Genomic DNA, 215,401 nt, shown 5'->3' on the forward strand with positions numbered 1-215,401 from the left:
GCTGTATCAGATCGTGGTTCATCCGAGACTATTACTCCCGGCAATACTCAGATTGCTGTATCAGACCATGGTTGATCCGAGACAATTACTCCCTGCAATACTCAGATTGCTGTACCAGACCATGATTGATGCGAGACTATTACTCTCTGCAATACTCAGATTGCTGTATCAGACCATGGTTGATCCGAGACTATTACTCCCTGCAATACTCAGATTGCTGTATCAGACCATGGTTGATCCGAGACTATTACTCTCTGCAATACTCAGATTGCTGTACCAGACCATGATTGATCCGAGACTATTATCCCTGCAATACTCAGATTGCTGTATCAGACCATGGTTGATCCGAGACTATTACTCCCTGCAATACTCAGATTGCTTTACCAGACCATGATTGATCCGAGACTATTACTCCCTGCAATGCTACATTTGCTGTATAAGACCATGATTGATCCGAGACTATTACTCCCTGCAATACTCAGATTGCTGTATCAGACCATTGTTGATCCGAGACTATTACTCCCTGCAATACTCAAATTGCTGTACCAGACCATGGTTGATCCGAGACTATTACTCCCTGCAATACTCAGATTGCTGTACCAGACCATGATTGATCCGAGACTATTATCCCTGCAATACTCAGATTGCTGTACAAGACCATGATTCATCCGAGACTATTATCCCTGCAATACTCAGATTATTACTCCCTACAATACTCAGATTGCTATATCAGACCATGATTGATCTGAGACTATTACTCCCTGCAATACTCAGATTGCTGTATCAGACCATTGTTGATCCGAGACTATTACTCCCTGCAATTCTCAGATTGCTGTATCAGACCATGGTTGATCCTAGACTATTACTCTCTGCAATACTCAGATTGCTGTATCAGACCATGGTTGATCCGAGACTATTATTCCCTGCAATACTCAGATTGCTGTATCAGACCATGGTTGATCCGAGACTATTACTCCCTGCAATACTCAGATTGCTGTACCAGACCATGATTGATCCGAGACTATTACTCCCTGCATGATTGATCCGAGACTATTACTCCCTGCAATACTCAGATGGCTGTACCAGACCATGATTGATCCAAGGCTATTATCCCTGCAATACTCGGATTGCTGTATCACACCATGTTTGATCCGAGACTATTATCCCAGCAATACTCAGATTATTACTCCCTGCTATACTCAGATTGCTGTATCAGACCATGATTGATCCGAGACTATTACTCCCTGCAATACTCAGATTGCTGTATCAGACCATAGATGATCCGAGACTATTACACCCTGCAATACTCAGATTGCTCTATCAGACCATGGTTGATCCGAGACTATTACTCCCTGCAATACTCAGATTGCTCTATCAGACCATGGTTGATCCGAGACTATTACTCCCTGCAATACTCAGATTGCTATACCAGACCATGATTGATCCGATACTATTACTCCCTGCAATACTCAGATTGCTGTATCAGACCATGATTGATCCGGGACTATTATCCCTGCAATACTCAGATTATTACTCCTTGCAATACTCAGATTGTTGTATCAGACCATGATTGATCCGAGACTATTACTCCCTGCAATACTCAGATTACTGTATCAGACCATGGTTGATCCGAGACTATTACTCCCTGCAATACTCAGATTGCTGTATCAGACCATGGTTGATCCGAGACTATTACTCCCTGCAATACTCAGATTGCTGTTCCGGACCATGTTTGATCCGAGACTAATACTCCCTGCAATACTAATTTTGCTGTATCAGACCATGATTGATCCAAGACTATTACTCCCTGCAATACTCAGATTGCTGTATCAGACCATGGTTGATCCGAGACTATTACTCCCTGCAATACTCAGATTGCTGTATCAGACCATGGTTGATCCGAGACTATTACTCCCTGCAATACTCAGATTGGTGTTCCGGACCATGTTTGATCCGAGACTAATACTCCCTGCAATACTCAGATTGCTGTACCAGACCATGATTGATCCGAGACTATTATCCCTGCAATACTCAGATTATTACTCCCTGCAATACTCAGATTGCTGTATCAGACCATGATTGATCCGAGACTATTCCTCCCTGCAATACTCAAATTGCTGTATCAGACCATGATTGATACGAGACTATTACTCCCTGCAATACTCAGATTGCTGTATCAGACCACGGTTGATCCGAGACTATTACTCCCTGCAATACTCAGATTGCTGTATCAGACCATGGTTGATCCGAGACTATTACTCCCTGCAATACTCAGATTATCACTCCCTGCTATACTCAGATTGCTGTATCAGACCATGATTGATCCGAGACTATTACTCCCTGTAATACTCAGATTGCTGTATCAGACCATGGTTGATCCGAGATTATTACACCCTGCAATACTCAGATTGCTGTATCAGACCATGGTTGATCCAAGACTATTACTCCCTGCAATACTCAGATTGCTGTATCAGACCATGGTTGATCCAAGACTATTACTCCCTGCAATACTCAGATTGCTATATCAGACTATGATTGATCCGAGACTATTACTCCCTGCAATACTCAGATTGCTGTATCAGACCATGGTTGATCCGAGACTATTACTCCCTGCAATACTCAGATTGCTGTATCAGACCATGGTTGATCCAAGACTATTACTCCGTGCAATACTCAGATTGCTGTACCAGACCATGATTGGTCCGAGACCATCACTCTGTGCAATACTCATATTGCTGTGCCAGGCCATAATTGATCCGAGACTATTACTCCCTGCAATACTCAGATTGCTGTACCAGACCATGATTGATCCAAGACTATTACTCCGTGCAATACTCAGATTGCTGTACCAGACCATGATTGATCCGAGACTATTATCCCTGCAATACTCAGATTGCTGTATCAGACCATGATTGATCCCAGACTATTATCCCTGCAATACTCAGATTATTACTCCCTGCAATACACAGATTGCTGTATCAGACCATGATTGATCCGAGACTATTACTCCCTGCAATACTCAAATTGCTGTATCAGACCATGGTCGATCCGAGACTATTACTCCCTGCAATACTCACATTTGCTGTATCAGATCGTGGTTCATCCGAGACTATTACACCCTGCAATACTCAGATTGCTGTACCAGACCATGATTGATCCGAGACTATTACTCCCTGCAATGCTACGTTTGCTGTATCAGACCATGATTGATCCAAGACTATTACTCCCTGCAATACTCAGATTGCTGTATCAGACCATTGTTGATCCGAGACTATTACTCCCTGCAATACTCAAATTGCTGTACCAGACCCTGGTTGATCCGAGACTATTACTCCCTGCAATACTCAGATTGCTGTACCAGACCATGATTGATCCGAGACTATTACTCCCTGCAATACTCAGATTGCTGCATCAGACCATGGTTGATCCAAGACTATTACTCCGTGCAATACTCAGATTGCTGTACCAGACCATGATTGGTCCCAGACCATCACTCTGTGCAATACTCATATTTCTGTGCCAGGCCATAATTGATCCGAGACTATTACTCCCTGCAATACTCAGATTGCTGTACCAGACCATGATTGATCCAAGACTATTACTCCGTGCAATACTCAAATTGCTGTACCAGACCATGATTGATCCGAGACTATTATCCCTGCAATACTCAGATTGCTGTATAAGTCCATGATTGATCCGAGACTATTATCCCTGCAATACTCAGATTATTACTCCCTGCAATACACAGATTGCTGTATCAGACCATGATTGATCCGAGACTATTACTCCCTGCAATACTCAAATTGCTGTATCAGACCATGGTCGATCCGAGACTATTACTCCCTGCAATACTCACATTTGCTGTATCAGATCGTGGTTCATCCGAGACTATTACTCCCGGCAATACTCAGATTGCTGTATCAGACCATGGTTGATCCGAGACAATTACTCCCTGCAATACTCAGATTGCTGTACCAGACCATGGTTGATCCGAGACTATTACTCTCTGCAATACTCAGATTGCTGTATCAGACCATGGTTGATCCGAGACTATTACTCCCTGCAATACTCAGATTGCTGTATCAGACCATGGTTGATCCGAGACTATTACTCTCTGCAATACTCAGATTGCTGTACCAGACCATGATTGATCCGAGACTATTATCCCTGCAATACTCAGATTGCTGTATCAGACCATGGTTGATCCGAGACTATTACTCCCTGCAATACTCAGATTGCTTTACCAGACCATGATTGATCCGAGACTATTACTCCCTGCAATGCTACGTTTGCTGTATAATACCATGATTGATCCGAGACTATTACTCCCTGCAATACTCAGATTGCTGTATCAGACCATTGTTGATCCGAGACTATTACTCCCTGCAATACTCAAATTGCTGTACCAGACCATGGTTGATCCGAGACTATTACTCCCTGCAATACTCAGATTGCTGTACCAGACCATGATTGATCCGAGACTATTATCCCTGCAATGCTCAGATTGCTGTACAAGACCATGATTCATCCGAGACTATTATCCCTGCAATACTCAGATTATTACTCCCTACAATACTCAGATTGCTATATCAGACCATGATTGATCTGAGACTATTACTCCCTGCAATACTCAGATTGCTGTATCAGACCATTGTTGATCCGAGACTATTACTCCCTGCAATTCTCAGATTGCTGTATCAGACCATGGTTGATCCTAGACTATTACTCTCTGCAATACTCAGATTGCTGTATCAGACCATGGTTGATCCGAGACTATTATTCCCTGCAATACTCAGATTGCTGTATCAGACCATGGTTGATCCGAGACTATTACTCCCTGCAATACTCAGATTGCTGTACCAGACCATGATTGATCCGAGACTATTACTCCCTGCATGATTGATCCGAGACTATTACTCCCTGCAATACTCAGATGGCTGTACCAGACCATGATTGATCCAAGGCTATTATCCCTGCAATACTCGGATTGCTGTATCACACCATGTTTGATCCGAGACTATTATCCCAGCAATACTCAGATTATTACTCCCTGCTATACTCAGATTGCTGTATCAGACCATGATTGATCCGAGACTATTACTCCCTGCAATACTCAGATTGCTGTATCAGACCATTGATGATCCGAGACTATTATTCCCTGCAATACTCAGATTGCTCTATCAGACCATGGTTGATCCGAGACTATTACTCCCTGCAATACTCAGATTGCTCTATCAGACCATGGTTGATCCGAGACTATTACTCCCTGCAATACTCAGATTGCTATACCAGACCATGATTGATCCGATACTATTACTCCCTGCAATACTCAGATTGCTGTATCAGACCATGATTGATCCGGGACTATTATCCCTGCAATACTCAGATTATTACTCCTTGCAATACTCAGATTGTTGTATCAGACCATGATTGATCCGAGACTATTACTCCCTGCAATACTCAGATTGCTGTATCAGACCATGGTTGATCCGAGACTATTACTCCCTGCAATACTCAGATTGCTGAATCAGACCATGGTTGATCCGAGACTATTACTCCCTGCAATACTCAGATTGCTGTTCCGGACCATGTTTGATCCGAGACTAATACTCCCTGCAATACTAATTTTGCTGTATCAGACCATGATTGATCCAAGACTATTACTCCCTGCAATACTCAGATTGCTGTATCAGACCATGGTTGATCCGAGACTATTACTCCCTGCAATACTCAGATTGCTGTACCAGACCATGATTGATCCGAGACTATTATCCCTGCAATACTCAGATTGCTGTATAAGTCCATGATTGATCCGAGACTATTATCCCTGCAATACTCAGATTATTACTCCCTGCAATACACAGATTGCTGTATCAGACCATGATTGATCCGAGACTATTACTCCCTGCAATACTCAAATTGCTGTATCAGACCATGGTCGATCCGAGACTATTACTCCCTGCAATACTCACATTTGCTGTATCAGATCGTGGTTCATCCGAGACTATTACTCCCGGCAATACTCAGATTGCTGTATCAGACCATGGTTGATCCGAGACAATTACTCCCTGCAATACTCAGATTGCTGTACCAGACCATGGTTGATCCGAGACTATTACTCTCTGCAATACTCAGATTGCTGTATCAGACCATGGTTGATCCGAGACTATTACTCCCTGCAATACTCAGATTGCTGTATCAGACCATGGTTGATCCGAGACTATTACTCTCTGCAATACTCAGATTGCTGTACCAGACCATGATTGATCCGAGACTATTATCCCTGCAATACTCAGATTGCTGTATCAGACCATGGTTGATCCGAGACTATTACTCCCTGCAATACTCAGATTGCTTTACCAGACCATGATTGATCCGAGACTATTACTCCCTGCAATGCTACGTTTGCTGTATAATACCATGATTGATCCGAGACTATTACTCCCTGCAATACTCAGATTGCTGTATCAGACCATTGTTGATCCGAGACTATTACTCCCTGCAATACTCAAATTGCTGTACCAGACCATGGTTGATCCGAGACTATTACTCCCTGCAATACTCAGATTGCTGTACCAGACCATGATTGATCCGAGACTATTATCCCTGCAATGCTCAGATTGCTGTACAAGACCATGATTCATCCGAGACTATTATCCCTGCAATACTCAGATTATTACTCCCTACAATACTCAGATTGCTATATCAGACCATGATTGATCTGAGACTATTACTCCCTGCAATACTCAGATTGCTGTATCAGACCATTGTTGATCCGAGACTATTACTCCCTGCAATTCTCAGATTGCTGTATCAGACCATGGTTGATCCTAGACTATTACTCTCTGCAATACTCAGATTGCTGTATCAGACCATGGTTGATCCGAGACTATTATTCCCTGCAATACTCAGATTGCTGTATCAGACCATGGTTGATCCGAGACTATTACTCCCTGCAATACTCAGATTGCTGTACCAGACCATGATTGATCCGAGACTATTACTCCCTGCATGATTGATCCGAGACTATTACTCCCTGCAATACTCAGATGGCTGTACCAGACCATGATTGATCCAAGGCTATTATCCCTGCAATACTCGGATTGCTGTATCACACCATGTTTGATCCGAGACTATTATCCCAGCAATACTCAGATTATTACTCCCTGCTATACTCAGATTGCTGTATCAGACCATGATTGATCCGAGACTATTACTCCCTGCAATACTCAGATTGCTGTATCAGACCATTGATGATCCGAGACTATTACTCCCTGCAATACTCAGATTGCTCTATCAGACCATGGTTGATCCGAGACTATTACTCCCTGCAATACTCAGATTGCTCTATCAGACCATGGTTGATCCGAGACTATTACTCCCTGCAATACTCAGATTGCTATACCAGACCATGATTGATCCGATACTATTACTCCCTGCAATACTCAGATTGCTGTATCAGACCATGATTGATCCGGGACTATTATCCCTGCAATACTCAGATTATTACTCCTTGCAATACTCAGATTGTTGTATCAGACCATGATTGATCCGAGACTATTACTCCCTGCAATACTCAGATTGCTGTATCAGACCATGGTTGATCCGAGACTATTACTCCCTGCAATACTCAGATTGCTGTATCAGACCATGGTTGATCCGAGACTATTACTCCCTGCAATACTCAGATTGCTGTTCCGGACCATGTTTGATCCGAGACTAATACTCCCTGCAATACTAATTTTGCTGTATCAGACCATGATTGATCCAAGACTATTACTCCCTGCAATACTCAGATTGCTGTATCAGACCATGGTTGATCCGAGACTATTACTCCCTGCAATACTCAGATTGCTGTATCAGACCATGGTTGATCCGAGACTATTACTCCCTGCAATACTCAGATTGCTGTTCCGGACCATGTTTCATCCGAGACTAATACTCCCTGCAATACTCAGATTGCTGTACCAGACCATGATTGATCCGAGACTATTATCCCTGCAATACTCAGATTATTACTCCCTGCAATACTCAGATTGCTGTATCAGACCATGATTGATCCGAGACTATTCCTCCCTGCAATACTCAAATTGCTGTACCAGACCATGATTGATACGAGACTATTACTCCCTGCAATACTCAGATTGCTGTATCAGACCATGGTTGATCCGAGACTATTACTCCCTGCAATACTCAGATTGCTGTATCAGACCATGGTTGATCCGAGACTATTACTCCCTGCAATACTCAGATTGCTGTATCAGACCATGGTTGATCCGAGACTATTACTCCCTGCAATGCTCAGATTGCTGTACCAGACCATGATTGATCCGAGACTATTATCCCTGCAATACTCAGATTATTACTCCCTGCAATACTCAGATTGCTGTATCAGACCATGATTGATCCGAGACTATTCCTCCCTGCAATACTCAAATTGCTGTATCAGACCATGATTGATCCGAGACTATTACTCCCTGCAATACTCAGATTGCTGTATCAGACCATGGTTGATCCGAGACTATTACTCCCTGCAATACTCAGATTGCTGTATCAGACCATGGTTGATCCGAGACTATTACTCCCTGCAATACTCAGATTGCTGTATCAGACCATGGTTGATCCGAGACTATTACTCCCTGCAATACTCAGATTGCTGTACCAGACCATGATTGATCCGAGACTATTACTCCCTGCAATACTCAGATTGCTGTATCAGACCATGATTGATCCAAGACTATTACTCCCTGCAATACTCAGATTGCTGTATCAGACCATGGTTGATCCAAGACTATTACTCCCTGCAATACTCAGATTGCTGTATCAGACCATGGTTGATCCAAGACTATTACTCACTGCAATACTCAGATTGCTGTACCAGACCATGATTGGTCCGAGACTATTACTCTGTGCAATACTCATATTGCTGTACCAGGCCATAATTGATCCGAGACTATTACTCCCTGCAATACTCAGATTGCTGTACCAGACCATGATTGATCCAAGACTATTACTCCCTGCAATGCTAAGTTTGCTGTATCAGACCATGATTGATCCAAGACTATTACTCCCTGCAATACTCAGATTGCTGTACCAGACCATGATTGATCCGAGACTATTACTCCCTGCAATACTCAGATTGCTGTATCAGACCATGGTTGATCCGAGACTATTACTCTCTGCAATACACAGATTGCTGTATCAGACCATCGTTGATCCAAGACTATTACTCCGTGCAATACTCAGATTGCTGTACCAGACCATGATTGGTCCGAGACCATCACTCTGTGCAATACTCATATTGCTGTTCCAGGCCATAATTGATCCGAGACTATTATTCTCTGCAATACTCAGATTGCTGTATCAGACCATGGTTGATCCGAGACTATTACTCCCTGCAATACTCAGATTGCTGTATCAGACCATGGTTGATCCGAGACTATTACTCTCTGCAATACTCAGATTGCTGTATCAGACCATGGTTGATCTGAGACTATTATTCCCTGCAATACTCAGATTATTACTCCTTGCAATACTCAGATTGCTGTATCAGACCATGATCGATCCGAGACTATTACTCCCTGCAATACTCAGATTGCTGTACCAGACCATGATTGATCCGAGACTATTACTCCCTGCAATGCTACGTTTGCAGTATCAGGCCATGATTGATCCAAGACTATTACTCCCTGCAATACTCAGATTGCTGTATCAGACCATTGTTGATCCGAGACTATTACTCCCTGCAATACTCAAATTGCTGTACCAGACCATGGTTGATCCGAGACTATTACTCCCTGCAATACTCAGATTGCTGTACCAGACCATGATTGATCCGAGACTATTATCCCTGCAATACTCAGATTGCTGTACCAGACCATGATTCATCCGAGACTATTATCCCTTCAATACTCAGATTATTACTCCCTGCAATACTCAGATTGCTGTGTCAGACCATGATTGATCTGAGACTATTACTCCCTGCAATACTCAGATTGCTGTATCAGACCATTGTTGATCCGAGACTATTACTCCCTGCAATTCTCAGATTGCTGTATCAGACCATGGTTGATCCGAGACTATTACTCTCTGCAATACTCAGATTGCTGTATCAGACCATGGTTGATCCGAGACTATTATTCCCTGCAATACTCAGATTGCTGTATCAGACCATGGTTGATCCGAGACTATTACTCCCTGCAATACTCAGATTGCTGTATCAGACCATGGTTGATCCAAGACTATTACTCCGTGCAATACTAGGATTGCTGTACCAGACCATGATTGGTCCGAGACCATCACTCTGTGCAATACTCATATTGCTGTGCCAGGCCATAATTGATCCGAGACTATTACTCTCTGCAATACTCAGATTGCTGTATCAGACCATGGTTGATCCGAGACTATTACTCCCTGCAATACTCAGATTGCTGTATCAGACCATGGTTGATCCGAGACTATTACTCTCTGCAATACTCAGATTGCTGTATCAGACCATGGTTGATCTGAGACTATTATTCCCTGCAATACTCAGATTATTACTCCTTGCAATACTCAGATTGCTGGATCAGACCATGATCGATCCGAGACTATTACTCCCTGCAATACTCAGATTGCTGTATCAGACCATGGTTGATCCGAGACTATTACTCCCTGCAATACTCAGATTGCTGTACCAGACCATGATTGATCCGAGACTATTACTCCCTGCAATGCTACGTTTGCAGTTTCAGACCATGATTGATCCAAGACTATTACTCCCTGCAATACTCAGATTGCTGTATCAGACCATTGTTGATCCGAGACTATTACTCCCTGCAATACTCAAATTGCTGTACCAGACCATGGTTGATCCGAGACTATTACTCCCTGCAATACTCAGATTGCTGTACCAGATCATGATTGATCCGAGACTATTATCCCTGCAATACTCAGATTGCTGTACCAGACCATGATTCATCCGAGACTATTATCCCTTCAATACTCAGATTATTACTCCCTGCAATACTCAGATTGCTGTATCAGACCATGATTGATCTGAGACTATTACTCCCTGCAATACTCAGATTGCTGTATCAGACCATTGTTGATCCGAGACTATTACTCCCTGCAATTCTCAGATTGCTGTATCAGACCATGGTTGATCCGAGACTATTACTCTCTGCAATACTCAGATTGCTGTATCAGACCATGGTTGATCCGAGACTATTATTCCCTGCAATACTCAGATTGCTGTATCAGACCATGGTTGATCCGAGACTATTACTCCCTGCAATACTCAGATTGCTGTACCAGACCATGATTGATCAGAGACTATTACTCCCTGCATGATTGATCCGAGACTATTACTCCCTGCAATGCTCAGATGGCTGTACCAGACCATGATTGATCCGAGGCTATTATCCCTGCAATACTCGGATTGCTGTATCAGCCCATGTTTGATCCGAGACTATTATCCCTGCAATACTCAGATTATTACTCCCTGCTATACTCAGATTGCTGTATCAGACCATGATTGATCCGAGACTATTACTCCCTGCAATACTCAGATTGCTGTATCAGACCATGGTTGATCCGAGACTATTACTCCCTGCAATACTCAGATTGCTGTATCAGACCATGATTGATCCGAGACTATTATTCCCTGCAATACTCAGATTGCTGTATCAGACCATGATTGATCCGAGACTATTACTCCCTGCAATACTCAGATTGCTGTATCAGACCATGGTTGATCCGAGACTATTACTCTCTGCAATACTCAGATTGCTATATCAGACCATGGTTGATCCGAGACTATTATTCCCTGCAATTCTCAGATTGCTGTATCAGACCATTGTTGATCCGAGACTATTACTCCCTGCAATACTCAGATTGCTGTCCCAGACCATGGTTGATCCGAGACTATTACTCTCTGCAATACTCAGATTGCTGTATCAGACCATGATTGATCCGAGACTATTCCTCCCTGCAATACTCAAATTGCTGTATCAGACCATGATTGATCCGAGACTATTACTCCCTGCAATACTCAGATTGCTGTATCAGACCATGGTTGATCCGAGACTATTACTCCCTGCAATACTCAGATTGCTGTATCAGACCATGATTGATCCGAGACTATTACTCTCTGCAATACTCAGTTTGCTGTATCAGACCATCGTTGATCCGAGACTATTATTCCCTGCAATACTCAGATTGCTGTATCAGACCATGGTTGATCCGAGACTATTACTCCCTGCAATACTCAGATTGCTGTACCAGACCATGATTGATCCGAGACTATTACTCCCTGCATGATTGATCCGAGACTATTACTCCCTGCAATACTCAGATGGCTGTACCAGACCATCATTGATCCGAGGCTATTATCCCTGCAATACTCGGATTGCTGTATCAGACCATGTTTGATCCGAGACTATTATCCCTGCAATACTCAGATTATTACTCCCTGCTATACTCAGATTGCTGTATCAGACCATGATTGATCCGAGACTATTACTCCCTGCAATACTCAGATTGCTGTATCAGACCATTGTTGATCCGAGACTATTACTCCCTGCAATACTCAGATTGCTGTATCAGACCATGTTTGATCCAAGACTATTACTCCCTGCAATACTCAGACTGCTGTATCAGACCATGGTTGATCCGAGGTTATTACTCCCTGCAATACTCAGATTGCTGTACCAGACCATGATTGATCCGAGACTTTTACTCCCTGCAATACTCAGATTGCTGTATCAGACCATGATTGATCCGGGACTATTATCCCTGCAATACTCAGATTATTACTCCTTGCAATACTCAGATTGTTGTATCAGACCATGATTGATCCGAGACTATTACTCCCTGCAATACTCAGATTGCTGTATCAGACCATGGTTGATCCGAGACTATTACTCCCTGCAATACTCAGATTGCTGTTCCGGACCATGTTTGATCCGAGACTATTACTCCCTGCAATACTAATTTTGCTGTATCAGACCATGATTGATCCAAAACTATTACTCCCAGCAATACTCAGATTGCTGTATCAGACCATTGTTGATCCGAGACTATTACTCCCTACAATACACAAATTGCTGTACCAGACCATGGTTAATCCGAGACTATTACTCCCTGCAATACTCAGATTGCTGTACCAGACCATGATTGATCCGAGACTATTATCCCTGCAATACTCAGATTGCTGTATCAGACCATGATTGATCCGAGACTATTATCCCTGCAATACTCAGATTATTACTCCCTGCAATACTCAGATTGCTGTATCAGACCATGATTGATCCGAGATTATTCCTCCCTGCAATACTCAAATTGCTGTATCAGACCATGATTGATCCGAGACTATTACTCCCTGCAATACTCAGATTGCTGAATCAGACCATGGTAGATCCGAGACTATTACTCCCTGCAATACTCAGATTGCTGTATCAGACCATGGTTGATCCGAGACTATTACTCCCTGCAATACTCAGCTTGCTGTATCAGACCATGGTTGATCCGAGATTATTACTCCCTGCAATACTCAGATTGCTGTACCAGACCATGATTGATCCGAGACTATTACTCCCTGCAATACTCAGATTGCTGTAACAGACCATGATTGATCCGACACTATTACTCCCTGCAATACTCAGATTGCTGTACCAGACCTTGATTGATCCGACACTATTACTCCCTGCAATACTCAGATGGCTGTATCAGACCATTATTGATCCGAGGCTATTATCCCTGCAATACTCGGATTGCTGTATCAGACCATGATTGATCCGAGACTATTATCCCTGCAATACTCAGATTATCACTCCCTGCTATACTCAGATTGCTGTATCAGACCATGATTGATCCGAGACTATTACTCCCTGCAATACTCAGATTGCTGTATCAGACCATGGTTGATCCGAGATTATTACTCCCTGCAATACTCAGATTGCTGTATCAGACAATGGTTGATCCAAGACTATTACTCCCTGCAATACTCAGATTGCTGTATCAGACCATGGTTGATCCAAGTCTATTACTCCCTGCAATACTCAGATTGCTGTATCAGACCATGATTGATCCAAGACTATTACTCACTGCAATACTCAGATGGCTGTACCAGACCATGATTGGTCCGAGACTATTACTCTGTGCAATACTCATATTGCTGTACCAGGCCATAATTGATCCGAGACTATTACTCCCTGCAATACTCAGATTGCTGTACCAGACCATGATTGATCCAAGACTATTACTCCCTGCAGTGCTAAGTTTGCTATATCAGACCATGATTGATCCAAGACTATTACTCCCTGCAATACTCAGATTGCTGTACCAGACCATGATTGATCCGAGACTATTACTCCCTGCAATACTCAGATTGCTGTATCAGACCATGGTTGATCTGAGACTATTATTCCCTGCAATACTCAGATTATTACTCCTTGCAATACTCAGATTGCTGTATCAGACCATAATTCATCCGAGACTATTACTCCCTGCAATACTCAGATTGCTGTACCAGACCATGATTGGTCCGAGACTATTACTCTGTGCAATACTCATATTGCTGTACCAGGCCATAATTGATCCGAGACTACTACTCCCTGCAATACTCAGATTGCTGTACCAGACCATGATTGATCCAAGACTATTACTCCCTGCAATGCTAAGTTTGCTGTATCAGACCATGATTGATCCAAAACTATTACTCCCTGCAATACTCAGATTGCTGTACAAGACAATGATTGATACGAGACTATTACTCTCTGCAATACTCAGATTGCTGTATCAGACCATGGTTGATCCGAGACTATTACTCCCTGCAATACTCAGTTTGCTGTATCAGACCATGGTTGATCCGAGACTATTACTCTCTGCAATACTCAGATTGCTGTATCAGACCATGGTTGATCTGAGACTATTATTCCCTGCAATACTCAGATTATTACTCCTTGCAATACTCAGATTGCTGTATCAGACCATGATTGATCCGAGACTATTACTCCCTGCAATACTCAGATTGCTGTATCAGACCTTGGTTGATCAGAGACTATTACTCCCTGCAATACTCAGATTGCTGTATCAGACCATGGTTGATCTGAGACTATTACTCCCTGCAATACTCAGATTGCTGTATCAGACCATGGTTGATCCGAGACTATTACTCCCTGCAATACTCAGATTGCTGTATCAGACCATGGTTGATCGGAGACTATTACTCCCTGCAATACTCAGATTGCTGTACCAGACCATGATTGATCCGAGACTATTACTCCCTGCAATACTCAGATTGCTGTATCAGACCATGATTGATCCGAGACTATTACTCCCTGCAATACTCAGATTGCTGTACCAGACCTTGATTGATCCGAGACTATTACTCCCTGCAATACTCAGATGGCTGTATCAGACCATGATTGATCCGAGGCTATTATCCCTGCAATACTCGGATTGCTGTATCAGACCATGTTTGATCCGAGACTATTATCCCTGCAATACTCAGATTATCACTCCCTGCTATACTCAGATTGCTGTATCAGACCATGATTGATCCGAGACTATTACTCCCTGCAATACTCAGATTGCTGTATCAGACCATGGTTGATCCGAGATTATTACTCCCTGCAATACTCAGATTGCTGTATCAGACCATGGTTGATCCAAGACTATTACTCCATGCAATACTCAGATTGCTGTATCAGACCATGGTTGATCCAAGACTATTACCCCCTGCAATACTCAGATTGCTGTATCAGACCATAATTGATCCAAGACTATTACTCCCTGCAATACTCAGATTGCTGTACCAGACCATGATTGGTCCGAGACTATTACTCTGTGCAATACTCATATTGCTGTACCAGGCCATAATTGATCCGAGACTATTACCCCCTGCAATACTCAGATTGCTGTACCAGACCATGTTTGATCCAAGACTATTACTCCCTGCAATGCTAAGTTTGCTATATCAGACCATGATTGATCCGAGACTATTACTCTCTGCAATACTCAGATTGCTGTATCAGACCATGGTTGATCTGAGACTATTATTCCCTGCAATACTCAGATTATTACTCCTTGCAATACTCAGATTGCTGTATCAGACCATAATTCATCCGAGACTATTACTCCCTGCAATACTCAGATTGCTGTACCAGACCATGATTGGTCCGAGACTATTACTCTGTTCAATACTCATATTGCTGTACCAGGCCATAATTGATCCGAGACTACTACTCCCTGCAATACTCAGATTGCTGTACCAGACCATGATTGATCCAAGACTATTACTCCCTGCAATGCTAAGTTTGCTGTATCAGACATTGATTGATCCAAAACTATTACTCCCTGCAATACTCAGATTGCTGTACCAGACAATGATTGATACGAGACTATTACTCTCTGCAATACTCAGTTTGCTGTATCAGACCATGGTTGATCCGAGACTATTACTCCCTGCAATACTCAGATTGCTGTATCAGACCATGGTTGATCCGAGACTATTACTCTCTGCAATACTCAGATTGCTGTATCAGACCATGGTTGATCTGAGACTATTATTCCCTGCAATACTCAGATTATTACTCCTTGCAATACTCAGATTGCTGTATCAGACCATGATTGATCCGAGACTATTACCCCCTGCAATACTCAGATTGCTGTATCAGACCTTGGTTGATCCGAGACTATTACTCCCTGCAATACTCAGATTGCTGTATCAGACCATGGTTGATCCGAGACTATTATTCCCTGCAATACTCAGATTGCTGTATCAGACCATGGTTGATCCGAGACTATTACTCCCTGCAATACTCAGATTGCTGTATCAGACCATGGTTGATCCAAGACTATTACTCCGTGCAATACTAGGATTGCTGTACCAGACCATGATTGGTCCGAGACCATCACTCTGTGCAATACTCATATTGCTGTGCCAGGCCATAATTGATCCGAGACTATTACTCTCTGCAATACTCAGATTGCTGTATCAGACCATGGTTGATCCGAGACTATTACTCCCTGCAATACTCAGATTGCTGTATCAGACCATGGTTGATCCGAGACTATTACTCTCTGCAATACTCAGATTGCTGTATCAGACCATGGTTGATCTGAGACTATTATTCCCTGCAATACTCAGATTATTACTCCTTGCAATACTCAGATTGCTGGATCAGACCATGATCGATCCGAGACTATTACTCCCTGCAATACTCAGATTGCTGTATCATACCATGGATGATCCGAGACTATTACTCCCTGCAATACTCAGATTGCTGTACCAGACCATGATTGATCCGAGACTATTACTCCCTGCAATGCTACGTTTGCAGTATCAGACCATGATTGATCCAAAACTATTACTCCCTGCAATACTCAGATTGCTGTATCAGACCATTGTTGATCCGAGACTATTACTCCCTGCAATACTCAAATTGCTGTACCAGACCATGGTTGATCCGAGACTATTACTCCCTGCAATACTCAGATAGCTGTACCAGATCATGATTGATCCGAGACTATTATCCCTGCAATACTCAGATTGCTGTACCAGACCATGATTCATCCGAGACTATTATCCCTTCAATACTCAGATTATTACTCCCTGCAATACTCAGATTGCTGTATCAGACCATGATTGATCTGAGACTATTACTCCCTGCAATACTCAGATTGCTGTATCAGACCATTGTTGATCCGAGACTATTACTCCCTGCAATTCTCAGATTGCTGTATCAGACCATTGTTGATCCGAGACTATTACTCTCTGCAATACTCAGATTGCTGTATCAGACCATGGTTGATCCGAGACTATTATTCCCTGCAATACTCAGATTGCTGTATCAGACCATGGTTGATCCGAGACTATTACTCCCTGCAATACTCAGATTGCTGTACCAGACCATGATTGATCAGAGACTATTACTCCCTGCATGATTGATCCGAGACTATTACTCCCTGCAATACTCAGATGGCTGTACCAGACCATGATTGATCCGAGGCTATTATCCCTGCAATACTCGGATTGCTGTATCAGCCCATGTTTGATCCGAGACTATTATCCCTGCAATACTCAGATTATTACTCCCTGCTATACTCAGATTGCTGTATCAGACCATGATTGATCCGAGACTATTACTCCCTGCAATACTCAGATTGCTGTATCAGACCATGGTTGATCCGAGACTATTACTCCCTGCAATACTCAGATTGCTGTATCAGACCATGATTGATCCGAGACTATTATTCCCTGCAATACTCAGATTGCTGTATCAGACCATGATTGATCCGAGACTATTACTCCCTGCAATACTCAGATTGCTGTATCAGACCATGGTTGATCCGAGACTATTACTCTCTGCAATACTCAGATTGCTATATCAGACCATGGTTGATCCGAGACTATTATTCCCTGCAATTCTCAGATTGCTGTATCAGACCATTGTTGATCCGAGACTATTACTCCCTGCAATACTCAGATTGCTGTACCAGACCATGGTTGATCCGAGACTATTACTCCCTGCAATACTCAGATTGCTGTATCAGACCATGATTGATCCTAGACTATTCCTCCCTGCAATACTCAAATTGCTGTATCAGACCATGATTGATCCGAGACTATTACTCCCTGCAATACTCAGATTGCTGTATCAGACCATGGTTGATCCAAGACTATTACTCCCTGCAATACTCAGATTGCTGTATCAGACCATGATTGATCCGAGGCTATTACTCCCTGCAATACTCAGATTGCTGTATCAGAGCATGGTTGATCCGAGACTATTACTCTCTGCAATACTCAGTTTGCTGTATCAGACCATCGTTGATCCGAGACTATTATTCCCTGCAATACTCAGATTGCTGTATCAGACCATGGTTGATCCGAGGCTATTACTCCCTGCAATACTCAGATTGCTGTATCAGAGCATGGTTGATCCGAGACTATTACTCTCTGCAATACTCAGTTTGCTGTATCAGACCATCGTTGATCCGAGACTATTATTCCCTGCAATACTCAGATTGCTGTATCAGACCATGGTTGATCCGAGAATATTACTCACTGCAATACTCAGATTGCTGTACCAGACCATGATTGATCCGAGACTATTACTCCCTGCATGATTGATCCGAGACTATTACTCCCTGCAATACTCAGATGGCTGTACCAGACCATGATTGATCCGAGGCTATTATCCCTGCAATACTCGGATTGCTGTATCAGACCATGTTTGATCCGAGACTATTATCCCTGCAATACTCAGATTATTACTCCCTGCTATACTCAGATTGCTGTATCAGACCATGATTGATCCGAGACTATTACTCCCTGCAATACTCAGATTGCTGTATCAGACCATTGTTGATCCGAGACTATTATTCCCTGCAATACTCAGATTGCTGTATCAGACCATGTTTGATCCAAGACTATTACTCCCTGCAATACTCAGATTGCTGTATCAGACCATGGTTGATCCGAGGTTATTACTCCCTGCAATACTCAGATTGCTGTACCACACCATGATTGATCCGAGACTTTTACTCCCTGCAATACTCAGATTGCTGTATCAGACCATGATTGATCCGGGACTATTATCCCTGCAATACTCAGATTATTACTCCTTGCAATACTCAGATTGTTGTATCAGACCATTGTTGATCCGAGACTATTACTCCCTGCAATACTCAGATTGCTGTACCAGACCATGGTTGATCCGAGACTATTACTCCCTGCAATACTCAGATTGCTGTATCAGACCATGATTGATCCTAGACTATTCCTCCCTGCAATACTCAAATTGCTGTATCAGACCATGATTGATCCGAGACTATTACTCCCTGCAATACTCAGATTGCTGTATCAGACCATGGTTGATCCAAGACTATTACTCCCTGCAATACTCAGATTGCTGTATCAGACCATGATTGATCCGAGGCTATTACTCCCTGCAATACTCAGATTGCTGTATCAGAGCATGGTTGATCCGAGACTATTACTCTCTGCAATACTCAGTTTGCTGTATCAGACCATCGTTGATCCGAGACTATTATTCCCTGCAATACTCAGATTGCTGTATCAGACCATGGTTGATCCGAGGCTATTACTCCCTGCAATACTCAGATTGCTGTATCAGAGCATGGTTGATCCGAGACTATTACTCTCTGCAATACTCAGTTTGCTGTATCAGACCATCGTTGATCCGAGACTATTATTCCCTGCAATACTCAGATTGCTGTATCAGACCATGGTTGATCCGAGACTATTACTCACTGCAATACTCAGATTGCTGTACCAGACCATGATTGATCCGAGACTATTACTCCCTGCATGATTGATCCGAGACTATTACTCCCTGCAATACTCAGATGGCTGTACCAGACCATGATTGATCCGAGGCTATTATCCCTGCAATACTCGGATTGCTGTATCAGACCATGTTTGATCCGAGACTATTATCCCTGCAATACTCAGATTATTACTCCCTGCTATACTCAGATTGCTGTATCAGACCATGATTGATCCGAGACTATTACTCCCTGCAATACTCAGATTGCTGTATCAGACCATTGTTGATCCGAGACTATTATTCCCTGCAATACTCAGATTGCTGTATCAGACCATGTTTGATCCAAGACTATTACTCCCTGCAATACTCAGATTGCTGTATCAGACCATGGTTGATCCGAGGTTATTACTCCCTGCAATACTCAGATTGCTGTACCACACCATGATTGATCCGAGACTTTTACTCCCTGCAATACTCAGATTGCTGTATCAGACCATGATTGATCCGGGACTATTATCCCTGCAATACTCAGATTATTACTCCTTGCAATACTCAGATTGTTGTATCAGACCATGATTGATCCGAGACTATTACTCCCTGCAATACTCAGATTGCTGTATCAGACCATGGTTGATCCGAGACTATTACTCCCTGCAATACTCAGATTGCTGTATCAGACCATGGTTGATCCGAGACTATTACTCCCTGCAATACTCAGATTGCTGTTCCGGACCATGTTTGATCCGAGACTATTACTCCCTGCAATACTAATTTTGCTGTATCAGACCATGATTGATCCAAAACTATTACTCCCAGCAATACTCAGATTGCTGTATCAGACCATTGTTGATCCGAGACTATTACTCAATGCAATACACAGATTGCTGTACCAGACCATGGTTAATCCGAGGCTATTACTCCCTGCAATACTCAGATTGCTGTACCAGACCATGATTGATCCGAGACTATTATCCCTGCAATACTCAGATTGCTGTACCAGACCATGATTGATCCGAGACTATTATCCCTGCAATACTCAGATTATTACTCCCTGCAATACTCAGATTGCTGTATCAGACCATGATTGATCCGAGACTATTCCTCCCTGCAATACTCAAATTGCTGTATCAGACCATGATTGATCCGAGACTATTACTCCCTGCAATACTCAGATTGCTGAATCAGACCATGGTTGATCCGAGACTATTACTCCCTGCAATACTCAGATTGCTGTATCAGACCATTGTTGATCCGAGACTATTACTCCCTGCAATACACAAATTGCTGTACCAGACCATGGTTGATCCGAGACTATTACTCCCTGCAATACACAGATTGCTGTACCAGACCATGATTGATCCGAGACTATTATCCCTGCAATACTCAGATTATTCCTCCCTGCAATACTCAGATTGCTGTATCAGACCATGATTGATCTGAGAATATTCCTCCCTGCAATACTCAAATTGCTGTATCAGACCATGATTGATCCGAGACTATTACTCCCTGCAATACTCAGATTGCTGTATCAGACCATGGTTGATCCGAGACTATTACTCCCTGCAATACTCAGCTTGCTGTATCAGACCATGGTTGATCCGAGACTATTACTCCCTGCAATACTCAGATTGCTGTACCAGACCATGATTGATCCGAGACTATTACTCCCTGCAATACTCAGATTGCTATATCAGACCATGATTGATCCGAGACTATTACTCCCTGCAATACTCAGATTGCTGTACCAGACCTTGTTTGTTCCGAGACTATTACTCCCTGCAATACTCAGATGGCTGTATCAGACCATTATTGATCCGAGGCTATTATCCCTGCAATACTCGGATTGCTGTATCAGACCATGATTGATCCGAGACTATTATCCCTGCAATACTCAGATTATCACTCCCTGCTATACTCAGATTGCTGTATCAGACCATGATTGATCCGAGACTATTACTCCCTGCAATACTCAGATTGCTGTATCAGACCATGGTTGATCCGAGATTATTACTCCCTGCAATACTCAGATTGCTGTATCAGACAATGGTTGATCCAAGACTATTACTCCCTGCAATACTCAGATTGCTGTATCAGACCATGGTTGATCCAAGTCTATTACTCCCTGCAATACTCAGATTGCTGTATCAGACCATGATTGATCCAACACTATTACTCACTGCAATACTCAGATTGCTGTACCAGACCATGATTGGTCCGAGACTATTACTCTGTGCAATACTCATATTGCTGTACCAGGCCATAATTGATCCGAGACTATTACTCCCTGCAATACTCAGATTGCTGTAACAGACCATGATTGATCCAAGACTATTACTCCCTGCAGTGCTAAGTTTGCTATATCAGACCATGATTGATCCAAGACTATTACTCCCTGCAATACTCAGATTGCTGTACCAGACCATGATTGATCCGAGACTATTACTCCCTGCAATACTCAGATTGCTGTATCAGACCATGGTTAATCCGAGACTATTACTCTCTGCAATACTCAGATTGCTGTATCAGACCATGGTTGATCTGAGACTATTATTCCCTGCAATACTCAGATTATTACTCCTTGCAATACTCAGATTGCTGTATCAGACCATAATTCATCCGAGACTATTACTCCCTGCAATACTCAGATTGCTGTACCAGACCATGATTGGTCCGAGACTATTACTCTGTGCAATACCCATATTGCTGTACCAGGCCATAATTGATCCGAGACTACTACTCCCTGCAATACTCAGATTGCTGTACCAGACCATGATTGATCCAAGACTATTACTCCCTGCAATGCTAAGTTTGCTGTATCAGACCATGATTGATCCAAAACTATTACTTCCTGCAATACTCAGATTGCTGTACCAGACAATGATTGATACGAGACTATTACTCTCTGCAATACTCAGATTGCTGTATCAGACCATGGTTGATCCGAGACTATTACTCCCTGCAATACTCAGATTGCTGTATCAGACCATGGTTGATCCGAGACTATTACTCTCTGCAATACTCAGATTGCTGTATCAGACCATGGTTGATCTGAGACTATTATTCCCTGCAATACTCAGATTATTACTCCTTGCAATACTCAGATTGCTGTATCAGACCATGGTTGATCCGAGACTATTACTCCCTGCAATACTCAGATTGCTGTATCAGACCATGGTTGATCCGAGACTATTACGCCCTGCAATACTCAGATTGCTGTACCAGACCATGATTGATCCGAGACTATTACTCCCTGCAATACTCAGATTGCTGTATCAGACCATGATTGATCCGAGACTATTACTCCCTGCAATACTCAGATTGCTGTACCAGACCTTGATTGATCCGAAACTATTACTCCCTGCAATACTCAGATGGCTGTATCAGACCATGATTGATCCGAGGCTATTATCCCTGCAATACTCGGATTGCTGTATCAGACCATGTTTGATCCGAGACTATTATCCCTGCAATACTCAGATTATCACTCCCTGCTATACTCAGATTGCTGTATCAGACCATGATTGATCCGAGACTATTACTCCCTGCAATACTCAGATTGCTGTATCAGACCATGGTTGATCCGAGATTATTACTCCCTGCAATACTCAGATTGCTGTATCAGACCATGGTTGATCCAAGACTATTACTCCATGCAATACTCAGATTGCTGTATCAGACCATGGTTGATCCAAGACTATTACTCCCTGCAATACTCAGATTGCTGTATCAGACCATAATTGATCCAAGACTATTACTCCCTGCAATACTCAGATTGCTGTACCAGACCATGATTGGTCCGAGACTATTACTCTGTGCAATACTCATATTGCTGTACCAGGCCATAATTGATCCGAGACTATTACTCGCTGCAATACTCAGATTGCTGTACCAGACCATGATTGATCCAAGACTATTACTCCCTGCAATGCTAAGTTTGCTATATCAGACCATGATTGATCCGAGACTATTACTCTCTGCAATACTCAGATTGCTGTATCAGACCATGGTTGATCTGAGACTATTATTCCCTGCAATACTCAGATTATTACTCCTTGCAATACTCAGATTGCTGTATCAGACCATAATTCATCCGAGACTATTACTCCCTGCAATACTCAGATTGCTGTATCAGACCATGGTTGATCCGAGACTATTACTCTCTGCAATACTCAGATTGCTGTATCAGACCATGGTTGATCTGAGACTATTATTCCCTGCAATACTCAGATTATTACTCCTTGCAATACTCAGATTGCTGTATCAGACCACGATTGATCCGAGACTATTACTCCCTGCAATACTCAGATTGCTGTATCAGACCTTGGTTGATCCGAGATTATTACTCCCTGCAATACTCAGATTGCTGTATCAGACCATGGTTGATCCAAGACTATTACTCCATGCAATACTCAGATTGCTGTATCAGACCATGGTTGATCCAAGACTATTACTCCCTGCAATACTCAGATTGCTGTATCAGACCATAATTGATCCAAGACTATTACTCCCTGCAATACTCAGATTGCTGTACCAGACCATGATTGGTCCGAGACTATTACTCTGTGCAATACTCATATTGCTGTACCAGGCCATAATTGATCCGAGACTATTACTCCCTGCAATACTCAGATTGCTGTACCAGACCATGATTGATCCAAGACTATTACTCCCTGCAATGCTAAGTTTGCTATATCAGACCATGATTGATCCAAGACTATTACTCCCTGCAATACTCAGATTGCTGTACCAGACCATGATTGATCCGAGACTATTACTCCCTGCAATACTCAGATTGCTGTATCAGACCATGGTTGATCCGAGACTATTACTCCCTGCAATACTCAGATTGCTGTATCAGACCATGGTTGATCTGAGACTATTATTCCCTGCAATACTCAGATTATTACTCCTTGCAATACTCAGATTGCTGTATCAGACCATGGTTGATCCGAGACTATTACTCCCTGCAATACTCACATTGCTGTACCAGACCATGATTGGTCCGAGACTATTACTCTGTGCAATACTCATATTGCTGTACCAGGCCATAATTGATCCGAGACTACTACTCCCTGCAATACTCAGATTGCTGTACCAGACCATGGTTGATCCGAGATTATTAATCCCTGCAATACTCAGATTGCTGTATCAGACCATGGTTGATCCAAGACTATTACTCCCTGCAATACTCAGATTGCTGTACCAGACAATGATTGATACGAGACTATTACTCTCTGCAATACTCAGTTTGCTGTATCAGACCATGGTTGATCCGAGACTATTACTCCCTGCAATACTCAGATTGCTGTATCAGACCATGGTTGATCCGAGACTATTACTCTCTGCAATACTCAGATTGCTGTATCAGACCATGGTTGATCTGAGACTATTATTCCCTGCAATACTCAGATTATTACTCCTTGCAATACTCATATTGCTGTACCAGGCCATAATTGATCCGAGACTATTACTCCCTGCAATACTCAGATTGCTGTACCAGACCATGATTGATCCAAGACTATTACTCCCTGCAATGCTAAGTTTGCTATATCAGACCATGATTGATCCAAGACTATTACTCCCTGCAATACTCAGATTGCTGTACCAGACCATGATTGATCCGAGACTATTACTCCCTGCAATACTCAGATTGCTGTATCAGACCATGGTTGATCCGAGACTATTACTCTCTGCAATACTCAGATTGCTGTATCAGACCATGGTTGATCTGAGACTATTATTCCCTGCAATACTCAGATTATTACTCCTTGCAATACTCAGATTGCTGTATCAGACCATGGTTGATCCGAGACTATTACTCCCTGCAATACGCACATTGCTGTACCAGACCATGATTGGTCCGAGACTATTACTCTGTGCAATACTCATATTGCTGTACCAGGCCATAATTGATCCGAGACTACTACTCCCTGCAATACTCAGATTGCTGTACCAGACCATGGTTGATCCGAGATTATTAATCCCTGCAATACTCAGATTGCTGTATCAGACCATGGTTGATCCAAGACTATTACTCCCTGCAATACTCAGATTGCTGTACCAGACAATGATTGATACGAGACTATTACTCTCTGCAATACTCAGTTTGCTGTATCAGACCATGGTTGATCCGAGACTATTACTCCCTGCAATACTCAGATTGCTGTATCAGACCATGGTTGATCCGAGACTATTACTCTCTGCAATACTCAGATTGCTGTATCAGACCATGGTTGATCTCAGACTATTATTCCCTGCAATACTCAGATTATTACTCCTTGCAATACTCAGATTGCTGTATCAGACCATGATTGATCCGAGACTATTACTCCCTGCAATACTCAGATTGCTGTATCAGACCTTGGTTGATCCGAGACTATTACTCCCTGCAATACTCAGATTGCTGTATCAGACCATGGTTGATCCAAGTCTATTACTCCCTGCAATACTCAGATTGCTGTATCAGACCATGATTGATCCAAGACTATTACTCACTGCAATACTCAGATTGCTGTACCAGACCATGATTGGTCCGAGACTATTACTCTGTGCAATACTCATATTGCTGTACCAGGCCATAATTGATCCGAGACTATTACTCCCTGCAATACTCAGATTGCTGTACCAGACCATGATTGATCCAAGACTATTACTCCCTGCAGTACTAAGTTTGCTATATCAGACCATGATTGATCCAAGACTATTACTCCCTGCAATACTCAGAATGCTGTACCAGACCATGATTGATCCGAGACTATTACTCCCTGCAATACTCAGATTGCTGTATCAGACCATGGTTGATCCGAGACTATTACTCTCTGCAATACTCAGATTGCTGTATCAGACCATGGTTGATCTGAGACTATTATTCCCTGCAATACTCAGATTATTACTCCTTGCAATACTCAGATTGCTGTATCAGACCATAATTCATCCGAGACTATTACTCCCTGCAATACTCAGATTGCTGTACCAGACCATGATTGGTCCGAGACTATTACTCTGTGCAATACTCATATTGCTGTACCAGGCCATAATTGATCCGAGACTACTACTCCCTGCAATACTCAGATTGCTGTACCAGACCATGATTGATCCAAGACTATTACTCCCTGCAATGCTAAGTTTGCTGTATCAGACCATGATTGATCCAAAACTATTACTCCCTGCAATACTCAGATTGCTGTACCAGACAATGATTGATACGAGACTATTACTCTCTGCAATACTCAGATTGCTGTATCAGACCATGGTTGATCCGAGACTATTACTCCCTGCAATACTCAGATTGCTGTATCAGACCATGGTTGATCCGAGACTATTACTCTCTGCAATACTCAGATTGCTCTATCAGACCATGGTTGATCTGAGACTATTATTCCCTGCAATACTCAGATTATTACTCCTTGCAATACTCAGATTGCTGTATCAGACCATGATTGATCCGAGACTATTACTCCCTGCAATACTCAGATTGCTGTATCAGACCTTGGTTGATCAGAGACTATTACTCCCTGCAATACTCAGATTGCTGTATCAGACCATGGTTGATCTGAGACTATTACTCAATGCAATACTCAGATTGCTGTATCAGACCATGGTTGATCCGAGACTATTACTCCCTGCAATACTCAGATTGCTGTACCAGACCATGATTGATCCAAGACTATTACTCCCTGCAGTGCTAAGTTTGCTATATCAGACCATGATTGATCCAAGACTATTACTCCCTGCAATACTCAGATTGCTGTACCAGACCATGATTGATCCGAGACTATTACTCCCTGCAATACTCAGATTGCTGTATCAGACCATGGTTGATCCGAGACTATTACTCTCTGCAATACTCAGATTGCTGTATCAGACCATGGTTGATCTGAGACTATTATTCCCTGCAATACTCAGATTATTACTCCTTGCAATACTCAGATTGCTGTATCAGACCATAATTCATCCGAGACTATTACTCCCTGCAATACTCAGATTGCTGTACCAGACCATGATTGGTCCGAGACTATTACTCTGTGCAATACTCAAATTGCTGTACCAGGCCATAATTGATCCGAGACTACTACTCCCTGCAATACTCAGATTGCTGTACCAGACCATGATTGATACAAGACTATTACTCCCTGCAATGCTAAGTTTGCTGTATCAGACCATGATTGATCCAAAACTATTACTCCCTGCAATACTCAGATTGCTGTACCAGACAATGATTGATACGAGACTATTACTCTCTGCAATACTCCGATTGCTGTATCAGACCATGGTTGATCCGAGACTATTACTCCCTGCAATACTCAGATTGCTGTATCAGACCATGGTTGATCCGAGACTATTACTCTCTGCAATACTCAGATTGCTGTATCAGACCATGGTTGATCTGAGACTATTATTCCCTGCAATACTCAGATTATTACTCCTTGCAATACTCAGATTGCTGTATCAGACCATGATTGATCCGAGACTATTACTCCCTGCAATACTCAGATTGCTGTATCAGATCTTGGTTGATCAGAGACTATTACTCCCTGCAATACTCAGATTGCTGTATCAGACCATGGTTGATCTGAGACTATTACTCCCTGCAATACTCAGATTGCTGTATCAGACCATGGTTGATCCGAGACTATTACTCCCTGCAATACTCAGATTGCTGTATCAGACCATGGTTGATCCGAGACTATTACTCCCTGCAATACTCAGATTGCTGTACCAGACCATGATTGATCCGAGACTATTACTCCCTGCAATACTCAGATTGCTGTATCAGACCATGATTGATCCGAGACTATTACTCCCTGCAATACTCAGATTGCTGTACCAGACCTTGATTGATCCGAGACTATTGCTCCCTGCAATACTCAGATGGCTGTATCAGACCATGGTTGATCTGAGACTATTACTCAATGCAATACTCAGATTGCTGTATCAGACCATGGTTGATCCGAGACTATTACTCCCTGCAATACTCAGATTGCTGTACCAGACCATGATTGATCCAAGACTATTACTCCCTGCAGTGCTAAGTTTGCTATATCAGACCATGATTGATCCAAGACTATTACTCCCTGCAATACTCAGATTGCTGTACCAGACCATGATTGATCCGAGACTATTACTCCCTGCAATACTCAGATTGCTGTATCAGACCATGGTTGATCCGAGACTATTACTCTCTGCAATACTCAGATTGCTGTATCAGACCTTGGTTGATCTGAGACTATTATTCCCTGCAATACTCAGATTATTACTCCTTGCAATACTCAGATTGCTGTATCAGACCATAATTCATCCGAGACTATTACTCCCTGCAATACTCAGATTGCTGTACCAGACCATGATTGGTCCGAGACTATTACTCTGTGCAATACTCAAATTGCTGTACCAGGCCATAATTGATCCGAGACTACTACTCCCTGCAATACTCAGATTGCTGTACCAGACCATGATTGATACAAGACTATTACTCCCTGCAATGCTAAGTTTGCTGTATCAGACCATGATTGATCCAAAACTATTACTCCCTGCAATACTCAGATTGCTGTACCAGACAATGATTGATACGAGACTATTACTCTCTGCAATACTCCGATTGCTGTATCAGACCATGGTTGATCCGAGACTATTACTCCCTGCAATACTCAGATTGCTGTATCAGACCATGGTTGATCCGAGACTATTACTCTCTGCAATACTCAGATTGCTGTATCAGACCATGGTTGATCTGAGACTATTATTCCCTGCAATACTCAGATTATTACTCCTTGCAATACTCAGATTGCTGTATCAGACCATGATTGATCCGAGACTATTACTCCCTGCAATACTCAGATTGCTGTATCAGATCTTGGTTGATCAGAGACTATTACTCCCTGCAATACTCAGATTGCTGTATCAGACCATGGTTGATCTGAGACTATTACTCCCTGCAATACTCAGATTGCTGTATCAGACCATGGTTGATCCGAGACTATTACTCCCTGCAATACTCAGATTGCTGTATCAGACCATGGTTGATCCGAGACTATTACTCCCTGCAATACTCAGATTGCTGTACCAGACCATGATTGATCCGAGACTATTACTCCCTGCAATACTCAGATTGCTGTATCAGACCATGATTGATCCGAGACTATTACTCCCTGCAATACTCAGATTGCTGTACCAGATCTTGATTGATCCGAGACTATTGCTCCCTGCAATACTCAGATGGCTGTATCAGACCATGATTGATCCGAGGCTATTATCCCTGCAATACTCATATTGCTGTATCAGACCATGTTTGATCCGAGACTATTATCCCTGCAATACTCAGATTATCACTCCCTGCTATACTCAGATTGCTGTATCAGACCATGATTGATCCGAGACTATTACTCCCTGCAATACTCAGATTGCTGTATCAGACCATGGTTGATCCGAGATTATTACTCCCTGCAATACTCAGATTGCTGTATCAGACCATGGTTGATCCAAGACTATTACTCCATGCAATACTCAGATTGCTGTATCAGACCATGGTTGATCCAAGACTATTACTCCCTGCAATACTCAGATTGCTGTATCAGACCATAATTGATCCAAGACTATTACTCCCTGCAATACTCAGATTGCTGTACCAGACCATGATTGGTCCGAGACTATTACTCTGTGCAATACTCATATTGCTGTACCAGGCCATAATTGATCCGAGACTATTACTCCCTGCAATACTCAGATTGCTGTACCAGACCATGATTGATCCAAGACTATTACTCCCTGCAATGCTAAGTTTGCTATATCAGACCATGATTGATCCGAGACTATTACTCTCTGCAATACTCAGATTGCTGTATCAGACCATGGTTGATCTGAGACTATTATTCCTGCAATACTCAGATTATTACTCCTTGCAAGACTCAGATTCCTGTATCAGACCATAATTCATCCGAGACTATTACTCCCTGCAATACTCAGATTGCTGTACCAGACCATGGTTGATCCGAGACTACTACTCCCTGCAATACTCAGATTGCTGTACCAGACCATGATTGATCCAAGACTATTACTCCCTGCAATGCTAAGTTTGCTGTATCAGACATTGATTGATCCAAAACTATTACTCCCTGCAATACTCAGATTGCTGTACCAGACAATGATTGATACGAGACTATTACTCTCTGCAATACTCAGTTTGCTGTATCAGACCATGGTTGATCCGAGACTATTACTCCCTGCAATACTCAGATTGCTGTATCAGACCATTGTTGATCTGAGACTATTATTCCCTGCAATACTCAGATTATTACTCCTTGCAATACTCAGATTGCTGTATCAGACCATGATTGATCCGAGACTATTACTCCCTGCAATACTCAGATTGCTGTATCAGACCTTGGTTGATCCGAGACTATTACTCCCTGCAATACTCAGATTGCTGTATCAGACCATGGTTGATCCGAGACTATTACTCCCTGCAATACTCAGATTGCTGTATCAGACCATGGTTGATCCGAGACTATTACTCCCTGCAATACTCAGATTGCTGTATCAGACCATGGTTGATCCGAGACTATTACTCCCTGCAATACTCAGATTGCTGTACCAGACCATGATTGATCCGAGACTATTACTCCCTGCAATACTCAGATTGCTGTATCAGACCATGATTGATCCGAGACTATTACTCCCTGCAATACTCAGATTGCTGTACCAGACCTTGATTGATCCGAGACTATTACTCCCTGCAATACTCAGATGGCTGTATCAGACCATGATTGATCCGAGGCTATTATCCCTGCAATACTCGGATTGCTGTATCAGACCATGTTTGATCCGAGACTATTATCCCTGCAATACTCAGATTATCACTCCCTGCTATACTCAGATTGCTGTATCAGACCATGATTGATCCGAGACTATTACTCCCTGCAATACTCAGATTGCTGTATCAGACCATGGTTGATCCGAGATTATTACTCCCTGCAATACTCAGATTGCTGTATCAGACCATGGTTGATCCAAGACTATTACTCCATGCAATACTCAGATTGCAGTATCAGACCATGGTTGATCCAAGACTATTACTCCCTGCAATACTCAGATTGCTGTATCAGACCATAATTGATCCAAGACTATTACTCCCTGCAATACTCAGATTGCTGTACCAGACCATGATTGGTCCGAGACTATTACTCTGTGCAATACTCATATTGCTGTACCAGGCCATAATTGATCCGAGACTATTACTCCCTGCAATACTCAGATTGCTGTACCAGACCATGATTGATCCAAGACTATTACTCCCTGCAATGCTAAGTTTGCTATATCAGACCATGATTGATCCAAGACTATTACTCCCTGCAATACTCAGATTGCTGTACCAGACCATGATTGATCCGAGACTATTACTCCCTGCAATACTCAGATTGCTGTATCAGACCATGGTTGATCCGAGACTATTACTCTCTGCAATACTCAGATTGCTGTATCAGACCATGGTTGATCTGAGACTATTATTCCCTGCAATACTCAGATTATTACTCCTTGCAATACTCAGATTGCTGTATCAGACCATGGTTGATCCGAGACTATTACTCCCTGCAATACTCAGATTGCTGTACCAGACCATGATTGGTCCGAGACTATTACTCTGTGCAATACTCATATTGCTGTACCAGGCCATAATTGATCCGAGACTACTACTCCCTGCAATACTCAGATTGCTGTACCAGACCATGATTGATCCAAGACTATTACTCCCTGAAATGCTAAGTTTGCTGTATCAGACCATGATTGATCCAAAACTATTACTCCCTGCAATACTCAGATTGCTGTACCAGACAATGATTGATACGAGACTATTACTCTCTGCAATACTCAGATTGCTGTATCAGACCATGGTTGATCCGAGACTATTACTCCCTGCAATACTCAGATTGCTGTATCAGACCATGGTTGATCCGAGACGATTACTCTCTGCAATACTCAGATTGCTCTATCAGACCATGGTTGATCTGAGACTATTATTCCCTGCAATACTCAGATTATTACTCCTTGCAATACTCAGATTGCTGTATCAGACCATGATTGATCCGAGACTATTACTCCCTGCAATACTCAGATTGCTGTATCAGACCTTGGTTGATCAGAGACTATTACTCCCTGCAATACTCAGATTGCTGTATCAGACCATGGTTGATCTGAGACTATTACTCAATGCAATACTCAGATTGCTGTATCAGACCATGGTTGATCCGAGACTATTACTCCCTGCAATACTCAGATTGCTGTACCAGACCATGATTGATCCAAGACTATTACTCCCTGCAGTGCTAAGTTTGCTATATCAGACCATGATTGATCCAAGACTATTACTCCCTGCAATACTCAGATTGCTGGACCAGACCATGATTGATCCGAGACTATTACTCCCTGCAATACTCAGATTGCTGTATCAGACCATGGTTGATCCGAGACTATTACTCTCTGCAATACTCAGATTGCTGTATCAGACCATGGTTGATCTGAGACTATTATTCCCTGCAATAATCAGATTATTACTCCTTGCAATACTCAGATTGCTGTATCAGACCATAATTCATCCGAGACTATTACTCCCTGCAATACTCAGATTGCTGTACCAGACCATGATTGGTCCGAGACTATTACTCTGTGCAATACTCAAATTGCTGTACCAGGCCATAATTGATCCGAGACTACTACTCCCTGCAATACTCAGATTGCTGTACCAGACCATGATTGATCCAAGACTATTACTCCCTGCAATGCTAAGTTTGCTGTATCAGACCATGATTGATCCAAAACTATTACTCCCTGCAATACTCAGATTGCTGTACCAGACAATGATTGATACGAGACTATTACTCTCTGCAATACTCAGATTGCTCTATCAGACCATGGTTGATCTGAGACTATTATTCCCTGCAGTACTCAGATTATTACTCCTTGCAATACTCAGATTGCTGTATCAGACCATGATTGATCCGAGACTATTACTCCCTGCAATACTCAGATTGCTGTATCAGACCTTGGTTGATCAGAGACTATTACTCCCTGCAATACTCAGATTGCTGTATCAGACCATGGTTGATCTGAGACTATTACTCAATGCAATACTCAGATTGCTGTATCAGACCATGGTTGATCCGAGACTATTACTCCCTGCAATACTCAGATTGCTGTACCAGACCATGATTGATCCAAGACTATTACTCCCTGCAGTGCTAAGTTTGCTATATCAGACCATGATTGATCCAAGACTATTACTCCCTGCAATACTCAGATTGCTGTACCAGACCATGATTGATCCGAGACTATTACTCCCTGCAATACTCAGATTGCTGTATCAGACCATGGTTGATCCGAGACTATTACTCTCTGCAATACTCAGATTGCTGTATCAGACCATGGTTGATCTGAGACTATTATTCCCTGCAATACTCAGATTATTACTCCTTGCAATACTCAGATTGCTGTATCAGACCATAATTCATCCGAGACTATTACTCCCTGCAATACTCAGATTGCTGTACCAGACCATGATTGGTCCGAGACTATTACTCTGTGCAATACTCAAATTGCTGTACCAGGCCATAATTGATCCGAGACTACTACTCCCTGCAATACTCAGATTGCTGTACCAGACCATGATTGATCCAAGACTATTACTCCCTGCAATGCTAAGTTTGCTGTATCAGACCATGATTGATCCAAAACTATTACTCCCTGCAATACTCAGATTGCTGTACCAGACAATGATTGATAAGAGACTATTACTCTCTGCAATACTCAGATTGCTGTATCAGACCATGGTTGATCCGAGACTATTACTCCCTGCAATACTCAGATTGCTGTATCAGACCATGGTTGATCCGAGACTATTACTCTCTGCAATACTCAGATTGCTGTATCAGACCAAAGTTGATCTGAGACTATTATTCCCTGCAATACTCAGATTATTACTCCTTGCAATACTCAGATTGCTGTATCAGACCATGATTGATCCGAGACTATTACTCCCTGCAATACTCAGATTGCTGTATCAGACCTTGGTTGATCAGAGACTATTACTCCCTGCAATACTCAGATTGCTGTATCAGACCATGGTTGATCCGAGACTATTACTCCCTGCAATACTCAGATTGCTGTATCAGACCATGGTTGATCCGAGACTATTACTCCCTGCAATACTCAGATTGCTGTATCAGACCATGGTTGATCCGAGACTATTACTCCCTGCAATACTCAGATTGCTTTACCAGACCATGATTGATCCGAGACTGTTACTCCCTGCAATACTCAGATTGCTGTATCAGACCATGATTGATCCGAGACTATTACTCCCTGCAATACTCAGATTGCTGTACCAGACCTTGATTGATCCGAGACTATTACTCCCTGCAATACTCAGATGGCTGTATCAGACCATGATTGATCCGAGGCTATTATCCCTGCAATACTCATATTGCTGTATCAGACCATGTTTGATCCGAGACTATTATCCCTGCAATACTCAGATTATCACTCCCTGCTATACTCAGATTGCTGTATCAGACCATGATTGATCCGAGACTATTACTCCCTGCAATACTCAGATTGCTGTATCAGACCATGGTTGATCCGAGATTATTACTCCCTGCAATACTCAGATTGCTGTATCAGACCATGGTTGATCCAAGACTATTACTCCATGCAATACTCAGATTGCTGTATCAGACCATGGTTGATCCAAGACTATTACTCCCTGCAATACTCAGATTGCTGTATCAGACCATAATTGATCCAAGACTATTACTCCCTGCAATACTCAGATTGCTGTACCAGACCATGATTGGTCCGAGACTATTACTCTGTGCAATACTCATATTGCTGTACCAGGCCATAATTGATCCGAGACTACTACTCCCTGCAATACTCAGATTGCTGTACCAGACCATGATTGAACCAAGACTATTACTCCCTGCAATGCTAAGTTTGCTATATCAGACCATGATTGATCCGAGACTATTACTCTCTGCAATACTCAGATTGCTGTATCAGACCATGGTTGATCTGAGACTATTATTCCCTGCAATACTCAGATTATTACTCCTTGCAAGACTCAGATTGCTGTATCAGACCATAATTCACCCGAGACTATTACTCCCTGCAATACTCAGATTGCTGTACCAGACCATGATTGGTCCGAGACTATTACTCTGTTCAATACTCATATTGCTGTACCAGGCCATAATTGATCCGAGACTACTACTCCCTGCAATGCTAAGTTTGCTGTATCAGACATTGATTGATCCAAAACTATTACTCCCTGCAATACTCAGATTGCTGTACCAGACAATGATTGATACGAGACTATTACTCTCTGCAATACTCAGTTTGCTGTATCAGACCATGGTTGATCCGAGACTATTACTCCCTGCAATACTCAGATTGCTGTATCAGACCATGGTTGATCTGAGACTATTATTCCCTGCAATACTCAGATTATTACTCCTTGCAATACTCAGATTGCTGTATCAGACCATGATTGATCCGAGACTATTACTCCCTGCAATACTCAGATTGCTGTATCAGACCATGGTTGATCCGAGACTATTACTCCCTGCAATACTCAGATTGCTGTATCAGACCATGGTTGATCCGAGACTATTACTCCCTGCAATACTCAGATTGCTGTATCAGACCATGGTTGATCCGAGACTATTACTCCCTGCAATACTCAGATTGCTGTACCAGACCATGATTGATCCGAGACTATTACTCCCTGCAATACTCAGATTGCTGTATCAGACCATGATTGATCCGAGACTATTACTCCCTGCAATACTCAGATTGCTGTACCAGACCTTGATTGATCCGAGACTATTACTCCCTGCAATACTCAGATGGCTGTATCAGACCATGATTGATCCGAGGCTATTATCCCTGCAATACTCGGATTGCTGTATCAGACCATGTTTGATCCGAGACTATTATCCCTGCAATACTCAGATTATCACTCCCTGCTATACTCAGATTGCTGTATCAGACCATGATTGATCCGAGACTATTACTCCCTGCAATACTCAGATTGCTGTATCAGACCATGGTTGATCCGAGATTATTACTCCCTGCAATACTCAGATTGCTGTATCAGACCATGGTTGATCCAAGACTATTACTCCATGCAATACTCAGATTGCAGTATCAGACCATGGTTGATCCAAGACTATTACTCCCTGCAATACTCAGATTGCTGTATCAGACCATAATTGATCCAAGACTATTACTCCCTGCAATACTCAGATTGCTGTACCAGACCATGATTGGTCCGAGACTATTACTCTGTGCAATACTCATATTGCTGTACCAGGCCATAATTGATCCGAGACTATTACTCCCTGCAATACTCAGATTGCTGTACCAGACCATGATTGATCCAAGACTATTACTCCCTGCAATGCTAAGTTTGCTATATCAGACCATGATTGATCCAAGACTATTACTCCCTGCAATACTCAGATTGCTGTACCAGACCATGATTGATCCGAGACTATTACTCCCTGCAATACTCAGATTGCTGTATCAGACCATGGTTGATCCGAGACTATTACTCTCTGCAATACTCAGATTGCTGTATCAGACCATGGTTGATCTGAGACTATTATTCCCTGCAATACTCAGATTATTACTCCTTGCAATACTCAGATTGCTGTATCAGACCATGGTTGATCCGAGACTATTACTCCCTGCAATACTCAGATTGCTGTACCAGACCATGATTGGTCCGAGACTATTACTCTGTGCAATACTCATATTGCTGTACCAGGCCATAATTGATCCGAGACTACTACTCCCTGCAATACTCAGATTACTGTACCAGACCATGGTTGATCCGAGATTATTAATCCCTGCAATACTCAGATTGCTGAATCAGACCATGGTTGATCCAAGACTATTACTCCATGCAATACTCAGATTGCTGTATCAGACCATGGTTGATCCATGACTATTACTCCCTGCAATACTCAGAATGCTGTATCAGACCATAATTGATCCAAGACTATTACTCCCTGCAATACTCAGATTGCTGTACCAGACCATGATTGGTCCGAGACTATTACTCTGTGCAATACTCATATTGCTGTACCAGGCCATAATTGATCCGAGACTATTACTCCCTGCAATACTCAGATTGCTGTACCAGACCATGATTGATCCAAGACTATTACTCCCTGCAATGCTAAGTTTGCTATATCAGACCATGATTGATCCAAGACTATTACTCCCTGCAATACTCAGATTGCTGTACCAGACCATGATTGATCCGAGACTATTACTCCCTGCAATACTCAGATTGCTGTATCAGACCATGGTTGATCCGAGACTATTACTCTCTGCAATACTCAGATTGCTGTTTCAGACCATGGTTGATCTGAGACTATTATTCCCTGCAATACTCAGATTATTACTCCTTGCAATACTCAGATTGCTGTATCAGACCATAATTCATCCGAGACTATTACTCCCTGCAATACTCAGATTGCTGTACCAGACCATGATTGGTCCGAGACTATTACTCTGTGCAATACTCATATTGCTGTACCAGGCCATAATTGATCCGAGACTACTACTCCCTGCAATACTCAGATTGCTGTACCAGACCATGATTGATCCAAGACTATTACTCCCTGCAATGCTAAGTTTGCTGTATCAGACCATGATTGATCCAAAACTATTACTCCCTGCAATACTCAGATTGCTGTACCAGACAATGATTGATACGAGATTATTACTCTCTGCAATACTCAGATTGCTGTATCAGACCATGGTTGATCCGAGACTATTACTCCCTGTAATACTCAGATTGCTGTATCAGACCATGGTTGATCCGAGACTATTACTCTCTGCAATACTCAGATTGCTGTATCAGACCATGGTTGATCTGAGACTATTATTCCCTGCAATACTCAGATTATTACTCCTTGCAATACTCAGATTGCTGTATCAGACCATGACTGATCCGAGACTATTACTCCCTGCAATACTCAGATTGCTGTATCAGACCTTGGTTGATCCGAGACTATTACTCCCTGCAATACACAGATTGCTGTATCAGACCATGGTTGATCCGAGACTATTACTCCCTGCAATACCCAGATTGCTGTATCAGACCATGGTTGATCCGAGACTATTACTCCCTGCAATACTCAGATTGCTGTATCAGACCATGGTTGATCCGAGACTATTACTCCCTGCAATACTCAGATTGCTGTACCAGACCATGATTGATCCGAGACTATTACTCCCTGCAATACTCAGATTGCTGTATCAGACCATGATTGATCCGAGACTATTACTCCCTGCAATACTCAGATTGCTGTACCAGACCTTGATTGATCCGAGACTATTACTCCCTGCAATACTCAGATTGCTGTATCAGACCATGATTGATCCGAGGCTATTATCCCTGCAATACTCGGATTGCTGTATCAGACCATGTTTGATCCGAGACTATTAACCCTGCAATACTCAGATTATCACTCCCTGCTATACTCAGATTGCTGTATCAGACCATGATTGATCCGAGACTATTACTCCCTGCAATACTCAGATTGCTGTATCAGACCATGGTTGATCCGAGATTATTACTCCCTGCAATACTCAGATTGCTGTATCAGACCATGGTTGATCCAAGACTATTACTCCATGCAATACTCAGATTGCTGTATCAGACCATGGTTGATCCAAGACTATTACTCCCTGCAATACTCAGATTGCTGTATCAGACCATAATTGATCCAAGACTATTACTCCCTGCAATACTCAGATTGCTGTACCAGACCATGATTGGTCCGAGACTATTACTCTGTGCAATACTCATATTGCTGTACCAGGCCATAATTGATCCGAGACTATTACTCCCTGCAATACTCAGATTGCTGTACCAGACCATGATTGATCCAAGACTATTACTCCCTGCAATGCTAAGTTTGCTATATCAGACCATGATTGATCCAAGACTATTACTCCCTGCAATACTCAGATTGCTGTACCAGACCATGATTGATCCGAGACTATTACTCCCTGCAATACTCAGATTGCTGTATCAGACCATGGTTGATCCGAGACTATTACTCTCTGCAATACTCAGATTGCTGTATCAGACCATGGTTGATCTGAGACTATTATTCCCTGCAATACTCAGATTATTACTCCTTGCAATACTCAGATTGCTGTATCAGACCATGATTGATCCGAGACTACTACTCCCTGCAATACTCAGATTGCTGTACCAGACCATGATTGATCCAAGACTATTACTCCCTGCAATGCTAAGTTTGCTGTATCAGACCATGATTGATCCAAGACTATTACTCCCTGCAATACTCAGATTGCTGTACCAGTCAATGATTGATCCGAGACTATTACTCTCTGCAAAACTCAGATTGCTGTATCAGACCATGGTTGATCCGAGACTTTTACTCCCTGCAATACTCAGATTGCTGTATCAGACCATGATTGATCCAAGACTATTACTCCCTGCAATACTCAGATTGCTGTACCAGACCATGATTGGTCCGAGACTATCACTCTGTGCAATACTCATATTGCTGTGCCAGGCCATAATTGATCCGAGACTATTACTCCCTGCAATACTCTGATTGCTGTACCAGACCATGATTGATCTAAGACTATTACTCCGTGCAATACACAGATTGCTGTACCAGACCATGATTGATCCGAGACTATTATCCCTGCAATACTCAGATTGCTGTATCAGACCATGATTGATCCGAGACTATTACTCCCTGCAATACTCACATTTGCTGTATCAGATCGTGGTTCATCCGAGACTATTACTCCCGGCAATACTCAGATTGCTGTATCAGACCATGGTTGATCCGAGACAATTACTCCCTGCAATACTCAGATTGCTGTACCAGACCGTGATTGATCCGAGACTATTACTCTCTGCAATACTCAGATTGCTGTATCAGACCATGGTTGATCCGAGACTATTACTCCCTGCAATACTCAGATTGCTGTATCAGACCATGGTTGATCCGAGACTATTACTCTCTGCAATACTCAGATTGCTGTATCAGACCATGGTTGATCTGAGACTATTATTCCCTGCAATACTCAGATTATTACTCCTTGCAATACTCAGATTGCTGTACCAGACCATGGTTGATCCGAGACTATTACTCCCTGCAATACTCAGATTGCTGTACCAGACCATGATTGATCCGAGACTATTATCCCTGCAATACTCAGATTGCTGTACCTGACCATGATTCATCCGAGACTATTATCCCTGCAATACTCAGATTATTACTCCCTGCAATACTCAGATTGCTGTATCAGACCATGATGGATCCGAGACTATTACTCCCTGCAATACTCAAATTGCTGTATCAGACCATGATTGATCCGAGACTATTACTCCCTGCAATACTCAGATTGCTGTATCAGACCATGGTTGATCCGAGACTATTACTCCCTGCAATACACAGATTGCTGTATCAGACCATGGTTGATCCGAGACTATTACTCCCTGCAATACTCAGATTGCTGTACCAGACCATGATTCATCCGAGACTATTACTCCCTGCAATACTCAGATTGCTGTATCAGACCATGATTGATCTGAGACTATTACTCCCTGCAATACTCAGATTGCTGTATCAGACCATTGTTGATCCGAGACTATTACTCCCTGCAATTCTCAGATTGCTGTATCAGACCATGGTTGATCCGAGACTATTACTCTCTGCAATACTCAGATTGCTGTATCAGACCATGGTTGATCCGAGACTATTATTCCCTGCAATACTCAGATTGCTGTATCAGACCATGGTTGATCCGAGACTATTACTCCCTGCAATACTCAGATTGCTGTACCAGACCATGATTGATCCGAGACTATTACTCCCTGCATGATTGATCCGAGTCTATTACTCCCTGCAATACTCAGATGGCTGTACCAGACCATGACTGATCCGAGGCTATTATCCCTGCAATACTCGGATTGCTGTATCAGACCATGTTTGATCCGAGACTATTATCCCTGCAATACTCAGATTATTACTCCCTGCTATACTCAGATTGCTGTATCAGACCATGATTGATCCGAGACTATTACTCCCTGCAATACTCAGATTGCTGTATCAGACCATTGTTGATCCGAGACTATTACTCCCTGCAATACTCAGATTGCTGTATCAGACCATGGTTGATCCAAGACTATTACCCCCTGCAATACTCAGATTGCTGTATCAGACCATGGTTGATCCGAGACTATTACTCCCTGCAATACTCAGATTGCTGTACCAGACCATGTTTGATCCGAGACTATTACTCCCTGCAATACTCAGATTGCTGTACCAGACCATGATTCATCCGAGACTATTATCCCTGCAATACTCAGATTATTACTCCCTGCAATACTCATATTGCTGTACCAAGCCATAATTGATCCGAGACTACTACTCCCTGCAATACTCAGATTGCTGTACCAGACCATGATTGATCCAAGACTATTACTCCCTGCAATGCTAAGTTTGCTGTATCAGACCATGATTGATCCAAAACTATTACTCCCTGCAATACTCAGATTGCTGTACCAGACAATGTTTGATACGAGACTATTACTCTCTGCAATACTCAGATTGCTGTATCAGACCATGGTTGATCCGAGACTATTACTCCCTGTAATACTCAGATTGCTGTATCAGACCATGGTTGATCCGAGACTATTACTCTCTGCAATACTCAGATTGCTGTATCAGACCATGGTTGATCTGAGACTATTATTCCCTGCAATACTCAGATTATTACTCCTTGCAATACTCAGATTGCTGTATCAGACCATGACTGATCCGAGACTATTACTCCCTGCAATACTCAGATTGCTGTATCAGACCTTGGTTGATCCGAGACTATTACTCCCTGCAATACACAGATTGCTGTATCAGACCATGGTTGATCCGAGACTATTACTCCCTGCAATACCCAGATTGCTGTATCAGACCATGGTTGATCCGAGACTATTACTCCCTGCAATACTCAGATTGCTGTATCAGACCATGGTTGATCCGAGACTATTACTCTCTGCAATACTCAGATTGCTGTATCAGACCATGGTTGATCTGAGACTATTATTCCCTGCAATACTCAGATTATTACTCCTTGCAATACTCAGATTGCTGTACCAGACCATGGTTGATCCGAGACTATTACTCCCTGCAATACTCAGATTGCTGTACCAGACCATGATTGATCCGAGACTATTATCCCTGCAATACTCAGATTGCTGTACCAGACCATGATTCATCCGAGACTATTATCCCTGCAATACTCAGATTATTACTCCCTGCAATACTCAGATTGCTGTATCAGACCATGATGGATCCGAGACTATTACTCCCTGCAATACTCAAATTGCTGTATCAGACCATGATTGATCCGAGACTATTACTCCCTGCAATACTCAGATTGCTGTATCAGACCATGGTTGATCCGAGACTATTACTCCCTGCAATACTCAGATTGCTGTATCAGACCATGGTTGATCCGAGACTATTACTCCCTGCAATACTCAGATTGCTGTACCAGACCATGATTCATCCGAGACTATTACTCCCTGCAATACTCAGATTGCTGTATCAGACCATGATTGATCTGAGACTATTACTCCCTGCAATACTCAGATTGCTGTATCAGACCATTGTTGATCCGAGACTATTACTCCCTGCAATTCTCAGATTGCTGTATCAGACCATGGTTGATCCGAGACTATTACTCTCTGCAATACTCAGATTGCTGTATCAGACCATGGTTGATCCGAGACTATTATTCCCTGCAATACTCAGATTGCTGTATCAGACCATGGTTGATCCGAGACTATTACTCCCTGCAATACTCAGATTGCTGTACCAGACCATGATTGATCCGAGACTATTACTCCCTGCATGATTGATCCGAGACTATTACTCCCTGCAATACTCAGATGGCTGTACCAGACCATGATTGATCCGAGGCTATTATCCCTGCAATACTCGGATTGCTGTATCAGACCATGTTTGATCCGAGACTATTATCCCTGCAATACTCAGATTATTACTCCCTGCTATACTCAGATTGCTGTATCAGACCATGATTGATCCGAGACTATTACTCCCTGCAATACTCAGATTGCTGTATCAGACCATTGTTGATCCGAGACTATTACTCCCTGCAATACTCAGATTGCTGTATCAGACCATGGTTGATCCAAGACTATTACCCCCTGCAATACTCAGATTGCTGTATCAGACCATGGTTGATCCGAGACTATTGCTCCCTGCAATACTCAGATTGCTGTACCAGACCATGTTTGATCCGAGACTATTACTCCCTGCAATACTCAGATTGCTGTACCAGACCATGATTCATCCGAGACTATTATCCCTGCAATACTCAGATTATTACTCCCTGCAATACTCATATTGCTGTACCAAGCCATAATTGATCCGAGACTACTACTCCCTGCAATACTCAGATTGCTGTACCAGACCATGATTGATCCAAGACTATTACTCCCTGCAATGCTAAGTTTGCTGTATCAGACCATGATTGATCCAAAACTATTACTCCCTGCAATACTCAGATTGCTGTACCAGACAATGTTTGATACGAGACTATTACTCTCTGCAATACTCAGATTGCTGTATCAGACCATGGTTGATCCGAGACTATTACTCCCTGTAATACTCAGATTGCTGTATCAGACCATGGTTGATCCGAGACTATTACTCTCTGCAATACTCAGATTGCTGTATCAGACCATGGTTGATCTGAGACTATTATTCCCTGCAATACTCAGATTATTACTCCTTGCAATACTCAGATTGCTGTATCAGACCATGACTGATCCGAGACTATTACTCCCTGCAATACTCAGATTGCTGTATCAGACCTTGGTTGATCCGAGACTATTACTCCCTGCAATACACAGATTGCTGTATCAGACCATGGTTGATCCGAGACTATTACTCCCTGCAATACCCAGATTGCTGTATCAGACCATGGTTGATCCGAGTCTATTACTCCCTGCAATACTCAGATTGCTGTATCAGACCATGGTTGATCCGAGACTATTACTCCCTGCAATACTCAGATTGCTGTACCAGACCATGATTGATCCGAGACTATTACTCCCTGCAATACTCAGATTGCTGTATCAGACCATGATTGATCCGAGACTATTACTCCCTGCAATACTCAGATTGCTGTACCAGACCTTGATTGATCCGAGACTATTACTCCCTGCAATACTCAGATTGCTGTATCAGACCATGATTGATCCGAGGCTATTATCCCTGCAATACTCGGATTGCTGTATCAGACCATGTTTGCTCCGAGACTATTATCCCTGCAATACTCAGATTATCACTCCCTGCTATACTCAGATTGCTGTATCAGACCATGATTGATCCGAGACTATTACTCCCTGCAATACTCAGATTGCTGTATCAGACCATGGTTGATCCGAGATTATTACTCCCTGCAATACTCAGATTGCTGTATCAGACCATGGTTGATCCAAGACTATTACTCCATGCAATACTCAGATTGCTGTATCAGACCATGGTTGATCCAAGACTATTACTCCCTGCAATACTCAGATTGCTGTATCAGACCATAATTGATCCAAGACTATTACTCCCTGCAATACTCAGATTGCTGTACTAGACCATGATTGGTCCGAGACTATTACTCTGTGCAATACTCATATTGCTGTACCAGGCCATAATTGATCCGAGACTATTACTCCCTGCAATACTCAGATTGCTGTACCAGACCATGATTGATCCAAGACTATTACTCCCTGCAATGCTAAGTTTGCTATATCAGACCATGATTGATCCAAGACTATTACTCCCTGCAATACTCAGATTGCTGTACCAGACCATGATTGATCCGAGACTATTACTCCCTGCAATACTCAGATTGCTGTATCAGACCATGGTTGATCCGAGACTATTACTCTCTGCAATACTCAGATTGCTGTATCAGACCATGGTTGATCTGAGACTATTATTCCCTGCAATACTCAGATTATTACTCCTTGCAATACTCAGATTGCTGTATCAGACCATGATTGATCCGAGACTATTACTCCCTGCAATACTCAGATTGCTGTACCAGACCATGATTGGTCCGAGACTATTACTCTGTGCAATACTCATATTGCTGTACCAGGCCATAATTGATCCGAGACTACTACTCCTTGCAATACTCAGATTGCTGTACCAGACCATGATTGATCCAAGAGTATTACTCCCTGCAATGCTAAGTTTGCTGTATCAGACCATGATTGATCCAAGACTATTACTCCCTGCAATACTCAGATTGCTGTACCAGACAATGATTGATCCGAGACTATTACTCTCTGCAAAACTCAGATTGCTGTATCAGACCATGGTTGATCCGAGACTTTTACTCCCTGCAATACTCAGATTGCTGTACCAGACCATGATTGGTCCGAGACTATCACTCTGTGCAATACTCATATTGCTGTGCCAGGCCATAATTGATCCGAGACTATTACTCCCTGCAATACTCTGATTGCTGTACCAGACCATGATTGATCTAAGACTATTACTCCGTGCAATACACAGATTGCTGTACCAGACCATGATTGATCCGAGACTATTATCCCTGCAATACTCAGATTGCTGTATCAGACCATGATTGATCCGAGACTATTACTCCCTGCAATACTCACATTTGCTGTATCAGATCGTGGTTCATCCGAGACTATTACTCCCGGCAATACTCAGATTGCTGTATCAGACCATGGTTGATCCGAGACAATTACTCCCTGCAATACTCAGATTGCTGTACCAGACCATGATTGATCCGAGACTATTACTCTCTGCAATACTCAGATTGCTGTATCAGACCATGGTTGATCCGAGACTATTACTCTCTGCAATACTCAGATTGCTGTATCAGACCATGGTTGATCTGAGACTATTATTCCCTGCAATACTCAGATTATTACTCCTTGCAATACTCAGATTGCTGTACCAGACCATGGTTGATCCGAGACTATTACTCCCTGCAATACTCAGATTGCTGTACCAGACCATGATTGATCCGAGACTATTATCCCTGCAATACTCAGATTGCTGTACCAGACCATGATTCATCCGAGACTATTATCCCTGCAATACTCAGATTATTACTCCCTGCAATACTCAGATTGCTGTATCAGACCATGATGGATCCGAGACTATTACTCCCTGCAATACTCAAATTGCTGTATCAGACCATGATTGATCCGAGACTATTACTCCCTGCAATACTCAGATTGCTGTATCAGACCATGGTTGATCCGAGACTATTACTCCCTGCAATACTCAGATTGCTGTATCAGACCATGGTTGATCCGAGACTATTACTCCCTGCAATACTCAGATTGCTGTACCAGACCATGATTCATCCGAGACTATTACTCCCTGCAATACTCAGATTGCTGTATCAGACCATGATTGATCTGAGACTATTACTCCCTGCAATACTCAGATTGCTGTATCAGACCATTGTTGATCCGAGACTATTACTCCCTGCAATTCTCAGATTGCTGTATCAGACCATGGTTGATCCGAGACTATTACTCTCTGCAATACTCAGATTGCTGTATCAGACCATGGTTGATCCGAGACTATTATTCCCTGCAATACTCAGATTGCTGTATCAGACCATGGTTGATCCGAGACTATTACTCCCTGCAATACTCAGATTGCTGTACCAGACCATGATTGATCCGAGACTATTACTCCCTGCATGATTGATCCGAGACTATTACTCCCTGCAATACTCAGATGGCTGTACCAGACCATGATTGATCCGAGGCTATTATCCCTGCAATACTCGGATTGCTGTATCAGACCATGTTTGATCCGAGACTATTATCCCTGCAATACTCAGATTATTACTCCCTGCTATACTCAGATTGCTGTATCAGACCATGATTCATCCGAGACTATTACTCCCTGCAATACTCAGATTGCTGTATCAGACCATGGTTGATCCAAGACTATTATCCCCTGCAATACTCAGATTGCTGTATCAGACCATGGTTGATCCGAGACTATTACTCCCTGCAATACTCAGATTGCTGTACCAGACCATGTTTGATCCGAGACTATTACTCCCTGCAATACTCAGATTGCTGTACCAGACCATGATTCATCCGAGACTATTATCCCTGCAATACTCAGATTATTACTCCCTGCAATACTCAGATTGCTGTATCAGACCATGATGGATCCGAGACTATTACTCCCTGCAATACTCAAATTGCTGTATCAGACCATGATTGATCCGAGACTATTACTCCCTGCAATACTCAGATTGCTGTATCAGACCATGGTTGATCCGAGACTATTACTCCCTGCAATACTCAGATTGCTGTATCAGACCATGGTTGATCCGAGACTATTACTCCCTGCAATACTCAGATTGCTGTACCAGACCATGATTCATCCGAGACTATTACTCCCTGCAATACTCAGATTGCTGTATCAGACCATGATTGATCTGAGACTATTACTCCCTGCAATACTCAGATTGCTGTATCAGACCATTGTTGATCCGAGACTATTACTCCCTGCAATTCTCAGATTGCTGTATCAGACCATGGTTGATCCGAGACTATTACTCTCTGCAATACTCAGATTGCTGTATCAGACCATGGTTGATCCGAGACTATTATTCCCTGCAATACTCAGATTGCTGTATCAGACCATGGTTGATCCGAGACTATTACTCCCTGCAATACTCAGATTGCTGTACCAGACCATGATTGATCCGAGACTATTACTCCCTGCATGATTGATCCGAGAATATTACTCCCTGCAATACTCAGATGGCTGTACCAGACCATGATTGATCCGAGGCTATTATCCCTGCAATACTCGGATTGCTGTATCAGACCATGTTTGATCCGAGACTATTATCCCTGCAATACTCAGATTATTACTCCCTGCTATACTCAGATTGCTGTATCAGACCATGATTGATCCGAGACTATTACTCCCTGCAATACTCAGATTGCTGTATCAGACCATTGTTGATCCGAGACTATTACTCCCTGCAATACTCAGATTGCTGTATCAGACCATGGTTGATCCAAGACTATTACCCCCTGCAATACTCAGATTGCTGTATCAGACCATGGTTGATCCGAGACTATTACTCCCTGCAATACTCAGATTGCTGTACCAGACCATGTTTGATCCGAGACTATTACTCCCTGCAATACTCAGATTGCTGTATCAGACCATGGTTGATCCGAGACTATTACTCCCTGCAATACTCAGATTGCTGTATCAGACCATGGTTGATCCGAGACTATTACTCCCTGCAATACTCAGATTGCTGTACCGGACCATGTTTGATCCGAGACTATTACTCCCTGCAATACTAATTTTGCTGTATCAGACCATGATTGATCCAAGACTATTACTCCCTGCAATACTCAGATTGCTGTACCGGACCATGTTTGATCCGAGACTATTACTCCCTGCAATACTAATTTTGCTGTATCAGACCATGATTGATCCAAGACTATTACTCCCTGCAATACTCAGATTGCTGTATCAGACCATTGTTGATCCGAGACTATTACTCCCTGCAATACTCAAATTGCTGTACCAGACCATGGTTGATCCGAGACTATTACTCCCTGCAATACTCAGATTGCTGTACCAGACCATGATTGATCCGAGACTATTATCCCTGCAATACTCAGATTGCTGTACCAGACTATGATTGATCCGAGACTATTATCCCTGCAATACTCAGATTATTACTCCCTGCAATACTCAGATTGCTGTATCAGACCATGATTGATCCGAGACTATTACTCCCTGCAATACTCAAATTGCTGTATCAGACCATGATTGATCCGAGACTATTACTCCCTGCAATACTCAGATTGCTGTATCAGACCATGGTTGATCCGAGACTATTACTCCCTGCAATACTCAGATTGCTGTATCAGACTATGGTTGATCCGAGACTATTACTCCCTGCAATACTCAGATTGCTGTATCAGACCATGGTTGATCCGAGACTATTACTCCCTGCAATACTCAGATTGCTGTACCAGACCATGATTGATCCGAAACTATTACTCCCTGCAATACTCAGATTGCTGTATCAGACCATGGTTGATCCGAGACTATTACTCCCTGCAATACTCAGATTGCTGTATCAGACCATGGTTGATCCGAGACTATTACTCCCTGCAATACTCAGATTGCTGTACCAGACCATGATTGATCCGAGACTATTACTCCCTGCAATACTCAGATTGCTGTATCAGACCATGGTTGATCCAAGACTAGTACTCCCTGCAATACTCAGATTGCTGTATCAGACCATGATTGATCCAAGACTATTACTCCCTGCAATACTCAGATTGCTGTACCAGACCATGATTGGTCCGAGACTATTACTCTGTGCAATACTCATATTGCTGTACCAGGCCATAATTGATCCGAGACTATTACTCCCTGCAATACTCAGATTGCTGTACCAGACCATGATTGATCCAAGACTATTGCTCCCTGCAATGCTAAGTTTGCTATATCAGACCATGGTTGATCCGAGACTATTACTCTCTGCAATACTCAGATTGCTGTATCAGACCATGGTTGATCTGAGACTATTATTCCCTGCAATACTCAGATTATTACTCCTTGCAATACTCAGATTGCTGTATCAGACCATGATTGATCCGAGACTATTACTCCCTGCAATACTCAGATTGCTGTACCAGACCATGATTGGTCCGAGACTATTACTCTGTGCAATACTCATATTGCTGTACCAGGCCATAATTGATCCGAGACTACTACTCCTTGCAATACTCAGATTGCTGTACCAGACCATGATTGATCCAAGAGTATTACTCCCTGCAATGCTAAGTTTGCTGTATCAGACCATGATTGATCCAAGACTATTACTCCCTGCAATACTCAGATTGCTGTACCAGACAATGATTGATCCGAGACTATTACTCTCTGCAAAACTCAGATTGCTGTATCAGACCATGGTTGATCCGAGACTTTTACTCCCTGCAATACTCAGATTGCTGTACCAGACCATGATTGGTCCGAGACTATCACTCTGTGCAATACTCATATTGCTGTGCCAGGCCATAATTGATCCGAGACTATTACTCCCTGCAATACTCTGATTGCTGTACCAGACCATGATTGATCTAAGACTATTACTCCGTGCAATACACAGATTGCTGTACCAGACCATGATTGATCCGAGACTATTATCCCTGCAATACTCAGATTGCTGTATCAGACCATGATTGATCCGAGACTATTACTCCCTGCAATACTCACATTTGCTGTATCAGATCGTGGTTCATCCGAGACTATTACTCCCGGCAATACTCAGATTGCTGTATCAGACCATGGTTGATCCGAGACAATTACTCCCTGCAATACTCAGATTGCTGTACCAGACCATGATTGATCCGAGACTATTACTCTCTGCAATACTCAGATTGCTGTATCAGACCATGGTTGATCCGAGACTATTACTCTCTGCAATACTCAGATTGCTGTATCAGACCATGGTTGATCTGAGACTATTATTCCCTGCAATACTCAGATTATTACTCCTTGCAATACTCAGATTGCTGTACCAGACCATGGTTGATCCGAGACTATTACTCCCTGCAATACTCAGATTGCTGTACCAGACCATGATTGATCCGAGACTATTATCCCTGCAATACTCAGATTGCTGTACCAGACCATGATTCATCCGAGACTATTATCCCTGCAATACTCAGATTATTACTCCCTGCAATACTCAGATTGCTGTATCAGACCATGATGGATCCGAGACTATTACTCCCTGCAATACTCAAATTGCTGTATCAGACCATGATTGATCCGAGACTATTACTCCCTGCAATACTCAGATTGCTGTATCAGACCATGGTTGATCCGAGACTATTACTCCCTGCAATACTCAGATTGCTGTATCAGACCATGGTTGATCCGAGACTATTACTCCCTGCAATACTCAGATTGCTGTACCAGACCATGATTCATCCGAGACTATTACTCCCTGCAATACTCAGATTGCTGTATCAGACCATGATTGATCTGAGACTATTACTCCCTGCAATACTCAGATTGCTGTATCAGACCATTGTTGATCCGAGACTATTACTCCCTGCAATTCTCAGATTGCTGTATCAGACCATGGTTGATCCGAGACTATTACTCTCTGCAATACTCAGATTGCTGTATCAGACCATGGTTGATCCGAGACTATTATTCCCTGCAATACTCAGATTGCTGTATCAGACCATGGTTGATCCGAGACTATTACTCCCTGCAATACTCAGATTGCTGTACCAGACCATGATTGATCCGAGACTATTACTCCCTGCATGATTGATCCGAGACTATTACTCCCTGCAATACTCAGATGGCTGTACCAGACCATGATTGATCCGAGGCTATTATCCCTGCAATACTCGGATTGCTGTATCAGACCATGTTTGATCCGAGACTATTATCCCTGCAATACTCAGATTATTACTCCCTGCTATACTCAGATTGCTGTATCAGACCATGATTGATCCGAGACTATTACTCCCTGCAATACTCAGATTGCTGTATCAGACCATGGTTGATCCAAGACTATTATCCCCTGCAATACTCAGATTGCTGTATCAGACCATGGTTGATCCGAGACTATTACTCCCTGCAATACTCAGATTGCTGTACCAGACCATGTTTGATCCGAGACTATTACTCCCTGCAATACTCAGATTGCTGTACCAGACCATGATTCATCCGAGACTATTATCCCTGCAATACTCAGATTATTACTCCCTGCAATACTCAGATTGCTGTATCAGACCATGATGGATCCGAGACTATTACTCCCTGCAATACTCAAATTGCTGTATCAGACCATGATTGATCCGAGACTATTACTCCCTGCAATACTCAGATTGCTGTATCAGACCATGGTTGATCCGAGACTATTACTCCCTGCAATACTCAGATTGCTGTATCAGACCATGGTTGATCCGAGACTATTACTCCCTGCAATACTCAGATTGCTGTACCAGACCATGATTCATCCGAGACTATTACTCCCTGCAATACTCAGATTGCTGTATCAGACCATGATTGATCTGAGACTATTACTCCCTGCAATACTCAGATTGCTGTATCAGACCATTGTTGATCCGAGACTATTACTCCCTGCAATTCTCAGATTGCTGTATCAGACCATGGTTGATCCGAGACTATTACTCTCTGCAATACTCAGATTGCTGTATCAGACCATGGTTGATCCGAGACTATTATTCCCTGCAATACTCAGATTGCTGTATCAGACCATGGTTGATCCGAGACTATTACTCCCTGCAATACTCAGATTGCTGTACCAGACCATGATTGATCCGAGACTATTACTCCCTGCATGATTGATCCGAGAATATTACTCCCTGCAATACTCAGATGGCTGTACCAGACCATGATTGATCCGAGGCTATTATCCCTGCAATACTCGGATTGCTGTATCAGACCATGTTTGATCCGAGACTATTATCCCTGCAATACTCAGATTATTACTCCCTGCTATACTCAGATTGCTGTATCAGACCATGATTGATCCGAGACTATTACTCCCTGCAATACTCAGATTGCTGTATCAGACCATTGTTGATCCGAGACTATTACTCCCTGCAATACTCAGATTGCTGTATCAGACCATGGTTGATCCAAGACTATTACCCCCTGCAATACTCAGATTGCTGTATCAGACCATGGTTGATCCGAGACTATTACTCCCTGCAATACTCAGATTGCTGTACCAGACCATGTTTGATCCGAGACTATTACTCCCTGCAATACTCAGATTGCTGTATCAGACCATGGTTGATCCGAGACTATTACTCCCTGCAATACTCAGATTGCTGTATCAGACCATGGTTGATCCGAGACTATTACTCCCTGCAATACTCAGATTGCTGTACCGGACCATGTTTGATCCGAGACTATTACTCCCTGCAATACTAATTTTGCTGTATCAGACCATGATTGATCCAAGACTATTACTCCCTGCAATACTCAGATTGCTGTACCGGACCATGTTTGATCCGAGACTATTACTCCCTGCAATACTAATTTTGCTGTATCAGACCATGATTGATCCAAGACTATTACTCCCTGCAATACTCAGATTGCTGTATCAGACCATTGGTGATCCGAGACTATTACTCCCTGCAATACTCAAATTGCTGTACCAGACCATGGTTGATCCGAGACTATTACTCCCTGCAATACTCAGATTGCTGTACCAGACCATGATTGATCCGAGACTATTATCCCTGCAATACTCAGATTGCTGTACCAGACTATGATTGATCCGAGACTATTATCCCTGCAATACTCAGATTATTACTCCCTGCAATACTCAGATTGCTGTATCAGACCATGATTGATCCGAGACTATTACTCCCTGCAATACTCAAATTGCTGTATCAGACCATGATTGATCCGAGACTATTACTCCCTGCAATACTCAGATTGCTGTATCAGACCATGGTTGATCCGAGACTATTACTCCCTGCAATACTCAGATTGCTGTATCAGACTATGGTTGATCCGAGACTATTACTCCCTGCAATACTCAGATTGCTGTATCAGACCATGGTTGATCCGAGACTATTACTCCCTGCAATACTCAGATTGCTGTACCAGACCATGATTGATCCGAAACTATTACTCCCTGCAATACTCAGATTGCTGTATCAGACCATGGTTGATCCGAGACTATTACTCCCTGCAATACTCAGATTGCTGTATCAGACCATGGTTGATCCGAGACTATTACTCCCTGCAATACTCAGATTGCTGTACCAGACCATGATTGATCCGAGACTATTACTCCCTGCAATACTCAGATTGCTGTATCAGACCATGGTTGATCCAAGACTAGTACTCCCTGCAATACTCAGATTGCTGTATCAGACCATGATTGATCCAAGACTATTACTCCCTGCAATACTCAGATTGCTGTACCAGACCATGATTGGTCCGAGACTATTACTCTGTGCAATACTCATATTGCTGTACCAGGCCATAATTGATCCGAGACTATTACTCCCTGCAATACTCAGATTGCTGTACCAGACCATGATTGATCCAAGACTATTGCTCCCTGCAATGCTAAGTTTGCTATATCAGACCATGATTGATCCAAGACTATTACTCCCTGCAATACTCAGATTGCTGTACCAGACCATGATTGATCCGAGACTATTATCCCTGCAATACTCAGATTGCTGTATCAGACCATGATTGATCCGAGACTATTTCTCCCTGCAATACTCAGATTATTACTCCCTGCAATACTCAGATTGCTGTATCAGACCATGATTGATCCGAAACTATTACTCCCTGCAATACTCAAATTGCTGTATCAGACCATGGTCGATCCGAGACTATTACTCCCTGCAATACTCAGATTGCTGTATCAGACCATGGTTTATCCGAGACTATTACTCCCTGCAATACTCAGATTGCTGTATCAGACCATGTTTGATCCGAGACTATTACTCCCTGCAATACTCAGATTGCTGTACCAGACCATGATTGATCCGAGACTATTACTCCCTGCAATACTCAGATTGCTGTACCAGACCATGATTGATCCGAGACTATTATCCCTGCAATACTCAGATTATTACTCCCTGCAATACTCAGATTGCTGTATCAGACCATGATTGATCCGAGACTAGCACTCCCTGCAATACTCAAGTTGCTGTATCAGACCATCATGCAGCCAGTCAGGATACTTTGAACAATACATCTGGGGAAGTTTGTTAATGTTCAGCAACAAATGGAACCTCTTTAACTTGCTAAGAGTGTAAAGATGCCTGCCATCTTTCCTTGTGATAGCATCTGTGTGCAGGACCAAGGAAAGGCTGCCTGATATGTTAACACAAAGGAATTTAAAGTTGCTGACTCTCCTCTGCCATTTCGGCATGAGCCCCCAAATCCTCAAGACCTTCTGCAGGGGCACCATTGAGAGCATCCTGACTGGCTGTATCACTGCCTGGTATGGGAACTGCACCGACCTTGATCGCTGGGCACTGCGGAGAATGGTACGGACAGCCCAACACATCTGTGGATGTGTACTTCTCTCCCTTGAGGACATTTACAGCAGCAGATGTATAAAGAAGTCCTGGAAGATCATTGGGACCACCAGTCACCGCAACCATAAAACTGTTTCAGCTGCGTCCATCTGGCAAATGGTACCACAGCATTAAAGCCAGGACTGATAGGCTATGGGACAGTTTCTTTCTACAAGCCATTAGACTTACAAATTCACATGTCTGTACATTGCAATAGAGTCCTAGCACAAAGATTTTTACTCCCTCACATTGTGGGACAAATGAAAGATTTAAATAAATTCAAATTCAAATTCCAAGCCATGCAGGTGCACACCAAGCAACTGTTTACATGCGGTGCCTTAGGCAGACCAGACTTTCAATCAATGAGGTCCAGTGCCCAACAGCCTCTGGTTGAAAATGCTTTTCCTTATCGATTTAATCCTTCTACCTGATGTTTTAACTTTATTTCTCCAGATTGTTGATCCATCAATTAACTTCAAATATGAACACAAAGTCAAACCAGAGAAACAGACCATTTGGTCCAACCAAATCCATGATGATTATCAAGCACTTCTCAACACCAAACCTACATTATGGGATGCAAGTCCTTCCTATTTACTCTGTCTGTATCTTTAATAAGTTTATGCATCTCATTGATGTCTCTGGTCATCTTTCTCTATTCCTCATCAATCCAGCTACAGCTGTCTGGTCTCTGTTATCTAATACAGTAATGGTCAGTGATAGTAAATATGATTCTCTATCGGACTGATCACCAAAACTGCACATGGCATTCAAACAGTGGCTTATCTCTTGATCGGTCCAGTTCTGGGATAACCATATCTAAAAATCAAGAAAAAGTGAAAATATTCTGCAGAACAGTTAGCATTTGTGGAGCGAGAAAGATGATTAGTGTCACAGTTCATTAGAACTGGCCAGTTCTGATGTAAATGGGAAAAGCTGATTATTTGGAATTGTTTAACCTGATGGCATGAACATCAACTTCTCTGGCTTCCGCTAGTGCCCCGCCACCCCATCTGTTACTTATTTTTATACACACATTCTTTCTCTCACTCTCCTTTTTCTCCTTCTGTCCCTCTGAATATACCCCTTGCCCATCCTCTGGGTCCCCCCCCCACCTTGTCTTTCTTCTCGGACTTCCTGTCCCATGATCCTCTCATATCCCTTTTGCCTATCACCTGTCCAGCTCTTGGCTCCATCCCTCCCCCTCCTGTCTTCTCCTATCATTTTGGCTCTCCTCCTCCCCCTCCAACTTTCAAATCCCTTACTCCCTCTTCCTTCAGTTAGTCCTGACGAAGGGTCTCGGCCTGAAACGTCGACTGCACCTCTTCCTAGAGATGCTGCCTGGCCTGCTGTGTTCACCAGCAACTTTTATGTGTGTTATTTGGAATTGTTGATTATTACATCCCAAGAGCTGTCACGTGCAGGTCGTAGACGAAATGCTTTTCCTTGATCTTACTTTAGGCTCTGCTGAGACCAAAGATAGCGAGTTCAGAGTGGGCTGGAGAAAGAAAGCCCTGATTTATCCGTTCTTATATTCTATGTCTCAACTAATGAAGGAAAACATCCCAGGTTTCATCTTCAACAAAATGTTGATCTTTCCACTACTTCTAATGATCAGTGGATGCACACTCCTAGTTCCCACTCTTGTCTCCCAAAATTCAATGTCTTAACTTTGTTTCACGCCACTTTTCCCAAAGGATGCAAACTTGCCGCCACCTGGTATTAGAGAAACGCATGCGCACGGAGTCTCGGTGACCTCAGGCAACGCCACACCTGAATCAGCGGACGCACATGCGCAGAGCGCGCTGGCGACACAGGTGAGGTGGAGCTGTCGCTGGAGAGAGCCACCGGCAGGCCGACTCTTCTTCAAAATTATATTTAATATGTGAAAGAATCCTGAAGCACTCAATTAAAGTACTTAGTGTGTGTCTGTGATCACCTGCCCGACCGGGAAAGGGGACCAGGAAGCCACTGCTTGCCGTTGTTTGTCACTGCGATGTTGCGGAAACTCGGTTTAGAACGGGCGGCAGTTGACAGCAGCTCCTTCCGCACTTTGCTCTGAACCTCCGACTGACTGAGCCGATTTAAAGGTTTGTTACTGCTCCCCGCTTTTTCATATATAAGTATTTATAACTTTATGTGCATTTTCGTTGATTTCCTGTAACTTTTATCCCGGTGTAGGAACCCAATAAGGAAGCACTATTACATAGATTCAACGTGACACAACACCCAAGCTTGTCGCAGGGATAAACGCCTACCGTTTCCTTTTAATGAAAACTACCATAACACAAAATCAGAGCTGACGGAACTGATACAGTTCTGTCCTATTAAGATTTCCAATTCTGCTATTGGTTAGCTTCCTATCCAGTAAGAATGGCCTTACCTAATCAATATCAGTCCCTGAAGGTGATCTGATCTTTCACAGTATTGGGACATCACAAAGCACTCTGCTGTCAAGCACACTGCGTGTAGGTGTAACGTGGCTTTAACTAAGTAGAATTGTTGTTCTATACAATGGACCGGGAAATTTAGTGTCCTGTGCTTGTTTATTGGAAATATATAAACCCACGACTTATCTGCTTCTGTCGAAGCATAACGATTCGGACAATACTGTGAGATCTAAATAGTTCTGTAATATCTGCTGAAAATTAGACATGAAGTTAATTAAAATAGATCCATTCATCATTGTTTATGAGTGCAATGCTGTGCTTGTATTGACTGTCACTGTACCTGCACTGCCACGTTACACCTACACGCAGTCTACCAGAAAAACTCTGTGGTTTTGCCCACCAGCCCTTTCATCGTGATCTTGCTCACCTGCTCCCACGTCTATAGGCCAGATAATGAATCATAAAATATAGGAGCAGAATTCACCCATCAACCCTGCTCTGCCATTCAACCGTGGCTGATTTTTAAAACTCCATTCTCCTGCCTTCTCCCTGTACCTCTTAATTCCTTTGCCCTTCAGGAGCATATCAAACTCTGCCTAAAATGACTTAGCGTCCCCATCCTATGGCTGAAGGAATTCCTCCTTGTCCCAGTTTTAAATAGATTAGCCCTTTATTCTGAGACAGTGCTTTTGGCTCCTAGACTTTTATACCAATGTGCAGGTACACTCTTGCCAGGCCTTAAAGTATCCAATAGGTTTTAATGAGATCCCCCCCTCCACCATCCTTCTGAAGCCCATCAAGTACAAGCCCAGAGACATCAGAAACACTTCTCAAGCCTTTCATTCCTGGGATCATTCTTGTGAACCTCCTCTAGAAGCTTTCCAGTGCCAGCAAGTCTCTCCTTGCACCCAAAATTGTTCACGACATTCCAAATGCAGTCTGGCCAATGCTTTATATGGCATCAGCAGTTCACTTTTGCTTTTATATTCTAGTTTTCTCAAAATGAATGCTAACTTTGCATTTACCTTCTTGACAGTTAACTCAACCTGCAACTTAATCTTAGGGGAATTCTGAACTGGGACCCCCCCCCTACACATACACCACCAGTCCCTTTGTATCTATGCTTGTGCAAAGAAAAATGTCTTTTCACGATACTTGTGATTCCCTTCCCCTTTATTTTGTATCCATGGCGACTTGATCAGAAGAAAGAGCTTCCTACTGTCCACTCTCAGACCTCTCATGATTTTATATATTTTCATTAAATTTTTTTTTGGCTCTCTGTTTAAAGTAAACAGTACTTGCCTTCCTAATTTATTCTTGTATCTGGAGTTTCTCATCTTTGTCACTGATTTTTTGGACATTCTGTAATGCCTCTGATATCCTTTTATATGGCACTCAGAACAGAACACTATTCCAGTTGGAGCCAGACATGTATTTTGTATAACTTCTCTTTATTTATGCTCAATGATTCAATTAATAAATCACAGAATTGTTTATGCCTTATTTATTCTTCCCACGGATTGCCTGCCACATACCACCTGGAACATCTTTCTGTATCCCTTTGACAACAGTATTGCTTGTTCTCTAATCCATCATTTCGTATTTCTGTTCATCAAATTTCATCTGTCATGTGTTTGGGGGCGCGGGTCAATCTGTCAGTTTCTTTATATCTTGCTGCAGTCTATCCCTATTCTCTTTGCAGTGACTTATCTACCTTCAGACCTTTCAGTTTCCCAAGCATCTTCTCCCTACCAATAGCAACTACACTCACTTCTGCCCCCTGACATTCTCAGACCTCTAGCATACTGCTAGTGTCTTCTACTGTGAAGACTGATGCAAAATATTTATTCGGTTCATTCGCCATTTCTTTGTCTCCCATTACTACCTTTCCAGTGTCATTTTCCAGCATTCTGATACCCTCTCTTGTCAGGCAAATAAACTTGTTTGCTTGCTTTATATATCTGAAAAATATTTTGGTATTCTTTTTATATTATTAGCTAGCTTACTTTCATATTAGTTGCCTTCTGTTGATTTTTAAAAGCTTCCCAATCCTCTAACTGCCCACTGTCCACTAATTTTTTGTCCTTTTGTGTCCTTTTGATATTTTGTGTCCTTTCTTTTTCTTTTATGCTGTCTTTGACTATTCTTGTCAGCCATGGTTACCTCATACTCCCTTTCAAATACTACTTTGGGATGTATCTATCCTGCACCTTCCAAATTTCCCCCCAAAATTCTAGCCATTGCTGTCTGCCATCATCTCTGCTAGTGTCTCCTTCCAATCCAGTTCATAGAAACATAGAAAATAGGTGCAGGAGTAGGCCATTCGGCCCTTCGAGCCTGCACCGCCATTCAGTATGATCATGGCTGATCATCCAACTCTACCCTGTACCAGCCTTCCCTCCATACCCCCTGATCCCTTTAGCCACAAGGGCCATATCTAACTCCCTTTTAAATATAGCCAATGAACTGGCCTCAACTGTTTCCTGTGGCAGAGAATTCCACAGATTCACCACTCTCTGTGTGAAGAAGTTTTTCCTAATCTCGGTCCTAAAAGGCTTCCCCTTTATTCTCAAACTGTGACCCCTTGTTCTGGACCTCCCCAACATCGAGAACAATCTTCCTGCATCTAGCCTGTCCAATCCCTTTAGGATTTTATACATTTCAATCAGATCCCCCCATCAATCTTCTAAATTCCAACGAGTACAAGCCCAGTTCATCCAGTCTTTCTTCATATGAAAGTCCTGCCATCCCAGGAATCAATCTGGTGAACCTTCTTTGTACTCCCTCTATGGCAAGGATGTCTTTCCTCAGATTAGGGGACCAAAACTGCACACAATACCTTTCACCAAGGCCTTGTACAACTGCAGTAGTACCTCCCTGCTCCTGTACTCAAATCCTCTCGCTATAAATGCCAGCATACCATTCGCCTTTTTCGCCGCCTGCTGTACCTGCATGCCCACTTTCAATGCCTGGTGTATAATAACACCCAGGTCTCGTTGCACCTCCCCTTTTCCTAATCGGCCACCATTCAGATAATAATCTGTTTTCCTGTTTTTGCCACCAAAGTGGATAACTTCACATTTGTCCACATTAAATTGCATCTGCCATGAATTTGCCCACTCACCTAACCTATCCAAGTCACTCTGCATCCTCTTAGCATCCTCCTCACAGCTAACACTGCCACCCAGCTTCGTGTCATCCGCAAACTTGGAGATGCTGCATTTAATTCCCTCATCCAAGTCATTAATATATATTGTAAACAACTGGGGTCCCAGCACTGAGCCTTGCGGTACCCCACTAGTCACCGCCTGCCATTCTGAAAAGGTCCCGTTTATCCCCACTCTGCTTCCTGTCTGCCAACCAATTCTCTATCCACATCAATACCTTACCCCCAATACCGTGTGCTTTAAGTTTGCACACTAATCTCCTGTGTGGGACCTTATCAAAAGCCTTTTGAAAATCCAAATATACCACATCCACTGGTTCTCCCCTATCCACTCTACTAGTTACATCCTCAAAAAATTCTATGAGATTCGTCAGACATGATTTTCCTTTCACAAATCCATGCTGACTTTGTCCGATCATTTCACCGCTTTCCAAGTGTGCTGTTATCACATCTTTGATAACTGACTCCAGCATTTTCCCCACAACCGATGTTAGGCTAACCGGTCTATAATTCCCTGGTTTCTCTCTCCCTCCTTTTTTAAAAAGTGGGGTTACATTAGCCACCCTCCAATCCTCAGGAACTAGTCCAGAATCTAAAGAGTTTTGAAAAATTATCACTAATGCATCCACTATTTCTTGGGCAACTTCCTTAAGTACTCTGGGATGCAGACCATCTGGCCCTGAGGATTTATCTGCCTTTTATCCCTTCAATTTACCTAACACCACTTCCCTACTAACATGTATTTCGCTCAGTTCCTCCATCTCACTGGACCCCCTGTCCCCTACTATTTCCGGAAGATTATTTATGTCCTCCTTAGTGAAGACAGAACCAAAGTAATTATTCAATTGGTCTGCCATGTCCTTGCATAATCAATTCACCTGTTTCTGTCTGTAGGGGACCTACATTTGTCTTAACCAATCGTTTTCTTTTCACATATCTATAAAAGCTTTTACAGTCAGTTTTTATGTTCCCTGCCAGTTTTCTCTCATAATCTTTTTTCCCCTTCCTAATTAAGCCCTTCGTCCTCCTCTGCTGAACTCTGAATTTCTCCCAGTCCTCAGGTGAGCCACTTTTTCTGGCTAATTTGTATGCTTCTTCTTTGGAATTGATACTATCCCTAATTTCCCTTGTCAGCCACGGGTGCACTACCTTCCTTGATTTATTCTTTTGCCAAACTGGGATGAACAATTATTGTAGTTCATCCATGCGATCTTTAAATGCTTGCCATTGCATATCCACCGTCAACCCTTTAAGTGTCATTTGCCAGTCTATCTTAGCTAATTCATGTCTCATAACTTCAAAGTTACCCTACTTTAAGTTCAGAACCTTCGTTTCTGAATTAACTATGTCACTCTCCATCTTAATGAAGAATTCCACCATACTATGGTCACTCTTACCCAAGGGGCCTCTCATGACAAGATGACTAATTAACCCTTCGTCATTGCTCAATACCCAGTCTAGAATAGCCTGCTCTCTAGTTAGTTCCTCGACATGTTGGTTCAAAAAACCATCCCGCATATATTCCAAGAAATCCTCTTCCTCAGCACCCTTACCAATTTGGTTCACCCAATCTACATGTAGATTGAAGTCACCCATTATAACTGCTGTTCCTTTATTGCACACATTTCTAATTTCCTGTTTAATACCATCCCCAACCTCACTACTACTGTTAGGTGGCCTGTACACAACTCCCACCAGCATTTTCTGCCCCTTAGTGTTATGCAGCTCTACCTATATCGATTCCACATCCTCCTGGCTTATGTTCTTCCTTTCTATTGCATTAATCTCCTCTCTAACCAGCGACGCCACCCCACCTCCTTTTCTTTCATGTCTATCCCTCCTGAATATTGAATATCCCTGAATGTTGAGCTCCCATCCTTGGTCACCCTGGAGCCATATCTCTGTGATCCCAACTATATCATATTCATTAATAGCAATCTGCACTTTTAATTCATCCACCTTGTTATGAATGCTCCTTGCATTGACACACAAAGCCTTCAGGCGCGCTTTTACAACTCTCTTAGCCCTTATACAATTATGTTGAAAAGTGGCCCTTTTTGATGCTTGCCCTGGATTTGTCGGCCTGCCACTTTTACTTTTCACCTTACTACTTTTTGCTTCTACCCTCATTTTACACCCCTCTGTCTCTCTGCACTGTTCCCATCCCCCTGTTGTGAACTAACCTCCTCTCTTGTGCCTCAGTAATTCTCTCTACCTTACAGTAATATTGATACACCTCACTTATCTTCTCACTTTCAAACTGCAGGGTGAATTCCATCAAATTATGATCATTCCTTCCAAGGGTTCATTTATCTTAAGCTCCCTAATCAAATCTGATTCATTACACAACACCCAATCCAGAATTGCCTTTTCCTTAGTGGACTCAACCACAAGCTGCTCTAAAAAGCCATCTCATTGGTATTCCACAAATTCCATCTCTTGGGATCCAGCACCTGCCTGATTTTCCCATCTACCTGCATATTGAAATCCCCCATGACTTTTGAAACATTGTCCTTTGACATGCCTTTTCCATCTCCCATTGTAATTTATATCCCACATTCTGCCTACTGTTCAAAGGCCTGTATTTAACTCCTTTCAGGGTCTTTATACCCTGCAGTTCCTTAACTCAACCCACAAGGTTTCTACACCTTCCTATCTGCTGTCACCTCTTTCTAAGAATTTGTTTTAATTTTTTACCAACAGCACCATCCCACCCCCTCTGCATACCAGCCTGTCCTTGGATATAGAACTCCAAACTATGATCTTCTTTCAGCCGCGACTCAGTGATACCCATAATGTCATACCTGCCAATTGCTAACTACACTACAAGTCCATCTACCTCCTACCTTTTTACTACAAATAAAGAAACAAATAATAAAAGTGCATTTACAACTCAAGTTTCAGAAATAAACAGTATAACACTGCATGATGAGACTTGGGTGGTGGAAGGAAGTTAAGTAGTCTTAAGGCCTGGGGGATAAAGCTGTCTCCCATGATTAAAAATTTTTGTTCTGATGCAATGGTACCTCCTGCCTGATGGTAGGGGACAAAGAGATTTTTGGAATTGTGTACCATCTGCTCCTATCATTCCAGTTCCCATCACCCTGCCAAATTAGCTTAAATTCTCTCTAATAACTCTAGCAAACCTGCCCACAAGGATATGTGTTCCCCTTGGGTTCAGTGTAACCCATCCCTTTCTGCAGGTCATACCTTCCCCAGGAGAGATCTCAATGACCCAGAAATCTGAAACCCTGCCTGCTGCACCAGTTCCTCAGCCACTCACTCATCTGTGCTATTATCCTATTCCTGCCCTGACTGGCATTTGAGTAATCCAGGGATTACTACCTTGGAGGCCCTGCTCTTCAGCCTCTTCCCTAACCCCCTATACTCACTGCACAGGACCTCTTCCTCCTTTCTACCGATGTCATTGGTGCCAATGCACACCACAACCTCTGGCTGCTCACCTATCACCTGAGGGGCAACGCTTTCATGGCCACAGAATCTCGTTAAGTATTGAGTCTTCTATCACCATCGCTCTACCTGACTTTACCCTTCCCAGTTGAATCACAGAGCTGGCCGCAGTGCCACTGGTCTGGCTGCTGCTGCTGTGCCCTGATAGGTAACACCCCCCCCCCACCCCCAGCAATATCCAAAGGGAATTGTTGCTGAAGGTAATGGCCACGGGGAGCCGTGCATTCACTGAAGGTAACGGCTACGGGGAACCCTGCACTAACTCCTTGCAGGTAACTCCTGGTGGTCACCCATGTATTGTCTGAAACCTGCACTCCTGGTGTGACCACCTGAATAAAAGTCTCATCAAAGAGGACTTTAGTCTCCCGGATAGTCCTGAGTACGTCCAGCTCCAGTTTCTTGGCCTTGCCAGTCAGGAGCCAAAGTTGGGCACACTTCCTGCAGATGTAGTCATCAGGGGACCCTGCAATCCCACATTTTACAGGAGGAACATTCCACTGCCTTAACTACTGCCCTGCTTATGCTTGTTCTAACTTTGGCTCTAACTTCTTAAGCTTAAGTCGTTCCAAACAGCTCTGCACCCTTAGCCTCTGCCTTTTCTTACTGAAGCCTTGGTGGCTGATTCTCACAATGACCACTTCTCTTGCTTTTATTGACCCTTACTAAGTTACTACTAACCCAAGCAATCTCCCGCTTAGCAGACAATTCCCAACAGTCCCTGGTCACTTTTTAAATGGAGCATGTAAAATCCACAAGGAACTGTCTTCAACTCTCTCCGAGATCTTCTACTTAGCAGACATTTCCCAACAGGTTCCATTTGGTTTTTAAACGTGGCCCATAAAATCCACAAAGAATTGTGGATTTCTAGTATTTGTCTTTTACTGTGGAATTTCTCTATATTCCAACCAGATCTGTACCCACCAATGTGAAAGCATTAACACCCACAAAATGGAGCCAAGTCTCCAGTTGCCCATTAAAAGAAACACCAGACAGATAGCTTCCTTTCCATGATACCATTCATGGGCATTTCCAAAACAATCAAACTTGACAGCAGCTCTAATCTCATAGTTTGGAAATATGGATACTTTGTTATCGATTTTGTGCTGATTGAGACAAGCAGAAGGTAATTAGTTTAAAGGGCAAAAGTTAGGCCTTCTTCTGGAGAGGCAACTGGAAAATGTTGGCTTATTGAAGTGAGCTTGATATCTCAGTGTGTTATCCCCTGCAGAATTAGTGAATGCTTTGTGGCTCTCTCTAACACAGAATCAGTATGCTACAGTCATCAGTGCACACATCCCAACTGTAGAAGCTCCAGATTGCTCAATTAATATGTAGTGATTACATCAATGATTCATCATGCGGCACAATTGCCTTTTGTATGTCAGCTGAACCGGGCAAACATGCTTGGTTAATGGAAAATATAGCAGCAGCAGTACACACTGTATGTTGCAATCTCATTTTTAATTTATGAAATGTTTTTAACCACTTATACTTTTGAATTCATGCATGCTTGGTTTTCAGTAAATGTCTGGTTTCAGATCAAGTAGGTCGATTGATAAGAAGCCAGGCAGAACCGGGTATTTCATGTAGAATCACAGAATGGGTACAGCATTCAGGCAACTGAGTCTGTACTGGCTTCATCTACAACTCTTGTTCCCCCTCCTCCCCATAGTCCTTTCTATTCACCTGGGAATTTGAATGCTACAACTGACTCTGCCTCTACTACACTGGCAGTGCTTTCTAGGTGCTAATCACTTGCCTTTTGAGAAAGGTTTTCCTTGTGTCACTTTTGTGCTTTATCCATTGAAGCCTTTCTGTCACAAACAAGTGAAGATCTGCAGACACTGGAAATCAGAGTAACACACACAAAATGCTGGAGGAACTCAGCAGGCCAGGCAGCATCTGTGGAAAGAAGTACAGCTGACGTTTTGAGCCGAACACCACCTCCTGCCCTGCTGAATGGTGTCAGCCTAAAACATCGACTGTTTACTTTTTTCCATAGATGCTACCCAGCCTGCTGAGTTCCTCCAGCATTTTGTGTGAGTTACAAGTCTTTCTGTATCCCCTGGTCATGACTGCTATGCTAACGGGAGCAGCTTTTTTCCACCAATCCTCACCATTATGACTTCAAGTATATCTATTAGATCTCCTTGCAATGTTATTTATCCTTAGAAGGACAATACTAACTTACCCAGTTTATCCATACTTTTAAGTCCCTCATCTCGGGAATAAATTTTTAAATCACTTTTGCACCTCAAAAAAAAACTTCCATATCTTTCCTGAAGTGTGACATCCAGACACAGATACAGTACTCCAGCAATGGCTGAACCAATATTCTATTGAAGTTCATCATGACTCCCTTACCCTTGTCCCCTACAACTTTGTTTCTACAACCTTGTATCATGAATGTCTTTTTAACACCTTCTCTGCCACTTTCCATGGATAACCACTCAATCTTTCTATGCCGGTTCCCATTTTGGATTTTACTTCCTCTCATTAGATTGAAAATTGCTCTGAACCTATGAACACAAGCTGACTGCGTACATTTGAAGGTAGTGACACCCTTTTGCACTGTTTATTTATTAATTTTACTGTACCTTGTAATTCAGATGTATTTCACTGTACTGCTGGTATGAAGCAACAAATTTCACAACATATGTCAGTAGTAACAAATGAAATGAATTGATAAGCAATTTCAATTGTGCTTCCTTAACTGGCTTGTACATTTAAAAAAAATCTCTTCTTGTAATACCTTTAGCTCCCAAGGCTTCCCAGGTTATTTACCAATGCAAGCCAATTTGATTGCTGGAAAATTCACACAAATCCAAAATCCAACCAAAGTAAAAACATGGTAAGCAGCATGACAATCAGCAAGCAAGTAGTGTTGCCGTGACAACAGATGACTAAAAACAAAACAATGCTGCTTAATATGGGAATATTAGCCACAAAAAAACTGACGTAACCTTACTGATGGTGTCTTGAGATTCGTGCCACTGTCAGAGGTAGCCAGTGCACTGGTGTTTTACCAAGGATGAGAAGGCTGCCAGAATTTCAGCTCCAGGTGATCTATTTGGATAATGGCTAGGATAAAGATTGATATAAAGCTGGTTCTAATTATCGTCAGGTCTGGACGGATGTTACTGAATGAGTTGGTAGTGGGATTTGCAGAAGGCCTTGTCTTAAAAAAAGCAAAAAAAAATGTGGAATGGTTCATTTAACACCTTTGAACAAGGAATGCAAGGGCTAGACATACAGCTGTGGGCCAAGCATTTTAATCCTAGCTTTCCAAAAACCTACAGAAATTATAATGTAGGGACTTGTTCAGGTTTCAGCAGCCAGGTGAACACCAGTATGGATGTATTCAATTAGACCTGACTGAACAAAGGAATGTAGTAGATGTTGTCTGTGTGAATTTGCAGAAATGCTTGGGAATAAAAATAGAATGCAAAAGGCTGGTTAGGTAAGAAATGAAGCCAATAGCATTAAGAGGTCAGTAGCATGTATTTAAAATAAAAAAGGCAGAAAGCAGAGACCAGAATCCAGTAACTGGTTATTTTTCATTTGAGAGAACAGTATACGAAGATATTCTTCCGGGCAATGTTAGGGTTACTGCTTGTTGTAATAAATAGTAATGACTTAATCATGAGGATGCAGGGTAATGTTTTCAAATTTGCATGTTCAAAGCTTGACAATGTGGTAAACAGTAAGGAAAGTTATAGAGAGAGTTTAGTGTGACAGGATAGACATGAATCATTATAGAAATTTAATGCAGAACCAAGCGACATGATAGACTTTGGTAAATGGGTACAGTACAGAATAAATGACACACACAAAATGCTGGAGAAATTCAGCAGGCCAGGCAGCATTTATGGAAGAGTACAGTCGAAGTTTTGGGCTGAGACCCTTCAGCAGGACAGCCCGAAATGTCGACTGTACTCTTTTCCATAGATGCTGCCTGGCCTGTCGAGTTCCTCCAGCATTTTGTGTGAGTTGCTCAGATTTCCAGCAGCTGCAGATTTTCTCTTGTTTGAGACAGAATAAATGATGCAGAGTGAAAAGACTCTGGAAGAATGTGTGCAGAAACTCTGCAAAATTCATGCCCTGAGGAAATTGGTGCATAATCCACATGAACGGAGCAGCAAGGTGAAGCCTGAACCGGATCTCTGGTACAGTGAGGTGGTGGCTGGCTCTACCCACATCAGCTCCGTAGTGGGTATTGCAGCCTCACAGTTTGAGTAGCTCTACTCCAAGCCTTAAATTCCCTCAACTATAATCTCACCACTCTTGCTTACTTAAGAGAAACCTTGCCTGTCTCCTTGATCAATTCCCTTATGTCTTTTTGTGTACTTAGCTTGAAAATGTCATGAAGAGATGCACTTTCTTAGAAAGAACAAATAACAGAGTGAGTGACACATTTCTAAAGGGCATACAGAAACAGTCACCTGGAAATTCAATATGTGCACAGAAATTCTGGAAAATTAGCACCTTTGGCGGTTTTAGTACATTAACTTGCATCTATATACCATCGGTATTGTCTGTTTAAAAAGAAGTTTAGTTTGTTTGGTGTAAAGCTGATTTTGCTTTCTTCCGTGTGCACAGATGAACAGCAATAGAAGCCCATCCCCTACTGGAGTGCCAACAGCTGCGTTACTCACCTTTGTTGCTTCCAATGCAACACATGCAAACAAATCTCGATCTGTAAGCACATTGCAGAAGATAGCTCCCAGCAATTTCACTGCACACCAACAAAGAATTTTCTTGGAGACTCCAAACGCACAAGCAATTTCTGGGATTTGTGTTTGGGCAGCATTACTTGTAACATTTCATCAGGTGAGTTTGGAGTTGCCTTTGCATAGAATTACACTGGATTATAGCACTACCACCCACCAATCAGCACAACTGGTCCATGTTGGTGTCTAAACGTTCACCCTTTTTCATCATTCACGACCTCATCTCACTCAATCTATGTGTCCTTCTAATCCTTATTTAATGGGTTTATTGACCCTTAAGTACAGTTGTTATCTGCTTCAAGTGCTCCCCATGAGAGTAACTATCACATTCTAACCACTCCCAGGTGAAAAAGGTTTCTTCTAGCTCTTTGTCTGATCTATTAGTGATCATTATACAGTGTATTTATGGGCCATGATCTTGCTTCTTCTGTCAAATGCAAACATCTTCATATTTACCTTTTTAAACTCTTCTGTGATCTTAGAGATTGTAGTAAGATCACTCTGTATTTTTCTATATCTGGAGAAATTTGCACCATTTTGCCTCATCTTTCTTCACAGGCCAGTTCCATTATCTTGTCTTAATCCTATTTTCATCCTCACCAGAAGCACATTAACTTTTTATAATCTGGAGACCTGAATGTTTTGTGAGTAATGGTGGAAGAATTATAGAATGATGTGGTTAAGAAAGTGGTTGTTGTGAAATCTTCTAAACCCTCTCAATGAAGTTTCTCTCAAATTATGAAAGCTCACCAAAGATGGAAAAAGACCCCATTTGTTTCCTCCTATATTCTTTTGATTTAATTCTCTGTCCACTGCATAATGCCCATTGGCAATTGGAAGCAGTTTTTTTGTACTTCATTGATCAAAGCTACTTTGAACACTTCCATAAAATGATCTCTTTTGCTGGGAATTATGGGCACTTTTAATGCTTCAGATCATTGTTTTTGCATATTTGTGGTTTTTGTTCTAACTGCAGAGTCCTGCATATAATGAATCAATAAGAGACCTTTAGAAATGCTAAAATTAGGCATTTTGTTCTCTTCCGCAAACTCCAGCACCACTGTACAGATACATATATTTACATACACTACACTGCTTTGAAAAGAATGATTCACATGTTCGCATTGTTTACAGATTTATTAACAACAGACTTTGAAGTCTCTTTGATCTTCTCAAAGGAACCTGTGTTATTGGTGGTATATCCTGTTTTTGACTTGAAGGTATCATTTCTTGAGCCAAAGCAATAGAATTTTGTGTAATTTCTTTCAGACTTTTGGATGTGCTCTTGCACATACTTTCTTCTAATACTGCTTATTTTTAAAATATACCACTACTCTAGTATCCCAATTCCAAAAGTCATACTTGTTTGAAATTCATACACAATTTCCAAGAAGTTACTTAAATTGCCTCTGTCTGTGACTATTTTACTTTCATTGTTGTTTTGACTGCCTCTCTTCAAATCTCTTTTAACATTTGGTTGAACTGAGCTTCTGCACCATTATTAATCCATCTGTATAACCTGCGGAATGTGACATTGTCCCGTAGTTTATCAACAGTTTGCTAATCATTGTTAAATTCCAGCAGCATTACAGTTTGTATATCATTGTAAATTCCAGCAGCATTATAATACCTGTTTCTTTAGTGTTCACTGACTTCACCACTGCGTCATTTGATGCTGGAAGATGTGGGGAAGCAAATGAGTGCTTCAAACAATTTGTTTTGTAAAATGTTCAGATAGAAATGAACATAATTGAGCACGGGTATCTGAGTCAAGTTATACTGCTGAATCATGACAAAAGAAAATTGATCTTAATTCATTGCCAGTACACTCTACGGTAGTGCAGAATTCAACATATTTCACTTCTGTCCAACTATCTATTAGAACTGAGAAGTCTATAGCCCCTCCTCACCAGAATCAATGGGTACTCTGACCAAGGATATTGTTGCCCATTTCCAACTCTGACAAGTTGTCTTTGGTGATTTAGCTCAGCAGTCTTGACAAACAATAAACTTGTCTTCGGCATAGAAATCTATTTCAAACCAATAAACAAAACTTTGTCAGTTGTCTGCACGGAGTCCTGTAAAGTTTTACCTTCTCAATACTGTTGGTATGGTATGTGTCCTGTTTAACACAACCTTGTTCTATTGATGACTACTCATTGTGCAGTCATGTCTTTATCTGGACATTTCTCATTTTTCTTCAGTAATTGATGAAAATTAATTGGCAACAACATCTCCTCTATGATCTCCGTCAGCACAGGTTCACCACAAGGCTGGGTGCTTAGTTTTACACTTATGGCTGTGTGGCTAAGCACAGCTCCAATGCCATGTTTAAGTTTGTTGATGATATTGTAGGCCAAATCAAAGCCGGTGACGAATCAGCATACATGAGGGAGATTGAAAATCTCACTGAGTGGTGCCCCTACAACAACTCACTCAATGTCAGCAAGACCACGGAGCTGATTATTGACTTTAGGAGGAGGAAACTGGAGGTCTATGAGCCAGTGAAGAGGGTTAGCAACTTTAAATTCCTCAGTGTTATCATTTCAAAGGACCTGTCTTGGGCAGGTAAGTACAATTATGAAGAACGCACAGCAACATTTCTATTTCCATAGGAGTTTGTGAAGATTCAGCATTACATCTAAAACTTTGGCTAACTTCTATAGATGTGGGGTGAAGAGAATATTGACTGGTTACATATGGAACCATCAATGCCCTTGAATGGAAAATTCTACATAAGTTAATCAATATGGCTCAATCCATCATGGTAAAGCTCTCCCCACCACTGAGCACATCTACACAGAGCGCTATCACAGGAAAGCAGCATCCATCATCAGGGACCCCCACCACCCAGGACATGCTCTCTTCTCACTGCTGCCATCAGGAAGTAGGTACTCAGGACTCAGGACTCACGACATTTAGTTCAGGAACAGTTATTACCCCTCAACCAAAAGGAATAACTTTACTTAGCTTCACTTGCCTCATCATTGATATGTTCCCTCAACCTCTGGACTCACTTTCAAGGACTTTTCATCTCATGGTCTCAACATTTGATGCTTGTTTGTTTATTTATTTATTTATTTTTATTTCTTTTGTATTTACACAGTTTGCTGTCTTTTGCACACTAGTTACTGCCCTGTTGGTGCAGTTTTTCATTGATTCTATTATGGCTATTGGATTTATCGAGTATGCCCACAAGAAAATGAATCTCAGGGTTGTATAGTGACATATACTCTGATAATACATGCACTTTGAACTTTGACAATTGGTGTCAATCCTCTTGCCAGATTTGACAAAAAACCCATTGTTGTGCTGCACTCTGCCTTAGAAGGACTTGGGCTTTCTTCCATTTTTCCTTTAACTTGTTACAGAACCATTGCATCTACATTTTACACAAGATAAACTGCTTTTGGTACAAGCATAAACTTGCTTCTTTTGAGCTTTGTTATTGAACACTTACTCTTACCTGAAGATTTTGTTTCGTATTTGTGACTTATAATACATCATTTTGATGGTGTCAGTTGTAAGTGTTGACAAAAATCTATTATTTCCCTTCTGAACTGTCATCCTCCATTGCAGTATCTGTTAAATTCACTGGAGGAAAGAGTTATTCCGAATGAAAAGAGCCACAGCAACCAAGCCCCCTAGTTAATATACCTTTCTCTTTGGTTGCGATCCAGGTCATTTGGTTTCCAATCATGACAATGGAATGTCTGGGGAATGTAAATTTAGCCATTTTATTTATGCAAGTTATGATAAATAGAAATAACTAATTTGTATGCTCTCTGGACATTCCAAGCCACTTCAGAAACAATTAAAGTTATCTTAAGTGCTGTCAGCAGTGTGTAGACAAACTTGTTGCTCAATTTGTGCGTAGCAAGGTAGTGCAAGCTATAAGAATTATGAACCTTGCAGAAATAAAATGACTAATCAACTGGGAAAAAGAAGCAAAATGAAAGGTCCCGACTTGAAATACTAGCTGCTTCCCTTCCCACATATGCTGCCTGACCTGCTGAGTATTTCTAGAATTTGCTGCTTTTATTTGAAAAGAAACGTTCTTCTGTTTTGTGACGATTGATAAAGTTTGTCCAGAAGACAATGTGATTAGTCAGGTGTTTGTCCTTGCCGTTGTTTCTGAGCAGTGTGTACAGCAGTCGGCTCAGCACACCTCCTGGAGGTCAGGCATGTGTGAGCAGTGTGTACGACAGTCGGCTCAGCACACAGGCCTGGAGGTCAGATGTGTGGTAACTTCTACTTTGAAAAAGGCACACTTGACAACTTCATGCCAAAGAAACAACTTTATCTCGAACTTCAAAACGTTACGTATATACAGAGGGTTTCACAACCCGTACGGTGTGACAGGAACACTATGTACACGAGGGCCACCAGAAGAACAACAAACGGAAGTAGACCCCACCCCCCCCGATATCCTAATTAGTATTAACTTACTTTTAATTACACTCACATTACAACACTTCTCCCCCTTTAAAATCCAACATCCCCAAATGTAAAATACTAGGAAATAAAAAAACAGTGGTGTTATTAACTTGCATACCCCTGAAAACTTATACTAGTACCTTAGCAACAGTTTACCAATACAAAACAGCCGGAAAACGTGACAGATTCAACATTCAATCTAACAACACAAAATAAACTGTCCCGTCAAAGGTTCAGTCTGTCAGAAGGTTTATGAGTGCGCTCTGATCTGTGCACTACCCCCAGTGACCCAGCAGGCACCGCTGGTGAGGGTGTTTTGGGTGGATCTGGTGTTGGGGGCATGAGAGGGGTCTGTGTGTCTGCGTGAGAATGTCCATCCTCTTCAGGGGACTCCTACCCCTCTGCCAGGGTCTCGCTCTCTGGCAAAGTCACTGGTGGACATGCTTCCACTGTAGTCTGTCTCACAAATGGAAATTCCATGGAACTGTCTGCCTCTGAGCCAGTATCATGACGCAGATGCACATGGTCCTGATGTCTGCGGAACACACGCCCACCAGTCAGCTTAACAACATAGGAGACGGGACCACTCTGCTTAAGAATAACCCCCGGCAGCCATTGCTGATTGTTTCTCACATAGACATTGTCATCCGGTTTTAACTGTCTCTCTCGTGAATGTTGATTATGTCCCTCCTTCTGCTTTTCCTGCTTTCTCTCCACTTTCATCTTCATGTCCGGGCGCAGCAGGTCCAATCTTGACTCGGGCCTACGCCCCATCAGCATCTCTGCTGGAGTGCAGGCAGTCGTAGTCTGTGGCGTGAGGCGATATTTAAACAGGAAACGCGAAAGCCGCATGCCAAGTGAGTCCCCTGTCATCTGCTTCAGGCCTGCCTTCACTGTCTGAACAGCCCGCTCAGCCAAACCATTTGAGGCTGGGTGGAAAGGGGCTGTCCGAATGTGATGAATGCCATTCTGCTGCATAAACTCACTGAACAGTTCGCTAGTGAACGTTGGGCCATTATCTGTCACCAGAGTATCAGGTAACCCGTGGACTGCAAACACTTGCCTGTGTTTGTCTATGGTTGAGGGGGCTGTGATGTTGCTCATGATGTGAGCTTTGATCCATTTAGAGTGCGCATCTACCATGACAAGAAACATCTGCCCCGTAAAAGGGCCAGCAGAGTCCAAATGTAGCCTAGACCAGGGATGGTCTGGCCACTCCCATGGGTGCAAAGGAGCTGCTGGTGGCATATTCTGATTAGTCTGACATTGCATGCATGATTTTACCTTGTTCTCCATATCCTGATCCATTCCTGGATCTCGCAAGGCTTTTCATTTGAGACACTCCTGGGTGAGCCTCATGAATTTCCTCCACAATCTGTGAACAGCCGGGGGAGGTACAATGACTCTGACCCCCCAGAAAATGCAGCCATCCTGCAGACTGAGTTCTGTCTTGCGTTTGGCATAAGGCCTCAGTTCCTCTCTTTCCATGACTCCAGGCCAACCTTGTAAAAGAAAAGTCTTGACTTGGGACAGGACAGGCTCCCTCTCTGTCCACTGCTTGATCTGGGTTGCCTTTACAGGTGTCTCTGACAAGGTCTCTAATGTAAACACAGTCTCTGGAGGCACATGTGTAGTAACAGGTGTCTCAGGTAAAGGTAGTCGACTCAGTGCATTTGCATTATTCCCACCCGCTCTGTACACTATAGTGTACTGGTAGGCTGACAAGGTAAGAGCCCAATGCTGTATCCTGGCTGAGGCTAGTGGTGGGATGCCTCTAGTCTCACTGAATAGGCTCATCAGTGGTTTGTGGTCTGTATAAATTGTAAATGCGCGTCCATAAAGGTACTGATGAAAGCGTTTGACTGCAAAAACAATGGCCAGACCTTCTTTGTCTAGCTGTGAATATCCCCTCTCTGCAGCTGTCAGGGTACATGAAGCCAAACCAATAGGCTTCTCTGAACAGTCCTCCATTACATGCGAGAGAACTGCCCCAACTCCATAGGGCGAGGCATCACATGCAAGGGTGATCTCCTTGTCTGGGTCATAGTGAACAAGCAGCTTCGCTGAGTGGAGAAATTCTTTCACTTCCTTGAAGGCTTTCTCCTGCTCTTCACCCCACTGCCACTTAGTGTCATTGTGAAGCAGCTTATACAGTGGGGTCAAAACCCTTGAGAGGTCAGGAAGAAACTTGCCATAATAATTCACTATGCCCAAAAATAATCTGAGATCCGTGACGGTCTTAGGGCTTGGGGCTGCCTTAATAGCTCTCACTTTGTCCTCCACAGGGCAAAGCCCCTCAGCTGTGATCTTGTGCCCCAGGTAAGTCACACTCAATGCTAGGAACACACATTTTCCATGTTTCAACCGTAGCCCTGCGTCTGAGAGCCTCTTCAACACCCGTTCTAAGTTAGCCAGATGCTCCGCCTCCATAGCCCCCGTGATCAAAATATCATCAAGGTATACTGCTACGTGCAGAATCCCCTGCAGCAAAGTGTCCATTGTCCTTTGGAAAATGGCAGGGCTGGATGCCACTCCAAACACCAGGCGATTGTACTTGAATAATCCCCTGTGCGTATTAATTGTGACGTACTCCTTGGAATCCTCATCGAGCAGCAGCTGTTGGTAGGCATGGCTCATGTCCAGCTTTGTGAACAGCTTACCCCCTGACAAGGTCGCAAACAGGTCATCCACCCGTGGCAATGGGTACTCCTCCAGCCTAGAGACCTGATTCACCGTCAGCTTATAATCCCCACATATCTTCACTGTTTTGTTGGCCTTCAAAACTGGAACAATGGGAGACACCCACCTTGAAAACTGGATGGGCTCAATAATGCCCAGCCTCTGTAAGCATTCCAGCTCCTCCTCGACGTTGTCTTTCATAGTAAAAGGCATCGACCTGGGCTTAAAAAAATATGGTGTAGCCTCAGGGTCGACATGGAGTTTTACTGTCACGCCCTTCAGTGTGCCCAGCTCGTCCCTGAAAACGTCACTGTACCGCTGCAGAATGTCCTCCGTCGTGCGTGCATACTTAATTTCATGCCAGTTTAGCTGGATTTTGCGAAGCCAATCGCAACCCAAAAGACTGGGCCCCCTGCCCTTAGCTATCACTAGCCTGGCTTCAGCCTTCTGACTCCCAGCTGAAATGTCCACATATAACACCCCTAAATGAGGTATGAGCTGCCCCGTATAGGTCCTAAGTTTGAGCTTTGATGGTCTAATGGGAGGCAGGTTGGACCCCCATGTCCTTCTGTAGGTCTGCTCACTAATGACCGATGCAGTAGCCCCTGAATCAATCTCAAACTTAATGTCCTTTCCCCTGACAGTGACTGTGGCATAATATGGTTCAGGTGGTTCCTCATCCGTTTCCACTCCAAACATGTTGTAAGCAGACGCTGCCTCTTCATCTGCATCTTCTAGATGGTGTGTGGCTGCCTGAGCCTGTTGAGCTTTCCCCTGCCCAGGCTTAACTTTACCCTCTGAACTTCTGCACTTTTTAGCTAAATGCCCCTTTTTGCTACAAGCATGGCAGACAGAGTCTTTGAATTTGCAATCATTTGCATAGTGTGTCCCTCCACACTGGAAACATTCCACCCGCTTTGCCTGCTTACCAGTCTCCCTCCTGACTTGGTGCACTGCCGCTGACTGTGACCCGATATCCTTAACATTGTTAGCAGCCATCTCCATGTCTTGGGCAATCTCTAAGGCTTTCTTGAAAGTCAACGGTGGGGTTTCCCCTAACAGGCAGCGTTGTATGTCAGCATTATTAATGCTGCATACCAATCTATCACGGAGCGTTTCTTCCAACACCGCTCCAAAATCACAATGCTCTGACAGCTGCCGAAGCTCGGCCACAAAATTGGCCACAGACTGACCTGGCATCCTGAAACGGCTGTGAAACTTGCATCATTGGACTATCACGGAAGGTTTTGGATTGAAATAGTTCCCCACAAGTTTCACTAGTTCATCAAATGGAACTTCCCCTAGTTTCCGCGGTGCGGCTAAATTCCTTATTAACTTCTAAGTCTTTGCCCCACACACACTCAGGAGAATATAGCACTTCTTAGCCTCCTCAGTAATTCCATTAGCACGGAAAATGTGTCCCAACCTTTCCTCATACTCCGACCAGTCCTCAACTTCTTCCAGGAATTCACAGAATATTCCAAACGTAGCCATATTGAACGCGAAAACTCCCGTTCGAAAAATGTGCCGATACATTCACAAAACCATCCCACCTTCGTCGCTAAAAATATGTAGTAACTTCTACTTTGAAAAAAGCACACTCGACAACTTCATGCCAAAGAAACAACTTTATCTCGAACTTCAAAACGTTACGTATATACAGAGGGTTTCACAACCCGTACGGCGTGACAGGAACACTATGTGCACGAGGGCCACCGGAAGAACAACAAACGGAAGTAGACCCCCCCCCCCCCCCCCCGGTATCCTAATTAGTATTACCTTACTTTTAATTACACTCACATTACAACAAGGCGTGTGTGAGCAGTGTGTACAGCAGTCGGCTCAGCACGCAGGCCTGGAGGGTTTTTTTTACAAAACTATAAATGTTAATTTACATCACAAATACACAAGGTACAAACGTTCAGTATTTACAAGACAGTGAGTAGACTCAAATTAAAATATAGTTACTACCGTCTATTAGACAATCAATAACCCGGGGGTGGAGGGCATGTCGCTCCCGGAAGTTCCCCAGTGTGCCTTGTTTGAGCAGAGTGTACAGCAGTTGGCTCAGCATTGAAGGGCAGCCATGTTGAGGACCTTGGAGAGGGAGGAGAGGTTCTGCATTCTGACTAACTGACTTCTGTTGGTTAGGAAGTCTAACAGTAGTATATTTAGATCAAGGAGTAGAGGTTTGTTCACCGAATGCTGAAATCCAGAAACAGGATTCTGACATAAGTGTCCTTGTTTTCTATGAGTGTCAGAGCCAGATGCATGACAGATGCTATGGCATCTTTTGTAGAATGGGTCTGTCAGTAAGCACATTGGTGAGGGTCCACTGTGGCAGAAATGGAGTTTTTGATGTGTGTCATTGCCAGCCGTTCAAAGGATTTCATGATGGTTGGTGCCTGTGCTGTGGGCAGTAGTTACTTAGCTCTGAAGGTATAGAGTTCTTGGGTACAGGGATGATGGTGGCTGATTTGAAGCATGTGGGATGGATGAGTGAATGGAATGATTAATTATACAAACTATGCAATGAAATTCTCCGAAAAGGTAGTGCTAAATGTGTCCTCCCCCCTCCCCCATTCTGCATTATTTAATTGCATCTATTCAATATATTCTTCTATAAACATACAAATCAGGAGTAGGCCACTCAACCCCTGTGTTTGCTCGATCACTCAGTACGATGATGGATGATCGATTGTAAGCTCAACTGTGCATTCCTGCTTACCAGCTCAAGCCATTCACCTTGTTTATCTAGAATAGGTGGCACCAGGAGCACCTGCATGGCCTCTGCTTTGCCTGCTTTTCATCAGTTTCATGGATCCTACACCGGTAATGCTCCCAGACTCTTTCTGCACTGACGACTACATTGGTGCTGCTTCCTGCACCCGTGCTGAGCTCATCAATTTCATTACCTTTGCATCCAACTTCTACCCTGTCCTTAAATTTACTTTGTCCATATTTAACACCTCTCTCCTCTTTCTTGATCTCCATCTCCAATTCTGGAGATAGGCTGTTTACTAATGTATTATAAACCTACTGACTCTCATAGCCATCTTGACTACAGCTCTCCCACCCTGTCACTTGTAAAAATGCTATTCACTTTTCTCATTTCCTCAGTCTCTGTCACGTCTGTTCTCAGGATGAAGCTTTCCGTTACAATACGTCTGGGATATCCTACTCCTTTAAAGAATGGGATTTCCCTTCCTCAAGATGCTACCCTCATCGCATTTCCTTCATTTCCCAAATATCCGTCATCATCCCATCTTCTCATTGCCATAAATGGGATGGAGTTCCTATTGTGCTTCCTTACGACCCCACAATCCTCCACATCCAGCACATCATTCGCCACATTTTCTGCCATCTTCAATAGGACCCTACCACTAAGCACATCTTTCCCTCCCCCACCCCACCCCTCACTCTTTGCCTTTCACTCTCTCAGTGATTCCCTTGTCCACTTGTCCCTCCTGCTACACCTGCCTCACCACTATTCATGGTCCTAAACATCGTCTCAGGTCATTCTCTCCCTTCTTTCTCTGTCATTTCTCCATTCTAACTCCCTTCTTACCCCTTCCATTCTCCTCACCTGTCCAGCACCACCTCCTGGTGCCCCCCTCCTACTCCTTCTCTTTCTCCCATGGTTCATTCTACACTCCAAATTCGGGCTTCAGCCTTTAAAATTTATCCACCTACCACCTCCCATCTTCTCTGTTCATTACCCCCCACCTATCCACCTTCCCACTCACCTGGCATTACCTATCACCTCCTTCACCTACCCCCACCTTCCCATTCTAGTTTCTTCCCTCTCCCTTTCCAGTTCTGATGAAGAATCTTGTTCTGAAACTCTTTATTCCCCTCCCTAGATGCTGCCTGAGTTGCAGAGTTCCTTCAACATTTTTTGTGGTGTTCATCTGGAATCTATTTCCTCTTCCTTAACTTTTTAAAAGACTATACTTCTTCTATTCTTTAAGGAAGTGAGTTCCAAAGACTCAAGATCCTCTAAGAGAAAAATGTTTCCCTCATCTCTCATAAACTCGTGGCCTCTTATTTTTAAGGTTACCCATCTATTACCAGGCTCACCACAAGACATTCAATGTTCATGCAGTCGGGAGTTCTCAGGATCTAAAACAAAAGCAGAAATGGATGGAAAATCACTAAGCAAACCAGGCAGCATCTGTGAACTAAAACAATGCTTTAGGTCAGAAATCTTCAGCAGAACCTCAGTATCCTGTATGTTACCATCACATCACTCCTCACTTATCTAAACATAGAACATAGAAATCTACAGCGCATTACAGGCCCTTCAGCCCACAATGTTGTGCTGACCATGTAACCTAGTCTAGAAACTGCCTAGAATTTCCCTAGTTCATAGCCCTCTATTTTTCTAAGCTCCATGTACCTATCTAAGAGTCTCTTAAAAGACCCTATTGTATCCGCCTCTACCACCCTCGCCGGCAGTGCATTCCACACACCCACCACTCTCTGTGTGAAAATGCGTTCCCCGCACCCACCATTCTATAAGTTACAATGAGAAATATATTAAAATAGTGCAAAAAAAGAACAAAATAGAGAATTGGTAGTGTACCAGCAGTTATGGTTGAAATGACAATAGAAGCGACTTGACTTGACTTGACTTGAAAGGAATTAATAAGATAGAGGTAAGGACATGGTTTCCACTGGTCGGTGAGACTGGAACTAGGGAAATGGCCTCAAGATTCTGGTGAATAAATTTAGGACTGAAATAAGCTGAAACTGCTTTTCCCAGAGAGTAGTGAATCTGTGGAGTTCTCTGTCCAGGGATGCAGTAGGGCTTATCTCAATGTCATTGTGTGTGTACATGATAAAGAACTTCAGTTCCTAGTGACTCATGGATACAGTCCAAGGTTTCCAACCTTTGTTCATAACACAACCCACCCATTTCAGATATCAGGTTAATAAACTTCCTTCAACTGTTTACAATGCAGTAACAGTTTTCTGAGAAAAGGAGACCAGTTTTGGATTCTGTTAGATTTCCTGATTGTGTTTGCAAAGTTTTTCCGCTAACCGTTAATTGCTCACCGTTTTAGCATTTGGGCAATACAGCATTGACATGTGGCCAGCATTGACTTGGCTTTGCACTTTGCTCCAGTCTAGTTACCTCCAACTTCAAATCAAACAAAAACTGCTGGGCAAGTTGTGAGTGATGCTAGTGGAACTGGATCCTGTCACAATCACAGGGACATTAGAGGAAATATTATTTCCAATATTTGTAATTATTTCAGGTTTCATTGAGCAATCTCATTATTACATCAATAAAAAGAAATCGAATTAGTCCAAAGTGCATTTGAATTCCTGGTTATCTCCAGCAGGACTGTTAATCATTAGCTCAGCACCAATGACCATCTGTCTATCAACACACCCTGGCAGATTCTCCTTTGGAAACAAAATGCCAAGCTAAACTAAAGCAGAAGATCAGCTTGTCACTTCTTGCTATAAATCTGACCTGCAATTCTCCCCTCCCATTAGTTTTAAAATGTACACAGTTGTGATAAAGTTTCAAAGCCCACAGAATCAGAATCAGATTTATTATCATTGACTTAGGTTATGTAAAAGTTGTTGTTTGTAGCAACAGTACATTGCAAAAGCATAAAGTTACTGTGACACAAACACAAACAACTAAGTAACACACAAAAAAAGGAATAATGAGTGGTGTTCTGGAACTGTTCAGAAATCTGGCAGAGAGGAAGAAGCTGTTCTTGGGGGAGCCATGAGGCTTTAGAGTGAACTGAATGATCTTGTTCTTGAGTTTTAAATAGCTGAAGTCTGTGAGGAGAATGAGCAATTATAGGAAGCTGTATTGCTTCCTAGAATGTTGCAACCAAGGGCTATGTTCCATGTCCCCTCTGGCATGTTAGCAGGTTGTTACTTCTAGCTATCTTGATAGAAAATTTTAGCTGATCTTTCCTGAGCAATACTGAGGAAGCGTTGCAATATGAGAGTCTTTGACATTTATTTATTTATTTTTATTTAGCAATACAGTACAGAGTCAGTTCTTCGAGCCCCACCACCCCAGAGACCCCGACAAACCTGTTTAACCCTAACCTAAGTCCGAAACAGTTTACAATCACCAATTAACCTATCCGGTATGCCTTTGGACTGTTGGTGGGGGAACCAGAGAAAGCCCAGGCATTCCACAAGGAGGATATACAGAGATTCCTTACAGAACAGCACCAGAATTGAACTCCAAATTCTGGAATGCCCTGAGCTGTAAGAGCATCATGCTAACCACTATGTTACTGTGGAGCCTTTTTGACCAAAGGCTCATCTCTCTTCTCAGATGGAGGTGTGAGAATCCATGGGCATTTTAAAAAAATGAGCAGAGTAGTTTTCCATTGGATTTCTATGTAATTTTTATCTCCCAACTAAAGCCACGATCTCTTGGTCATTTTTTACTAAGTTGTTTTATTTGTGGAGATACAGCACGGAATAGGGCCTTCCAGCCTTTGAGCCGCACTGCCCAGCAATCCCTGATTTATTTCTGGCCTAATCACAGGACATTTTACAATGACCAGTTAACTTAACAACTGGTATGTCTTTGGACTGTGGGAGGAAACCCATGTGGTCACGGGGAGAACGTACAAAATCCTTATAGGCAGCGGTGGGATTTGTACAACCCTCTGAATTTCCAAAATTCTGACTGTGACTATACTTCAAAAATACTTCATTTGGTGGTTTGCAATTTAATACATTCATAAATGCAAGCAACTTTTCTATTAAAAGTGCAGAAGTGCAGTCATGTTCTGAACCAAGACCATGAGCATGACTGAGTCTAAGGATGTGTCTCAGAGCTTGAATTTCAGTTCATGTCAGAGACTGAGCTGAGTTGACAGATTACTTTCCATCATGAAGAAATTTCTTTAAAAAAATCCCTTTATGTCAGAGGTTCCTAACTTTTTTTATGCTATGGACCCCCTACCATGAACTGAGAGATCCTTGGACCCATGTCGGGAACCCCGGTTTATGTTCCTTTCTGCCTGTGTTGTCTCCACTCCCAGCCTGAAACTACTCTAAGTGCTGCTCACTTACTTCTAGTTGTATCTTTTGGGGTATGGACATTTGCTTCAGAGGGAAGCATTATCAACAGCTTTTTGTCTTCATGAAATGTGAAAATGTAGGTTTATGGAGCATAAGGAAACGTAGAAAATTTAAATCTTTGTGCATATTGATGGTTTCAGCAGCAGCCCCAGATAGTTGAAAGGAGATCATAAGTTGACTTAATGTAAGGTTATCCAACAATGGGGCAAAACACAGCAATGCAGGTGCTGATTATCTCACATGAAAGCAGAAAATACAAAGTACTGAGCATTGATGCAGCTTCTGAAAAGAGGAAAACAGAACTGCTGTTACAGGTTCATCCAAATCCTCAGCTGACAGAAAATGACAATGTAGTTGTTCACATGTAAGGACGCAGCCAGGGTCAGGTGAGATGAACTAAGATAAAAAGAAGATAGTCTGGACAAAGTTAAAACTATAGAAATAGAAACTGAACTAGGCCATTTGACCTTTTGCAAGGGCTCCCCCATTTAACAAGATCATGCTTGATATTTTTATCCCAACATCACTTTGCAGTAATACCACATTCTTTAATTTTCTCTATCAATCTATTATTCTGCTACCTTACTGTCTGTCGGAAATAAACTGAATTGCGTCTAGCCTTGCCCTTATTGGAATTCCCATCAACTCACACCTTTTGCTTTCTTCCATTAATCCAGCCTCCCACTTTCCCATGGATCCCATGCCCATTTTTGAATTGCCACGAGGAACATTGTCAAACGTATTGCCAAAATTCACATATTTGTATCAAGAGCTATACCCCCACCTTATTACTTAAAAAAACCAATTTTCTCAGATATAAACTTCCATTAACATCCATGCTAAATATCCTTGATTTATGTCAATTTATGATTTATGGCATTTACCCATGCCAAGTGTCCTTGTGCCTCAAAACTTTCCAACTTTTTCCCATGACATGTCCACTTGATTTATTCCTCAATGAATACAGATTTTTTCCCAATATTTGTGAAAAAATTCCAGACAACCCCCATTGGTAAGGGGAAGCTGAGTAACTATCTGTGTTCACTCTTTCTTTTTACCCAACTTTAGTACTGAAATACTTTTGAATTTGTGATTAGTTCAGTGAGTGTTAATTGCGAATCTAACCTTGGACCACCCTAATCTGGATCACAAGGCCAATTATTTGACCAGCCAACCACCATGACGTTCCCTCATGGTAGGCTCATTCAGAAGATTAAGGTACATCAGCTGCACGGTGACTTGTCCGTTTGGTTGCAGCTTGCCCATAGAAGTCAGAGGTGAGTGGATAATGGGACATATTCTGGCTGGAGGTCTGTGTGATTAGTGAAACTCTGCAGGGATCTGTACTGGACGTTTGCTGTTTGTGATAGATAATTGAAAAGAGAATTTAGAGACCTAGGCGGAAAGATGAGGAGCAGGACCTCACAGGAAGTAATTTCTGGATTGCTGCCCGTGCCACGTGCCAGTTAGGGTAAGAAACAAGATGATATGGCAAACTAAAGCATGGCTGAGAATCTGGTGCAGGGGGCAGGGCTTTAGATTCTTGGATCATTGGGTTCTCTTCTGGAGGAGGCATGACCTGTTCAAAAATGATGGGTTGCACCTGAACCCAAAGGGAACCAATATTCTCGTGGGCAACTTTGTTAGAGCTGTTGGGGGTGGGGTGGGATTTAAACTAATTTGGCAGGGGTTGGGAACCAGAGTGAAGGGATTCAGGATAGGATAGATGGTAAACAAGCAAAGACAGTCTGCAGTCAGACTGTCAGGAAGGACAGGCAGATGACTAGACATAATTGCAACCAGCAGGATGAGTATCAATGTATTAGGGATGCAGAATCAAAAAGGGTAGCAAATGCAGTACTCAAAGTGTCATATCTCAAAGCATGGAGTATAAGAAATAAGGTGGATGATCATGTTGCACGATTACAGATTGTCAGGTATTACAGGTTACAGATTGTGGCCATCTTTGAATCATGTCTGAAGGATGGTTGTAGCTGGGAGCTGAATGTCCAACGTTATGCATTATATCGGAGGGATAGGAAGGTAGGCAGAGGGGTAGCATGGCTCTGCTGGTAAGGAATGGCATCAAATCAGTAGAAAGATGTGACATAGGACCAGAAGATGTTGGCTCCTTGTGGGTTGAGTTAAGAAACTGCAAGGGTAAAAGGACGTGCGAGTGAGGCGAGGAACAGAAGGATTATACAGATCAATACGTGGCTAAGAGGATGGTGCAGGAGGGAGGGCTTCAGGTTTTTAGATAATTGGGCTTTGTTCCAGGGAAGATGGGATCTGTTCCGACGGGACAGTTTACACCTGAACTGGAGGGATACTAACATCCTTGCAGGAAAGTTTGCTAGTGCTGCTTGGGGGGTGGAGGGGGGGTTAAACTAAATTTGCAGGGGGCAGGGATCCAGACTGTGAGAGAGGATAGCAAGATGAAGTATAAAGGACAGGTGGGGACTACACGGTTCCAGAATATTAAGTGTGAAGTAGAGAAAGGTGAGGCGGAACGAGTGATAAGGAGGATACATGTGCAGAGGGATGGTCTGACGGAGCATGGAGTTAAATGTGCAGAAAGAGTAAGTAAGTTTAAGAAGGACAACAAAATTCAAGGGGCGTATAGCCCGGTGAGAGTTTGGGGAGCTGGGTTATGCACAATAGGCAGCGATTTAAACAGAGAGAGGAGAAATGGGTTAAAAATTCTATATCTGAATGCACGAAGTGTCAGAAATAAGGCGGATGAGCTTGAAGCTCAGGTGCAAATGGGTAACTATGATGTTGTTGGGATAACGGAGACATGGCTGCAGGGAGATCAGACCTGGGAATTACGTACCACGGTATACGTGCTATCGAAGGGACAGAAAGGTGGGCAGGGGGGGTGGGGTGGCCCTGTTGGTGAGGAATGAGATTCAGTCCCTTGCAAGGGGGGACATAGAATCAGGAGAAGTAGAATCAGTGTGGATAGAACTGAGGAACAGTAAGGGCAAAAAGACCCTAATAGGTGTTATCTACAGGCCCCCAAACAGTAGCATGGATATTGGGTGCAAGTTGAATAGGGAGTTAACAATGGCATGTGGCAAAGGAAATGTCGCAGTAGTTATGGGGGATTTCAACATGCAGGTGAACTGAGAAAATCAGGTTGGTACTGGACCTCAGGATAGGGAGTTTGTAGAGTGCCTACGGGATGCATTTTTGGAGCAGCTTGTACGAGAGCCAACCAGGGATAAGGCTATTCTGGATTTAGTGTTGTGCAATGAACAGGATTTGATAAGTGATGTTGAAGTAAAGGAGCCATTAGGAGGTAGTGACCATAATATGATGTTTTTATCTGCAAGCTGAGAGGGATAAGGGCAGATCAGAAGTGTCAGTATTGCAGTTGAACAAAGGAGACTATGGAGCCATGAGGGAGGAGCTGGCCAAAGTTGACTGGTCGGATATTCTAGCAGAAAAGACAGTGGAACAGCAATGGCAGGTGTTCTTGGGAATAATGCACAAGGTGCAAAATCAGTTCATCCCCCGGAGAAGGAAGGATTCAAAGGGGGGAAAGTGGCCACAGTGGTTGACAAAGAAAGTCAGAGACAGCATAGCATTAAAAAAGAAGTATAACAGAGCTAAGGTGAGTGGGAAGACGGATGATTGGGAAATTTTTAAGGAGCAACAGAACTTAACTAAAAAGGCAATATGGGGAGAAAAAATGAGGTATGAACGCAAGCTAGCTAGGAATATAAAGGAGGATAGCAAAAGTTTTTTTAGGTATGTGAAGAGAAGGAAGATAGTTAAGAACAATGTTGGGCCCTTGAAGAATGAATTGGGAGAAATTGTTATGGGAAACAGAGAAATGGCAGACAAATTTAATAAGTACTTTGGATCTGTCTTCACTAGGGAAGACACAAGCAATCTCCCAAGGACATAGGGTAACAGAGGAACTGAAACAGATTGACATTAGGAAGGAAACAGTGATGAGTAGACTGATGGGACTGAAGGCTAACAAATCCCCAGGTTGAGATGGTCTGCATCCTAGGGTACTAAAGGAGGTGGCTCTGGAAATTGCGGATGCATTGGTGATCATTTTCCAATGTTCCTTAGATTCAGGATCAGTTCCTGAGGATTGGCGAATGGCTAATGTTATCCCACTTTTTAAGAAAGGAGGGAGGGAGAAAACAGAGAACTATCGCCCTGTTAGCCTAACATCAGTAGTGGGGAAGGTGCTAGAGTCCATTATTAAAGATGAAATAGCGGCATATCTTGATAGCAGTGATAAGATTGGGCCGAGCCAGCGTGGATTTACCAAGGGCAAATCATGCTTGACTAATCTATTGGAGTTTTTTGAGGATGTAACCAGGAAGACAGACGTGGGAGATCCAGTGGATGTGGTATACCTTGACTTTCAGAAGGCATTTGATAAGGTACCACATAGGAGATTGGTGGGTAAAATCAGAGCTCATGGCATTGGAGGGAGGATATTGACATGGATAGAAAACTGGTTGGCAGATAGAAAGCAAAGGGTAGCAGTGAATGGGTGTTTCTTGGAATGGCAGGTGGTGACTAGTGGGGTGCCACAGGGCTCGGTATTGGGACCACAGCTGTTTACAATTTACGTCAATGATTTAGAGGAAGGCATTGTGAATAACATCAGCAAGTTTGCTGCTGATACTAAGCTGGGTGGCAGTGTGACATGTGATGAGGATGTTAGGAGAATTCAAGGTGACTTGGATAGGCTGGGTGAGTGGGCAGAAACTTGGCAGGTGGCGTTTAACGCGAATAAGTGTGAGGTTATTCACTTTGGGTGCAAGAACAGGAAGGCAGATTATTATCTGAATGGTGTGGAGTTAGGTAAGGGAGAACCACAAAGAGATCTAGGAGTATTTGTTCATCAGTCTCTGAAGGTGAATGAGCAAGTGCAGCAGGTAGTGAAGAAGGCTAATGGAATGTTGGCCTTTATTACAAAGGGAATTGAGTACAAGAGTAAGGAAATCCTTTTGCATTTGTACGTGGCCCTGGTGAGACCACACCTGGAGTATTGTGTGCAGTTTTGGTCTCCAGGGTTAAGGAAGGACATCCTGGCTGTGGAGGAGGTGCAGCGTAGGTTCACTAGGTTAATTCCTGGGATGTCCGGAGTGTCTTACGCAGAGAGGTTAGAGACTGGGCTTGTACACGCTGGAATTAAGGAGATTGAGGGGGGATCTGATTGAGACATATAAGATTATTAAGGGATTGGACAAGATAGAGGCAGGAAATACGTTCCAGATGCTGGGAGAGTCCAGTACCAGAGGGCATGGTTTAAGAATAAGGGGTAGGTCATTTAGGACAGAGTTGAGGAGGAACTTCTTCTCCCAGAGGGTTGTGGAGGTGTGGATCGCACTGCCTCAGAAGGCAGTGGAGGTCAATTCTCTGGATGCTTTCAAGAAGGAGCTAGATAGGTATCTTATGGATAGGGGAATCAAGGGTTATGGGGACAAGGCAGGAACCGGGTATTGATAGTAGATGATCAGCCATGATCTCAGAATGGCGGTGCAGGCTCGAAGAGCCGAATGGTCTACTTCTACACCTATTGTCTACTGTCTATTGACCCTGATGGTAATTATATACAAGCCTCCCAACAGTAGGTAGGATGTGGACCACAGATTACAACAGGAAGTAGAAAATGTGTGTTAAAAGGGTAATGTTATGATAGTCATGGGAGATTTTAACATACAGGTCGATTGGGAAAATCAGGTTGGAAATGGATCTCGAGAGTAAGTTTATCGAATGCCCACAAGATGGCTTTTTGGAACAGTTTGTTGTTGCACCTACTTGGGATTAGCTGTACTGGAAATACTCAGATGGCAAAATAGTACAACCGTGGCTGACAAGGAAGTCAAAGCTAATGTGAAAGCAAAAGAGGGGACATACAACAAAGGAAAAATTAGTGGAAAGATAGAACATAGAAATTTGCAGCACTTCAGCCCACAATGTTGTGCTGGACTTGTAATCTAGTTTAGGGAAACTGCCTAGAATTTCACTACCGCATCTCCCTCTATTTTTCTAAGCTCCGTGTACCTATCTAAGAGCTTCTTAAAAGACCCTATTGTATCCACCTCTACCATCATCGCTGGCAGTTCACTCCATGCACCCACCACTCTGTGTGAAAAACTTACCTCTGACATCCCACCTGTACCTACTTTCAAGCACCTTAAAACTATTCCCCTCATGTTAGCCATTTCAGCCCTGGGAAAAAAGCCTCTGGCTATCCACACGATCAGTGCTTCTATCAGGCCACCTCTCATCCTCTGTCACTCCAAAGAGAAAAGGCCAAGTTCACTCAACCTATTTCCATAGGGTATGCTCTTCAATGCAGTCAACATCCTTGTAAATCTCCTCTATAGTCTCCATATCCTTCCTGTAGTGAGGTGACCAGAACTGAACACAGAACTCCAAGTGGGATCTAATTGAGGACAAACAACAGGAATTCTGCAGATGCTGGAAATTCAAGCAACACACATAAAAGTTGCTGGCGAACGCAGCAGGCCAGGCAGCATCTGTTAGGAAGAGGTGCAGTCGACGTTTCAGGCCGAGACCCTTCGTCAGGACTAACTGAAGGAAGAGTGAGTAAGGGATTTGAAAGTTGGAGGGAGAGGGGAAGATCCAAAATGATAGGAGAAGACAGGAGGGGGAGGGATAGAGCCAAGAGCTGGACAGGTGATTGGCAAAAGGGGATACGAGAGGATCATGGGACAGGAGGTCCGGGAAGAAAGACAAGGTGGGGGAGGACCCAGAGGATGGGCAAGAGGTATATTCAGAGGGACAGAGAGAGAAAAAGGAGAGTGAGAGAAAGAATGTGTGCATAAAAATAAGTAACAGATGGGGTACAAGGGGGAGGTGGGGCCTTAGCGGAAGTTAGAGAAGTCGATGTTCATGCCATCAGGTTGGAGGCTACCCAGACGGAATATAAGATGTTGTTCCTCCAACCTGAGTGTGGCTTCATCTTTACAGTAGAGGAGGCCGTGGATAGACATGTCAGAATGGGAATGGGATGTGGAATTAAAATGTGTGGCCACTGGGAGATCCTGCTTTCTCTGGCGGACAGAGCGTAGATGTTCAGCAAAGCGGTCTCCCAGTCTGCGTCGGGTCTCGCCAATATATAAAAGGCCACATCGGGAGCACCGGACGCAGTATATCACCCCAGTCGACTCACAGGTGAAGTGTTGCCTCACCTGGAAGGACTCTTTCCCTCCCCCCCCCCCCGCATTCCGCAGGGATCGCTTCCTACGCAACTCCCTTGTCCATTCGTCCCTCCCATCTCTCCCCACTGATCTCCCTCCTGGCACTTATCCGTGTAAGCGGAACAAGTGCTACACATGCCCTTACACTTCCTCCCTTATCACCATTCAGGGCCCCAAACAGTCCTTCCAGGTGAGGCAACACTTCACCTGTGAGTCGACTGTGGTGATATACTGCGTCCGGTGCTCCCGATGTGGCCTTTTATATATTGGCAAGACCCGACGCAGACTGGGAGACCGCTTTGCTGAACATCTACGCTCTGTCCGCCAGAGAAAGCAGGATCTCCCAGTGGCCACACATTTTAATTCCACATCCCATTCCCATTCTGACATGTCTATCCACGGCCTCCTCTACTGTAAAGCTGAAGCCACACTCAGGTTGGAGGAACAACACCTTATATTCCGTCTGGGTAGCCTCCAACCTGATGGCATGAACATCGACTTCTCTAACTTCCGCTAAGGCCCCACCTCCCCCTTGTACCCCATCTGTTACTTATTTTTATGCACACATTCTTTCTCTCACTCTCCTTTTTCTCCCTCTGTCCCTCTGAATATACCTCTTGCCCATCCTCTGGGTCCCCCCCCCCCTTGTCTTTCTTCCCGGACCTCCTGTCCCATGATCCTCTCGTATCCCTTTTGCCTATCACCTGTCCAGCTCTTGGCTCTATCCCTCCCCCTCCTGTCTTCTCCTATCATTTTGGATCTCCCCCTCCCTCTCCAACTTTCAAATCCCTTACTCACTCTTCCTTCAGTTAGTCCTGACGAAGGGTCTCGGCCTGAAACGTCGACTGCACCTCTTCCTACAGATGCTGCCTGGCCTGCTGCGTTCACCAGCAACTTTTATGTGTGTTGCTTGGATCTAATTGAGGCCTTGTTTTGCTTTAACATTACCTCATGGCTCTTGAACTCAATCCCACAGCTGATGAAGGCTAACACACCATTTGCTTTCTTAACAACACTGTCAACCTGCACAGCAGCTTTGAGTGTCCTATAGACATGGACCCCAAGATCTCTCTGATCCTTCACACTGCCAAGTGTCTTACCATTAATATTATATTCTGTCTTCAAATTTGACATACTGAGATGAACCACTTCTTAATTATCTGAATTGAACTCCATCTGCCCAGTTCTGCATCCTATCGATGATCCACTGTAACCTCTGACAACCCTCCAGACTGTCCACAACACTCCCAACTTCTGTGTCATCAGCAGACTTACTAATCCACCCTTCTACTTCTTCATCCAGGTCATTTATAAAAATCACAAAGAGGAGGGGTCCCAGAACAGATCCTTGCATAACACCGCTGGTCACAGCCCTCTATGTAGACTATGAACCATCTACAACCACCCTTTGTCTTCTCTGGGCAAGCCAATTCTGGATCCACAAAGCAAGGTTTCCTTGGATCCCATGCCTCCTTACATTCTGAATGGGCCTGGCATGGGAAACCTTATCAAATGGCTTACTGAAATCCAGATACACTACATCCACTGCTCTGCCTTCATCAATGTGTTTTGTTACATCCTCAAAGAATCCAATCAGGTTTGTAAGGCAGAATTCTGGGGACAGAAGTCTGGGAAGCTTTTAAAACTCTACACAGAGCAACTAAAAGAATCATTTGGAGGGAAAAGATGAAATATGAAGGCAAGCTAGCAAACAATAGCGGAGTGGATATTAAAGGCTTTTTCAAGGATGTAAAAAAATAAAAGAGATGACAGTGGATATAGGACCACTAGAAAATGGGGACAGAGAAATAATGATGGGTGCCAAGGAGATGGCAGATGAACTAAATGAGTATTTTGCATCAGTCTTCACTGTGGAAGACACTAGCAGTGTGTCTGATGTTGAAGGGTGTGAGGGAAGAGAAGTGGGTGCAGTTGCTCTTACAAGGGAGAAGGTGCTCAAAAAGCTGAAAGACCTAAGGGATTTATACAAGTCATTTGGACTAGATGAACTGTACCCTAGGGTACTGAAGGAGGTAGTGGTAGAGATTGTGGAGGCAATAATAATGATCTTTAAAAAATCAATGGACTCTGGCATGGTGCTGGAGGACTGGAAAATTGCAAATGTCACTCCACCCTTTAAGAAAGGAGGAAGGTAAGAGAAAGGAAATTATGGACCAATTAGCCTGACCTCAGTGGTTGGGAAGATGTTGGAGTCAATTGTTAAGGATGAGGTTAATGAGTATTTGGTGACACAGGACAAGATAGGACAAAGTCAGCATGGCTTCCCTCAGGGAAAATCTTGCCTGGCAAATCTGTTGGAATTCTTTGAGGAAATTACATGTAGGATAGATAAAGGGGATGCAGTAGATGTTGTATAATTGCATTTTCTGAAGGCCTTTGACAAGATGCCGCACATGAGGCTGTGAACCAAGTTAAGAACCCATGGTATTACAGGAAAGTTACTGGCACGCTTAGAGCATTGGCTGATTGGTAGGAGGCAGCAAGTGGGAATAAAAGGATGCTTTTCTGGTTGGCTGCCAGTGACTAGTGATGTTCCACAGGGGTCAGTGTTGGGACATTTCTTTTATGCTGTATATCAATGATTTAGATGATTAAATAGATGGCTTTATTGCCAAGTTTGCAGATGATATGAAGATGTATGGAGGGGCAGATAGTGTTGAGGAAACAGGAAGGCTGCAGAAGGACTTAGACAGATTCAGAGAATGGGCAAGAGAGTGGCAAGTGAAATACAATGTTCGAAAATACATGGTCATGCACTTTGAAGGTAGAAATAAATGAGCAAACTGTCTTCTAAATGGGGAGAAAAATCCAAAATTCTGAGATGCAAAGGGAGTTGGGAAAATTCTGCAGAACATCCAAAAAGTTAACTTGCAGGTAGAGTCGGTGGTGACGAAGACAAATGCAATGTTAGCATTCATTCCAAGAGGCCTAGAACACAAGTCCAGGAGTACAATGCTAAGGCTTTTTAAGGCACTGGTGAGGCCTCACTTGGAGTATTGTGAACAGTTTTGGGTTCCTTGTCTAACAAAGGATGTGCTGGCATTGGAGAGGGCTCAGAGGAGATTCATAAGGATTCTGAGAATGAAAGGGTTAACATATGAGGAATGTTTGATAGCTCTGGGTCTGTATTCACTGGAATTTAGAAGGATAAGGGGGGATCTCATTGAAACCTTTCGAATGTTGAGAGGCTTAGACAGAGTAGATATGGAAAGGATGTTTCCCATGGTGGGGGGAGTCTAGGACAAGGGAGCACCGCCTCAGGATAGAGGGGTGTCCATTTAAAACAGATGTGGAGGAATTTCTTTTGCCAGAGGTGGTGAATTTGTGGAATTTATTACCAGAGGCAGCTGTCGAGGCCAGGTCGTTGGATATGTTGAAGGCAGAGCTTGAGTTGAAGGTTTGGGAAGTTATGTTGTAGGTTTATAAAACTCAGGCTAGGCCACATCAGAAGTATTGCGTTCAGTTCTGGTTGCCCCATTATAAGTAAGATGTGGAGGCTTTGGTGAGTGTACAGAATTGGTTTACTGGGATGCTGACTGGACTGAAGGCCATGTACTATGAGTAAAGGTTAGACAAATTTGGATTTATTTTCTCTGGAGCAGCAGAGGCTGAGGGGAGATCTGATAGATGTTTATAAGATTATCAGAGGCAAAATAGCCATTTTTTGTCCCTGGGATTGAAGTGTCTAATACTAGAGGTCGTGCATTTAAAGTAAGAAGGGACACGTTCAAAGGAAGTGTACGGGAAAAGCTTTTTTACACAGTGGTGACTGCCTGGACTGCTCTGCTGGTGTGGTGATGTAGCAAATATGATAGAGGTGTTTTTGAGATCTTAGATATAACATAAATTTGTAGAGGATGGAGGGATATGGGGTTTATGTAAGTAAAAGGGATTAATTTAGATGTTTAATTGCTTCTGCAGAACGAAGAGCCTGTTCCTGTGCTCTACTGCTTTATATAAAATTTTCTTTTTTACATATCACTCCAAATACAGTACTGACATTTTGTCATTTCATGGAGTAATTATCAAACAGTGTTTGGCAATTGACCAAAAATTTGGTCAGATCAGTGGGTATGCCTGAAGTGGGATTAGGATGAGTGTTTGATGATAAACATGATCCTGGTGGACCATTAGGCCTAGTTCCCTGCTGAAGTGCAGGGTGCGGGGAGGTTGGGAGGTGCGGGGGGTGGGGGGTTGGGAGGGAGGTGGGGAGACAGTTAAATGGAAGCACAATCTCTAATGATAGGGCATGAACAGGGTTGGGAGAGCACTGGCATCTAAAAATGTTGATTATGGGAAGGATTTAAAACTGAGATAAGTTGACTAATTTTCATTTAATTACCTGCTCCTTTGTACTTATTCTGTAATCATTTGGAACAAAACAGTGCATCTATTTATATTAATGAAGTAGTAATTTCCAGCCGAAGCTCCAAAATGGCGTTAATGAGGTATTCTTGGGGCTTCATAGTTGCCTTTGATTTATTTTTTTAAATCAGTAACTTATGGGACTGTGCTCACTGGGGATTTGTTTTTTGCATCGATTGCCATGCTTCTGATGAGGTCTGCACTTCAGGTCAGATTGTGTCATCTGTGCCTGGTAGGAGGAGAATGTGGTTACTCCTTGTCCCAGGTACCAAATTGATTTCAACTTGGAAACCATTAGAAACATCAGCTTTATTAATTGAACTGCTGCTTCTAAACATGTTTCAGTGGCATATAATTTTGTAACATCATTAACTTAGATATGTAGGAAAACTTTAGTTAACAGAAAGAAGCTGTTCAGCTCATTGGATCAATGCTGGCTATCAAAACAGCTCATCACTCTCAGAAACAGAATCAGAATTATGTTTAATATCATTGGCATACGTCATGAAATATTTTATTTTTCATTCTCTCACCGATTTCCCTGCAACCTGTTCCCCGACACATGCCCACATCAAGAACTCATGATGTTAGCAATTGGTTAGCCAATTAACCTCAAAGTCGAGCATATTGTCATATGCTCGAGTATATGTGTGCACAGGTGCAATGGAAAAACTTAATTGCAACAGCATCACAGTAACATGGCATTAGAACGGCAACATTCACAAGAAAAACATAAATTTAATGTAAATTATGCAAGAAAGAAAACAATAGAACATGCCTATCGTAGTATAGTGTGGTCAGAATATATACTGAAGTAGTAACTAGGGTTGTGCAGGTTGGCTCAAGATGTGAATGGTTGAAGGGAAACAGCTGTTCTTGCACCTGGTGGTGAGGGTCTTCAGGATCCTGTACCTTCTGATTGATGGCTCATATGGTGGGGATCAGAAGACAGCATGGCTCATATGGTGGGCATCTTTGTGATAGATGTTTTTTCCTAGAGACAGCATATCATGTAGATACTTGCAATGGTGGGGTATCAAACAGTTCACATCTTGGAAGTGTTCCCTGGGGTAACCTATGTGGTCAAAAAGAGAAGGTGTATGCTCCAAACAGACAACACCCAAAGTTAAGATTGAACCCATAATCCCAGAATAGTGAGATAGCTGCATTAGCTCCACTCTGATTTAACTATACCACTCTGATTTAAACCATGTTGCAATCATGCACTTTGCTTAATAAGAATTTTCATGATCAGTCTGATGCAGAAGCTGGTAATTAATTAATATTGTCACATATACTGCAATACAATGGAAAACCTTGTTTTGCATGATATGTCTACAATATACAAATCTGTCCACATGAGTTTTTTTTAAAACTTACCAGTACATGTTCTTAACAAGTTGCCTTTTTGGAATTTCGACTGAATCTAATTCCATCACATTTCAATAACCTAATTTTACATCTCTGCATAAAACAAATACTCCTAAACCTCCCTCACTGAGGCTATGTCCACACTAGACCAGATAATTTTGAAAACGCCGGTTTCGCGGAAAAATGACAGGCGTCCACGCCAGGCATTTTTGAAAATACCTCTGTCCACATTAAAATGGATATTTGGGCAAATCTCCTCCTACTGGGCATGTGCAGGACTCATCTACATAAAACAAGCGAAGAGGAAACGGTATACTTGGTGCGCATTTGTCCAGTTACAGACTAGAAAAACTTAAAAGGAAATTGCCAAACGAAAGACTTGGTGCACGTTTGTCCAGAAACATTTCCTACAACCATAGACTCTTCACTGATGAAAGGGACGACAGCTACAACTAAATGCAATAAGGCTTGTTACTGGGCAAAAGTGAAATTTGCTGTTACCTCATTTGTTTGCCTTTACTTTTGCCATGTCTTTGTGTATTATTTTGCTGTATCTAACATGTGCAATAAAACGAGTTACTGGACAAAAGTGACAATTGCATCTATTGAATGTTTGCGCAAGCAATACATTAATAAAGCACCTTGTTAAATGTATAAAACATGTCTGCATCAGTTTTATCTTGTATTTCCATACAATGTTACATTAGGCTGTTACACATCTATTGTCAGATATTGTTGTGGTGTTGGAGGTTGCGTTCAAGAAAACAATGAAATGCCGCGCTGCCGCCACCATTTGTTCCAGCAAGTCATGACAGCGGTTTTAAAATTAGCCGGTTACCCGGTACACACTACACCAGATATTAGGCGTTTTCAGATTTATTCACTCTGGAGAGAGTTTCTGAAAAGCTCCGTTTTTGGGGGAGGAAAACGCCGTTTCAATGTGGACAGAGGGTCAAAACGAAGAGAAAAAGATTCGGTTACGGATTTATCCGGTCTAGTGTGGACGTAGCCTTAGTGTTTAATGTTTTGTATTCTGAAGAGGTGCAGAAAGTACTATTGATCAGAGAATAGAATAAAGAAATTTTATCCTTTGAACAATCATGTCCATAGTTGCTCAAAGTAGATGTTCAGCATAATCCCAGTTCATTTCTTGGCCTGGACCAATGTACTCATAACAAATAGGTTGGGAATGAGGCCATATGACCTTCGCACTTGTCAATCACTCATCAAGATCATGACTTATCTTCTACCTCTCCTGGTTCTGTCTGCCCATTTTCACTTGATTCCACCTATCACCTTTCATCTCCTTCACCCCTACCCATCACCTGTCTCTCCTCTGCTCTCAGTCCTGCTTCACCCCTACCCATCACCTGTCTCTCCTCTGCTCTCAGTCCTGCTTCACTTACCCATCACCTGTCTCTCCTCTGCTCTCAGTCCTGCTTCACCCCTACCCATCACCTGTCTCTCCTCTGCTCTCAGTCCTGCTTCACCCCTACCCATCACCTGTCTCTCCTCTGCTCTCAGTCCTGCTTCACCCCTACTCATCACCTGTCTCTCCTCTGCTCTCAGTCCTGCTTCACCCCTACCCATCACCTGTCTCTCCTCTGCTCTCAGTCCTGCTTCACCCCTACTCATCACCTGTCTCTCCTCTGCTCTCAGTCCTGCTTCACCCCTACTCATCACCTGTCTCTCCTCTATGGTCTCTTGACCCAAAATGTTGACAATACTTCTGCCTCCACTGAGTTCCTCAAACAGTTTGTGTTTGCTTTTCCTTTAAGACATTTGTAAGTTTAAATGAGATTTCCTCTCACTCTAGAGAATCCATTCCTAATCAACACAATACAACAAACACACCATCTTAGAGAGGATGATTCATAGTCTGGTGTATTGTCATTAAATTCCTTTTCTGGTAAATATATCTGTTTGTAAGTAATTCACCCTAAACTGTAAAGGTCCTGGTGCAGACATACCAAGGCCTCATATAGTTGCAGTAATGGCTAATTGAGCCTCATGCAAGTATGTTTTATGGGAATGAGTGTTTTTACATCTAGCACACATTTAGGTAATGAGTTTACTGATCCCTCTAAACTCTCTGGATGAAAGTTCTTAACCTGCCTTCTGATCTTTGCCCTCTGCAATGACCCACACAAAGCTAACATCTCGTATAACATTGTTTTAATTGCTTATGTAAAAACTACTTCACAAAATAACTGCTTGGCAATGAGTTTGCCTTTCAGTTTAATTACAAATTAGCCTTCAATCTTTGCAGGAACACAGGATCATCTTTGAGTGTCCATCATGGGTAAAGGGTTTGTCTATTTCCCTATCTTAAGCTGGTGGTAAAAATATCCATCTCAGACACTGGGTGGTCTGCAAACAGGAGTTGTAAGCTGTTGGTGACCGAAGAATATGATATTTCAGCTCGTCAAAATTAGCAGACAGAAGCACCAGAAAGCTTCAGTGCTTTGTTCTGTGAGAGGAGTTAACAGTACTGTTTTGGTAGAATAATTTTAATTTAAGGTGTGTCATATAATCTTTTGGCTTACATTGCTTCTTTAATTACTACCTTGACAGATTTATCTGCATCTCCGACACTACAACAGGCCCAATGAGCAGCGATATATTCTCCGAATCCTTTTCATTGTTCCTATCTACTCCTTCGACTCCTGGCTTAGTCTGCTGTTAATCAGCAATGATCAGTACTATGTTTACTTTGACTCCATACGAGATTGTTATGAAGGTGAGCAAATATCATTGTTCCAGGAATCTGTGCTTTTTGTTTCTTATCTCTTAGGCCATTTGAACATGTATTACAACTTGCAATATCTCTGCACCCCTCATACCTTGAAGTATGGTGCTGGCTCTTGTTTCCCCCCCTCCACCATGCATGCACCCCCTCATCCTCCAGACTCCCCAGAAGTGGTAAGAGGGGAGCCAGAGTGGAGAACTGAAGAAGAGGGAAGAGGAGGGGGATAATTACCAGAAATTGGTGAAATCGATGTTCATGCCATCAGGTTGGTGGCTACCCAGACAGAATATGAAATGGAACATCGATTTCTCTAACTTCTGGTAATTTTTCCCTCTCTTTCTACTTTTCAGCTCCCAGCCTTACTTTATACCCCACTCACAGCCAGCTGGCTTCTACTCCTTCCACTCCATCTCCTTCTTGTAGCTTCTTCCCCCTTCCTTTCCAGTCCTGAAGAAGGGTCTCATCCTGAAACGTCAACTGTTCGTTCATTTCCATAGATGGTGCCTGACCTCCAGTATTTTGTGTGTGTTTATTAGATGAAGGGGGTTGGAAGACAAAACAAGAAGGTTGGGCGAGGGGGTGAAGACACGCTAGAAGGTGAGAGGTGAAGCCAGGTGGGTGGAAGAGGGCAGATAAAGAAAGAAACTGGAAGGTGATTAGTGGAAAAAGCAAAGGTCTAGAGAAGAAGAAATCTGATTGAGAGGAGAGTGGACAATGGGGAAAAGGGAAGGAGAAATCTGACTGAGAGGAGAGTGGACCATGGGGGAAAAGGGAAGGAGAAATCTGATTGAGAGGAGAGTGGACCATGGGGAAAAGGGAAGGAGAAATCTGACTGAGAGGAGAGTGGACTGTGGGGAAAAGGGAAGGAGAAATCTGATTGAGAGGAGAGTGGACAATGGGGAAAAGGGAAGGAGAAATCTGATTGAGAGGAGAGTGGACCGTGGGGAAAAGGGAAGGAGAAATCTGATTGAGAGGAGAGTGGACCATGGGGGAAAAGGGAAGGAGAAATCTGACTGAGAGGAGAGTGGACCATGGGGGAAAAGGGAAGGAGAAATCTGATTGAGAGGAGAGTGGACAATGGGGAAAAGGGAAGGAGAAATCTGACTGAGAGGAGAGTGGACCGTGGGGAAACGGGAAGGAGAAATCTGACTGAGAGGAGAGTGGACCATGGGGGAAAAGGGAAGGAGAAATCTGACTGAGAGGAGAGTGGACCATGGGGGAAAAGGGAAGGAGAAATCTGATTGAGAGGAGAGTGGACCGTGGGGAAAAGGGAAGGAGAAATCTGATTGAGAGGAGAGTGGACCGTGGAGAAAAGGGAAGGAGAAGGGCACCGGGGGAAATGACAAGCAGGTGAGGAGAAGACGTAAGGGGCTCGAATGGGGAAATAAAGAAGACAGTAGGGGGAGGGGAAAATGACTGGTGTTTATACCAACATGTTGGAGACTACATAGATGGGAAAGGAGTTGTTGCTCCTTAAACATGAAAGTGGACTCATTGTGGCTGAAGACAAGGCCATGGACCGACATGTTGGGACGAGAATGAGGATAGGAATAGAAATTGTTGGTCACTGGGAAATTCTGTTTTCTGTGGATGCTGCTGAGGTGCTTGACAAAGCAGTCCCCCAATCTACGTCAGATCTCGCCAATGCAGAGGAGACCACATCATCGGGAGCATTGGATACAGTGGGTGACTCCAACACATTCATGGCTGGAGTGTTGCCTCACCTGTAAGGGCTATTTGGGGTCCTGAATGGAGGTGAGGAAGGTGGTGAATAGGCAAGTGTAGCACTTCTGCCGAATTGTGGATAAGTGCCAGGAGGGAGATTAGTGGGGAGGGATGAATTAGAAGGGAACCACGGAGAGTGGCAGGGGGAGGCGCAGATGTGCTTGGTGGTAGGATAGCATTGAAGGTGGTGGAAGTTGCAGACAATGATATGGTTGGATGCGGAGGCATATAGGGTGGTAAGTGAGGGCAAGAGGAACTCCCTGTTAGCTGGCGAGAAGATGGGGTGAGTGCAGATGTCCGTGATATGCAGGAAATGTGAGTGAGGGCAGCATCAATGATGAAGGAAAGGAAACCCTGTTCTTTGAAAGGAAGGACATCTCTGATGTCCTGGAAAGGAAAGCCTCATCCTAGGAACAGATGCAGTGGAGACGAAGGAACTGAGAAAAGGGAATAGTATTTTCACAGGATACCAGGTGGGAAGAGGTATAATCAAGATAGTTATGGGAATTAGTAGGTCTATAAACGATGTCGGTAGACTGTTTGTCTCCAGTGATGCAGACAGAGATCGAGAAAGTGGAGAGAGGTGTCATAAATAGACCAAGGGCAGGATGGAAATTGGAGGCAAAGTTGATGAAATTGACAAGCTCAGCATTGTGCAAGAAGCAGCACCTCTGCAGTTTTCAATGCAGCGCAGAAAGCATGACCAGGGAAGGCTCAGAATGTGGACTGGTCCACGTAGCCAACTGAAAGACAGACGTAACTAGGATCCTTGCAGGTGCCCATGGTTACACCTTGATTTTCAAGAAAATGGGAGGAGCTGAAGGAGAAATTGTTGAGGGTGAGGACCAGTTCTACCAGGTGGCGGAGGGGAGCTGGTTAAGTCTTTTGTTGAGAAAGAAGTGTAGAGCTTTAAGGCCTTCCTGATGGAAGACAGAAGTGTATAGGGTACATCCAAGTCATGATAGGGTGTTTTTATACCCCCTTCCATCCTAGATAATGGTGGTCATGAGTTTGGTGGATGCTGTTGAAGAAGCCTTTGCAAATTGTGACGGTGCTTTCTTTGGATGCCATACACTACAACCACAGGGCATTAATGGTGAAAGAAGGGTATGTTTAGGGAATGGCAAGGGTGCCAAGCAAGAGAGCTGCTTTTTCATGTTGAAGTATGTTGAAATTGAAAACATACCATCAAAGAATGTTTATATGCAACACATTCCAAATAGATGGACTTCTTGTTTGTCCTCCAATATTTCCACCGATAGTATGTAAACTTCGCATCCCATTGCCAAATTCATATACTTCAATGCATTGTGAAGTGTTAGGATGCTCTGAAGTGTGAAGACTATTTCCTGTTGTGTGCCTTTTCATGTTTTCCTCTTGTATGTATGTAATATGGAGTTAATGAAGTAAATCTGGCTAAACTAATACAGGACAGCATTGGGGGTCAATGAAAGAGAACTATCAACTTGAAACATTGACTGCCCTTTCATCAGAAATGGGGAAAATTAAATATAAAACAGGTTTTAAGATGTAGAAAATTGGGGATGGAGGAGGGAACAAAAGTTGATGCCTATGAGAATATGGGGACCAGGAGAGAATAAACAACAAATAGCGTGATAATTAAGGTGAAAGCGAGTGGTTCTGAGCGAAATAAAAAATGCAAGATGTCAGGCTGAAGGAGGTGTAACTGGGAAGCGGAATCTTTATTTGAAATTACCAAAGCCTAATGCTTTGAATGCTAAAAATCTGAAATTAAACTCCTGGAAAGACTAATTATCTGAAATTATTGAATGAAATTTCAAGTCAGGAAGATTATGATGTGACTGGTAGTAAGATATTTCAGACTTGGTTTCCATTCCTATTCTGGTACCGATAGTGATGTCACACTGTTAGCACTACTTGTTGGGAGTGGTGCAGCCGTGGGGATAGAACAAGGGCCACATGTTAGGTGCAGACTGGATCAGATAGGATCTGCCTAGTCTTGTTTTCTCTCTGCACAATCATTTACAGGACATTACATTTTCTATTTTTATTTCAAAGTTCCAGCATCTGCAGAATTTTGCTTGCAATCGGAGGTGTAGGTTGCGCACTTAAAATGAAGGCCTACAAAATGATCAAAACTCAAAATACATATACGTCTCTGTGTATGTGCCATTCCAAAGAAAGCATGTCAGTGCCTATATTTCCTTAGAAGTTTGTGAAGTTCAGTATGATATTTAAAACTTAGACAAACTTCTATTGATGTGCAGTGGAAAGTATACTGACTAGTTACATCATAACCTGGTATGGAATCACCATTGGAAAGTCCTACAAAAAGTAGTGGATACAGCCCAGTCCATCACAGGTAAAGCCCTCCCCACCATTGAATGCATCTGCAAGGACTACTGTTGCAGGAAAGCAGCGTCCATCATCAAGCACCCGCACTGTCCAGGCCATGCTCTCTTCTCACTGTTGCCATCAGGAAGGAGGTACAGGAGCCTCAAGACCCACACCGTCAGGTTCAGGAACAGTTATTACCCCTTGACCATCAGGCTCTCAAACCAAAGGGGATAACTTCACTCACCCGCCTCTGAACTGTTCCTACAACCTGTGGAATCACTTTCAAGGACACTTCATCTCATGTTCTCGATACTTATTGCTTTATTTATCTATTTAATTAATTTCTTATTTTGTAATTTATTTTTTATTGAAGTTCATCATCAAACAAACATTTCCATAAGATGTATTTCAGATATTGTGCATATATATCATATAGTCATATTTGCCACAAATCTCCACATAATATTTATCTGAGGAATACGCTTATAAGAAAAGAGAGGAAAGAAAGAACAAGCAAAAGGAGAAAACTATGTACAAGTAGGGAGTGATAAAACCCAATTACTTTCATATAACTATAGCCCACCAAGAGAAATTGAAAGCAGATATCCCTGGGCATGGCAAACAGAGTCTTTCAAATATTTGGTCATCATTATGCCAAAAGATTTGGCAAAATTATCAGAATGCAATTATCAGCCTATATATAAAAAAATTAAGGGAGATATAACAAGATGGAACCTAATTCCTTTTTTCAGTCTCAGTTCAAGGATTGAATCTATTAAAATGAATATACTGCCCAGATTATTATATCTCTTTCAGATCCTACCAATATAGATTAATCAAAATTAGATTATGAGGACACGCAGTCCTCTTTTATCATCATTTAATAATGCATGCATTAAGAAATGATACAATGTTTTTCCAGAATGATATCACAGAAACACATGACAAACCAACTGAAAAACTGACAAAAACCACATAATTATAACATATAGTTACAACAGTGCAAAGTAATACCGTAATTTGATAAGAACAGACCATGGGCACGGTAAAAAGTCTCAAAGTCTCTCGAAAGTCTCATCATCTCACGCAGACGGTGAACCTCCAGCGCCGCAAACTTGCTGATGCAGCATCCTGGAAGCATCCGACCACAGTCCGACTCCGAGTCTGTCGGAAAACTCCGAGCCTCCGACCAGCTCTCTGACACCGAGCACCGAGCACCATCTCTGCTGAACACTTCGACCCCGGCCCCGGTAATAGGCAAAGCCGAGGATTTGAGGCCTTCCCCTCCGGAGATTCTCAATCGCACAGTAGCAGTTCCAGCGAAGCAGGCATTTCAGAAGTTTCTCCAGGTGTTCCTCCGTGCTTCTCACGGCTGTCTGCATCAAATCAGGATTGTACACGGCCTCCTAGTTAACACATATCGATATCATGAATGGAACAAAATATTATCAAGATATATAAGGCAAGGTAAAAGGCCTAGAGTTCGTCTCAAAACTTTGCAATTAGCCAAGGAAAATGGGGAATGGGGCCTACCTTCTCCTAGAGATTATTATTTTGCAGCACAGTTGAGAGCTGTGATATGTTGGTGTAACCCATCATATGACGCTCAATGGAAAAACATTGAGGAGGGGATACTTCCCATCCTGATATAGGCAATTTTGGCTGATAACAACCTAAAAAGGTACATAAATACTATTGATAACCCATGGGTGAAATGGACTCTTAAAATATGGAAAACTATTATAAAAGAATATAAACTAGAGGGAGATATTTCAATTCTTAAATGGTGTGCATATGACTCGGATTTTACGCCCAATAAACTGGATGCTAGATTTAAGGACTGGACAGCTAAAGGAATAACAGTTCTTTGCAATATAATGAAAGAAGAAACACTGTTCAGTTTTGAAATGCTCAAAGAGAAACACTTATTAGACTTTTATCGGTATGTTAATAGGACGGTTAAAAATGTAACCAAGACGAGTACATGTTTGATAGAGCTGTTTAGAAAAGCATATAATTCAGATAACGGTAGTAGAATCATTTCAAGCGTGTATAAGGGTTTGTCAAATCTTAAAACACATTCAACTTCATACAATTAATTAATTTCTATTTTTATTTGCACAGCTTGTCTTTTGCACACCGATTATTTATCTTGTTTGCAGTTTTTCATTCATTCGATGGTGTTTCTTTGCATTTACTGTGAATGCCCACAGGAAAATGAATCTTAGGGTTGTATATGGTGACATATATGTACTTTGATAATAAATTTGCTTTCAACTTCGATATATTACCCTGAGATTCATTTTCTTGCGGGCATTCACAATAGATACATAGAAATACAATAGAGTCAATGAAATACCACACACATAGATAGAAAAACTACAATATACAACAGACAACAAATTGTGCAAATACTAACAGAAAAACAAAATTATCCTAATAATATGGGTAAGTTTTTTATGCAGAGAGTGGTGAGTGTGTGGAATGAGCTGCTGGCGATGGTGGTAGAGGCAGATAAAATAGGGTCTTTTAAGAGACTCATGGATAGGTACATTGTGCTTAGAAAAATAGAGGGCTATGGGTATCCCTAGGTAATTTCTAAAGTAAGTACATGTTCGGCACAGCATTGTGGGCCAAAGGGCCTGTATTGTGCTGTAGGTTTTCTATATTTCTGTTTCTATGTAATATATAAGTAAGCAATAAATAATGATGAGGAGTCATATAATCCTTGAAAGTGAGTACAAAGGCTATGGAATCAGTTGGGACCTCAGTGACAAGGTGAGTGAAGTTATCCACTCGGCTTCAAGAGCCTGATGGTAATAACTGTTCCTGAACCTGGTGGTGTGGGACCTAAGGCTCCTGCACTTCCTTCCCGATGGCAACAGCAAGAAGACAACATGGCCTGGATGGTGAGAGTCCTTGATGGATCCTGCTTTCCTGCAAGAGCGCTCCTTGTAGATAGTGGGGTGGGCTTTGCATGTGATGTACTGGGCTGTGTCCTCTACCTTTTGTAGGATTTTCTGTTTAAGGGCTTTGATGTTTCTATTCCAGGTCATGAAACAACCAGTCAGTATATTCCACTGTGCATCTGTAGAAGTTTGTCACAGTTTGAGGTGACATGCTGAATCTTCGTAAACTTCTAAGAAAATAGACTCACTTTATTTTATATATACTATTTTATATTATATAAGAAAATAGTACTTTCTTTGTAATGACAGTTATGTGCTAGACCCAGGACAGATCATTTGAAATGATAATGTTGGGGAATTTAAAGTTGCTGATCCTCTTTACCTCTGATCCCCTGATGAGGACTGACTCATGGAGCTCCAGTTGTCTTTTCCTGTAGTCAATCAGTTCTTCGGTTTTGCTGACATTGAGTGAGAGGTTGTTGTGGCACCATTCAGTCAGATTTTTAATCTCCCTTTTCTATGCAGGTACATCAGCTTTGACTCAACCAACAACAGTAGTGCCATCAGCACCGGATGTGGTATTGCAGCTTCGCCTAGCCTCACAGCCATAAGTATGAAGCAAGTAGAGCAGGGAGCTAAGCATACAGAATTGTGGTGCACCTGTGCCATTGGTCATTGTTGAGGTGTTAAACCTGAACTGACTAGGGTCTGCAAGGGAGGAATTTGTGGATCTAGTTGCACAAGGAGGTATTCGGGCCTTGGTCTTGGAGCTTACTGATGAGCTTTGAGGGGATGATGGTGTTAAATGCAAAGCTTTAGTCAATGAAGAATATCAATGTATGAATCTTCACTGTCCAGGTGTTCCAGGGCTGAGTGAAGAGCCAGTGAAATGGCATCTACTGTTGATCTGTTGTGACAGTAGGCAAATTAAAATGGATGCAAGTCACTCTTTAGGCAGGAGTTGATATGTTTCATCACCAGTTTGTCAAAGCACTTCATCACACTGGGTGTAAATGCTACTCTCTGCTGGTCATTAAGACATTAACCCAGTGAAGTTCCTCTCTAATTTTCCATGTCTTGTCTTGACACGCAGTGTAACGGGGTGGGGGGGGGGTCCTATAAACAGATTCCATTACTTGGAGTTGTCCATTCACAGCCTTATGAGCAACCCTGCTAGAAAGATAAGTAACACTTGATTCATGAGGTTCATGAGACCTTAAAGTACACAGATGTAAGTCCTTAAGAGAATGTGATAACTTGCTTTCTTTTTCAAGGAAGAACAAAATCATTTTGGTTGGCATAGTAATCTCTTAACTGATAAGATTTTCGTGAACAAGCGAGACTAGTTCAGTGGCAGCATAAAATCCTCCCTATACACCAATAATTACAAAAAATTAATAATTTTAGAATTGTAGCTGACTGGTATGCATAGATTAGAAAAGAAGCATGGGCTTTCTTGATTATATAAGTATGAACAGTCAGCTAAATCATTGGACTTCTGTTCTCAGATTAGAATCACAACTTTAGCAGAATACAAGTCAGAAGGAAAACTTTAGACTTGTTTTGTTAATCCTTTGCATCATTTAGTACAAGAGACTTGTTATTTTACCAATTATTTTACATAATGTTTTAAATATCTTTGTTTCTTTTTCCTTAGCACTTACTATACCCCAATTATATACATTATACCAACTTTGGAGTGTTTCTTCTCCCTTATTGATCTGCATCCTTGAAACTTGTTTATCATTCCTTATAGGCAGCTACACTTTGTGTTTGATATTTGTGTTTCCAGTGCATTTTGGATAAATTAATCCAAACTCTGTCATCCTTTAGAACGTTGCTAGGTCTTGAGGGCTTGAGTTATAGGGAGAGCTTGGGTTGCTAAGTCTTTATTCCTGGAGCGTAGGAGACAAATGTTGGGCGTGGCCAAGTGGTTAGGGCATTGGATCGTCGGTTCGAGTCTCGGCCAAGGCAGCATGTTGTGTCTTTGAGGAAGGCACTTATCCACACACTGCTCCAGCCCACCCAGCTGAAAATGGGTACTGGCAAATGCTGGGGGTTAATCTCGCGATAGACTGGCGTCCTATCCGGGGGGGAGGGGGTGGGGGAGTCTCGTACTCTCAGTCGCTTCTCGCCACAGAAAATGGCATAAGCACCAGCCTGATGGGGAACAAGGTTCGGGACAGACTTTAGGAGACAAAGGGGGTGACAATGTGGAGCTCTCTAAAATCATGGAGGTGAATGCACACAGTCCCCTTCTAGACTGTGGAAAAATTGGGAAAAAAATATGTTTAAGCTGAGAGGAAGAAGATTTAAAAGGGACCTGAGGGGTAATTTCTTAATGCAGAAGGTAGTGGGCATGTGAAATAAGGTGACAGAGAAAGAGGTAGAAATGTGCAAATTATTCCTCTCCCCCTAGGTGAGAAATTAATGTGTTCTTATAACTTGCTCTCTGCAGCTTTGCTTTTATGAGTTGTAAGTTCCAGGCGGAACAAGAGCTACACCTGCCCCTACACCTCATCCCTCACTACCAGCCAGGGCCCTAAACTGTCCTTCCAGGTGAGGCGACACTTCACCTGTGAGTCTGTTGGGGTCATTTACTGTGTTCGGTGCTCCTGGTGTGGCCTCCTGTACATCGGTGAGACCCGATGTAGATTGGGAGACCGCTTTGCTGAGCACCTACACTCCGTCCGCCAGAACAAGTGGGATCTCCCAGTGGCCACCCATTTCAATTCCACTTCCCATTACTATTCCGATATGTCCATCCACAGCCTCCTCACCTGTCATGATGAGGTCACACTCAGGTTGAAGAAACAACACCTTATATTCCGTTTTGGGTAGCCTCCAACTTGATGGAATGAACATTGATTTCTCAAACTTCCGGTAATACCCCCAAACCACCCCCCCCCCTTCATTACCCATTCCCTTGTCCCTCTGTCACTCATCTCGCCAATCAACTTCCCAGCTCTTTACTTCATCCCTCCCCCTCCAGGTTTCACCTCTCACCTGGTGTTTCTCTCTCCCCTCCCCCCACCTTTTAAATCTACTCCTCAGCTTTTTTTTTCCAGTCTTGCCGAAGGGTTTCAGCCCGAAACCTGGACTGTACTTTTTTCCACAGATGCTGCCTGGCCTGCTGAGTTCCTCCAGCATTTTGTATATGTTGCTCAGATCTCCAGCATCTGCAGATTTCCTCTTGTCTAAGATTTACATTTTGCATTCCAAATTACCTTTGATGCAAGTAGTCCTTTGATTTTAATTTTGATCAACACAAAAATATGGGCAATGCCTCTGGTTCATGTCACCTTTGTACAGGCAGCATGTTTCCCTGCCCTTGGCATTCGCTGAATGGTAAACAAAGAATGAACTGGCTGTTACTTAGTCAGGAACCACAGGCTCAGATTGTGCATGTATTTGCATTATTTCACTGGCCTGCTAGGCTGGAAGAGCTGGTTTGTGTTGGGTGTGTCACGTATCCTGTGACGGGTTAAAGAACCAGCAAAAATGGAAAACACTTTGGAGTCTGGTATTGCTGTTAACTAATGGTATTTATTAGTAACCACCCAATACAGTAATATAAATTCAGATATATCAAACAGGTTAGCAATGATTATATTAGGTTAGAATATGAGGACACGCAGTCCTCTTTTATTGTCATTTAGTAATGCATGCATTAAAAAATGTTACAATGTTTTTCCAGAATGATACCACAGAAACATATGACAAACCAATTGAAAAACTGACAAAAACCACATAATTATAACATATAGTTACAACAGTGCAAAGCAATACCGTAATTTGAAAAAGAACAGACCATGGACACGGTAAAGTCTCAAAGTCTCTCGAAAGTCCCATCATCTCACGCAGATGGAGATCCTCCAGCACTACAAATGTGCCGATGCAGCATCCTGGAAGCATCTGACCACAATCCGACTCTGAGTCTTTCCGAAAACTCTGAGCCTCCGACCAGCTCTCCGACAGTGAGCACCAAACACCATCCTGCCGAGCACTTCGACCCCGGCCCCGGCAACAGGCAATAGGCAAAGCTGAGGATTTGGGGCCTTCCCCTCCGGAGATTCTGAATCATACAGTAGCAGTGGCAGCGAAGCAGGCATTTCAGAAGTTTCTCCAAGTGTTCCTCCGTTCTTCTCACAGCTGTCTCCATCAAATCAGGATTGTGCATGAGCCCCTAGTTAACACATAATTGATATCATTCGGAATGGCTGTGCGCGCTGCGTCGCGCTACCATCTTCTCCTCCCTCCATATATATATATATGTGTGTGTGTGTGGAAATATAAAAACCAAGCTTCTTCAAGCCTAGGGCTAAATGGATACAGTCTTCCGATGATGGGTAAAGTTCAGTTCAGTTCATGGTATTGAGTTGAGTAGTGATGGAGAGAGAGAGAGAGGTGTTGTGGTTGTCCGAGTAAGCCAATGCCGTCGATTCTTCCTGTTGTCCTCTGAAACCCTTTAGAAGTTACCGAATGTGACCACAACAAGGGGACCGTTTTATGTGGTGGAGTTATCAACCCAGGCAAGGGTTGGACACACGAATAACTTACCACCAGTCACACCTTTTCCACACTGCGAAAGCCACTGATCGATCCTCCAAAACCCACCTTTCTGTGGGCACAACAAAGGTCATCCAGTGTCCAAAATCATGTGTCTCTAACCACCAGCTGACCTTGTATTTATCTCAGCATGCTGAACACCAGCTGTCCATCAAGTAGCTCCTCCCTTCTCTCTCTGTAGGAACTCAGAAGCTGGTAGTGTCCTTGCAGAAATTCCAAACAAACTGTGAGCAGTCTTCGCCCCCCTCCTCCCTCCCTCCCTCCCTCCCTCCCTCCCTCCCTCTCTCTTCTCTCTCTTCTCTCTCTTCTCTCTCTTCTCTCTCTTCTCTCTCTTCTCTCTCCTCCCTCTCCTCCCTCTCCTCTCTCTCCTCTCTCTTTAAAAGCGCAGTTCGTAAGGGATAATTCAGGATCCCATCACAGGTGTAACCTGTGTAAGTACCGTACAGAAAATGTGTATTCTGCAGTGATTCGGCCTTAAATTAGTCTGCATGCTAGGGACTGAGGATGACTTGCAACCCTTAAATCCATTCGCTCAGAGGTGGCTAATGGATCCAGGGACTCTGCCACAGGCAGGCACGAGGTGGGTGCTTGGGCCTCTTTTCCCTGCTTTCTGGGCTTAGGGTTTCTATTGCCTTCCTAAGTAATGCTCCTCCATTTAGAGCAATCATGATCCTAGGATTCCCACATGTCAGTGAAGATGTTACATTTTTCTTTAAGGAGGTTTTGAGAATGTTTTTGAACTATTTCCTTTGTCTTGAAAATCACCTGCCAAGATGGAGCTCAGGGGGCCCATTTTTGGGAGCTTGGTGTTGGCCAGTGAGCTGCGTGGCATTGGAGTTGGCTAAGTTTAATTAGCACCTTGCGGTGTTGGACAGGGAGAGGGCACTGACATTGCAGACAGAAGAAACTGCAGATGCTAAAAATGTCTATTGTCCATTTCTCTCTGCTGCCTGACCTGCTGAGTTTCCCCAGTGTTTGTAACACACACAGTAGAGCAACACACAAACACTGGGGGATCTCAACAGATAAGCCAGCAAAGGGAAGTGGACAGTAGATATTTCAGAACACAAGAGATTCTGTAGATGCTGGAAATCCAGAGAAAACACACATACCAAATGCTAGAGGAATCAGCAGGACAGGCAGCATCTATGGAGAGGAATAAACAGTCTTGACTCCAATACTCCATCCTATACTCCAAGACGGAGGGTGACCATAAACCGATTATTCCTGTCTATAGAGCTGCCTGACTTGTTGAGTTCCTCCAGCACTTTGTGAGTAGACATTTCAGTTGGACACCCTTCATCTGGACCAAAAGATAGAGGGGAAATGACCAGTATGAAAAGGTGAAGGGATAGGGTGGAGCAAGAGCTGGCAGATAATAGGTGGATCCAGGTGAAGTGGATAATAGATGAGGGAGGGGGAGAATGAATATGGTTTTGTGGAGAGTGTTGCTGATATCTCTCCAGGTTTTGGAGTGCCTGCAATTGGAAATCTATACTTCTGAAAAATACAAGAGGGCAGTGTTCATTGATACCTGATGGACAATATTCTCTTTGGCTGGAATTGAGGTCTTGATCTGTGAACAGTTTTTTTCCTGAGTTAGTGGTGGAGAATTCATCAATATCTGTGTTTCCCTAAATGGAGGAAGTGGTCAATATCTAGGAAATTCTCGTGTCTATAATATCTTTCACAAGCCACTAGTGACAGACAAATGATGATTGCATTTCCCGGTAAGGGTGGAGATGGTGGTGCTTCAGTAGCTTGCTGCCCTTGTTCTGCTTTGCGGTAAAATTTGCCTGGGAATATGGTGCTATCATAAACACAAGAAATTCTGCAAATGCTGGAAATCCAATGCAGCTAATCTGGTCTCAGCTAGAAATATCGGATGTCTATACCCCTCCATTGATGCTGCTTGGCCTGCTGAGTTCCTCCACAATTTAGTGTGTTGTGCTGTCAGCCTTGATTACCAAATGCAGTTTACCTTGTAGATGACTCTCGTTCATCTTTGTTCATGTCAAGTTTATAATAAGATCTGGAACTGAGAGACCCTGTGGAAATCCAGACTGATCATTGCTGCACAGTGTCCTGTGGTTCTTGAACATTCTACCAAATGGCAGCAACTTTTCTCTACAGAAATGTGCACTGTGTTCTGAACATAGGATACTGGAAATAGAACATGCACAGTACAGCAGAGTGCAAGCCTCCAGCCCAGAATATTGTGCCAACCCAATATAAATCTACTCCACTATCGATGTAACCCTTCCTCCTCAAAGCACATAACTCTCCACTTTTCTTACATCCTTATGCCTACCTAAGGGTCTTTTAAATATCTCTATTGTATCAGCCTCTACCACCATCCATCACAGTTCATTTCAGGCACTCAGCACTCTCTCTCTGAGTATATAAATAAAAACCTACCTCTGACATTTCCTCTAAACCTTATTCCACTCACCTTAAATGGATCTTCTCTGGTATTGGTCACTGCCACCCTGGGAAGAAGGTGCTGGCTATCCACTCCATCTATCCTCTCATAATCTTGCACACCTCCATCAAGTCACTTCTCTTCCTCCATCACTCCAAAGAGAAAAGCTCTAGCTCACATAACTTATCCTCATAAGAAATGTTCTCCAATCCAGACAACATCCTGGTAAATCTCCTCTGCACCCTCTCTAAAGCTTCCATATACAGTGGATTCTCATTAATTGGGACACATTGGGACCAGTACATTTTGGCTCAATTAAGCAGCTGTCCAATTAGCTGAAGTTTCATGGAAATTGTTTCAAAATTATTTAAAAATCTACCATTTATCTGAGTAACAAATTATGTATTTAAATGAAATAAAGAACAGATTAAAACATTACCAATACTATTAGAGCAATATAAAACTTTGTATTCATCCAGGGTATGCTGCCATGTCCTTTTGATTAACTACAAATGAACAAAACCAGTGCGGACACCTAGCCCAGATAAGGGACTGCTTTCAGAGAATGCTTTTGACAATTGCATCTTCCAATTCTTCATTCCATTGTAACATTCAAGATGATTGTCAATACCTTCAAATTCTTCATCGTTCCTAACTTGTTGAAATAGTTCGTTTTCACTCACGGCCTTTTCTGGATTGCTAAATCTGAATGCTTGAAAACTCAGTGAGCAAAAACAGTTCTGAATTGTCTTACTGCTTATTTCTCACCAACTGTCAGTGATGAAAACCACCGCTTTTTGAATACAAACACATGCAACTGGCACGATTTAAAAAATTATGTGCGCTTAGCAGAGTAGTGTTGACCGGCTGCACAAGTGCATGCGATGGCCGCTAGTTAGAAGCAGTTCAGCAAAGGTTCACCTGTCCCGAATAAGCGGCATCATGTCCCAAATAAATGAAGGGAATCCGGGCTATTTTCTTAATTTGTTTTTGTTCTTTAAGAATTATCCCAAATGAGTGGCTGCTTGATTAACCTGATGCCTCAGTTAGCTGGAATCCACTGTACTTTCTATAATGAAATGATGAGAACTGAAGACACTGCTTCATGTGTAGTCTAACCAGAGATTAGTACTGCTGTAACATTAACTCATGACTCTTAAACTCAATCCCAAGGCTAATGAAGGCCAGCACATAATACTCTCTTAACTACGTCACCAATTTGCGCAGCGACTTTGAGCAATCTAGGGTCTTGGATCCCAAAATCCTTCCATTCCTCCACATTCCTAAGAATCCTGCCATTAACCTTGTACATTGCCTTCAATTATCATTTCACACTTTTCAGGATTGAACTCTCATCAGCCTTTTCTTTGCCCAACTCTGCATCCTGTCTACAGTATATCCTGTTGTAACCTATGATTTCCTTCTACACTATTTGCAACACCTCCAACGTTCATGCCATCTGATATTTGTTGTATACCTGCTCTGAAGGTGTCAGAAGTTGTACAGGAGGCTTGACCCAAAAGCAGAGCAGTGGAGGCGATTCAACAATAAATGATAATTTTAAAAATAGGCTGTGAAAATAACAAGTGACAAGGGCCACTAAACACCACAGGCAACAAGATAACTGAAGGATAGGAGTAATTGGTTGAGGCTGGCTGGTTCAATGAGTAAACAAGGACTGTGGATGAGAACTGGGTTTATGACGATTTGGAAATGGGGGGCAGGTGACTCCTATTAGCTGGATGGAGACTGAGAGGTGCCTGTCTGTGTAGGCCTGACAGGACCCCATCACTCCAATGTCAGTACTCAATTGCCCGGGGTAATCTGGATGTGTCCAGTGAAACTGCTTGATGAGTGATGGATCAAGATGAAGCTGAATGGCACCAAGACATCTCCTCCAGGTCATAATGTTCCCAGTAGACTAGGTACTGCACACCCCATCCATGATGACGTGAATCCACAGACCGTGTACACTGGACCAGCTTCCACTATCCTCAGTTCTGGAGGTGCAGGCTCAGATGGTTTGAGCAATGGTCCTTGGATTACATGGAAGATAGGTGTGAGTTGGTAGCAGTTAGAGATTGTAGGTGACTGGATTGTTTCGATAAGAAATCATGAAGGGACCAATGAACTGGGTCAAGAGCTTGTGAAAGTCAGTGCACAGGGCTAGATCTTGGGAGGACTGCCAAACTGTCTCCAGGCTGGAGTAGTCTGGCTTGGTGCCACTGTCAATTGGCCCGCAGCAGCTAGGATGGCTCTCCATGCCCTTTTGGCAGCAACGAACAGGGCCCTAGTGAATGGGATTTCCACTGCTAGCTCCTCCATGGGGAGCAACGGGGGTCGTTTGCTACGAAGCACTTCACAAGGTGATATGCCCATGGCAGAAGAGGTGTGTTATTTGTGACACAGTTCAGCTCAGGGAAGATACAACTTCCATGTGGAAGGGTTGAAGGTGGCAAAGCATCACAGAAACTTCTGTTTGGCTCTTTCTGTCTGCCTGTTGGACTGCAGGTGCTAGAGGACAAACTCACTGAAGTGCAGAGGAGGGAACAAAAGGATTGCCAGAAGTAGGAGATGAATTGTGGGCCTCGTTCTGCCACAATGCCCTGAGGGATGCAGTGGAGGTGAGCCACATGTTGTAGAACCAGGTCTGCTATCTCATTGGCTAATGGGAGTTCGGTGAGGGCAATGAATTCGGCCACCTTAGAGAACCATGATCACTGTGACCCCTTCAAAAGGTGATAGACCCGTGATGAAATCCATTGCAATGTGGGACCATGGAAGTCGGGAGACCGGTAGGGGCTGCAGGAGCAACTCAGCTTCACTATCTTTTGGAGGAATTGGACTGGGGTGCATTGAGAGCAGGCAGCGATGAACTAACATACATCAGCAATCATGGTGGGCCACCAGAACTGGTATCGCAGAAAATAGAGTCTGTTGTGCGCCTGGCTGGCCGGAGGGGGATGAGGAGTGGCCTCACTGGAGTGCCTTAGAGTGCATGGCCACTGGCATGTTAATGTGGTATCAGGCCGGAGCAGGATCGTGCTGAAGGGCCTGGCAGATTTGGCTCTCAAGATCCCAGACAATCCGGACAATGATCTAGAAGGGTGGAATAAAGGGGCAGAGGTTTGATCTCTGTTTCCACCGGGTTGAACTGTCATGACAGGGTGTCCACCTTAGTGTTCTTGGAGTCAGGTTAGTAGGGGATGGTGAAGATGAATTGCTCAAACAAAAGGGTCCAGCAAGCCTGACGTGGGTTGAGTTGGTGGGTCTGGTGTGGTTCTGGTGCTCAGTTCAGATGAGGGAGGGTTTGATGTTTCCCATCAACCAATGTCTCCATTCCTCCAAGGCCCATTTAAAGGCGAGTAGCTCCCTGTCTCCTACTCATTAATGGCATTGTGCAGAGTTAAACTTGCACGAGAAGAAGTCACGAGGGCGTGTCTTCTCATCCGGTTCCCACTGGAGAGAGGATGGCTCCGGAACCCATGTCTGATGTGTGCACCTCTACCATGAAAGCACCAGAGGGGTTCAGATGGCAGAGAATGGGAGCAGTGGTGAAATGTCTGTTGAGCTCCTCAAAAGCATGGTGCACAGTAGCAGATCAGGTCATCTGTGAGGTAGGTAACTTGGTGAAGAGAGTGATGATTTGGCTGCAGTGGGCCAAATGAAACAGATCCTGATGAAACAGCGGTAGAAGTCAGAGAAACTGTGTCAATGGCCACAATGCAGAAGGGGTGAGAAATAGGCTCAGTAGGGATTCCAAGCTACACACAGAGTCTGGTCCAGAAAGAGAGAGAGTCGGGCTATGGTGCTGGAACTAGGAGCTGGGTGGAGCTTACCAGATAGAACGCCCCCTTGTTGCCAGATATTGATGCCGTTTTTCTGGATGCAGTGGGCATTTAATGCTCCTCAGTAAGCATACAAGTTGTTTTCCCCAACACTCACATTTGTGGGTGGGTGTAATACATCTCTTCCTAACTGCATGGACTCGGGAGGCATTATTGATGAGAGTCCTGCAGCCTGAAATGGTCCTGGGAACAGAACTGGGGTTCTGACTATTGATCTGCATGGTTATTTCGTAAATCAATATGGAGGGCCAGAGTGATGAGGTCGGTGGATATCCCCCAGGTAGATAGCTCATCTCTCTAGTCCTCCAAGAGGCCGTGATGGTGATGAACCAGCGGCGCTACCTCATTCCAGCCACTGTACACCGCAAGGGTCCTGAGTTCCACTAGGTAACCCAGGTAACCTGGTACAGAGTGTGAAGGTCCTGACTTCCACCAGGTATCCCAGATAACCCGGTAGAGAGCGTGAGGGTCCTGAACTCCACTGTGTAATCCAGCACTGAACATGACCCCTGGGGCTGGTGAAGTATCCGATCCACTGCCACCCCTTACTTCCTGTATGATCAAAAACCCGGCGCATCTCAGTGGTGAATCTCTCATATTTACGAGGGGTGATTGATAAGTTCATGGCCTAAGGTAGAAGGAGTCAATTTTAGAAAACCTAGCACATTTATTTTTCAACATAGTCCCCTCCTACATGTACACACTTAGTCCAGCGATCCTGGAGCATACAGATCCCTTCTTTGTAGAAGTCGGTATCTTGGACCTCCAGAAGTGGTCCACAGCAGGGGTGATTGATAAGTTTGTGGCCTAAGGTAGAAGTGGATGAGTTATTAACTTCAAACTTTCTGCATTTTCACTCAATGAGTTGAACTGCACGTGCATGTAACAAGAGCTGTATATCTCAAACAACAGGAATTCTGCAGATGCTGGAAATTTAAGCAACACACATCAAAGTTGCTGGTGAACGCAGCAGGCCAGGCAGCATCTCTAGGAAGAGGTACAGTCGACGTTTCAGGCTGAGACCCTTCGTCAGGACTAACTGAAGGAAGAGTTAGTAAGAGATTTGAGAGGGGGAGGGGGAGATCCAAAATGATGGGAGAAGACAGGAGCGGGAGGGATGGAGCCAAGAGCTGGACAGGTGATTAGCAAAGGGGATATGAGAGGACTATGGGACAGGAGGCCCAGGGAGAAGGAAAAGGGGGAGGGGAGGGGAAAAACCCAGAGGATGGGCAAGGGGTATAGTCAGAGGGACAGAGGGAGAAAAAGGGGAGTGAGAGAAAGAATGTGTGTATAAAAATAAATAACGGATGGGGTACGAGGGGGAGGTGGGGCATTAGCAGAAGTTAGAGAAGTCAATGTTCATGCCATCAGGTTGGAGGCTACCGCCACCCCACTAGGAATAGGGCTCCCCTGGTCCTCACCTACCACCCCACCAGCCTCTGGGTCCAACATATTATTCTCTGTAACTTCTGTCACCTGCAACGGGATCCCACCATTAAGCACATCTTTCCCTCCCCCGCCCACCGCTTTCCATAGGGATCGCTCCCTACGCAATTCCCTTGTTCATTCGTCGCCCCCATCCCTCCCCACTGATCTCCCTCCTGGCACTTATCCTTGTAAGTGGAACAAGTGCTACACATGCCCTTACACTTCCTCCTTTACCACCATTCAGGGCCCCAGCCCGTCCTTCCAGGTGAGGCAACAATTCACCTGTGAGTCGACTGGGGTGATATACTGTGTCCGGTGCTCCCGATGTGGCCTTCTATATACTGGCGAAACCTGACGCAGACTGGGAGACCGCTTTGCTGAACACCTACGCTCTGTCCGCCAGGGAAAGCAGGATCTCCCAGTGGCCACACATTTTAATTCCACATCCCATTCCCATTCTGACATGTCTACCCACGGCCTCCTCTACTGTAAAGATGAAGCCACACTCAGGTTGGAGGAACAACATCTTATATTCCGTCTGGGTAGCCTCCAACCTGATGGCATGAACATTGACTTCTCTAACTTCTGCTAATGCCCCAACTCCCCCTCGTACCTCATCCGTTATTTATTTTTATACACACATTCTTTCTCTCTCTCTCCTTTTTCTCCCTCTGTCCCTCTCACTATACCCCTTGCCCATCGTCTGGGTTTCCCTCGTCTTTCTCCCTGGACCTCCTGTCCCATGATCCTCTCATATCCTCTTTGCCAATCACCTGTCCAGCTCTTGGCTCCATCCCTCCCCCTCCCGTCTTCTCCTATCATTTTGGATCTCCCCCTCCCACATTCAAATCTCTTACTAACTTTTCCTTCAGATAGTCCTGACGAAGGGTCTCGGCCTGATACGTCGACTGTACCTCTTACTAGAAATGCTGCCTGGCCTGCTGCGTTCACCAGCAACTTTGATGTGTGTAGCTGTATATCCTTCTGCCTTAGGCCACGAACTTATCAATCACCCCTGCTGTGGACCACTTCTACAAAGAAGGGGTCCGTATGCTCCATGACCGCTGGACTAAATGTGTACATGTAGGAGGGGACTATGTTGAAAAATAAATGTGCTAGGCTTTCTAAAATCGACTCCTTCTACCTTAGGCCTCAAACGTATCAATCACCCCTCGTATTGCAAATGGTAGTTTTATTGTCCTAGTTAGTGGCAGAGCAGATCAGAGCTCACCCAGTTGATAGAGATGATGAAGGCAATCTTGGCTCGGCCCATAGAATACAAAGATGGTTGGAGCTTGAAGTGTAAGACACACTGGGACAGGGATTGCGGCATCAGGAGTAATAGTTACTTTGTTCTCCTTTACACTTGCGTACTATAAAATGGCGTTAATCAATTTTGGATATTGAATCTTGAAGGTGAAACAATTTGAGACAGAGAGAAACAAACACAACTTGGAAGCTGAAAATCTCCATAACCACGGGGGTCCTGCATAATAAAACAGCAGAAGTTTATTGAAATGTCTTTGTACATTAGATGATCTTGCTGTATTTTAGACAGTCAAACTGTGCTGCATGAGGGAACTGCTGGGTGATCGTCAGCAAAAAAGAAACGAAGGAAGGCACCTGGGGAAAGAAAACGGGAGGGAAGAAGAAATTGTGATGTAGAACACAAGAACCACTCACAAAAGTCTCTCTACAGATCGAACAAGTGCATACTGTATTCATTTGATTGATCTTTCACCTGCAGAGGGGAGAGAGAAGTCCTTTCACCTTGCTGGTATGATCCATGCTCTGTCTCCGATTGTGTAAACCATGGAATTTTATACACCTGTGGAGATAAAGATATGGCACCACTGTAGAGTCACCAGCCTTAATTTCATGATCAATCCAATTCAGGAATGCTGAAAATTAGTCGCAGTGGCATCATCTTCCCTGCATAATCAAGTACCTTAAATCCCCTTTCTGTTGGTTGTCATCTGTGTCTCCTGCCTAGAGCATCCTTTTTTTAATTAAGGCCTTGGTTACCATGGAGAAGGTATTCCTCATGGGATATTTAGTAAGTTTTATCTTATGCAGTGTTAATTATTGCAGGAACTGTAAAGGACGCTTGGCCCAAAAGCAGAGCAGTGGAGACAATTCAGCAATGAACAATCATTTTAATAATATGCTGTGAAAATAACGAGCCACAAGGGCCGCAGAATGTGAGAGAGAGAACAGATACTAAACACCACAGGCAATGAGGTAACTGAAGGTTTGGAGGAACTGGTTGGTTCAATGAGTGAACAATAACTGTGGATGAGAACTGGGTGTAAATTGGTTGATGAGTTGGAAACAAGTGGCAGGTGACTCCTGTTAGCTGGGTGGAGCCTGTCTGTGCAGACCTGACTGAAAGAAACCATTCACGGGTCCTTGGCTCTTGAAAAGTCACTCCCTTATTCCTGAAACCATTCCAGTAAAAACACTTTCTTCAACAGCTTCATATATTCTGGAAAGTGTTCTGACCAGAATTTGTTAACCAAATCTCTGTGGTTGAATCAACCTCATATGGAGGTTCTTCATAGCCTCGCAAACATGATGTAATCTGCAGATGCTGGAATTTCAAGCAACTATATATTTTTTCTCTCTCTCTCTCTTTTTCTCCCTCTGTCCCTCTCACTATATTCCTTGCCCATCCTCTGGGATTCCCCCTTTCTTTCTCCCTAGGCCTCCAGTCCCATGATCCTTTCATATCCCTTTTGCCAATCAACTTCCCAGATCTTGGCTTCATCCCTCCCCCTCCTGTCTTCTCCTATCATTTCAGATCTCCCCCTCCCCCTCCCACTTTCAAATGTCTTTCTAGCTCTTCTTTTAGTTAGTCCTGATGAAGGGTCTCAGCCTGAAATGTCGACTGTACTTCTTCCTAGAGATGCTGCCTGCTGCTTTTATGTGTGTTTCTTCATAGCCTTTTCACTTCTGCATCTGATGCCTATTAATGAAATCCAGTATCTGTATGTAGTTAACCTCCTTCTCAACCAGCTGGGTACCATTCAAGAACTATGTTAAGAATACAGCCAGGTGTTTCTGTTCCTGAATATCCTTCAGAAATCTGCCCTTTGCATTAAATAGTCTGTCTTTGTACTTTAATAATGTATACTTTACTGTATTAAGTTTAACCTGCCAAATATCAGCCTGTTCCACCAACTTACATGCATCCTCTTGAAAATAATCATGGTGCTCACTAATTTCCCTCTGTGCTTTCATGCGTTGACTTTATAATTGTTTCCTGTGCCCACTACAGCAGGCCTTTTATAAACATCAGGTGAAATGATACTGATTGCCATCCATCAGTCTGAAAAGCAGCCATTCATCACTTAGACAAGTGGTTCCCAAACTTTTTTGAGTTACTGCTCCCTTGGCTACCACATCTCCCTTTCTTGCCATTACATAAAAACTATAAGAATTTTTAATTAATGATGCACAAGTGAAAGAAAATAGGAACTCCAAATTCAAAACAGTGACAAATAGTTGCAACAAAATATTTAAATCTATTTAAAGCTACAAATAAAATTATTTCTTTAATTACAGTAAAATGATTTTTATCAACAATTTTAGAGTGTACATCAGTAATCCAACTATTCACCACTTCATTGCTTTTTCACCTTTCAATGAGATGATTGGATTTGGTGCAATGATATCACCTTCTCAACATCAGTCTGAATGTTACTCAGAGGAGTCTCGGATCCCCACATTCAGTCATTTGTGTATTTTGAAAGAATTTGGGTGACTGCACTGAAACCACACTCCACTAAATATGATATTGGAAAGGCAATAAAGAGCATCTTGACCTTTTTCCAAAGTGCAGGATAGTGTTCAAAGATTTCTTTCTGCAACCAAAAGTTTTATGATTTTTTGAACTTCAGCTTCAGCTCAGTCATTTTGTATTGAGATCAATTCTTCCTCCATTCTTCCTGTTAATTCCTCATTATAAGCGTTCAGGAATGGATGTATTACCCAGTCTGGAATTTGGATTAAGAGAAGGTCCTGAAATCTCTCTGACATGTCTTTATGCAGCTCATTCAGGGGAGCACAGTATTTTTAAAGATCATCTCTGGTATCCTTTAGAACCATAGAACCATAGAAACTACAGCACAGAAACAGGCCTTTTGGCCCTTCTTGGCTGTGCCGAACCATTTTCTGCCTAGTCCCACTGACCTCCACATGGACCATATCCCTCCATACACCTCCCATCCATGTATCTGTCCAATTTATTCTTAAATGTTAAAAAAGAACCCGCATTTACCACCTCGTCTGGCAGCTCATTCCATACTCCCACCAGTCTCTGTGTGAAGAAGACCCCCCAATGTTCCCTTTAAACTTTTCCCCCCTCACCATTAACCCATGTCCTCTGGTTTTTTTCTCCCCTTGCCTCAGTGGAAAAAGCCTGCTTGCATTCACTCTATCTATACCCATCATAATTTTATATACCTCTATCAAATCTCTCCGCATTCTTCTATGCTCCAGGGAATAAAGTCCTAACCTATTCAACCTTTCTCTGTAACTGAGTTTCTCAAGTCCCGGCAACAACCTTGTAAACCTTCTCTGCAATCTTTCAACCTTATTTATATCCTTCCCATAATTTGGTGACCAAAACTGAACACAATACTCCAGATTCGGCCTCACCAATGCCTTATACAACCTCATCATAACATTCCAGCTCTTATATTCAATACTTTGATTAATAAAGGCCAATGTACCAGAAGTTCTCTTTACGACCCTATCTACCTGTGACACCACTTCTAGGGAATTTTGTATCTGTATTCCCAGATCCCTCTGTTCTACTGCACTCCTCAGTGCCTTAACATTAACCCTGTATGTTCTACCTTGGTTTGTCCTTCCAACGTGCAATACCTCACACTTGTCTGTATTAAACTCCATCTGCCATTTTTCAGCCCATTTTTCCAGCTGGTCCAAGTCCCTCTGCAGGCTCTGAAAACCGTCCTTGCTGTCTACTACACCTCCAATCTTTGTATCATCAGCAAATTTGCTGATCCAATTTACCACATTATCATCCAGATCATTGATATAGATGACAAATAACAATGGACCCAGCACTGATCCCTGTGGCACACCACTTGACACAGGCCTCCACTCGGAGAAGCAATTCTCTACTACCACTCTTTAGCTTCTTCCATTGAGCCAATGTCTGATCCAATTTACCACCTCTCCATGTATACCTAGCAACTGAATTTTCCTAACTAACCTCCCATGCGGGACCTTGTCAAAGGCCTTACTGAAGTCCATATAGACAATATCCACTGCCTTCCCTTCATCCACTTTCCTGGTAACCTCCTCGAAAAACTCCAGTAGATTGGTCAAACATGACCTGCCACGCACAAAGCCATGTTGACTCTCCCTAATAAGTCCCTGTCTATCCAAATGCTTGTAGATTCTGTTTCGTAGTACTCCCTCCAATAACTTACCTACTACCGACGTTCAATTTACCAGCCTATAATTTCCCGGATTACTTTTCGATCCTTTTTTAAACAACGGAACAACATGAGCCACTCTCCAATCCTCCGGCACCTCACCTGTAGACAGCGACATTTTAAATATTTCTGCCAGGGCCCCTGCAATTTCAACACCAGTCTCCTTCAAGGTCCGAGGGAACACCCTGTCAGGTCCCAGGGATTTATCCACTTTAATTTTCCTCAAGACAGCAAGGACCTCCTCCTTTTCGATCTGTACAGTTTCCATGATCTCACTACTTGTTTCCCCTAATTCCATAGACTTCATGCCAGTTTCCTTAGTAAATACAGACGCAAAAAACCTATTTAAGATCGCCCCCATTTCCTTTGGTTCCGCACATAGGCAACCACTCTGATCTTCAAGAGGACCAATTTTATCCCTTACAATCCTTTTGCTCTTAATACACCTGTAAAAGCTCTTTGGATTATCCTTCACTTTGACTGCCAATGCAACCTCATGTCTTCTTTTAGCACTCCTGATTTCTTAAGTATTTTCTTGCACTTCTTATATTCCTCAAGCACCTTATTTACTCCCTGCTTCCTATACATGTCAGACAACTCCCTCTTCTTCTTTATCAGAGTTGCAATATCCCTTGAGAACCAAGGTTCCTTATTCCTATTCACTTTGCCTTTAATCCTGACAGGAACATACAAATTCTGCACTCTCAAAATTTCTCCTTTGAAGGCTTCCCACCTACCGATCACATCCTTGCCAGAGAACAACCTGTCCCAATCCACACTTTTTAGATCCTTTCTCATTTCTTCAAATTTGGCCTTTTTCCAGTTAAGAACCTCAACCCTAGGACCAAATCTATCCTTGTCCATGATCAAGTTGAAACTAATGGTGTTATGATCACTGGAACCAAAGTGCTCCCCTACACAGATTTCTGTCACTTGTCCTAACTCGTTTCCTAACAGGAGATCCAATATTGCATCCCCTCTAGTTGGTCCCTCTATATATTGATTTAGAAAACTTTCCTGAACACATTTTTCAAACTCTAAACCATCTAGACCCCTAACAGTATGGGAGTCCCAATCAATATATGGAAAATTAAAATCCCCTACCACCACAACTTTATGTTTCCTGCAGTTGCTTGCTATTTCCCTGCAGATTTGCTCTTCCAATTCTCGTTGACTATTGGGTGGTCTGTAATACAATCCCACTAATGTGGCCATACCTTTCCTGTTTCTCAGCTCCACCCATAAGGACTCAGTAGACAAGCCCTCTAATCTGTCCTGCCTGAGCACTGCTGTAATATTTTCCCTAACAAGCAATGCTACTCCCCCCACCTTGCATTCCTCTGCCTCGATCACATCTGAAACATCGGAACCCTGGAATATTAAGCTGCCAGTCCTGCCCCTTCTGTAACCAAGTTTCACTAATTGCTATAACGTCATAATTCCACGTGTCAATCCACGCCCTCAACTCATCCGCCTTCCCCGCAATACTCCTAGCATTGAAATATATACACCTCAGAAGATTTTTCTCTTCCAACTCAGAGAGGCTCAGAAATTGGAAAAGATTACGAGATCCAATGTTACACTTAAATAGGGTAAACTTAGACAGAAATCTGGAGGAGACTGATTGACAAGTTCACATCAATTCCTTGCAATTGAAGATTGATTTCATTAAATTTTGCGAATAATTCTGACAAATAAACAATTACATGCCTAATATTCTTCAGTTAATTACTGAATGAAGCATTCGAGTTGTCAACAAATTTTATCAATTTCAAAAATTACAAAAACTGCCAGGCAGTTTCCTTTTGAAAGCCATCTGACTTCAGTGTCTATCAGCAAGCGTCAAACTGTTCCTCATTCTAAATACAAAGCTCTCAAAATAGTTGAGAACTGAGAGCATGGGACTTCATTTTATTTACTGCTCTGATAACTATTTAATAATTTGTGCAGCTGATCACTTAGGTTTTTATGATGTGATGTTGTCTGTGAAATACAGTGAATATTACAACTTTTTTAAAGAAATGAATAACCCTATGGTGGTGTCCTGTCACTGATGATGGTGCCTCACCTGTTGCACAGGCAAGCATGCTGGTGAGCAGAATGTCCTTCTCTTTGAAAAATTGTTTAACAACCCAAAATATTGACTCTCCCTTCATATCTGTTTCTGGTCCTCTTGCAAATAACAACTCTTGAACCACCCTTTCACCTTTTATGAAGTGAACATAACCAAGAAGCAAACATTCAATGCCTGGCAAAGTTGACTTGTCCAACAACAGAGCAAATTCTGTTGTCCTAAGTATGATGTGCAATGTGGATTCCACATTCTCAGACATTTCATCTATTCGTCTTTGAACAGAGTTGTTACTGAGCAGAATTGCTTCAATTATTTGGTCTGGTGACTTGTGCAAATTTCAGGACTTCCCTTACTACTGGCAGAATCAGTTCATCACCAATTGTATGGGGCTTTCGAGATTTAGCAATGAGCATACAAGCACACAAACCATCAAAGTGTTTTCCGTTTCTGAAAGATTTCACAAAGTTCTTGTTTGCTTTATCAGAGTGTATTCTCTTCAAATGTTCAAGGAACCTGACCGGTTTTATTGGCTCATTTAAAACAAAATTTTATCCAACATTGGCTGCTGTTGGTTGCTTGGTGCTGGTATAAACCCATATTTCAGACACTACTCCACATGACACTATCTACACTTCTTTTTCGTTTGTACACTTCTGCCAGTTTCATTGTAGATTAATGATCACGGTCAATCCCCTATTGTTTAAGTCCAACCTCAAGTGCTGTGATCAAGAAAGGGGAAAGTTATGGTGTTATAATAGCTCAGGCAAAACCTGACTCTCTGCTTGATTAAGTGGGTAGATTAATTAGGGCAGCGATATCTCAGTTGAGCTGTGGGCAAGAGGAATCTGAAAGGGTAGATTCTGAACTTTACCCCCATTGAATGCCATACCCTAATTCAGAGGAATTGCTTCACTGTGTGATCAGAGTATTGGATTCATACTAATTAACACTGTATTACAGTAGTGAATGGGAATAATGTACAAACATGGCCCAGAAATATCACAAATTCTTCAGTCCAGGTTTCTGGTGGTATGCTAAGTACAGAAATATTACATTGCTTTTCAGCAACTGTAACGCACTTCAAGCAAAGTAATGATGGGTTAGCAAGAGATAAGGTGATTATATGATCATTGTGATCAATTATGAGGATCAAATGTTTATAATAAGTAACTCATTTCTTAAAGAAACCTATAACCCCTCGGCTGTCCCTCCTTTGTTACCGAGTGCCCCTCCACTACCCCCTTTATCTTTGTCACCCCTTTAGAAACTCCCCGGGGTGATATCATCCACTTTGGGAACCGGTGACTTGGACAGTACTGCCGCAGTCCATTTGGTGTTGGCACTTCAATATTTGTTCAGAAGTCAGTATACAGTACATCAAGCACATTACCACCGTAAACCTCCTTAATATCTTCTTAAAAAAGCAAATTCAAGTTTACACTTTTTCGTTCAATTTTCCATCAGTTTAAGTTAAATGTGATTCTCATTTAAAGACCCTTGTTGACTACTGTAAATTGATCTCATATTTCTAAGTGACTGTGAATTTTGTCCCATTTTATTGTTTTGCAATCTTTCTTTTGTCAAAATTAAACTGGCTTTATAATAAAGATGTTCTCCATTCAAATTCATTGTGTTACCACCCAATTTATATCTTGATATTTTGGACAATGTGGTTTGAGCCATGATCCAGCCAAGGTTTCCTGCTCCTGAGGTGATAAGAGGAGGACTTTGCTGCATTACCAGAGGTGTCACCTTTCAGGTGAGAAACTAAACTAGGGCCCCATCTCTCCCAAAGTCTATTTTAATGAACTCCATCCCCGGTGTCATAGGTAATTTTTATCCCTGAATCAGATTTTCTGGTCTTTATTACATTACATTGTTGGTATATTGCTGTGCATGAACTTTGCAGCTGTGGTACCTACAAATCATAAATACTTTATTATCTGTAAATGGCTGGCACTCTCCACAAAGGAAAGCAGAACTTTATATAATTGCAAAACCTTTCATAGTTCACCAGTTTCTGATAGAAGGGGTACCATTTCTTCTCCAGCTATGGGTCATCCTGCTGTTGGGTGTTACAAGTTCATTTCTATACGACAAAGTAGAGAGGAAGAGCTAGATACTCTTGTTAAGATTATGTTCCAGATCTTGTCATTGAGAACATGGCATTGAAACCTGTTGTAGCACCTGAATGGGTTTCCAAAGGAAATAACTGGAACCCATATAACTGGGTTTGCTTTCATAGGATATTACATTTCTTTAGCTTGGTTTTTCTCTGAATTATGCATGAATTCTTACATGTTATACTTTCCGGGCTGTTAAGATTCATTCACACATTGTATTGCTCACAGTTGGAAATGGAGAGGCTGAGATACAGCCAGAATATTGTAAAGTAAATGTATTATCTCCATGCTAAGTCATATTACTGTTCTGTAATCTGCTCCCCTACCCCCATTCTGCAATCTGTACCTTGGTACAATTAATCAATTTCCTCAGTGACTTGACAATCATTATTTATTGGATTTATTTAATTTGATCAATCCTGAAGTGATGCAATATATCTTTTGCATTTTAAAACAATTATTGTGCAGGACATGTCCATGATGTAGAGATGGCTTGGTTATTCAAGATTTCGTTTGTAGACATTTGATAATTAGCATCAGAATGCTTGTGCTTGTAATGTACCATTTACGTAATGTTATGCATTTTGTACAGAGCAGCAGAACATCTTCATAATGTTTCATCTTTCCTCCCTCTCTTGTTCCTGCTTACCAACAACATTTGGGTAGACTTGTAAGTTAGTTGTATATATCATGAGGCTAAGTATGAAGTTGTGGGCAGATGCAGTTCAGCCAGTTTGGTAGTCTAGATGGTTATCAACAGCAGAGATTAAAATAAAGACTTCATTTAGCAGCAGGAACAGATTATAGATCACTGAGAAGTGATCTGTTTGTTTACTGTCTTGGGTAGTGAAGGGGAAAGCAATTGGATTTCCTATTTTATTTCATGAATTTGTGTAGTTTTGGTATCCTTAAAGAAAATTGTTTTATTAGATGCAATCATACCTGTCACAAAAAAAAGGGTAGTGTGGTTGTTGGCAGGCAATGATCACAGCCCCACATCATCAAGACAATTAGGTTTAGCTAATTTCAACTGCCTCAAAAATCACAGTTCTTTCACAAGTGGGAATGTTTGCTAATGGAGAAAGGAGATGGTGGTCTTTGGAGCAAAAAAAAACAAGATGCTGGAGGAGGTCAACAGGTAAAGCAGTTTTTTATTCATGTTCCCTTTGGTGCAAAAACAAATGCTGGAAGAACAAAGGCAGTCAAGTGGTCTGTAATTGAACCCAGTTCAGGAGAAGAGGAAGTATATTTAGTAGAAGAGTATCCAGCAGTTTTGTAAGCTGTCTGCAAGCTGTCACCATTGGTTACTGGCACCATCTTGCTTGTTCCCTCAATGCGTAAAAAAAAAATCACCCGTACAGGGTGATTGTCATCCTGGGACTCTGCAAGTGATGTGATAACTAGTGACTATATTATCTATAAATAGAAAATCAAAGCATGTTACCCATCTCCCCTATTCCCTTGCTTCCAATGCCTCTGTTCCTATAAGAATAAGATGAGATTGAATGATTTGTTGCAAAATTAGAAGTACATTTGAAAATACAAAATGGAGAATCTGTGAGTTGTCCTTGAAGCAAACTGGCTTCCCTATTTTGCTTTTGAATCACAGTGATACAGCATGGATACAGGCCAATTGGCCCATTGAGTCCATGCTAACCATTGACCGATCATCCTGCATTTGTGTCTTTACCCAAATAAATTCCCTATTCCTGGATGATGTAGAAAATTACAACTGAATCCTGATGTTTAGTACTGCTACTTCTCTGAGTTCCTGCTACCCTGTTTATAGAAAGTAAAACTGGGTAAAGAATCAATCTTTTTTAAAATTCAGGTAATCATAGCAGAGCCTTTGAGCCTGTGCCAACCATCAACTCCAAATCCTACGCTGATTCTATTCTGTTCTCCCCACATTATCCTGAACTAAATAATTCACCAGTCCGTACATTTCTGGATGTGGAAGGGAAATGGATCAGACAGGGGAAACCCAGAAAAATATAGGGATGCTGATCAAGCCCCATGCAGACAGTGCAAGAGGATCAGAGTCGAACCCTCATTCCTGCACTGCGAGGCGGTAACTCTGTTATCTATGGTGCTGTGCTAATAGAGGGTTATTAACTAATACACAATGCTTTAGGCCAACTCTTGGTTGCTAATCCGCAACGTTGTTTATTTAAACTCTAAGTTGAAATCTTCCTGCTTGTATGACAAATGTTTTGATTTTGTTTAAGTACTTGAGGGAGATGGGGGAAGTATAATCAGATGCAGATCAAGGAGAATAACAAGCTTTACCTTCCTATCTCTTCCGTGCTTTTTATCTCTTGAGAACACTGGTTTGAACATTTAATATAGGCAATCCTGTCAGAACTTGGTGGTTTTAGAAATTGCTTTACTTTCATGATTTAAAGGATTAGGAAATGTTCTGCGGTGCTTCTTTTTTGATGTTATGGACTTAGTACCATTGGGAGCTTTATCCTCTCAACAGTTGTGTTTGAAGTGTGGCCTTTGTGTGGAAGGCAACTTTGTCAGAATGTTGCTCGGCATACTGCAGATATTTAACATATGAAATACAATTGAAAACTCTGGAAACATTCAACATGTTGGACAACATCCATGGAAAGTGAAACAGAATCAGCGTTTCAGATCAAATACCACAGTGGGTGCAACACCAGTCCTTCTGCTTCTTCCTTTCCCACCGTCCAGAGATGCAAGTGTATTTGTAGATAAAGCAGCGATTCACTTGCAGGTCCTGGGTGCTGGGGTTCTTGATGATGGAAGCCGCCTTTCTGAGGCACCGCTCCTTGAAGATGTCTTGGATACTATAGAGGCTAGTACCTATGATGGAGCTGACTAATTTTATAAGCCTCTGCAGCTTACTTCGATCTTGTGCAGTACACTCCCAGCCCCATGCGAGATGGTGATGCAGCCAGTCAGAATGCTCTCCATGGTATATTTGTAGAAGCTTTCGGGTGTTTTAGGTGACAAACCAAATCTCTTCAAACTCTGAATGAAATATATCCACTGTCTTGCCTTCTTTATAACTGCATCGATATGTTGGGACCAGGTTAGATCCTTAGAGATCTCGACACCCAGCAACTTGAAATACTTTATACTTTATTGTCGCCAAACAATTGATACTAAAACATACAATCATCACAGCGATATTTGATTCTGCGCTTCCTGCTCCCTGAATTACAAATCAATAGTAAATATTAAAAATTTAAATTATAAATCATAAATAGGAAATAGAAAAATGGAAAGTAAGGTAGTGCAAAAAAACCGATAGGCAGGTCTGGATATTTGGAGGATGCAGCCCAGATCCGGGTCAGGATACGTTCAGCAGTCTTATCACAGTTGGAAAGAAGCTGTTCCCAAATCTGGCCGTACGAGTCTTCAAGCTCCTGAGTCTTATCCCGGAGGGAAGAGGGATGAAAAGTGTGTTGGCTGGGTGGGTCGTGTCCTTGATTATCCTGGCAGCACTGCTCCGACAGCGTGCAGTGTAAAGTGAGTCCAAGGACGGAAGATTGGTTTGTATGATGTGCTGCGCCGTGTTCACGATCTTCTGCAGCTTCTTCCGGTCTTGGACAGGACAACTTCCATACCAGGTTCTGATGCACCCTAGAAGAATGCTTTCTACGGTGCATCTATAAAAATTAGCGAGGGTTTTAGGGGACAGGCCAAATTTCTTTAGTTTTCTCAGGAAGTAAAGATGCTGGCGGGCCTTCTTGGCAGTGAACTCTGCTTGTTTGGACCAAGTCAGGTCATTTGTGATATTGATCCGGAGGAACTTAAAGCTTTTGACCTGTTCCACTTGCGCACCACCGATGTAAGTTGGGTTGTGCGGTCCGCTACTCCTTCTGAAGTCAACAACCAATTCCTTCGTCTTGCTGACGTTGAGGGATGGGTTATTGTCTTCGCACCATGCCACCAGGTTCTTAATTTCCTCTCTGTACTCAAACTCATCATTACCCGAGATACGGCCTACAATTGTTGTGTCATCAGCAAACTTATATATTGAGTTCGATGGAAACTTGGCTACACAATCATGGATGTACAGTGAGTACAGCAGAGGGCTGAGTACACAGCCTTGTGGGGCACCGGTGCTCAGAGTGATTGAAAAGGAGAGCTTGTCCCCTATTTTTACAGCCTGGGTCCTGTCTGTGAGGAAGCTGAAGGTCCAGCTGCAGATCTGAGTGCTAAGGCCCAGGTTCCGGAGCTTAGGAATCAGTTTATTTGGAATGATGGTATTAAAGGCGGAGCTGTAGTTAATGAAAAGGAGCCTTAGGTATGCGTCTTTATTCTCCAGGTGTTCTAAGGAGGAATGTAGGGCCAGAGAGATGGCATCTGCCATTGACTTGTTGCTCCGGTAGGCGAATTGCAAAGCATCGAGGTTGACCGGTAGGCTGTGGTTGATGTGTGCCATAACCAATCTCTCGAAGCACTTCATAGCAATTGATGTCAGAGCCACAGGTCAATAGTCATTCAGGCATGCCACCTTGCTCTTCTTCGGCACTGGGATTATCATTGCCTTTTTAAAACACGAGGGGATCTTAGACTGAAGCAAGGAGCAGTTGAAGATGTTAGCAAACACTGCAGCTAGCTCGCTTGCACAGGCCCGGAGAACCCGTCCCAGGACGCCACCTGGGCCCGTCGCCTTCCTTGGATTTATCTTCAGGAAGGCCCTTCTAACGTCCTCCTCGGTGACGATGAATCTCGATGCCACCAGGTCCGGTTCATCCGGAGGGAGCGGGACGCTCCCCTTCTGTTCGAATCTTGCGTAGAATACGTTAATTTCGTCGGGAAGAGAAGCGCCACAGTTATTGATATTCCCAGCCTTTTCTTTGTGCCCAGTGATCTCATTTAGACCCTGCCATAGTCTATTGGCATCCCTCTGGTTAGCCTGGGCTTCCAACTTGGCTCGATATTGCCTCTTGGCGCTCTTAATGGCTTTTCGGAGTTCACGCCTGGATTCCGTGTAACGACTGGTATCCCCGGACCTAAAATCTGCAGCTCTAGCCTTTAAAAGGGACTTGACCTCATAATTCATCCAAGGTTTCCAGTTAGGGAATACCCGGATCGTCTTGCAAGACACACAGTCCTCCGTGCATTTCCAAATAAAGACCGTGACAGCTGAGGCATACTTATCGAGGTTAGCTGCTGAGTCCTTGAATACTAACCAGTCCACTGATTCAGAGCAGTCACGGAGGACCTCATCTGTTTCCTTCGTCCAATGCAACACTACTTTTGACACCGTGACCTCCCGCTTCAGTTTCTGTTTGTAAGCCGGGAGGAGGAGTACGGCCTGATGGTCTGATTTTCCGAAGTGAGGTCGTGGGACAGAACGGTAGGCATCCTTGACTGCTGTGTAGCAGTGGTCAAGTATATTCGGGCCTCTAGTGGGGCAGGAGACATGTTGGTATAACTTTGGCAGTGCCTTTCTAAGGTTGGCCTGGTTAAAGTCCCCGGCTGTAATGAGCAAAGCCTCCGAATACCTGGTCTCAAGTTCACTGATGTTGGCATACAATATGTTCAGAGCACACTCCACGTCCGCCTGGGGGGGAATGTAGACCACTGTCAGTATAACCGAGGTGAATTCCCGTGGCAGATAGTAGGGACGACACTTCACTGACAGGTGTTCCAGGTCCGGGCTGCAGGAGCTCGTCAGTGTCACTGTGTCCGAGCACCACGCAGTGTTGATCAGTAGGCAGACACCACCTCCCCTCATCTTGCCCGAAGACGCCGTGCAGTCCATCCGATGGATCAAAAATCTCTCCGGTCGGATGGTACAGTCGGGGGTGGCAGGGGAGAGCCAGGTCTCGGTGAAACAGAATACACAGCAGTTCTGCATCTCCCTGCAGTTGGTGAGTCTCCCTTTAAGATCATCCACCTTGTTCTCTATGGCTTGCATATTAGCTAGTAGGATGGTGGGCATAGGGACCCTGAAGCCCCTCAGCTTCAATCTGACCAGCAGCCCAGCTCTTTTCCTACGCTTCCTCGATAAATAGTGCATCTTTCCAGGTTTCCATCGATGCAGTGTGTTGTTGTCAGCTCTTTGAGGTTGGTGGACGCGTCCCACGGGGATCAATCAGCAGGTCGCATCGTCGGGCGCTCCGGGTCAGGCCAAGTGACGGGGGAGGCTCCGCTGCCACTTCCAGCTGCCCGGGGCCCGGGCTGTTGATTGGGTCGGGCCCCGAAGCCGACACTTAATCCTTGAGGGCCAGACTCCTGGCTGAAACAAATCTGTAAACTGAGTCATGGTTGCGGAGGCCTCCGCTCCAGCCAAGCCTTGGACTTGATTTCCGAAGACTCTCTCTCTCCACTTCTGATCCCTCTATGAGGATTGGTTTGTGTTCCCTCATCTTACCCTTCCTGAAGTGTGCAGTCAGCTCTTTGATCTTACTGACATTGAGTGCAAGGTTGTTGTACAATTAACCTGCTAACCAATAATCGATGTACTGTTCTTATTTTCACTTCATTTGATGGTCACATTGTGGTCTGTACTATATTAGAGAAACTAACTGAAAGCTAACTGGCTTCATGGAGCACCTGAATTTAGTCCATAAGGCTGACTTTTGCCTGCCACATGAATTCCCCACCCCACCCCACCCAATCTGTGGCTTCCTGCACTGTTATAATGAGGCTTAAGGAGCAGCACCTCGTCCTCCATCCGGTAATGTTGTAACTTCTCAGCCTCAACATTGATTTCTACAACTTCAGGTAACTCACTTTGTTTGTCTTAGGTGAAGTCAGACATCTGTTACTCTCCCGATTTACACAGCCTGACCTGCTGAGCATGTCCCCAGCTCTGTATTCACGACCTTCACATTCCTTTGTGGTTTTACTCTCTAACTGCTGACATTTCATAGCCATTACGTTGCTTTGTTTAGATTCTTCCTCTAATGACCATGATCCTCCTCGCCTCATTTACTGTTTACTTCTACATCCACTCTGATGTCACCCGCTCAGAGAGATCCTCCTTAACCTATCCAGCCATCCACAACCTGAAACTAACTCTGTCATCCCTTCCCAGTTCTGTTTCAGAGCTCCTGACCTAAAACATTATTTATGTTCTTCCACAGATGTGAACCTGCTGCATGTTTCCAGCAATTTTCAATTATTAATTTTGAGAAAGTGTGCTGGGATTGCAAATGCACTTCTATTTTTTCCCTGAAACTAAAACTAAATCTTGAACTGTGGCGAACCAGTCAACTTCCCTATTACTGAAGGTGATGACATTTGAGATTCAAGATTGTTTGGTGTCATTTCCAGCACACAAGTGTAATGGAGAACAAAATAGTGTTGCTCCAGATCCAATGCAACAGAAAATAAAACAATAATTAAAAACACCATAAATATATGAGGGTTTATATACATTGATTGTATGTCCATACAGTGACTCCAGGCACAGGAGTATCTATACATGACTCTGATAGGAAATGATAGGTGTGGAGGGGAGGATGAATGGTGAGGGTGTTGCTGCTTGGGGAAAGTAACTGTTATTGAGTTTGGTGGTCCTGGCATAGAAGCTATGTAGCCTCCTCCCTGATGGAAGTGGGACAAACAGTCCATGTGCAGAATGGGTGGGATCCTTCATGATGTTACCGGTCCATTTCCGGCACCTCTCTGTATAAATGTCTTTGATGATGGGTCGGCTGATGCTGGTGATACATTGGACGGTTTTGACTCAATGTAGTAGAGCCTCCCTGTCCGCAGCAGTGCAGTTTCCATACCTTGCAATGATGCGGCTTGTTAGGATGCTCTTTACTGTGCGTCTGTAGAATGACATGAGTGTAGGTGTGCATAGTCCAGCTCTCTTCAGCCTCCTCAGGTGTTGTTGAGCTTTCCTGAATGCGTTCTGGGACCATGAGAGGTTGTGCGCGATGTGAACTCCCAGGAGTTTGAAGCTGCTTGCAGTTTCCACTGCTGTGCCGCTGATGTAAAGAGGGGTGTGAGTGGTGCAAGTCAATAACCATCTCCTTTGTCTTACTAACATTGATAAAGAGGTTATTTGCCTGGCATCAGGCCTCGAGCTGTTTCACCTCCTCTCTGTAGGCCGTCTCATCACCATTGGTGTTGAGCCCCACCATTGTCGTGTCATCGGCGAATGTGATTTGTGTAGGTGTTTGGCCATGCGATCATGTGTGAGTAGACTGTACAGCGACAAGCTCAGCACACAGCACTGGGGGCTGTACCTGGCCCAGTCGTTATGATGTTGAGGCTAGAGCACAAACTATCTATAAATTTTCAGAATCTGTACTGTTATCAATTTCACTAGGACCCTGTGGACAGGGTTACAGCTGGGGCTGAGTGTGATATAGAGTCTAGGTAGATGAAACAACAATAAGTTTTACAATTTGTCCATTATTGTAGCATCAAAACTCTGCAGAGAAGCATTGTCATCAGGGTAACAGGGCTGATGACCAAAGCTTGCTCAAGGAAGTAGGTTTTAAGTAGGAGATAGAATTGAGAGTTTTAGAAGGGGAATTTAAATTCTTGCAGTCCAAAATAGGACATATATGGTAAATGGTAGGGCATTAAAGAATGCTTTAGAACAGAGGGATCTAGGAATAATGGTGCATAGTTCCCTGAAGATGGAATCTCATGTGGATAGGGTGGAGAAAAAACTTTTGGTTTGCTGGCCTTTATTAATCAGAGCATTGGGTATAGGAGTTGGGATTAATGTTGAAATTGTATAGGGCATTGGTAAGGCCAAATCTGGAGTATTGTGTACAGTTCTGGTCACCGAATTATAGGAAAGATAACTGAGAGAGTACAGAGGAGGTTTACTGAAATGTTGCCCGGGTTTCATCTCCTAAGTTACAGAATAAGGTTGAACAAGTTAGGTCTTTATTCTTTGGAGTGCAGAAGGCTGAGGGGAGACTTGATAGAGGTGTTTAAAATTATGAGGGGGATTGATAGAGTTGACGTGGTTAGACTTTTTCCATTGAGAGTGGGGAAGATTCAAACAAGAGGGCATGAGTTGAGAATTAGAGGACAAAAGTTTAGAGGTAACATGAGGGGGAACTTCTTTACTCAGAGAGTGGTAGCTGTGTGGAACAAGCTTCCAGCAGAAGTGGTTGAGGCAGGTTCTATGTTGTCGTTTAAAGTTAAATTGGATAGATATATGGACAGGAAAGGAATGGAGGGTTATGGGCTGAGTGCAGGTCATTGTGAATAGGGTAGGGTAAGAGTTCGGCATGGACTAGAAGGGCCGAGATGGCCTGTTTCCGTGCTGTAATTGTTATATGGTTATATGGTTATAATTAGTGAAGTGATGAAAATCAGAATGGTGCAAACATGTTACATGGTGGCTAGTTCAAGGGTCAAAGTAAAATTATTATCAAAACACATATATTTTACCATATAAAAACCCTGAGATTCATTTTCTGCCAGGAATTCACAGTAAATACAAGAAGCACAATAGGATCAATGAAAAACCACATCCAACAGGACAGACAAACAACCAGTGTGCAAAAGTCAAAACTGTGCAAATACAAAAAGAAATAGTAGTAATAATAAGAAGAAGAAAAAGAAAAATGAAAACATTGTCACTATTGAAGAAAAATTTAACCAATGGAAGAGTATTACCCTCCATGGAAGACATTCCCACGATCTGAGCAGAATAGATGCCGACAAGGAAGCGTCAAGCGCCCAGCTCAGAGTTGAAAACCTCTTCCCAGAAACAGAAGGTTTCCTTGTGGCAGTACAGGACCAGGAGTTTAACACAAAAAAAATCAAAAATACATAATAAAAGACCAATAAATCCAAGATGATAAATGCAGAAAATGCCAAAAAAACAGAAGCAGTCCAATACATTACAGGATCCTGTAGCAGTTTAACTTAACCTGATTACTTACACAGGCACAATCAAGTGGCAAACATCATTCATCTAAATCTTGCTTTAAAATACAAACTCATGAAAGAAAACATGCCTTACTATAAATACTAGCCTGATCCAGTTTTAGAGTCAGAAGCCCACAAATTATATTATGACCACTCATTTATTACAGATTGAACAATCCATAATAACTGTCTAGATATAATAATACAGGATAAACAAGCAAGAACAACTTATTAAATAGATATAGCCATTCCAAACACATTTAACTTACAGAAATCAGTAAGTGAAAAACACAAGAAATATGTTGAGTTAAAAGAGGAAAGTGGAAGACTTCCTTTGGGTGGCAGATTGGAGATATGTTTCTGCCAAAGATGGTGTAAGGCACTCCTTCCATCTGCTAGCCTGCAGGTCACCCTTGGGCAAGGTGTAGCATCTGCTTAACCCTCACCCAATCAGGGTCACATGAAGCCATGAGAAGAGGTTGTGCATATCACAAGTCCTGGTTGTGTGACCACTGATGTCAGGCAGACAATCTCTGAAGAGTATTGATAATCTTGTAAAGACACTACCCAGAAGGCGGCAATGGCAAACCACTTCCATAGAAAAATTTGCCAAGAACAATTATATGATGGCACATAATGATGAAGAAGTTCCCTTGTGTGTTTGAATTATAGTGACTGCCTTGTTACAGGGATGATGGACAGCTGATGTAATGTAAATTCACTAAATGCTCATATACTGTACCTACAGGCTGCACCCAAGTTATAACTGTTCTCCATTCCTGAGAACTGTTTGTAAACCAAACAATTTGTAAGTTGAAAATGAACAAAAATAGTATGTGGGAGAGGATCATAGAAACAGCTATGATGGGGGAGTGAGCAGGTATGGGAAGAGTGGTCAGTGACTGAATGAGTTTGCACAGCTCATCACAACCACTTGGGAGAGAAGAGGGTAGGAATGCTGCTTTCTCAACTGGCAGGTAATGCCTGCTGTTCTGCAGTAGCTGGCAACTCAATCCGCATCTATCTCACCAATCTCCCAAATGTTCGTTCCTACGCCAAGGATGATCTGTGAGAGTGGTGGGAGGGGGAGTGATGTTACTGATGCTGTTTTTCACAAGGGAGGGTGTTTGGGGTTTGCAAGTTTTATTTCTTTCTTTTATGTACGCAGTTGGTGGGGGGGGGGAGGCTGATCTCTTTTCTTTCGACAACTCCCATGGATTTTCTGTATTTCATGGCTATCTGGAGAAGACAATGTCAGAGTTGTATTGTAAATAAATACCCTTGAACCTTTGAATTCATAATTTGGGTGTTTATGGCCCCTGGAGGACCTGTAGAAGTATGGGGGCAGACCACCTCAGGCGGCAGTCATGTCTAGCACTCACCAAAGGAAGCAAGTAGAATTGATTAAGTGAGACAGTTGTTAAGCTCTTGCACTGACTTGTGTTGTCCTTTCCTACAGCCTTTGTGATTTACAACTTCCTCAGCCTGTGCTATGAATATCTGGGAGGAGAGAGTGCGATTATGTCAGAAATCAGAGGGAAACCTGTGAAGTGAGTGATTTTGTACTTCTATGCTTACATTGTGCCATTAGAATCACAGATATTGCTGAGTGTGTTTGCATCTGATCGGAAATGATCATACATTTTACACAGAACAAAATGAACCCAGAGATAAAGCAAAGCTGCATTAACTTTTTGCTGTAACACCTGAGCCAGGATGAGAGGAATTCACTGGGTGATTTTTACATGGTTTACCATTGAAATCCACCCAGCTGGTTAATGGGATCAGACCTACATCTGAAGACAGGGTTTGCAGGACAACTGGTGGCAAATACACATAATTAATATACGTTCTGGGAGCCTCAGCACTGGAACAGCCCCTTTAAGTCTGTAAACAACAGGAATTCTGCAGATGCTGGAAATTCAAGCAACACACATAAAAGCAGCAGGCCAGGCAGCATCTGTAGGAAGAGGTGCAGTCGACGTTTCAGGCCGAGACTCTTCGTCAGGACTAACTGAAGGAAGAGTGAGTAAGAGATTTGAAAGTTGGAGGGGGAGGGGAAGATCCAAAATGATAGGAGAAGACAGGAGGGGGAGGGATAGAGCCAAGAGCTGGACAGGTGATAGGCAAAAGGGGATACAAGAGGATCATGGGACAGGAGGTCCGGGAAGAAAGACAGGGTGGGGGGGCGGGGTCCCAGAGGTTGGGCAAGAGGTATATTCAGAGGGACAGAGGGAGAAAAAGGAGAGTGAGAGAAAGAATGTGTGCATAAAAATAAGTAACAGATGGGGTACGAGGGGAAGGTGGGGCCTCAGCAGAAGTTAGAGAAGTCAATGTTCATGCCATCAGGTTGGAGGCTACCCAGACAGAATATAAGGTGTTGTTCCTCCAACCTGAGTGTGGCTTCATCTTTACAGTAGAGGAGGCTGTGGATAGACATGTCAGAATGGGAATGAGATGTGGAATTAAAATATGTGGCCACTGGGAGATCCTGCTTTCTCTGGCGGACAGAGCGTAGATGTTCAGCAAAGCGGTCTCCCAGTCTGCGTCGGGTCTCGCCAATATATAAAGAGCCACATCGGGAGCACCGGACGCAGTATATCACCACAGTTGACTCACAGGTGAAGTGTTGCCTCACCTGGAAGGACTGTTTGGGGTCCTGAATGGTGGTAAGGGAGGAAGTGTAAGGGCATGTGTAGCACTTGTTCTGCTTACACGGATAAGTGCCAGGAGGGAGATCAGTGGGGAGGGATGGGGAGGACGAATGGACAAGGGAGTTGCGTAGGGAGCGATCCCTGCGGAATGCAGAGAGGGGGGGGAGGGAAAGATGTGCTTAGTGGTGGGATCCCGTTGGAGGTGGCGGAAGTAACGGAGAATAATATGTTGGACCCGGAGGCTGGTGGGGTAGTACGTGAGGACTAGGGGAACCCTATTCCTAGTGGGGTGGCGGGAGGATGGAGTGAGAGCAGATGTACGTGAAATGGAGGTTAAGGTTAATCCTAACCTTACTATTAAACCCGACGATAAGGGGGGTGCTGTTGTAGTCTGGCGTACTGACCTCTACCTTGCCGAGGCACAGCGACAACTCGCGGATACCTCCTCTTATTTACCCCTCGGTCGTGACCCCACTAAGGAGCACCAGGCCATTGTCTCCCACACCATCACTGACTTTATCCGCTCGGGGATCTCCCATCCACTGCTACCAACCTTATAGTTCCCACACCCCGCACTTCCCATTTCTACCTCCTAACCAAGATCCACAAACTTGCCTGTCCTGGCCGACCTATTGTCTCAGCTTGCTCCTGCCCCACCGAACTCGTTTCTGCATACCTCAACATGGTTTTATCACCCCTTGTTCAATCCCTTCCGACCTATGTTCGTGACACTTCTCACGCTCTTAAACTTTTCGATGATTTTAAGTTCCCTGGCCCCCACCGCTTTATTTTCACCATGGATGTCCAGTCCTTATATACTTCCATCCCCCATCAGGATGGTCTCAAAGCTCTATGCTTCTTTTTGGATTCCAGACCTAATCAGTTCCCCTCTACCACCACTCTGCTCCGTCTAGCGGAATTAGTCCTTACTCTTAATAATTTCTCCTTTGGCTCTTCCCACTTCCTCCAAACTAAAGGTGTAGCTATGGGCACCCGTATGGGTCCTAGCTATGCCTGCCTTTTTGTTGGGTTTGTGGAACAATCTATGTTCCGTGCCTATTCTGGTATCTGTCCCCCCACTTTTCCTTCGCTACATCGACGACTGCATTGGCGCTGCTTCCTGCACGCATGCAGAACTCGTTGACTTTATTAACTTTGCCTCCAACTTTCACCCTGCCCTCAAGTTTATCTGGTCCATTTCCGACACCTCCCTCCCTTTTCTAGATCTTTCTGTCTCTGTCTCTGGAGACAGCTTATCCACTGATGTCTACTATAAGCCTACTGACTCTCACAGCTATCTGGACTATTCCTCTTCTCACCCTGTCTCTTGCAAAAACGCCATCCCCTTCTCGCAATTTCGCCGTCTCCGCCGCATCTGCTCTCAGGATGAGGCTTTTCATTCTAGGATGAGGGAGGTGTCTTCCTTTTTTAAAGAAAGGGGTTTCCCTTCCTCCACTATCAACTCTGCTCTTAAACGCATCCCCCCCATTTCACGTACATCTGCTCTCACTCCATCCTCCCGCCACCCCACTAGGAATAGGGTTCCCCTAGTCCTCACCTACCATCCCACCAGCCTCCGGGTCCAACATATTATTCTCCATAACTTCCGCCACCTCCAACAGGATCCCACCACTAAGCACATCTTTCCCTCCCCCCCCTCTGCATTCTGCAGGGATCGCTCCCTACGCAACTCCCTTGTCCATTCGTCCCCCCCCATCCCTCCCCACTGATCTCCCTCCTGGCACTTATCCGTGTAAGCAGAACAAGTGCTACACATGCCCTTACACTTCCTCCCTTACCACCATTCAGGGCCCCAAACAGTCCTTCCAGGTGAGGCAACACTTCACCTGTGAGTTGACTGTGGTGATATACTGCGTCCGGTGCTCCCAATGTGGCCTTTTATATATTGGCGAGACCCGACGCAGACTGGGAGACCGCTTTGCTGAACATCTACGCTCTGTCCGCCAGAGAAAGCAGGATCTCCCAGTGGCCACACATTTTAATTCCACATCCCATTCCCATTCTGACATGTCTATCCATGGCCTCCTCTACTGTAAAGATGAAGCCACACTCAGGTTGGAGGAACAACACCTTATATTCTGTCTGGGTAGCCTCCAACCGGATGGCATGAACATTGACTTCTCTAACTTCCGCTGAGGCCCCACCTCCCCCTCGTACCCCATCTGTTACTTATTTTTATGCACACATTCTTTCTCTCACTCTCCTTTTTCTCCCTCTGTCCCTCTGAATATACCTCTTGCCCATCCTCTGGGTCCCCCCCCCCACTGTCTTTCTTCCCGGACCTCCTGTCCCATGATCATCTCGTATCCCTTTTGCCATTCACTTGTCCAGCTCTTGGCTCCATCCCTCCCCCTCCTGTCTTCTCCTATCATTTTGGATCTCCCCCTCCCCCTCCAACTTTCAAATCCCTTACTCACTCTTCCTTCAGTTAGTCCTGACGAAGGGTCTCGGCCTGAAACATCGACTGCACCTCTTCCTAGAGATGCTGCCTGGCCTGCTGCGTTCACCAGCAACTTTTATGTGTGTTCCTTTAAGTCTGTGCTGACCTTCAACCACCCATCTGCACTAATCCAACATAAATCCTCCCCTCCACATTCTTGTCAGCTCCCCCAGATTCTAACATCCACATACACAATGAGAGCAGTAAACGGTAAACAATTAACCGTATGTCTCTGCGATGTGGAAGGAAACTGAGGAAACTCAGTGTCACAGGGAGAAAATCTAAACTACACACAGTCAGTGCCACTAACTGTACTACCTATGTTTTGTAGCTAAATATTATTTGGGGGATTAGATTATGACTTTGTCAGTGATATCCACATACCATATGCAAGTAAAACCATCATTTTAATAGTGAATGATCATTACAAGGGGATTCTGCTGTAGAACTATTAGGTGATTGGCTTAGACAGGAATTTGTGAATCAGGAGCCACTCAGTTTTTCTGTTTAATAAAATCATGGCTGATTTGATTATACTTATCTACACATGACAACCTTCCACCCCTATGCTATCAAGAATCTATATACCTCTGCATTAAAAATCCTCAACGTCTTCTTCCACCACCGTCAGAAAGAGTTACAAAGACTCACAACACTTTGAGAGAGAAAATGTTGCCCCATCACTGTACTAAACGGGTGATCTCTTTTTCTTAAACAGTGATCTATTTCCATGCGGTCCTTATTCAATCCCACACGTTTATACTTTGATACTGTGAAATAGTGTTATTTACTCACAAAACAGTTTACTGTAATCCTAATAAATTATAGATTTATAAGCAGAGTAAGTTCTAATTACTGACCCTATAGCATTAACACTGTTTCTGCCTCTCCGATGTTGTCTGACTCCTGTACATTGTTAGTTTTTAATTTTTTTTGGATGTGGTACGGTGTGTATTTACATGACTTCTGTCTCATTATTAGGACCAGTTGCTTGTATGGAACATGCTGTCTGGTGGGTATGACGTACTCCATTGGATTTTTGCGATTTTGTAAACAGGTGAGTATATGAGAAGCCACTGGAGTCTGACCCATTGGAAACCCTTGCGTTTTGTGTCCCTCCTACGAGCTCTGCAACCCAACCAAAGTCTGGTGTAAACTAGTAATAAAAACAGATCGGGGGTTGGAGTGAGCGTGTATCTTGATTAAATATACAGGTTCCAGTCCGGATGAATCAAAGTGCTTGTGTCTGTGTGTGTGAAGCTCATAGAATCCCAATGGAAATGACAGAAGGAACTCACTACCTGCCAAACTGCTCGTCACTCTATCAGCAACCTCTGATCACAAAGTTTGTTATTCTCACATCGATCCCATGAGCCACCTCAGAACCGTCGTCATTGGTCTCACAGGACTTTTCAAAAAGAAAATAGTTTCACTCAGGTCTTCAGTGTAAATAGTGAAGAATGTCCCAGATCTGATGCAACACCTTTCGAAGCAATCTTTCATTTAAGTATGCTTATTCTTTTCCTCAATTTAAATTATTTAATTCTGGGATAAAAGTTTGGCTCCAGCATGCTGGCAACGCCCATCATGCATTTCACTGTACAGCACCACTTTTGTTTGGGAAGATTTTTGCAACCTCTTCTAGTTGGCAGTGAAGCTCAGAATCAGGTTTATTGTCATGGACGTATGTTGTGAAATTTGTTGTTTTGTGGCAGCAGTACAGTATAATTCGTAAAAAATTAATATAAATTACACTAAGATATGTATACAAAGAAATAGTGCAGAGCTAAAAGCTGACTCAGATGAGTTAGCCACCTGAATTAGTGCATGATGCACAACCACATCATACAGTCAGATCAGGGTGAAAATGTGATGCTATAGTTCACCAGTCAAGCTCACACTTTACTATAGGTGGATAACTCATGTTCTTGGAGCTGTTAATGACATGGGTCTGTTCTCTCCCAAACAGGCCACCCTGCAGTTCTGTGTGATTAAACCACTGATGGCTGCCATCACCATTATCCTACAAATCTATGGCAAATATCATGACGGAGACTTTGAGTAAGTCAGCACAGTTTTTTTTCACTCTAAACTTTAGATGCAGCCCTTATCATTATAAACTTCAGAACCTTCATATTGTTTTGTTGGAACTTTCCTTCAACTGGATTTCCCTGGTGCATAGTATAAGGAGTGGGCTTGGATATTCTGTTGTGGTCTCATAGATTACATCTATTTCCCTAGTTACCAAATGGTTTGGTTCCCTATTGTATAGGAGCCATGGAGAAGGGGTCCTCAGCTTCTGCTGATTTCTCCAGGTAACCCAAACAGATACACCTTATGTCCTCATCGATGCATGTTTTCAGTGTGTGCCCATCTGGAGAAATCAACGATAACAGAACATTACATTCACAATTGCCATAGGACTGGCTTCGACAACACAAAACTACTATGCCGCGCCAATAGCTTTTGGGACTCCCTGGTGAAGGAAGCCATTGAAATAAAACCAGAGAAAAAGAATTTTAACAAAGACGAAGGTCTCCCTCCAAGTAAGAACTGGAATTCGATTGTATACAAGGTGGGACAGTTGATGAGGACTAACCAATCAGGAGGGCTAGACAATGGGGGTAATATACCACCGAACTAGACATGCCTAGGTATCAACCCTGATGATCGTCATCAAAGTGTCAGTTAAAATCAGTACCTGTACTTGGCTGAAAGCTTGAGATGAGTTTATTAGTGCGGTAGGTTCATGGGTTCCATATCCATTCAGAAATTGAATGGCAGAGGGGAAGAAGTTCCTGAATCATTGAGTGTGTGTCTTCGGGCTTCTGTACCTTCCCCCTGATGGTAGGAATGAGCAGAGGGCATGCCCTGAGTGATGGGGGTCCTTAATGATGGATGCCACCATTTTGAGACATCGCTCCTTGAAGATGTCCCGGATACTACAGAGGCTAGTGCCCATGATGGAGCTGACTGAGTTTACAAGTCTCTGCAGTTTATTTTGATCTTCCCCCCCATAGCAACCTCCCCATACCAGATGATGATGCAGCCAGTTAGAATGCTGTCCATGGTACAGCTGAGAAATTTGCTAGTGTCTTAAGTGACATACCAAATCGCCTCAAACTCTTAATGAAATCCTAAACACAAGAAAATCTGCAAATGCTGGAAATCCAGAGCAACACACACAAAATGCTGGAGGAACTCAGCAGGTCAGGCAGCATCTGTGGAAATGAATAAACAGTCAATATTTTGGGCTGAGACCCTTCATTGGGACTGGAAAGAAAGATGAGAAGTCAGAGTAAGAAGGTAGTGGGAGGGGAGGAAAAGTACAAGGTGGTAGATGATGGGTGAACCCAGGAGATGGGGTGAGGGTGAAGTAAAGAGCTGGAAAGTTGATTGGTGAAAGATCAACCCTACCCTCAAATTTACATGGTCCATTTCTGACACCTCCCTCCCCTTTCTCCATCTCTGTCTCTATCTCTGAAGACAGTCTATCTACCAATATCTTTTATAAACCCATTGAATCTCACAGTTACCTGAACTATACCTCTTCCCACTCTGTCACTTGTAAAAATGCCATCCTCTTCTCTGTTCCGCCATCTCTGCTGTATCTGCTCTTGGGATGAGGCTTTATATTCTAGAGCTAATGAGATACCGTCCTCCCTCAAAGAAAGGGGCTTCTCACGCTCCACCATCAACACTGCCCTCACCTGCATCTCTTCCATTTTGGCATGTCTGCCCTCAGCCCATCCTCCCCCGCCACAACAGAGATGGGCTTCCTCTTGTCCTCACCTACCACCACACTAGACTCCGTGTCCAGCACATAATTTTCCGTAATTTCCACCGTCTCCAATGGGATCCCACCACCAAATACATCCTTCCCTCTTCCTCACCCCCCCCTCCATTTTCCACTTTCCGCAGGGATCGCTTCCTCTGCGACTCCCTTGTCCACTCATCCCTCACCTCTGGCACTTATCCTTGCAGGTGAAGCAAGTGCCACATCTGCCTCTACATCTCCTCTCTCACTACCATTCAGGGCCCCTAAGAGTCCTTCCAGGTGAGACGATACTTCTCCTGTGACCTTGTTGGGGTTATCTGGTGGCCTCCTGTACATCGATGAGAACCGACGTAGATCGGGAGACCACTTCACAGAGCACCTACCCTCCACCAGAAAAAGCGAGATCTCCTGGTAGCCATGCATTTCAATTCTACTTCCCATTCCCATTCTGAGATGTCAGTCCACGGCTACTGCCGCGATGAGACCACACTCAGGTTGGAGGAGCAACACCTTGTATTCTGTCTGGGTAGCCTCCAACCTGATGGCATGAACATCAATTTCTCAAACTTCCAGTAATGCCCCCCACCCCCACCCACCATTCCCCATTCCAGTTTCCTTCTCTCACCTTATCTCCTTGCCTGTCCATCACCTCCCTCTGGTGCTCTTTCTTCTTCCCTTTTTCCATCGTCGTCCATCCTCTCCTATCAGATTCCCCTTTCTCCAGCTCTTTATCTCTTTCACCAATCAACTTCTCAGCTCTTTACTTCACTTGCAGTTTCACCCATCACCTTGTACTTCTTCCTCCCCCCCCCCACCTTCTTACTCTGACTTCTCCCTTCCCATTCCTGACAAAGGGTCCAGCCCAAAACGTCAGCTGTTTACTTCTTCCATAGATATTGCCTAGCCTGCAGAGTTCTTCCAATGTTTTGTGTGTGCTCTCTTAATGAAATATAGCCACTGCCATGCCTCATTTTTAACTGCATCAATATGTTGGGTCCAGGATTGATGCTCAAAGATATTGACACCTGGGAACTTGACATTGCTCACTCTTTCTATGAGTACTGACTGGTGTGTGTTCCCTTGTCTTACCATTTCCGAAGTCCACATCAGTTCTTCGGTCTTACCGATGTTGGGGGAGGGAGGGCAGGGAACGTCGACTCAGACCATGAGAGGCCTGTGTGGGGCATTTTCATGCCTTACAAGGTGCAGATTGGAAGTATGTGTGGGGCGCCACTCCTCACACCAGACACTAGAGTAATGTGTGATTAAGTGCCTTGCTCAAGGGCACAAACACACTGCCACAGCTGAGGCTCAAACTAGCGACCTTGAGATAACTAGACGAACGCCTTAACCACTTGGCCACGTGCCCAACACAATGTTGGGTGCAAGGTTATTGCTGCAACACACTTAACTAGCTGATATATCTCACTCCTATATGCCTTCTCATCACCTTCTGAAATTCTGCCAACAGTAGTTGTATCGGCAGCCAATTTATAGATGGCATTTGACCTATGCCTAGGTGTGGAAATAGCGCAGTGGGCTAAGCACACATCCCTGGGGTGTGCCAGAGTTGATCATCAATGAGGTGGAGATGTTATTTCCAATTCACACAGGTTGATGTCTTCCAGTAAGGAAGTCAAGGATCCAGTTGCGGAGCCCTGGTTCTGCAGCCTTTCGACCAGAACATTAGGAATGATTGTATTAAACGCTGAGCTGTAGTCAATAAGCAACATCCTGACATAGGTATTTGTATCGAGGGTCTCATTCAACCTCCTCCTCTATTCTGCCATTCATTCATGGCTGATTTTTTTCAACCCCATTTTTCTGTGTTCTCCTTGTAATTCTTAACCCACCCATCAATCTCTGCCTTAAATACATACAATGACTAGCCATCTATATCTCTCTGTTACAATAAATTCAACAAATTCACTATCTTCTGCCACAAGAAATTCTTTCTTATCTCAGTTTTAAAGGGATGATCCTTTGTTTTGCAGCTGTGCCCTCAAGTCCTCAATTTACTAATAGAAATGCCCTGTCCAAGTCCATTCTATCCAGGCCTTTCAGTATCTGGTAGGTTTCAATGAGATCTTTCCCCACATCCTTTTAAACTCCATCGAGTACAGGCCCAGAGACATTAAACCCTCCTCATGTTAAGTCTTTCAATCATTTTTGTGAATCTTCTGGACACTCTCCAGGGCCACTTCATCCTTCCTTAAATAAAGGACCCAAAGTTACTCACAATTTTCCGCATGCAGCCTGACCAATTCTTTATAAAGCATCATCCTTGTTTTTATATTCTAGTCTATCTGAAAAGAATGCTAACATTAAATTTACCTTCCTTATTACCCACTCAACCTGCAAATTAACCTTAAGGGAACTCCGAAAGCCCTTTGCACCTCTGATTTCTGCATTACTTCCACATTTAGGAAAAGGTTTACACTTTATTTCTACCAAATAGCACAGCCCACACTTCCTTATGCAGTATTCAACCTGCCACTTCGTTGCCCACTCTCCTAACCTCTCTAGGTCTTTCTGCAGACTTGCTGTCTCCGTAACAATACCTTTCCTCTGTCTGTCTTTGTATAGTTTGCAAATCTGGCCACAAAGCCATCAGTTCCTTAATCCAGATTATTAACGTATAAATTGAAAAGTTGCAGTTCCAACACTGATCCCTGCAGACTAGCTAAAAGCAGTCATCTTGAAGAGTACCCCTTTACTCCACTAATTTCTGCCAGTCAGCTGATCTATTCAAGCATTTTCTCTCTAATACAGGGGTCCCCAACCTGGGGTCTACAGACCCCCTTGTTTAATGGTATTGGTCTGTGGCATAAAAGAGTTTGGGAACCCCTGCTCTAATACCATGGGCTCAAATCTCATTCCTGTGTTTCCCATGTTCTCAGGGTCTTGCTGATGATTTGAAGCTGGCTGGAAAAGCAAGTGTGGAGGAGGGAGGGGTATGGGGTACATTGGGTCTGCACGAGGATAGAGGGTGGCTGTGAGTGGCTAAAATATGGAAGATGGAATATAATGTGGGGAAACGTATGGCTCATTCTAGTTCCCCCTTAGCAAGAATAGAAAACTATTATTGTTTAACCAGAGAGGGAGACAATGCTGTAGGGGAGGATTTGGATGTAAATATAGCAGAGGATGTTGAGGAACAGCAAGCAACTAGGAAGCAAATGTAATGGCCTTTATTGCAAGAATAATAGATTAATAAAGAGAATACTCCTGTGACAACCTTCGCCTCTGCTCTGGTCTGTCTACTCAAAGTTGACAACTTCTGTTTTTATGTTCTTGCTGCAGCTTCTGATGTTTATATTTCTTTTCAAAGGTTTACCTAGGCAGTTTTAATCTTTTAATTTCTATCACCTGAGTAAACCTTCATACATTGAGACATAGCTTTCAAGCTTGTTAGTATTGCAACAGAAAAAAACAAACTGCTGGACGAACTCTGGGTCAAGCAAAATCTATGGAAGCATTTCAGCTGAAGTCCCTGCAAAGAGACCGATGGTGTAGAGAGACAATAGCCGATGTATTGAAGTGAGAGGGAGGGTGAGACAGATGATAGATAGGACCAGGTAAGGGTGGAGGGGCTGATGAGCAGTTGAAGATGGAGGTGGAAATGGGGGGTAGTAGTGACACAGATGCTGATAAGGACAGGTAGAAACATATTTATGTATGGAATGACCTGCCTGGAGGGTACACAATTACCAACGGCACTGTATCTCAATGCAAATGTTGGGTATTCGGTGCAGCTTGGGTGTGTTGGAAGGGTGGAGGAGAGAAAGGTGCTGAGAGGTGATAGGTGGAACCAGATGAAGGAGAAGTGATAAGTAATGGAACCAGGAGGGGAAAGGAATAAGAAAGATGTACCAAGGAAGAGGACATGTTGATGGATAGGCTATAGACAATGTGCATAGCAATCAACATGAGCTGCTGCTTGTTACATGCCATTTCAGCTCCCCTTCCCATTCCCACGTCTGTTCTTGGTCCTCTGTACCGCTACAGTGGGGCCAAATGCAAACTAGAACAGCACCTCTATTCCACTTGGATAGCTGACAGCCCAATGATATGAGCATTGAGTTTAACCGATGTCCCGTGTTCCTTTCCTACTTCCAGCAGTCCGCCAGGTTCCTTTTCCCTTTGTTCACCTTTCTCCATCCCTCCCTTTGTCACCAGGACTTGTTACCCTTCCCCACCTTGTTCCATCTGCCCATCTACCTCCCTACCTGCCTCTGCCTCATCCCCATCCCCATCCACACCCCTCAGTTTCATCCATTTGCTGTCTTTCCTCTACACCAGCAGTTCCCAGCCATGGGTTCACACACCCCTAGGTTAATGTTAGGGGTCAATGGCATAAAAAAGGTCGGAAACCCCCGTTCTACACTCTCAGTCCTGATGCAGGGTTCAACCCAAAACACTGACAGTCCTTTTAACCCGACAGATGATTCTAGACTTCCAGAGCTTTGCCAGCAGTTGTTTTTTTTCTTATTTTGCAGCATATTTCAGCATCTAGAGTCTCATGCCTCGAATATCCCAACAGACTTTACAGTTCATTATTTCAGTTGCCCTTCCAACTATTATTAACATTTTGTGTCAAAGGTTCCTGTTCAGGAGTTCCTGTGCACCTATCAGAGTGACGTACTTGTAAGAGATGCGGCAAAGAATTGACATTAAAATATGTGATATAGAACACAAACTGCACTAGGCTGATAATTAATTTCAAAATAAATGCTTGAAGTTTGATCGAATTGTCTTCCCAGCTAATTATGACTTTTCATTTTCACAGTGTGAGAAGTGGATACCTATATATCACCATTATTTATAACATCTCTGTCAGCTTGGCACTTTATGCACTGTTCCTCTTTTACTTCACTACCAGTGAGCTGCTCAGCCCATTTGATCCTGTCTTGAAATTCCTGACAGTGAAGTCAGTAATTTTTCTCTCATTTTGGCAGGGTAAGTATCAATATAACCCACAAAGATTTTATCTGAATGACTCAATTGAGAAAAGAAAGATATTATGTTTAAGGGACAATGGAAATTAAAATAAGTCAATAGGAGGGAGATGCCAATTTTAACTTTTTACTCAAAAATTGATGGTAAAAATAAACATCTGGACATAACTTTTGGGTACATGGAGCTTGTCAGCCTGGGAAGGCAGTCCATCTGAGAGAGGGAAAACTCTGATTTCAAATCTCTGCTGCCTTGTGACCATACCCACTCATGGAAAAGGCTTTGGGAGTAAACCCTGAGGACAAATCGGGAGCTGGAGTCCCTAAGGCAGTTCGACGTTGTCTTCAACCTCGTTCTGGCAACTCCTGTGACGACACTGGTGCCAAGCTGTATTGGCCCTTGCCCTTTCCTTGGACAACATCGGTGTCGTGGAGAGGGGAGACTTGCTGCATGCGCAACTGCCGGTCTTCCATACAACCTTGCCCAGGCCTGCGCCCTGGAGAGGAGAAGCAAGACTTTCCAGGCACAGATCCATGGTCTTGCGAGACTAACGGATGCCACTGGACATAACTTTTAAAAAATGTTAGGAAAAAGTTAAATGACATGATTTTCTAGAATTGTAAAGATTGAAGAAGTTTTCTTTGGGTTAGAAATTTCAAAATATATTCATGTCAGGTAAGGGTAAGAGACATGAAAACTGAGTTCAGTATCAGTTGGAGGGAAGTCACTTAAACCTTTCATTTGAGGCATAATGATTGATAACCTGAGCAAATGTCAGAGGGTCAGGTGAAGGCTGTTATGTATTCATTCAAATGGTTGAGTAATTTGAGCAAGTTGTTAGTATGGTGGATAGATTGTTACCTTGCGTTTAGAATATAATTCCACACAAAAATTTTATTAAAAGGATATTAAGGATCAATTGCCATTATTTGGAGAAGATATTCCTTGCATGTCATAGCCAAACATTGTAGGGGCTAAATACAGATTCATTAGTCATTTCTTTCTGCTCTGTGAGGTAATGTTTTGCAGAGGATTCCTGTACATTAAATAACTGCTTTTGTTGGTATAAAAAATTGGCAGACTTCAAGACAACTTGTGTTTGAGGGGCTGTATGTGTTGGAAGCATGTTGAAGGCTCGAGCTCATTTTACCATGTTTGATCTAAATTTGGAAATTTAGAAATGTTTTCTTTCTGTTACCATTTATATGCAAGTTGTTGTATCTGCTAAAGTGAATTGTTTTAATACTCCCCCAGGAATGTTGCTAGCAATATTGGAGAGATGTGGAGTAATCCCAGAGGTGCAGATTATTGATGATCACGAAGTCAGGGCGGGAACAGTGGCCGCGGGCTACCAAAATTTTATCATCTGCATTGAGATGCTGTTTGCTGCTATTGCCCTTCGCTTTGCCTATCCTTCCCAAGTGTACGCCGAACAGGGTGGGACGACACAAGGTAGGAATATCCACTGCTGCAAATGTGTGGCACAAAATAAACTTAAAGCAACTTAACTAGGGAGTTGGAATGCAAGGTGGAAAATACCTAGGTTGGATCAAAACATCTGATATAATCAACTTGTGTAATAACAGGTCACAATTAGTGGGTAGGTACTGGCTTCTCCTCTTCTGAGCCAGAGTTAAACTTATTACTTGACAGCACTCACTAGCTAGAGTAACAGAAAGATGGAGTTACTGTGGCCACAGGGACAGTGAATTAAATGATCTGGAACAAAGTGATTCTGGATTGTTCCAACAGCTCATCTGGTTCATTTATGTTCTCTGAGGAATAAATTCTGGTGTCTGCCCAGTGTGCCTGATATTTAGAATACAAGAAATGGAAGCAAGTCGTCAAGTCAAATTTATTTATAAAGCACATTTAAAAACAAGCCATGTTGACCAAAGTGCTGTACAAACCATAACAGGTAGCTAAAATCACAAATACAAGAAACACAGATATAAACAACAAGGCACACAGCTTATAGGCACAAAATTAACAACACATGAGCCTAAGCACAAGCCAAAAATCAGCCACATCAGGAAGATTCAAATGCTTGTGAATAAAGGTAAATTTTGAGCCTGGATTTAAAAGAGTCAATGGAGGGGGCAGATCTGATAGGGAGGGGAATGCTGTTCCACAGTCTAGGGGCTACAATAGCAAAGGTGTTGTCACCCCTGAGCTTAAGTTTAGATCGCGGGACAGCCAGGAAACCCAAGTCAGCCAACCTGAGGGACCTGGAAGTAGAAAAAGGGGTTAGAAGTCTGTGATATAGGAGGGAGCCAGCCCATTTAGGCTTATAAACAAATTTAGGGCTTTATAAACAAACAGGAGAATCTTAAAATCAATTCTAAACCGTACTGGCAGCCAGTGAAGGGAGGCCAGGATAGAAGTAATATGGTCCCTCTTCCGGGCACCAGGCAGAGTAGGCCATTTTGCCTCTTGTGCCTACCCTGTCACTGTAGCTGATGTCGTTACATAAACACTACTTTCCTGCACGAGCCCCATGTCCTGTAGTATGCTAAAGTTTATTGATCAGCAGCTGAGCCTCCACATCCCTTGTTAGTATGGAATTCTCAACATTTGTTAGTTTGTCCTTAATGACCGACTGCTTATTTTGAGACAGTGACTCCTGTTTCTGGACACTTTCGCTAAGATAAATGTTATCCCTCCATTTACCTGGTAAGCCTTATCAGAATTTTCTATGTTTCAATAAAGCCACTAATTATTTTTTTCTGGAGTCTAGTGATTGCAAACACTGTCCCCATATGAAAATTCCTTCTGTTGTCCCAGGAATTAATCAGGTGAGCCTTCATTGCAACCCCTCTGTCCCAAATACTTTCTTCTATAGGTAGAGAGACCTAGAGACCAATGAATTGTTGTACGGGAAGGAGACAGAGGGCTTAGTAACACATTGTCATGACAATATTTCTCTCAATGTCAGCAAAATAAAAGAGCTGGTTCTTCAGACTTCAGAAAGGCAGACAGTGCCTAGGTTGATGATGATGAGGTTGAGAAGTCCCTAGGAGTGACTATCATCAACAACCTGTCCTGGTCAAACTACATAGATGTTGTAGTCAAGGAAGCTTACCAATGCCTTTAACTTCCTCAGGAGGCCAAAGAAAGCTGCCATGTCCCTGTTAACCCCTTACCAATTTTTATCAATGCACCACAGAAAGCATCCTATCTGGATACATAATGGTAACTGCTCTTCATGTGACTGCAAGAAGCTGTAGAGTATAGAAACACGGCACGTAACAAACCAGCCTCTCCTCTATGAACTCTGTCTGTACTTCTCACTGTATCACTAAAACAGCCAGCGTAATCAAAGACCCCAGCCATTCCAGACATTCTCTCCTGCTGGGTAGAAAATATAGAAGCCTGAAAGCACGTACCACCAGGCTCAAGGCCAGATTTTATCCTGCTGCTACAAGACTACTAAATGGTTCCCTAATGCAGTACGACTTTTGACCTCACAATCTACCTCATTATGAACTTGCACCATGCTCAATCACTACATACGCTACATCACTACTAGCCCTGAAAGCAGGTTAGCACCAGTGTCAAGGACAGCTTCTACCCCACTGTTATAAGAACAGTAAGAGTTACCCTTAATAGGATAAAATGGAAACTTGACCTCACGATCTACCTCTGAGTTTGCACCTATCGTCTGCCTGCACTACACTTTCTCTGTAGCTGTTACACTTTATTCTGCATTGTTATTTTACCTTGTTCCACCTCAATGCACTATGCAATAATCTGAGCTGTATGAACAGTATGCAAGACAAGCTTTTCACTGAATCTGGGTACATGTGACAATAATGAACCAATTCCAATTCCAGTACCAGTTCGGGACACAATACAGTATTTCAGATGAGCATCCATTAAACATTATTAATGTTCTGCTCAAACCCTTCTTTAATGAAAGCCAATGAAGCAAAACATTTCATTCAGGGGAGAATTAAAGTCAGACAGATGTTCACCTCTCTTTACAGAATTAAATACAAGCAATTCTGCAGATGCTGAAATCTAGAGCAACACACACAAAATGCTGGAGGAACTCAGCAGGTCAGGCAGCATCTATAGCGAGAAATAAAGTTGCTATTTCAGGCCGAGACTCTTCACTGGTCCTGAAACATCGACTGTTCATTCCTCTCCATAAATGCTGCCTGACCTGCTAAGTTCCTCCAGAATAAAGAACAACTCTCATGACTGCTGGCTTGAGAGAAAGAAAGAAAAAATATCAAATAAAATTGGTGATGAGTTTGGGTTTGTGTCCATTATAGTTGAATAGCATGCCAATGGTTAGGGTCCTGCTCCATCAAACTTGAAATGAAATGCCGTGGGGTAGATCAAGGGCAGGGAAACTGGATTGGGATCGATAGGTACTTGATTGGTGGCACATGCATGCTGGGTTGAAGTGCCTGTTCTCTTGCTGTAAGATCCTATAAATCAGAGAGGTTCCCAGGAAAACTACCCATCCAAAACGGTTCAAATCATTGCTGAGTGGGGAATTTGCATCGAGTGAATGCCTGTGACAACCTCAGGCTAAATCACTTTAATCTGTCAATCATTCCATTATCCCCAGGGAGGTAGGACATGCTGCAGAAACCAGACTCTGTACCTCAGGGAGTATTGTACACCATGCAGAAACCAGTCTTGTGTGTGAGCTTGTAATGTGAAGAGGGGAATGTGTCCTGTGCCCTATCCACTTCCTAAATCCTGTGCGGAAGTATTCTTTTGGGACTTTATATATCTTTCACCATTGATCAATTTGAGTTTCAGCAGTGGAAGACTCGAACTGTTTCTCACGTCCCACCCTGCCTCAGCTGTTGGGTATCCTTCTTTCCTCCCTCATCCACATATCTGGCTTCCCTTTAAAATCAGCTATGTACCTCAACCACATGGCTTAAATTACTGGTGTGGTAATCCTGATATGGATTCATATGTTAGAGATTTATAACTCAGATTTCGGTTAATAATACAGAACCAAAAAGTACTCAACAGTAGTGATGATCGCAGAACTACCAAACTGTCATTCAGAGAAGGCCCAAGGCTCTCACTGATGTATCAAGCTTTGCCTATGGTTAAACCTCTCCTGACTGCCTCTCCCCTCTGTACCTACAGGTAGCACGGCTCCCATGCAGAGCATATCCAGTGGGCTGAAAGAGACCATGAATCCCAATGACATTGTGCAGGATGCCATCCACAATTTCTCCCCAGCATACCAGCAGTACACACAGCAGTCAACCAAAGATGAGGTGATGCCTAGGCACAACGGGCACGTCCTGACTCAAGCATCTAGCCATTTTATGAACCGACGAAAGAAAGGCGAGAAGACCATCCTCATCAACTCAGAGGATGAACTGTAGACTGTGTAGTTTCCGTTTCATTTTGCATTATTTTTTAAAATACTGAGATGACAAGAGATAGATGGTGGCCAGCTTCTCTTGTGCATCAGTTCAGGGATCAGGAATTACATATTTCCCTTTGCAGTGAACTTAACTATGATCTTCAGTTTCTCACAGCGTTGACATTAAATAGATTCCTAATTCTGAGAGTAGATCTGAATATGGAGGCAAATGGAGCAACATCTGGAAATTCCACCGAGTGAAATTTCCATTTCCCAGAGCTGTCTCACAACTAAAGATCTGTGTGTTTAAAGTTGGAGTTACTTAATGTTTGTCAACTTTGTTACAGCAGTGCCGATTACTACAGCTGAGACTCCCTCCCCTCTGTGTTGGGTGAGACAGGAGTGGTGTTTACAGTGAAGACTTTCTCATCTTTGTATATCCACAGACTGGTGCTTTCTTTAGCCCTTCCACACCCATGATTCCTTCCTTTTGCTGCATGAAAAGGGGTATGAAAAGGCAAGAGGATATATTCTTTTCTAAGCAGAATAGCATTAAGGGGTAAAGGTTTGGGAATTACCAACTGGGGCAGTGGTAAGGTACATTTGTTTCACAATAAATTTGGAGAGACAGAAGGTCCCAGCATCAAATTGGCTTAATTTGTTCATATTGTGGATTGTCCTGTGTCAACAGTGACCATAGCTGGAGAAGGATGAGGGGGCTTATATTTTTGTAGCCCTCCAGCAGCATAGAAAATAAATCATATTCAGCAACTTAAACTGTACCCTTTCTCATGCAGTAAAGTAGTTGAATGTGCCAACAGTTACTTCCAGGATGAAGTGTGGATATTGCAGGTGTGGTTCAGCTTGTTACTTGGAATGAGGAAACAATATCAAAGCTCCATGTAACTCAAGTAATTAAAATTTAGGTGACCACAAATGTTCCAGGGAATAGAGAGGAATGTGTATATTGAACCTTGCATGAGTTAAGGCATTGAATGCATTATTAGTTATGAGGCAATTGGATTCTGGATTTTTCTACTTGATTCTTGCCTTGTCAGAGATTATTGCTGCTGTTGTATTCCATATGTCTCCAGAGCAACAGCTTTGTTTACTGCAAAATCAGAATGAATGTCAGTCGATAATGCACTGATTTTATCATATAATTGTTTTTCAGGGAATAGCTATTTGAAAAATCGTAGTTTACTAGGAACAAAGGTTAGATGCATAAGCAAATGTTGCTTAATCACTGGTTTCACTGGTTTGTACAAGAAATAGGAGGCGCTTTAAAATTTTTCAGAAGGTCAGGAATGCAAATAGGCCCTCTGCCACTATTTGTAAAGATATATATTCTGATTACAACCTGCTGGAGTATAATGAGGCATAGTGGATTAACACCAACTCCAGCTCCTGAAAATTGCACTGGTAATGAAGAGGTGCAGTCTTTTAAATGAAATATTATATCAAGGATGGATGTAAAAATCTCATGGGCATTATTTTGAAGAGCAGGGGTGTTGTCCCCATGTACTGGTTCACAACACTAATCTTCCTGACGGTGCTGACCACAGGGTTGTACTGTGCACACACAGGATGCCAATGTTTGGAACCGTAACTACAGAAGTATTTTGGTGGCGGAACATTCTGAGCTCCTGTAAAAATCATTTTTGGGAATATATCTGAAATTGGATCATCAGTCTCCTTCCATATAAAACTTAAAACAAAGGTGAAACACAACAGTTTTTAAAAAGCGATCTATATTATAACACCAATAGTCTTTGGCCCTCAGATTGTAAACGTTCAGAGTTTTCAGCTCCAGGAGGATGTGGGTATCAATGAACTGTCACCGAGGGAGCAATGGATCAGATGGTGAAGGTGCGTGTGAGCAGCAGCAGCTTTCACCTCCTTTCTCTGGGCCCAGCTCCTGGAAATAGCTGAGGTGCTGGAATCGCAGCACCTCATTCCCCCAACTGGTCCACCCAGGCTGCAGGTTGCGAGCAAACAGTTCCAGGCACTCAGCATTACATGGGATAAATCCTTTCAGCACTTCCCCCAGAGGAGGCTTGTGAGAATGAAGTGTGCAAGGCACACTGACTATAAGCTTGTGGTCAGGTACTGTGACGCTCCTAGTGCAAGGTTCTCCACCCTGCTGTGCTGGGCTTCCCATGTAACGTCCAAGGACTAGGATCTCATAGGGCTTCTTGTGAACAGAGTCCAGTGGCACCACAAACTCTCCATTCTTGGTCACCTTCACCCAGTGCCACTCAGCCACCACTTCCACCCACCAGCCGGGGTACAGCTCCTCCTTGACGAAGTGGAGGTGCTTCTGTCGATTGGTGACCCAGCACACTACCAGGCAGCCAGGGGCAGAGAGGAGTGGCACAGGGAGCTGGCGGATCTGCCAGGGGAAAAGGTGGCTGTAGCCCTTGCATCTCTTAAGGGACTTGTTCTCCCAGGGGGGGTCCAAAGTGATCACGTCATACTTCTTATAGCCTAAGAGTGGCTCCATGCGGGAGATGTCCGACAGCAGGAAGGTACATCGCGGTGGGAGCAGATACTGGTGCCCCATCAGCCTCACGAGCCGGGCACAGCTTGAGCTGTTCTCTGTCAGACAGCCGAGGGGTTCCAGGTCTGCCGCCGACTCACCAGTTAAAACCTGCACCTGCCTCTGGGGTTCTTCCAGTAGCTGCTTGGCCATGAAGCAGAGCTCTACCAGCATGGAGTCTGCTGGGACCAAAGCTGTCCCTTGCTCTCTGCTGCCTGTGTCCTCCACTTCCAGATGTTCCACCAGCTTTTGGGTGCCATTCCGGATTGCCAGACTGACCTTGTCATGGTACTCCAGAGCCTCCACCTGTCCCTGGTTCAGCTCCTGACCCTTCCTCTTGCGCTTGCTGCCTTTCATACTTCCGTCATTGACAGCTGACCCCTGCCCCGCAGTTTTGGTGTCAACAATGTAAGGCTTCTCCATTTTGAAGTATTCTGCCCTGAAGACGTACCTGTGGCAGTGTCCATCAGGGGGAGAGTGGTGACAACATCTGTACAACTGGTTGATGTAAGCCTGATGATCCACAAGCCAGCCCACTGGCTCACTCCTGACCACAGACATTTCTTGATATTGGCAAGCGTGCTGAACTTGACTGTCTGCCCCCAGCTAATGCCCTCTCTTCCTTCCTGAAATAAATTGCCCCTTTACACTTCACCCATTTCTTTAATTAAATGCCTTCCCGATAAGTTCCACTTGCCCTCACACTGAGGTTGTCCCTTCAACTCAACAGTGCATCCGCTGAGAAAGCTCTCAGCATATTGCAGCCGTTAGCACCTCAATAGCAGCAGACCCATATCTTCAGAAAGCCAGAATGGAAAGAAGGAATCTGTGGATTTAAACCAAAAGAAAACATTAATTCATTGGTAAGCAATAATAAATACCTTTTAAGTATAACTAAATTGGTTTATTATTGTCATATGTACTGTAATACAGTAAAAAAAACCTTGTATGCCATCTATACAGACAATTTCACAGCGTATTGAAGTAGTACAAGGGAAAGGTAATAACAGAGTCCAGAATAAAGTGCTACAGTTACAGAGAAAGGGCAGACAATCAGGTACAAGATGGATTATCGGGGCAAGTCCAATTAATTGTATGAGAGGACCATTCAATAGAATTATAACGTTAGAATAGAAATTGTATTTTAAAATGCATAGTGGTTGGAGCTGCAACACTCTCTATAGAGGATGGCTTCTCCATTCTCATTTAAGAATAACACCTGGCCTTTGAAATTATATAACATTCTATGACAATATGGAACACCTAGACCTGTAGACACAAGAGAAACGCTGGAAATCTTGAGCAAAACACACAAAGTGCTGGAGCAACTCAAGAGGTAAGGCAGCATCTACGGAGGTAAATAAACTATTGAATTTGTGGGCCAAGAAGGCATGACCCACAGAGTTCCTCCAGCATTTTGTTTATGTTGCACCGAGACCCAGCACCTTTCCTTCACAGAAGTCTTTACTCTTCAGTAAAACCACGCTGTTCATGCTTCGGCTCCTTGTCAAGAGTTGATCCCCAGTGTTGTGTACTATGAGCCAGTAAAAGGGCCACAATATCACAAACCCTCTCTCAAACCCTCGTGTCTATACAAAAAAAAAACACTCCGACATATGCAAGGAAAAGCAGAGATCTTCCTTGTGTCTTGCCTGGTAGTTCTTCTTTATACTGTACCATTATAAAGGAAGAGCAGATCCGACAACCATTTCTGATTGTCAAACTCCGCAAATTGGCTGCCACACCTTCTACAAATACTTCATTAACTGTAATCTTATTTGGAATATTGTGAGGTTCTGAAAGTTGTATAGAAATGCATGCTCTTTGCACACTTCTGAATTGTCAATGTCACAATTTAGAAAATTATAATGGCACTGAGGACTGTGAATCCTTTGAAAATCCTCCTAGCAAGAATATGTTTAAAACTGAGGTTATATGGAAAGTTGGGATGGGGGAAGAAACACACACACAAAGCACTGGAGGAACTCAGCAGGTCAGGAAGCATCTATGGAAAGGAACAAGCAGCTAATGTTTCAGGCTGGAGACCCTTCATCCAAGACTTATTCCGCATGAGGGAGAAATTCAGCCACAGGCTTGGGGAATCTCATGGCCAAATCCTGTTAAGATTCTAATAATTACAACATCAGGAAAGGGTGACTTGAAAAGTGTATTTTAGATGCAGAGATAATGTTCCTGTTCCCTCCATTGGTGTGTCCAGGGTTGAGGGGTTACAGTCTCAAATTGAGGGGTCGACCGTTCAGAACACTGCTGTGAAGAAAGTTCTGATGAATCTTTGTCAATCAGAATTATTTTCACTGACTTAGCAAGACGTGAAATTTGTTTTGTGACAGCAGTACAATGCAAAGATGTAAATTGAAGTATGTAACAGAATAAATAGTGCAAAGAGAAAGGAGTGACGAGGTACTCTAAATGAACCTTTCAGAAATTTCATGGCGGAAGGAAAGAACCTGTTTCTGGTAGAAGTGACAAGAGGATGTACGCTCAAAATGCTGGACGAACTCAGCAGGCCAGACAGCATCTATGGAATAAAGTATAGTCGATGTTTCGGGCCAAGACCCTTCTGCAGGACCCTGGCCTGCTGAGTTCCTCCAGCACTGTGTGTGTGTTGCTCATATTTCCAGCATCTGCAGATTTGCTCGTTCGAGAATGTATGCTATATGGTGAGGTTCCTTAGTGATGGATGCCCCTACCTTGAGGCACTACCTCTTGAAAATGTCCCCAATAGTGAGGAGGGTTGTGCTTGTGATGGAGTTGGCTAAGTCTACATTTATTCAAGGCAGAGTAATAGATTTTTAGATAGTAATGAAATCAAGTAGTGAATGCAAGAAGGCTGCCACAGTCTTATGGAATGGCAGAGCAGGGCTTAGGGGTTCAGTGGTTTACTCCCACTTCGATTTCTTGTTCTGTAGATATTATTTTATTTATGGGAAAACCAGATCTAATAGATGAACTTCAACTAAATCATAGATGTTCTCTCTGTGAGACTAATTCATTCCCTGCTGGTCAGTTTTGGAATCTCACTGAAGCAGACCACCCTTCTTACATTTGGTGAAGGAACAATGCAGATGATGGGGCGTCAAAACTCGTTTTGTGCTTCCACATGTTAAAACCATAAAATTCGTTTAACTCCGTAATGTCAAACAAAACGCTATGCATTTGTCAGCTCTGGCAATGAGCTGATTCCAGTTTTTGAGACTGGAATTATGTCAGCTCTTGTGTTTATATTTTTAGGGGAAAATAACATGATTTAATTTACTGATAATGGCCAGTGTCACGTACAAGTTCGCTGTGTGCCATCCTAATACCTGGGAGTAGGATCAACCCAAGCAACCTTTGCATCCTTAATAAACCTCCTTCAGTTCAAATGTCTAAAACACATTTGTATGTTGTACTTTAGATTTGTACTGACACCAGAAAGCTGTTAGATTTTTCTGACGTTTTACTTCAAGAACTACAATTTCAAATCTACCTTGACTGAGTTTGAAAGTAAAAATAATTTTTGAATATATTGGAGACTTTGGTTTCTTGTTTTTTTAATGTTGCAATAAACGTTAAATTAAGTTTAAAATAAATTGTATCTAATTGCAGTTGTTTTTGAAGAGACCCTCCTAAATGAGAAATATAAGGGAATGAATTTATAGCTGGCAAAGCATGACAAACACTTTGTGAATATCACCAGATCACTTTATGGGGTAGGGATACGAAGGTCAGCTCGGGAGAATTCCCTTTATATAAAAAAAGACGGAAGATTTAATAAAGCCACCATGGATAACACACTGAGGGTCAGCTGAAAATCGCCAGTGTGACCATTCAGCTCTGCATTTGGCTTTGAACTCATTTTCCCACACGGCAGTGATGGCGTCAACAGACAACCTGGCAAAACTCCAAAGCAAGTCAGTGGTGAAGGCTTCGGGGTTCTAGAACCAACACTAACGGGTGGAATTGAGGCATGAAGCTCTGAAGTAGTCTCCTCCTGTTCCTAAACTCATTCCTACAGGTTTCAGCATTTGTCCAAATTGCCAGATGCACTGGTTTAACTTTAATGGAAGGAACGAAACGCCGCCTGCCGCAGATGAACTCGAACTCTTTCTGAAATGTGGTTTAAAAAGCGACACTCACTTCACTACTGTCGGTCAGAGCTCCTCCATTTGGTTCTCTGCTGAGGAACTAACCCGTCACAACGCCCAACCTGAGACAAGCACTTGCTCACTTGGATCAGACCCGGACAGCGACACATGACAGGAAATTACATCGAGGAGGAAGTTGCATCGCGCTGATCTCTAGCTGAACGCCAATTACATTCACTCAATTTACAGAAGATTAAGACTGATTTCCTGTTCCCATTGTAGTCCTACTATTTCCGCCGCCTTCCCTTCCACGTGTGTGTCCATTTCACACTGCTGTTTTCTCTGTTTATCATTCTTGCCTAGCCTCCTGCCGCCTTGCAGCACTGTAGCATTTTTAATATTGTAAAGTGCACCGCAGGACCCACCTCCATTGAGGTAACCGCCCCCAAGGACAGTGAGCTGTCTTCCCCTTGGTGCCCGATGACCGATGTCCGTGGTGGAGTTCTGGCTGAAAGCAAAGGCAAGTGTGACTGCCTACCCAAATCAAATGGCAGGGTTATCCGAAAGCTTACCATAGTGCAATGTGCATCGTTCTCACCTCAGGACTCAGGGCTGTCACAGACCTGAGAGCCAAGCGCAAAATTCAGGATGACACAAATCAAACGGCACTGAGAACATGGTGCTGACAGAGAGAGAAGCCGACTTTCATTCAGATGGGACGTTAGAACGAGCCAAGTCTGATGCATACAAGTTAACAGATATATTTCACCGGTTAAGGTCTTGGGGACCATAATATGTAAATACCAGTCCTTATTTATTCAATGCAGGCTGGCCTTTCAACGACAGAGACTATTCTAAAAACATGTTCTTTCCACCATTTCTCTTGGTTCTTCCAATCCTTAAGACTCCATTCCGCTGAATTTCTGAGGAGCCAGGTTATAAGATGTTGACATGGGATTGAGTCACATTGACACTTGCCACTGAATCTCTGAAACCAGTTTCATTAGGGATGGGTGGGGGGAATGGGGAGTGTTATTGGATGAGGAGACAAAAGATTTTATTAGGCATGCATCATGGAAATAAAACTGAATCACAGTATATATATATATATAGTCATTAAATTAGGTAATAGTGAGGCAGTGTTCGTGGGTTCAACGTTCATTCAGAAATTGGATGGCAGAGGGGAAGAAGCTGTTCCTGAATCGCTGAGCGTGTGTCTCCGTGCCCTGTACCTGAGAAGAGGTACCTGGGTGATGGGGGCCCTTAAAGATGGATGCTGTCTTTTTGAAGCATCGCTCCTTGAAGATGTTCTGCATATTACAGAGGCTAGTACCCATGATGGAGTTTACAGCTCTCTACAGCTTGTTTTGATCCTGTGCTGTAGCTGCCCTCCCCCACAACACCAGAATGCTCTCCATGATACATCTGAAGAAATTGGTGAGAGTCTTTGGTGACATACCAAATCTCCTCAAACTCCTAATGAAATACAGCTGCTGCTGTTCCTTCTTTGATAGGCCCAGGACAGAACCTCAGAGATGTTGACATTCAGAAACTTGAAATTGCTCATTCTTTCCACTTCTGATCCCTCTATCAGGATTGGGTGTTTTCACTCGTCTTAAGACCATAAGGTATAGGAACGGAATTAGGCCATTTGGCCCATCAACTCTAGAGCTGTTGGGAGTGGTTCAAACTAAGATGGCAGAGGAATGGGAACCAGTATGATAGAGCTGAGGATGAGCCAGCCTGTTTACAAGTAGATGATATAATATGTAATATAAATATAAGGAAGGACAGCCAATGATTGTGTACATCTGAGACAGAACAAAGAGTTAAGTTGTACCACAGAGGCAATATTCATAAGGTCAAAGAATGCAGGACTGAAGGTGCTTTGTTTAAACGCAAATAGCATTTGGAATAAAGTGGATGAACTCATGGTGCAATTAGAGATTGGCCAATATGATATTGGGGGCATCACTGAGTCATGGCTGAAAGAAGGTCATAGTTGGGAGCTTAATATCAAAGGATATCCTTTTTACCGGCAGGGCAGGCAGGAGGGCATACCTCTTGATAAGAGATGGAATTACATCTTTATAAAGAGGTGACATAGGGTCAAAGGATGTTGAATCTTTGTGGGTGGAGTTAAGAAACTATTATGGGAATCATGTATAGGCCTCCAAGTATTAGCCAAGATGTGGGGGTAAGATTGCAAAGGGAGCTGGAAAAGGCATGTAATAAGGGTAATGACACAATTGTAATGAGGGACTTCAATATGCAAGCGGATTAGGAAAATCAAGTTGGTGTCGGAGTGCAAGAGGGGGAATTTGTTGAATGCCTACAAGATGGCTTTTTAGAGCAGTTTGTGCTTGAGCCTACTCGGGGAAAGTCTATCTTACATTGGGTGTTGTGTAATAACCCAGATCTTATTAGTCAGCTTACTGTAAAGGAACCTTTGGGAGGCAATGATCATAATATGATTGAATTCATACTGCAGTTTGAGAAGGAGAAGCCCAAATCACATCTATCAGTATTGCAATGGAATAAAGGGAATTACAGAGGCATGAGAGTGGAGCTTGCCCAGGTGGATTGGAGGAGGATACTGGCAGGGATGATGGCAGAACAGAGGTGACTGGCGTTTCTGGCAATAGTTCAGAAGGTGCAGGATAGGTACGTCCCACAGAAGAAGAAGTTATCAAATGGCAGGGCTAGGCAACTGTGGCTGACAAAGGAAGTTATGAACTGCAAAAAGCCAAGGGAAGAGCATAAAAGGGAGCAAAAGTGAGTGGGAAATTGGATGATTAGGAAACTTTTAAAATCCAACAAAAGGCAATTAAATAAGCTATAAGAAGGGATAAGATGAAATATGAGGGCAAACTAGCCAATAATATGAAGCAGAATACAAAAAGATTTTTCGGTTATATCAAGAGTAAAAGGGAGGTGAGAGTTGATATTGGAACACTGGAAGATGATGCTGTTGAGGTAGTAATGGAGGACAAAAATGGCAAATGAACTTAATAAGTACTTTGCTTCAGTCTTTACTGTGGAAGACATTAGTTGTATGCCAGAGGTCCATGAGAGTCAGGGAGCAGGAGTGAGTGCCATTGCTATTACAAAGGAAAAATTGCTGGGCAAGCTAAAAGATCTTGAGATGGATGTCACCTGGACTAGAGTGTCTACATCCCAGAATCCTGAATGAGGTTGCTGAAGAGATAACCTCATGATCTTTCAAGACTGGAAGGTTGCAATTATCGCTCCACTCTTTAAGAAGGGAGGAAGGCAAGAGAAAGGAAATTATAGGCCAGTTAGCCTAACCTTAGTGGTTGGGAAAGTGTTGGAGTCTATTATTAAGGATGAGGGTTTGAGGTACTTGGAGACTAACGACAAAATAAGTCAAAGTCAGCATGGTTTCTGTAAAGGGAAATCTTGTTGACAAGTAGCGAGCAGGGTGGATAAAGGAGAGACAGTGGATGTCATTTACTTGGATTTTCAGAAGGCATTTGATAAAGTGTCTCACATGAGGGTGCTTAACAAGATAAAATCCTATGGTGATACGGGATATATACTGGATAGAGGAATGGTTGAAAGACATGAGGCAGCAAGAGGGATTAATGGGGACCTTTTCTGGTTGGCTGCCAGTGGCTTATGGTGTTCCTCAGGGGTTTGTATTGGAACTGCTATTTTTCACATTGTTTGTCTGTGACTTAGTGGAATTGATGGCTTTGTGATAAAGTTTGCAGATGATATGAAGATAGGTGGAGGGGTAGGTAGTGCTGAGGAAGCAATGCAATTGCAGCAAGACTTAGACAAATTGGAAGAATGGACAAAAAATTGGCAGATGGAATATAGAGTTGGGAAATGTATGTTTATGCATTTTGGTAAAAGGAACAACAGTGCAGACTATTATCTAAATGGGGAGGAAATTCAAAATCAGAGGTGCAGAGGGACTTGGAAGTGCTTGTGTAAGACTCCCAGAAGGTTAATTCACAGGTTGACTCTGTGGTAAAGAAGGCAATTGCAATGTTGGCATTTATTTTAAGGGGAATAGAATATAAAAGCAAATAGATAATGCTGAGGCTTTATGAGACACTAGTCAGTCTGCACTTGGAGTATTGTCAACAGTTTTGTGCCCCTTATCTCAGAAAGGATATACTGTTATTGGAGAGAGTCCAGAGGAGGTTCACGAGGATGATTCCAGAAATGAAGGGGTAAACATGTGAGGAGCATTTGGCAGTTTTGGGCCTGTACTCACTGTAATTTAGAAGAATGCATGGGGATTTAATCGAAACCTACCAAATGTTGAAAGAACTAGACAGGGTGGATGTGGAGAGGATGTTTCCTATGGTGTATGTACCCAGAACTAGAGAGCACAGCCTCAAAATTGAGGGGCGACCTTTTAGAACAGAAGTAAAGAGGATTTTTTTAGCCCGAGAGTAGTGAATCGTGAAATGCTCTGCCACAGACTGCGGTGGAGGCCAAGTCCGTGGGTATATTTAAAGCACAAGCTGATAGATTCCTGATTGGTCAGGCATCAAGGGATATGGTGAGAGGGCAAGTATGTGGTGCTGAATGGGATCTGGGATCAGGCATGATGAAAAGGCGGAGCAGACCCAGTGGGGTGAATGGCCTCATTCTTCTCCTATGTCTGATGGTCTTCAGTCTGCTCCACCATTTTATCGTACCTGATCCAATTTTCCTCTTAGCCCCAATCTCCCGCCTTCTCCCCGCACCCCTTCAGACCCTAACCAATCAAATATCTATCAACATTGCCTTAAATATGCATAAAGGCTTGGCCTCCACAGCTAACTGTGGCAATAAATTTAGCAGATTAACCACTCTCTGTCTAAAGAAATTCCTCCTCATCGCCGTTCTAAAAAGGGTGACCTTCTATTCTGAGGCTGTGTCCTCTAGTCCTAGACTCTCCCAACCTAGGAAACATACTCTCCACAACCACTCTATCAATGCCTTTCAACATTCGATAGGTTTCAATTGGGTCATTCCTCATTCTTCTGAAATCCAGTGAATACAGGCCCAGAGCCATTGAACGCTTTTCATATGATAAGCCGCTCAATCCTAGAATCATTTTCAAACCCTTTTAACCCTCTCCAGTGTCAACACATCCTTTCTAAGATAAGGGGCACAAAACTTCTCACAGTATTCTAAATGAGTCCTCACCAGTGCTTTATAAAGCCTCAGCATTATACCCTTGCCTTTATATTCTAGTCCTCTTGAAATGAATGTTAACATCGCATTTGCCTCCCTCATCATCGACTCAATCTGCAAATTAACCTTTAGGGAATCCTACACAAGGACTCCCAAGTCCCTTTGCACCTCAGCATTTTGAATTTTCTCTCCATCTAGAAAATAGTCTACACTTTTATTTCTTCTTCCAAAGTGCATGACCATACACTTCCCAACATTGCATTCCATCTGCCACTTCTTTGCCAAATCTCTTAATCTAAGCCCTTCTATAGCCTCCCTACTTCCTCAAAAAGACCTGCCCCTCCGCCTATCTTCATATCACTGCAATCTTTGCAACAAAACCATCAATTCCATCATCCAAATCATTGACATATAATGTAAAAAGAATCAGTCCCAACACAAACCACTGTGGAACACTGCTAGTCACCAGTAGCCAACCGGAAAGTGCTCCATTTATTCCCACTCTTAGACTCCTGAGATCAGCCACCACTGCTTTATCCATGCTAGTATCTTTCCATTAATACCATGGGCTCCTAACTTGTAAAGCAGCCTCATGTGCGGCTCCTTCTCAAAGACCTTCTGAAAATCCAAGTTCACAACATCCACTTTGTCCTTTGTCCTGCTTGTTATTTCTTTGAAGAATTCCAACAGATTTGTCAAGCAAGATTTTTCCTTGAAGAAACCATGCTGACTCTGTCCTATTTTATCACATGCCTCCAAGTACCCTGAAACTACATCCTTATCAATCGACTCCAACATCTTCCCAACCACTGAAGTCAGACTAAATGGCCCACAGTTTCCTTTCTTCTGCTTCTCTTCCTTCCTGAAGAGTGGAGTGACATTTGTAACTTTCCAGTCTTTCAGAACCATTCCAGAATCTAGTGATTCTTGAAAGATCATTATTACTCTTAGCCTTTCTGAAGTCCACAGTCAGTTCTTTCATCATACTGACAATGAGTGCAAGGTTGTTACTGTGACATCACTCATCTTGCTGATATATCTCGTTCCTGTACGCCCTCTCGTCACCATCTGAAATTCTGACAACAATAGTTGTGTCATCAGCATCTTTATAGATGGTATTTGGGCTGTGCCTAGATGCACAGTCATTGGGTATAGTGAGAGTAGAGCAGTGGGCTAAGCACACATCCCTGAGGTGAGGTAAGTTACACCACAGTGTATAATGACTTCTTGCAGACAATTCTACAATTTTATTCCCCTTTGTAATTATCTTAATTTTACATTAAACACAATTATATAATATATAATAGCAATAAATATATAACTTTTGTAATGTTCTCAACTGATACAATATTTTGTATAATTTCAGCATTATGTATAATTTAATGGTAAAATATTATGCACAGTTCATCTGTAGTGTTGCATGTTATACATTATGGATATTGCATAGTGAACACTACTATCTATTTCGGATTAAGGATTAACAATTTATACAGCATATAACATTTAGCACAGTTCTGCTAATATTCCGTTTCTTTTGCTATCCTGCCTTTCCCGCCGCTTGCAGGAAAGCAGTGACGTCACCGGAATTTTCATGAATGAAATCACGTGGACAAACAGCGACTGACGTCAGAGCTGGTTCCCGGAACTGGTGACCCGGTAAGAGCGCGTGTGGACCCTGTCGGCTGGTCAAGCGCGCACCGCTGGATGCGTGTTACAGCGAGGTAGGGAGGGGGTGAGGGATAGAAGAGGGTCTGAGAGGGAAGGGTAAGGGAGGTGGGAGGGACTATAGAGGTGGGGCGTAGGACGTGGAGGGAAAGTGGGTTGAGGCGGAAAGTGGTGGGATTATGGGCTGTGTTGGGGTGGAGGTTGCAGAGTGGGTTGAGGTAGATCGGACAGCAGAGTGTACATGGGGATGGGAGGGAGGTGAAGGGACAATTAAACGTTGTTGATGCTAGGAATGGGATGGGGAAGCAGAAAATGCTTGGGGGACAAAATGGGTCTTTTGGCATTATGGAAAATGGGAATCCCTTCAGAAATAAATCCTTAAATATACACATAATTTTCAGTTCCTGGCACTGATAGCCCAGTGTGCATTTCCATCATCTATGTTGTACATAAATACTAGTAACTTGGGCAGTGTATTATGTATTCCACAATTTCCAATAAATTTCTACAGTGCGCTGAAGACAGCACAAATTCACAGAGGTACCTGCGGTAACACCTGATCTGCAGCAGCCGCTGTCTCTCAACTTCAGTGACCCGGATTTAATGCTGACTCTTGATGCTGTCTATATGGAGTTTGTACACTGTCCCTGTCACCGTGGGGTTCCCTTGGTTAGGCCAGTCTTCTCCCACGTCCCAAAGATGAGTGGGTTGTTAGATTAATTAGCCACTGTAAGTTGCTTCTAGCGAAGGTTGATGGCTGGACTGGTGGGAACCTGGGGAGAGTAGATTACAGGAGAAATTGGATTGCTCTGTGGTATGAGAAACCATAGTGTCTCAGATCAGTGTCTGTTCATCAGGCCTGGGAAAGTCTCTCTCACTCCGTCAGCTCTGACAGAAGTGATCAGCCTGAAATGTTGATTTTGGTTTTCTTTCCACAGTTACTGCCTGACCTGAGTGCTTTCATTTTATAGACAAGCAGAATTGTTCATTTAAAATATTGATATCAGTGTACTTTACAGATATTACTTCGGTAACAGTTCAGAACTGTGAGAGACCCTTCATTTATTTTGTCCAGCTTGTTACCACCAGAAGTTGTCTGAAGTTCCATACTATTCCTCCAACATGCCCACATGAATTGCCAACGTGCAGGGCTGGGTAGAAAGGGAACAGGTACCAGGAAATCATAAAAGTCAGATGCTAAATCTAAGTATTGGTATTTGGAGAGGCAAAGTCCAGCAGGTGATATCACCTCACTGTACGTCAGCATAAGGTTTCAGAGACCTTGGAGGCACATGAGAAAATAGGCCAGAGCCAGCATGGTTTTCTGAAGGGACATTCTTGCCTGACAGATCTGTTGGAATTCTTTGAGGAAGTAACAGGCAGGATAGACAAAGGAGAGTCAGTGAATGTTGTTTACTTGGATTTTTCGAAGGCTGTTGACGTAGTGCCACACCTGAGGCTGCTGAACAAGATAAGAGCCCATGGTTATACATGGAAGACAGCAGAATGACTGGGAGGAAGCAGAGGAGAATAGAGGGGGCTTTTCCTGGTTGGCTGCTGGTGATTAGTTGTGTTTCGCAGAATTTGGTGTTAAGTCTGCTACTTTTCACATTTTATGTTAATAATGTGGATGATGGAATGGGTGGTTTTGTGGCTAAGTCTGTGGACGATATGAAGATAGGCAAATGGGCAGGTAGTGTCACGGAAGCAGAAGGGACTCCTTTGGGGCAGATGAGGCCTGTACAAAAGGGACAGGTTGCACTTGATCCGAGCGGACCAATATTCTTGCGGGAAGGTTTACAAGAGCTGTTGGGAGTGGCTTAAATAATATGGTGGGGGGATGGGAGCGCGGGGTGAGCCAGCAGGTTTACAAGTACTTGATGGATGTAACATGAATGTAAGGAAGGACAAGCAAATAATTGGGTACAAATACAGACAGAGCGAAGAGTTAAGTTGTACCACAGTGGCAAATTTCAAAAGGCCAAAGAATGCAGGACTGAAGTTGCTGTATTTAAACGCACGTAGCATTCAGAGTAAAGTGACAAGCTTGTGGCGCAATTAGAGATTGGTTGGTAGGATGTTGTGGGTGTCACTGAGTTGTGGCTGAAAGAGGGCCATAGTTGGGAGCTTAGCATCAAAGGTATAATTTGTGAGCGAAGAGTTAAGTTGTACCACAGTGGCAAATTTCAAAAGGCCAAAGAATGCAGGACTGAAGTTGCTGTATTTAAACGCACGTAGCATTCAGAGTAAAGTGACAAACTTGTGGCGCAATTAGAGATTGGTTGGTAGGATGTTGTGGGTGTCACTGAGTTGTGGCTGAAAGAGGGCCATAGTTGGGAGCTTAGCATCAAAGGTATAATTTGTATTGAAAGGACAGGCAGGAAGGCACAGGCGGTGATGTGGTTCTGTTGGTATGAGATAGAATTACATCTTTAGAAAGAGGTGACATAGGGTCAGACAATGTTCAATCTTTGCAGGTCAAGTTCAGAAATTGCAAGGGTAAAAACACCCATTATGGGCAACATATATAGGCCTCCAAATAGTAGCTGAGATGTGGGGTTGAGATTGCAAAGGGAGCTGGAAAAGGCATGTAATAAGGATAACGTCACAATTGTAATGAGGGACTTCAATAAACAAGAGGATTGGGAAAATCAGGTTGGAGTCAGATCGCAAGACAGGGAATTTGTTGAATGCCTATGAGATGGGCTTTTGCTTGAGCTTGTGCTTGAGCCGACTCAGGGAAAGGCTATCTTCGGTTGAGTGTTGTGTAAAAACCCAGATCTTATTAGTCAGCTTAATGTAACGGAGGCTTAAGGTAGAAAAAATGCGTGGGAGTTTGGATGATTGGGAAGCTTTTAAAATTTAACAAAAAGCAGCTAAAAAAAAGCTTTAAGAAGGGAAAAATTGAAATATGAGGGCAAACTAACCCATGATATAAAGCAGGATACTAAAAGTTTTTTCAGTTATATAAAATGTAAAAGGGAGATGAGAGTTGATATGGACCATTGGAAAATGATGCTGGTGAGGTAGTAATGGGGGCAAAGAAATGGCAGATGAACTTAATGAGTACTTTGCATCTGTGTTCACTGTGGAAGACACCAGCAGTGTGCCAGAAGTCCGTGAATGTCAGGGAATAGGAGCAAGTGCCATTGCTGTTACAAAGGAGAAGGTGTCAGGGCAGCTGAAAGCTCTTAGGGTGAATCAGTTCACTTGATTCTAGCGTGGTCCCAGGGGATTGGAAAATTGCAAATGTCACTCCACTCTTTAAGAAGGCAGGAAGGCAAAAGAAAGGAAATTTCAGGCCAGTTAGCCTAACCTCAGTGGTTGGGAAAGTTTTGGAGTCTATTATTAAGGATGAGGTTTCAGGGTACTTGGAGACTAATGATAAAATAAGTCAAAGTCAGCGTGGTTTATGTAAAGGGAAATCTTGCCTAACACATCGGTTAGAGTTCTTTGAGGAAGTAACAAGTATCGTGGAAAAAGGAGAGGCAGTGGATGTCATCTCCTTGGAATTTCAGAAGGCACTTGATAAGGTGCCAAACATGAGGCTTCTTAACAAGATAACAGACAGGAGGCAGCGAGTGGGAATAAAGGGAACCTTTTCTGATTGGCTGCCAGTGACTAATGGTGTTCCTCAGGGGTCAGTATTGGGACAGCTACTTTTCATATTGTTGGTCAATGATTCGGATAATGGAATTGATGACTTTGTGGCTCAGTTTGCGAATGATACAAAGATAGGTGGAGGGGCAGGCAGTGCTGAGGAAGCAGTGCAATTGCAGCAGGACTTAGACAAACTGGAAGAATGAGCAAAAAAGTGGTAGATGGAATACAGTGTTGGGAAATGCATGATCATGCATTTTGGTAAAAGGAACAATAATATGGACTATTATCTCAATAGGGAGAAGGTTCAAACAGCAGGAATACAGAGGGACTTTGGAGTCCTCGTGCAAGACTCACGGAAGGTTAATTTACAGGTTGAGTCTGTGGTAAAGAGGCAAATTTGATGTTGGCACTTATACTTTATTGTTGCCAAACAATTGATACTAGAACGTACAATCATCACAGCGATATTTGATTCTGCGCTTCTCACTCCCCGGATTACAAATTGATAGTAGATATTAAAAATTTAAATTATAAATCATAAATAGAAAATAGAAAAATGGAAAGTAAGGTAGTGCAAAAAAACCGAGGGGCAGGTCCAGATATTTGGAGGGTACGGCCCAGATCCGGGTCAGGATCTGTTCAGCAGTCTTATCACAGTTGGAAAGAAGCTGTTCCCAAATCTGGCTGTACGAGTCTTCAAGCTCCTGAGCCTTCTCCCGGAGGGAAGAGGGACGAAAAATGTGTTGGCTGGGTGGGTCGTGTCCTTGATTACCCTGGCAGTACTGCTCCGACAGCGTGCGGTGTAAAGTGAGTCCAAGGACGGAAGATTGGTTTGTGTGATATTCTGCGCCGTGTTCATGATCTTCTGCAGCTTCTTCCAGTCTTGGACAGGACAATTTCCATACCAGGTTGTGATGCATCCTAGAAGAATGCTTTCTACGGTGCATCTATAAAAATTAGTGAGGGTTTTAGGGGAAAGGCCAAATTTCTTTAGTTTTCTCAGGAAGTAAAGGTGCTGGTGGGCCTTCTTGGCAGTGAAGCAAGGAGATAATGCTGAGGCTTTATAAGACACTAGTCAGGCTGCACTTGGAGTATTGTCAACAGTTTTGGGCCCCATTTCTCAGAAAGAATGTGTTGTCATTGAAGAGAGTCCAGAGGAGGATCACAAGGCTGATTCTGGGAATGAAAGGGTTAACATATGAGGAGCATTTGGCAGCTTTGGGCCTGTACTCACTGGAATTTAGAAGAATGTGTGGGGATCTCATTGAAACCTACTGAATGTTGAATGTACTGGATAAGGTGGATGTGGAGAGGATGTTTCCTATGGTGGGGATATCCAGAACTAGAGGGTACCTTCAAAACTGAGGGGCGGCCTTTTAGAACAGAGATAAGGAGGAATTTTTTTAGCCAGAGGATAGTAAATCTGTGGAATACTCTACCACAGACTGCGGTGGAGGCCACGGCCGTGAGTATATTTAAGGCGGAAGTTGATTGTTTCCTGATCAGTCAGGGCATCAAATGATATTGCAAGAAGGCAGGTGTATGGGGTTGAGTGGGATCCGGAATCAGCCATGATGGAATGGCGGAACAGACTCGATGGGCTGAATGGCCTAACTGTACTCGTATGTCTTATGGTCTTAGGAGAACAGGCAAAGAAGTGGCTGATTGAGAACAGTGTAGGGAAGTGTATGGTCATGCACTTGGGTAAAAGGATTAGAAGCACAAACTATTCTCTAAATCGGGAGTGAATTCAGAAATTCAGAAGTTCAAGTTGAGTTGGGAGTCCGACTGCAGGATTTCCTAAGGCTAGTTTGCTGGTTGAGTCTGTGGTGAGGAAGGCAAATGCAATGTTAGCATTCATTGCAAGAGGAGTAGATGATAAAAACAAGGATGTAAAGTTGAGGCCTTATAAGGCATTATTCAGATCACATTTGTGGTATTGTTTGCAGTTTTGGACTTCTTGTCTAAAAAAAGGATGCTGGCCTTGAGAATAGTACTGAGAAGGAAAGGTTGAACATAAAGAGCATTTGAATGCACTCACTGAAGTTTAGAATAATGAGCAGGGGTCTCATTGAAACTTACAGAATATTGAAAGGCCTTTATAGAGTGGACGTGGAGAGGTTGTTTCCGATAGTGGGAGAGCCTAGGACCGGAGGACAGCCTGAGAACAGAAGGATGTCCTTTTAGAACAGAGATGAGGTAGAATTTCTTCAGCCAGCAGCGGGTGGTGAATCTGTGGAATTCATTGCCAAAGTTGTCTATGGAGGCCAAGTCATTGGGCATATTCAAAGCAGTGATTGATAGGTTCTTGATTAATAAGGGTGTCAAAAGTTACGGGGAGAATTCAGGAGAATGGGGTCGAGGGGGAAATGAGTCAGCCATAATGAAATGGCGGAACAGACTTGATGGGCCAAATGGCCTAATTCTGCTCCTATGTCTTATGGTTATGCTACTTACTAACCCATCTATTTTGTGTCATCACCAAATATGGCTACTGTACACTCAGCTCCTCCCTCTGTAAATTACATTATTATAAATACTCGAGGGCCCAACACTGACTCCTGCCACATCCTACTGGTTATCAATCCAAAAATGACTCATTTATCACAGCCATGTTTTGAGTTACTTAGCCAGTCCACAGTACATACAATATATTTCCCCAGATTCAGGACTCTTACATGTGCTGTAACCTTGTATGTGGCATTTGTTAGATTGTACCAACAGCTTTTTTGCCATATTGGTAACCTTCATCTCCAACCCATCATAGTTGCCGAGTTGTTTTCTCCATGCTCTTCCTTCTCTATAGTTTGGATCACTTTTCTCACTCTTCCGGTTTTGACTGAAGATCATTGCCATATTAACTCTGTTTCTTTCTCCACAGATATCATCTGACCTGATCTGTGTCTCCAGCATTTTGCATTTATTTCAGATTTCCAGCAACTCCAGTTTCATTGCTTTTTCACTTCAGAAAAACAAATAAATCAAGCCATGAAGACTACACATTCTAGGGACTTAGATGTGTTAAGAGGGTATGAAGAGATTTATTGAAAAGCAAATCCTTCACACAACTTGAACTTCATTGTTCTGTGGATGGGGACGGGAACTCGTATTTCTTTGAAGAGATCAATTTCCCTTCTTTATCTCTACTTGGGGATTCAGGGCAAATGACCAACGATTTAGATAGAATTCCAGAGTTTGCAAGTATTGAATCAATTCTATTCAAGTTTAATTGTCATTCAATCTTACATGAATACTCATGAATAAAGTGAAATGAGAAAGTGTTACTCCAGGGCCAAGGTGCAAAACACAGTACCAATAGTCACACACAGCACAAAGGACATGTAGCATATTCAGGATAGCAAGCACATGTGAGACAAAGGTGGTCAAATATCCACAAGGACATAGTTGGAGGAGCATTTGGATCTGAGGATGGCTGAAAAGGGTCCAGTGATAGAGATATCTGAAATCAAAACAACACTGGAAATACTCCAGCAGACCAGGCAGCTTTTGTTAAGGGAGAAAGACAGCTAACATTTCATTTTTAACAATAATAGGCAATCAAGTAATTAAATATCAAGCATGCATTGGAACTAGGCACTCCTAGGAAACAAACATTAGACTATGAGAACACTCAGTCCTCTTTTATTGTCATTTAGAAATGCATACATGCATTAAGAAATGATACAATGTTTCTCCGGCGTGATATCACAGAAAACAAGACAGACCAAAGACTAACACTGACAAAATCCACATAATTATAACATATAGTTACAGCAATGCAAAGCAATACCATAATTTGATGAAGAACAGTCCACAGGCACAGTAAAAAAAAATAGTCTCAATATCCCGAGTCGATCGACACCTGAGTCCCCGATAGCAGCAGCAAAAGGGAGAAACTCCCTGCCATAAACCTCCAGGCACCGTCAACTTGCCGATACCTTGGAAGCAGCCGACCACAGCCAACCCTGAGTCCATCCGTCCGAAAACGCTTGAGCTTCCAAGCAGCCTCTCCGATACCGCCTCCCGAGCGCCATCCTCTGTTGAGCGCCTTCAACCTCTCCCCGGCCGCTGAAACACGCAAAGCCAAGGATTTCGAGGCCCTCAGCTCTAGAGATTCCGGTTACCACACAGTACCAGCGGTAGCAAAGCAGACATTTCAGAAGTTTTCCAGATGTTCCACTGTGCACTCACGTCTGTCTCCATCAAATCAGAATTGTGCACGGTCCCCTACTTGACAGATTACAGATATCAATCACCGGAGAGGCTGCGCGTGCTGCCGTCGCGCCGCCATCTTGACTTAGTGCAAACATATCATGAATTGCAGAGAAAGTGGAGTGGTGGAGACCAAAAGAAAAGAGATTTGCGTTGATTGAGAGTGAAGGAAGCTTGTTAATGCAGCTCATTTGTCTTTGGGAGGAGTAAATAGTGGGAAAACAGGAACGAGAAACAATATGTGCTGAACTGTGAGATGCAGACACTGTTGTTGCTGGAAATCTTTTATTAAAGAGAGTGCTGTGGGTTGGGCAGCATCTGTGGAGAGAGAAAAACAAGGTTACATCACAACAGGGCAGGGACTGAAAAGGAAAAAAGTTTAAATGCTGGAAAACTGAAACAAAGGTAAGAATGCTGGGCACAGTCAACACCTCACACACTGGGAGGTTACCAACCACACCTCCTCCCCACAGAGACATACAATGTGGAAACAGGCCTTTTGGCCTACTGACCATCGCATTGTCTACACTAATGCCATTTTATTCTGCCCGTTTTAGCTTTAACTCTTACCGCTTACATTTTCCCCGAAGATTCACACAAGTTGCACTCCAATCTCCTGATATTGGACTAAAGTTCTGACACAGGCTGGCTACCTAGAATTGTCAAATTCAGTTTAACGTTGAGTCTGAGAGTTGTAGCTCACACGGATGGAAACTGTCGTTCTGAAGCTTACACTGGGCGTTGTTGGAACAGCAGAAGGGTCAGAGATAGGCTGGGTTGTTGAAGGAGGTAACGTTAGAGAGGATGATACATTGAATATGGAGGCTGTAGGATGGAAAGTTAGGATCAATCTTTACTGTCGGTATGAAGAGAGATGAAAGTAAAAGTGTGAAAAATGGAAATTTGTATTAGTGGCTGCAGCTGGATATTGCTACTCGTGAAGGACTGAACATACGAGCTAGGGACAGAGCAACACACGCAAAATGCCAGGGAAATTCAGCAGGCCAGGCAGCATCTACTTAAATAAACAGTCAACATTTCAGCCCAAACCCCTTCTTCAGGACTGAGACGGAAGGGGGAAGGTGCAAGGATAAAAGGGTGGGGGGTGGGAAAGGTGACAAGCTGGAACATGTTAGGTGAAGCCAGGTGAGTAGGAAAGATAAGGGGCTGGGTAGAAGGGAAGAGTGGACCATAGGAGAAGGGGACCCAGGGGGAGGTGATAGGCAGCCCTGGAGAAGAGTCTCGGCCCAAAACGTTTATTCATTTCAGGCTGACACCATTCAGGTCTGCCTATCTCCTCCCCCTGGGTCCCCTCTTTCCCACCCACTTGGCTTCACCTGTCAGCAACTATGATGGGTTGGAGATGAAGGTTGTCAATATAACAGAAAAACTGTTGGTACAATCTAACAAATGCCACATACGAGGCTACAGCACATGTAAGAGCCCTGAATTTGGGGAAATACATTGTACGTACTGTGGATTGGCTAACTAACTCAAAACACTGTTGTGATAAATGAGTCATTTTTGGACTGATAACCAGTAGGATGCTGCAGGAGTCAGTGTTGGGCCCTCGAGTATTTATAATAATGTAATTTACAGAGGGAGGAGCTGAGTGTACAGTAGCTATATTTGGTGATGACACAAAATAGATGGGTTAGTAAGTAGCATAACCATAAGACATAGGAGCAGAATTAGGCCATTTGGCCCATCAAGTCTGTTCCAGCATTTCATCATGGTTGATTCATTTCCCCCTCGACCCCATTCTCCTGAATTCTCCCCGTAACCTTTGACACCCTTATTAATCAAGAACCTTTCAATTACTGCTTTGAATATACTCAATGACTTGGCTTCCACAGGCAACTTTGGCAATGAATTCCACAGATTCACCACCCTCTAGCTGAAGAAATTCCACCTCATCTCTGTTCTAAACGGACATCCTTCTGTTCTCAGGCTGTCCTCCGGTCCTAGGCTCTCCCACTATCGGAAACAACCTCTCCACATCTGCCCTATAAAGGCTTTTCAGTATTCTGTAACTTTCAATAAGGCCCCTGCTCATTATTCTAAACTTCAGTGAGTACAATCAAACGCTCTTTATGTTTAACCTTTCCTTCTCAGGATCATTCTCATAAACTTCCTGCAGACACTCTCCAATGCCAGCACATCCCTTTTTAGATAAAGGACCCAAAACTGCTGTCGGTACTGCAAATGTATCTGACTAGTGCGTTATAAAGCCTCAACGGTACATCCTTGCTCTTATATTTAAGTCCTCTTGAAATGAATGCTGCCATTGCATTTGCCTTCCTCACCACAGCCTCAACCAGCAAGCTGCCTTAGGGAATCCTGCACTCGGACTCCCAAGTCACCTTGCACTTCTGAATTTCTGAACTTTCTTCCCATTTAGAAAATAGTCTGTGCTTTTAATCCTTTTACCTAAGTGCATGACCATACACTTCTCCACACTGTTCTCAATCAGCCACTTATTGGAGTGGATATCTCCCAATAAGGATACCATATTTAGAAGGGGAATTTCTTCTCAGAGGGTCATGGCTCATCTGAATTGTCAGCCCAAAAGAGATGCTCAGGAATGCTGTGTTGAGTATATTCAAGGTGAGAATGACAGATTAAGTATACAAAGAACACGAAGTGGTGGAGGTGTGGAGTTATACAGCAAAGAAACAGGTCTCTGGTTCCCTTGGCGACCGTGCCCAGGTTATATTCAATCCTCTGCCTGTTTCTACGTTGACTGTCTCTCTGGTGAGGGTTGTCCTATGCACTGCTGGGGTAATTGGAAACACAAAATAATCTGCAGATGATTTGCTCAGACTCGCTCGCTTCCGACTCGGACCTCAGTTCTGGGGCCCTGCAGGCCACAGGCTCCGCCACCCCCAGCTCCAGTCCAGCTCGGACTGAAGTCCCAACCCTCTCCAGACCAGAACTGCTCTTACTGCCGCTGGGTCCTGCCGCTCATCTTATTCCCCCACTACCCTCTTTCCCCCCCGCGACTCCCAACCTTCCCTCTACCCCTCATCGCCCCTCCATTCCTCTGATCCCTCATCCACCCCTAACTCCGCTCTCCCTGAATATCCCAACCCCTCCCTCCCTCCTGAGACCTCCCACTCTTTACCCTCCTCTGACCCCAGCCCCAACCCTTGCCGTGTCTTCACCATCCTCTCTGACCTTCCCCTCTCTAGGCAGAACGTTCTGTCTATAGCAAGGGCCTCACTTTTGTCCCCCTCCGTAAACACCTCAGTGAGTTCCGTGCCCGCCATGACGCTGAACTCTTCTTCCGTTGCCTACGTCTCCGAGCCTACTTCTTTGGCAAGGATTCCCCTCCCCCCCACTGATGACCCCTTCTGCCGTCTTCAACCCTCCTCCTCCTGGACACCCCGCCCAGGCCTTCTACCTGCACTCGATCTTTTTATCTCCAACTGTCGCCGAGACACCAACCGTTTCAACTTCACCACTCCTGTTCCAACCTCACTCCCTCTGAACACACTGCCCTCCACTCTCTCCGCACTAATCCCAACCTCACCATCAAACCCGCTGACAAAGGTGGTCCCGTAGTAGTCTGGCGGTCGGACCTCTACCTCACTGAGGCCAAACAGCAGCTCTCTGACACCTCCTCTTACTTACCCCTGGAACAGGACCCCACCAAAAAACATCAAACCATTGTCTCCCGTACCTCACCGCCCTTATCAGCTCTGGAGACCTTTCATCCTCAGCCACTAAACTCATTATTCCTACACCCCACACTGCTCGGTTTTACCTCCTCCCCAAGATCCACAAGTCTGACTGTCCCGGTAGACCCATAGTTTTTGCCCGCTCCTGCCCCACTGAACTTGTATCTGCCTACCTGGACTCCACTTTGTCACTCATAGTTCAGTCCCTCCCCACCTGCATCCGGGATACATCCCATGCACTCCACCTCTTCAATAACTTCCAGTTCCCTGGTCTCGACTGCTTCATTTTCACTATGGATGTCCAATCCTTATACACTTCCATTCCCCATCAAGAAGGCCTCAAAGCCCTCCGCTACTTTCTGGACAATAGACCTCACCAGTTCCCCACCACCACTACCCTACTCCGGTTGGCGGAACTGGTACTCACACTTAATAACTTCTCTTTTGGCTCTTCCCACTTTCTTCAGACCAAGGGTGTAGCTATGGGCACTCGCATGGGCCCCAGCTATGCCTGCCTCTTCCAAGGTTATATGGAACAGTCTGTGCTCCAAACCTATACTGGTACTGCTCCCCAACTTTTCCTTCACTACATTGACAACTACATTTGGTGCTGCTTCCTGGACCCATGCTGAGCTCGTCAATTTCATGGACTTTACTACAAACTTCCACCCAGCCCTCAAATTCACTTGGTCTATCTCGGACACTTCTCTTCCCTTTCTCGATCTCTCGGTCTCCATCTCTGGAGACAGACTATCCACTGACATCTTCTATAAGCCCACTGACTCTCATAACTATCTCAACTATACCTCTTCCCACCCTGCCACATGCAAAAATGCCATTCCCTATTCCTAGTTCCTCCGTCTCTGCCGCATCTGCTCCCAGGATGAGGCTTTCTGTTCCAGGACATCTCAAATGTCCTCTTTCTTTACGGATCGTGGTTTCCCTTCTGCTGTCATCAATGATGCCCTCACTCGCATCTCCTCCATTTAGAACATAGAACATAGAATAGTACAGCACAGTACAGGCCCTTCGGCCCACAATGTTGTGCCGACCCTCAAACCCTGCCTCCCATATAAGCCCCCACCTTAGATTCCTCCATATACCTGTCTAGTAGTCTCTTAAATTTCACGAGTGTATCTGCCTCCACCACTGACTCAGGCAGTGAATTCCATGCACCAACCACTCTCTGAGTAAAAAACCTTCCTCTAATATCCCCCTTGAACTTCCCACCCCTTACCTTAAAACCATGTCCTCTTGTATTGAGCAGTGGTGCCCTGGGGAAGAGGCGCTGGCTATCCACTCTATCTATTCCTCTTATTATCTTGTACACCTCTATCATGTCTCCTCTCATCCTCCTCCTCTCCAAAGAATAAAGCCCTAGCTCCCTTAATCTCTGATCATAATGCATACTTTCTAAACCAGGCAGCATCCTGGTAAATCTCCTCTGTACCCTTTCCAATGCTTCCACATCCTTCCTATAATGAGGTGACCAGAACTGGACACAATACTGGTCTGCACTTCGGCTCTCACCCCATCCTCCCGCCACCACAACAGGGACAGAGTTCCCCTTGTCCTCACCTACCACAACAGGGACAGAGTTCCACTTGTCCTCACCTACCACCCCACCAGCCTCCGGATCCAGCACATTATCCTCCGCAACTTCCGCCACCTTCAACAGGACCCTACCACTAAGCACATCTTTCCCTCTCCACCCCTCTCCGCTTTCCGCAGGGATCGGTCCCTCCACGACTCCCTTATCCACATGTCCCTCCCCATGGATCTCCCACCCGACACTTATCCCTCTAAGTGCAAGTGCTACACCTGTCCCTACACCTCCTCTCTTGCCACCATTTAGGGTCCCAAACAGTCCTTCCAGGTGAGGCAACACTTGAGAGCCTGTTGGGGTCATCTATTGCATCCAGTGCTCCCGGTGCGGCCTCCTCTACATCGGTGAAACCTGACGCAGATTGGGGGACCGCTTCGTCAAGCACCTCCACTCCGTCTGCCACAACAGACAGGATCTCCCAGTAGCCACCCACTTCAACTCTGCTTCCCACTCCCATTCAGATATGTCCACACATGGCCTCCTCTACTGCCATGATGAGGCTAAACTCAGGTTGGAGGAGCAACACCTCATTTACCATCTGGGTAGTCTCCAGTCCCTTGGTATGAACATTGAATTCTCCAACTTCCAGTAATTCCCTCCCCCTCCCGTCCCCCATCCCAGTTTCAATCTGCCCCCTCCCCCAGCTGCCTATCACCTCCCTCATGGTTCCGCCTGCTTCTACCCATTGTGCTTTCCCCTTTTCCTTCTTCACCTTTCCAGCCTAACCCGTCCCTGCCTCCCCTCCCCCACCCCTTGATCTTTCCCCTGACTGGTTTTTCACCTGGAACCTACCAGCCTTCTCCTTCCCACCCTCCCCCCACCTTCTTTATAGGGCCTCTGCCCCTTCCCCCTACAGTCCTGACGAAGGGTTCCGGCCCGAAACATCGACCGATCGTTTCCACGGATGCTGCCCGACCTGCTGAGTTCCTCCAGCGTATTGTGGGGTGATTGGAATGAAGGGCAGGAATGCTGGGCTGAGTGCTCAAATCAGAGGTGATTCGCAAGATAAAAAAGAATCTTTGAGGGCTTGACAGGGTAGAAACAGTTGATGTTTCCCTTTGCTGGGTTGTCTAGAGCTAAGGGTTATGGTCTCAAAATAAAGGCCATTTGGGACCACTGAGTTCTTCAACTCTGGGTTTTAATCTTTGGAATTCTTTACCCAACAAGTCTCATGAGTTTCAAGATAGAAATCAATTGATATTTGTGATTTAAGGGAATGGAGGGGTATGGAGTTAGCTTATCTTTTACCTTCTATGATATCACTGACTGATGGAGCAGGCAGAGTAGCTGAATGATCTGATCCTACTTCTGTTTATTATACTTTATTGTCGCCAAATAATTGGTAGTAGAACGTACAATCATCACAGCGATATTTGATTCTGCTCTTCCCACTCCCTAGATTACAAATATTAAATATTAAAAATAGAAAAAATTAATAAATATTATAAATTTAAATTATAAATCATAAATAGAAAATAGAAAATTGGAAAGTAAGGTAGTGCAAAAATACTGAGAGGCAGGTCCGGATATTTGGAGGGTACGGCCCGGATCCGGGTCAGGATCCGTTCAGCTGTCTTATCACAGTTGGAAGGAAGTTGTTCCCAAATCTGGCCGTACGAGTCTTCAATTATACTTTTCGAGACATATTGGTGGGAGCCATCATCCATGAGTAAGCAATTCTGCACGTACTTGGCTCAACTTTTGTTTCTGACAGGCAGCTAGGATGCTAATGAAGGTGGCCATGCCAGTGACGTTTACATCTGGAGACTTATTAATGAGAGAAAAAACCTTGGTTAGCAAGTTTAAATTTTAAAGTACATTTCTGTCACCACATAAAACCCTGAGATTAATTTTCTTGTGGGCATTCACAGTAAATACAAGAAACACAATAGAATCGTTGAAAGACCGCATCCAACAGGACAGGCAAACAACCAACGTGCAATAGACAACAAACTGCAAATACAAAAAGAAAGAATGTAAAAGAAATAATAATAATAAACAAATAAGCAATAAATATCAAGAACATGAGGTGAAGTGTCCTTGGTTGTGGGAACAGTTCAGTGATGGGCGAGCGAAGTTATCCCCTCTGGCTCAAGAGCTTGAAGGTTGAACGATAATAGCTGTTCTTAAACCTGGGGTGTGGGTACTGAGGCTGCTGTACCTTCTTCCTGATGGCAGCAGCAAGAACAGAACAGAGCCTGGGTGGTGGGGATCCCTGACGATGGATACTGCTTTCCTGTGACAATGCACCGTGTAGATGTGCTCAATGGTGGAGAGGTGGTCTGGGATGCATCCAGTACTTTTGGTAGGCACTTCTGTTTAAGGGCATTGGTATTTCCATAAAGGGCATGATGCGACCAGTCAATATCCTCTCCACCACACATAAGTTTGTCGAAATTTTAGTTAACATGCCAAATCTTTGCAAACTTCCAAGAGTGTAAAGATGCTGCTGTACTTTCTTTGTAATGGCATTTTTGTGCTGGACCCAGGACAGATCCTCTGAATGATAACATTCTCTTATTCCTCCAAGATTTGGTTAACATTTGGAGGGATAAGAGACAATCCAATAGCTAGCTCAGATTTAGTAAAGATAAGCATTTGCCACATTTAATTTTTTTATTGTTTGGAGTCAAACTTAAATGGGTCTTTTGTGAAGGGCTGTTCAGTAAGCTAATTCCTACAGTAGTGTATGGCAGGTAACTGCTATGGTAAAGTAGGTTTGTTATTGAAAGAGAGATTTTGCATTTATGTCATGCTTTTCATAAACTTGGCGTGTGCCTGACACTTCACTGCAAATGAGGCATGACTGACTGTAGTTATATGCAATGTCGAAAACAGAACCAGATTTCCTCCACAAACGGAAATGTTATAATGAGTCCTAAGTCATCAGTACTGTACTGGATTTTGGCAGTAGAATCTCTGGAGTAGATCTTAAATCTAGATGTTCTAACTTTTGAACTGAGTTTGCTACTCAGTGAATAAAGATTATGTTGTTTTTTGATTTGGACATGGGGAAACTCAGAAAAAGGGTTTCCTTAACCATTCTTTGTTACCTGTCTAGAATTTCCATATCTTTACCTGCAGGATATTGACATCTTTTACTGTCATTACCTGCAGGATATTGACATCTTTTCCTAGGTTTTTGGTGGTTTTGGGGCATGGCAGGATTTATTTTTCCTATTCTACTGCTCTCTTACTGTTTTGCTCTTCATGGTAGTTTTGAGGTGGCATGGTAGAGAAGCAATGAGCGCAATCGCTTTATGACACTAGTCACCAGCGATCAGGGTTTAATTCCTGCTGCTGTCTGTAAACAGCTTGTACATTCTCCTTGTAACCCTGCATGGGTTTCCTCCAGGTGCTGTTGTTTTCTCCTGTGTTCCGGAGATGTATGGTTAGTGTTAGTGAGATGTGGGCATGCTGTGTTAATGCTGGTAGCATGACAACACTTGCTGGCTGGCCCCTGCACATCTTCAGAGAGTGTTGGGCATTGAAGCAAAGCAATGCATTTCACTGTACGTTTTGATGTTTCGCTGTACCTGTTACAAATAAAGTTCACCTTTATCTTTGCTTTCTCTCTAACTATACCAGAAATTGCGAACACTACACTTGACCCAATGGGGCAGAAATAAATAGGAAGCAGTTGATTTTGTGGTGAGTTTTGCAGCAGCACAGAAGGCACTGATACTGCTCCAACACCCCAGGTCGCCGGGTGGGAGGGTGGTGGGGGGGGGTAGTGTTTCCTGTGTGTCTCAATGTGGTTAGTTCAGTACGTGCAGGGAGGTGAGTGACTGGAACTCAAAAACCTGCCTGATTGATATTGGAACAGTCAAGAAGTGTGAAGCAGCAGACCCAGAAACAGTCCTATTTGCTCAGTAACGTGCTGCAGCAGTCTGCATGAAAAAGTGTACAGACAGAGTGTATGCACACATAGTTATAGAGGATGTGGTCATTTACTGCAAAGTTTTTATGCAGGAGTAACAGCGTGAGCTTAGCTGTGACACGTCTCATTTCATACATCACTCAGTACCTGCTCTTACTCATCCTCTGATTTCATTTCAAATGGTTTCCTCATTTATTTTGTCGCACCTTTTCTACTCCTTGTCAAGAAAGTAAGAGTCTTTAAATCTCTCTCTTTCCTTGCTTTGACTCTTTAATCCACAGGGATGTATTTCACAATTTGGCTTTTAGAAGGTGTGTGACAGGAAAACAAAGAAAAATCTAATTCCCATTTCAGCCCTCCCCTCTCCAGCCAGATAGGTAACTTTGATGAAGTCTTACTCATTCCTTTTAATCGCTGAAGTCTGTTGGTTAGTGCTCCTCGGGTTCTGTGGATCGAGTGCAAGTCTTTTCTTGTTGAGAATTGCAGGCAGAGAGGCAATGGCCTGGATGGTTGAGCACAACCCCTGCTGCAGTGCAACTAAACAGCCGGTTTCCAAAAGGCAGTTGTGGGCTTTGTATCCTGTGATCTGAGCTAATATTTACCCAGGAGTGAAAATCAGCACAAGAGGTTGTCTGGTTGTCTGTTGCTCTTTCTGGGAAGGTGCTTTCTGTGTGCAAACTAATTCCTGTTTCCTACTTTACAGTTGACTACTTCAAAAATAAACTGAGATATTCTAAGTGCTTTACAGTTAGAGTCTGTGAAAGGTGCAACTTGCAGTTGAGTCTTTTAGCTACTTTTGGGTTGAGGGCTGGTTTGCCATCTGTATTGCAAGGGGGTGATGTTTGATATATTAGCATTTCCCACTCTCCTTTCACTCCCTCTCTCCTACTCAAGTTGACTCAACTGGGCTTTGGTCACACAGTAGTGTCCACAGTGACTGGGATATGTCCCTGCTACTTTCAGCTTTCTCACCTATCATTCCTTAAATGGACAAGGCGCTGATTAAACAGAATTAAACAGCTTTTCTGGAGATAATGTTGCCACCAAGGCCAATAAAAAACACTGCTGACCCATCTGTGTTCAGTTCCTCAAACCTGAAGCCTCCCTGCTGTGGCTACATATGATTCAGCTTCATAATGGAGGATGCTGACTAGGATGAGTAGGATGACTTGGTTGTTTCCGAAGACAGTTTCTAAGCAATAGACAAACAAGTGAAAATCTGCAGATGCTGGAAATCTAAGCAAAACACAAAACGCTGAAGGAACTCAGCAGGCCAGGCAACATCTATGGAAAAGCACATTCGACATTTCGGGCCGAGACCCTTCATCAGGACTGCCGAAGAGTTTCAGCCTGAGACGTCAACTGTTTACTCTTTTCCATAGGTGCTGCCTGGCCTGCTGAGTTCCTCCAGCATTTTGTGTGAGTTGTTCTAAACAATAGAGTAGTTGTTGGGCTTGGTTCAGCATGATTCCTACAGCACAGACTATCTCAGTGTTGCTCTATTTCTTAAATTGTGGTGAATGTAAGATTTTTCTTTTACCGATGAAATATAAGAATAACAGTTTGCAAATTTTTGCTTGCCTTACTCCTACAGTGCATTTTCAAACTGTTTTGGGTGTTGACAGTGTAATGACGGCTAACTTTAAAGGACATAAAGCATTAAAGGTAAGCAGAACTTTTAATTTTGTGTATATTGGTTTACACTATTTTATAGTACCAGTTTTCAGTTTCTTCTAGTAAACGGTAGAGAGGTTTGTGTGTGTGTGTAAAACACTTTTTAAACTTTTCAATCCAGCAATGCGTGCTTCATTATTTAGCGCAGAACAGTATTTGTCTCCACCAACACAGGCACACTGGCTGCATTGTATGCCATCATCCAGGTAGCGGTGTAGTTAAAGGCTTCAGTTACAAATAGATGGCTTAAGTGAATGGACAAAGGACACAGCAGATGAAACGTGGAAAACTATGAGATGAATCACTTCAGTTGTGGAAATAGAAAAGCAGGGAATATTTTTTAAATAATAAGAGATTAAGCGATAAAAGATTAAATGTTGCTAGTCAGAGGGACTTGAAAATCTACTGTATGTACAAATTAACATGTAGAAATAGCAATCAATCAGGAAGGCATGCAGTACACTGGGCTTTATTGCAAGAGGATTTAATTACAAGTGTAGTAATGCCTTGTTCTGATTAAATAGGGCCTTATTAAATGTGTCCAGCTTGTTTTCCCAAACTAAGGAAACAATCAAAGTGACAGAAGAAGTTAAACTGATCTTATCAGCTAGAAGATCAGGTCTGAGCATCTGTAACATTGAATCAGGTTTGTGGGTCTGGCAAGTTAGACAGCAAACACTAACTTCGAATAACTATATTAATCATTTGTTTACAAACAGTAAAAATTCGACCAAGTTTCATGTTCCCCAAGTTACAGAAACTACAAAGCTGAATGTTCAACAGACATGCATTCACCAAACATACTTAGTTAAAAGCATGGGCAGAACATACCTTCCCAATGGTCATGTACACTGCTTGCCTTAAACTAAGGAAAAGAGAGCAGGCCCGTTCCATGTGCTATTTTATACCTGGGATATTTGGAACTGGATACCAGGTGACTAACCAATAGGAAAAGTAGCTGCAGTTCCTAAACTAACCAGTCATGACAAGGGAACTTTCGACAGGCAGAAAAAGCCACCATCAACACCCTCCCCCCACAGGACACTCCACCCTTCGAACGTGATGATCCAACCCTCAAACTAGTATGACTCCCACAAACTCCCTTAGTTATATATAAAACAAAGAAGTACAATACCCAGTACTGTAAGCCAAATAGTCACCTCCCAGTGTATTACAGTAGTCCCCCAGCCTCCCTGTGCTCTGAAAGACCACCAACCCCACCCCAGAGTGTAATTGCAAATGAGCTGGTCCCCCCACTTAATCTGAAACACTGACTGTCAGATATGACCAAGCAGGTGAGTGACGTTACCCAACCTGTCAGGAATGTAGGGGCAGTATTCTTGACTAATAACAGTACAGGCGCCACCTTCCTTTGTGAGCAGGCATTCAAAGGACATCGAAATCAGTTCCCGGACAGTCTGGCCATACCATGCGGAGAAAGACTATCATTCAAAACCTTCCTTCCTTTGTAATAGCCCTCTAGTACAGCATAACAAGCTCACCACTCTGTAGGAACCTCGGGTAGGCCTAGGAACTGCATATTCAGTAAATGCCATTCGGTGTCCAACAAGCTCCCACCTTCACAACACCGCAAACACAAGGAATTCTGCAGATGCTGGAAATTCAAGCAACACACATAAAAGTTGCTGGTGAACGCAGTAGGTCAGGCAGCGTCTCTAGGAAGAGGTACAGTCGACGTTTCAGGCCGAGACCCTTTGTCCTGACGAAGGGTCTCGGCCTGAAACATCGACTGTACCTCTTCCTAGAGACGCTGCCTGACCTGCTGCATTCACCAGCAACTTTGATGTGCGTTACCTTCACAACACCAATCGGCATAAACACAGCCATCCCTAGATATTGTTCCTGCTCACATTTGCTCACTTTGCACCTTGTACCTGTATTCAACATACCACCTACACCAACACTCTGTCAGGTGAGGAAGTTACTTTAAAGAGTCAGGACTTCCAATTAAACAAATGGTACATAGGGAACTACCAGCCCTTAAAACACTCACTCCACTAGGGCTATTAAGGCTCAAGTCATCTAAGGCTGTAACCATGCTCTGGGTTGGGTTGGCTGTAAAAAGACCATTCCTTCCCTGCTCCCCCAAAATAGGATGTCAAAACCTGAGAAGCCGGATAATTTCCTCCAAAAGCCTCTTTCTTTGTCAAAGGGATCGACATCAGTGAAATCCCTTCCGTGCTGTAGTAAGGAGTCCTCATACAAATTCAGTAATCTGACCCATTGGTCTGATGTGCAAATTCAAACGCCATCCCCAGGAATGTGTCACAGGATCTCTTACCACAAATTAGCATCCACCACTTTGTCACTCTGTAATGCAGAGAGATACAAATGCACTTGCTCTCAATTAGTATTTAGAAAACACAAAAACAACAGAACTGTGCAAATTTCTCTCCAAATGCTCAATTCACTCTAAAATGTGAGCATCTCATATTCAGAACAAAGTTGCCTAAATTTCTACCCTATCAACTCAAATTTCATATGGCCAGTATGAAAAGTGAGTCAATCCTAAAACCAATTGCATGGGGAACCAAGTAACAAGGTAGCAGATTAAGACAATAGACACATAACAGATTTTTTAAAAAAACAAGAAACAAATTAACTGACTAAAAAAACTCAAGACGAAGTAACAGATTAGTACACAAAACCGAGGCTGTACTCCTCTTCTTTAAAACTTCGTTTGGAACTGCAAAAACTTAAAATGGACAGTTAATTTCTCACAGAGAAATAGCACATTTACCAAAGAACAACTGAGAAGAAAAGAAAGCAACTTGGTGGGGCCCAGCACGTTCACAGAGTCTGTTAAAGGCAAAGTCCTCGTGCACACATACACATGCACAAGCAAACTGACATGTGTGGCCATACCTGATATATTTCTCCACATTCAAATCATTCACACTCTATTTACAGGGAAGAGGGATGCAAGTGGAATGACCCCCACACCCTATGAAAATGAGGCGTGAATGTGCCACCCCGATTCCCACAGCTGCCAAATATTAGCTGATATCCCTTGCAGGGAATCCTGAATGAAATGTGACGAATCTGCTAGAGGACAAAATGAGCCCTTGTTGCGAGAGGACTTGAAGAATGACTCTACCCCCCCCCCCCAATACCATTCTTGCATCCCTGGACAGAACTTCCTCCACATTGCATAGAGGGTGGGGTGGAAACTCCATTCAATGCTCTCCTGGGACCCCAGCTTTGAGCAATGCTAAAAACATATGTGGGATCCTCCACTCCCCATCTGCTTATCTAACTTCTGTACCTGGCTACACATACCCTCTTCTATATGCTCTAAACATTGTAGTTAAAAAAAAACAGTTGATTGAGGTACAGCATGGAACAGGCCCTTCTGGCTGTTCGAGCAGTACTGCCCAGCAATCACCCAGTTTAGAACATAGAACAGTACAGCACAGTACAGGCCCTTCAGCCCACAATGTTGTGCCAACCCTCAAACCCTGCCTCCCATATAACCCCCCACCTTAAATTCCTCCATATATCTGTCTAGCAGTCTCTTAAATTTCACTGGTGTATCTGCCTCCACCACTGACTCAGGCAGTGCATTCCACGCACCAACCACTCTCTAAGTAAAAAACCTTCCTCTAATATCCCCCTTGAACTTCCCACCCCTTACCTTAAAGCCATGTCCTCTTGTACTGAGCAGTGGTGCCCTGGGGAAGAGGCGCTGGCTATCCACTCTATCTATTCCTCTTATTATCTTGTACACCTCTATCATGTCTCCTCTCATCCTCCTCCTCTCCAAAGAGTAAAACCCTAGCTCCCTTAGTCTCTGATCATAATGTTACTCTCTAAACCAGGCAGCATCCTGGTAAATCTCCTCTGTACCCTTTCCAATGCTTCCACATCCTTCCTATAGTGAGGCAACCAGAACTGGACACAGTACTCCAAGTGTGGCCTAACCAGAGTTTTATAGAGCTGCATCATTACCCCGCAACTCTTAAACTCTATCCCTCGACTTATGAAAGCTAACACCGCATAAGCTTTCTTAACTACCCTATCTACCTATGAGGCAACTTTGAGGGATCTGTGGACATGTACCCCCAGATCCCTCTGCTCCTCCACACTACCAAGTATCCTGCCATTTACTTTGTACTCTGCCTTGGAGTTTGTCCTTCCAAAGTCTACCACCTCACACTTCTCCGGGTTGAACTCCATCTGCCACTTCTCAGCCCACTTCTGCATCCTATCAATATCTCTCTGCAATCTTTGACAATGCTCTACACTATGTACAACACCACCAACCTTTGTGTCATCTGCAAACTTGCCAACCCACCCTTCTACCCCAACATCCAGGTCGTTAATAAAAATAACGAAAAGTAGAGGTCCCAGAACCGATCCTTGTGGGACACCACTAGTCACAATCCTCCAATCCGAATGTACACCCTCCACCACGACCCTCTGCTTTCTGCAGTTGAGCCAATTCTGAATCCACCTGGCCAAACTGAATTTAATCTGAGCCTAATCATGGGACAATTTAGAATGACCAATTAACCTACCAACCAGTACGTCTTTGGAATGTGGGAGGAAACCCACGTGGTCACAGGGAGAACGTACAAACTCCTTACGAGCAGCAGCGGGAATTGAACCCGCGTCACTGGTACTGCAAAGCGTTGTAATCACTATGCTACCGTGCTGTACTTACAGGATGACCAACAGCTGGTGGTATTAAAGACAGCTCCTCCCCTTTTGTTCTGGAAGCCACCGCCGTAACAACATGTCCTGTCATTCCAGAAGTCAATCCAATGTCTTCTGGCGGATTAGCGCTATCGCGGTATAATTCTGTGATAAGAGTCCACTGGCGTAGAACTTTAGTGCGCCCCTCTACTGTGCTCCATTCTGCTTGGCGTTTTAAATTCCATCAGCAAGAGTGGGATGCCTCAGTTTAATTGCTGCCCTTACTTGAACCCATGGTGATGCATTATGCTCAGGGGAAGCAAGGAGCATTCTCAGGTTATTATTGATCACGTGTTGGGACAATAGGCTCCCTAAGACACGCACCTGTCTGTCAGATAAGCCCACTCATCCCGTATCCTCAATAACCACGTGTCCAAAGACTCCTCGGCCTTTTGTCTGTACCTATCCCCTGAACTTGCTAATTCCTTAGCAGAGAATTCTCTGACCTCTGTTATCCCCATTACACCACCCCCACACATTCCTGATCTCCTCCCGAGAGGAAGAAGCCGTGGGCTGATGCTGCCCCCATGGCGGGTGTGGGAACGTGTGATCACTGGCCTGGCCCATACTGTTTTGGGTACACAGGGGAGAGGACAATCATTTTGAGGAATAAACAGAGGGGTCCGCACTACTCCCTCTCCCTCATTTTCATCATCCAGCCAGACATCCCCATTTCCCAGCCCCACTGTAGGATCATTGACTTAACAGGGTTGGGCTGCCAGCCAGCTCGGCACACAGCATCTACGTGCTTACAAGCTATCTGTATATTCTTATCCCCCAACTTTACAGCCCGAACCTGGGTCTTCTCAGAACAATACAGCGCTGACTGAGATTTTCCAATTCATCTTAAGACTTGCTGTCATTTTGTAATGATATCTTACAATCACTGCAAAGACGCAGAAAGCATCCAACCAGCTATCCTTTCTCCTGGGAAAACACAATGAATTTAGTATGGAAATAACGTGGCGTCCCATTTCAACCCTGGCAAAATCTAATTAGTCTGACCAATCTACTGGCATTTCATAACCCATCAGTAGGTTGGCAAGACCTCCAAAGCCCTCACTATTATTTGTCGAACCTGGGACTGCATCTCTCATACAGGGAGTGCTCTCTTCTAAATAACCTTTGAAAGAGATGCATTTCTGCTCAAAAAGTCATACCCTGCTCGCAGTGCCAAAATATGATATTGAATCAGGTTCGTGGGTCAGGCAAGTGAGCCAGTAAACACTAATTATGATTAAGTATATTGATCATTTATTTACCAACAGTAAATATTCAGCCAAGCATTCATGTTCCCCAAGTTACAGAAACTACAAAGCTGAATACTCAACAGGTATACATTCAGCTAATCACAAATAAGAGAAAATCTGCAGATGCTGGAGGAACTCAGCAGGCCAGGCAACATCTATGGAAAAAGTACAGTCGGTGTTTCAGGTGGAAACCCTTCGGCAGGACAGATTCAGCAAACATACTTAGTTAAAAGTGTGTGCACAGCATACCTCCCATTGGTTATGTGCACCATTTGCCCTAAGCAGAAGAAGAGAGAGCAAGCCCCTTCCAAGCACTATATTATACCGGGGATATCTGAAACAGGATATCAGGTGGCTAGCCAATGGGAAAAGCAACTGTTGTTTCTAAACTGACCAATCATGGCAACGTGACTTTTGACAAGTAGAGTAAGCCACACCCCCACAGGACAGTGTCACTCACCTTGTTTCGTATGTTCTCTACGCCAGTCGACAAATTCTGGCACTTAGAAGGATGAGCAGCAGATGCAAGGCGTCACCAGTTACTTTCAATAATGCAGACCTTGACGTGGGAATATATTCATTCTTTTGCTGTGACTGGGACAGATCTCTATTGCATTCACATGCACATGCATGGTAATGTTTCAAGAAGATCACCACTGAGGCTAATCCTCAATTGGCTTTACGGTCAAATACCTGAAGTACTGGGGAGCTCAGCAGGTCAAACAGCATCTGTGGAGGGAAATGGACAGCTGACGTTTCACATCAAGATTCTTCATCACCTAAGTAGTTCGATCCAAAACATCAACTATCCATTTCCTTCTAAAGATGCCCCCTGAACCACTGAGTTCCTCCAGCAGGTTGTGTGTTTCTCCAGGTTTCAGCACCAGCAGCCTCTTGGGACTTCTGGCCTTGTGGTCCATGTGCTGAGTATACTCCTCAGTGTGGCTAGGATAGCAGTCTTAAGATTTAGACCTAACTTCAAAGGATCAATGATAGATATTCAAGTGTGGATGGTACGTAAGTGATTCTATTCTCATGTTCTTTAAGATAGAGGTAATGTGTTCAGGAGGTGCTTTTGGATGAAGTGGAAAATCATAAAGGTTATGGAGTGACGTCTTTGGGAAGTAAATGGCGGGAGGTTGGTGGTTATTGTGAGAAGGGTGTGGTGAGGAGGGGGTGGGGTGGGGAATTGTTCTGGTGAGGAAGCAAGTAGAGGGATCAAGGTCAAGAAAGACAAGAACTTTGAAAGTGTTTTCTGGTGATAGGTGAAGAAGGAGGCCGGAGAGAATGTCCCGACCCTCAGCGACCAGGAGTTGGTCTCCATGACAGTCAGAGAACTGAATCAGCACCTGCGGGGCCTAAGTAAGGAGGAGATTGTCCAGCTGAAGCAGCGGCGGCGGACACTGAAGAACCGGGGTTATGCAGCCAGCTGTCGGGTCAAGCGCGTGACGCAGAAGGAAGAACTGCAGCGACAGAGAACCGATCTCCAGCAGGAGGTGGCCAAGCTGGCCCAGGAGAACGCCAACATGAGAGTGGAACTTGATGGCTTGCGCACCAAGTATGAGGCCCTTCAGAAGTACGCTCGCACTATGGCCAAGACCCCTACCCTACCCCCCACCAGTGTCATTACCATTGTCAAATCATCTGACTCCTAGGCTCTCCTCGGACGAGGAGGTTGAATTAAAGAACCAGAGCAGGTAAATGGAATTAAGGTACAGATGGCAGTCTTGAAATAATAGAATGGACAAGGTTTATCCTTGTTTCGATTTAAGGCAAGGCTCTTATATGACAACGTTTCTGGAGATAACACAGAAGCAAGATGCTGTTGCTCAGCAAGAGCCTCTCTCTTAATCCCATCTACCCTCAAAAACCTGGAATTGCCAATCAATAACTATCTTGTGCAGTGGTTAGTAAGTGCCTGCATTACCAGGCCAGAAGTCTGACTGAGTAGCATTGATTTTGCAGCTGGCTTTCCTGAGTTCAGGGAGGAAAATCTCCATCTATGGGATCAGTGTGGTAAGTCTGTAGACGGATTGGATGGGCTCCCCCTCCCCCATAGGTGCTTGGCTGATTATTCAACTTGGGCTGTTCACATTGCCATCTGAAGAGCTGAAACTCTGGAAGAATCTCCATTTGCAACAAAGATCAGGACTACTAATGCCGGTAGCTTTTAAGCAACTGTGGTTTCCATCTGGGGCTTTCACAAGCCAAAACGTTAGGGAATTCTGAGGAGAAATTGTGTAGTAATCAAATATTGTGTCTCTTGTAAGCTGTACAAAATATATCCTTTTATTCAGTTTCTCAGTTTCCATTGTAAACTTGTTCAATGATGAAATCTATGTAAGTGGCTTGTGGCCTAGATGTCTCCAAGCTTATGCTGAGTGAAAATTGCAGACTGAGAGAGGCCATTCTTGAATCTAGGTCTTATTCTGAGAGCCAGGTACAAGTTTATTTGGAGTCAGTATAAATTGAGACACGAGAGGACAGATGCTGGAATCTGAAGCAACAAGCGAAATGTTGGAGGAACTCAGCTGATCAGATACCATCTGTGGAGGAAAGTGAACAGTCAGCTGTCTACAGATCTACTTGACCCATCCAGTTCCTTCAGCATTTTGTTTATTGCTCAGATATACCCAATCTTGTGTAAGGTGTAAATGCTGCAATATGGACTGGGGGAAATAAACCTATATTACAGATTTCAAAGCTTCTGTCAATATGGTCTTTTAGAAAATAAATTGAATTTTACTGTCTTTAATTAGTTTTTAAAAGGGAAAGAATTAAAGTCCTTCTGTTTCCTGTGATTCCTGAGATACAAACAATTTCTAAACTTAGCAGGGTTGTGCAAAACTAAGGTGAAAATTCATTCAGTTCTGTGGCGTGATTTGGGAGACGCAGGTGCTGAGTGGGTTCCAAAATAGCAACTGAAGTGGCAGACATTGTACCAGTTATTGATGAAAGAGACTACTATCTGCTAATGGTTCGCACTGCAGGTAGGTTATGATTTCACCCAGCACACAGTGTTGATTTGACTGCAGAGTTGACATTTCGGAGCTCAATGCTTCAGCTAACCCCATACCATTTAAAGGGGTTCATCAACTACTTTTGGCTTGGTCGCTGGTTTATTCCTCTGGCCTCCGCTGCAACATGATTCAGCATTTGCTACTTTTAAGCGTTCTTGCAGATTGCCGAACTACTGACAGACGATCTAGATTTCAGGACGTTGCAGAAACCAGGCTCTCCTGGTTACCATGCACTTGCAGGGAGGGATTCTACACTGAGCACAGCACACTGGAGGTCGAGCAGCAGGAAGAGGAGGGTTGAAGGGTGCTCAATAGCAGGTCATGTCTATCCACAATTTTAGGGGAGTTTTTTAAAATCTGAATCTCAGCAATGGGCATGAAGACATTGTCTGTGTTACGAGAGGGACATCCTGCCTGAAATATATCGTATTGACCTCAACCAACAATGTCAGAGTTAAAATGGTAAGCTCCTTCTTAATGCAACAATAGTTAATTGATATCCACCACTGCATGAGGTTATCCCTAGGCCAGCCAATTCAAAGATGGTTGTTGCATTTCATTCTCTTACCAAGTAAAGAGTCATGCTTACCAGGACAGTTGGCTTCCCCTGATGCAGGCTGCTGTTGCCTGCACTTGTACCGAACCATTGGCAACACAACTAACGGGGCAGACTGATTAGACTGTTACTTTGGAGCCCCACTGTACTCTTCAGAAAGGGTGTTGAGAATCATGTTGATCTGATCTGTATCTGTGGTATCCTTCTTCCCTACCCTCAACTTTGATCCGTTTTCATATCATCTGCAAACTTGTTCATTAGACTTCCTACGCTTTCATCATATCAGCATACCCCTGCAATTGGAGTTTGTTTTCTTAGAAGACTGGCCGTATCATGACTTTCCATAATTCTAGTCCCTCCTATTTCTGCCGTTGAATCCTGTCTTCTTAGCAAATATGCGGAGATGCATTCACTGACTAATCCCATCCACTCCTGTAGGCATGCTGCATACAGGTACAGGATTTGCTGATTTTCTTCAGGACTGTTGTTTTAATTACCTAAAATGTATATTACATGGTTTGATAAATTATTATTAAAAAAGTATTGATAGAAGAAATTGCTTTATTAGTTTACAGAGTAAATCCCATAAGTGACTCCCACTGTGAATCAACAACCTTGTCTCATTCTTGGTAAACTAGTTCAACTCTGTGTATGTTTGTGTGTTGGACAAATTTTTATTGTGCATCTCAAATGTTTGTTGTGATGTGTGAATTCCATAAGGATGAATTTCAAAGGTTCAAAGGTTCAATTTAGTGTCAGAGAAATGTATACAATATACATCCAAAACATCCACGAAAACGGAGAGGTCCCCCAAAGAATGAATGACAGTTAAATGTGAGAACCCCAAAGCTCGACCCCCCCCCGCTCCCCCCTCCTGCGCATAAAATGGCAACGAGCAACAATCCCCCCTCCCACCACTGGCAAAACAAAAAGTGCACCTGCTACCGAGCACAAGCGTGAGCTAAGTGATAGCGAAGACACAGACCTTGCAGTTACCCCAAAGACTATCGCAATTTATCCGGCATTCGGCAACCCACAGGTTCTCTCTCTCCCTAGTAAGGGAGATGGGGGTGTCCCCCATTTTCACAGTGAGCAGGAGACATAACAACAACCCGCTGGTTTATGATGTTAAAAAGTCAGTTTTGTTGCTCTTTACAAGCTCTATCTCCGAAGATCGCAAAGATCTCGGGTCTTCGGGCCCACAGCGAAAGATTTTTCGGCCTCCCTGACAACACACGAGTCTCCTGCTTTGACACCGACCCTCAATCCGCCCATCTCTAGACCCCCGAGATCTTAGGCTTCCAAACACTAGGCCGCCTCTCAGGCTGACCCCTCGGCTAGTCCTGAAACCCCAAAAACGGGTCCCGTTCCCACAAGGAACCAAAGTCGGCGTGTAATCCAGGTCAGGGCCTTCAAAAGAACCCTGAAAGGGAAGAATAAAGATATTAAAGATGGAAATAGAGCTGTTTCCGAAGTTGCAAGCAAAGAAGTTGCCGTTTAGTGCGACTGCCATAATGCAGCAGTACACTGTGTATATTAGAACTAACAGAGGTCCCAGCAGGAATCCTTGCAGAACATCACTGGTCTTTACAGAACATCATTGGTCACAGACCTGCAGTCGGAAAAACATCATATCCACCAATGCCATAACTATGCTCAGCCAATCTTGTATCCAGTTTACTAACTCACTGTGGATCCCATGAGCTTTAATCTATGGGACTAACTTGTTCCTATGTTACTATTGTCAATAACAAAGTTATATACAAATCCAACTCAAGTATTTCCATCACTAAAATTATAAATTGTGAGATCTTAATGCATTCGAATCTTTGCATTAAGATCAATTCTAACAAATATAAATATCCCAAAAACAAGAGAATTTCTCACCCTGCTAAAATCCTCCAACTTCCTAATGATCAAAGTGGGGATCTGGGTCATCTGTATAAGAAAACTCAAACACCCATTGCATATCTTGTATACAAGAGACTGTTATTCACACTTGAAGGAAAATGTAAAAAACATCTTAACTGATCCCCTGAAGACCTCACTGGTAACTATTAAGGTATTCTGTTCAAAATCTATGTATAATTTAATCAAAGTATCAAACAAATATTAACAGTTTTTACCTCTTGTGCAGGTTTCAATCAGGCCTTTCCCAAACTAGTTGACCACTTAGTTAGCTTTCCAATGCAATACTCACTAAAATCCTGAGACAATGGGTCTTGAAGTTTCAGTACCTAAATACTTTTCGTAAGACCAAGAATCAATAAACTCTAGATCTATCTTACTCGTACATCATCTTGGAACATTGCTATAAATAAATATCTTGTATTTTGAAATAATATAAAAAAAAACTGTTGTCTTAATGTTTTTGATGGTGTTTCTTTTTTCCTTTGGACAAATTCTTCTCAGAATATTGAGGTTGTTACCCATGCCTTTATGAGAATCCCTAACTGCAGCCACAGCATCAAAAGCGAGGGTGTAGCATCAGATGTTATCTTGATTGAGATGAATATCTCAAAACACTCTATCTTTCTTCCTTTCTTCCTTGTTTGACATACTTAAAATACAATAAACATCATGCAATTAGATAAGATAGAGTGTGGGTCCCCTTGGTTGATATCCTTCTTAATGGGATTCCCTCTCGCATGCACAATCATCATTAGACAAGTCTGAGTACAACTGGAAGAATGTATGGATAAATTTTAGTATACATCCTTAAAACTCTGGGCCCAATTATTGATAACCAACTATAAATATTGTCAATTGTTAACTTCTTTATTAAAGTCCATGTGGACAATATGCACTGTCCTACCCTTGTGAATTATCTTCATTACCCCAAAAAGAATCAAGTTTTGAGACAGGACTTCCCTTGCACAAACCCATACTGATGATCCTTAATAAGTCCATGCTTTTCCAACTGTGAGTAAATCCTGTCCCTCAGAATCTTCAATAATTTCCTCAGCACTAATGTAAAGCTCACTGGTCTATAATTTCCTGGATTACCCTTGTGCCCTTCTTTCCAAGAAGATAAGTTATAGTATTGGCTAATTCCAGTCTTCTAGGACCTTACCTTTGGCTAAAGAGATGCAAAGATCTCCCTCAAGAGTCCAGCAATTTCCTCCCTCAATATTCTAGGATGGATTCCATCAGTATTCTTGGAACATCCACCCTATCGTTTTCAAGGCACCTACATCATCTCTTTCTTAATGTAGACATGTTTCAGACTATCAACATACCCCACACAAAATGCTGGAGGAACTCAGCCGGCCAGGCAGCATCTATGGAAAAGATTAAGCAGTCAATGTTTCGGGCCGAGACCCTTCATCAGGACTGCATAGATGCTCCCTGGCCTGCTGAGCTCATCCAGCATTTTGTTTGTGTTGCTTTGGATGTCCAGCATCTGCAGTTTTTCTCATGTTTGTGATCAACAAACCCCTCCCTGTTTTCACCGACATGATACCTCCATCTCCATGCATAATTTCTCTCCTTTGTCCTTGAATGGACCTACCACTTCCCTCACTATCTGCTTACTCCTGATATACATATATCATGATTTGGGATTCTCCTTAATCTTGTTCACCAAAGACATTTCATAGCTCACTTTAGACTGTAAGACCATAAGACATAGGAGCAGAATTAGGCCATTGAGCTAACGAATCCGCTCCGCCATTCAATCATGGGTGATCCTTTTTCTCCCCCTCCTCAACCCCAGTTCCCGGCCTTCTCCCCGTGACTTTTGATACCATGTCCAATCAAGAACCTATCAATCTCTGCCTTAAATATACCCGATAACCTGGCCTCCACAGCTGCATGTGGGAACAAATTCCACAAATTCACCACCTTTTGGCTGAAGAAATTTCTTTGTATCTATTTTGAAAGGGCGCCCCTCTATCCTGCGGCTGTGCCCTCTTGTCCTAGACTCTCCTACCATGGGAAGCTTCCTTTCCACATCTACTCTGACTAGGACTTTCAACATTCGAAAGGTTTCAATGAGATCCCCCCCTCATCCTTCTGAATTCCAGCGAGTACAGACCCAGAGCCATCAAACGTTAAATAACCATATAACAATTACAGCACGGAAACAGGCCATCTCGGCCCTTCTAGTCCATGCCGAACGCTTACTCTCACCTAGTCCCATTTACCTGCACTCAGCCCTTAACCCTCCATTCCTTTCCTGTCCATATAGCTATCCAATTTAACTTTAAATGACAACATCAACTTCCCCTATTAGCCATTGTTTCATGGAAATAGTTATATATGCTAAAAATGGCAAACTACCATTTAACTGATTAACAGATTATGTATTTAAATAAGATACAGAACAAATAAGAGAACTATCAATATAACTGTAGTATTTATCAATGGAGGAATTTATTCGTGCTGACCTTGTTTTTTTTTCCTCGTATGATAACCCTTTCATTCCTGAAATCATCCTTGTGAACCTCCTCCGGACCCTCTCCAATGCCAGCACATCTTTTCTAAGATGGGGGCCCGAAACTATTCACAATACTCAGGGTGAGGCCTCACCAGTATATTATAAAGCCTCAGTATCACATCCTTGCTCTTGTATTCTGGACCTCTTGAAATGAATGCTAAGATGGCATTTGCCTTCCTCACCACCGACTTCACCTGCAAGTTAATCTTTAGGAGGTTCTGCACAATGACTCCCAAGTCCCTTTGCATCTCAAATTTTTGGATTTTCTCCCCGTTTAGAAAATAGTCCGCACATTTATTTCTACTACCAAAGTGCATGACCATGCATTTTCCAACATTGTATTTCAATTGCCACTTTCTTGCCCATTCTCCTAATCTGTCTAAGTCTTTCTGCATCCTATCTGTTTCCTCAACACTTCCTGCCCCTCCACCAATCTTCATATCATCTGCAAACTTGGCAACGAAGCCATCTATTCCACCATCTAAATTATTTATATATGGCATTAAAAGAAGTGGTCCCAACACTGACCCCTGCGGAACATCATTAGTCACTGGCAGCCAATCAGAAAAGGATCTTTTTATTCCCACTCGCTGCCTCATACCAATCAGCCAATGCTCTACCATGTTAGTAACTTTCCTGTGATACCATGGGCTCTTAACTTGGTAAGCAGGCTCATGTGTGGCACCTTGTCAAAGGCCTCCTGGAAGTCCAAATATACAACATCCACTGCATTCCTTTTATCTATCCTACTTGTAATCTCCCCAGTGAATTCCAACAGGTTCATCAGGCAGGATTTTCCCTGAAGGAAACCATGCTGACTTTGTCCTATCTTGTCCTGTGTCACGAAGTACTCCATCACCTCATCCTTAACAATTGACTCCAACATCTTCCCAACCACTGAGGTCAGGCTAACTGGTCTATAATTTCCTTTCTGTTTCCTTTGTTAAAGAGTGGAGTGACATTTGCGATTTTCCGGTCCTCTGGCACCATGCCAGAGTCAAGTGATTTTTGAAAGATTATTTCTAATGCCACCACAATGTCTAACACTACCTCTTTCAGAACCCTAGGGTGCAGTTCATCTGGTCTGGATGACTTAGGTACCTTTAGGTCTTTTAGCTTTTTGAGCACCTTCTCTCTTGTAATAATAACTGCACCCACTTCTCTTCCTTAACACACTACAACATCAAGCATACTGCTAGTGTCTTCCACAGTGAAGACTGATGCAAAATACTCATTTAGTTCATCACCCATCTCCATGTCTCCTGTTATTATTTCTCCTGCCTCATTTTCTAGTGGTCCTATGTCCACCCTCTCTTTTATTTTTAACATACTTGAAAAAACTTTAACTATCCTCTTTGATATTATTTGCTAGCTTGCTTTCATATTTCATCTTTTCCCTTCTAATGATTTTTTTAAGTTGCTCGCTGTAGGTTTTTTAAAAATTCCCAATCCTCTCTCTTCCCACTAATGCCCTTTCTTTTGCTTTTACTATAGCTTTGACTTCCCTTGTCAGCCATGATTGTACTATTTTACCATTTGAGTATTTCTTCATTTTTGGAATACACATGTCCTGCACCTTCCTCATTTTCCCAGAAACACACACCATTGCTGCTCTGCTGACATCCCCGCCAGTGGCTCCTTCCAATTTACTTTGGCCAGCTCCTCTCTCATACCACTGTAATTTCCCTTACTCCACTGAAATACTGCTACATCAGACTTTACTTTCTCCCTATCAAATTTCAGGTTGAACACAATCATATTGGAATCACTGGTTCCTCAGGGTTCTTTTAGCTTAAGCTCCCTAATTGCCTCCAGTTCATTACATAACACCCAATCCAATATAGCTGATCCCCTAGTAGGGTCACTGACAAACTGCTCTAAAAAGCCATCTCTTAGGCATTCAACAAACTCACTTTCTTGAGATCCATTACCAACCTGATTTTCCAAAGCAACCTGCATGTTAAAATTTCCCATGACTACCATAACATTGCCCTTTTGACTTGCCTTTTCTATTTCCTGTTGTAACCTATGATCCACCTCCCAGCCACTGTTGGGAGGCCTGCATATAACGCCATCAACGTCCTTTTACCCTTGCAGTCTCTTAAATCAATCCACAAGGATTCAACATCTTCTGATCCTATGTTACATTTTTCTACTGATTTGATGCCATTCTTTACCAGTAGAGCCACACCAGCCACTTTGTCTACCTTCCTATCCCTCCAATATAACATGTAACCTTAAAATTCAACTCCCAACTACAACCATCCTTCAGCCACCATTCAGTGATTACAACAAGATCATCCACCTTATTTCTTATACTACGTGCATTTAGATATAACGCCTTGAGTGCCGTATTTGCTGTCCTTTCTGATTCTGCATCCCTAATGATTTGATACTCAGCCTGTTGGCTGCAACTAAGTCCTATCACCTGCCTGCCCTTCCTGACAGTCTGACTGCACCATATTTTTACTTTTTTTTAACCATCTGTGCTATCCTGAGTCCCTTCACTCCAGTTCCCACCCCCCTGCCAAGTTAGTTTAAACCCTCCCCAACAGCTCTAACAAAGTTGCCCGCGAGAATATCGGTCCCCCTCGAGTTCAGGTGCAACCCGTCACTTTGAACAGGTCATACCTCCCTCAGAAGAGATCCCAATGATCCAAGACCCTGAAGCCCTGTCCCCCGCAGCAGCTTCTCAACCACGCATTTATCTGTTAAATAATCCTGTTTCTACCCTCACTGGCACGTGGCACAGGCAGCAATCCAGAAATTACTACCTGGGATGTCCTGCTTCTCAGCTTTCTACCTCGCCCTCTAAATTCTCTTTTCAGGACTTCTTTGCTTTTCCTTCCTATGTCATTGTTATCAATATGTACCAAGTCATCTGGCTGCTCCCCCTCCCTCTCCAAAATGTTGTGTACAGTATTTGGTTCATCCCTAACCCTGGCACCATACCATCCGGGTGGCAACATACCATCCGGGTGTCCCGTTCACGTCCACAGTACCTCCTGTCTCTTCCCCTCACTACCGAGTCCCCTATCACTACCGCACCCTTCTTCTCTCTCTTTCCCTTCTGCATCACGGACCCATGCTCAGTGCTTGTAACCCGGTCGCTGTGGCATTCTCCCGGAGGTCATCCCCCACAAAAGTATCCAAAGCGGTATACTTGTCTTCGAGGGGAATGGCCACAGGGGTGCTCTGCTCTAACCGCCTATTTCCGTTTCTCCTGACGGTCACCAGCTACTTGCCTCCTGCACCTTCGGGGTGACTACTTCCCTGTAACTCTGATCAATTATCTCCTCACTCTCCCGCACAAGCTGAATGTCATCCAGCTGCTGCTCCAGATCCCTAAAATGGTCCTCAAGGAGCTGCAGTTGGATACATTTCACACAGATGTATTTCCCTGGGAGACTCTGGGTCACCCAGTTCTCCAAAATCCAGCCTGTGTAAAGCGTCCTTTTAGTCCTCTTAGTTTCTTGATTAAGTACTTTTCTGTTTCCTTTATGTTCTTCAAGGGCTTTATTCAATTTCAGTTTCGTAAGCCTTATTTATATACACTTTCTTTTTCTTTTTGACTAACTTGAAACATCTTATCTTCCAAGGTTCCTGAATCTTGTCAAACTTGTCTTTCTATGAGTTTGGAGGGTGATCTCAAGCAACCCCGTGCTTAACTCGCTGGGCTTTGGGCACCGCCCTCTTACAGGCAGCAGGATTCTGAACAAGCTGGACAAAAACCAGCAAGAGAGCAATCATCAGGGCAGTTGATATTCCTCTAGGCCAGGGTTTAAGCAATATTTGTAATCTGTTCATCTAGCCTTGCAGTCCTGGATGAGCTTCTCGGGGCAAACACACTTATGACCACTATTATGTGGTTGCAGGAAAACAGGCTAAAACTCCCAGAATAACTCCCTTTCTCTTCTGCAAGAAAGTGCTGTGGAAGCTACACCAGCCAGAAAAACAGTTTAATGTTTCATCACTTGCTTGGTTATCAATTCACTTCAAGACTCTGGGGTGTGCCTTAAACCTGCCATCTCACCCATCAGAGCGCTTTCTGTTGAGGCACAGAGACATAAGAGTTTTTGTGTAGGGGTCAAAGGGTCTAGGTTGAAATCTCAAAGTATATACAGAAAGGGGGCGGTAGAGTTTATAAGTCAAAATGAAAAGTGTGGGGGCAGCTTGCTGTTGCTTCTGTTAATGGAATCTTACTGGATTTGTTCCATTTGTCTAGCAACTCTGGTGAAGGTTGAATCTCAGCTTCTGTTTTTACACAGCTACCTGAAAGCTATTGATTGTGGATTAATTGGTGGCATGTCAGAGGCCTCAAGCCCTACTCCAGACACTGATACAAACACCCCTGTTAGGGTCTCACTTGGTACCCAGAGCTGAAGATGCACTTAATACACGGCGACATCCTCCAGATGGTTAACAAAGTTACTTCTTTCATTTCTTTTGTCTTTTTTTTTCCAAATGTGGTTCTACTACTGTTGGACCTAGTGGTGTGTGTTTTCCGGTGATTGAGCGATCTGGCACTGTGCTGCCTTTGAGGGTGTTTCGGGAAGCTTCAGACGAAATGTACAGCCTCGAAGCCAAGAAGCCTGGAGATGGGGCACCAGCCCACAATCAACCCCATTTCGTGCCGCTGTCGCCGATTAAAGTTCCGAGGAAGAATGGAATCATTAAGGCAAGCGCAGAAGGTGAGAGGGTCCTTTGGCGCCATCTACCAACCTCTTGCTCACTATTCCCAAAGGAAAGTCCCAGTGTTGGACTTCTTGGGCAAGGTTTAATTGACACGACTGTGGGTTGGACTCTGCTCTTCACGTTATGATTGGTTTCTGGTCATCCTTATTTCGTTACTATTTTGAATTGGAGTGGCCTGCAATTAATGAACACTGAGTGAACTGAATATGCGTGGACTCTTTCAAATTTAGATTAGATTAGATTATGAGAACACTCAGTCCACTTTTATTGTCATTTAGAAATGCATACATGCATTAAGAAATGATACAATGTTTCTCCGGAGTGATATCACAGAGAACAGGACAAACCAAAGACTATCACTGACAGAACACATAATTATAACATATAGTTACAGCAGTGCAAAGCAATACCATAATTTGATGAAGAACAAACCATGGGCAAGGTAAAAAAAGCCTCAAAGTCCCCGAGTTGATCGACTTCCGAGTCCCCGATAGCGGCGGCAAAAGGGAGAAACTCCCTGCCATAAACCTCCAGGCACCGTCAACTTGCCGATGCCTTGGAAGCAGCCGACCACAGCCGACACTGAGTCCGTCTATCCGAAAACTTCGAGCTTCCAACCAGCTCCTCCAATACAGCCTCCCGAGTGCCAACCTCTGCTGAGCGCCTTCGACTTTGCCCCGGCCACTGAAACAAGCAAAGCCGAGGATTCGGGGCCTTCTGCTCTGGAGATTCCGGTTACTACACAGTAGCAGTGGCAGCGAAGCGGGCATTTCAGAATTTGTGTTTTATATTCTGTATTTTTTTGCTCTTTTTTTTATTTGTTGCCGTTTGGGCGGTTTTTATTTCCGTGTGGGGGGACGGGAGTTTGCTGTATTTCTTTGAACGGGTTCCATGGTTTTCTTTGTTCCATGGCTGTCTGTGGGGAAGTCGAATCTCAGGGTTCTATACCACAAGCATACTTCGATAATAAAAATAATCCTTGAATCTTACTGGTCTTGTCTTTCAGACACAAACGGGTTGGGTACCTGTAAAAGATCCTGTGACTATTTTGAAAAATAACAGCATAATATCCCTGTTCGGAAACACAATTAAAGCAATTATCAGATCACTTTCACATTACCTTGTGTGGGAACATCATGTGCATATACTACCAGTTTGATTTCGTGCAATAGGCTTCCTCTCTAAAGCATTCTGAGTCTAATCCTATATATGAATTAGGATCAGCAGGCGGCCATCTGGCACTTTGAGCCTGCTCTGCTATTCATCAAGACTGGCTAATCATTTACCTCAGCTTCATTTTACTGCACTGTCCCCATAATCCCCTGATTCCTTTAAAATAGAAAGAAATCTACCAAAACTCTGCTTAAAATAAATTCAGCGACTGAGCCTTTGGGGTGGAGAATTCCAAATATTCACCACCACTTGTGTGAAGAAATTTATCCTCATCTCAGTCGTAAATGGTCTAAACCTTATTGTGGAATTGGTTCATTGTTGTCACGTGTACTGAAATACAGTGAAAAGTTTATCTTGTGTACTGTTCATTCAGATCGGATCATTACAATGTGCACTGAGGTAGAACAAGATAAAACAATATCAATGCAGGATAAAGTGTACCAGTTACTGAGAAAAGTAGATAGTGGGTGCAGGCTCATAATGAGGTAGTTTGCAAGGTTAACATGCATCTTATCGTACGATGGTATCATTGAATGTTCTTATAACGGTGGGGTTCTTGAGCCTGGTGCTATGTACTTTCAGGCTGTTGTATCTTCTGCCCGATGGAAGGGGGGAGAAGAGAGATTGTCTGTGGTGGATGGGCTCTTGGATGATGCTGCCTGCTTTACAAAGACAGGGAGAAGTATAGACAGAGTCCTTCGTTCTACAAAGTGCTGAGTTGTGTCCACAGCTCCCTGCAATTTCTTGTGATCACATGCAGGGCAGCTGCCATAGCAAACCATGATGAACCTTGACAGAACTCCCAATTCCATTCCAATAACTCTTATTCTGATTCAGTAACCTTGGGTCCAGGCTTTTTACTTGGGGAAATAGTCTTTCTTCATCCACTCTGCCTAGTCCTCTAAAATTTTTTCAAATATTACCACCTATCTGTCGAAACTCTAGGGAATACAACCTTAGTCTACTTATGTTCTGCACAACCTGGAACCCAGCCATCTCAGAACTGGCCAGGTGAAGAATCAGCTTTATTTTTTTCACATGTAAGTTGAAACATAGAGTGAAATGTGTCATTTGTGTAAACAGCCGAGCATGTGCTGGGAGCAGTCTGCAAGTGTTGCCAACACACCGTGCCCACAATGTTCCACAGAACAACACCAGCAGTAACAACAACAAAACAAGCCCCTTTCACATTTCCAACATCCTTCCACCCGCCCAGACAGGCAACCTCCGGGTCTCCAGTCCTTGTCCTCAGGTTCTCTCACTTGCAGACATCGAGCCTCCAGCTTCGATTACACCCCAGAACTGATCATAGGTCAGGCTTTTTGGCCTCAGCTTCCAGACTCACATGGACCTGCAACCCCGGTCACCTCATGACTTCTTTGGGCCTCTACCTTCAGCCTTTTACCTCTGGACTTCCACCTTCATTTTTGCCCTGTGGACTGCTGGGTTTGATCTTTGGCCTTCTACTTCCAGACTCGCACAGATGCCTGACCCTGGTGACCCTGGGGCAGGTGGGGGAGTGTCGTCACTGGCCCTTGTGACTCCCACATGTGCCCGGGACTTGACACCCGTACGACTTCCAGCACAGGACCAATCTCCGACCTGGGAATCTCTGGTCTCCTCAGCGCCTGTGACATGACTTCCGAATTGCTGATGTTGGACTGCAGAGCGTTTTGACCTGGACTCAAACTCTGGCCCAGGCTCTTCATTTATTTACCTCAATCTCTATCTCCCCATCATTCCTGTTCCTAAACCCTAACCTGACCCTTCTCTTTGACAAAACAACCCCTATGGACCTTGTTACATACCTCGTGGGTATCTTGTGACTGTCTTATGACCATGATGTAATTGAGTATCTTGTGAGCATGATGAAATGGTCTTGTGATGGTGGGGTGCTGTAATTTTCCCGCCAGTGTGAGGTCACGTGATGACATGTTCTCAACAGGTATATAACTGGAAATCCCTGTTACGCAGTTGATTCATTGTTTAATTCGTCAGTTACTCCGTTATGCTGTGTATTCGTCTCAAGACGTTTTGTGGAGTTTTAGTGGAGTGGAGTTTTACTTTCTATTGTAAGTCTAGTATTGGAGGAGAGTGAAGACCTTACTAAAGTATGGGAACCTGAAGGATTGAGTAAAGTTGGTGTTGTTCGGAGGTTTAATACAGGATCGACCTTATTGAGTCTCGTTCAGAAATAGCAACCTGCATCTGAAATAACCCCTGTAAGAACAGGAAGGTTTGTGCAGTGTTCATTCGCCAGGAAAAGGTCAGTTCCTTTAAGCCGTTTCATTTCCTTCGTCGTGAATCCTTTGGACAGAATCAGCGGTAACGTCACATCTTCGAAGAAATCCGTTTCCAGAGAAGTCTCTCCTTATTGACTGTGTAAGTCACTTTAAGACTGTGTTCGAATTTACCACTTTAAGAACTGTTCCAGAGTTGCCATATAGCAGTTAACTTCCGGTTAAGTTAGTCGTTTGAATACTTTTCACTATTGTTGAGCAGATTTTAATAAATGTTTATGTTTGTTTATAAACCTTGACTCAATTCTATATTCGTTGTTGCTGATGACATAACAACCTTAAAAAGCAACTCAGTCTGATCGAAGATATTGGCAGATATTGCAGCTGGACGCCATCTTGACCAGAATGAATCTATATTACAATCTTTATAATGTCAACTCCATCCTCTTGATGAAGGGGGCTAAAACCCCAGTTACAGTCTCACTAAGGCCCCACATCATGGCAGTGATACTTTATTTGTTTACCAAAAGTCTCTTATAAAGATCAATGTACAATTTGCCTTCCTATTTTCCTGAAGCATCTACATTTTGGCTTTCAGTGATGTGCATATACATTTATCCCAGGTCCCTTTGAACACCAACATGGCAATCTGTCAGCATTTAAAACTGTTTATTGCATAGACAGGTGACCTCATATTTTATCGGTCACATTATCTATTTCTCATCCAGTTACTTAGCTTGTCCCTGTCCATTTGAACCCTCTCGATTGTGTTCCCTCCAGCTAGGTCTGTATCATCAGCAGACTCCTTAGTCCCATCACTGATAAAGATTGGCATTTAGTTATTTATTGACATACAGTGTGGACAGAATAGGCCCTTTGAGCCACACTGCCCAGCAATCCTGATTTAATCCTAGCCCCGGTTTAATCCTGGGACAATTTACATTGACCAGTTAACCTAACAACTGGTACATCTTTGGACTGTGGGAGGAACCTGGAGCACATGGAAGAACCCACGTAGTCATGGGGTAAATGTACAAACTCCTTACAGGCAGCGCCGGGAATTGAACCCGTGTAGCCTGTATTGTAGAGCGTTGTGCTAACCACTACGCTACTGATTAGAGGGCCCAAGAAGCAATCCATGTGGTTACAACTTGCTAAGCCTCGAAAGGCCTGTACATTCCACCTCATTATTTCAGTCTTTACCTCTCTATTTGCCTTTTGCACTATTTAATTTGTAACTTACAGTAATTTCTATGTACTGCTGCCGCAACACAACAAATTTCATGACATATGTCAGTGATAATAAACCTGATTGATTCTAATTCTCAATTCACATAAGTAGATTACCCCTCCCCCCATTCTTATGTTTAAACCACATCGGATCTTATCTGCTGAAAATCTAAATGCACCACATCTGCTGGAACTCTCTAATGTCGTCTACCAACTATATCCTCAAAGAACTATTATAAATTAGTCAGACATCCTTAAGGATGACAGGTGACCCAGATTACAAAATGTACAGCCCGTACATTTGAGAAGGTCTGCAGATGCTGGAAATGCAGAGCCACACATACAGTGCTGGAGGATCTCAGCAGGTCAGGCAGCACCTGTGGAAATGAATAAACAGTTGACGTTTCGGGCTGGGACCCTTCTTCAGCAATGGAAGGAAGGGGGAAGATGCCAAAATAATAAGCTGGGGGAGGGGAAAGCTAAAAGGTGATAGGTGAAGCCAGGTGGGCTGGAGAAGAAGGAATCTGAGAAGAGAGTGGACTATAGAAGAAAGCGAAGGAGGAGGGGACCCGGGGGAGGTGATAGGCAGGTGAGAAGAGGTAAGAGGCTAGAATGGGGAATAGAAGAGGCGAGGGTGAGGGATTTTTTTTTACCGGAAGGAGAAATTAATATTCATGCCATCAGATTGGTACATATAGGTGTTTGGGACATTAAATGGATTGATTTACTGGACTGCAAGCAACTTCTACTGTCTGGAACTCTTTGTGGCTGCATTTCCCACTTGCAGCTGCCCAGTTTATGATTGGTTCACTGTGAATCAGGAAGGACCTGCATAAGGTTGCCCTGTTGCGCCATCTAGTGGTCATAATAATTAAGGATCTTGCATTGAGCCATCATGACCAGATACATGAGCAGTTACACCCATTCTGCATCAAGCACGAGGTTTGTGTGGACCACATTTACAATCTCATGCTGAACGTTTAGTTTCTATACTGAAATTTTGTAAATTGAACAAAATATCTGCTTGAATAATGTGGCTATCAACACGATTTGTGTGAGAGAGATAAATCCAGAGTGAAGGAATTGTTTGCAACTCTTGTCATTGTCTGCCCAGGATGCCACTCTGATTGCCCAACGTGAGATAACTAGACACAAGAGGTACGGCAGATGCTGGAACTCTGGAGTAATACACACAGTGTGCTGGAGGAGCTCAGCAGATCAGGCAGCATCTATGGATGGGAATAATCAGTCAACATTTTGGGCTGAGACCCTTCATCAGGATTGGAAAGGAAGGGGAAAGAACTCAGAGTAAGGTGCTGGAGTGAGGGGAGGAAGAAGTGCAAGGTGGCAGGTGAGAGAGAGGAAGGAGGTGAAGTAAAGAGCTGGGTTGATTGATAGAACGAATAAAGGGCTGGAGTTGAGAGGTAACTAGAGCTTGTGGATTCTGTGGAGGGTGTTTAAAAAGGTATATGTTGCTGCTCTGATGAGAATCCTGTTTTTCATCTGTAGCACTATGGCTTGGTTTGTGATATTCTGTCTCTGCACCAGTTTCTCGTTCACCATTCAGTATAAAATACACTTCCCTGGATTCTACGACTCCACTGTTTGAAGCACTTAGAATGTGAAATGTATTCCTCACAGAAGTAGAAGGAAATCTGCAGATCTCATCTGGCCAGAGTTTGTGATTCTAGTCACACTTCAAATTAGCTATTTCTTGACTGCCCACCAAAGAGGCTTTAACTGCCCTGGCCTGCCATTGTATTGCATTGCAGAGTTGCAACAAGGATTTATATTTATGGAGTACCTTCCACCACCTTCTGTTATCTCAAAGTATGAATGGAAAATAGAAAGCAATGATGCCAGAAGGCAAAAACACTAGAGATTCTGCAGATGCTGGA

The 215,401-nt window shown here is 43.3% G+C and overlaps 3 protein-coding genes across 7 annotated transcripts; 2 read left to right on the top strand and 1 right to left on the bottom strand.

Annotated features, from left to right (window-relative positions):
* The first annotated feature begins 58,326 nt into the window (after positions 1-58,326).
* Positions 58,327-161,519, top strand: tmem184a (transmembrane protein 184a). Its single transcript, XM_072268394.1, has 9 exons — positions 58,327-58,601; positions 70,138-70,368; positions 99,992-100,157; positions 140,348-140,438; positions 144,985-145,060; positions 145,973-146,064; positions 152,571-152,740; positions 153,992-154,189; positions 157,856-161,519. The coding sequence occupies exons 2-9, from the start codon at positions 70,138-70,140 to the stop codon at positions 158,098-158,100; spliced, it is 1,269 nt and encodes a 422-aa protein (XP_072124495.1). The 5' UTR covers positions 58,327-58,601; the 3' UTR covers positions 158,101-161,519.
* On the bottom strand, positions 154,585-164,871 carry mettl4 (methyltransferase 4, N6-adenosine). The gene is made up of 2 exons (XM_072268396.1): positions 164,761-164,871; positions 154,585-161,446 (listed from the first exon to the last, which is right to left on the bottom strand). The coding sequence occupies exon 2, from the start codon at positions 161,179-161,181 to the stop codon at positions 159,919-159,921; it is 1,263 nt and encodes a 420-aa protein (XP_072124497.1). The 5' UTR covers positions 161,182-161,446; positions 164,761-164,871; the 3' UTR covers positions 154,585-159,918.
* Positions 164,872-171,429: 6,558 nt separating this feature from the next.
* On the top strand, positions 171,430-202,093 carry mafk (v-maf avian musculoaponeurotic fibrosarcoma oncogene homolog K). 5 transcript variants are annotated; one of them, XM_072268399.1, is made up of 4 exons: positions 171,484-171,586; positions 178,015-179,750; positions 190,106-190,176; positions 197,417-202,093. In XM_072268399.1, exons 3-4 carry the CDS (start codon positions 190,141-190,143, stop codon positions 197,804-197,806), a joined length of 426 nt encoding a protein of 141 aa, XP_072124500.1. In that variant the 5' UTR covers positions 171,484-171,586; positions 178,015-179,750; positions 190,106-190,140; the 3' UTR covers positions 197,807-202,093. The 5 variants fall into 5 exon arrangements, with proteins under 5 accessions (XP_072124501.1, XP_072124500.1, XP_072124499.1 ...); XM_072268400.1 differs by lacking the exon at positions 178,015-179,750 and having other exon boundaries at positions 171,430-171,521; XM_072268398.1 differs by lacking the exon at positions 178,015-179,750 and having other exon boundaries at positions 171,485-171,586.
* The last annotated feature ends 13,308 nt before the right edge of the window (positions 202,094-215,401 follow it).

The sequence above is a fragment of the Mobula birostris genome, chromosome 9 (genome assembly GCF_030028105.1).
Source record: "Mobula birostris isolate sMobBir1 chromosome 9, sMobBir1.hap1, whole genome shotgun sequence".
In the NCBI taxonomy this organism is placed as follows: domain Eukaryota; kingdom Metazoa; phylum Chordata; class Chondrichthyes; order Myliobatiformes; family Myliobatidae; genus Mobula; species Mobula birostris.

What these genes read in the sequence shown, in the direction of transcription:
- mafk (XM_072268397.1), top strand. An exon ending in AAGGACATAAAGCATTAAAG is followed by an intron (nt 190,177 to 197,416) that starts GTAAGCAGAACT and finishes TTCTGGTGATAG; the next exon opens with GTGAAGAAGGAGGCCGGAGA.
- tmem184a (XM_072268394.1), top strand. Translation starts at nt 70,138, where the DNA reads ATGAACAGCAATAGAAGCCCATCCCCTACTGGAGTGCCAACAGCTGCG. An exon ending in CATACGAGATTGTTATGAAG is followed by an intron (nt 100,158 to 140,347) that starts GTGAGCAAATAT and finishes CCTTTCCTACAG; the next exon opens with CCTTTGTGATTTACAACTTC. An exon ending in ATCAGAGGGAAACCTGTGAA is followed by an intron (nt 140,439 to 144,984) that starts GTGAGTGATTTT and finishes TCTCATTATTAG; the next exon opens with GACCAGTTGCTTGTATGGAA.
- mettl4 (XM_072268396.1), bottom strand. Translation starts at nt 161,181, where the DNA reads ATGTCTGTGGTCAGGAGTGAGCCAGTGGGCTGGCTTGTGGATCATCAG.